The 203172-nt window shown below is 32.1% G+C and overlaps 3 protein-coding genes and 4 long non-coding RNA genes across 7 annotated transcripts; 1 reads left to right on the top strand and 6 right to left on the bottom strand.

Moving 5' to 3' along the window:
* Positions 1-4015: 4015 nt before the first annotated feature.
* Positions 4016-10219, bottom strand: LOC139481190 (DNA-directed RNA polymerase I subunit RPA43-like). Its single transcript, XM_071264346.1, has 3 exons — positions 9862-10219; positions 5597-5941; positions 4016-4718 (listed from the first exon to the last, which is right to left on the bottom strand). Exons 1-3 carry the CDS (start codon positions 10050-10052, stop codon positions 4067-4069), a joined length of 1188 nt encoding a protein of 395 aa, XP_071120447.1. The 5' UTR covers positions 10053-10219; the 3' UTR covers positions 4016-4066.
* LOC139481189 (cytoskeleton-associated protein 5-A-like) lies at positions 10182-77961 on the top strand. Its single transcript, XM_071264345.1, has 46 exons — positions 10182-10307; positions 12623-12697; positions 13192-13385; positions 14173-14299; positions 16949-17028; positions 17852-18023; positions 19679-19814; positions 20231-20328; positions 21710-21823; positions 23821-23925; positions 24297-24386; positions 24936-25100; positions 32643-32771; positions 33666-33809; positions 34331-34360; positions 35111-35197; positions 35648-35758; positions 36366-36458; positions 37065-37250; positions 38306-38397; positions 38812-38869; positions 39691-39816; positions 47363-47499; positions 48218-48392; positions 49157-49270; positions 49760-49888; positions 50485-50679; positions 51201-51428; positions 52438-52548; positions 54471-54620; positions 55647-55850; positions 56967-57102; positions 57421-57611; positions 59007-59137; positions 59584-59757; positions 60541-60667; positions 61489-61668; positions 62096-62283; positions 63032-63107; positions 63863-64051; positions 70829-70954; positions 71443-71535; positions 73202-73358; positions 73906-74033; positions 74633-74698; positions 75981-77961. The coding sequence occupies exons 2-46, from the start codon at positions 12641-12643 to the stop codon at positions 76092-76094; spliced, it is 5913 nt and encodes a 1970-aa protein (XP_071120446.1). The 5' UTR covers positions 10182-10307; positions 12623-12640; the 3' UTR covers positions 76095-77961.
* LOC139481192 (uncharacterized) lies at positions 76996-79663 on the bottom strand. The gene is made up of 2 exons (XR_011654576.1): positions 78741-79663; positions 76996-78126 (listed from the first exon to the last, which is right to left on the bottom strand). It is a non-coding gene; the product is annotated as an uncharacterized lncRNA (long non-coding RNA).
* Positions 79664-80350: 687 nt separating this feature from the next.
* Positions 80351-82024, bottom strand: LOC139481188 (uncharacterized). Its single transcript, XR_011654575.1, has 3 exons — positions 81962-82024; positions 81355-81417; positions 80351-80539 (listed from the first exon to the last, which is right to left on the bottom strand). It is a non-coding gene; the product is annotated as an uncharacterized lncRNA (long non-coding RNA).
* Positions 82025-83110: 1086 nt separating this feature from the next.
* On the bottom strand, positions 83111-86767 carry LOC139483060 (uncharacterized). Its single transcript, XM_071267087.1, has 4 exons — positions 85821-86767; positions 84940-85029; positions 83738-83806; positions 83111-83199 (listed from the first exon to the last, which is right to left on the bottom strand). Exons 1-4 carry the CDS (start codon positions 86059-86061, stop codon positions 83111-83113), a joined length of 489 nt encoding a protein of 162 aa, XP_071123188.1. The 5' UTR covers positions 86062-86767.
* Positions 86768-99243: 12476 nt separating this feature from the next.
* On the bottom strand, positions 99244-104448 carry LOC139481187 (uncharacterized). Its single transcript, XR_011654574.1, has 4 exons — positions 104400-104448; positions 102472-102555; positions 100927-101506; positions 99244-99921 (listed from the first exon to the last, which is right to left on the bottom strand). It is a non-coding gene; the product is annotated as an uncharacterized lncRNA (long non-coding RNA).
* A 12272-nt stretch (positions 104449-116720) lies between these two features.
* On the bottom strand, positions 116721-121016 carry LOC139481186 (uncharacterized). The gene is made up of 4 exons (XR_011654573.1): positions 120924-121016; positions 120264-120353; positions 118863-118946; positions 116721-117410 (listed from the first exon to the last, which is right to left on the bottom strand). It is a non-coding gene; the product is annotated as an uncharacterized lncRNA (long non-coding RNA).
* Between the last annotated feature and the right edge of the window lie 82156 nt (positions 121017-203172).

The following is a 203172-nucleotide window of genomic DNA, read 5'->3' as shown; positions in this document are numbered from 1 at the left end:
CCATCTGTATTAGTTTCATTTGTATCAAACTGAAGTATAAACCAGCTGAATTTTTTTTTCTTTCTATTTTCTCTTAGAAAATTTGACCTGTTAACCCCAAATCATTGAGCTATTAAGTGAGCTCAAAGAACCTTCTGGAATCTTTGTTCCAAAAAATACTATGTAACATAAGTGACCTTTAAATCTAAAGGTTTATGTCCCTATCCTTTACCATCCATCTGTACAAGTTATATTTCAAGCACGCAGGGGAAACTACTATCTGAAAACATTTTTTACAAGTTTTCATTTAGTAACAGTAATCTTGTCCTCATCCTGAAAATCAATAGGCCTCTTCAACTTCGATTTATCTTTCATCTGTTTACATTTCATTCTATTTAAGCAATGCATTCTCAAGCTTTTATCCAGAATCCATATGTTTTGGATCCACAGCCATATAGTGACTATATCTGCTTGAGAAACTTTCAGGGAATTAAAGGAACACAACTTCACAAAATTTGATGTCCAATCCATGATTAATTCCCTGAACTGAATTGAGTAGGGGTTCCATCAACCATCTTCTCTAAAGTAATTTTCAAATGATGCTAGAAAAATAACACTCAAGACGTGTATCTTCAGGCTTTTAGTGTTGCTTTCTTACAGACACTTTCTTTATTTATAACCTATAGATATAAGAAGATGTGGTATGACTGTCAATGAGAAAACTCTCCATCCAAGATTCAATTTTTAAAGTAAACCATTATAGATCAAAGTAAAACCTTCAACACTGAGCCTTTGCTCACACCAAACAGCAAGCTATAAAGGGCCCCAAAAAATGACTAGTGTAAATAGTGTAAAACCATTTGAACTGGGAAACCAAGTCTAATTTATACTACAAGAGTGCACATGCTGAAATTTCTCGCTTTCTTTACTAATCATTGATTTTATGTTGAGTTTTATTACAACTGCCACACAAACTTAACATAAACCAAGAAAACATTGACCAATGAACCATGAAAATGAGGTCAAATTTAGATGAACCATGGCAGGCAAACGTGTATCAATTCATCCATACAACAAATATAGTTGACCTATTGCTTATAGTTTCAGAAAAACAGACCAAAACAAGAACATACAGTCTGATCAATGAATTGTAAAAATTAGGCCAAGGTCAAATAAAACCTGCACAACTGACATATAGATCATAAAATATTTCCATACACCAAATATAGTTGACCTATTTCATATAGTATCAGAAAAAAAGACCAAAACTCTAAAACAACTTTTACCACTAAACCATGAAAATGAGGTCAAGGTCAGATGACACCTGCCAGCTAGACATGTACATCTTACAATCATTCCATACACCAAATATAGTATACCTATTGCATAAAGTATAAGAAAAACAGACCAAAACACAACAAGAGTGCACACGCTGAAATGTCTCGCCTTCTATACTAATCATTGATATTATGTTGATAGTCCTAAGTATAAAGTTAATTAAGCTTTATAACAACTGTCACATAAACTTAACATTAACCAAGATAACTAAACAAAGACCAATGAACCTTGAAAATGAGGTCAAGGTCAGATGAAGCATGCCAGGCAGACATGTACAGCTAGCAATGCTTCTATACAACATATATAGTTTACCTATTACTTATAGTTTAAGAAAAATAGACCAAAACACAAAAACTTAACACAGTGCAATGAACCGTGAAAATGCTGCGCGACTGACATAAAGATCATAAAATATTTCCATACACCAAATATAGTTGACCTATAGCATATAGTATTAGATAAAAAGACCAAAACTCAAAAACTTAACATTGACCACTGAACCATGAAAATGAGGTCAAGGTCACATGACATCTGCCCGCTAGACATGTACACCTTACAATCATTCCATACAACAAATATAGTAGACCTATTGCATATAGTATGAGAAAAACAGACCAAAACACAAAAATTTAACTATAACCATTGAACCATGAAAATGAGGTCAAGGTCAGATGACACCTGCCAGTTGGACATGTACACCTTACAGTCCTTCCATACACCGAATATACTAGCCCTATTGCTTATAGTATCTGAGATATGGACTTGACCACCAAAACTTAACCTTGTTCACTGATCCATGAAATGAGGTCGAGGTCAAGTGAAAACTGTCTGACAGACATGAGGACCTTGCAAGGTACGCACATATAAAATATAGTTATCCTATTACTTATAATAAGAGAGAATTCAACATTACAAAAAATTTGAACTTTTTTTTCAAGTGGTCACTGAACCATGAAAATGAGGTCAAGGACATTGGACAAGTGACTGACGGAAACTTCGTAACATGAGGCATCTATATACAAAGTATGAAGCATCCAGGTCTTCCACCTTCTAAAATATAAAGCTTTTAAGAAGTTAGCTAACACCGCCGCCGCCGGATCACTATCCCTATGTCGAGCTTTCTGCAACAAAAGTTGCAGGCTCGACAAAAACCTAACTATAACCACTGAACCATGAAAATTAAGTCAAGGTTAGATGACACCTGCCAATTGGACATGTACACCTTAGAGTTCTTTTCATACACTGAATATACTAGACCTATTGCTTAAAGTATCTAAGATATGGGCTTGACCACCAAAACATTAACCTTATTCACTGATCCATGAAATGAGGTCAAGGTCAAGTGATAACTGTCTGACGGGTATAAAACCTTGTAAGCTACGCACATACCAAATATAGTTATCATATTACTTATAATAAGAGAAAAATTAACATTACAAAAAATCTTAACTTTTTTTTTCAATTTGTCACTGAACAATGAAAATGAGGTCAAGGACATTGGATATGTGACTGACGGAAACTTTGTAACATGAGGCATCTATATACAAAGTATGAAGCATCCAGGTCTTCCACCTTCTAAAATATAAAGATTTTAACAATTTAGCTAATGCCCCCGTAGCCAACACAGGAACATTATCCCTATTTCAAGCTTTCTGCAACAAAAGTTGCAGGCTCTACAAAAAATGAGAAACACTTATGAACTGATCCTACAAACGACCACTAAGCAACAGGTTCCTGACTGTTACGTGTTTGATATTGTATATTGAAGTTTTTACCAAAGCTCAAGGTATGTATTCTGTTATTTTTATTTTCAGTTTTGTTTCATGAGATAGCTTGACATATGGTAGACGTATATTGTTGATATTTTTTTTGGATTTTTGAATGTTATGCTAGTCTCTTAAGTAAATAATCTATACCCTATTCACTTATTTGAAGTGCATTTCATTTGTCATTTTAGAAGCCTTTTATAGCTTGCAATATGGTATAGGTGTTGCTCATTGTGGAAGCCTGGAAGGCCATAAGGTGACCTATAGTTGCTAACTTCTATATCATTTTGTCTCTAGGAGTCCCTTTGTCAAAATATTTCAAGTGTTTTTGGGAACAAAGACAAGTTATCATACAAATTGTTTATACATGTCAAAAGTCACATAACTGTAAAAAAGACAAATTTGAAAATCATCACTTGATTTTCTATCTAACATTCTGCAAAAGTAAAAATTCATAAGGATTCATGAAAACATTGTCAGGTTATTGTAAAAGGTATGAAAATAAATTTGTTGATTTTATATGGGCCTTATCTCTGTAAAGACTAATTTGAAAATATTTAAAATTAATAATTAATTTGTATTAATACAACCAAGCATTGTGATAAAATTTTGGTATCAACTTGTTTCAGCTTAAGTTATTACAAGACATTACTCCATTAAAATTATTCAATTTGCACTGATTCTCAAACTCATCCAAGAACTTACTGGTATATGCCTTTGACACAAGGCTAATAAAGATCTTGCTAGAATTGTGCATGTAACAAGATCAGACAAACATCCATTAATTTACATCATCATTTTGCCAAATATTTTGTAGCATGGGATACTTAAATCTGAGAAGACCTTGATTTGTTCACTATTTAGAAACATGATTAATGATGAAGACTAAAATTAATCATGATTTGTTGTTATATTTTAAAATTCATGTAGTCTTTCTCAGAATAAATCTTTTAATAAATATTTTTTTAATCAATTTGATAGAATTACATTCTTTCTTTTTTTATCTTCTTTTTTGAAGAGACTGTAAAGTCTTGACTTTCATCTATATCAGAATGTCTTCTCTTTTTCTTAGAAATTTTCTCAGCAGATAATGATTCATCTATACGTTCTTGTTTTATTTTCTTCTTTTTTCCAGTTTGATAATCAGTAACAAGATTGGTTTCAGGTATATGTTGTAAGTCTGATTCACTTTGGTTCAATTTTTCTTGCTTAATTTTTTTTCGTTTAAAACTACCGTCATTCATACTTTTGGACAAGAATTCATTTTCATGATCATTTATATTGTCATGTTTATGTTTCTTCTTTTTCTTTTTTTGACTGGTACTGTCTTCATCTGTTATATCCAAACCATTTTCGTATGAATCTTCTTCATTTTTGTGTTTCTTTTTCTTTTTATGTTTTGGTGTTTCTGAATCATTGTTAATATCTAAGTTATTATTTGCTTCTTCATTTGTGGTCTTTTTCCTTTTTTGTGGTTTTATGAGAGATATATCTCCAATCCCACTATCTCCATTTGAAGTATTTGAATCTGATACAAATCCATCTCCTTTACAAAGGTCATCCTCATTGTCCTTCAAAGAACCGTCTGCTGTCTCTATACTTTTCTTTTTAGATTTCTTTTTCTTTTTCGGTGTTCTGAAATTAAATGACAACAAAATTTTTCGATTAACTTAGATATAGTTGTAATCTATTATTAGGCATTTTGTAATATTGTTTTATTGGCCTTATATGTGTTAAGTCCACTATAAGAGTAACAAGTGCTATATATATTAAGTACATTCTAAGACAATCATTAATACAATAATTAAGAAATTGAAAAATAATACAGTATGATACAAGGCAACATGTCAACACATCATCTTTGAATAAGTGATTGTAAAAAGCAATATTGTACATGTATATTAGAAATGCTCTATGTAAAATAGTTTTATTTTCAACCCTACACCTACAAATGTACAATGTATATGCATGTACCTATACAATGTACATGTACCTATATTTATGATGGCTTAAATTTAAAACTGTTAGAGTTGTGTGTATGCAGTCATCTTTTTGTTACTGTCCTATGATTTGATTGACTAGGAAAATAATAACTATCATTGACTATTGTGAATGTTACTTTTTCAATAAGTAGTCCTATGAACTCATTTATTTTCGTAGGTAGTAATTTTGTGGACTGAGGAAAACATGCATTTCTTGGCTATCTGATTTGGTGGTTTTGTAAAATTATACATTCCTTTCTTGTAAATCGTAAAACATCAAAAACATTAAAATTCATGGTTCATTAGTACCCATATGTAATAAGTAAATTGATATCCAACCAATCCCAGATGTAGTCTTAAGCTACAGGGATGTATAGACAAACTTAAAGAACATTTCATATTCACAAAGGTAAATCTGAAAATATTGATTTGAATCTGTCAATATAAATATGTTTTTAATTAAATATCACTCGATTTGCACATCAAATACTTAATGTCTTTAAATATATATTGATATAATTTAAAACTTACTTCTCTATGTGAATATTGCCTCTTAGTGATAATACTCCATTATTAGTATAAATGTTCGTCACTTTGAAAATAAACTCCTCTCCTATTTGCAATTGTGTGCCTTCCCATTCTGACTCCAGATCTCTTGGTTTATGTATGGAAGCATTAAAACACTGATGGACTAAACAGCCAACATGATAAGTACTCTTTTTGTTGACAATTCCTTTTAACAAACACCCAACTTCCGGTCTGAATATGATAAAGTCTGCATTTACATTAAAATGGATGTAAGGAGATTCATCAAATATCCTTCCGACTGTTTCCAAGATTTTCACATTGTTATAGGCCATAAGTACTCCATCTGTCCTATTAATAGAAGGTTACACAATGTAAATATATGTATGAAGTATTGATCTATGTTTGCTATTTTAAACTCTAAGAATGATAATTGAAACATTTTAAAGAAATTATCAGACAATTAAAGCATCATTGATAAATGTCTTTAAATGTTTAACAAGTTTTACTACTTTTTTTTTTTACATCTGTAAAACATACTGAGGAGGGTTAGGTGAAACCATCATTCTTTTTTGCATTGCCTAACTCGAAAATGTTATAATGTGATCTATAGTTGTTCACCTTATGTCATTTGGACTATTATATTGAATTGTGTCTTTGGCAATCATATCACATCATTTTAATTTAATACATGTATGTACATGTTGTAGTATTACTAACACAACATCTATACCAGGGGCGGATCCAGCCATTTTAAAAAAGGGGGGTCCCCAACCCAGGACAAAGGGGGTTCCAACTATATGTCCCCATTCAAATGCATTGATCAGCCAAAAAAAAGGTGGGTTCTACTCTGTTGCATTTTGTATGTGCCTGTCCTTAGTCATGTTCATGAGTCTGTACTTTTTAATAACTCAGTGGTTGTTATTTGTTGCCGTTTTCAATATTTGGTTAATTTACATGAATGTTGTCGGTTCTTGTTTGATTCTTTTTACATTTGTCATTAGTGCCTTTTAGCTATAAGATATTGGCCATGTTTTTGTCATTGTTAAAGGCCATACAGAACCTTTAGTTGCTTTCTTCCTTATCATTTAATCTCTGGTAAAAACGTGGCAATTGTACCACATGTTCTAATTGACTGAAAAAACTAAAATTGTTGCCACTTAAATTCATTACCGGTATTAGCGAAAGAAATAGGACAATATAACTTCATCCATCTTGTTTACTTTTTACAGGATTCTCGGATGTCACTTTACCTAATCAAACAATATTCAAAATTCACCTTGAATTTGTCATGAGTTTAAAAAAAAATCAATTATCAGCTGTTATTGTTTAATTTTATTTTTTCTGTGCACTTATGCAATGTAATCTAATAATTGGGGACAAAAGTGTATTAATTCAAATGGACATCTAAGTCCCATATTACAGTAGAAAAATCAATAATTTTTTTTTTTAAATCAGAACTCAAAAGCGTTAACTTTTTTTAATTCACACATCTGCGCAGAAATTAAAATTCTTCTTCCTTTTTTCGGTCTCGTTTTCGTGGGACTTTGAGTAAAATATATTTTTCAGTCAAGTAAAATATAGGAAGGAACTCAATACCAATTTCATTTTTAATAGTTCTTTGATATGAAAAAACGTTACCTGATGATTTCATATCTTTGTTTACATTGAGTATGAGGTCAAATAATGTTACAACTAAAATCCAAATCAACAGAACAAAAATCAGAAAAGTCAAGGTATTTCCGTTTCTTTTTTTTAAACAGATTTTAAAGTTAAACATGTTAAAATTATGTTTGAATTGAAAAAAAATCATAGACTTCATCCCCTTTCACAGGTAATGCCTGCCTCAAATTAGTTAAAGTTGTGACTGAGTTCGGAAATACGAAGAAAGATTTACCATGTTTCTGGGACTATCATACTAACAGGACTGGAAACCATTACACCAATCAGAATATCTAAATCACAGTCGTTAGAACGAGACTTTACCTGCGCTATTTATGGATACGCCATATTGATTTGATAGTGAAAGCGTGCCTTGATCTTATAATTTCTGAAATTATTTTTTTTATTTTATAGTTATTAGAAATGATAATCCTTAATATAATAAAATTGAGAATGGAAATGGGGAATGTGCCAAAGAGACAACAACCCGACCATAGAAAAAAACAACAGCTGAAGGTCACCAACAGGTCTTCAATGTAGCGAGAAATTCCCGCACCTGGAGGCGTCCTTCAACTGGCCCCTAAACAAATATATACTAGTTCAGTGATAATGAATGCCATACTAATTTCCAACTTGTACACAAGAAACTAAAATTAAAATAATACAAGACTAACAAAGGACAGAGGCTCCTGACTTGGGACAGGCGCAAAAATGCGGCAGGGTTAAACATGTTTGTGAGATCTCAACCCTCCCTCTATACCTCTAGCCAATGTAGAAAAGTAAACGCATAACAATACGCACATTAAAATTCAGTTCAAGAGAAGTCCGAGTCTGATGTCAGAAGATGTAACCAAAGAAAATAAACAAAATGACAATAATACATAAATAACAACAGACTACTAGCAGTTAACTGACATGCCAGCTCCAGACTTCAATTAAACTGACTGAAAGATTATGATTTCATCATATGAACATCAGGCACAATCCTTCCCGTTAGGGGTTTAGTATCATACGATCATAACATATATGAGAAGAACATAACCCGTGTCATGCCAACAACTTGATTACTATAATGATAAAAGTTACCTCGATCTTTAACAGTTGTTATTAATCACTAAATCCGCCTTAAGTGTAAGAAATAACAAAAAGATTGAAATTTTCAGGATGAAAATGACGTGGGAACGATGTGGAAAAAAGGAGATGATTAATTAAATTTCTTATAACTTTTGATTGAAAAGAGATACCCAAGTTGGGTTTGTTGTGAAATCATATTCATAGGTTATAGTTTGGATTTGCCTATTTTTATTGTCGTTTTAAAGTGACAAGTGGAAAAATATCTCTTTCTCATTACAACCGGAACCCACATGCACGGCTTAAATAAATTTTACTGTTCCTACAAAATTGCCTACTCCTTTTTAAGTGTGCAATATTTTATTATAATCAGGGTTAATTTTGCTTAGTAATGGTCTTCAGGTGGCATTAAGCATATGACTTCGTGAAAATAGACTAGGTTCCACAATTACAACTACAAAAGTAGGCCCGATGATGCACAGCCATATTGAAATTTTGGTGTAAACACGAAGTTCACAAAAGTTTAAAACAATGTGGCTATATTTTCATGAGACCAGGGTAACTTTTGTTATATGAATTAATTAGGAATTGAAATTGTCAACATTGTTTTTATTGCACACATATTGTTTTCATCAGGATTATTTATGATCTGACAACCTTTGACACGTTGTTATCTTAGCGGTCAAGTAAAGTGCTGCATTTCGACTATATCTGGTTTATCATGTTTATTTTCAACATTACTATATTGACTACTTCTTAATATTTTTTCGTAAACAATATCTGGTTTTTGCATTAAACTAATTAGCTTATTACAGGGTATGAAATTAGCAGAGGCCCACAGGCCAATGGCCCCTCTAATTTAGTGTGGGCTGCTTAAATTTCTGCTTTTCTTGTAAATTAGACTATATTTGGGCTACAAACTTTAAGCTGTGGGCTACAATTGCCAAAGTCTTAAGTTCTATCCCTGTTTAATAATTATTCTTTATTTCAAGTCCACCAATTTTAACTGTTTTTCTATATATATGCTGACTTGTTTGCCGAAATCTATTGTTTACATGTACCGAATGCTAATTTACTACATGACACAATACGCTGTCAACCAAAACAAAAATCAATAATCCGCTATTGGGGCAATGAAATCTCAACAGATTGTTCAGTTTGCAGACCCTTAAGTACGGTATAATAAATTTATAATACACCTTATCGCTATTTGTCCGCCATTACTGCATATCACACAGGTTCATGTAAAATTTTGACGTCATAAAACAATATATCTGACGCAACAATGGAAAAGTGATTGATGTATGCTCAAAAGTTCAAGCGGCCGGGTCAGCTGGGATTAGCAATAAGATGTATAGTCCCAGCCATGTTTACATTCGTAATTTGGACTCTGTAAATTCTTTCCCATTTTTACAGTCTCAATTTTTAAGGTAAAAACAAGTTGTAACTGTAGAAAATTTCATTGCAAAAAATAAAAGTGGTCCACAGAAAATTTTCAAAAAAAGGGGGGAGGTATTCAAACCACTTCGAGTTCTTACCAGCTTGCAACTAACTGCAGTTCTGAGTTGAGATGTTCTCTCACTCCTTGTAAAATACTGTTGAAAAACTTCGGGGGTAAAACAATATGTCGCTTAGATGAAACTGCTTCAAGATGGGAAAAAGAACACTTTGAAATTAGTGATTTTGCCTCGGAAAATGTCAATCGTGTATGTTCCATGGAAGCTGCCATTTTTTTTTCTAGAGTTCGCGAAAGTGTGTGACAAAATTTGGCTTTGTGAAAAATTGGTCAATGTTGAATATTTTTTTTGAGTTAAAAAAAACCCTAAGAATATTGATGTATAAATACTATTCTGAACTAATTAAAGTAAAATTATAAGTTAATCCAAGTTTATAGATGGCGCCACGAAACTTCCGGTTGACCGAAATATTTACCATTCAAATCCAGCGCTCATATGAGATAACTAAATATTTATATTGCATATATGTAAGTATGCTTTTGATTTGATCCCTACCAAATCACCACTTGAAACTGTTAGGATAAATTGCTTTGATATCCCCTTTTGTTTTTGCAGGTCCCCTTTTTTCTTACTTGTAAAGTTGCCAACTGTCATAATCTGATGTCAGTGATTCATAATATATGTTTACTGTCAGATCATGAAATGAAATAAACTCACAACATTTGCAAATAGCAATATATGTTGTATTTTCTCCTGGAGAGGTGTTGACCTGATTTGTTATCCGCCTTATCATACAGTCTATAGCCTATAGTCTATACACCTTATTGCTATACACCTTATCGCTATTTGTCCGCCATTGCTGGAAATCACACAGGTTCCCGTAAAATTTTGACGTCATAAAACAAAATGTCTGACGCCACAATGGAAAAGTGATTGTTGTTGACGTCAAAAGTTCAAGCGGACGGGTCAGCCGGGAATAGCGATAAGGTGTATTTGTCCACCATTACTGGACATCACAAAAGTTCTTGTAAATTTTTTACGTTATAATAGAAAATATCTGATGCCACAATGGAAATAGTTTGAGAGAGACAGATTCTCTGTTCAGTCGAGAATAGCAATAAGGTCTATTCCCAGCTGAACCGAAAATTTGTATTGCTTGAACAATTGACGTCATACAACAATTACTTTTCCATTGTGGCGTCAGATATTTTTATTATGATATAAAAAATTTACAGGAACCTGTGTGATGTCCAGTAATGGCTGACAAATAATTATGACATCTTGAAAGGCTATTATACTTTTTCGCTTTCACGCCTTGCACGTTGTGCATTCTCATTGCTTTGCTGGGTTAGACATGGGGGATTCAAATGAATCTGAAGGAGAGAAGTTTTTTTTAGTTTTAACATTTTGAGCCTTAGGCGCTGTTCCCTTGTTTCGCCTCAAGCTAAGCAATTAAAATTCCTGAGGTTTAAATGATAGAGATAAAAGCAATTATAGTTAACTTATAACCCTACAGTCTACAGTAATGAAAAAAAAAAAAACTCATACTTTATATTCATGAAAGGCCTAGACATAACGATACATAGAGAATAATACATGGCAAAATCTGTATCATATGTCGTATCATCCCGAGACATCAATATCAGCCCAAGGGCCTTTAGGCCCGAGGGATGATATTGGTCGAGGGTGATACGGCATGTGATACGGATTTTGCCATGTATTATACGCTTTATCATATGTTTCAACAGAATAGTATTATATTATATGAACTGTTTTCTGATCCATAGCACTGGGTTACCTTCAGTTCTACTTTTGTCTTGTTTCAAAGGCTTTCAAAAGTACTGCTCAATTACTTATCCGAAGCACCTGGGCTACCTTACAATTTGCGTGCTGTTGTTTAAAAAAAAAATGTTTATTATTGTATTTATTTGTGTGTTTTGTATTTTTTATAGTTGCAATTAGTGTGCCAAAAAATATGAAAACTTGACGTTCGTGACGTCAAATACAATATGAAAACTTGACGTTCTTGACGTCAAATACAATATGAAAACTTGACGTTCGTGACGTCACATACCAAACAATGACGTCATTCAAAAAATTGACCTATTTTGAGGAAAATTTTTCTTAAGCAAAAAAAAACAAACAAAACTGACTTTACATGCTTCATATAAAAAAAAAAAAAAAAAAAAAAAGTAGGGGTGTGATAAAGGGTAGAGGTGTGATAAAGGGTATGCGATAAAGGGTATGCGATAAAGGGTGCGCATCAGAGTTGCGCGATATGGATTAAACAGCAGGCTATTTATCAAATATGCAAAACTACTGTATTTACTACTTAACATATGATAAAAACAATAAAACTTTAAATTATAATAATATTAATGTGTACATGGTATACTGTACAATTTATGAAAAACAAATAATTTGAAATATGAACCAACAACAACCACTGAATTTAGGACTCAAACCTTGAGACAGTATAAACATAAATAATGTGGTGAGGTTAAACATGTTTGTGAGCACACAACCCTGCCCATGCCTGGTGTTGCATCACAACATCAGAACAAACTGTAAAAAATATTTTACTTAATAAATCAATATGAAGCACAAATAAACTGTAAAAGCACCTAGCATTGAAATACATGTACCCTCCCTGATTTCATGTTCTGGAATATGTCAGTCTTATTGACATATTGATTATTAATCACAGAGTTGTGTCATTGAAATCTTAATATTTACAAATTACGATAGAATCATATTAATTACATGTAAATATCAGTATATTCCTTCAAAGCAATATTTTTTTTCTAACATGTGTAAACATTCATGACATTGTATTTTCCAGGAGTATTATTAATCCATAATGGGAGATGACAGTGAATGGCTGAAACTTCCTGCTGAAGAAAAGTGCCAGCATAAGGTAAAATTAAACTTTACAAAGATATAGGTCATGTAGGTTATGCATGTTATATATACATATAAAATTTATGTTATCCCAAACTAAAACAAAAATTAGTGCACATTCAACAGAGTTAGAGTAACAACATCAAAAGCAATCTTAGAAAAGCATAACTTGGTCATGTTAGCAGGTTAGTGCAATGCCAGTCTGCACCAAATTCTTTTCCAACTACAAGTCAGATGACCAATATTCAGACAACTTTCTTATGTTTATAAACAAATATTTACAAATACTTACTATTAAAAATGATATTCAATTAGTCTTGGGACATCCATCTAGTGGTTAACACTAAATGGTGTAGACTGCAATGCCAAAACTATTAGTATCATTTTACCTTATGAAGGATTCAAACTGGCTTGGACCTGAGTTACCTACCAATTGGGATTGAAAGGGAAGTGTAAATGGAAGCTTTAGTGTTACAGGAGGAAATTAACTTATTTGTTTTTGTATTATAGACATGGAAAGCACGTCTAGCAGGATATGAAGAAGTTACAAAGATATTTAGCCAACAGACTGATCCCAAGTCTCCTGAATTCCAGCGCTATGCTGGCCTTATGAAGAAGTTTGTCACTGATACCAATGCTGTGGCTCAAGAAAAAGCATTGGATGCTGTTCTAGCATTTGTAGAGAATGCTGCTGTAGCATCCAGGTTTGATCATTTTTGTATAACTACAAGATAATATTTAGTTTTATATCACCATTCTATGGTATCATGACATCTATGGATTTATTGTGATGTTTGATAGCTGTCTTGTTGACAAAGGCCCTAAATCTGAAATATCATAAATACTAGATTTCAGTTCAGAAATTATTTTGTTTCATCATATGATTGGTAAAATTAGTATCTTACAAAATTTCTTTGCAAACATATTAGCATGATTTCAGGACTTAGACTTTTACTTCGAGCATTTTAATCTATAGATATAAGAATTTGTCGTATGAGTGCCAGTGAGACAACTCTTAATATCCAATTCACAATTTGTAAAAGTAAACCATTATAGGTCAAGATACAGTCTTCGACAAGGAGCCTTGGCTCACACCTAAAGTAATGGTCTTATCTATTTAAAAAACTAGAAACAATTATGAATCACTTCAACAAACAACAACCACTGAACATCCGGTTCCTAGCACTCAATAGGATCCATATTCTTATTCTAATACATCTACACTGTTATTGACACAAAAATCTTTGCTTAAATTAACTGGATAATATTTTGTCTACTGTATTTAACATGATATAAAAAAAATTGCAATGATTGTTGAAGGCGTCAAGGAAATTAGTTGGTTATAGGGATTTTGGTCCCTACCTGGGAGTGTTTATGTTTTAATGATATTTTTATTTACAATTGGATGCATTTTTCTTTTGGAGACTATAGCATAACTATGAATGTGCGATAGTGACACAAGGTTTACAATATTTTACATTTTATTTCCAGAGTAACTGCTGATGTAGTAAGTGGTGTGATAGCTAAATGTCTTGGTGCACCAAGGCAAAAGACCAAAGATAAAGGAACAGAAATTGTGCTGATGTTTGTTGAAATAGAAAAACCAGATGTTGTTCAGGTAGTTACATACAAGAAGGCTATATTACTTTGATAAATGATCACTGATGATAATGATAAATTAATGCATGGTATATTTTATGTCCAGAGTTTGTCATGAAACATTATTTTGTGCACTAGTACCATTATTAGACTTAGACATTATAAACTGAATATATATTTAACATTCTAATATGACGTGCTTCTTTCGCTTTGTAAACAACACCGTGATAAAATTTTCCATATATACTGAGTGCCAATGAAAACGCAACACTTGTTTTTCAAAAAAATCTTATAATTTTTATTTTATTTATATTAGAACTTTGTATAGTTGGTTGAAAATGACTTTTAAGACAATTTTTGACAATTTTACGGTTGAATGTTTTTTGGAACAAATGCGAAGTAAGGGTTATTTTAAACGGACATAAACCAAGTTCACCGCTTTTCAACATACGCACCATTTTCATGATTTTGTCATTTAAAGCTTGGCTAATGTCATGAATTTTCCCGCCCTTATTGTTAAGAAACTGCATAAAACCTCTGAGTAAATGCCAGGACTTTTTGACAATCAGCGACATGCAGTGTTGGACATGATCCAATGAAGCCTTTCACAGCATACAATTACGAGAAGACTGAAGTTGTAGCCTCTACAATAACCCAAATCATCCACAAATTCAACCAAAATGGATCATTTAATGATAAACCGCATCCTGGGGTACAAAAAGCAAGAAATGCCCAGCAAGACCGATACATTTGGTCTTTAACATATCCGATATCGACTCTGATGGCTGTCCAAAGGTCACGAGAGTTCAATGGTGATCACGGTAGAACCTTTGGAGCAATTTAAGTAAAGCACAATTTTGGCAGAAATTGTTAAAGAGCACCATAGTCTTTCCTTAGTGACATCTAAACGGCCATCTGGCGTAAAGATCGAATTGTGTAGACCAAAAATCATTCATTATGTACCAAAAACCGTCAGCGGCGGTTACATAGACATTTGGCAGCCACCTTAGCCAAAAGTGATGCTTTTCGCCGTATTTGGTCCGACACTATTTGCCAGTTTGATGAGTCCGATGAGTTTTTGCAGGATTAACCTTAAAATAGTTTATCCTTAAATTTGTTTTAATTGATATGAACATTTGTGATGGAGGTTTCAAAACATATATGAATGTGATGCATACATAACTACTTTTGTAGTAAAGAAAGCAGTTGATTTAGGGAGACGTACCGAAGTACAGAATGTGTAATGACGATGACCATAGCTGCGTCTATGCCGAGGAAAATAATTGAACATATTAAGCTCATTAACCTATCTATGGGGGACTATATGAATACCTGCATCAGTGTTCTCATTAAAACCATAATTAATAAATATGAAATGTAGCAGTTCCAAGCTAACGCTCAGGATAAAATTCGAATATCACGGCCCAGGCCATGTGTAAATTTCCAACAATCTATGGCTTCCATGAATTATTTCTTAAGTATATCATGTATATATTTTGTTTTTATTTCATGATCAGCAGTCAGGGGTGCTACTTAAACAAGTGATTTCATTATCACCTATTTCAGTGATTTTTTATATTTAGTTATCACCTATTTAAGGGACGACATCAAAAGTTCAATGTAGGATAAAAAACTTAATTCACATAGTTTTTTCACTTAACTATCAGACAAAGGTCAACAATATTAGGTGACCTAATTGGTTTTCTTTAGAATTAGAATGATTTATTTGAAGGTTAAGTTTTTGCATATTCAAATAAATTGTAAAAACTGGCAGGCTTATCAAGCAAATGACAATTTCTTCATGTACATAGTTGTTTTTTCATTGGAATTCTGGTCTTTTTACCAGTAAAAAAATCAAGCTTGTAGGAAAAATATCCAAAAATTTTATAAACACTTATTGAAGTGATTAGATTTTAACTTCTCAAAATACTTGTTTTAGTGATTTTGAAAAGTCTGTGCAAAATTTTTAAATATTTCACAGCCAAAATCACTCAAAGAAGTGATTTTGAAATCACTCATTTAAGTACCACCCCTGATTGATCAGAAAGTACTGATTAATTTCTGTTCAAGGCAAAAAATGAATAAAAAGTTTAATAAAAATGGTGATTGGTGGTTGCTAAACATCCATTGTCATATGTTTTGTGCCTAATACTAATAGAGGAAATGTTGCTTTTCATGTTAAATTTTTTTGAAAAATATTATAGATCTATCAAAATAATCATTCAGATGTTTAGGAAGCATTTATAAGACAAGCCCCAGGTCAGTCAGAATGTGAACTAGTGCATTAAAACTTTAACAAGTACATAGAAGGGTTCTTATTTATATCTCATTAACATGTTCACATTCTAACTAAAGACATCTAAATGAAAAGATTTGGTTTCAAAAATAGGCAGATGTCAATACCAAATGTCGACTGGAGTCTAAACCGACTGTGAATGATTTCAACAGACTTATCCTCGTATATACTTAACTTTAATGAGATAAAGAAAAAAAAACACCTACAGCCACTGACAATTTTTATTTATTCTGGACTGAAGAGTTCAGTGGCAATTTACTTGTAGGTTCGTACTGGCCTTGTTAACTCTGCTCTAAAAATCATAAATAATAATAACAACAATTGTATGTGTTATTTACGGCCTAGAATGTATCTTTTTTATTTATCTTACAGGAGTGTTTATTGCAAGGAACAGAAAATAAAAATCCCAAAATAGTTGTTGGATCTATACAGTTATTGAGGATGGCTCTTCAGTAAGTTGTTGAAATTCTTTCCAAACAAAGGCAGATTTTATAGGTCCATTTAAAAAAAAAAAAGATGCATTCTTCATCCACAAGGTTATTAATAAACTATCACTTGTGCTTATGTTAAATCTTATGGATGCAGGAGAGCAACATTGAATACATCTATATTCTAAAGAGAGTTAATAAATAATTGATTTCTGACCCTATAACAAGGTAAACATACTGACATATTTTGTGAAGTGTAATTATAGATTATCCTTGGTTATCTCAACGATATTGATTTTTACCGCTTGAGCCGGTCACGGCGAAAGCGAGAAAACCAATCGAGTTGAGATGACCAATGATAATCTGTTTATCGCTATTTTACTTATGACGACGTTGTCAATTTATGTCAATTTCATAAGCAACATCACGTGGCTCCTTAGTTTCTAGCGATAATTACCATCTCAAGCGAGTAGCATGATATGAAAAATTATCACAAAAAAAGATCAAAGATAAAATGCACAAAATAGTGATAAAGATTATATTAGCCATGCATATTTAAACATGTGATTCTCATATAACTTGTTTGATTTAAAAGGCATTTGATTATATTATTTATGCATTTATTTGAAGACAGTTTGTGGATTAACCAACACAAAATAAACTTGGCATTTTTGTCCATATGATGAAAATTAATTTTGAAAATTATGTGTTTCATTTTTCTTTCTGAAACTTGAACTTAAGTTTAAAAAAAAATACTAAATTTGTAACTTGTGTAAATCCTACTGAAGACTTGAAGCTGACATTACAGAAACAGGACATGATATGTAATATTTTTTGTTTCTTTCAGTGATTTTGGTTATAAAGTAATGCCAATTAAGCCAGTGATGAAAATTTTACCTAAACTATTGGAAGACAGAGACAAGAACATTCGTGAAGAAACAAAGCAGCTAGTTATAGAGATATACAGATGGATTGGCAATGCTATCAAACCACAAATGTCACATTTTAAACCAGTACAGGTCAGTTATATTTAATCAATTATTCAATAAGTAGAATAAAGGGATGTTTCCTGTCTCTATATTATATTTCCAGCTTTTTCTATTTTTGTTAATGTATCTTTAATCATTACAGGTGACAAAATATATGTCTTTTTGATATCCTTTATGCATTTGTCATTATAAGGTTGATTTTTACTTGGTTTAATCAAATGATAAATATATACCAACATTTAATAGATTTTAGCAATTGAGTTCAAAAATCTACATTTGCCTGTTTATTAGGGCCCCGCCTTTTGGCGGGTCGCCCTATAGTGATCAGTCTGTCCGTCCGTCCGTCCATAGTGATCAGTCTGTATGTCCGTCCGTCAGTGATCAGTCTGTCTGTCAGTCCGTCCGTCCATAGTGATCAGTCTGTCTGTCTGTCCGTCCGTCCATAGTGATCAGTCTGTCTGTCTGTCCGTCCGAAACACTTTAACTTTGTGTCCACTCCATATCTAGAGAACCATTATGATTTCATACTTTATACTTTACATGTTTATTAACCACCACCAGAGGGCGTGTCATGATGTATGTACAACTTCCTAGGTCAAAGGTCAAGGTGGGTCGCCCTAAAGTGATCAATCTGTCTGTCTGTCCATAGTGATCAGTCCGTCCGTCCGTCCGTCCGTCCGTCCGTAACATTTTAACTTTGTGTCCGCTCCATATCTAGAGAACCATTATGATTTCATACTTTATATTTTACATGTTTATTAACCACCACCAGAGGGCGTGTCATAATGTATGTTCAACTTCCTAGGTCAAAGGTCAAGGTAAAAAAACTGGTTTCAGTTGACAACCCTGTGTCCTGTGGTGAAGATCGTGTCCGCTCTATATCTTGAGAACCGTTATGATTTCAAAGTTTATACTTGACATGTATATGAACCAACACCAGAGGGTGTGTCATAATTTATGTGCAACTTCCTAGGGCAAAGTTCAAGGTCAAAAACTTTGGTTTCAGTTGACAACCCCATGTCCTATGGTAAAGATTGTGTCCGCTCTATATCTTGAGAACCGTTATCATTTTAAAGTTTATACCTGACATGTATATAAACCAATATCAGAGGGTATGTCATAATTTATGTACAACTTCCTAGGTCAAAGGTCAAGGTCAAAAACTTTGGTTTCAGTTGACAACCCCATGTCCTATGGTAAAGATCGCGTCCACTTTATATCTTGAGAACCATTATCATTTCAAAGTTTATACTTGACATGTATATAAACCAACACCAAAGGGTGTGTCATAATTTATGTGCAACTTCCTAGGTCAAAGGTCAAGGTCAAAAACTTTGGTTTCAGTTGACAACCCCATGTCCTATGGTAAAGATCGTGTCCGCTCTATATCTTGAGAACCGTTATCATTTCAAAGTTTATACTTGACATGTTTATAAACCAACACCAAAGGGTGTGTCATAATTTATGTACAACTTCCTAGGTCAAAGGTCAAGGTCAAAAACTTTGGTTTCAGTTGTCAAACCCATGTCCTATGGTAAAGATACAATTTTTTAATGCACATTATTCACAGCGGGGCCCACAGAGATGGCTCCCATCTCAATGATATCTAGTTTCATTTAATGATGTTTTTGAAGGGTTAAAGAAAAATGAATTGATCTTTCAAATTTGTGAACTTTTAATGATAGGTGACTGAGTTAGAAGGAGAGTTTGAGAAGTTAGGGAATGAGAAGGCACAACAGCAGAGATTTATGAGATCACAACAGGACCTGAAAGCTAAGATGGAAGAAGCTGCTGCAACAGCAGGGGAGGAGGGAGGAGATGGTAAGGGGAGATAAGTTAAATACATGTAGTATGTATTATCAGGAATTTATTGAAGGTGTAATGATAATATCTGAATTAATCACACACACCCACACTTCAAGCATTAAAAATTACTTGCAATAGAAGATTACAACATCTAACTTTAATGAAGACTTCAACATTGAAGTAATGATATTTCAAGAAAAGTTGCTGGAAATTGCATTTCAATATTTGCACAAGTTTGACATTCCCAGAAAGATATGTTAATAAAAAAAGAAGATGTGGGTAGAGAGCAATTCTGAAACACAAAACAGCCACACATTGCAACTGTCATCTCTTTTGGAGACTAGCAATAGTAATTACCACTCACATTTAGTACTAATATTGAACTGAGTTAACTATGACAATATAAAAGTGAAATGATTGATTATTTACAGATGGTGGAGAGGAAGAAGAGGAAGCTATAGATCCATATGAACTGATGCCATCTGTTGACATACTCAAACAACTACCAGCTGATTTCTTTGATAAAATTGTATGTTAATAATATAACTTGTATTTATTGGTCAGTTGAAATTATAAGAAATTTCAAATTAAAAAAAATAATGCATATATTTTTTTATTACTCAATGGATAGTTTTCATTATAAAACTTATGTACATATATACTTTTTTCTGAGGAAAATTCTTTAATTTGTTCATATTTAGAAGAAGTTTACTTTATTTTAATTTCTTCCTTCCAGCAATTCCCCGACATATTTTCCGTATGCAAAGTGACCTCAGTGTGACCCAGTGATGTCCTCAAAATAAACTATTATCTGCTGATTGTACATGTTAAACACATGCTAAATAACCATGTTTTTTTGTTGATTGTTGACTAACAGGTGACAATCCTTAAACTTTTGCTTCAAAACACGAACTTTAATTACCTGCCATATTTTCACAACACTGACCAATTGAAAAAAAAATTGACGAATAGACGAAATTTATGCGAAAAAAATGATAAAATCGTGCAGAGAAGACTAAGTTTATGATGTTTGTATGCATTGGTTCAAGAATTGGAATAACATTGTTTTTCACCGGTCACTTGTTTCATATGACTTTAATACATGTATGTTTAAAGACAATTTAAATATATCTTTTTCCACAATCTTCAAAGAACAGAATTTACTTTGGAACTGGTGTGGGAGTTTGTGTCCATACTTGTTGAGAAACCATTTTATGAAAAATTACACAAATTGTACATATCAGTGCTTTTAAGAACGAATCAATCGGTTCTATCTTAAATTTTGTACAAAGGGAAGTCACTGAGTTCACAATATTGCTAAAATGTTGTGTTTCGTCGCTGGGCTCCCAAAATGTTGTAAATTACAAATTTTTCATGAAAAAAATATCTCACAAACAGGCTTTGAAAATTTTGACAAATGCATGCTTTCAAAATGTCGTATGTGAACTTGAACATTTTTGTAAATAGCAGTGAAATAAAAACTTTGACATTTCTGGATTATCTAAGAACTTAAATTATTTTCACAGAAATAAAGAAATGTATGATTATTTTATTCCCAAAGTCATTCTACAACGATTTCCAAATTTTTATACAACATTTGGGAAGTAAACTTTACAAACAACTGACATTGGCAATTTAGTAATATGTCTTATTTCAAACGTTTTGATTGGTCTAACTGTATGCTATTTTGTAATACCAAAGATTTCCCCTCGCCCAGACCATTGGCGTCAAAAAGTATTTTTAGCAAAATAATTCAACATTTTGGAAGCCCAGCGACGGTTTGTTTTATACAATGCAAATGTTTATTTTAAGTTCAAGTTTATATTAAAACAATTTCCTTTGTAAGTTCTTTCTCTTTATAGTCTTTGTTATATATGTTCATTTTTTAAAATTAATTATTTTCTTTACAGGAGGCAAAGAAATGGCAAGAAAGGAAAGAAGCTTTAGATGCTTTACTGAAATTAGTGCAGAATCCCAAAATAGAAAATGGAGATTTTGGTCCATTGGTGAAGTGTATCTCAAAGGTAAAACTTTTATCAGTCAAAATTTTGTTACTATAGAATTTTTTATTTTCTTATTGAATTTTCATTCTGCCGCAAATTTTTTATGTACATGTAGATAATGAATATTTTATATACATATACATTTACAAACAAAGGGTCAAATTGAACAAAGTACCAGTCCAAATGAAAGGGTTTGTGTTGTTTTTGAGATGCTTGTCATCTACTTTAATTTTCCTTCTATGCGCTTGTGACTTTTCTAAAACTGGTTTTGTTATTACAAAATTCAAATAAAGACATCTGTCAAACTGTCTGACCATTTGTTGATAGATCATTATATTGAAGTTTTACAGGAGATCACATAAATGTTTTTAACTGAACATGTGTATAAGATACTCCAGAATTACAAGTCAGACATTTATAAACATTACGACAATAAACAAGAAAGCTGTGTATATCTGCTGAGCCTTTAATTAATGCCATGCTTTTATTCTCGAAATAACAATGATAATGATATTAAATGAAAAATGTACTAAAAACATTTTTGGATTCTTATCAAAATATTACAATACAAATTTGAGTTTATGGATTTTTATCAAATCCTTTACTAAAATGATCTGTTTTTGAACTGAAAATGTATGTGTTTTTAAATGGGGTTGATATATGAAATAACAAAATTGGACCATGAAAATGAGAATTCAGGAATATTACATATATAGCTTAGCTTTTAACAAGGCTCACGCTATTAGGCGACTTGGGCGAAGAAGTCGCTTTCCAGACCATCATTTCGCTTTCCCCGACACTCAAAAGCAAAAACAAGTCGCCCTGTTGTTTCAGATACTCAATTTCGTCATCGGACATTTTAATTTTTGACCAAGTTGGTGAAACATCAATTTTGTATTGATAATTAAAGAAATTCAGACAAAAACGATTCATTTTCTTAAGAAAAGACGTTGAAGCATTGTCTTTACATAGTGTGTAGCAGGTTATTTGATAAAAAGACAACTTTTTATCCCTTCGTGTACTTCTGGTGCTTGTTACTCAAAAACGTACATCAACCTAACTTTTGGCAGTAAAATAAGTTTGTTACTTCATTTAAATGTGATAAAAGTTTCCTCCAGTAAATGTTTAATCCATTTATTGCATTAAAAACGTAATGTTCCTTTCCAAATAGCTTGTCAAACATCGTTTATTTTTGTAAATTTTCTTGCATTCGTCCGCCATTGACCGTTTCTAACTACGGATTGGAACTGGACCAGCTATGACCCAAATCCGTATTTTTACAATAATAACTAGGACGCATGAATGCAACATCTGACAGAAGAATATTGATCCCAAAAGGAAAAATTACGCATTCCATACGCATTAAAAGACTTTTGGTTACATCTAATTGATTGGTGTATATAATTCCATATAATTCATACGGATTGTTTCAAAATATTGATCAAAGTCAAACTCTGAGACTATTATACTAATATCAATATATTATGGCCCAGCTTAACTTTGTATATCTTTTGATGAGAAACATTGAAATTCATATTTTAATCAAATTGTAATTGATATATTATAATTTCTTTAACTTTTTTAGTGCTAGATATTTAATTGGTAGTTTCTCACAAGAACCTAAACTTAAACAACTTTGAATTTGAACAGTTACTTTAATTGTATACTCAGATATGAATTGAACAATATTAAAAGAACATTATTTACATATGACCCTTTATACTATAGTAAAATATAAAACATTGTAGCGCAGCTTGCGAAGGAGCACTTTCAAATCCCACCACTTCTCCCTATCAGTTTTGAAAAGAGAAGTCACTTCTCCCTATGATTCTGAAGTAGTGTGAGCCCTGACTATTGAATATATTTAACGATATTATAACTAATATGATACTTTAAGAGATAAGGATTAGTTGGTCGTCTAATACAATCTAGAAGAGAAGGTATGAATTATGCTGAAAATGTAGCCATTCCGAAATTGTTTTACATATAAGTACAATTGACATTTTTTGTTTATCCAGGTTATTGCCAAAGACACCAATGTTATATTAGTGGGTATTGCAAGCAGATGTTTGACTGGATTAGCCATTGGTTTGAGGAAAAAGTTTTCACCTTATGCACTAAATGTAAGTGTGATAACGATATTTAACATATTCAAATGACTTGTCGTGGCAGGTATTTTGCAGCTGTTTAAATCTAATTGCTCACTTGGAATTTGTGTTCAGGGGGATGATGCTTCTGTGTTGAATAGGCTGAAGATGACAGTTACAAATTGAACAACTTGTCAAATTGTTTTCACTTTTTACTCACAATTTGATAGGTTTAAATTATATATATTTTTCATGGTTATATTTGGCTCATTGATTATTACTGATGTTGAAAGTATAGGGAGAAAATTATTTAATATTCATTTATTAAGGTCACAGTACTACTACACAATTGTAAATACAAACATATGGTGAGAAAAAGTTAATATATATTTGTTATTTATTTACAGTGCATACAGATGATATTGGACAAGTTTAAAGAAAAGAAACCTGCTGTTGTAACTGCACTGAGAGATGCTAGTGATGCTATTTACCCTTCTGTAAGGTTTAGTCCTGAGTTATACCTTTTACATTGAAGCTTGAAATAGTTGAGTAGGTCCAAAACATTTTTCATCAAGTCAAAAGGCTTTTGAACTGGGACCTATTCATGTTTGAAACCCTTTCTGTAAAAGGAAAATAAAAAAATGATCAACTCCATACACTACTGTTGAAAGAAGATATTACATACCATGCATACTGGAACTTAATCGCCTGTATACATTGAAGAACAGTGAATATGTTTTGTATCAGCTTTATTACATTAATTTAAATGTCTAAATAAAGACCTGAGAAGCCTCAAATCATGCAAATTGTCTTTTCTGTTGTTAACAGCACACGGAAATCTTATATTCTTTTATAGTAGTCCTTAATATGTTTGTTTTATTATAATGTGAAGCTAATTTGGTATAAAGGAAATATATGAATGCATGTAACATGTAAATCTTTTTAAAAATAGAAGATTTTGTCAATAATCTATATTTATAATGCTTACACGATTATATTGCCTTTATAAGTTGAAAACTATACAGATGACGTTTATATTTTCACAGACAAATTTAGAAGCTATTTCTGAGGATGTGGTGGCAGCACTAGACAACAAAAATCCTCAAATTAAAACAGAGACAGCCTCGTTTTTATCTCGATGTTTTTCTAAGTGTACTACAGCAACTTTACCTAAGAAAATGCTCAAGATGTTCTGTACAGCTTTACTTAAGGTAGGTCAAATATTTTATTGCAGTATTACATGTATAACAATCTTTTTTTGGTTTTCAGTAGCATTTTTATATAAATGTAAATGCTGAGGCTTTTAGTTGCATAAATGCACAAATAATATTCTTTTTGAAATTAGAAAAAAATATACTTTTATAACTTGTTGATTTCAGAATTTGAACTCTTCCAATGTGAACGTAGGAAAGTATCTTTTTCCTCAAAATAGAAACGTTTGCGGTTCTCAGTATTTCATAGTAGGTTTTATTCATGTTTTGGCCAACAGACCTCTTCATACTAATGTGTCTAATATATTAGAGGTTTTCTGTCTTATGAATAATAGACATACATTAATAGTAACAAGGAATTTATTATTTAAAATGATGAAGGTATTTTAATGTTAGATTATGCTGTACTGGTTTTAAATTAGAAGTCCTAGAGATAATTTTTTTTCTTGCATTGAATAAGCTTACATTTGAACTTTAACGTTTTGATCAGTTATTCATATTAACACCAACACATACATCTTTTTCCTTGTCTATACCTTTTATTAACACAACACATACATCTTTTTCCTTGTCTATACCTTTTATTAACACAACACATACATCTTTTACCTTGTCTATACCTTTCATTAACACCAACACATACATCTTTTTCCATGTCTATACCTTTCATTAACACCAACACATACATCTTTTTCCTTGTCTATACCTTTCATTAACACCAACACATACATTTTTTTCCTTGTCTATACCTTTCATTAACACCAACACATACATCTTGTTTATATCAAAATCTGTACTTACCTGTCTGAAAAACATTTGCAATTACCCCTTGGTAACCCCTTGCAATCGCTATCTTTTAAATTATCTCCCTTTCACGATCTCCCGAATAGAAGATCACTTTACCTTCAGCGAAAATGGCTACAGCCTGATCGTATTTGGTTTAAAAGCAATCGTTATTATTATATTAGGTAAGAATAGACATCGAGTGAATTGGAAGCGATGGAAGGCAAGTATAAGAACTGTGTAAAGTGTACCTCACGTATGAACGTGTTAGATACGCATGAGGAATGCTATAGACATCGTATTTGTCACAAGGCTTTCCCGTGCAATATTTGCCGGGAATGGGATGACGAGAAGCGATCGCTAGTTGATAAAATGTTGGAGAAAGCGAGGTCGAAGCTTTCTCTTTCTTCAAGTGCCTTTAACCCTTCTGTGCAGGAGGCAGAGAGGAAACTTGAAACGGCAAAGCTGAGTGAATTGGCGTCGCCGGCAAAGCATGACAAACTATCAAAAGTTCGAACTGATCATAGTGCAGATGATCGTGAAACTCAAGGTACGGGAGTACATTTTGAAGCAGTTGAATTTAACAAATTTATAGCAGATCAAGTGCAAATGCAATTGAAAAAGTTGTTACCACAGGTAGAGACACAAGGCCTTATTGCAAGTGATGCAATGCATGCTTCCATTGACTCGAAATGTGAAATTTCGGAGAGTCAATCTTTGTCTAGGCCAAGGGCCCACTATAGTAAATTTATGCCATCTGATGATCAGATTTCTGTTGTTTCCCATGAAATCGAGGATGAAATAAGTATGGGTGGTTCAGCTATTTCTGATGAAAATAATAATGATGCCCACTCTCAGTCACAACATTCTCATGAAAAAGACTTTTCTCTGTTTAGTGAAGGAGCACCAGGATCTACCGATCCAGTTCAATGGAATAATTTTCTCCAAAAAATTGACAACCAAATTAAAAATAGATTGTTCAGAGGAAACTGAAGTAGATTCAGTCAGAACTTCCTATTTGCCTTCAAGACTAAATCCTGGCAATTCAAATAAATCAACTAATTTAAAATTACCTTTAGAGGGTACTACAGTTGAAGTTTTCAAGAATGTTGAGAAGGAAGCTATGTCTAGTAGACTTTAAAATACTGTAAACCGGGAAATTTTCGCGCAGTCTTTATTTCGCGATTTACTAACACATTCCAAATTCGCGCTGTTTTGAATTCGCGAGTTCACAGTGGCCTGTATAAATAATTTCGTAAATGATTTCAAAAGTGACAAGCTTTGCATGTATCTTAAATCAAGTGATAAAATCTATCAGAAATCTTTTGCTTTCGGTTCATTAATGTAAAAGTAGATTAAAAGTTTGTCATGTTTCAATGCTTGTAAAAACACATACACAATAATAGAAAAGTAGATCTAATCATTTTGTGCTAATTAAGAATGAATTAAAATAAAAGGTGTCTGGATTAATGTTAATAAATTGATCTTTTGATCTGACTAATCTGTATAGTAGATTCAACGAGGGGATACTTTTATTACTGGTGTCATTAACATAATTGTATTTACAAGTTTCAATTTGTAAAAGTAAATGTAATAAAAAATATTTTCCTTGATATTTTCGCGGTCATTTTATTTTCGCGTTTTAATTCTTATCGCGAAAATAAAACGACCGCGAAAATTTCCCTGTTTACAGTAGGTCAGTTCGTCTAAGAGATGATAAGGCTTTTATGGTGTCGAAAAAAGATTTCACAGAATTTTGTTCCCCTCCAAGGCTTGATGATAATATTGAGGAGGGTTTGTCATCTACTATGGGCAATAAGAAAAAAGGTTTTGTAGACCGTAAAAAGTTTCACACTCTTTACCTTCCTTCCATAAGGAAATGGATGCTGAATTTAAAAAGGTTGACAACTCAGCTAGGACATTGTTAAGAAGTGTTTCATATGGCTCTTTGATAGCAAGCTATATTGATGTTGCTGATTCAGAGGAAGACAGGGTAGAAGCATGTTCAGCTTTAGTAGCATGTTTCAAGTCTATGGCAGATATGACTTCACGTATAGTTGCTAATTCTGTTATAAACAGAAGAAAAATTTTCTTAAAAAATGTTGATTTTACTAGCAAAGCCACATCAGCTAAATTGTTGAATTTACCTTTGAATGGCGCACAACTTTTTGGTGGTAAATATTTTGATACTTTGCATTCCTGAGCTGAAAATATAAGAGATGCTAAAGAAACACAAAACGTTTATCGTTCTTCATTTGTTCCTGGAGGGCAAAAATTTGATGAAGGATCTAGAAAAAGAAAATCTCAAGAAACTTCTAATGTATCCTACAACAAACCTGCAAAAACATCAAGATATGATAAGCAGGATTTTAATGACCGTCGTGGCACTGACACTTTTCGTGCCTTGCCAGCAAAACAAGGAGGAAAAGGATCTTTTTTTTTGGAAAAATTCCTCCCAGAAAAATTTCAAGAAATAAACAATTATTTGTCTGCGGTAAGTCTCCAGGTAGGAGCACGGTTGTTACATTACCACAGTCAGTGGTTTCAAATAACTCAAGAAAAGTTAGTACTTCAGATAGTGAAGAACGGTTTAATTTTAGATTTCATAAGTCTTCCAGCTTTTACAGGAGTAAAAGAGACAGTTGTACCCAGAGTAGGTACAAAAAGGTCTTCTATATTAGAAGAGGTAAATTCTTTGTTAGAAAAAACATGCTATAGAGCCTGTCCCGACAAGTGCAGAAAATCAGGGTTATTACAGTACAATATTCATGGTACCAAAAAGACAAGGAGGTCTCAGACCAATTCTAAATTTAAAACCACTAAACCAGTTTGTCATACCTCATCACTTCAAAATGGAAACCCTCCGATCGATTCTAAAAAGTCTGAAAATTGGGGACTGGGCAGTAAAACTGGATTTGCAAGATGCATATTTCCATATACCCATTCACAAACATTACAGAAAATTTCTCCGCTTCAGCATTTTGGGAAAAAAGTATCAATACCGAGCTCTACCATTCGTTCTACGATCGGCTCCAAGGATTTTCACAAAAGTGATGGCAGTAGTAGGTGCGTTTCTGCGAAAACAAATGATTCACATATTTATGTACCTGGACGATTGGATGTTAAAAAACAGCAGCAAAGTAAAGCTGACAAAACAATTACAGTACACTCAAGAATTGTTGAAAAATCTGGGTTTGATAATCAATGTGAAAAAATCTTGTTTAGTTCTGACTCAAATAATAGAGTATCTAGGAGCATTGATTCACTTAAAAGAAGGTCTTGTGTTTCCGTCTCTAGAGAGATTCAAAAATATAAGTCAGATGATTCAAATATTCCTAAATTCACATACAGTAGAGGCACGTGTAATGTTGAGACTACTTGGTCTAATGGCTTCATGCATAGATTTAGTTCCATGGGCCCGACTGCACATGAGACCACTTCAGCTTTATCTTCTAGCTTGGTGGAGACCAGCTCTACACAGTTTAAATCATTTGATTCCACTGTATCAACCACTCCAGGAACATCTATTCTGGTGGCTAAACCGAAGAAATTTTTTCAAGGGAGTGCTATTAGAACAGGAATCTGCTCAGGTGACTCTAGTGACAGATGCGTCACAGTCGGGATGGGGAGCTCATATAAACAATTATCAGATAGCAGGTGTTTGGTCGCCTCAGTACAAAGTAAAACACATCAATTGGCTAGAACTCAAAGCTGTGCAGTTAGCACTGCAAACATTTCTGATAAAAGTACAATTCAAAAGTGTGCTAGTGAGAACAGACAATGCAACTGTCGTCAGTTATCTGAACAAACAGGGAGGTACGTGATCCCCAGACCTTTGTTACTTGGAATGGGATCTTTTGAAATGGTGTATAAATCACAATGTCAAAATCCAAGCTGTTCATATTCCGGGAAAAAAGAATATTATAGCAGATGCCCTGTCAAGGGGGAAAATGACCATTCGTTTGACAGAATGGGCATTAAATATGACAATAGTGAATTTGTTGTTCCTTCAGCTAGGAACACCAGTAATAGATCTGTTTGCGACTTCAATGAACAAGAAGCTGCCAGTGTTTTGCTCTCCTTGGCCGGAAGAAACAGCAGTGTCAATAGATGCACTGTCAATGAAATGGACAAATCTATTTGCTTATGCATTCCCACCACCGATCATTCTAAACAGAGTATCAAAAAAATACAGAAAGAGGACTGTGTAATTTTACTGATAGCGCCAATGTGGCCGAGACAGTCGTGGTACAGTCAACTTCTCAACCTGTTAATAGACTTTCCAATACAACTGCCTGTACAACAAAATCTATTAAGTCAAAATGGAATTTTTCATCCAAATCCAAGTGTTCTAAATCTTGTAGCTTGGAAAGTGTCAAAAGATCTTACACTGCAAAAGGATTTTCACCAAAAATTGCTTCAATTATTTCCAATGCACGAAAACAATCAACACAGACAGTTTATAATGCAAGACTCAAGCTATTTGACAGCTGGTGTCAAGAACGGAGTATCAATCCCAGTACGGCAACTGTGCCAGAAATAGCTGAATTTCTTATGTTCTTACATACTGTAAAGAATTGTAAGCCAAGCACTTTAGCTGGTTACAAGTCAGCAATAGCTTTAATACATTCTTCTAAAGATAGAATTTCTATTAACATGGATTTGCGTAATTTAATTAAAGGATTGTACAACATTAATCCACCAATAAGGCAGTTGGCGCCAAATTGGGATTTGCCGTTGGTTTTGCTAGTGTTGACAAAGACACCTTTTGAACCACTAGAAGAAGCAGAATTGAAATATTTAACCTTAAAGACAGTTTTTCTTATGGCATAAGCTTCTGCTGCACGAGTCAGTGAATTACACAGTTTCACTATTAATGACAAACATTTCAGGAAAGAGCAAAGAGGTATACGGTTGTTGCCAAATATGCAATTTCTTGCTAAAACTCAAACTTTGAATAAACCATGGGAACCAGTATTCATTCCCAAATTTGAAAACTGCTACAGATCCAAACGATTTACTGCTGTGCCCTTGTAGAGCACTACTAGCTTATATTAAAAGAACTGAAGTTTTGCGCAAATCACAAAGACTCTTTGTAACATATCAAAAGAATCATCATGTAGAGGCTTCTAAGAATTCCATTGCACGATGGATTGTGAACACGGTTAAATATGCATATGAACATGCAGATACAGACACACTTCAGTTTGTGAGAGCTCATGATACAAGAAAGCTCTCAACTTCTTGGGCTTTATTCAATGGGCTTTCCTCTCAAGAAATTTTAAGAGCAGCTCATTGGTCAAATGAGACAACATTCACCTCATATTACTTGAAGGATGTACCAGATTTGGAATCTCGGTTTGCAAAAGCTGCAATTTTGCATACGGCTAACAGAAGACAGAAGAAGTATTAAGGTAGATATTTTTTATTTACTAGTTACTTTCTTCCTCTCACCCACCACCTTTAGGTTTATGCTGCAAATTCTTTGAAAATGTTTTTCAGACAGGTAAGTACAGATTTTGATATAAACTATGGTTTTTTTAAAGTAAAAACCTTGTTTATGATAAATCTGTACTTACCTGTCTGACCCTGCCCACCTCCCCACCTGAGGAAGTTAAGTTTTATATAATGTATATAGTAATTTCCGCCTCAGGTAAAGTGATCTTCTATTCGGGAGATCGTGAAAGGGAGATAATTTAAAAGATAGCGATTGCAAGGGGTTACCAAGGGGTAATTGCAAATGTTTTTCAGACAGGTAAGTACAGATTTATCATAAACAAGGTTTTTACTTTAAAAAACCATATTTCCTTGTCTATACCTTTTATTAACACCAACACATACATCTTTTTCCTTGTCTATACCTTTTATTAACAACAATACATACATCTTTTTCCATGTCTATACCTTTCATAAACACCAACACACATCTTTTTCCTTGTCTATACCTTTTATTAACACCAACACATACATCTTTTTCCTTGTCTATACCTTTCATTAACACCAACACATACATCTTTTTCCTTGTCTATACCTTTATTAACACCAATACATACATCTTTTTCCTTGTCTATACCTTTCATTAACACCAACACATACATCTTTTTCCTTGTCTATACCTTTATTAACACCAACACATACATCATTTTCCTTGTCTATACCTTTTATTAACACCAACACATACATCTTTTTCCTTGTCATGCTTGTCTATACCTTTTATTAACACCAACACATACATCTTTTTCCTTGTCTATACCTTTTATTAACACCAACACATACATCTTTTTCCTTGTCTATACCTTTCATTAACACCAACACACACATCTTTTTCGTTATCTATACCTTTTATTCATTATAGTACTTGTATCAGAATTAAAAATGCTAGTGTGGATGCATTAATATGGGGATGGGGTTACCCGTTTGATACTGCCCAAAATGTAACTCTGCCTTGATAGTATTGATAGTATTTTCAATGTGAATACATGATCAATATAGTTCTATTTTACATGTTATTTGCATCATTTTTGTGGGAGACTTCTTTCACTTTGTCTCTTGTTTTCATGTCATCATAGAGCAGAAGAATATATTAAGAATGTATTCATGTACACTGAATTATCAAAGGAAGTAATTAATACTATGAGAGAGTTGTTGGACATACATATTGCATGTGCATCTACAGGATTATTTAAATAGCTCAATTGTGAGATCTAATTTCTAATGTGGACATAGTTACAAAGAGTCTTTAAATATTTGTTATTGCAGACAATAAATGATACAACACCAGAAGTAAGAGAGGCTTCGTATGCAGCACTTGGTATGGCCATGAGAGTTGTTACAGAAAAAAATATCATGCCTTTTCTACCAGACGTCGATGCTATTAAAATGCAGAAGGTAATTCCTTACAGTAGTTTATGATAGAATTGGATCAAAATTTTTATGCCCCATTTATGGGCATTATGTTTTCTGGTCTGTGCGTCCGTCCGTTCTTCAGTCCTTCCGTTCGTCGGTTCGTCCGTCTGTCCCGCTTCAGGTTAAAGTTTTTGGTCAAGGTAGTTTTTGATGAAGTTGAAGTCCAATCAATTTGAAACTTTGTACACATGTTCCTTATGATATGATCTTTCTAATTTTAATGCCAAATTAGAGATTTTACCTCATTTTTACGGTCCATTGAACATAGAAAATGATAGTGCAGATGGGGCATCCATGTTCTTAGGACACAGTCTTGTTTTTGTAGGGTTTTAAAGGGCTTGTCCATTTCAACATAAAAACACCAGAGCGGATTTATTTAGTGGTGTTTTTTTTGCAGCATGTCCCGAAGATATGCATTAGATAATTCAACAATTGTTAATGAACTATATACACAAAATATTCTTACTCTTTAGAATAAAACAACCACACACACATTTAAGAATGTGTCATACAATAGTTTAAAACTGGAAGGGTTTTATTCACTGGAAAAGCCAATTCCTTAGGAATTGATCATACTACTTATCATTTTATGAAAAATAATGTTATCTGGATATTTAATGTTTATTGTAACTTCCAAATGAATCTGGATTCATGATCCGGTTTCCTCAGACTCAACATTGTCAATAAATCTACATAATCTTAAATTAAGACTTGTAAAATTGTTTTGATATGACTGATAATGTTTCAACTCATATAGTTTAACATGGAATAATTGCATTTAAAGAATAATTGGTGTATGGTGGTTTTTTTTGGAACAGTTCTTTAATCACACAAACACAGATACATTTTCAGTTATATATGTATACTTGATTTCAGATAAAAGAAAGCTGTGAAAAAGCTGTGCTACTGAATGCTAAAGGAGAACCCAGGTCTGGTGGTGGTAGTGCTGTCAGTAAACCAGCTCCAACTAAAGCTCCAGAACCCAAACCTGTAGCTAGACCTAAGACTACAGCTAAGTCTGTAAGTACTAAGTTTATTGTAGATTTAATTACTGTTAACAAAAGAACTGTATTCTCTTTGTGAATACATCACCATAACTAAGTTATAAACAAAGCTAGAAAATGTGTTCACTTTCTTTTGGTAGATGAACAATGCATTCTGTATTTGATATTTTGACATGTAAATTCATATTTGAATCATTAATTAAATCAGATAAAACTAAAAATTTACGTCAAAACCTGTTTTGACATTAATTTTTTAAGAAGTCATATCAAACTTTAAAACAATTACACAGGAATATTAAGAAAATAAATTGAAATATAATGTTTAGTGTGGATGAAGTACATTTCTGGTTCAATTTTGATGTACATGCTCATAGACCAAAACATGGTGTATTCATTAGAGGCATAGAAAGATGTTCAACCAAAAGTTGACTTACAAGACTAGCCAAAACCATCTAGCTCAACTTGAGGTCTCAATTAGCTGTGAATTTTAGAAAAAAAATGTATATAATACTTGTATTTTTTTTTCTATATTTTTAGGATAGACCAAAAACAGCCCCTGCAAAATCTGTAAGTATGACGACTAAATATATAATATTTGATTTGTTTAGCAGCGAATCGGTATTAATAGCTTCATTTTGTACCTCATGCTGGTAAATGTTAAGTATTTAATCTATACTGTATCTGTATCATTGCTTGTCATAGAATATCATATATTGGTTGATTAGGATACTTTTCTAAGTCGAGACAAATACATAAATGAGATATATCTGGTGTTCTTGTATGGTGCATAATAATTACTGTGCAAGATAAAAGATTACAAACATATTACTATATACAATGAATAGTGTCAGAAATATCAAAATACTTCAAAATGAATCACACAGTTACATAAGATCAAAGTATCTGTAAGAAACTGCTTAATTTCCTTATTTACAGCTGACAAACTGACATGAGTAAAAGAAACTGGCACATATATCTCCATGCAGATGCTGCTTACATTACTTAGCATGGACAATATCTAACAGTTGTCCAAAGAATCTATCAAATTGCCAGAAGATGGTGTTATTTGCCAAATAGAAAGAGTTATTGGGTGTATTTAAATAAGATGTGAATGAGACATAAATCCAAAGACAAAAAAAGGCAAAACAACCTATTGGTATAAGTCATATAGTCTGCAGTAATAGATCGCTTTCTATACAATGTCTAAGCTTTGCAATGGTTCATTAACTTAAACATAGACACAGTGTATTCCCCATCCTCCAGATAGACTTATTTCATATTCATTTTTATTTCAAGATGTCCTATATTTTATTTTAGACATCAAAGAAAGATGCTAAGGGTAAAGGTGGAGGAAAGAAGGGAGGTGCAGCAGCTGGTGAACTTCCTACAGAAAATGTTCTCTCAGTAAGTTCTGTTCATACATACCTATTTTCTTGGAGAAATCATGGATTTGTATCTTTTTATTTTATACTTTATGAATATACATGTTTATGATACGAATGGGTAATTTGTAATTTGACTGTTATTTACATTTGTTGTGATATTAATTGAAATCCTGTAAAACTGGTAGTCTTAAAAAAATTAGTAGTTATACAGTATTTAAAAAAAATAGTTTAAAAAAAACACTTATTGAATCATTTAAATTACTGAAGCAAATAGATAATCTTGGAAAGTATATATACAACATGGAAAAATGTTGGAATGCAGATTATTTCAGGTTCTCTTGACCATATAGTTGTATTTGTGTGATTATGCAAATTATTTTCTGTCACTATAAAGTCTTATATTCAAATAGTAATAATTGATGGTACTAGGTAACACATGCACTAATATTATTGAACTTTAACAAATTAGGATGAAGCTGTAGAGGATAAAGCTGGTGCCGTTTTTCCTGGGGATACATTGAAACAGTTGACAAGTGCTAATTGGAAAGATAGGCTGGCTGCCATGGAAAATATCACACAGGTTTGATAAACAAATGTCAATATTTAATGTATGTTACTAGCCAAAAATGTGTTGTTTAGAATTAAGTTGTAAACAAAATACAAAAGTTATTATTCCATAAATGTAAATATGCTTAAGCATATTCAGTTAATATGTCTATCATTATAATACAAAGTTTAACTATTTTTAAAAGAGGAAACAAATAAAAAGGGTTGATAAGTATAAACAGTTTTAAAAAATACATGTAATGTTATAAAGTGGAAAAGGATTAATATAAGTTGTAATAACTTATTTCCCAATCCACTATAAATAAATATGTCTAAACTAAATAGTAGCAAAATGTTGAGTTAAGATAACATTGATATACACACTGGGTTGTAGTTGCATATTTGATTTAGGAACACTTTTCTACTGAGGACAGTGTAACAGAAGCTTGATTAACCAAACATATATTTTATGATACACACAACACACAAAAAAAACCCAGTAAATTTGAGTATATTATCAAAAATGTTCATCAAGATATAAGATATACGACTGCTGTTAACTTGAATTAGCATCATAATAGTAGGATACTTTCAAACCAATATTGATGTTATAATATAAAGACGATTATTTATTTTCGTAGACAATGAAGGGTATGTCTAAAGATGAAATACCATGTCAGGCTGTTGTCAAAACAGTTGCTAAGAAACCAGGTCTTAAAGATAATAATTTCCAGGTTAGTTCATTCCTTTTACAAAGTTTACAACTACTTACCTGATGCACTTTTCAGCAATGTCTAAATTAAGGAGATTTTGAAATGAATATGAATTATGTTATTGAAATATTTAGATAGATGTAGTTGAAAAATTAAATCTTGAATCAATAGATTTCCAAAATGATACCTGCATTTTGTAAGTTGAGTGTTACCATTCATGGTACATCATATCAAAAGAGTGACTTCAGTATCAAATATATACAAATCCAGATGTAAAATAGTGAGTGATTCAAATACCTAAATGCTTTGATTTCATACAAAAATAGGGGCCAGCTGAAGGACGCCTCCGGGTGCGGGAATTTCTCGCTACATTGAAGACCTGTTGGTGACCCTCTGCTGTTGTTGTTTTTTATTTGGTCGGGTTGTTGTCTCTTTGACACATTCCCCATTTCCATTCTCAATTTTACTACATATATTTGGAACTCAGCTTCTAGTGCACAGCACACAAAGTATAAAATTTGAAAAATATCATATTCAAAGCAATCTAAAAATCAAAAATACTATTTTACAATATTTCATAAAAAATTGTGGTAACATAAATTGATTTTGCGAAAAACTTTTTTTCAGGTTTTGAAGTTACGAATAGAACTTATAACACTTCTTGCCAAGAATGCCAAGTTCACAAAAGTATCTGCAGAATGTGTTTTATCAGACCTGGTTGATAAGATTGGGGATGTAAAGCAGGGCAAATCTGTACAGGAATGTCTCAGTTGTATTGCTGAGGCTACATCATTAGAATTTATTTGTAAAGAGGTACAGACTTTTACAGATAAAAATAATCATGAGGATTACGTATGGAACATGCCTGTCAGCAATATTATTTTAGATAGGAACATTAAATTTCACACTTTGACTTCAAAATAATACACTATTGACAAGGTAGAAAAAAATCCTTATAAGCAGTTATCCACAAATTTACATATACTACGTATCTTTTTATGCCCCACCTACGATAGTAGAGGGGCATTATGTTTTCTGGTCTGTGCGTCCGTTCGTTCGTCCGTCAGTCCATCCGTCCGTCTGTCCCACTTCAGTTTAAAGTTTTTGGTCGAGGTAGTTTTTGATGAAGTTGAAGTCCAATCGACTTCAAACTTGGTACACATGTTCCCTATGATATGATCTTTCTAATTTTAATGCCAAATTAGAGATTTTACCCCAATTTCACGGTCCACTGAACATAGAAAATGATAGTGCGAGTGGGGCATTCGTGTACTCAGGACACATTCTTGTTTTTCTCTATCCAAAAAAATTGAAACCCTTGAAAATAAATGAATTCACAGTATATTAAGTTACTTTAGGGAGAAAAGAGAAAACATATAATTTGTTGATATAATGTGCAAATCTCTATTTATGTCAGTCCTTTGTATATGATTTTCATTTCAAGTACCCTCAGGTGTATTTCAGACCTGACGTCACATGTCTTGTTTAGAAATACTTTTCTTGATCCATTTGGTGATGTTTAGAGATTATACTGTGGATTATATTTTCGTTGGAAACCATTTTTCGTGGATTTCATGGGTACAGATGAACCACAAATTAAATGTTCAACGAATGATGAATTTTCTATAGGCTTGTATACAGACTTCAGCAAAACCACGAAATTAAATATCCACGAACATGCAAGTTTTCCCTAATCCACGAAAATTGATACCCACGAAAATAAATGAATTCACAGTAATGGAGGAGATTGTTTCATAAATGACAATTTCAAACATACCTTAGTATGTTCAGTTTAAATGTATTAAATATGGTTAGGTTTTCAGAAACAAAAATCCTTAGAAAACATAATAAATATTTTTCTATTATAGGTAATACCTCTAGGGTTTGAAAACAAGAATCCTAAGAATACAGCTGAAACATTAGTGTGGCTAGCTCAAGCTGTGAAGGACTTTGGACTGAAGTAAGTTTGGGAATCTATAAACATAAAAATAATAGAAAACAATTTTACTTTCCAACTTTATATTAAACTTTAAATAAAAAAAGTATTTGGACTAATGACCTTTAAATATGATGTGCTAGAGTATATTGAGAGACTATCATAGATAAGTATTATAAATAAGAAGACCAATCTTTATAGTCACTATAGATTTTAAATTGGCACCTTTAATTTCTCACTTATATATATATGAACCTAACTATGACAATAACCCTTGTCTGAACCATATGGCTTGTAAATATTAAGTTCTTTAAAGAAACAAAATATATTGTATATTTTATTGATTTGTTGTCTGTTGATGTCTATGCAGGACAACATAGAACAGAGTTTTGATAGACCTTTACAATAGACTATTTGAATTGTTTCAAACATTTTCAGGTTGAGTGTCAAACCATTAATAACCTATATAAAGAAAGCTTTTGCAGCAACTAATCCAGTAAGTTATGCTTAATATTGAATTTTTAAAAATGTTAAAAAAAATTAGTTATATTCAGGACTGTATTTTCATCACTATTCTCATATTTTCTTAAAATGCACAAAGGTATTTATTTAATTCAATGATAGAATTTGGGGCATTATGTTTTGGCATCTGTGTGTTCGACTGTCTGTCCCATATATGGTTTAAGTTTTGATTTAGTGTAGTGAACCAATAAGTCTTATGAGATAATTTCAACTTGAAAGTTTAACATTTCATTAAAGTATACATTTTTAGAATATATGTCAAATTTGGTTTTCACTAAGATAAGTGTGAAAAGGGCATGATATTCTATGAACACATATTCATGTTTAGAATACTGTTTCATTTTCAACACAAATGGCATTTTGTATTATGTATCATAATTAACAATAGATGCCTTTACGCAAACACTTGATTACTCAACTTAACTAGGACAGTCATTAGTGACCCTGAACTAGAATATATGATTGTTCAGAGGTCAGCTGATGCTTCATGGTGCGGGAATTTTTTAGCTCTGTTGAAGACCCATTTGAAGAGTTGGACTATAATCTGCTCTTTGATCTGGTTGTCTTTTTGACACACATTTGTAATTTTAGCCATGGGTTGTGGGTTTATCTCATTAATTCCATGATTGCTTAAAATATACGAAAATATTCCCTGCAGGAATAGTATTTATAATGCAACAAGTGCATACTTATTGTTAAATATTCAAAATTGACCCATGAACAAACGTTATTGCATTGAAATTGCAAAAAAAAAACCAAACCTACAAAAATGTCAGTGTCTAATTTCTGTTTCAGGCTGTGAGAGCATCAGCCATCACTGTAACCTCTGTTATCTATATGTACATGGGACAACAATTTAGGATGTTCTTCGAGGATGAGAAACCAGCTTTGTTGCAGCAAATTGATGCAGAGTTTGAAAAGGTTAGATTTTGTATTTGTTTAGAAATAAGAGGTATTTTTGTATGATAAGTTTAAGCTGTAAATATGTCCCATCAGAATAGGATTAAAAGATCAGCTGATGTCAGTTTCAGTATTGTGCAAAAATACATGTCCAGTCTGAATAAAATAGAAATATGAGATAACCTGTTTTGCTGTATGTAGATGTCTTTTTTTTCAACCTTTAGAAGTAAATTAAAACATTAAGAGCACAAGATACTGTGATACCTGTTTGAGGAAGAAAGATATGTTTGTTAAGTAAAAAATTATTATTCATCTTTAAGCAAGACAATTTTCAGAAATAGATCATGCTGCATATATATATGTCGTGTACAAGTTGCAATTTTGTACAGGTTATAATGTGTACAAAAATATTGTACATGTTATAATTTGTACAATGCTAAAATACAAGTTATAACATGTACAAAAGTAACTCATACATGTTGTAACATGTACAAAATATTACTTAAAAATGGTTCTAACCTGTACAAAATTTGGAAAATAATAATAAAGTTGAATATACATGCATGATTGAAATTTATTAAATAAAACAAACAATAATCAAAAGCAAAAGAAGGTGCATTATTTTCAGCATACATAACATACCAAATTTTCATTCATTTTAGAAACAAGTTTTTTTTACTTGTTACAATAAGACATGTGACACCTTGAGTTGCACAAAACTTTTACTCTTCTACATTTGCACCTACCAGACTCACACTGCCTTTCTTACAGTGACAATGCACAAAACCTCACTCAATGATAACTTGCGCACTATCTCTCTCACTCATTGGGACTTCAGACACATTTAAAGTTGCCTTTGCTAAAAATTGAACCTGGTTCCTACTCCAGTATCCCTTTATTTCAAATTTAGCTCCAATTGTGTAGCCTACATGTTCATTCACATTGATCACCATGCCTTTTATGTTTCTCTCATCGTTAGGGCCCCTATGAATAAACTCATCATAGATACCAGGTTTAAATTTTATTTTACGCCAGACGCGCGTTTCGTCTACAAAAGACTCATCAGTGACGCTTGAATAAAAAAATGTTAAAAAGGCCAAATAGAGTACGAAGTTGAAGAGTATTGAGGACCAAATATTCCTAAAAGTTTTGCCAAATACAGCTAAGGTAATCTATTCCTGAGGTAGAAAAGGCCTAGTTTTTCAAAAAAATCAAAGTTTTGTTAACAGTTAATTTATAATTATGAACATATCAATGATAACTCAAGTCAACACAGAAGTGCTGACTACTGGGCTGGTGATACCCTCGGGGAAATAAATCTCCAGCAGCAGTGGCATCGACCCAGTGGTTGCAAATAAACTCATCATAGATACCAGGATTAAATTTTATATTACGCTAGACGTGTGTTTCGTCTACAAAAGACTAAAGGACAGAATATGAATGATAATGTTATCACCTTGGGAGAGAACATTTAAGGGCATACGATACAGTTACAGGGGAGGTAATGACGTTGCTAACGTAAAATGTTATTTTCGCGACGTCAAACTATGACATATCGGGAAAAGATGCATTTTTCAACTGATTTTTATCATTCAAACTGATTTAATTTGAAAACGAGTGCATGGACCCCTATTTTTTAAAACGGCAATTTGTTTCATTTTGCAAGGAGATTATGTTACCCAAATTTTATAAAACTGTAAATAGAGGATTTTTTTTAATTTTGATAAACGTGCAGCAAAAAATGACGTTTGTTCCTCTATTCATGAACATTTGATAAATATGAGTTATTTCTGAATAAAAATTGCATAATTTTTAATGATACTTATAAAATACAGATATTACCTATTATTTAACAAAAAACCATTTGTGTTTATCTTTTAAAACAAAAAAGTTATGTCTTTCTTTTGAAAAAGAAAATACGGACACAAATCTGAATTTTGAGCAAATATACAAAATTTCGACCTCATTTTACTCAAAAAGTAGCACATGAAGGTATATTTTTTATTACATATTTGATTTAATCAGGTAAAAAATAGCCTATATGCAAATTTTCATCAACTTGTAAATACAGGTTCAAAACTGTATCGTATGCCCTTAATCTAGTTTTAGTGTTTCTGATCAAGGCATTTGCTTGTACCTGCTGGCCAGAAAGGATCCTTTTTTGTGCACGCTTGATGTCAATATTTGAAATTTCAGAAAAACAAGTATTGACAGCAGGAATATCACCACCAAAAACCAATGATGGCCACTTACGAGGAAGTAAACCAGTAGATGTCATGCTGATACTGATTCATTAGCAATGTTAGCCATGTTGACTGTCCCTTTGGTATCTTTCGTCCCTCTTTTTAGCTCACCTGGCCCGAAGGGCCGAGTGAGCTTATGCCATCACTTTGCGTCCGTCGTCGTCCGTCGTCTGTCGTCGTAAACTATTTCAAGAATCTTCTCCTCTGAAACTACTAGGCCAAATACTTCCAAACTTTAACTGAATGTCCTTAGGGTATCTAGTTTATAAATTGTATCCGAAGTTTTGATCTATCAACAAACATGGTCGCCATTGCTAAAAATAGAACATAGGGGTCAAATGCAGTTTTTGGCTTATATCTCAAAAACGAAAGCATTTAGAGCAAATCTGACATGGGGTAAAAATGTTCATTAGGTCAAGATCTATCAGCCCTGAAATTTTCAGATGAATCAAACAACCCATTGTTGGGTTGCTGCCACTTAATTGGTAATTTTAAGGAAATTTTGCAGTTTTTGGTCATTATCTTGAATATTATTATAGATAAAGATAAACTGTAAACAGCAAAAATGATCAGCAAAATAAGATCTACAAATAAGTTAATATGACCAAAATTGTCAATTGACCCCTTTAGGAGTTAGTGCCCTTTATAGTCAATTTTTAACCATTTTTCGTTAATCTTAATTAACTTTTACAAAAATCTTCTCCTCTGAAACTACTAGGCCAAATACTTCCAAACTTTAATTGAATGTTCCTTAGGGTATCTAGTTTATAAATTGTATCCGAAGTTTTGATCTATCAACAAACATGGTCGCCATTGCTAAAAATAGAATATAGGGGTCAAATGCAGTTTTTGGCTTATATCTCAAAAACGAAAGCATTTAGAGCAAATCTGACATGGGGTTTAAATGTTCATTAGGTGGAGATCTATCAGCCCTGAAAATTTTAGATGAATCAAACAACCCATTGTTGGGTTGCTGCCACTTAATTGGTAATTTTAAGGAAATTTTGCAGTTTTTGGTCATTATCTTGAATATTATTATAGATAAAGATAAACTGTAAACAGCAAAAATGATCAGCAAAGTAAGATCTACAAATAAGTTAATATAACCAAAATTGTCAATTGACCCCTTAAGGGGTTATTGTCCTTTAATGACAATTTTTCACAATTTGTTCATCATATTTGCTAACTTTAAAAAATTTTCTCCTCTAAAACTACTCAACCAAATTCAACCAAACTTCAACTGAATGATCAGTAGGGTGTATAAAATAAAGTTTGTGTTTTATTTTCTATTTCGTCAAAAAACATGGCCGTCATGGCTAAAAATAGAACATAGTATAAAATGCAGTTTTTGGCTTATATCTCAAAAACTCCAGCATTTAGAGCAAATAAGACAAGAAGTTAAAGTATTTATTAGGTCAAGGTCTACCTGTCCTGAAATTTTCAGCCGAATTGGGTAACTGGTTTTTCAGGTATAATGCCCCTGAATTGATGATTTTAAAGAAATTTTGCAGTTTTTGGTTATTACCTTGAATATTATTATAGATTCAGATAAACTGTTTATAGCAAAAATGTTAAGCAAAGTAAGATCTACAAATAAGTCAATTTGACCAAAATTGTCAATCGACCCCTTAAGGAGTAATTGCCCTTTAAAGTTGTTTTTTTACAATTTGTTCATCATGTTGACTTACTTTAAAAAATCTTCTCCTTTGAAACTGCTGTATCAATTTCAGCCAAACTTAGGCTAAATGAGTTTCAGAGTATCTAGTATAAATTTTATATTTTATTTCCCTGTATGTCAAGAAAGATAGCTCCTATGGCTAAAATAGAACAGGAGAAATTTTTTTTTTTTTTTTGCTTTTGAAGAAAATAGGACGATTCAAAGAACATTTAAATAAATTGAAAAGCCAAAATAATCATTGATGAGATATTGAACCAAAAAAATTAAGGTGAGCGATTCAGGCTCTTGAGAGCCTCTTGTTTAGCCATGTTAGCATCACTAAATTCATAAACCATTGTTTCTGTTTCTAAGTCAATGTATTTTTCATCGTTGTCTGCTGAATTATGACCATTCATTTCGCCATTGGTTTTAGTGTTTGTGTCAGTAATAATGTCCGTCTCTGACATTCTAATCCCCAATTTGATGCAAAAAATGTTCTGGTCAAGCAGATGACACAAACAAAATATTCTGAATGCTAATTCCATCCATACTTTATAGTGTTATATTTTGAAAAAACTAATCAGATTTTTTCTAAATAAAACTAAATAAATTTGTTCGTTGTTTGCACAAAAAAAAAATTACTAAGAAGAAAAACAATCACCTCACTTGAAGTTAAATCATTGCACTCGAACTGCACTAAAAAGGTATCACACTAACATGAATGGAAAATAACAAAAAAATGATGAAAATATTATGGAGGTTAATGGCATGTGTTGTTATAATAGATGAATAGAAACATATTTTTATTTTCTAATTTTGTACAAGTTAAACCCATTTTTGGAAAATGACGCAGTCATTGTTCCATAACTGCCGACCTGAACTTCATTACATTGCTCTGCCTACCGCGCTTGGTTTCGTATTTTCTATTTTCCAAACAAACTGGTATCTGCTTGTGTTATCATTATGCATCATTGTGTAGTATTAAACCAGCCAGGACCCAGTTTACACTGGTTTTTGCTTGTATTCCACTACACTCGAACAAAGTGTTGTAGTTTGACGGGAACCAGTTTTAGAATTTGTAAACTACAAAACGTAATCGGTTATTGTTCATTCCGTTTTGGTGTTTCATACCGACTTATATGGTTTGAATAAGCTTAAGACCATTCAAACATTAATGTGATAGGTATATTAAAGATTGTTTTACAAAAGGATTGAACTGTTTTACTTTCAAAGTCGTACTATAGGGATATCTGTCATATACGGATTTCCACTCTCACCGGTTAATTTCTTCTTTTACACGTGCTTTGGAAACTTCCTGTTTAATCGCAAGTTTTAAAATTGTTTTTGAGTGAATTAAACTTATTTTAACAATCATGAAGCGTTCCAGGATCATTTTAAAGCAGTTTCTTCTTCTCTTTGATGATGGAAAATAGGTTTTCTCAAGAAAATACCGCAAACGATCGCAGAGGAATTGAAACGTACAAGTCAAGTCGGCACCTGGTTAAATTGGCATCTAGTCAAATCGGCACCTATTCGACGTCAATTTGGCATCCAATAATATTTGATATAATATTTTCTATTCAATTAATTAATTACTGTTACCAAGTACATAGTGAATATGTTGTTGTGTATTTTGGTAAACCACGAAACGAAAGTGAATATGTAGTGTATAAAGGTAAACAACGAAGCCCTTACCAAAGCTGTTGTTTTAACAATTAGACAATTTGTGTAATTGTAAAAACAAGTCAATTATTAAAATAAAATGGAAAACTATGAGTCCCTTTCAATAAATCAAACTTTCATGCCAAATAATTAGCAAATTTAAGGTGTTTGTTTTTCAGTAAAGTTTAAACAGCATTAAACCAACAATCCTGTAAAATGCTCAACTGGTTAAAATAATGCAGAAAAATACACAATATCTCATGTATTAGTCCAAATAATTATGACGTCTGGCAAGGCTATTTTATTATTTTTCTGGGACGCCTTCCTACGACGTTCAGGTGCCAATTTAACTAGGTGCCAGTTTGACTAGAATTCTTTGACAAATGTTTGAAACTATCTGAGTTTCATTAGACCTTTGATAGCAGTAACAAAAAGATTATTTACTTAATATTTTGTGGGAGAAGGGGGTTCAGACTGTGTGGCATCAGGTCTGTTTGTGCCCAATACATTTTCGCACCCTACACGTTCGCACATTCACACTCTACTCATTCACGCCCAATTTTAATTCAAATTCAAGTTGAATAATTGGAAAATTATGGTTGTTGTTTTAAATTGCTTGGGTGTAAATACTGAATGTATTTATAGCTTGGTATGAGTAAAACATTGAAGATTTTAAAGGAAAAAACACAAAAGATAATTGTTTTTAACAGCTTGGTCCCATTGATCTGAAACAACGAAACAATAAAACATAGAAACCAAAATATAGCAATCCACTAATATAACCAAAACATGATAAAATTTATTCAACACGCAGAAACAAACATAGTCATGATAGTCAGAATCTCACTTCATTTTGAAACAAGTCAATGAAACAAGTTATAGCAATACACTAACCAAAACATGATTAAGAGTTATTCAACACAAAATAAAACGTTGACAAAATACCACTTTATTTAGAAAGGATTATTATTATTTTTAGCAATACCTTATCCAAAACATAATTAAGATTTATTCAACACAAAAAAAAAATTGCTGTCTCACTTTATTTTGAGACAATGACAACAATTATACTTATAAGAAAACACTTGCTTACATAGTTGTTAAACACAAAACCAATTAAGATTGGGTGCGAACATGTAGGGTGTGAAAGTGAAAGGGGTGAAAATGAGTGGGCGCAAACGTGAATGGAAGCGAACGGACTCAGATTCAGACTATGTACCAGTGAGAAATATACAAGCCTTTCTACGGTATTTATTTGTACAATTCAGCTAGTCTTGACCTATTCATTTGTCTTAAAAAACCAGCCAGTTGTCACCTTCACTTCACACACACACACATATACGAATATCAATTATATGCTTACGATACATGTTGCATTGTTAAACTAATTACGGTATGTGAAAATCAAGACTTGCATAAAAACTATCCCAATATTAGAGACAGTGGCGTCATTTTTCTTCAGAGCTTTCAGCTCTTTGATTAAGCAATATTTTGTGCATGTTATAACATGTAGGAGGTACTTTTGTACAAATTATAACATGAACAATATTTTTGTACATGTTATAACCTGTACAAAATCGCAACCTGTACACGACATAATATATTTATATATATATATATAAAAATAGATTAGCATCCTGCAATTATACTGAAGAGATGAGTAGATGATCATTTCTGTACACTAAAAATAAATACTTTGTGTATTGTATCAGAGATCCTTGTTTAATTCCTACAAAAAGGTAACACCTCCCGAAACAAAAGGTTATTTTTATAAGCTAGAGTTAGAGGAGGGGATAAGGTATCTGCGCAATGCTAGGTGGTGTTGTCGTAGAAGTTAGAAAAAAAGTACAGGTTCCAGCCCCGGCGCCGGGGAGGAATATACGAATCAAATCTACTCTAACATCATTAGGTTGATTTTCTAGGCACTTTATATATATTATTTTTACAGTGATATATAATTTACCAACATAACTGTGGAGCATCAATTACTTATCTAATATTTTAGGTGAAAGGTGAGAAACCTCCAGCTCCTACTAGAGGTGTGGTAGCAGGAGGTGAAGGGGAGGAGGAGGAAGAAGAAGATGAAGATGCACCTAAAGAGGAAGTCAATTTAGCAGATCTAATTGATAGAAATGATATAGGGTACTGCCCTCATACACATTTTATGTAAATTCAGATATGACAAAAGTAATCGAGGAACATTTACACATAGATTCATAGTGTCATCTAACTTTTGTGCATTTGGTGGTTCAGTTTGAATTTAACCCAGAACTAAAAATGTTAGGTGACTTTATCTTAAATTTACTAAATTTGAAATAGGTACCATATTTTTTTTATTCTTAATGAAATATTTTTGTGTAATATCACAATAGTTTAATTGAAGCAGATGACCTAAAGATTCTATAACCTGCATTCTTTCACAATGTCATTGATACATTTAAGAGGAAACACATCATCAGTGGCACACAAGGTTCTATATAGTCAGTGAATGCAACTTAGCAAAGATTATGAAGTCAATGCATTTTGACTGTGCATATAATACAGTATAAAATGTTTTTGGGTTTTGGTTGTAATCTTATTTCATTTGTCTAAAAAGAATAAAAAAACAATCAGGTATGAGTTTTGAATAAACTAATTTATAATTCATATAACAGAGAGACAAAATTAGAATAGTTATCTGTTGGTACATCTGCTTAGGAGAGTTTCGTTTAGTTCAAACTATTTAACAGGTTGAATAAACTAATTTATAATTCATTTAACTGTGAGACAAAATTTGACTAGTTATCTATTGGTACATCTGCTTAGAAGAGTTTCGTTTAGTTCAAGCTATTTAACAGTTGCTGTCTTCTTTTTTTTTTAGTGAAAAATTCACTCCAGAATTAATGGAATCATTGGTAGATAAAAACTGGAAGATAAGGAAAGAGGCTTTAGAAAAAATCTCAGTCATATTAAAAGAAGCTAAGTTTATAAATGGAAACCTGGGCTCTTTACCAGAAGGGTTGAAAGTTCGACTGGGTGATAATAATAAAGTTTTGGTAAGTATATATTAAAACCATAATCTAGTAACATACTCTGATGTCACTAATTACATCAAAAACTTTAATTTCCTATAAAGGTCATGTTACTTCAGAGAAGGTAACTAAAGTCATCAATATACAGTTAAACCTTCTGTAAAGGTCATGTTACTTCAGTAAACGAGTGGGGAGAAGGTAATTCAAGTTATCAATATACAATTAAACCTTCTGTAAAGGTCATGTTACTTCAGCAAATGAGTGTGGAGAAGGTAATTAAAGTTATCAATATACAGTTAAACCTTCTGTAAAGGTCATATCTTTTTAGGGAAACCTGTGTTGACAGGTCACTTTCTTGTTTTTACTGTAGTAGTAATAACTATTGATTTTAAACCTAATTTTTAGGAATATAAAAAAAGAAGATGTGGTATGATTGCCAATGAGACAACTCTTCACAAGAGACCAAAATAACACAGAAATTAACAACTATAGGTCACCATACGGCATTTAAAATGATCAAAGCCTATACCACATAGTCAGCTATAACAGGCCCCCATATGACAAGGTAAAACAATTCAAACGAGAAAACTAATGACCTAATTTATACATGTATTAAAGGAATACTTGTATTTAGACATATTGAGGGATTATAAATATAAATGTTGTAATACATATCAGTATGACAATTGTCCAGTGATAGTTTTCTCATTCGAACATTATGGCTGTAGTATTTGCCACTGTACATAAACAACTAGAAAGCCATCAATCAATCTGTTTATCTTTTACAGGTTGGTTTGACCATAGGTATTTGTGTGACATTAGCTACAAACATGGGGCCACACTGTAAAGCACATATAAAAACAATTGGACCAGCCCTACTTGGTTGTTTTGGTGATATGAAGGTATGTAATAATATCAATTACAATGTGTGTACTATAACAATCATGGAAAAACATAAATGTTTGATCAAAATGATAAGATTGATTTGTTTACATTGATATTTTAAGAATTACATTTTATGAATAATTGAATGAAAGATGTTTAATATCTATGTAAGAAGTTAGAACCATATTTTATAATATCCTTAACAAACAAAAGAAGTATATAGAAATTACTCTGTCCTTCAGTCTGTCTGTCTATCCATGTGCTGTATGAGTACAGCTCCTGCTTAAGGGTTTGATGGATATTGATGAAAGTTTTCACAGTTGTAGAACACAACCAGAAGTTGTGCACATATGAATTTAATCCAAGCTAACCATGTTAAAGGGGCGATAATTAAATATAAAAAAGGAATGTATTCTCTTGTGTGTTTAATCTAAGTTCTAGTAGATATTAATTTCTGTATATTAATGATTTATTATAAATAATTGAGATGTATATTTGTTTTACAGCCCCTCTTACGTCAGCAGGCTGTGAATGCTTTGACATTGTGGACAGACCAAACATCACTGTTACCGTTAGTAGAATGTGAAGCACTCATGGATACACTCAAAATGGAAAATCCTAATCTTAGGATAGAGGTATACTTAACTTACTTTTATTTTATGATTGCTTGATATCTTTTTTTTACATTCCTTTGTTCTTAGTTACTAATAGAATGTCACCTTTTGTCTTTACAGAGATTTTAAAGTCTACATTTTACAGTTGAATACAGCTACCTAGTTATGAATTATAATTATATGTTAAATGAAATGTTAATCTTTTTAAAGGTTGAATGTCTAATTTGTTGCACAAGTTATTCAAATTCTGCTATGTTAAAAGTGATACTGGAAAAAATACAGTTTAAACAATGTTTTATTATATAGTAACTCTTTGATCATTAATGTATCGATCAGATTCTTGCGTGTTTTATGGCTAAAAATATGCATAAATATTAGAAAAATTAAGAAGGAATATTCGTTTTGTCTTTTTTAATTCGATGCTTTAAAAGTTTGTTTCCATCAAATATATTTTCAAATTTTCCTTTTATTCATTTACATGGCAGGTTTTTTTCATGGTAGTTTTTTTTCACTTTGAAAGATCAAATAATAATTTTAAACTGTTTATTTAATAAAATGCAAGTGATTAATCATTATTCAATGTATTAAAACTATCTTTCTGTCTATGATTAATACAGTTATTGGGATGGTTGACAGAGAAACTGCCAGATCATAAAAAGTTACCTGTAGAATTTAGAATGTGTATCCCACATCTCCTGTCGTGCCTGGAAGATAGGAATGGTGAAGTGAGGAAGAAAGCCCAGGATGCTGTTGTTCCTTTCATGATTCATACAGGGTATGACAGTGTCTTCAAAGCTACATCTAAACTCAAGGTAGGTCAAAGTACTTATATCTCCTATATTTTGTAGAAGGAATAAAACTGAAAATATAACCAACTGTTAACCGTTCAAATGACTAGAATTAATGTCATAATATAAAAAATAAGATGTGGTATGATTGCCAATGAAACAACTTTCTAAAAGAGACTGAAATGACACAGAAATTAACATCTATAGGTCACCGTACCACCTTTAACAATGAGTAAAGCCCATACTGCATAGTCAGCTATAAAAGGCCCTGAAATGACAAGCATTTTTCCCTACTGAAATAGGATTCTAAACACAAGGTTCTTGCTATCTAACTATAATTATACTATATTTAAACCTTTTAGACTGTTTTATATGAGATATGAGAAGAAGGGGCACAAATAAGTACTCTTTCATTTTCCTGTGGCATGTCAATATTCTACAAGACCAACCAGAACCAAACATAACTTTGTATAAATCTGAAGTTTATTTGATTTAAATTATTGTTATCACAAGCGTTTCATATTGACTTTATTTATTACATGTAGCCTGCCTCTAAGGATCAGATTATGGCTATAATAGAGAAAGCCAGAGGTAATCTACCAGCTAAGCCAGTGAAGCAAGTCAAGAAAGCAGCTTCATCATCAGCTGTCAGTAAACCAGTCAAGGATGATTATGATGAACCAGAACCAGCTAAATCTAGACCTGTGTCTGCTGCACTGTCTGATTCAGGGGATGCCAAACCAGCAAAGACGGTAAAAGGGAAAGGAAAGGCAGTAAGTCACTATCACTTAAAATCTTATATTATTTTTAGACTTATAACAAAAAAATGTTTTAATCTGGATTTTTATAAGGCAAACTTATATTTCCTAAATTCACAGAAAATTTATAATTTTTATAGCCTTTCCATGAGGATGATACATAGAGAATAATACATGGCAAAATCCGTACCATATGTCGTATCATCCAGAGACACCGATATCAGCCTAAGGGCCTTTTATACACTTTATCATATATTTCAACAGGAGAGTTATATTATATGAACTGTTCACTGGGTTACCTTCAGTTCTACTTTTGTCTTGTTTCAAAAACCTTAAAAGAACTGCTCAATTACTTATCCAAAGCACCTGGGTTACCTTACAATTTGCGTGCTATTTTTTTAAAAATATTTTTTTTATTTTTGTATTTTTTTGTGTGTTTTGTATTTTTTACAGTTGCATTTAGTGTGCCAAAAAATATGAAAACTTGACGTTTGTGACGTCACATGTACATACCAAACAATGACGTCATTCAATAAATTGCGTCACGCCCGAATGACCGTACCTTTTTTGAGGAAAAATATTTCTTAAGCTTACATAAATAAAAACTGACTATGTAAAAAAAAAAAAAAGTAGGGGTGTGATAAAGGGTATGCAATAAAGGGTGCGCATCAAAGTTGCACAATATGGATTGAACAGCAGGCTATTTATCACATATTCAAAACTACTGTATTTACTAATAAACATAAAGGAATATATATCTTCCTGAAAAAATGCAGAAATAAACTTGATTAATTGTTGTGATTATGTCACAAAGTATTTAGGTTTTTAGAATTCTTTTTTTTATTTATAGATATTTTGAAAATAACTGCAATATCACTTTTCTATCTGCCTTTTTCAGTCTACCTTTGAAAATACAGTTGAACATGTGTGACTTGGTTTTAAGTTATAATTTAATAAAACTTCTTGATATATACAAAGATCAAAATTTTATTGGACCAAATTGACTAATTGTGTTAATTTCCAGGCTCCTCCACCAGCAACCAGTAAAAAGAAGAAGGCTGATGAGGATACAAGTCCATTTATGACACTTACTGAAACTAAAGAAAAGAGATTTAAAGAGGAAAAAGCTCTCAAGGTAAGTTATCTTTCAGCTTATTCTGTAAGATTGAATTTGATTTTGAAACAATTGTCAGAATATTACTGTAGACCGTAAAATCACAAATTTGCTTGTCTTTATTATTGCGTTTTTGTCGAGCCTGCAACTTTTGTTGCAGAAAGCTCGAAATAGGGATAGTGTTCCGGCTGCGGCGGTGGCGGCGGTGGTGTTAGCTCACTTCTTAAAAGCTATATATTTTAGAAGGTGGAAGACGTGGATGCTTCATATTTTGTATGTAGATGCCTCATGTTACGAAGTTTCCGTCAGTCACATGTCCATTGTCCTTGACCTCATTTTCATGGTTCTGTGACCACTTGAAAAAAAAGTTCAGATTTTTTGTAATGTTAAATTCTCTCTTACTGTAAGTAATAGGATAACTATATTTGATATGTGCGTACCTTGCAAGGTCCTCATGCCCGTCAGACAGTTTTCACTTGACCTCGACCTCATTTCATGGATCAGTGAACAAGGTTAAGTTTTGGTGGTCAAGTCCATATCTCAGACACTATAAGCAATAGGTCTAGTATATTCGGTGTATGGAAGGACTGTAAGGTGTACATGTCAAACTGGCATGTGTCATCTGACCTTGACCTCATTTTCATGGTTCAGTGGTTATAGTTAAGTTTTTGTGTTTTGGTCTGCTTTTCTCATACTTTATGCAATAGGTTTACTATATTTGTTGTATGGAATGATTGTAAGGTGTACATGTCTAGCGGGCAGATGTCATCTGACCTTGACCTCATTTTCATGGTTCAGTGGTTATAGTTAAGTTTTTGTGTTTTGGTCTGTTTTTCTCATACTTTATGCAATAGGTTTACTATATTTGTTGTATGGAATGGTTGTAAGATGTACATGTCTAGCGGGCAGATGTCATCTGACCTTGACCTCATTTTCATGGTTCAGTGGTCAAAGTTAAGTTTTTGAGTTTTGGTCTTTTTATCTAATACTATATGTCATAGGTCAACTATATTTGGTGTATGGAAATATTTTATGATCTATATGTCAGTCGTGCAGGTTTTATTTGACCTTGACCTGGTTTTCACGGTTCATTGCTCAGTGTTAAGTTTTTGTGTTTTGGTCTATTTTCTTAAAACTATAAGCAATAGGTCAACTATATTTGTTGTATGGAAGCATTGTTAGCTGTACATGTCTGCCTTGCATATGGTTCAACTGACCTTGACCTCATTTTCATGGTTCATGTTAAGTTTATATGACAGTCGTAATAAAGCTTTATATTTAGGATTATCAACATAATATCAATGATTAGTAAAGAAGGCGAGACATTTCAGTGTGTGCACTCTTGTTGAAGAAGGGATAAAAATGGGAAATTCTTTATAATTATAACAATTTCAGAATTTACTTTCAAAATTTCTGATGCTTGTTTGAATTCTTGTGATACCTATTTCTTCACAATAATAAAAGTGTCTCAAAGATAAAATTTATTTGTTCAAGACTTTATAGAAGATTTCAAGCTGTGACAAGTATTTCTATCCTGTTTCAAACTGAGTACTTATAAAATTTATGTTTGAGATAATGTTCTGCTGTTTATATTATACTCAAAACTGTTCTAAATGAAATATTTTTGTAAAAAAAAATATATTTTGAAATTTGTAATAGAGGACTTCAAAATAAAGACTGTTTTCAAATGTCACAAATAAAACTCTCTGTAAACACATTTTCAACATTACAAACCAGGTCTTATACAGTAAGTGACTGTATAAAGCCAATATTTATACAGTCAATGCATTTTGACTGTGCACATAACAAAGTTTCAGTATAAAATATTTATATTTGATATCATTATTATGGAGCAAATAAAAAAATCTTGCATCAATATGGAGCAAATAAAAAAACTCCCATATAGTATTTTTGTATAAGTAATTTAATTTATCCATGCATAGGTACTCAAATGGAACTTCATTGAGCTGAGAGGAGAATTTATAGAGCAGCTGAGAACTCAGATGGAGAAGAATTTTAACAAGACAATAATGGACCAAATGTTTCAAACTGATTTCAAATTACATATAAAAGCAATTGAGAGTTTAATGAAGGTAAATAATAAAAGAAAAGTTTCAGTTTGCTAAAGTTGTGTTCATATTGTAAGATTAATTGGATTTAATTAAATGTTATGATCAGTAAACTTTGATGGATTTCCCATTTCAGCAAGTTTGTATTTTAATTTTATCAAACACCAATCATCAAAGGAATAGTTTTAAGATGACTTATACTATCAAGAATAAATTAACAGTGGTCAGCATTACTAGATGACAATTTCAGAAAAAAAACCCAGAGGAAATGTATAAATTTTTGCAAAATATTGAAATTCTTTCTGAAATACCTGCAATATGATTTCCACTTTAGTGTATAAACATGTACGTGCAATATGATTTCCTTTATAGTGTATAAACATACACATGTACATGCAATATATTTTCCTTTATAGTGTATAAACATATACATGTACATGCACTTTATTTTCCTTTATAGTGTATAAACATACACATATACATGCAATATTATTTCCTTTTTAATATGTATAGATTATAACATGCCTTTTTTCATATTGGCCCTGGTATCATCCCGAGACTCCCATATCGGCATCGAGGCTTTAGCCGAGGGCCGATATGGGTCGAGGGATGATACCCGGGCCAATATGGAAAAGACATGTTATAATCTTTTTATCACATATTTAAGTTCTGCAGAAAAGAGAAAAAAGTTCAATTATAACAATTTAATGATACATAAAAGGTAAAATCTTAAACAATTTATTAAAAACGTGTCGTTCAGGATGCAATGACGTCACGTCATTAGGTACAGGGCACAATATGGATATCTCTTTTTTGCCCCGGGCAATTTTGAGGTTATTGCATATGCAAAACCTAAGGTATTCATAACAAATATGTGATAAATAAACATACATGTACATGCAATATATTTTCCTTTATAGTGTATAAACATATACATGTACATGCACTTTATTTTCCTTTATAGTGTATAAACATACACATATACATGCAATATTATTTCCTTTTTAATATATAAACATACATGTACATGCAATATATTTTCCTTTATAGTGTATAAACTCACTACATGACGAGACTGTTGGTAACCTTGACCTGATATTGAAGTGGTTCACCATTCGATTCTTTGATACCAACCCTAGCATGTTAAACAAGGCCATAGAATATTTACGTGAAGTATTCACTATGTTATCGGATGAAGATTATCACTTGGTGGAGTTAGAAGCCTCATCTTTTATACCATACCTCATTATAAAGGTAAACTTTATTTAAAAACAGTTGATTATAATTAATCCCCCCACTTTAAACACTTTAAAAAGTAGGGGGTATACTGTTTTACCTCTGTCTGTACATCTGTCCATCTGTCAGTCAGTCAGTCCGTCCCATGAATATTTTTCGTCGCATCTTTTTCAGGAACTACATCAGATGGATTTCTGAAATTAGTGTCATAGTTTATATAAGTCAGCTGTACTGTGTGATGCGTTTTCAGATTATTCATCATTCAACAATTTCTTGTTTACTGAATACTTTAATACATAATTTTACATTATTTAAATTATCCAGTTGCAGCGGGGTATCATCAGTGAGTAGTAGCTCACAATTTCACTTGTTAAGTTATAATATTCATATTTTATAACTTGTTTATGCTTGTAACACACTGTATAACAAAAATAATCTGACAATCTGACCCATAGTAACTGAAAGTAAACAAATAAACTTTAGTTCTATTTATAAAAAGTCAACAACATTCTGGTTACCTTAAATTTCACAAGAGTTTACTAACTTGATACTTTTCCCTACATGTGTGACTATTATACATCTCACAATATTTCCAGTGCAATTGGAGGCACTACCTTCTTCAGAGTGAAGCCATAAGAAATGGTGCAGAATGTCCAGTGAGGTGTTGTCAATTTCGGAAACTAACAATTTATAATTAATTTTTACTTTCATATTTATTTTAACGATAATTGTGACATAACTTCCTATTAATCTTCCTGTAAACCTAAATGAAACTCATTTAATGTAAATCAGTGTTTGTGCCCCATCTTTGTTATGTACTGAAGATGTCAGTTGAAGTGGCTAAACAGGTTGACACAATAATGCTTTAACCTGGATGTTGTCTTTTTTTATAAATTAGATTTTTATGAGGTTTGAAGACAGCTGTAACAAACTTCTATATTCATCCAGATTGCTTTTCTAGCTTGTACTGCAAGAAGGTATGAAGGTGTTCATTTACTTGACTTATTTATAAGTAAACCTTAAAAAGTACAAAAGCTTAGAAAAAAATATATGACATTCCAATTTGATTAACTGCATGTATGTATAAAATTATATAGTTTCACTGATGCATGTATGTATATTTACTGATTTTAGGTGGGAGAGAATAAAGATAATGTACGGAGAGAAGTTAGAAGTATATTTAAATTGATATGTAAAGTGTATCCTGCTAGTAAAATGTTTACCTTCCTTATTGATGGTCTCAAGTCTAAGAACTCCAAACAAAGAATGGGTTAGTACTTCATTTAGTGTTGTGTAGATTGCATACTGAAATAAAAGGAGAAGTTATATTTAATGAACAATTCTAGAAAAGAATGAAGAAGTTAAATGAACTCGTACATTTTTAACAGGATGCATATATTGCTCATGCATAATAGATATTTATTTAATTTTAAGAAATAAGACAAGTTGAAATCTTTCTTCAATGTATCAATGTCTTATTAGATCAGACTTGTTATGTTGTAGAATGTGTGGATAATATTTGATAGGGATTTTAAGTTTAACTTATATGGTATTTAATTTATAGATGCTTTTAATTTTTTTTTTCCAGAATGTTTAGAAGAATTAGGCTGTTTGATTGAAAGTCATGGCATTAATATCTGTCAGCCCACTCCAGCTCAGGCTCTTAAAACAATAGCTGGCAATATAGGTGATAAGGATAATGGTGTGAGGAATGCAGCACTCAATACCACTGTTGTAGCGTACATGATCTTACAAGATAAACTATTTAAATTCATCTCAGTAAGTAGAAAATAAATGAACTTTGGACTTAAAGATCTGAGAGCAAATAATAAATAATTGCTATTATATATTATAATGTCCAATTAAAAGAAATTGGATTTATTTATTTAATACCAATGATTAATGGAAAGATAAACTCACAATGAAACATTTTATAGTAAAAGAAATTATAATATATTTTTTTTAATTTTTATACGCCCGTCAAAATTTTGACGGGACGTATTATGGTATACAAATGTCCGGTGTCCGTCCGTCCGTCCGTCTGTCTGTCTGTCTGTCCGGTGTGTGTAAACATGTCGCACCGTAACTTGAGAACGACTTATCCAAATTTCATGAAACTTAATATAGTCGTTTCTTATGATGGTCAAATGATCTGTATACTTTTTGGTGAAAATAAGATTAAAACTTTTTGAGTTACGGCACTTTATAACTATAACAGGGGTGTGTTTTTTTTCACATGTCGCACCGTATCTCAAAAAAGATTCTTGATTATGGCTTAAAACTTTAAACACTTCTTAGTTATATTAATCTTAATATCTGTATACTTTTTGGTGATGATTCAAAATTTTATTTTTGAGTTATTGAGTATTTTGTAAAAAAGGGGGAGGGTTTTTTTACATGTCGCACCATATCTCAAAAACGATTTATGATTATTGCTTAAAACTTTACACATGTCTTTATTATATTAATCTGAAGATCTGTATACTTTTTATTGATGATTAAAAATTTCATTTTTGAGTTATTGAGTATTTTGTAAAAAAGGGGGAGGGTTTTTTTTACATGTTGTGCCATATCTCAAAAACAATTTATAATTATTGCTTAAAACTTTACACACTTCTTTGTTATATTAATCTAAAGATCTGTATACTTTTTGGTGATGATTCAAAACTTTATTGTGGAGTTATTGAGTATTTTGTTAAACAGGGGAGGGTTTTTTTACATGTCGCGCCGTATCTCAAAAATAATTTATGAATTTTATCATTGCTTAAAACTTTACACACTTCTTTGTTATATTAATCTAAAGATCTGTATACTTTTTGGTTTTGATTCAAAATTTTATTTTAGTGATATTTAGTTTTTTGTAAAAAAAAAACAGGGTTGGGGGTTTCACATGTCCCGCCGTGTCTCAAAAACAATATATGGTTATTGCTTAAAACTTTCTCTGAAACTATTTATGATTATTGCATAAAACTTCCACACAAGACGTCGGGTGTATCATGCGCTCATGGCGCAGCTCTTTATTAAACAATGCCACAGTACCAACAAAACCCATGAAAATTGAAATCCAAAGCAAAGTAATGAATTGACAGGAAATATAAACTGGTGTAGCAGTTTATTTGTCAATATTATGATGTCTTGGAATGTATCTATACAATTTTATTTTAAATATTTCAGTTAAAAGAGAAAGACCAAAGTATGTTGGATGAAAGAATAAAGAGAGCTATGAAGAATAAACCTGCTCAAGCTGCTGTGGAGGAACGACCTCGTACAGCTCCACAACAACAACCTCAAAAACCTCCTTCACAGTAAGTTCAGTCTGTCAAAAATAAAAGATAGTCAATAAAATTATTTTTTTCTTTTATTGTTTTGTGGAACTTTTTATTTTATTGCAATGATTTCAGATTATGATTTATACCTGTGTATCTTTACACACCTGAGAAGTTATAAATAGAACAACCCCCTTTCACTTACTTATTCCACAGAATTAACTTGGTAATGTATGCCTACCTAACTCAAGAAAGTCAATAATATCATAAGTTACTGCTTTTGATTTAAAAGTTGTATTGTTTCCATTGATAAATATGTAACTCCTTATTTAACTGTATATGATATATATGGGTGGCTGTGATGCAGTGAATATATAACAACAAAAACAACTATAGCCTGTATTTTATTCTGTGTAACTGTTACAATCAATGTCATGAAGCACACTTTCAAAATTCATTATTGTTTAATCTTCATTCATTTTAAGATCAAATATGCAGAGACCACACACTGCCATGCCTAAGTCTGCCTCATCAAACTCAGTAAAGAAAGAGTTTGCTTTAGAAGTTGACGATGACCAAATGTCTCAGCCAGAGATGCCAAAACTGTACCAGTATGATCTTGATGAACTGTTTCAACCTGTCTCACTGCCATCTGCTGGGTAAGATATAATACTTTACCAGTATGATCTTGATGAACTGTTTCAACCTGTCTCACTGCCATCTGCTGGGTAAGATATAAAACTTTACCAGTATGATCTGGATGAACTGTTTCAACCTGTCTCATTTCCATCTGCCGGGTAAGATATAAAACTGTACCAGTATCATCTTGATGAACTGTTTTAACCTGTCTCACTTCCATCTGCGGGTAAGATATAAAACTTTACCAGTATGATCTGGATGAACTGTTTCAACCTGTCTCACTTCCATCTGCGGGTAAGATATAAAACTTTACCAGTATGATCTGGATGAACTGTTTCAACCTGTCTCTCTTCCGTCTGCTGGGTAAGATATAAAACTTTACTTTTAGAAATACTTTTTATTACTTTTTGATAGATCGTTGAAATAACATTAACAGTACCAATTTTTCTGCACCAGATGACAATAAATATCTCTCCAGTGTTGCTCGAGGCCAAAATATTTGAAAATCTAAAGCTTATTTAAAAGATAAAAAGCTATAATCCAAAAAAGATACAAAAAGTATAGCAAAAGCCAGGCAATTATTCAAATTGTACTTTAAATAATACTTTTTTCTGGTCACAAAATCAGTCAACACAAGATTCCTGTATGCATTATTTTACAAATATATTATTTTATGGAGTTTTCTTGCAACTGGATAATATATTGTCTTGGTGCTATCATCAGAGACTGAGGCTGATTAAATCTATTACATATAAAGTGATTTGAAGTTTCTAATATTTTACACTTCTTTATCTGTTTTGTAGAAATAGAGCCAGACCAGCTTCACCTATGAGAAATATGAATTCCCAAGATGCATCATCTGCTGTTGCTATGGTGATCTCCCAAATAACTACATCAGATATAACAATGTGCATACAAGCCTTGACTCAGGTAATTTACTCACTCTCAGTGTTTTATATCTTAATTTAGATATAATTGTGTTTGTTCTCATGTTTATACCACTGCCATTGTTATCTTGTGATATCATGATGGTCTTGAGTATCTATAAAAGTTGTGGGTTCAATCTCCCTAGAGTTGTTCACATTAAATACATTAAAATGTGCAGTTGTCACTTCTCAGCCGAACATAAAGCATGTATGAGTAAGAGTTTAAATAATGCATGTGAGTTGTGTAAGTTACTCCTTCAAACTGTAAATTTGCTAGAAATGTAACTGGTCATATTTGTAATAGAACAAGACTGGGTTCATGAACACATGTTTATATTGTCTCCAAAATTTGACCCAAGGTGCCTGTACTCTTTGCTGTTGAACAACAAGCATCAATCAGTCAAACCACTTTCAGAATATGAAAATTGAAAAGTCTCAGAATAGAAATGGTTCTATAATGCATTAGGGATGGAGTGGGATTTTAATTTGATAATAGTGAAAAACAGTAGCTTCCCTTGTTCAAATGAAAAATGAATTACTGGGGATTCATTATAATTTGTTGGATACCAGTTAGTGTAGTTTTCATGGGTACAGGTGAACCACAAATTTAACTGTTCAACACACACCACATTCTCTATCAGATTGTAATAAAACTTAGGCTAAACCATGAAATCACATATCCAAGTGAAGACAAGTTTTCTACATTCCACGAAAATTGGTACCCACGAATATAAATAAATCCACAGTAACAATTATCAGTTGAGAAAATCTAAACAAACAAAACAAAACATAATGATATGACAACTTTCTGTTGATATTTCACAGATAGATGAGGTTCTTAAAGATGAAGAAAAGGCAGAAGTATTAAGTAACCATGTGGACCAGCTGTTACTGTCAATGTCCATGCAAATAAAGATGGTCTACTCTACACACATGAGTAGTGAATTTACCAGTAAAGATGATGTAACTCGGTTGTATAGGTGTTTACTCGGCACCCTTTTAGCGGTAAGTCTACTCTACTCACATAAGTAATAAATTTTACTAGTCAGTATAACTATGGTGTGTAATTGTGTTTTGCACTGTTAGCTGTCAGTCATACTGTCTTGGCAATTAGAAATAATAATTCATTTTATTAAATTGTTCGATCACTATGGTAATATTTAACAGATAGGGTCATACATTTATTAGAAGAAATCAATTATCAAACTGAAATGGGCAATACAAAAAATTTCTGATATAGACACGAGTGAACCAACACCTGGTAAGTCTTCTATACAGTATAATACCTGAAGTCTTTGGAAAAAGCCATCAAATATATTTATTCATTGTCTTCCAAGCATGCTCCAATTTACTTCTTTGTTATTTTTTTCTGATGAATTTAAATGCCTCCTTTGTAGTTTCATATTTTCAAAATTTTGTTATATTATCACAGATTTTCCAGAATTCATCCCTGGCAAAGAAAGCTTCTAAGGATGTGCTAAAAGATCTAGTCAATAGTTTAATAACAATTCTGTTAGATAACCGATTGACTAGTCTGGAGGAAGGAGCACAGGTCATACGTACTGTCAATGTTATGGTTGTGAAAATTGTGGAGCATGCTGATCACACGAGTGTACTAAGGTAAGTAAGGTCAGAGGTGAATAGGTCAAACATACTTATGTTTACCATTAATCATTTGACTAAATTTAAATATGTGCTTAGGTCTGTGCATCTATCATGAATCATTTCTGCTCTCTTAAGTTTAAAAATCTTGTAAGTAATGAGACTTTGACATGATCATTCAACACCACTAGAAGATGTGTTTAATATGTACATGGAAGAACAAAAACATAAAAAGTCAGTAAAAATATTGTTTCAAATGAGATTCAAAAACATTTTTTGCACAACCTTTAAACTTACAAACTTGAAATTCTTATTCAACACGACTAGAAGGTGTTTCACATACATGAAAGAAAGATATGTTGATGATCATTGGTAAAAAGCATATAAGTATAAAAGTGTTGTATCAAGTTCATGTTAAAAAAACATCATGTATGTTTCCCACCCTTTTCTGATGAATAGTCCAATAACAAACTTGGTGCATGATTCTATATAAAAATCACCAAATTCTAGTGATGTATCAGTAAAATTTCTGCCTCCTGTAGGTATAAGCTAAAATGTAAATGAAATAACTTTAACTACTTAAAAAAACCCATCACAATTTAGTTTTTTGCATGCTGCAGAATTTTTTGTGATTACACTAGTCACTATTCGCCTTTTGGAATTAAGAAATCATTTTCTATAGCACAACTAATTTTTATTGAGATCTACTTTTAAGGAAAATTGATGAGTTATTTACATCTTTACATGATTATGTTTTTGTTTTCAGTGCATTGATCAGACTGTTACAAGATTGTGTTACAAGTGAAACATGTACTGTCAAGTTTATAGAATTAATTATGAAGGTATAGTGTTATAGCATAAACATTTATGTATCTCATTCAAAATGACATTAAAATAATATTTGAAAATCAGCACTAAAACAACTTTTACAAATTTTGTATCTAGGGGAAACCTACAACTGGGTTACCATTTATTAATTTTCAAAAAAGCTGTAAAATTAAGATATACATGTAGATATACATTACAGAGCATGATGGGTTGATAGCAATGCAAGGTGTGTGATTTAAGGACAGAAAGGAAGAATATAAACATAAACACTGTATAAATGATTGTTATTAGTTCTTAAATTTAACATTAATTATTTCGACATTTTCATGCCCTGGCTACAATAGATAAGGGCATTATGGTTTCCTGTCTTCATGTTCAGTTGTTCCATATCAGGCTCACGTTTTGGTTTAGGAAGCTTTGGACACATCAATTAGAAACTTAGTTGACACATGTTTAGTATGTATTGAACTTTTTAAAATATATATGCCAACTAAGAGTTTTTTACAGCAAATATCAAAGTTTTCTTAACATTGGAATGTGATAGTATGAGCAATTTATTATGGCTTTTGAACACATATTCTTGTTTGTGACTGTCTTATTGTGGCCTTTGAACACATATTCTTGTTTGTGACTGTCTTATTGTGGCCTTTGAACACATATTCTTGTTTGTGACTGTCTTATTGTGGCCTTTGAGCACATATTCTTGTTTGTGACTGTCTTTTACTAATAATGATAGATCAGTATTTTAGCTTTATTTTTCTTATTTCAGTGTGTATGGAAAATGATACGAATGTTACCAGATATAATAAATGATCTAAATCTAGACAGAATCTTACTGGATACACACCTCTTTCTTAAAGAATTCCCAAGTACATCATGGAAGAATCGACCAAGTGATCTGCCATTGAGAACAGTTAAAACAGTATTACATTCATTAGTCAAGTTAAAAGGGGCAAAAGTAAGTACACTTTGTAGATATTAAGTAATTAACCAAATGATAAAAGTGTGTTTAGATATACAATATTAGGTCAATGAAAGAAAAATATGTTTTTTGTATGAGGCTGAGAAACTGGGGAAGAACCCTTCCCCAGTTTTGCACCGAGTACAAAAAGAGTTTATATTTTTACAACATCAACCTAATATTGTTTTTATACTGCAACTTAAACTAATACATTGATAGCTTTTTAAATTGTAACACAAATGTCAAATTTATTTTCATCCCTTAATGGACCCCTGATTGTGGAGAAAATGGTGATTTTTGAAATCTCAAGAAGAGATTTTATATGAATTTATAGGGTTAAATATACTTACCATGAAATTACATTTATATTATATAGAATATGTTTGCTTTCACAACATGTTCTCATCGCAATTAACTAGGTGATTAAAAATTACATCCATGAGATGTACTCACCTACGTCATAGTTCACCTGTGTAACATACACTAGCTTTAGTTTTAATTTGTCGTTTAATTGAATAATTTCAATTAAGTGAACAAAAACTGAATTTATTCCAGGGGTGGTGGTGGATTGTGGTAAGTATATTTAACCCTATAAATTCATATAAAATCTCTTCTTGAGATTTCAAAAATTACCATTTTATATGAGTTTGGTTAAATATACTTACCATGAAATTACATTGATATTATATAGAATATTTACTGATTAACAAGCAGTATTTCATTTGGTGGAGGATAAATTCTCTCACACACATACAATTTCAACATATAAAAAAAAAATTATGTGAAATTTTTTAAAAAGTAACTCCATTAAATTTTGTAAATACATTATACAATGAAGCTATGCTGCATAACTATATTTATCATATACTTAGCATTAATATGATAGCTTTTGCATATGTGTAATGAGCGGAAGTGCACAAGCCATATCTTCCCACCCGGGCTGATAACCCATATCAAGTGCCTCTCGTGCAAAAAACCCATATCAGTGCCTCTCGTGCAAGTTACTTCCGGTGTTTCCGGTATCGGTTGTTTACTTTTCCATTGTGACGTCAGATGTTTTTTATGACGACGTCAAAATTTACGGGAACTTTTGTGGGGATAGTTTAATACTTGCTAACAAATGCCATTGACAATTATGAATCATTTTATAGTATAACAAACATGGAGTAGTAATGATCGTAAAACTCTTCCAAATTTTCAATGTTTCAAAATGCCTCTATAGGATATGTTACCATAAATATATCAGGAGTTAATGATGCTGTTGTTGGACAACTATAGTATAATATTTGATTCATAATTTTAATTTTCTTTATAAAGTGTTTGACTGTTTTAGTTATTGCATTAGTTTATTTGCCTTACATAAAACTATTGTCGGAAGTATATGATAAAGCGATTAATACATGGCCTTTTCCATATCAGCCTGGGTATCATCCCTCGACCCATATCAGCACCTCGACTCCGTCTCGGGCTGATATGGGGGTCTCGGGATGATACCCAGGCTGATATGGAAAAGGCCATGTATTATTCTCTATGTATCAATGGCAAACTTTGCAGATTGTATAAATACAAGTATGCAAAATTAATAGACTTGATGTAGAGTTGTCTCAATGGCACTCACATGTATATATACCCCATCTTTCTATATCTGATGAATAAATAATCTGCAGGTCAGTATAGAAATAATTATATTAAAGCTCCTTCATTATGAGCTAAATGTGTTGTAATATTTATGCAACAGTAAATAAGCATTTATTTCTGAATAGGTTGTTCTTGTTGCTTGTACAAATCGACAAGAACTAATCCAACCTTAATTTCATTACTTTCCACTTTGAAACTTAAGTTTATTTGGAAACATTATTACCTTTCTTTAACTTTCCATTGTTTTCTCTATGTTAATATAATAACAGATAATATATGATTGCTGTCATCTTTTGATAACCTGATCAATATCACATCTTTGGAAATAAATTCTTTTCTACTTAATTAAAGAATTATAATCAATTAAAATATACTTTGTAAATAGGTGTCCTTAATACAATCAAAGTTTATTAAAGACTCAAACCAAAGTTGTTTCATGATTATGCTAAATCTGGATTAATCTTTAAACTTTTCTTAAAGTTATAGTCCCTGAGAATTTGCTTCTCTGCTAGATATACTACTTTTAATATTTTATAGATTTAGAATAAAATATTTTCATCAAGAGAAGTCTTGTACTATTGTATAATGACAATTCTCTAAACTGACTAAATTTTAAAAATCTGATAAAATTTCTATGAGTGGTAGAACCTTTGAATACAATGTCTACCATTTCAACCATGACCAATATTTTTGTTTTGTATTGGACTACTCAAGTGTAAAAATACAGAAATGGACAAATCAGTGGAAAAGTTTCAGTATACATGTTTCCATTGATATACTGCTTCCACAGAACATTTTGATGTTGAGCTGAATTAAAGCCATGATTGTTGTCCTTATAAGTCCAAAAAGAATGCTAACAGATGATTTTCTCCAGCTATGAAAAATCTGTTTAAAATAAAATGTTTTGATATTTCTAATTAACATTTGACAACGGTTAACTTTCTAGAATATCTTGCCATGTACAGTTCCAAATTTAAAGAAAACAAAAATTTGACATAATGAACAACTCTTGTATGTTGCTCTTGATAATTGTTTATATTAATTTCAGAAATTATTTCGCTATCAGAAATACTAAAATGCAACTTGTCAAATATAGTTCTATAGTTGTATTTAAAGAAAAACACTTGTTTGGCAATATGGAAAACACTTGTACTAACTTGCAGTATCCTTAAGTGTTCTTAGTTATTTCAGAAATGGTTTCACTATCAAAAATGCTCATTTTATTTCTGTCTTGGTTCACCTCATCTGAATCCTATACATTCTGATATGATTCAATATATATCAACCAAACAGCTTTTGGTAGTATTTTGTGACTTCAACCCAGTCATTTGGTTAACTTAGTCACTCAGAAGAATTTTGCATTTGTCCCCAGATTTGGCAAAAACAAAATTAATGTGATTTAAATAATCACATCTTTCAAAACAAAATTGAATCAAAATTCAAAGTAATTGTTTAAAATAAACACATTTCAATTTTGTGTAGCATATTCTTGCATAAGATACTAACTCTATGCTATATATTTATATTATTCTGGCTGGTAATATGGAAATTGAAAAGTGAATAATTACCATCAATTCCGAGGTTAAAATCACATGCATTCGGAAAACCTTCCTGTATATAGATAATACACAACTTGACTTTGACCAGACTAGATTTTTGTAACTTTATGCTTATAATGAGCAAAAATAAAAAAAAATAAACAGTGACATTTTAATATTTAGGTATAATATTAAGAAAATGTCTCGCATTTGATTTGATATAATCATGGAATTATCATACTATATTTTACTTCCATGTACTATTCTTAGACTATTGAAAGCTATTTGCTAACTATTAATCAGTCTTGTAAATAAATTGCTTTTCCTACATTTTTCTGTTAGATTAACTGCTTCTACACTGGTGCTAAAATTTGAGAACCAATTGAAATGTATATATATTATATGTTTATATTGGTACATCATGTGTTACTCCAAAAAAAAAACCTCTTCTTTTTTTCTGCATCTCGTAAAGACTGACTAAATAAAAGGTTTATATAAAGAGCTGTATAATAGATAGTTTCAAATCTTGAAAACTACTTCAATTTCCATGTCTAGCATTTTAAATAAATCCTGCATCCACAATGCTTTAAATCTTATTTATTTATTTACCAATATTTTACTAATTTTTTTTTTTTTACAAGATCTAATTTAATGATAATCTTGTTTCTATAAATCAGCATATTTGAGTCCTCTATACTTCAGAATTCTGAATCAATATTTAACTCTAGGAAAAACAATGTGTAGCCATTGCATAAACTGTTGGGTTCTACCAATCTCACATTAAGAATAAAACAGACCCAATGAATGAATCCTTATAGCAGAAACTTGCCCATCTGTTGGCATTGCTTAGAAAACTTAAGATGTAAATTAAGGCATAATTTTCTATCTTTAAAAGAATATCCAAACTCCTTTTGCTTTCATGATTGGAAGATATATGTATAATTTGACAGTGATTCCCATATAGTGAGGGTAAGATAGTCTCTTAAGTCTTACGTTATCACCTCTTTTTTGTGTACTCAAAACAAAACAGAATTAGTACATATTATATTTAATAAATGCATTGGCAATGTACACTCTGAATTATGTAATCAATATATAAGCCATTACCTTGAATGAGTCTTTGTGAAATGCATCATGGCATCCCCTAAACTCTTTATTCAATAGACAATCTAATGTTTACATAAAAACATATAAAAGCCTTTGTTTCCTTACTGCGGACAAAAACAAACAATTGGTTATAGCAGTTCATACTTATAATATTCATGTTCTTCTTGTCATATAAACTGACCATGAAATTTAATATTAGTAAAAAGAGTTGTCACAAGCTATCAACTGTATTTAGAACAGTGCTCCATTCTTACTGTCTCCATGTCTGTTAGAGCATTGGAGAATTATTTATCAGTAAAAAAATAATTAAATATTTACAGCAATTTGCTGTTCTGGAAAAATATTTCAGGCTTCTAGAATTACTGTCCTGATTTAAACTGGACATATTTAAAAGAAGTATGTATTGGTATGCTTAAACTACAATCACATTTGTATTGTACTAGATAACAATGTATCATTTTGGTGTCTTTAATATCTGTCTTGACTATTTCCAGACACTTGTTCAATATATTTTCAATATGAGCAAATATGTTAATTTACTAAACTGTTGGTTCATCACAAAAAACAATGTGCAACCAAATATTAGCTATGCTTGTGTTGTTTTAAAATATAATAAAAGTAGACATAATGTTCCCTGGGTGGAAGGATGTCTAGAAAAGTCAGATAGACCTGGACTTAAATTCACTAGTCTGATTCTAATTTATTTTATTTGCAACAATCATCCACGTGCAATTCTATGCTCCATAAATATCAATGTGCAATCAATAAATAGTTATGATTTAATTTTATGTAAGATATCAAATCTGTATTTTATTAGAAAGAATGCAACTTATAGATTCTAAATCATGCATATTGTTCTAGTTCCTATGTTTCCTGTATGAAACATGTCAACATTAATCAAATAGACTTGGGCAAAATCCCTATTCTATTTTAAGTCTATAGTGATCCATTGAGCACGTTTTATTTTCAATAAATATGGTTTATGTTCCCTGAATGGAAGGTTAACCAAAAAAACATCATCAGTTGTGGGCAAAATCCCTATTCTGATTGTGATGTATTTATCAACTGTTAAAACAGTATCACTGTTGGTCTACGCTCCCTGTATGGAACGTTTTCCAAATAAAACAATCAGAAATGGGCAGATTCCCTTTTCTGATTGAAATTTATTGAACCAATTGAGGTTCTAGTCACAATAGTGGTATACGCTCCCATACGGACGTTATCCACATTAAAATAATCAGATCTGGTCAAAATACCTATTCTGATTTAATAGTTATGTGTTTACACAGTCTCGTGTACCAGGTGTACACGTAACAGACTGCAAATTGTAAACAATCGAACCAATTGAGGTTCTAGTGACAATAGTGGTATACGCTCCCATACGGACGTTTTCCACATGAAAAAACAATCAGATCTGGTCAAAATACCAATTCTGATTTTAAAATAGTGATGTGTTTACACAGTCTCGTGTACAGACTGCAAATTGTAAACAATCGACTTTATCCAAACTTTACACTCGACCCGTTTCGTAGCATTGCTCTAATGCAGTGAAAAATCCGGTCAGCTGAGCGTGAAAAAAAATATATAAACATCCGTTTAAAAATATATCTTTTTAAAAACGTAGCACTCACGTAACATGTCCGATTTTGACAGCTAAATTCTGCCTTTCCTCGGACCCGATTTAATGTTTGAAAATGGCGGCTAAACAAAGGTCATTTTCTATGTCGTCGTATTTCCAGACTCGTAAGCTGTAAAAATGACGAAAACGTGCATATCAGAAACTTGGCAGAAGCGCTGTATTCTGATTCACATTAAATTAATCGTATACCGATATTCCGAAAACAAATAATGTCTTTTATAAAAAATAAGGATTTTCAACAGTAAACTGTTAAAAATCCTTGCCGACGAGAAACATGCGTTCTCTTGAACGCAAAAATTAAAACTAAAGCTAGTGTATGTTACACAGGTGAACTATGACGTAGGTGAGTACATCTCATGGATGTAATTTTTAATCACCTAGTTAATTGCGATGAGAACATGTTGTGAAAGCAAACATATTCTATATAATATAAATGTAATTTCATGGTAAGTATATTTAACCAAATTCATATAAAATGTTCCATGATGAAATTGACATTATACTATAGCTATGTTACTATATTTAGGAAATAAACACAACTAGAATTCCTACACAGGCAAAAATAAAATAGATGGACTAAACTATTTTTTTTCATCCTTGTGAAAGGAAATATTAGAATATTTCATATTATTAATTGCAGATCTTTTGCCTCATAATATCTGTAAAAAAAAATTTGAAAACATGTGTAGTTTTTTCCTGCTTGAATAACATTTCAAACCTATACTTGGAAAATTGGAAGATGAAATATTTTAATTATATTGACAGATGTGCTCAGTATATATATAAATAAGAAGATGTAACAATCCAATGACGTTGGGTAATTTATTTTGTAAATGCACTCAATCCTTTCAGATCATACAACACATGGGCTCAATTGAATCTGCTGAGAATTCTGAAGTAAAGGCATACCTACAGAAAATACTCCACAACGATCCTAACGCCAAGAATGAATGGAATGAAGAACAAAAAACTCCTAGGGTGGGTAGAAATATGATTGATTTATTGATACCACATTTTATAGAAGATTTATAATTATTGTAGAAAATATAGATAGGAAAATATGCAAAACTGAAATAAAAACATAAAATTCACCAATGCATGGTGTACAACTTTCATGTTATCAAACATGGGGACTGATATATTTTATCTGTTCATTCATTTGTCCAACACTTATTTTCGTAACACTTTTGTCGAGTTATACTGGAAAGAATCATATTGTCTTCACATTAATGAGATATAACTTGTGTCAGAACACTTTTGTCTAGTGAAATTTATGTTTGTCAAACATTTTTTTATGTACTCCTATACTTGTTCATAGATACTTTGAGTTACAAATCTTGGTATGCATAGGATGAAAATGCATGCAACCAGTTATTTTTCATTTAATTAAAAATTTTGAGATTTTTTTTTATAAATGTGATTCTATGGTCTACATGGACTGAAGTATTTATGATATTTGATTACAGAGTACACAAAAACCAAAGAAATTGAATAAGAATACTCACGATATATTAGCCGAAATATTTAAAAAGATTGGATCCAAAGAAAATACAAGAGAGGTAAGTTTTATAATAAAGTAAAGACTAGTCTATTTAAGGTGGTACCCAACACCTTGACTAAAATAATTTGGCACTTTTAATTACACCCCACGCAACAGGTTGCGGAGGGTATAATGTTTTTGACCTGTCAGTCCTGTTTCTTGCCATCGCAACTCTTCTCAAACCACACAACAGAATTTCACAAAACCTTTTTAGATAATAAGGACATACTATGAAGTTGTGCATATCGACAGGAAATTGCGATTCAATTTTTTTTCCAGAAGTTATGCCCCTTTGAACTTATTTACTCTAATGTACTACTGCAACAGTTTGTCATCGCAACTCCTCTCAAACCACACAACAGATTTCATAAAACCTTTTCAGATAATAAGGACATACTATGTAGTTGGCATATCGACAGGAAATTATGATCCAAGTTTTTTTCTAGGAGTTACGCCCCTTTGAACTTATTTGTTTCAATGTACTTTTGCAACAGTTTGTCATCGCAACTCCTCTGAAACCACACAACATAATTTCATGAAACTTTGTAGATAATACGGACATACTATGTAGATGTGCATATTGACAGAAATTATGATTCAATCTTTTTTTCTTGTACAATTTTTTTGTTTTACACATATTTTCTTTCTCCAATAACAATGTGGGGACGTGGGGTAAATGAGCGTGCTCACTAAAGTTCTTTAATTTTCATAAAATTTTGACAATATATTTACTTTGACCCTTTGAAAAAAATATAAAAATTTCAAAACAAGTGAACCAATCACTTTCTGGGGAAAAATTGGTTGGATACCTAGCAGTTTGACAAACACTAGTTTTGATCATTGAGAAGTTCAATATTTCCTCAACAATACAATGTGATTAAAAGGTTTCACTGATTTTACAGAGTTGGCTCCCTGTAGTGTTAGGTACCACTTAAAGGATACAAGGTGAAGATTATAAATTCTTTGCCAAACTGTGAGAGTAGAAAATTTTGTAATTTGTTTAAATATATTATTTGTGGACCTTCAACATTTGCATAAATAGTTCTATATAAAAAAAAAAATTCTTCATAAAAGGCATATTATATATACACCCAAATAGAATACATTACATGATGTGACTACTATAGTAAAAGCTGTGGAAATTTAGAAAAAAGGGAAAAGACAATAGATTAATCAAACACTCAGTCAAAATATAGTTGAGATCTGATAAGAGTATTCTTGGTAGGGAGATCTAATAAGAGAATTCCTTGGCTCTCGGTCATAAAACTTTACTCAGTACTCCGAGTACAAAATAGGTGCTCGAAACACAAAATCAAGTATTTTGATTGGTTGATTCTTGAGTCTGAGTACAAAAATCGTGCTCGAAAGTTTTATGACCGCAAGTTCTGGTATTTACAATTTGTCATGCATTTGAGTAACTGACTAATTCTCTTTAAAAAAAAGTACATGATGACTGAAGAACATAGTTACTGCTCTTAATGGTTTTGCATGATGGCTTTTATATGGACAGATGTAGAGAACATATCAACAACATAACATACTGCATGCACAAAAATATGGAGTTTTTATCTTGATCATTAGTTTACTGTTTTTTAAACACATAACTGAAAGCAGCAGAAAACCTTTTTAAGCATGTGTATATCTCACAAAAAACTTTATTTTATCTATATTTAAATCTGTTTTAGGGTCTGAATGACTTGTATGACTTTAAGAAGAAGTATCCTGATGCCGATCTGGAACCATTTCTGAAGAAATCATCAAATTTCTTCCAAAACTATATAGAAAGAGGTTTAAAAAATATTGAGCAGGAGAGAGAAGGAAAAGTGCCTTCAGATTTTGGAGGTAATAACATTTATTTTCTCAGTTGAAAAGGGAACCTATAGCAGATTGAAGAATAAACTAATGAAACATTTGTAAAGGGTTCCAACCAGCCCTTCTATTATGATTTTTTTTTCATTTATTTTAAATTTTAAAAAGCACTTAGTGAGCTATAAAACGACATGAAAAATACGAAATATTTCAAACCAAAAAAATAAAAGCCTAATTTATTACAAAAACCAAATATGACAGACCTGAACCAACACCAATCACTGTACTACTGGCTATTAACTGACTTGGGACAGGCACATTAAGAATGTAACACGATAAAACATGTTTGTGAGTTCTCACCCCTCCACTAACTTGGGATTGTGGTGTAACAGCTCAACTTAAGAACAAATTGTTAAAATCATTTGCAATCATCATAACTGAAAAGATTGGTACAAGATACAAAAACCACTAACATTAAAACAATAGACACAACATATAGTACTCACAGTAACTAAAAGCTAGTTCAAAGCAAAATACAAAATGAAGGCATAAAACTTATAATGTGTTATTTTTATTTTAGTGTCTGTGAGATCTGACAATCTTCAGAGTACCAATGATTCATCAGTAGGACATCAAGAGAAACAACAGGTGGATTATTACAGGGAACGTCTCAAAATACTGAGAGCTAGATGTGGATTAGATAATGAGGTATAGAAAACAAAAGTCTTTTTAAAAGGTCAAGTCTTGTACAACTAAAATTGCACATGCAGTTTTGCACTAAATGGTAAATTGCCATCAATTGAATCAAAATTTTATTAATTATGCTTTCAAATTTTTTTTTATTGAAAGGCAAAGGATTTAAAAAAATGCATATTTGTCATTGAACACTGTTATTTTTTATTTTGGCAAACCCGATTATGTTTTTAAAGATCACACATCAAGCTTTTTAGGTTTTCAATTGTTGGTAGGTATGATCAAATACAATTGTAACATTCAGTTGTAACCAGTATTTGTTCATAACAATAATTGTGTGGAAGTGTGGTGTTTTATTTATTGAGCACAATGTACTGTGGATTCATGTTTATATCGGGATATCAATTTTAGACAGTAAAGGTTCTATAGGCTTGTATGCAGACTTTGGCAAAAGCATGAAATCAAACATCCAGTAAAAAACAATTTGAATTCAAACCACAAAATTAAATGAATCCACGTTATATTAAACGTTTGCTTCACAAAAATCATTGCAACTGATCTTTGTAGAAATTATAGATAAATGATTATAACTATTAGATGATAAATTGTTATAGGGCAAGCTAGAAACAGATATTACACCAGTGATAACAAAACCTCCATCACCAGAACCAGATATACAGGTATACTTTCCTATCCTACATTTTTGAAAATCAACTTAAAAAAATCATGGTACAGTCAAAGCTGCCTTGTTTCAGTGGTCACCTGCCTTTAACAGGCATTTTCAGATCCTCAATAATGTTTTCTCTGTACAATTTAACTCTTTTAAGAAGTCATATAATTTTAGCACTAAAACATAATTTCAGCTGTAATCAATGGTCATATTCATGTTTTTTACAATTAAAATATAAGCATGATGAAAAATATATGTAATTGACTTTATTTTCATGTATAGAACAACAAAATTAATATTTATGAGACTTTTTTTCCTAATGCAAGTTATAGATGTAAATATTTAAATAGTAATAGCATAATTGTTTTAACAAAATGATAAGTGGCTATCTTGAAAAAGAAATTCAAATATTGTACCAATTATCAGGTTATCCTGATAATCGATTTATTAGGCTTGTTTGCGTCTTTTAAAAGTGTTCTCTTAGTTTCACCAGCATGCTGAAGTTGACTTAGTAAGTTCAGGTCAAACTTATCAATGACTTAAAACATTATGACGTTGCTGATATGTCAGGGTCAAAGTTATTAAAGCCTAGTCAATGTATTTGATGTCACAAAGCCATGATATGCAATTTTATTAAGAGCTGAGCAGAGTGATATACGTATTTATTCTAATAAACGGCCCGGGGGCGAAGACAATTTCCGAAAGGGGGCGTCAATTAGAGAAATGAATTTCGTACCTTACTTCATTGACCTTTACCTGAATTTTGTTGAAACAGACTATAGTAACATACACATGTTTCTTATTGTCTCCATAATCTATAAATAGTGTATATCGGTAATGTGACCTCATCAAATAATTTGTTAAAATTTTCGAATGAACAAGCGTGCACATCAATGGAACATAATTTCAAAAGCGTACTGTGTAACTGACAGATCTATTTTTGGAACTTGTACACAGTGTGTTGGATTATCGGAGTGGATTAAAACATGGACATTATTGATTTTTCGTTTCATGTTTCTGAGTGACCGGGTCGATGTCTTTGCAATATTGTATTGGTTAAGTTTCAATTTTATTTTTTTAACTACAAAATGGGGGCGTTTATAAGAAGTTAAAAGTTCTGAACGCACGATTGTCGGTAGGGGGGTGTTAATAAGAAGGGGGGGGGGGCTTTAAATAGAATAAATACGGTAGTCAATGGGACGACCAATAAATTATTACATCAGTCCATTGTATGGATTTGATACAAACATCATGTTAAGAGTTTTTATTTCATTTAAATCAAATACTTTCAGGTTGAAATTCAGGCTGCAGAGAAAGAGCCAGAAATGCCTCGATCAACCTCAACAACAGATGTGTCAGAATTAAAACAAAGACTTGAAAGAATTAAAAAATTAGCCAAAAGTTGAACAATTATGATAAGATTTATAATTTCATTGCCATATTCATGCTGTTAAGATCAAGTAACATACATCTTGGTGTCTGTAGCCTCAGTCTATTTATCATGACATCTAAACATTTCATGTTTTCTTAAAGCTACAGTGTTCCTGCAATCGTGAAAGTATTGACGAGTGTAATAATTCAGCTGAGTGCTTTGTCTGTGCATTGTGTGTGTTTGTGCTAATTTCAGACCGGTGTGCTGTAAAGTGTTTCTTAAATCTAGACATTATTTTATATGTGAATGAAAGGTATATGATGTGTGTGTGTGTTATGTAAACCTTCAAATACAATCATGGTGTAGTTAGATTTCAATGCGTTCTAAATGATTTCAGTTCAACTATATAACGATTTAAACCTATGATTATGTTAATTATTTTTACAGATTTTGTTTTGGATATTTTAAGATTTTCAACCACTTTTTCACAAAGTTTCAATACTCATTTAAAAAGATGTTTTGTGAATCTTCAAATGAGTAAAAAATAGTATTTTATTTGATCACTCAGTAACCAACAGCAATGGTTGTAAATCAGATGAGTTTGAAAAAGTGAAGTCTTTAATTATTTATTTTGTACACAATTTTGAATTATTTCATACTTTTAGGATTACCTTTGAAATACAACCTGTACATGACTGCATCTATGATGACCAATTTGTTTCAGTATTACACACATTTGTGCTAATTTGTATTTTTGAACATGTCAATATATTTGAAAGTTTAATGTATGATTGCTGATAGATTTATCATTGCTTTGGGTACAACATATTGCCCTCATTTCTCATTTTTATAGGGGAGAGCCTTCTACAGTAGACTTTTCAACAATAGAAAATTTTCATTTGTTTACAAGAAAAAACTGCCAAATTAAGGATAACATCAATGTAATGTTCATGTCCTTGTTATATTAGTTCTACATCAATCAACATGCTTATTATTCTTCATTATTCTGATTGCCAACATTTAGCATCAACAAATTAAACATCCAACTGGCACTAAACTTGTATTCATTTGTACACACATACACATTTTAATGATTCAATAAGGTTTGTGGTAGAACCAAAGATAGCTTCTTATGATGATATACCAGTGACAAGCAACTTTCTGTAATTGGTTTTTTAAAAAGGCATTCTTACATTTGGTATTACTTTTTCTGCTAAGTATTAGAATGAATATTTAGTTGCAAACGGCAAATATTTTTGTTATATGTTTGTTCTTATTATACTCTCCATTAGATTTTGTGCTAAATTTAGCTAAGACTTCAGCTCTTTCTAATTCATTTTAGTATGTCTGTTGAATGTTTTAACATGGTGTACATCATTCTACTACCTTTAGACCTTCAGTGTCATATAACTTTGGCTATCTAAATGTAGTTTGATCAATAAGGAAATGTGCAATACTCATTTCTGATGCTTGTAATTCACAGTAAAACTTCTAGCATTACCTGCTCGTCATACAAATTTCAATTTATATCTCAGTAGTATTGTTTTATAATTGTATCTCTCATTCTGAAGCATGAAACATTCGCCATTGACTATTAAACATATAAGTATCATTCATAAGGAATACATGGTTTATATAAGTATATTTTCCTTAGTTTTTCAGTTTAATGAAAAAGGAAATTTCAAATAGACTTTTTTAAAGTTTAAATTAATTATTGAATGAGACTTTTAACAATATGTAAATTGAATTATGGTTTTAAAGAATTATGATAAAAACTTTCCAAGCCTCATGTTGTGCTGTTTTGTAAGGATTATACATGGAAAAGGCACTTTAATGTTAAAAGTGAAAAAAAATCTAGCAGTAAAGATTTAAAATATGCAAGGAATAAAAAAATAATAAAATGCTTTCACATAAAAATTAAATAATTTACTGTACATTCCTTCATAAATATAATGTTAAAGAAAAATCTGTATTTGTAAATAAAAATTACAAGATAAAATCCTGTAATTTTTTTTTTTTTAAAGAAAGTCATTTGAGATTAAAAAAAAAGACATGATTATTTTTAGCTTAAGGTAGATGGGGTGTCTAAATTATAATCCATAGAATCTTTTAATAATTTGCCAAAATGTAGTTCATATCCTGCTTGTTTAAAAACATTAATAAAAAGAATGGGTCACCGGACTTATTTTCACACTACAGGTTGTTCAAAATTGTCAAGATTTTGTATAGATTATGCATGGAAAACCCATTTTCCGCCATAAAACGCAAACCACACCATAGAATTTTGAGATAAAATATGAGAAGATAGCTTCAATATTATGCTTTCAGATAAGAAAAAGAAAAAATGGGGTCACCGGACTCCTTTTCTTGCTACAAGTAAAAATGGGTAAATTCCTAACACATTCTATTGTAAAAGTAACACTATCTGGATTATCTGCCCTTGCATTTGAGTTGCCTCCCCTTATTTGACAAAGTTGGAAAAAAATGAATCAAACAAAAGGATTCTTATTTTTGTAAAATACAATCATAAATATGATCAAACATGGCATTTTCTATATTATAATGAAAATTCTTACACATGAATTACCTACTACTATAAAAATTTGCACATTTCATCAAAGATCTAGACCTTGTTTTCTAGTATTTCAAAATCCAAGATGGAGGAAGACACCCTATCTACCTTAAATTCAAAAATATTATAATTTTTGTGTTATTGTTCTTCAGTTTTCTCCTCTTGCAATTTTGGTATTTTCGTTTCGGCATTTGATTTATAGATTTTTCAATGCATTTGTGTTGTAAGGTGTTTCAAGAGGATTTATTCACTTTATTTTATGAAACTTTACAACCTTTTCACAACAAAACAATTTTGTAGAATGTTAGGTATAACTTTTATGAAGTAAAATGTGAATATAACTGCATGAATAGTTTTTGGCTAATGGTTCCATCTTGTTTAATTGTTAAGTAAAATGCATGTGTTGAATAAGAAAAGTTTGAAAAAAATGAGTATTAATGGTGAGTTTTTAAATGATAAGCTCAGTGTATGATAGAAAAAGTAAATTCTATATTAACATGTATGTTTTGAATTTTTTTTTTTCATATGCTTCTTTATTGTTTTAAGAAAGCAGAATTCTTACTCGTGAACATATTGTTATTATAACACAAGGACTAAGCCTTTAATTATACGACCGCAAAAATTGTTTTATATTGTTGTGAGGCATCTGTTGTATGATAGAATTGATGTATTAAACTTTAAAATTTGATAGAAATAACCCCAAAAAATTATTATTTCTATTCTTTCTCTTCTTTCTAATTTTACTTAAACAATCTTTCCTTTCTATCCTGTTATAGATAGTGCACAGTATAAGAATATATTATTTTAATTGAAAACACAGGTAGTACGAATCTCCTCTCCATATTGGAGATCACTTATACTAGAATGTAACTTGTTTTTTTGTTTTGTTTGTTTGCCTTAATTGTATTTAAGTGCTATGATCAAACTGTACAGTTTTTGTTTATTATTTTAAATTAATGAAATAATGTTCAAATAAATTCTTCAAGATGAAGAACCTGCAAATTATGTGATATTAAAATTACTAAGTTCTACTGAATTTTTTTGTTTGTGTATGTAGCCCTGTGTGGAGATTAAATTGGGCATTTATTTCTGTACTTGCTCTTCAGTTAAATGCTAAGTCCTTTTCTTTAAAAAAAACCCCAACATAGTTTAGTATATTAGATTTATTTCACAATTATACGCACACAGTATACATAATTCATCAATAACCTTGTGACTATAGACCTCGAAAGGTTGACTAGAGTATACAAATATTGTAAATAAGGCATGTCTACGGTATAGCTGCTAAAGATGACCATCTCTGTGGAATATAAAAATATGCAGCCATGTCTCCAATGTCTAAAATAGGGAGAGTGGCATGCTATTTGAATTGAATGTCAATTAATCTTCGCAACAACTCTTTGAAGTAGTCTGTAGATGGTCTGTTGCAAGGTAATTAGCGCAAAAGAAAAGTCTGTAACAAAGTTTTGAGAAAGAACAATGAACCTATACAAATGAACAGGAATAGGTAGGTAGAAATCAAAACAGCATAGTCAAACAGTAAACAAATGCACATAAGTAATACCAAAAAGGAACAATCTCAAAAGTACAAAAAGCAAAAAATACGATATTAATGATACTAATGATATTAATGATATTAGTACTGCAAATTGCTATAAATATAAAGTTTATACATGATGTAATACACAGGCTTATAAATTTTAGGACATATGATGCCACTGATGAAAACGTTGACTTTATATAAGTATTGCTTTCACTCAAGGACTCTAGGTGTCGCACTACCACATCTTCTAGGTAATCAGGTTTTTCCGGAAACCATTTAGAAAATATACATACACCAAGATATAAGAAGTAAACCGATGTGAAGATCAGAAAGACGATTATAGCTAAACGGGCTACACTAATATCTGGAAGAGAAAAGAAAGAATTTCAATGTCAATATTTTGTAAATGCAAGCCTTATAAATAATTTTTATGTACATTATTGCTGTTTTTTTCTGTCGACTGGTACGAAGTAGGAATTACAAACAGGTAGCAGCAGCAACGGCTTAAACTATTTGCATAAAGCATAACATTTCAGTTTCAGAAAATCCAGATTCTTAATACCTTGTATACATGTGCATTGTGTTACGAAGTTTCCATCTGGCAAATAGCCATTGTCCTTGGCCTCATTTTTATAGTTCAGCGACTGCTTTTTTGTCTTGTGAATTTTTTACTAACTATGAGTAATAGCATAACTATATACTTGTTACTATAAGTGATAGGTGAACAATATTTGGTGGGTGGAATGGTTGTAAAGTGTACAAATCTGTCTGGCAGGATTCATCTAATCTTTTAACTTACCTCATTTAAAACAAATAAAATAAGGGTTTATCGGTCAATGTTGAGTTTTCTTGGTTAGGTCTGTTTCACAAATACTATATAACAATAGGTCAACAATATTTGATGTATGGTATGTTTGAAGTCGTACATGTTTGTCTGACATGGCTTATCCAACCTTTACTAGTACCTCATTTTTATAAAGTATGGATAATATTAATTTTATGTAATACTATGCTATTTCTGTATCCATTCAATAAAAATTAAATCCTAATCAGTACATGAAAAGCAGGCGAGATATTTCAGCGTGTGCATGTTGTTAATGTTGTATTTGACTTCATAATGGGAATATAATCCTTATAAAAAAGGGGACAAAAATACTCGCATAATTAGTTTTAACTTACCTTCAATGAACATAATTGAATCAAGGACCTTTTTCTCAATTATGAAAATCATCCGTCTGAAACCTGAAAATTTAGATAAAATATTTCGCCTTCAATGAAAATAATTGAATCAAGGACCTTTTTCTCAATTAAGAAAATCATCCGTCTGAAACCTGAAAATTTAGATAAAATATTCATGTATTTAAAAAAAAACATTTTGCGCTGAAACGAAATTAAAATTGAGTGATTTTGTTTGTCGTCTGTAATAATTGTCTCCCGGCACACTTGAGTCAGAAGTTCGTAAACCAAATGCACATAACTTTCTTAGAAAATATATCAATTTCCATATGCTTAAGTTTTTTTTAATTTTTGATCTTTACTCTATAGTCACGTTACATATTTTTTTGCATAAAACCCTCAAGAATCCTGCCTCCTGCATTTAAATATTGTATATCACTATTTAAATTTTCCTGTCATCATACTTCAACAAAATACTCTATAGAACCAAAAACAATAAACCATAAAACATCACAGCAAGCTTACGCTATGGTACAAAAGTGTAAACCGTTATCCAAAAATATATGAGAATTGTACAGGTAATTTGATCAGATTATATATTTCTTCATACCTTTTGCAGGTGGAGAAGATCTATTCCGAATGTTGGCTCGTTTAAGTTCCAGATTCAATACACCTGTAACACAATTATGATGATACGATGTTAGGGGAACGTTATACACATACGTCCAATGAAACGTTCTGGGATATAAACTATTTCTTATTCTCGAATACAAAAGTTTCGTAGAAATACAATAAAACATCGCCTTCTTTTCAATAAAAATAATTGCAATCTCTTGAACAAAAACCTTAAAATTTCAATCACTCTCTCCAGTTTTCGAACAAATTTATATAATTTAAAATGGACTGAGCATGCCTGCATGGTCAATCATTTTCATTTTGGAGTTTTCCTCATTGTAATGCGTAAATTCGAGTGTTGCACTCAGTTGTCAAAGATGCTCAATGTATGACTCGTAGCTCACATTTTACAATATTTAAAATTGAGAATGTAAATGGGGAATGTGTCAAAGCGACAACAACCGGACCATAGAGCACACAACATATATTGTTTGCAGAAATCCTGAAAATATATATTTATACCACACACCTTTTCAACCAATTTTGTCAATTGGAATTTGAAAAAACCCAAGTGATTTTTTTCATAAATATGAAGTAAAGCAAATTGCGCGTGCTCATTATATTAAAAAATTACAATCTTTCATCTTGTTTGATGTAAGTTGATCCCAATTTCTTGTTGTTTCCAACATGAATTAACACATTCTTGTTACGCCAGGACATTAAAACAATGTTTAGGCTTTTTTTAGACAAACTAAATTTGATAAAAGTGTTTCATGGTCAATAAAGGCAACAATAATGTATACCGCTTTTCGATAGTCATAAATCGATTGAGAGAAAAAATCAGGGTCACAAACTAAAACTGAAGTAAACACATCAACTTTAAGAGGAAAACAACGAAACAACAGAGACATTGAAGTGCAACAAAAAACAAAACGACAGTGCAACACACACAGAAACAAACTATAAGATAACAACAATATCAGAGCATTGCTGCACCTATCTGTATTTTTTCTTGATAAGTTATTGAATACACATCATCTGATTCATATTATACACTGATTCTGAAACCAAATGCACATAAACTATTTTGAATTTGAGAAGATATGGGTTTTGAATTCCAGAGACCAATTTTAACCTTACAATCTTACTTTTTTTTAATTTGCAGACTCTGACAAATTGCTTCTGCTCTTTCAAAGTTGTCTTTCATTTCCTCGAACTCTATCACCTTCTGGTCTTAACAAACATTTACCAGGAATTAAAAATTTATAACTGGTTAGATTGTTTCACGATAATGAAAAAAGATGCGGATCAATTGTAAAAGTATAATTTTGCCGCCCGTGCTTGCCTCAGATTAATTTCTAGAAATCACGTGAAATTTATAATGATGTGTTTAGAACAGCTGAATTTAGATTGTTTTCTTTCTTCAAATGGCAATGAATTATTAATTTTCCATTAGTAAACGTTCAGTTATACATTTCGACTATAATCAAGCTTTTGGCCTTTTGGACAACCAAACGATACTCCTCGAATATATAATAAGCTTAATTTTAGAGTCTTTTGGATAGTTTCCTCATTTTCAATTGCTTGCATTACAATACAGTTCGTAGTGTCCTTGGACTGTTTTCTGTTCTTTTGGTCGGGTGAAAATGTCTCTTTGACGCATTCCCCTTTCCATTCTCAATTTTATTTAGTTGTTCTATGTGTTTTGTATGCTTTTGTGTATCTTTCTGTTTATTGGTATACAAGAAATAATATTGATATCTAAACTTACCTATATCACTCAACAATACTGCATTTAAAGTCTGTACCTCTTCTACCTCAGATTGTAAACGGTGATTGCCTGGTTTAGAGAGATGTAAAAGTCGGTGATTATGAAAATTATTATAATTTACAAATACAGTAATGGAAGAAAAGGTTAAAAGAAATCAAATATGGTTACAATTACAAGGGCGTATATATGGTGCATTTGTATTTCTACTTAAGATTTGCATATCTTTTACCAAGAAATAATCGTTTTTTTATTCAGGTATGGCTGTTTAATGCATCTGTTCCTAAAAAAAGCGGAGGCCGATAGAATGCTAATCCAGTTGCGAGGAATACATTTGTTTCTTCATATGGCAAAAGAACCAAAAATTTTATATGGTATAAAACCAATAATATGTATTAACCTGTAGTCCTTGACCTCGTTTTCATGGTTTAATGGCTGAATTAAAATCTTTATTTGTTTTTATCACGGGCTATATGTTTAGTTGAGTAATTGTTCAATTATCTTTTATATAATCATCGCAAGGTTTAACTAAAATCATGCGCTTTGGTCAATTCACAATTTCATCATAGAAACTAGGATTACAATTTTGTACACAAGCGCGCGTTTCGTCTACACAAGACTCACCAGAGACGTTGAAAAGTCACATAAAGTATGAGGTTGAAGAGCATTTGACTGAACATTCCTTTACGTTTGCCAAATACAGCTCAAGGTAATTCCGTTCTGTATCCTACACTTTGAAAATATTCTCAGTCACTGTCAGTAAAAGGTTAAATACATCGGACGTATATATCATTCAAAAGTCTTCATGGCCGTCTGAATTGGTGTATTTAGTCTTGTTTATAATTGAGCTGGGATCAGTGCCATATTTTTGTGAACTACTTGATGTCAAAGACTATACATACAATTCATATCATAATCAACAAAACAGGCAGGGCATTTCACCGCTGATATCTTGTTATTTAAAAGATCGACGGTATAAATACCCTTATGCGTGTTGGTTTTAGTTTACAGGCATACACAGAAATGTTTTAATGGTATACGACAGTAAAATCTGATGAAATACTACGCTACCCATTGTTAACACGAAAAAAATACAGACAAAACTCTCCGTTATAATGTAGGTAAAGCACGAACAAGTTTGCATACAGTCACATTCTTTTGGTTAAGCATACAAAACATTATTTGAATATCTCCATTTCACTAACCTTCATTTGATGGATTCTGCCGCAAATTTTCAATAGTTGCTGTTAGTTCATTAACAGAATCGTTCAGTCTAGTCCTTTCAACAATCAGTTCTGTAAAGTATATCACAAAGTCTATATTAAGGACTATAAGCAATGAGTTATTTCAGAAAATATGTGAACCACTACGTTCTCTCTAGATATGAAATTTATTTGTACGAGGCCTTTCAACACAAGTAACATTGGTGATCACATGAAATCTGCCTAATATTGGAAATCGCATTAGACCAGCTTAATTTTTTTAATGTATCTTTGTATTATTGAACTTTCGGGTACGAGAACGAAAGACCAATATACATTTTAGATTATCTTTCGCTAATCTCTACAGTTTTGTATAAAACAGTTAGAAATAAAAAAAAAAAAAGTTTTACATGTTGCCCTTCAAATTTTATCAGACATTGCCTGTATAGAATGTTAAATAACCCCCAACATAAAGCCAATTAAAGGTAGCATGGAGATGCTTGAGGGACAATTTGACACGGAAGAATAAAATTAAATGGCCATGGAAATAAAAATAATCAGAAATAAAACCTTTCTATGTCAACAATTATATTATAATAATGATATGTACTAATAAAGAATTGCAAAGCTTTGATGTAGATCCATGAGGGAAAATATGACAGAGATGCGAAAATGCGATGTAAATTTCCCTTTCCCTAATGTTCAAGAAAAGCAGAAGAAACGAAAGGGATAATCGAAACACATGAAAAAAGTCAGATTAGATTAACAACACTGTGTTAAAAAAAGGAAATTGACTAAGGACAAACAATGGTCTACAAAATATTAAATGACTAGGACTTAACAACCTGAATCCCTACGAAAACTGGTTAACTTTGACAACTAACCTCTGATAGATTCAGTGTCCAAGTATATAGACTGTACTGTTGTAATTGATTCCCTGCACTCTGGACATCGATTTTTGCGTCTATTTCTCCAGTCACTGATACATTGATTGCAGTAAAGGTGTCCACAAGGAACACAGCACACTGGTTGTACTAGGTATTCAAGGCAAATGGAGCATATTGTCATTGCGACTTTCGACCTTTTCGACCAATTAAATTGGTGTATGAAATAAAATAGTTCCATAATATAATATTTCAAGTTGACTTTAAAAACAGACAACAAAAGAATTTAATAAGAATTCCAGACAATATCAGTCGCTGTTGTCTACTTAATTGTTTTATGTTATCAAACAAATCATGAAGTCTTAACAATCTGTAAAGAGTTCGGGCACAAATCCCGTGTCCTTCCGTGCTGGACAACTAGGACAAGTGTATTTTTCAAGGATGTAAATGAATAATTTCAAAGTAGATTATAATGTACTAGTATGTGTTTATTCATTTTATGCCCCTCTAGGTTATACAGTTCAATCTTCATACATCCTTGATATTCAAATCTGTGGGTTGATTCTTACTAATTGAGATGAATACCAATAACATCTTCTGACTCTGACGAACTAAATTTATGCAGTTTTTGTCTGTCATTTTCTAGCATAACATTCAATTCGTTTAATCTGAACAAAACAAATAAGGAAATTTATTCAGTAGGCTTGCGAATTTGGTGCATCGGGATGAAGGGAGAAAAATTCAACTGTCACTGTAAAATAATGGTGAAATAGATAGGGACATAACTTTAACCACGTAACAGGTAACATTATGACTCAACGGAAATGTGTTGTATTTGTTCAGTTGTGTACAGGGAATGTTACATACTGTAAATGTTATTCATCGTAATCAGGAAGAATCGACCAAAAGATCGGGATTAGGTATATTTGCTACTTTACTTTCCCTTAACAAAGCATCGAGTTTAACATCCCCATACTGACCGTACGTTACTGTGTATCAATATATCTCGCGCAGCAAAATGGACACAGGTACAAGAGATATATGTAATCACCTTACACGTCATAAATGTTATCTCACCTTATTCATAGATCAGTTTGTTTATCGTAACTTCCTGGTGTGAGATAATCAAATTGATGATTTATTATAGATTACCGTTGATCATCTCAGAGCAGAGGATTTTGTTTCGATTGCGCTGGTACGGCGAAAGTGAGAAATGCAATCGAGTTGTTATTGCTATTTGGCTGAAAAGCTGACCCCGGTTTGACCCCATTTCTTAAAGCAACAATGGACGTCATGTGATGACCATATATGGGCTTTTTTTTACCAAAAAAAAAAAAAAAAGCTTCTCGGGAAGCTATGCTGAATTTAAATTATGTTATGTAACATAACTTGGACTATGCTATGTCAAATTTGTGCCACTTGATACGCAAATGTGCCACTTCGATGTGTCGATATTTCTGACGAAGCAGGGCCGACGGTATTTCACGAGTTACGTCCCTTTGTTTGACACTATCATGACCAAACTATTGTTATATCAAGCACCATATGCTGTTATTTACATGTGGATAATATTAAAATAATCTTATTAAATATATTTTGATACTGTAAAAATGTGTAAAAGTTAGAGAAAAACATTTTCTCACTTTTCAGAACTCAGTCCCAGTGAAATAGGCCCTATGTGTCTCTATGTGCCATAATAAGGATACTAATTTAATATTAATTTAATATTCCAAGAGTTAATTTAATATTTATGTTTTGATAAGTATTTTTGCTGCTGTAACCAAATTATTTTAACACAGAAAGAAAATTTCTACTCAATTAATACAAGGGGTGGTCAAAATATTCATGAATAATGGACCAAGACAGGATTAAAATGATAAAAAAAACAGGAGTTCCTTTTCATTACTCATACCATATTCCTGATCCTACCCTTTTCATTTAAACTTAAAAGAGATCATAATGAAAGTATTCTGAATGTAAAATCTTCATTATTTTAAATAAAAGGAAATTAGTTTGCAATCCTTGTATGAACAAACTAAATATAACAATAAATGTTTCATTGATTTCATGCAAGTTAGTTCTAATGACTTCAAGTCTAAATCTCCTGATTGCACTTGTGCTAGTTCCCAATTCACATGTAATCCTGCTGGCCACGTTATTACCGGTGACCTTAACATTGTTAATAATACTTCTCTACGAAATGTGTTATCGAAAGGTCCGAAATGTCGTGAGCCTAAATCCATCAATTGGAAATACAACTTTAAAATTTTGATCGACTCAGTCGAGGGTTATGCCAGGCAATGGGCTAAACGTGAAAAAGGAAGACGTAGACACTCTATCCGAATGGATTAAGGCAGTGAGGTTGTTAATACAAATCAGAATTAAGAAACTGAATGGGTCCATCAATGCCCATGCTACGTCAATCTTTAAAGACCCAAATGTTGCTAAACACTTATCCGACCTCCATGATAAATATGTTGTTGTCCCGGCAGACAAAGCCCCAAATAACATCGTTTTTGTCTGTAAAAGTCACTACATTAATTGCTTTATAAATGAATTAGGTATAGACAATTCACTTGGAAACTCAACATATACCCTCACGACACTTACCAAAGAGGAAATCCTGGATAATCATAGGTCTGTTCTTTGTTCTTTTGGTATTTCAACCAAAGCTGAAGAACTGGATCTTCCATCACTGTATTGGATACCTAAACTACATAAGTGTCCTTACAAACAACGGTATATTGCTGGGTCTTCCAAGTGCTCCACGAAACCTCTTTCTAAATTATTAACATCTATTTTATCAGCAATCAAAGACGGGCTTCAAAGTTATTGTTTAACTGCCTATTCTAGAGGTGGCGTGAATCAGATGTGGATACTTAAAAATTCCAAAGATCTTTTAGAGTACATACAATCTAACTCTCTTTCATCTTGTAACAGTATTAAAACATTTGACTTTTCTACTCTTTACACAAGTATTCCACATTCCAAACTAAAAGACAAATTGAAAGAGTTGGTATTACTTTGCTTCATAAAAAAGAATTGCCAACGTAGATACAAGTATCTTGTCTTAGGGAGGGATAAATCCTACTTTGTAGAGAATCACTCTGATTCAAACAAAAATTTTCTGAAACCGATATTATCAAGATGCTTGATTTCTTGATTGACAACATATTTGTAACGTTCGGAGGACGTGTTTTTCAACAGTCTGTCGGCATCCCAATGGGAACAAACTGTGCCCCTCTACTTGCCGACTTGTTTCTTTATCATTATGAGGCTGACTTCATGCAGGAACTTCTTAGGAAGAAAGATAAGAAGTTAGCAATATCCTTTAACTCTACTTTCCGCTATATAGATGACGTTCTTTCACTAAATAATTCAAAATTTGGTGACTATGTGAAACGCATCTATCCCATCGAATTGGAGATAAAGGATACTACAGATACAGTTAAGTCGGCTTCATATCTTGACTTACATCTAGAAATTGACAATGAAGGTCGGTTGAAAACAAAACTTTACGACAAAAGAGATGATTTCAGCTTTCCAATTGTGAACTTTCCATTTCTAAGTAGCAACATTCCAGCAGCACCTGCATACGGGGTATATATCTCCCAATTGATACGATATTCCCGTGCTTGCATTTCCTATCATGATTTTCTTGATAGAGGGTTACTGCTCACAAGGAAGCTATTAAACCAAGAGTTCCAAATGGTGAAGTTGAAATCATCCCTTCGTAAATTTTACGGCCGCCATCACGAGTTGGTTGACCGTTATGGAATAACCGTTTCACAAATGATATCGGATATGTTCCTTACGTCGTAACTACAATCCCCTTCCCTTTCATGAATGTGACCTACCGAATAAGACTATTTACCGGATTTGTAATCACATAAGCAACACGACGTGTGCCACATGTGGGGAGCAGGATCTGCTTACCCGTCCGGAGCACCTGAGATCACCCCTAGTTTTTGGTGGGGTTCATGTTGTTTATTCTTTAGTTTTCTATGTTGTGTCATGTATACTATTGTTTTTCTGTTTGTCTTTTTCATTTTTAGCCATGGTGTTGTCAGTTTGTTTTAGATTATGAGTTTGACTGTCCCTTTGGTATCTTTCGTCCCTCTTTTAGTTCTAATGAATGGACCCAAATTATAAAAAAAACACACTAAACCAATAAATAAATGGTGCTTATCATGAACTTGAAAATAAATAAGAACAAAAAAGACTCAGTAATATTTTTCTTCTTCTATTTGAAAAAAAAACTATGCATTTTTATATTTATATAAATATATTTTAGAGCAGTTTCTGGGGGCTAAGTCAACAATTATGTTTTAGACCACAAGTCAAAATTAAGTCATACTTCATGTCAGTATGATCATGCTGTGAATAAGATTGATTGAAATGCTACTCTGAAAGAGATTTTTTAAGGCAGCAACCATTTGATTTTCGGGGAGGGGGAGTAGGGTGGCTATGGATTTTTTTCCAGACAAACTTTTTTTTTTCGCCTTCTGCTCTTTCAAAGTTGTCTTTCATTTCCTCGAACTCCATCATCTTCTGGTCTAAACAAACATTTACCAGGAATTAAAAATTTATAACTGGTTAGATTGTTTCACGATAATGAAAAAAGATGCGGATCAATTGTGAAAGTATAATTTTGCCGCCCGTGCTTGCCTCAGATTAATTTCTAGAAATCACGTGAAATTTATAATGATGTGTTTAGAACAGCTGAATTTAGATTGTTTTCTTTCTTCAAATGGCAATGAATTATTAATTTTCCATTGGTAAACGTTCAGTTATACATTTCGACTATAATCAAGCTTTTGGCCTTTTGGACAATCAAACGATACTCCTCGAATATATAATAAGCTTAATTTTAGAGTCTTATGGATAGTTTCCTCATTTTCAATTGCTTGCATTACAATACAGTTCGTAGTGTCCTTGGACTGTTTTCTGTTCTTTTGGTCGGGTGAAAATGTCTCTTTGACGCATTCCCCTTTCCATTCTCAATTTTATTTAGTTGTTCTTTGTGTTTTGTATGCTTTTGTGTATCTTTCTTTTTATTGGTATACAAGAACTAATATTGATATCTAAACTTACCTATATCACTCAACAATACTGCATTTAAAGTATGTACCTCTTCTACCTCAGAATGTAAATGGTGATTGCCTGGTTTAGAGAGATGTAAAAGTCGGTGATTATGAAAATTATTATAATTTACAAATACAGTAATGGAAGTAGAGGTTAAAAGAAAGTAAAATATGGTTACAATTACAAGGGCGTATATATGGTGCCTTTGTATTTTCGTTAAAGATTTGCATATCTTTTCGAAAAATATTCGATTTTTTTTATTCAGGTATGGCTGTTTAATTCATCTGTTCTTAAAAAAAGTGAAGGGCGGTAGAATGCTAATCCAGTTGCGAGGAATAATTTTGTTCATACATATGGTAAAAGAGCCAGAAAATCTATATCGTATAAAACCAATAATAGGTATTTACAATGTGAAATATTTCTGTTTTCCTTGACCTCTTTTTCATGGTTTAATGACTGAATTAAAAATCTTCATATGTTTTTATCACGGGGTATGTTTAGTAATCGTGGGTTATAATTCAATTATCTGTTATATAATCATCGCAAGGTAAAACTAAAATAATGCTCTTTGGTCGGTTGTTGAGTCTTTGACATATTCCCATTTCGATTCACAATTTCTTCATAGTAACCAGGATTAAAATGTTGTACACAAGTCGCACGTTTCGTCTACGAAAGCCAAATCAGTGACATTGAAAGGTCACATGAAGTATGACGTTGAAGAACATTTGATTGAACATTCCTTAAAGTTTGTCAAATACAGCTAAAGGTAATTTCGTTCTGTTGCCCACACTAAAATTTTCTCAGTCACTATCAGTAAAAGGTCAAATACATCGGACGTACGTATATATCATTGAAAAGCCTTCATGACCTTCTGAATGGGTGTATTTATCCTTGTTTGAATTGAGCTGGGATCAGTGATAAGTTTTTGTGAACTACTTGATGTTCAAGACTACAAATACATGTCATGTCATAATAAGCAATACAGGCAAGGCATTTCACCGCTTCCATCTTGTTAAAAGATCGACGATGTAAATATGCATGTTGATTTTAGTTTACAGGCATAACCAGAGATGTTTTTTTAATGGTATACGACAGTAAAATCTGAGCTACCCATTGTTAACACGAAAAGAACATAAACAAACTCTCCGTTATAATGTAGGTAAAGCACGAACAAGTTTACATACAGTCACATTCTTTTGGTTAAGTATACAAAAAGAGGGACGGAAGACACCAAAGGGACAGTCAAAAACATTATTTGAATATCTTCATTTCACTTACCTTCATTTGTTGGATTCTGCCGCAAATTTTCAATAGTTGCTGTTAGTTCATTAACAGAATCGTTCAGTCTAGTCCTTTCAACAATTGTTGTTTGATAAAACTTTTCAACCTTTTCACAACTCAACAATTTGTAGATTATAATTTTTTTGAATTATAATGTGAATATAACTGCACGAATAGGGTTTGGGTCAAGGTTCTATTGTGTTTAATTGTGTAAGTAGAATGCATATGTTGAATAAGAAAAGTAGAATATGTTCGAAAAATGAAAATTAAAATTGTGTAAAACTGGTTAGGCCTCAGTGTATGATAGAAAAGGTAAATGCTATATTTACAACTATGTTACGAATTTGTTTTTGTCTTTCATGTGCTTCTTTATTGTTTCAAGAAACAAACTTCTGACTCATGATTCTGTCATTAACATATTGTTATTGTAACACGAGGACTGTGAGGCATGCGTTATAAAAAAATTCTGAAGTTGATATGCATATGTATAAAACTTCACTATTTGATAGAAATGATCCAAAAAATCCTAGACTTTCCACATAAATTCATGTGGATTTAGTAAAAATCTGTATGTCAAATGTAATGATAATTTCTCCTCTTTCTAGTTTTACTAACTTTCCTTTCTATCTTGTCATAGATAATGCACTGTGTAAGAACATCTTATTTTATTTGAAAACACAGAAGTAATCGAATCTCCTCTCCATATTGGAGATTACCTGTACTAGAATGTCACTTGTTTTTATGTTTTGTTTGTTTGCCGTAGTTGTATTTATATTAGTGCTACGATCAAACTTTACAGTTTTGTTTATCATTTTATGATTGTAATATTCAAAAAATTCATCGGACCATATAAAAAATACCCTCCCATTCATGTGGCAGTCTCTATTTTTCGCCCTCCATCCCAACAGGCAATGCGATCTTATGTGGTTAAGTGATCATTATATCTTAATGTACCAACATATGTTCGTATTACACTTAGTTAGAGGGGTCACACCTCATCTCTGAAACCAAGAGACCAGTTTGAACCAAATGAAAAGACTGATTCTTATTGTACATAGTATCAACTTTGTGTATATGTCAATCCATTCGCCGATTGTTGAAAAGTGCAAAACAGAGAATTGTTAATAATGTGGCAACTCAGTACACTCTATATAAACTTCATATTTAAGAAGATAGAGGAGCTAGATAATTCATTTCACACGAACAGATGCTTTTGAGTCTGAGATTTCTGTCTGCCGTACATCAGTCGTCCTTCACCTCAGTTTAACAGTCTCATGATTGCATATACAAATATATTTTTCAGTTATGAGTAATAGGAAAACTTGTATTGGTATAAATATTCATTGCACTTTTTCATTAGGAAGTCTTTGTTTCATGATTATATCCATTTCTCAGATACTATAAGTAAAAGGACACTATAATAGCATGGTTTTAAGATGTACATTTCCACCTGAAAGGATTTATCCGGCCTTAATCTTATCCATGAGCAGTTGATAAAGTCGTATCTGAACATTTATCTTAAAGACTGTCAACATAAAATTCAATCAATCGGCTAGGCAAGTGAGCTACTTTCATGATCTTACATTGCTTTTCTCTTTTCACCAAAGTATCAGATGACCTTTTTGAGTAATTATTGCCATTTTTAACAAATCTCATAGGGTTGTATTCTCTTCTTTTCTTTGGGAATTAAAATGGGATGGACAAAGTATAGACAGCAAACATTATCAAAGGTTAAAATCTGCAAAAATACCAATGTGATTGAAACCATCAATTGAGAGCATGAATCGCTCACTTGTAATATTTTGATTAAATTTTTCATCAGTGATTATTTTTGCTTTTTAATATATATTAATAAGTGACTTCAAACGCAATTAAAATGTTCTTTGATCTGTCATATTTTCTTCAAAGGCAAGTAAATGCATTTTACATGTTCCCTTTTAGCAATAGTGGCTATGTTTGGCTGAAATTGATTTTGCAGATTCAAAACAGAATATTTTTGTCGAGCCTGCAACTTTTGTTGCATAAAGCTCGACATAGGGATAGTGATCTGGCGGCTACGGCGTCGGTGTTAGCTAACTTCTTCAAAGCTTTATATTTTAGAAAGTGGAAGACCTGGATGCTTCATACATTGTATATAGATGCCCCATGTTACGAAGTTTCTGTCAGTCACATGTTCAATGTCCTTGACCTCATTTTCATGGTTCAGATTTTTTGTAAAGTTGAATTATCTCTTATTATAAGTAATAGGACAACTATATTTGTTATGTGCGTACCTTGAAAGGTCCCCATGCCCGTCAGACAGTTTTCACTTGATCTCGACCTCATTTCATGGATCAGAGAACAAGGTTAAGTTTTGGTGGTCAAGTCCATATATCAGATACTATAAGCAATAGGGCTAGTATATTCGGTGTATTGGAGGACTGTAAGGTGTACATGTCCAACTGGCAGGTGTCATCTGAACTTGACCTTATTTTCATGGTTCAGTGGATATAGTTAAGTTTTTGTGTTTTAGTCTGTTTTTCTCATACTTCATTCAATAGGTCTACTATATTTGTTGTATGGAATGATTGTAAGGTGTACATGTCTAGCAGGCAGATGTCATCTGACCTTGACCTCATTTTCATGGTTCAGTGGTCAAAGTTTATTTTTTGAGGGTGGCCTTTTTATCTTATACTATATGCAATAGGTCAACTATGTTTGTTGTCTGGACACATTTTATGATCTTTATGTCAGTCGCGCATGTTTTATTTGACCGTGACCTCTTTTTCACGGTTCATTGCACAGTGTTAAGTTTTTGTGTTTTGGTCTATTTTTCTTCAACTATAAGTAATAGGTCAACTATATTTGTTGTAGGGAAGCATTGTTAGCTGTACATGTATGTCTGGCATGGTTCATCTGACCTTGACCTCATTTTCATGGTTCATTGGTCTATGTTTAGTTATCTAGTTTAATGTTAAGTTTATGTGACAGTTGTAATAAAGCTTGATATTTAGGATTATCAACATTATATCAATGACTATTAAAAAAGGCGAGACATTTCAGCGTGTCAATCTTGTTTAAGGTAAGCAAACTAGATGAACAAATTGTGAAAATTGTCTTTCAGGGATAGTAACTCATAAAGGGTTCAATTGACGGCAATTTTGGTCAAATAAACTTATTTGTAGATCTTACTTTGCTGAACCTTTTACAGTTTACAGTTTATCTTTATCTATATGAAAATTCAAGATAATAACCAAAAACAGCAGAATTTCCATTAAATCATTATTTTAGGGACAATAACCTAACAATCATATACTCGGTTTGGCTGATAATATCAGGGCAGATAGATCTTACCCTAATGAATATTTTAGCTTTTTGTCGGATTTGCTTTAGTTTTTTTAGATATAAGTCAAAAACTTCATTTTACCCTATGTTCTATTTTTAGACACGATAGCCACGTTTTTTTTGAGAAACAGAAAATAAAATACAAAACGTTATTCTAGATAACCTAAGAATTATTCATGTTGAGTTTGGGTAAATTTGGTTCATGTACTTTTAATAGATGATAGATTTTTTAAAGTTAGAAAACATGATACAGAAATTGTGCATATTGTACTTGAAGGGATCAATTGACAATTTTGATGATGTTTACTCTTTAGTAGATCTATCCTACCTCACTGAACATTTTTGCTGTTTACAGTTTATCTTTATCTTTAATAAAAATCAAGATAATAACCAAACACTCCTTAAAATTTCCAATTCTGTGTCTGCAAAGTTTGAAGGTCTTTGGGCAAGAAGTTTTAGAGGTGTAAATTCATGAAATAGTTTACGTCGACGACGAAGGACGACGACGGACGCACAAAAATGACATAGGCTCACATGGGGACCTTCTGATTAAAATAGCTTAAACTTAGCTGACAAAGTAGCTTATTAATAAAGTAATGGCTATTCTGTTGCCTCTATGTAAGTGGAAACAAATTTTGCGTATAAAAATTGTGTTTGCAGATATGCAATTCAAAGTACTGACAATTATTTCGAAAGCAAATTTAATGAAACATTTTTTTGATTTTGAGGTTATGGGATAGGTTTTGTTAGATTGTGTAATGCATTATCATATCAATATGCATTTTTATTGTTTTACAACATACGCGGTTCAAAATCTAACATTTAATTGTAACGCAATATTATACTGTGAGTGATTAAATTTGACTACATGTTCTGATATGGATACATTGCTACAAATGTATGCTCAATATGTTTGATTTTATGACTTTACAAATTCATACTTTCACTTGCAGTCGCAAATGTTCACGAACGATTATGTGTATCTCAAATATTGTTGTTTTTATCTTATTTTACAATAAGAGTAATATCTTGATTCTTTGAAATTTGCAATGAAAGTTTTCGTAGAACTTTTCAAAAGCAAATATTTAAGTTGGTCAACAAAGACCTGGCAAAATAAAAAGAAACCCACACTATAATGTCTGCACGGTAGAGTAGCCATTACTATATGCATATGCTATTTTACCGGCTTAACTTAGATCTTTTAATCAGAGTCGGCAGAATAGCATATTTTCTGTTTTGCCGTTGCCGGTGACGGCAAAATAGTTATACAATGTAACACCAATTATCAAGTGGTCGATAAAGTTATTGAGACTCGTCTTGAAAACCATCGTACGTCAAACTCATTTCAAGCCAATGTAAAATCAGCCTACTGTGCGTGTCATTCCACAAAGCGGTTGAAATACTCTAGTGGGATAACCCTTAGTTGGTTGAAGTCGCATCTCTAGAGGAGGACTCAGTACATCGAAGTTGGTTCCATTCTTTCTGGTGAGATTCCTCGCCAGTATGGTGTTCCTCAAGGATCGGTCCAAGGACCAAAACTTCATTTTTTCAGGACCGATTGGCGAAATATGTAAACGCCATTATATGCGCTGTTGTCTGCTCTATGGTCGGGTTGTTGTTGCTATGACACATTCCCAATTTCCTTTCTCAATTTTATCACTGTTATGCAGACGACATACACGTTTTTCTCGTGTTTAAACCACTTGATAATTAGACAAACATATTAAAGCGACTTGAGGCTTGTGTAGCATGTGGATATGCTCGAAAATGTTAGAATTAAACGGGAATTAAACTTAACTGATAGTATTTGCTAAAAAAAAAACCCAAAATGGATGACCTTTTAGGCTTGCATCTCAATTTAAGTGGAAACAATGTTAGTGTTGCTGAGTGCTTTAAAAACCTAGGCATTTATTTTAAGAAAATTTTGGCAATGGACAACTATAGAAGTGCTGTTTCAAAACCATGTTTCCATCAGATCAGAAATATTGGACTAATGCCTCCATTTATTACCGAAGAAGCATGCAAAGCTTTAATATGCCCTCTAGTGTAACCTCTCGGTTGGATTATGTGAATGCATTGCTGTATGAACACCCCGCATTTTTTATTCAAAGGTTACAGTCCAAAACATAGCAGCCAGGGTCATTACAAGCAGGAAGAAGTACGACCACATCATAGCAATCCTTAAGTCTCGTCATTGGTATTTTACGTGACGATGCCAATATAGATTTCAATGTATATGTTCAAGGCTTTGCGCGAGGAGACACCAGTTTGCCAACAAAAACTCTTTACTAAACCGATGCGACCACTTACATTAGAAAATGGCATTGTTTTTAACAGTACCAATTGGTTTTTGGGTTTTTGTTGCACGACAGTGTTTCTGTTGTTTCGTTGTTTTGCTCTTATGCCCCCCTCTTATAGTTGATGTGGTTACCTCAGTTTTAGTTTGTAAACCCGATTTGTTTTCTCTCAATCGATTTATGAATTTCTAATAGCGATATACTATTGTTGCCTTTATTTAACACCGTCAAATGTAAGGATGAAAATATATCGGGAAAGCAGCATCCGTTCTGTAGAATGATTTATCAAGAGAACTACGAAATATCCATTCTGTGTATTTAATAAAAATCTGAAATTCATTTATTCAGATATGCTTTTTCATAGTTCTTAAAATATTTCTATCTCATCGTAAATTTTGAAATCTTAACTTAAATATTATTTGTGAGATTTTATTGTCTTGTTCATTTTACCATGTCCATTTTTTAAAATATAAATGAGATTGTTAGGATTTCATAACATTTTTTTTAACGTTTAAAAGTTATTGGTGATGATTCTTAAGTGCTACTTTTTTTTATCATGGGCTTTCATATTCTAATGTAAATATCATAATTATGAATTCATATTATGTTGTAAGCGCTTATATATTCATATGATATAATGCGCTGTTAAAATAATAATAATAATAATAATAATAATAATAATAATAATAATAATAATAATAATAATAATAATAATAATAATAATAATAATAATAATAATAATTATAATAATAATAATAATAATAATAATGATAATAATAATAATAATAATAATAATAATAAAGAATTATGATAATAATAATTAAAAGTCCATAATCAAAATTTTTTAATGGCAAAATCAAAAGCCCAAACACATCAAACGAATGGATAACAACTGTCATATTCCTGACTTGGAACAGGCATTTTCTTGTGTAGAAAATGGTGGATTAAACCTGGTTTTAAAGCTAACTAAACCACTCACTTGTATGACAGTCGCATCAAATTACATTATATTGACAACGATGCGTGATCAAAACATACAGACATAATAGGTAAAAAATGTAAAAATTAGGTGTACAGCAGTCAAATGTAAAAGATATAATTTGACAAAAGTTTATTTATGTATGTTTTTACTTAGGGATCCATATTTGATTTTTATGAGGGAGCAAGGGTCATCATCTTGTTATTAGTTTATCAGGAATTTTTGGACATAAACTGTTATTCTGCTTTTTTCGCACATTCTGCCTTTTTTTTTATAACTCAAAACCCTTTCCTTCTTTTTTCAAATGTCGCCTTACCACCCGATCTTCCCCCTAAGAGATCCAAGTGTAGCTCATTTAACATTTTCATGAAAAGAAATATTCAAAAACAATTAAGTTTCCCACTTCTTTAATATTTAATTTAATAAACACTTCTAATAATCAATACTAATAGTTGTGACATATTTACACAATATATTTGCACAATATGGTAAACCAATTATAGAATTCTTCAGTTACAATAACTATTCCAGGAAATGATCTCAGATTTGAATTATGCTTACCATTTGGAATTTCGAATTCTTCAATTCAAATACATTAGCGCAAAAGAAAGAGAATTAACAAACTTTTGAGAAAGACCATTGAACATAAACAAATCAAAAGGAAACAGTACATAGAGATTAATGCAACATAGCAAAAAAACAAACAAATTAACATAAATACAACTAAAAAGAAAAAACTCGCCGCAGAAATCAAGACATATAATATGGAAATATCAAAATTTACTACTTGACATGCCCAATAGACAGTAAGTTTGTAATCAAAATTTTGTACATCTTCGCTGAAATATGTGATTGCCTTCTCAGCATTGATATAAGTACAATTCATTATATAGTTTAAACCTGCTTGAGTATACCTGCTAATCAAATAATCAACATATGTTGCCGCTGATAAAAAAGATGACGTTATAAAAGCACTGCTTCCACTCAAGAACCCTAAGTGTCGCACTACTACATCTTCTATGTAATCAGATTTTTTCCGAAAACCATTCAGTAAATATACTTACACCAAGATATAAGAAGCAAACCGATGTGAATATCAGAAAGATGATTGTAGCAAAACGGGCTACACTATTATCTGGAAGAGAAAACAAAGAATTTCAATGTCAATATTTTATAAATAATTTTTATGTACATTATTGCTGGGATTTTTACAAACTGGCAGCAGCAGCAGGGGCTTAAACAATTTGCATAAAGCATTATATTTCAGTTTCAGAAAACCCAGATTCTTAATACCTTGTATACACATGATACATGTGCATTGTGTTACGAAGTTTCCGTCTGTCAAATAGCCATTGTCCTTGACCTCATATTTATGGTTCAGCGACTGCTTTATTGTCGTGTGAGTTTCTTACTAATTATGAGTAATAGGATAACTATATAATTTGGTATATTGGAGCATTGAGTACGTTTATCAGTTACTATAAGCGATAGGTCAACGATATTTGGTGGGTGGAATTGTTGTAAAGTGTACAAATCTGTCTGGCTGGATTAATCTGATCTTAACCTCAATTTAATGGTTTATTAATCAGGTTGAGTTTTCTTGGTTAGGTCTGTTTTTACAAATTCTATATAGGAATAGGTTAACAATATTTGATGTATGGTATAATTGTTAGGCGTACCTGTTTGTCTAACATGGTTTATCCGACTTTTACTAGTGTATTATTTCATAAATTATGGATAATATAAATTTCATGTAATACTATGCAATTTCTGTATCCATTTAACATAAATTCAATCATGATCCGTACATTAAAGCATGGGAGATATTTAAGCGTGTGTACGTTGTTAATATTGTATTTGACTAAATACAACTAAACAATCTTCTGCATATAATGATTATAATATTCAAACTATACCTCATGTCATTCCGCTAAAATTTTCTCCTGCAATCTGGTCTTATTCATGAAAAAAAGTTCTCTTTACTTTTCCAGTTGTCATGCTTTCACAATAAGTTAACATCACCACATGACTATGTTGTTTATGTTTTTGATTCATAATTAAAATTTTTAACTACTATTGTTTACATAATGGGAATATAATCGTTATAAAAAAGGGGACAAACATACTAGTTTTAACTTACCTTCGATGAACATTATTGAATCAAGGACCTTTTTCTCAATTAAGAAAATCAACCATCTGAAACCTGAAAATTTAGATAAAATATTCATGTACATTAAAAAAACATTTTGCGCTGAAACAAAACAAAAATGATAGAGTGATTTTGATTGACGTCTGTAATAATTGTCTCCCGGCACGCCTGAGACAGGAGTTCGGAAACCAAATGCACATAAACTGCATAGAAAACATAAATCCATTTCCATATCCTGTAGTTTATTTCATTTTTATTTTTACTGTTGCATAAAACCATCAAGAATCCTGCCTCCTGCCTCCTGCATTTGAATATGGTATATCACTTTTTAAATTGCTTGCCATTATTAATTCAAAAACATACTCAACACCTCATTGTTCTATAAAACCCAGAAGAGTAAACCATAAAACATTACAGCAACTAACGCACTGGTACAAAAACGTAAACCGTTATCCAAAAATGTATGAGAATTTTACAGGTAATTTGATCAGATTATATTTATTCATACCATTTACAGTTGAAGTAGATCTATTCCGAATATTGGCTCGTTTTAGTTCTAGATTTAATACACCTGTAACACAATTATGATGATATGAAGTTAGGGGAACGTTATACACATACGTGCAATTAAACACAATTTACAAAAAATTCTGGGATATATAACTATTTCTTATTCACGAATACAAACGTTTTGTAGAAATATAATTAAACTACGCCTTCTTGGCAGTAACAATAATTGCCTTTGAAATATTCATTTCTTGAAAAAAAACTCTCTCCGATTTTCGTACATGAAAGTTTACAGATCAAGTTTATTCAATTTGAAATGGCCTGAGCATGCAGGCATGATCAATCAATTTCAATATGGATTTTTCTCCATTGTAATTAGCTAATTCATTTGTTGCACTCAGTTGTCAAAGAAGATCAATGGTGTGACTCGTAGTTAACAATTAACGATATTTGTTTGCAGAAATCTGAAAATATCTATTCATACTCAACACCTTTTCAACAAATTTTGTCAATCGGAATTTGAAATAAACCCAGTGATTTTGTTTATAAACATGACATGCAGCAAATTGCGCGTGCTCAGTATATTCCAACATTACAATCCTTCATTGATGTAAGCTGATCCCAATTTAATCTTGTTTCTAACATGAATTTACACATTCAAGTTACGCCAGGACATTAAAAACAATGTTTAGGCTCTTTTTAAACAAACTGAATTTTATAAAAGTATTGCATGGTCAATAAAGGCAACAGTAGTATACCGCTGTTCGAAAGTCATAAATCGATTGCGAGATGAAAAAAAAAAATCCGGGTTACAAACTTAAACTGAGGTAAACACATCAACTATAAGAGGAAAACAACGAAACAACAAAAAACACTGAAGTGCAACAAAAAACGAAAGCGACAGTGCAATACTTAGAGAAACGAACTATAACATAACAACAATATCAGAGCATAAACTTTATTGAATTTTGAATTAGAGAAGATATGGGTTTTGAATCTCAAAGACTAATGTTAACCTTACAATCTTACTATTCTGAATTTGTAGACTCTGACAAATTGCTTCTGCTCTTTCAAAGTTGTCTTTCATTTCCTCGAACGCAAGCACCTTCTGGTCTAAACAAACATTTCAGTTACCAGGAATTAAAAATAATTATATACCTATATGGAGTTATTTTCATTCAGAACGACGGTTCATTCTTTTTCAGAATCGACCCGGACGATACCATGTTTCATTGAAATATGCTCCAAGGCATAAAATAATGACCTGTGTGAGGTCATTATTTTCCTTGATAAAAATGCAATCTATAATTTACTTCAAAATTTTATTCGTCTGATAGTTTTTAGTTGCCGATTTGGAAATTTATTTTTTAAAGTTCAATCGATTATAGGTTTAAAAGAAACCGTCATTGCCCGCATTTTAATTTTAGAAACAAATAACGTGAAGTTTTGTTAATTTATCGCTACAATAAAGAAACATTATCATATATGTGAGATGAATTTTAATGTAGACTTTAATAAAAATAAAGCCAGATTTAGCATATTCGTGTGTAAGATTTTGTAATCTTATTGAGTCACACTGAATAGGTTGATGGATTTTTGATTGCTTGCTTAACGTCCAGTGGCAAATATTTCATGCATGTTCAGGACGACACACACTGAATAGGAAATCATACTGTGACCTACATGTATTTATATTCGTCTTCGTGTCAGTTCTTAACTTTTTTAAATTTATGTATACCTTAATTTTACTCTATCAAATGATCAACTAATAAGATAATCTTATATTCTATAAAATAACATTAACGTAACTCACAAAATGGTCGGGTGTGGAGGGTATATAATTATATCCTGATTATCTGTTAATAAAATGTATTGAAATTCAAAAGACAATCTTTCTGAATTTTTCATTCGATTCAATTAAAATTGTTAAAAAAAATAACCACTTTTCCGCGATAGAAATGACATTACAAATATAAAATAAACATACCCCCTCCCCCCTTATCCATAAACTTAGTGGAACAATAAATTACTTACAATGTGTCTTGTATTTGTCATACACCGTTATCAGATGGCAACAATACATTTGTGTCTTACTTCATGCAGTTACAGTATTATTTTTATTGTGTATGGATAATAATTTTTAAAAGGTTTATATCTAGATTAATTAGTGAGTTTCATTTCACATTCTAAATTAGCCGTAGGGCGTAATAAAACCTGAACGCATTAGAAAGGAATATCCCCCTTTAGTGTTGTCGGTAAAATAGGATGCAAATCTTTATAAAAAATAATATTTTTTTGACGGTATATAAGTCAGATAATGCATATTTTAAGGTTTATCTTGTCGTAGAACACACCTACGGTTGGTCTTTCATTTGATCAATCCTGACACCCCTCGGTGTGTTCTATGACAAGAAAAACCTTAAAATATGCATTATCTATAACATAACTGATTTGAACATTGTTTCACGATAATGAAAAAAAGATGTGGATCAATTGTGAAAGTATAATAGTGCTGCCCGTGCCTGCTTCAGATTTATTTCTAGAATTCACCAAAAAATTTATAATGATGTGTTAGGAATAGCTGAATTTAGATTGTTTTCTTTCTTCAAAAAGCAATGCATTATTCATTTTCCATATTTTGAACATTCAGTTATACATTTCAATGATAAATAAGCCTTTATTCTTTTCTTGCCTTTGCAAATCAAACGCTACTCCTTGAATATGTAGTAAGTTTATTTTGGACTCTATTGGATAGTTGCCCCATTTGCAATTATTCCGCATATCCTTAATTTGATGGCCTTGGCCTTTTGTGGGTTTGTTGTCCATTTGACGCATTCCCCATTTCATTCTCAATTTTATTAAGTTTTTCTATGTTGTGGTGAGTATGTTTTTGTGTATCTTTCGTTTAATTGGTTTACAAGAAATAATATTGATTGACATCACAAGTTTAAACTTACCTATATCACTCAACAATACTGCATTTAAGGTCTGTACCTCTTCTACTTCGACAAATAAAGTAATATAAGAAAAGGTTAAAAGAAAGTAAAACATGGTTACAATTACCAGGGCATATTTGGTGTGTTGGTTTTTATTCAAAGATTTGCGTACCTTTCATCAAGAAATAATTGAATTGTATAATTACAGGTATGACTTTTTTGTTCCTCTGTTCCTAAAGATAAAGTGAGCCAGTAGAATGCCCATCCGGTTGCGAGGCATACATTTTTTCAGAGGGTAAAGGAGCCTAAAAAACTATATCGGATATAACCAATCTCCTGCATTTACCATGTGAAGTATTTCTGTTATCCTTGACCTCATTTTCACGGTTTATTGGCTAACATTTAAAATCTATATATATTTTTAACACTGGTTTAGTATGTTTTGTGGATTTTAAATGGTTTACGCAAATCAATAAAAAAAATCCCTGGTGTTGGTAATCCTTATACCCAGGAGAAACTTCACAGGAGTTTTCCTTAGTTCCATGTTTTTTTTCTTGTGAAATACCGCTGTTCTGTAGATTATCAATCTTGTTTGTAATTAAACAAGTAATTCACTTACAATTGCATCATTTGCATACATTTTAACAAATTCTTCACTAGGCTGCCACATTGTCAATGAATGGGATTACTGGCCTAGCTATGTAAATGACCTACTTTGACGTCACACTATATTTGGCGTAACGCTCGTAACAGTGAACACCAAATTTTACTGAACAGTAAATGCTATACGAAACGTTTTTTGAATATCTTTATCTCACTTACCTTCATTTGATGTATTCTGGCGCAAATGTTCAATAGTTGCTGTTAGTTCATCAACGGAATCGTTCAGTCTCGTCCGTTCAATAAACAGTTCTGTAAAGTATATCACAAAGTCTGTGTTACGGACTTTAAAACAATGAACTATTTTCAGTCAATTTACCAAAACATTTTCTTTAGATAAATTTATTTGTACGATGCTTTTAAACAGAAGCAATAATGGTAATCACTTTAAACATGTCCGGGTTACAAACTACAACCGATGGAAACACACAGAAACGAACTGTAAGATAACAACTGCCATTGTCTTGACTTGGTACAGGACATTTTAAGAAAAAAATACATCGAAAATCACCTTAAACTGCTTTAAAACTTTTGTAATTTATCTGTGTACTATAATTGTACTTTGGGGTACGAGAATAAAAGGTCAATATACGATTCAGAGTACAATCTTTCGTTTATCTCTTCAGTTGTTTATAAAAACAGTAAAAAATCCAAAAAAATATTACATGTATTTCAAATTTTATCGGACATTGTCTGAATAGAAAGTAAAAAAAACAAACAAATAGAAAATTAAAGGTAGCATAGGGATACTTTGACAAGACAGAATAAAATTGCAATAGAAATAAAAGTAATTAGAAGTAAAGCCTTACTATGTCAACAATAATATGATAATAATGATTATGATATGTACGAATAAAGATTTTGTTTAAGAAACTGTGAACAGTATCTTTTGTGCATATTAAAAGATTGAAATGTGCAACTTACACTAAATAACTTATGGTCTCTTTATTTGAGATTTTTTTTTATGTTTTGTTAATGAAAGCGTTGGTGAAGATGCGCGTTGGAAAATTGGACAAAGATGTGAAAATGCGCTGGTAATTACCCTCAAGTAAAAAAGATGCAGAAGAAACAAACGGGATAAAAGACACAATTGAAAAAAATAAATAAAAATAGATTAACAACACTATGAAAAAAAAAAAGAAAATTGACTTAAGACAAACAACGGCCCACAAACTATTAAAAAATAGCTAGGACAACACGAATCACATCGAAACCGTTCAACGTTGATAACTAACCTTTAATAGATTCAGTGTCCAAGTATATAGACTGTACTGTTGTAAATGGTTATCTGCACTCTGGACATTGATTGTTGTGTCTATTTCTCCAGTCACTGATACATCGGTTGCAGTAAAGGTGTCCACAAGGAATACAGCACACGGGCTGTTCAAAGTGTTCAAGGCAAATAGAACATATCGTCATTGTGTCTTTTGACCTTTTCGACTACTTTAATTGGTGCATGAAACAAGATAGTTCCATGATATAATATTTCAAATTGACTTTAAAAACAGAAAACAAAAGTATGCATTACTAGTTACAATCTAACAATATATATAGAGGTCGGATAAAAAATGCTGTGTTTCGTCTGTACTAGACAAATACATTTTTCAAGAATCATCAGGTAGAATTGACCAAAGATCGGCTGTCGGTATAAACGTGGCTGCATACATTCTATCTCGCACAACGAAATGAACGCAGGTACAAGTGATAAATGGATTCCCCTTACAGTTTAAAATATCATCTCACCTTGTTCTTAGACCATTTTGTGCATTTTAACTTCCTGGTGTGAGAAATTAAAAATAGATATGTCAACATGGTCAATGTGTCCTTGGTAAAACGTTATGATTCTTTCTAGTGTTCATTTCTGGATTATTTTTATACAGGTTTTCGACACTTCGTTGAGGTCCCTTTTTCATAAAGCTCCTAAAGTTTTTTTTTCCCTATTTATACATACTTTGATAAGCTGCAGATGAAGTTTAAGTTTGGTTCCGTTTCGTTGATTTGTGCCGAAAATATGGGACTTTGAACATGTCGCGAAAATAGCATTTATTTGGACTTTAGTTCTCAAATTTCCACTACTGGCGTAAAACCCACAAGGGCAGTCACCATTAAACTCTATCAATTAGTAAATATTCATTCCTAAAATAATATGTTTTTTTTTCTTTTGAGCGGGGACATCAACAAATCTGGTTTATATAGGTTTGTTCTAAAAATGTGTGAAACTGATAAGTTTGTAAATGATTGCCTTGGTGTATGCTAGAAAAAAGTAAATGTAATATTTACAAGTATGTTATGAGTTTGTTTTATTTTTGTTTCATGTGATACTTTATTGATTTTAGAAAGCAAAATTCTGACTCATGATTCTGTCATGAACATATTGTAATTATAACACAAGGACTGCATCTATAATTTGATATTGTTGTGAAGTATGTGTTATAAGAAATTTAGAAGTTGTTGTGCATATGTATACAAATGCATAATATGTATAAAACTTCACTATTTGATAGAAATGACCCAAACAAATTCTATGCTTTCCACATAAATCCATGTGGATTTAGTAAAATGTTGTATGTCAAATGTAAATGATCATTTTCTTCTCTTTCTAATTTCACTTAATGGGGCTCGCGTGTCTAAATCATTTTTTTTTTATCTAATATAAGATTTCTCTATATTTTTTCTATAAATGAACTTTATCTTATACTTGCAATTGATAGAAAAATTAAATAAAAAATGGGGTCACCGTTCATTTACGCTCGCAATCTGCCTTTCGAAAGAAGCATACATTTTGTTAATGTCCTTTTTTTTCTTTTGTACTAATAGGAGAAATAGCGGTAATATCGACATATTAAAAAAAGAACTAAATTACAGAAATCGCTTAAATTTTATAATTATTTAGTTTATGTACAGCTTATTCGAAAACTACAATAAAAATATAGGTCACCGATAAGTTAAAAAAGATGTTTCAATTTTAATGCCAAAAAATGGCATTTTCCCACCAAAGGGAGATAATTTGGAGCTTTTTCAATGATATCTACATTTTAAAAGTCACCTGGGGCCAAAACGAAATGATTTTTTGGAATGATTTTTATACCATATGATAAAGTAACAACTACTTAAGGGCATATCCAACAGTTTCAGGGGAGGTAATAACAAACGTAACCGTCGTCTATTGTTTCCCGTAATTTAACGTTGTTTCAACGACGTCATAACGGAATCACCATTGGCTATGGTCGTCTGGCAAGGGCGGTTTCTTTCCCTTAAAAGGGCACGGCGGGAATCGGCAGAAAACTCATACAGAATATTAATAGAAATAGAAGTCAAATCTTAAAAGATGTTGTTCTCTTGGTCCATTATAAAAGAACTGCAATTATCTTTATAATTATAGACCATACTCACTTAAGTTTCCGTTTTATTAAAATTATCTTCAATATACAGTACAGCAGAGAACAACGAGAACAAATGTGTAATAATTTATTTTTTTCATTAAAATGCAACACAAATTGTAATTAATTCTTTATCAAACTTATCCGAGATTTTGTCATTCAGGATAGAAAACTCAAAGTTTGATTTGACTTAAAGTATAAAACTATGAAAAACAATACGTTATTCAAAACTTGTCCTTCTTTTTAATATCTGATGAAGTAATGTGTAGATGTAAAACTAAATCAGAATATTTACTATTTACTTTGTAATTTCTTTACTTGAGGGTTTATCAAAAATTTTAAGACTCAGTTTTTGTTTTAAACATCTGTTTTATGTAATATCATCTGTCCCCTAATCAGTAGTGGATGACATATTTATAGCTCTACTTAACCATTTTATAATTGAGAGAAGATATGAAATTTTCACTCTGAAGGGCTTAGTTGCAAGACTGTTTAGATGGTTTTTAAACGTATAGATTATCGAAACTCTCACTACACTATGCATAGGATATACGAGATTTTTATTTCGACTAAACGTGGCTGTAAATTTATACATCCGAGTAGCTAAACGGCCGCACCCAATTATAGCAAAGATATACTGTCGGACGTGAGAAGTCCAGAGAGGTGAATATTTCTATATCCTGTCCAATCAATCCTTTTGTTTTGAAATTTTTTTTAATGTATATACATAAATACGACAGCAACCGAACGACACATATAATTCAAAACTGTAAGAGTCAATTCAACATACATATTTTTGTTAAAGCTAGAAGCCTATAAAGAATAAAAAGCCCAAAAACTGCATCATGAATAAATAATACAGAGTCAGTGAGTTTTTAGACAAGTGTTTGGTTGCAAAATTTCACTAGCATTTTATTAATTTCGATATGTGAAATTATAGACGGTGTAATATAAATCAGTGTAAGAAAAACACTTCATTATAAAAATAACTGAAATGTCATCTCGTCCATATACTAATTCATTATAAATATTATAAGAAGATGCGATATGAGATATGAGTGCTATCGAGACAACTATCCAACAAAGTCACAGTGTATAAATACATTTGTCTGCCGTCGCACTGCCTTTGAAAAATTAGCGGGGAAATATAACGTTATTTCCCGAAACGTCTTAATTTTTGGCGGAATTTGTGAGGCTTACGGAAGGGATTTAGTAAACAATATCACATTTCTCGATTTTTCTCGAAAACGAGTACGGTGACAAATATTTTTCAAAACGTTATGACGTTCCATTTTTTTCAAAGAATAACATATCTTACTTTGGCCAAATCGACACCGTTAGAAATATTTCAATAAATTAAAAATGTGCATTTCAAATATTCATGTCTTGCCGTTGTTTGGGTCCATCATAACGTTTTGGGCTTTATTTGAGTAAGAATTAATGCTTTAAATGGTAAAGTTAGATTTTTCTAACCATCTTGAATTATTTTGCTTTAATTTGAGCCCCATTATATAAGTATATGTTGATTAAAAAATCATATTTATTTTTTTTAAATAAAAAACGTTTTTTACTCCAAAATTGCAAAAATGTTCAATTTTCAGCAGTATTTATTAAAAAAACGAAATCGATGACGAATACTTTTTTTGGCAAAATTTGATTCTCTGTCAATTGAAGAATGAAATATCTTCAAGAGAAAAAATTCTCACTGTCAAAAATAAACTGTTGGATATGCCCTTAAGGTAATAAATAAAATTTGTAATGAAAAATTAATGTTTATTTTTTTTCTCTGAAAATCTTATACCCGCGAGCGTCCTTAAACTAACTTTCCTTTCTATCTTGTCATAGATAATGCACGGCATAAGAATATATTATTTTATTTAAAAACACAGAAGTAATCGAATCTCTTCTCCTTATTGGAGATTACCTATATTAAAATGTCACTTGTTTTTTGTGTATATCTGATCATTTATCTTAAAGACTCAACATGAAATTCAATCAATCAGTTAGGCAAGTGAGATATTTCAGTGCATGTTATCTTGCTTTAACTGTTAACCAGTCACTATTATTGATTTGACTTAAATATACGAGGATAAAATTCTAATATTTTGAGATTTTTTTTGAAAATGAACGAAAAGACTTTCATGATCTTACAATGCTTTTTTTCCCTTTTCACCAAAGTATCAGAAGACCATTTAAAGTAATTATTGCCAATTGTTAACAAATCTCGTAGGATTATATTGTCTTCTTTTCTTGAAAATTGAAATGGGATAGACAAGGTATAGAAAGCAAACATTATCAAAGGTTAAAATCTGCAAAAATACCAATGTGATTGAAACCATCAATTGACTCCAGTTATTGCCATTGGGAATTAAACAAGAGGCTCTAAAGAGCATGAATCGCTCACTTGTAATATTTTGCTTACATTTTCATTAATGATTATTTTTGCTTTTCTATATACAAAGTTTGGCTGACTTTGAGCTTTACACCACTGGGTCAATGCCATTGCCAATTGCTGGTAGGCGTTTCGTCCCCGAGGGTTTCACCAGCCCAGTAGTCCACACTACGGTGTTGACATGAATATCAATAATGCGGTAATTTTTATAAATTTCCTGTATTCAAAACTTTGAATTTTTTGAAAAACTAAGGATTTTCTTATCCCAGGCATAGATTACCTTAGCCGTATTTGGCACAACTTTTTGGAATTTTGTATCCTCAATGCTCTTCATCTTTGTACTTGTTTGGCTTTATAAATATTTGGATTCGAGAGTCACTGATGAGTCTTATGTAGACGAAACGCGCGTTTGGCGTACTAAATTATAATCCTGGTACCTTTGATAACTATTTACACCACTGGGTCGATGGTACTGCTGGTGGACGTTTCGTCCTCGAGGGTTTCACTAGCCCAGTAGTCAACACTTCGGTGTTGACATGAATATCAATAATGTGGTAATTTTTATAAATTTTCCTGTATACAAAACTTTGAACTTTTTGGAAAATTTAGGATTTTCTTATCCCAGGCATAGATTACCTTAGCCGTATTTGGCACAACTTTTTGGAATTTTGAATCCTCACTATTCTTCAACTTTGTACTTGTTTGGCTTAGAAATATTTTGATTTGAGCGTCACTGATGAGTCTTATGTAGACGAAACGCGCATCTGACGTACTAAATTATAATCCTGGTACCTTTGATAACTATTTGGTCGGCCGAGTGTATCGAAAGTATCCCATATGACTGAGATTGTTTATATTTTGACCAAGCCGTCGGATAATTGACAAATGACAAAAGTTTGATTGAACAATTGTACGCAGGTGTCATACATATTCGATAATCATATGGCTTATGTCACACGCCAAGGATGAGTTAAGGTAAATACCGGTTATGATGTCAAAACATCGATCGGAAGCTTGTAAATTCCTACAGATACAAGTTGTTTCCTTTTTCCTTTTTCCTTTTTCGATATTCAAATTTTGAAAATATAGTCCAAACAGAGTTTTTTTTCCTCAAATTTTTTTTCTCTCAAATTTTTTTTTCTCACAAATATTTATTTTCCTTAATTTTTTTTTCTCAATTTTTTTTTCCTCAAATATTCTTTTTCACAACTTTTTTTTTCAAATTTTTTTTTTTCAAAAATTTTTTTTTCCTCAAAATTTGTTCCTCAAATTTTTTTTTCTCATTTTTTTTTTCATTTCCTTATTCGATTTTCATTTCATTTTCGGTTTCTATTTCCTTATTCGGTTTCTTTTTCCTTACTTGATTTTCATTTTCTTATTTGGTTTCTTTTTCCTTATTCGGTTTCAATTTCCTTATTCGATTTTCATTTCCTTATTCAATTTTCATTTCCTTATTCAGTTTCTTTTTCCTTATTCAGTTTCTATTTCCTTATTCGATTTTCATTTCCTTATTCGGTTTCTTTTTCCTTATTCGATTTTCATTTCCTTATTCGGTTTCTATTTCCTTATTCGGTTTCTATTTCCTTATTCAATTTTCATTTCCTTATTTAGTTTCTTTTTCCTTATTCGGTTTCTTTTTCCTTATGCTATTTCTAATTCCTTATTCGATTTTCATTTCCTTATTCAATTTTCATTTCCTTATTCAGTTTCTTTTTTCTTTTTCGGTTTCTTTTTCCTAATTCAATTTTCATTTCCTAATCCGATTTCTTTTTCCTTATTCGATTTTCATTTCCTTATTCGGTTTCTTTTTCCTTATTTGGTTTCTTTTTCCTTATTCAGTTTATTTCCTTATTCGATTTTCTATTTCTTATTCAATTTTCATTTCCTTATTCAGTTTCTTTTTCCTTATTCGGTTTCTATTTCCTTATTAGATTTTCATTTCCTTATTCGGTTTCTATTTCCTTATTCGATTTTCATTTCCTTATTTAGTTTCCTTTCGTTATTCGGTTTCTATTTCCTTATTCGGTTTTTATTTCCTTATTCAGTTTCTTTTTCCTTTTTCGGTTTCTTTTTCCTTATTCGGTTTCTATTTCCTATGAAAATTGAATAAGGAAATATAGAAACCGAAAAAGGAAATGAAAATCGAAAAAGAAAAAGAAACTGAATAAGGTAATGAAAATCAAATAAGGAAATGAAAATCAAATAAGGAAATGAAAATCAAATAAGGAAATAGAAATGTTATAAGGAAAAAGAAACCGAATAAGGAAATGAAAATCGAATAAGGAAATAGAAACCGAATAAGGAAAAAGAAACCGAAAAAGGAAATGAAAATCGAATAAGGAAATAGAAAACGAATAAGGAAACGAAAAAAAAATTGAAGAAAAAAAAATTACTGAACAAAAAATTTGAGAAATTTTTTTTTGAGGAAAATAACTTTTGAGGAAAAAAAAAATTGTGAAAAAAAATTTTGAGGGGAAAAAAATATTTTGGACTTGCAATATTTTTCAAAATTTGAATATCGAAAAAGGAAAAAGGAAAAAGGAAACAACTTGTGTCTGGTGTAAATTCCACTATTTAGATACTAGCTATTTCACATTTCAATGTTGGTTTGAGGACCTTCACTCGTCTAGCATGCTCATGATCAGTCACACGGATCAAACTGACAGCTGAAACATTTTGTACATATCACAGCCTCCTCAGTGTTACGATTGGATTTTTCAACAAACTTGGACAGAAGCTTCTTACAATAAACAAATAGTATAGAGAGGAATATTTTTAAAAATCTTTTTCCCCATTTTTGTTCAGACTGTCATTAACATCAAAAGTAGGCGAGACACCGGATTCCATGGAACACTTACACATTTTTTTCAATAGTATGCTCTAACTTTAGTGTGCCTCAACCAAATGTTACGAAACTTATACACATATGCCCAGTTACAAATGGAAAAAAGTACTATCAAATCACAGGCCCTAGATATGGCATTGGCAAATAAAGAAATTAACAGAGCTTATTGTATATTTGATTACTTTTGGTCAACAGTTAAAGGTTGCAATAGAAAAAAATAACATTTTAAATGACAAACATATGAAAAAAAGTCATTTTTGAAAAGAAAATGGTTTAGTTAAAAACATCAAAGCTGTTAAATACATATTTGAAATAATACAAATCTAGAACCTATTTGAAATAATACACATCTACACTTGCAAACTTCCCAGAGGTGCTATTCAGCACTTTGATTTTAGATCTATCCTACCTCACTGAATTTTTAAAAACAAAAATCAAGATAATAACTAAGAATTCCTTAAAATTACCAATTTAGTGTGTGTAAAGTTTGAAGGTATTTGGGCCAGAAGTGTCGGAGGAGAAGGTTCATGAAAAAGTTTTCGCCGACAACTACGGACGACCACGGACGCAAAATAATGGCATAGGCTCACATGGGACCCTTCTGATTAAAATATCGTAAACCTAGCTGGCAGAGTAGTTAATTAATAAAATAATGGCTAATCTGTCCCCTCTATGTAAGCGGAAGCAATTTTTGCCAATAAAAAATTGTGTTTGTAGATATGCAATTCAGAGTACTGACTATTATTTCGAAAATAAGTTTAATGAAACATTTTTTATTTTGTAGTTATGTGTTAGGTTTTGTTAGATTGTGTTTTTGTCAAATCTATATGCATTTTTATTGTTTTACACCATACACGGTTTAAAATCTGACATTTGATTGTAACGCAGTATTACCGGTATACTGTGAGTGATTAAATTTGACTACATGTTATGATATGAAAAAAATATGAATACATTGCTACAAATGAGCGATCAATATGTTTGTTTTTGTGTCTTTAGAAATTCATATTTTCACTTGCACTCATAAATGCTTATTAACGATTATGTGTATCTCAAATATTGTTACTGGTATCTATTTAACTTTAAGAGAAATATCTTAATTCTTTGAAATTTGCAATGAACATTTTCGTAGTACTTTGCAAGAGAAACTGTTTAAGTTTTTTTTTAACAAAGACCTGGTAAAATAATGATAAAAAAACCTATAAAGCCTGCACTGGTAGAATAGCCATTGCTATAAAAATATGCTATTTTGCCGGCTTAACTTACATATTTTAATCAGAGTCGGCAAAATAGCATATTTTCTAATTTGACGTTGCCGGTGCCGGCAAAATTGTTATACAATGTAACACCAATTTTCAAGTGGTCGCAAAAGTCGTTGTGACTCGTCTTGAAAACCATCCTACGTCAAACTCATTTCCGGATTTGATGCGACTGTCATACAAGTGAGAGATTTAGCGCTATAACATCAGGTTCAATCCACCATTTTCTACATTTGAAAATGCCTGTACCAAGTGAGGAATATGACAGTTGCTGTCCATTCGTTTGATGTGTTTTATCATTTGATTTTGCCATTTGATAAGGGACTTTCCGTTTTTAATTTTCCTCGGATTTCAGTATTTTTGTGATTTTACTTTTCACGACAATGTACAATCAGCCTTTCGTGCGTGTCATTCAATGAAGCGGTTGTAATACTCTTGTGGGATAGCCCTTAGTTGGTTGAAGTCGTATCTCTAGAGGTAGACTCAGCGCGTCGCTGCTGGTTCCATTCTTTCAGGTGAGATTTCTCGCCTGCATGGTGTTCCTCAAGGATCGGTCCTTGGACTAAAACTTTTTTTTTCTCAAGACCAATTGACAAAAAATGTAAACGCCATCATATGTGCTATCATCGTATGCAGACGACAGAAACGTTTATCTCGTGTTCAAACCACTTGATAATTAGACGAACATATAAAAGCGACTTGAGGCTTGCGTGGCTGACATCAGCATGTGTATGTGCTCGAAATTGTTAAACTAAACGAGAATAAAACTGAACTGATGCTATTTGCTAAAAATATCAAGAGAAGGACTTTTAAGTCTTGCATCTCAATTTTGGTAGAAATAATGTCAGTGTTGCTGAGTGCGTTAAAAACCTAGGCATTTATTTTGAGAAAGCTTTGGCTATGGACAAACGAAACAGTTCAGAAACATTGGACGAAGTTAAGATTTCTTCATTTGCATTTTACGCATCGATGCCAATATAGACTTCTAGTGTATATGTCCAGGGCTTTGCGAGCAGGGTCACGGGTCTACTTACAAGAACTCTTTACTTACCCGACGCGAGCACTTAGATAACATGGATAAGAAAATGCCATGATTTTATACATATAATATATGGTCATTTTTACATATTTCCTGTATACAAAATTATGAATCTTTCGAAATACTAAGGATTTTCTTATCCCAGTCATAGATTACCTTAGCCGTATTTGGCAAAACGTTTTGGATGTTTTGGGTCCTCAATGCTCTTCAACTTTGTAATTGATTTGCTTTATATCTATTTTGATCTGAGCGTCACTGATAAGTCTTGGGTAGACGAAATGCGCGTCTGGCGTATCATATTATAAGCATGTTACCTTTGATAACTATCTAACACCATCAAATGCAAGAAATCGAATATAAGGTGAAAGAAGATTCAATAAAGCAGCAGCCGCTCGGAACAATTTGCCAAGAGAACTACGAAAATGATCCATTCTGTGAACGGTGTTAAGAAAACCATGAAAACTCATTTATTCAGATATCCCTTTTTTATAGCTCTTAAAATATTTGTATCTCATCGTAATGTTTGAAATTTTACCTAAAAATTTTTGAATTTCAAACAAAAATAAATTCTTATTTGTACAGTTTTATGGTCTACTTCATTTTACCATGTACATTTACAAATTTTATTGTTAATCAGTCAATTCAAGTAAAAAGTAAAGTTTCAATAATAATAATTATAATAATAATCAGCCACGTACTTGCATGTTGGATTGACAACGGATCAGACAGCAGTTATTTTTATCATATTTTGAAGTTCAAGTGTTTTAATTTAATGTAATAAACATTTCTAATCGTAGTGACATATTTACACAATATAGTAAACCAATTAAAAAAAATTTCGGTCACAATAATTATAAATTGAAATGATCTCAGATTTTTATTATGCTTACCACTTGGAATTGTTCAATTTCAAATACATTAGAGCAAAAGAAAGAAACTTAACAAATTTTTGAGAAAAATCAATGAACATAAACAGATCAAAAGGAAACAATAGATAAAGATCAATACAGCATAGGAAAGTATTAAACCAATTAACATAAATAGAACTAAAAAGGAAAACATAGCAAAAAAAATTAAGAAATATAATATGAAAAGAACAGCATTTACTACTTGACATGCCCAATATACAGTAAGTTTGTAATCAAAAGTTTTTACATCTTCACTGAAATATGTATTTGCCTTCTCGGAAATGCTATTAGTACAATTCATTATATAGTTTATACCTGCTTGAGTATACGTGCCATAAAAATATTCGACATATGTTGCGGCTGATAAAAACGTTGACGTTATATAAGTACTACTTCCGTTCAAAAACTCTAAGTGTCGCACTACTACATCGTCTAGGAACTCAGGTTTTTCAGAAAACCTTTCAGTAAATATACAGACACCAAGATATAAGAAGCAAACCGATGTGAAGATCAAAAAGATGATTGTAGCAAAACGTGCTACGCTATTACCTGAAAAAAAATTCAATGTTAATATTATGTAAATGCAAGCCATGTAAACAATTGTATATACATTTTGGCTGTTTTTGTCTCACCTGGAACGAACTACTTATTACAAACTGGCAGCAGCAGCAGCGGCTTGAACTATTTGTATAAAGCATTATTATTCTGGTTAAGAAAACCTAGATTCTTAATACCTTTCATACATGTGCATTGTTTTACGAAGTTTCCGTCCGTCAAATATCAATTGACCTTAACCTTATTTTCATAATTCAGAACTTGCTTAAACAACTATAGCTTTTTTTGTCGATTAAATTTCTTACTAATTTTGAGTAATAGATAACTATACATGGGTTATGAGAGCCTTGAGACCGTTTATCAGTTACTATAAGCGATAGGTAAACGATGTTTGGTGGGTGGAATAGTTGTAAAGTGAACAAATCTGTCTGGTAAGGTTCATCTGATCTTCACCTCAATTTAATTATTTATGAATCAATAGTTAGTTTTCTTGGTTCAGTCTGGTTTTAAAAATACTATATAACAATATGTTAACATTGTTTGATGTATGGTATGTTTGAAGTAGTACATATTTGTCTGACATGGCTTATCCTACCTTTACCAGTATCTCATTTTCATAAATTATGGTTAATATTAATTTCATGTAATACTAAGCAATTTCTGTATGATGATATGGAGTAAGGTGAACGTTATTTCATACGTCAAATGAAACACAATTCACAGAAATTTCTGGGATATAAAACTATTTTTCACTCACGAATACAAAGGGTTTGTGGAAATATAATTAAACTACGCCTTCTTCTCAATAACAACAATTGCATTTGTAATATTCATTTCTTGAAAACAATAAACTAAAAATCACTCTATAAATTTCGTTCATGAAAGTTTGAAGTACAAGTTTATATAATTTGAAATGGCCTTAGCATGCAGGCATGACCAAATAATCTCATTATGGAGTTTTCCTCAGAGTATTGACATAGTACAATGCGCAAATTCATTTGTTGCACTCAGCTGTCGTGAACCGTAGCTGACATTTTACGATATGTGTTTGCAGAAATTCTGAAAAATATATATTGCTACTCAACACCTTTTTAACAAATTTTGTCGATTGGAATATGAAATACCCAACTGATGTTTTTCATAAAAATAGTATATTTAAACATCAAAATCATTCATTTTGTTTGAAGTAAGCTGATCCCAATTTAATTTACGCATTCAAGTTACGCAAGAACATTAAAAACAATGTTCAGGCTCTTTAAAGACAAACTTCATTTTATAAAAGTGTTGTGTGATCAATATCTGAGCATTGGTACACCTTTCTTTTATCTTGATAAGTTATTGAATACACATCAGTTGATTTATAAAAAAAAGTTATACACTGATATTTTGAATATGAGAAGATTTTGGTTTTAAATCCCAGAGAACAATGTAAACCTACAATCTTACTTTTTTGAATTGGTAGACTCTTACAAGTTGCTTCTGCTCTTTCAAAGTTGTCTTTCTTTTCCACGAACTCTAGCACCTTCTGGTCTAAAAAAACATTTACCAGGAATTAAAAATGAATTACTGATTTGAAGATTGATTAACGATAATGAAAAAAAGATGCGGACCAATTGTGTTTTTTTATTTGGGTTTGTTTTGCTTTGTCTTTAGTTTTCTATGTTGTGTCATGTATGCTATTGTTTGTCTGTTTGTCTTTTTATTTTTAGTCATGGCGTTGTCAGTTTATTTTCAATCTATGAGTTTAACTTTTTCTCTGGTATCTTTCGCCCCCCTTTGTGAAAGTATAGTTGTTCCGCCAGTACTTGCGTCAAATTTATTTCCAGAAATCACGTAAAATTTATAATGATGTGTTTACATCACCTGAATTTAGATTCTTGCCTTTCTTCAAATGGCAATGAATCATCTATTTTCCATATTTGGAACGTTAAGTTATACATCTCAATGATAATCAAGCTTTGATTATTTTTTTAGCCTTTTGGGAATTCAAACGCTACTCCTTTAATATGTAGTTAGTTTAATGTTGGATAGTTGCTAAATAAAAAATCTTCATATGTTTTATCACGGGGTATATTTAGTAATCGTGAGTTATAAGTCAATTATCTTTTATATAATCGTTGAAATGTTTGAATAAAATCATGATCTTTGGTCGGATTGTTGTGTCTTTGACATATTCACATTTCGATTCACAATTTCATAAGAGAAAACAGGATTAAAATTTTGTACACTAGTCACGCGTTTCATCTACAAAAGACTCATCAGTTACGTTGCAAGGTCACCTAAAGTATGAAGTTGAAGAGCAGTTGAATGAACATTCCTTAAAGTTAGCAAAAACAGACTACACTTCGAAAATTTTCTCAGTCATTATCAGTAAAAGGTCAAATTCATCGGCTGTATATATCATTGAAAAGTCTTCATGACCTTCTGAATTGGGTCTATCTTATCTTGTTTAAATTGAGCTGTTGTGATCAGTGCTAAGTTTTGTGAACTACTTGATGTCCAACACTACAATTCATGTCATAATAAGCAAAACAGGAAAGGCATTTCACCGCTTCCACCTTGTGAAAGGATCGACAGTGTAATTACCCTTATCTCTGAGACCCTTATGCATGATGGTTATAGTTTACAGGCATCAACAGAGATGTTTTTGTAATGGTAAACGACAGTAAAATCTGGTAAAATACTGCGCTACCCATTGTTAACACTAATAAAAATCACAAACAAACTCTCTGTTATAATGTAGGTAAATGATAAAAGGTTCCCACTCGAAAAAGTGGCATGCATTCACATTCTTTCGGTTGAGTACTAGACTACGAAACATTATTTGAATATCTTCATTTCACTAACCTTCATTTGATGGATTCTGCCGCAAATTTTCAATAGTTTCTTTTAGTTCATTAACAGAATCGTTTAGTCTAGTCCTTTCAACAAACAGTTCTATAAAATATATCACAGAATCAGGCACTACATAAACAATGACTTCTTTTCAGTAGATATGAGAAACAATACATTGTTTCTAGATATGAAATTTATTATTCGAGGCTTTTAAACACACGTATCATTGGTAATCACATAAAATCTGCCTAATATTGGAAATCACAATAAATGTGAGCATTGAATTTTATTAAGCATTGCAATTAAACGTAGCATGGAGATGTTTGAGGGACAATTTGACACGAAAGAATAAAACTAATATGACAATGGAAATAAAACAATCAGAAATAAAACCTCTCTATGTCAACAATAATATTATAATGATTAAATGTACTATTAAGGAATTGCAAAGCTTTAAGGCGAAAATGCAGTGTGAATTATCCTAATGTCAAAAACAGACAAAAGGAAGTAAAGGACAAAAGAAACAATTTAAAAACGTCAAAAAAGATAAACAACACTAAGATAAAAAAAGAAAATTGACTTAAGACAAACAACGGCCCACAAACTATTAAATAAATAGCTAGGACTAAACAACACGAATCACACTAAAACCGTTTAACTTTGATAACTAACCTTTGATAGATTCAGTGTCCAAGTATATAGACTGTACTGTTGTAAATGGTTCCCTGCACTCTGGACATTGATTGTTGTGTCTATTTCTCCAGTTTTGATAAGCTATTGAAATACCATTTTCTGATATACCAAGATAATTATAAACGGGGCCTTTCAAATTTAAAAAGATATTAATTGTGAATCACAAAGAAGATGTTAACAAGAGCTTAAAGTCTTACTATTTTGAACCTGTAGACTCTGGCAAGTTCTTTCTGCTCGTGATAAGTTCTGCTTCATATCCTCCAACTGTCTCGCGTTCTGATCTAAACAGACATTTATAAGAAAGTAAAAGAATAATTATTCCATAATATACTGTAATATGACAACTAAATGCGCAAATGTATTATTGATATAGGTAAAGTAACGTCAAAATATTCTTACACACTGAGAAACCCGAATTACGGAATGTCAAGCATACGATAAACAGTTTATCTTAGCCTGTGTTTGTCAAAACCTTTTTGTTTCTCAATGGTCTTCAATTTTGTTCTTTATTTGACCGTTTTAACTTTTTTGATTTGAGCGTCACTGGTGAGTCTTTTGTAGACGAAACGACTGTCTGACGCAAATACAAAATTTCAATCCTTATATCTATGATGAGTTTATTTATCGGGTTTTTCTTCAGTATAATTGAACCCCGTGAAGCTCATTCGCTGCACTGCGTTCTTCAAGAAGATGAACAGTGTGACTCGTGGCTGACATGTTATGATATCTGTTTACAGAAAGCATGATAATATATATATATCTACAATTAATACCATTTTATGGTTTTCGAAATATACAATAATCAGTGAATATTTTCAGTTTTCTGACTCGAAACAAAGTACACGTTCTTAACATTGAGAATGGAAATGGGGAATGTGCCAAAAAGACAACAACCCGACCATAGAGCAGACGACAGCAGAAGGTCGCCAACAGGTATGATCGTATTAAAAAAGTGCATTCTTTCATCTTAATAAACAAAACCTTCAAGTCTTACTATTTTGAAGCTTTAGACTCTGTGAAGCTGCATCTACTTTTTTGTAGTCCTGTAATGTTATGTTGTCATTCTAATATTATATTTAACATTGCCATTAAAGCGGGAGGTTTGGCATGCCACAAAACCAGGTTCAATCCACCATTTTTTCTCTTAAACAAATGGCCTGTTCCAAGTCAGGAATATGGCCATTGTTATATTATAGTTCGTTTCTGTGTGTGTTACATTTTAACGTTGTGTCGTTTGTTTTCTCTTATATTTGAGTGTGAATTCACATTACTATAAGACGTGTCACGGTACTTTTCTATCCCAAATTCATATTGAATATAATGACGTGAAACAAATCGCACGTTTAATTATTCTTTTACTTTCTTATAAATGTCTGTTTAGATCAGAACGCGAGACAGTTGGAGGATATGAAGCAGAACTTATCACGAGCAGAAAGAACTTGCCAGAGTCTACAGGTTCAAAATAGTAAGACTTTAAGCTCTTGTTAACATCTTCTTTGTGATTCACAATTAATATCTTTTTAAATTTGAAAGGCCCCGTTTATAATTATCTTGGTATATCAGAAAATGGTATTTCAATAGCTTATCAAAACAAAGGAGTTATGTTCATGTACGCTCTGATGTTTACCAAGCACCAATTGTAATTTGAGAAATTTACTTAAATGAGTCTGAACAATTGTGTTATTTAGGCTTACATTTATCTAGATGCATAATTGCAATGTTTAGATATATATCGATTGAGAGAAAACAAATCCGGATTAAAACTAACACTGAGGTAAACACATCAACTATAAGAGGAAAACAACGAAACAACAGAAATACTGAAGTGCAACGAAAACAAAACGACAGTGCAACACACACAGAAACGCACTATAAGATAACATCTGCAATTTTGTTTTTGATTTGGTACAGGACATTTTAAGCCTAATGATTGGTTGAATCTGGTTTTGCGGCTAGCGTAAACCTGGAGCTTTTATGGCAATGTTATATGATGAAGGATTGCAATGTTTAAATAAACTTTAAACGTGCGATTTGTTTCACGTCATTATACTCAATAATCACTTTGGTAATTGTGTATTTCGAAAATTATGAAATGGTATCAGATGTAAATATATATCAGAATTTCTGTCAACAGATATCGTAACATGTCAGCCACGGGTCGCCTTCTTAGTCCACTCAGTGCAGTGAATGAGCTTCATCTGGTTCAAATAAAGGGGCAAAAATCCAGATTAACTGTTTATCGTATGCTTGAAATTTCGTAATTCTGGTTTTCAAACTATAGAACTATTCTGGGGTAACTTTAGCAAAATCAATGTTACATTAGGGCATTTATTTGTCAAATAACAATATTCTTTGTAAAAGTTATTTTATTTATTTCTTGTAAATGTTTGTTTAGATCAGAGGGTTCTAGAGTTGAAGGAAATGAAACGGAACCTTAAATAAATGCAACAGTAGTGTACCGCTGTTCAAAACTCGTAAATCGATGGACAAAAAACAAATTCGGGGTAACAAACTAAAACTGCGGGAAACGCATTAAATATAAGAAAAGAACAACGACACAACATTAAAAAGTAACACACAGAGAAACGGACTTAGCATTAGACAAATTCCGATGAGAATAACAAATACAACATCAAAACAAAATACATGAATTTGGGATAGAAAAATACCGTGACACGTCTTATAGAAATGTGAATTCACACTCAAATATAAGAGAAAACAAACGACACAACGTTAAAATGTAACACACACAGAAACGAACTATAATATAACAATGGCCATATTCCTGACTTGGAACAGGTCATTTTTTAAGAGAAAAAAATGGTTGATTGAACCTGGTTTTGTGGCATGCCAAACCTCCCGCTTTAATGGCAATGTTAAATATAATATTAGAATGACAACATAACATTACAGGACTACAAAAAAAGTATATGCAGCTTTACAGAGTCTAAAGCTTCAAAATATTAAGACTTGAAGGTTTTGTTTATTAAGATGAAAGAATGCACTTTTTTAATACGCTCAGACCTGTTGGTGACCTTCTGCTGTTGTCTGCTCTATGGTCGGGTTGTTGTCTTTTTGGCACATTCCCCATTTCTCAATTTTAAGAACGTGTACTTTGTTTCGAGTCAGAAAACTGAAAATATTCACTCTGATTATTGTATATTTCGAAAACCATAAAATGGTATTAATTGTAGATATATATATATTATCATGATTTCTGTAAACAGATATCATAACATGTCAGCCACGAGTCACACTGTTCATCTTCTTGAAGAACGCAGTGCAGCGAATGAGCTTCACGGGGTTCAATTATACTGAAGAAAAACCCGATAAATAAACTCATCATAGATATAAGGATTGAAATTTTGTATTTGCGTCAGACAGTCGTTTCGTCTACAAAAGACTCACCAGTGACGCTCAAGTCAAAAAAGTTAAAACGGTCAAATAAAGAACAAAATTGAAGACCATTGAGAAACAAAAAGGTTTTGACAAACACAAGCTAAGATAAACTGTTTATCGTATGCTTGACATTCCGTAATTCGGGTTTCTCAGTGTGTAAGAATATTTTGACGTTACTTTACCTATATCAATGATACATTTGCGCATTTAGTTGTCATATTACAGTATATTATGGAATAATTATTCTTTTACTTTCTTATAAATGTCTGTTTAGATCAGAACGCGAGACAGTTGGAGGATATGAAGCAGAACTTATCACGAGCAGAAGGAACTTGCCAGAGTCTACAGGTTCAAAATAGTAAGACTTTAAACTCTTGTTAACATCTTCTTTGTGATTCACAATTAATATCTTTTTAAATGCACTTGAAGGTTTTAAGTGCATTTAGTGCGTACTAAATTATAATCCTGGTACCTTTGATAACTATTTACACCACTGGGTCGATGCCACTGCTGGTGGACGTTTCGTCCCCGAGGGTATCACCAGCCCAGTAGTCAACACTTCGGTGTTGACATGAATATCAATAATGTGGTCATTTTTATAAATTTCCTGTTTATAAAACTTTGTATTTTCCGAAAAACTAAGGATTTTCTTATCCCAGGCATAGATTACCTTAGACGTATTTGGCACAACTTTTTGGAATTTTGGATTTTAAATGCTCTTCAACTTTGTTCTTGTTTGGCGTTATAAATATTTCGATATGTGCGTCACTGATGAGTCTTATGTAGACGAAACGCGCGTCTGGCGTACTAAATTATAATCCTGGTACCTTTGATAACTATTTACACCACTGGGTCGATGCCACTGCTGGTGGACGTTTCGTCCCCGAGGGTATCACCAGCCCAGTAGTCAACACTTCGGTGTTGACATGAATATCAATAATGTGGTCATTTTTATAAATTTCCTGTTTATAAAACTTTGCATTTTTCGAAAAACTAAGGATTTTCTTATCCCAGGCATAGATTACCTTAGACGTATTTGGCACAACTTTTTGGAATTTTGGATTTTAAATGCTCTTCAACTTTGTTCTTGTTTGGCTTTATAAATATTTCGATATGAGCGTCACTGATGAGTCTTATGTAGACGAAACGCGCGTCTGGCGTACTAAATTATAATCCTGGTACCTTTGATAACTATTTACACCACTAGGTCGATGCCACTGCTGGTGGACGTTTCGTCCCCGAGGGTATCACCAGCCCAGTAGTCAACACTTCGGTGTTGACATGAATATCAATAATGTGGTCATTTTTATAAATTTCCTGTTTATAAAACTTTGCATTTTTCGAAAAACTAAGGATTTTCTTATCCCAGGCATAGATTACCTTAGACGTATTTGGCACAACTTTTTGGAATTTTGGATTTTAAATGCTCTTCAACTTTGTTCTTGTTTGGCTTTATAAATATTTCGATATGAGCGTCACTGATGAGTCTTATGTAGACGAAACGCGCGTCTGGCGTACTAAATTATAATCCTGGTACCTTTGATAACTATTTACACCACTGGGTCGATGCCACTGCTGGTGGACGTTTCGTCCCCGAGGGTATCACCAGCCCAGTAGTCAACACTTCGGTGTTGACATGAATATCAATAATGTGGAAATTTTTATAAATTTCCTGTTTATAAAACTTTGCATTTTTCGAAAAACTAAGGATTTTCTTATCCCAGGCATAGATTACCTTAGACGTATTTGGCACAACTTTTTGGAATTTTGGATTTTAAATGCTCTTCAACTTTGTTCTTGTTTGGCTTTATAAATATTTCGATATGAGCGTCACTGATGAGTCTTATGTAGACGAAACGCGCGTCTGGCGTACTAAATTATAATCCTGGTACCTTTGATAACTATTTACACCACTGGGTCGATGCCACTGCTGGTGGACGTTTCGTCCCCGAGGGTATCACCAGCCCAGTAGTCAACACTTCGGTGTTGACATGAATATCAATAATGTGGTCATTTTTATAAATTTCCTGTTTATAAAACTTTGCATTTTTCGAAAAACTATGGATTTTCTTATCCCAGGCATAGATTACCTTAGACGTATTTGGCACAACTTTTTGGAATTTTGGATTTTAAATGCTCTTCAACTTTGTTCTTGTTTGGCTTTATAAATATTTCGATATGAGCGTCACTGATGAGTCTTATGTAGACGAAACGCGCGTCTGGCGTACTAAAATATAATCCTGGTACCTTTGATAACTATTTACACCACTGGGTCGATGCCACTGCTGGTGGACGTTTCGTCCCCGAGGGTATCACCAGCCCAGTAGTCAACACTTCGGTGTTGACATGAATATCAATAATGTGGTCATTTTTATAAATTTCCTGTTTATAAAACTTTGCATTTTTCGAAAAACTAAGGATTTTCTTATCCCAGGCATAAATTACCTTAGACGTATTTGGCACAACTTTTTGGAATTTTGGATTTTAAATACTCTTCAACTTTGTTCTTGTTTGGCTTTATAAATATTTCGATATGAGCGTCACTGATGAGTCTTATGTAGACGAAACGCGCGTCTGGCGTACTAAATTATAATCCTGGTACCTTTGATAACTATTTACACCACTGGGTCGATGCCACTGCTGGTGGACGTTTCGTCCCCGAGGGTATCACCAGCCCAGTAGTCAACACTTCGCTGTTGACATGAATATCAATAATGTGGTCATTTTTATAAATTTCCTGTTTATAAAACTTTGCATTTTTCGAAAAACTAAGGATTTTCTTATCCCAGGCATAGATTACCTTAGACGTATTTGGCACAACTTTTTGGAATTTTGGATTTTAAATGCTCTTCAACTTTGTTCTTGTTTGGCTTTATAAATATTTCGATATGAGCGTCACTGATGAGTCTTATGTAGACGAAACGCGCGTCTGGCGTACTAAATTACAATCCTGGTACCTTTGATAACTATTTACACCACTGGGTCGATGCCACTGCTGGTGGACGTTTCGTCCCCGAGGGTATCACCAGCCCAGTAGTCAACACTTCGGTGTTGACATGAATATCAATAATGTGGTCATTTTTATAAATTTCCTGTTTATAAAACTTTGCATTTTTCGAAAAACTAAGGATTTTCTTATCCCAGGCATAGATTACCTTAGACGTATTTGGCACAACTTTTTGGAATTTTGGATTTTAAATGCTCTTCAACTTTGTTTTTGTTTGGCTTTAAAAATATTTCGATATGAGCGTCACTGATGAGTCTTATGTAGACGAAACGCGCGTCTGGTGTACTAAATTATAATCCTGGTACCTTTGATAACTATTTACACCACTGGGTCGATGCCACTGCTGGTGGGCGTTTCGTCCCCGAGGGTATCACCAGCCCAGTAGTCAACACTTCGGTGTTGACATGAATATCAATAATGTGGTCATTTTTATAAATTTCCTGTTTATAAAACTTTGCATTTTTCGAAAAACTAAGGATTTTCTTATCCCAGGCATAGATTACCTTAGACGTATTTGGCACAACTTTTTGGAATTTTGGATTTTAAATGCTCTTCAACTTTGTTCTTGTTTGGCTTTATAAATATTTCGATATGAGCGTCACTGATGAGTCTTATGTAGACGAAACGCGCGTCTGGCGTACTAAATTATAATCCTGGTACCTTTGATAACTATTTTTAAAATTATATATATATAATTTTTATAATTATCTTGGTATATCAGAAAATGGTATTTCAATAGCTTATCAAAACAAAGGAGTTATGTTCATGTACGCTTTGATGTTTACCAAGCACCAATTGTAATTTGAGAAATTTACTTAAATGAGTCTGAACAATTGTGTTATTTAGGCTTACATTTATCTAGATGCATAAATGCAATGTTTAGATATATATCGATTGAGAGAAAACAAATCCGGATTAAAACTAACACTGAGGTAAACACATCAACTATAAGAGGAAAACAACGAAACAACAGAAATACTGAAGTGCAACGAAAACAAAACGACAGTGCAACACACACAGAAACGCACTATAAGATAACACCTGCAATTTTGTTTTTGACTTGGTAAGCCTAATGATTGGTTGAACCTGGTTTTGCGGCTAGCTTAAACCTGGAGCTTTTATGGCAATGTTATATCATGAAGGATTGCAATGTTTAAATAAACTTTAAACGTGCGATTTGTTTCACGTCATTATACTCAATAATCACTTTGGTAATTGTGTATTTCGAAAATTATAAAATGGTATCAGATGTAAATATATATCAGAATTTCTGTAAACAGATACCGTAACATGTCAGCCACGGGTCACCTTCTTAGTCCACTCAGTGCAGTGAATGAGCTTCATCTGGTTCAAATATAGGGGCAAAAATCCAGATTAACGTATGCTTGAAATTTCGTAATTCTGGTTTTCAAACTATAGAACTATTCTGGGGTAACTTTAGCAAAATAAATGTTACATTAGGGCATTTATGTGTCAAATAACAATATTCTTTGTAAAAGTTATTTTATTTATTCCTTGTAAATGTTTGTTTAGATCAGAGGGTTCTAGAGTTGAAGGAAATGAAATGGAACCTTAAATAAATGCAACAGTAGTGTACCGCTGTTCAAAACTCGTAAATCGATGGACAAAAAACAAATTCGGGGTAACAAACTAAAACTGCGGGAAACGCATTAAATATAAGAAAAGAACAACGACACAACATTAAACACAACATTAAAAAGTAACACACAGAGAAACGGACTTAGCATTAGACAAATTCCGATGAGAATAACAAATACAACATCAAAACAAAATACATGAATTTGGGATAGAAAAGTACCGTGACACGTCTTATAGTAATGTAAATTCACACTCAAATATAAGAGAAAACAAACGACACAACGTTAAAATGTAACACACACAGAAACGAACTATAATATAACAATGGCCATATTCCTGACTTGGAACAGGCCATTTTTTTTAAGAGAAAAATGGTGGATTGAACCTGATTTTGTGGCATGCCAAACCTCCCGCTTTAATGGCAATGTTAAATATAATATTAGAATGACAACATAACATTACAGGACTACAAAAAAGTAGATGCAGCTTTACAGAGTCTAAAGCTTCAAAATATTAAGACTTGAAGGTTTTGTTTATTAAGATGAAAGAATGCACTTTTTAAATACGCTAAGACCTGTTGGTGACCTTCTGCTGTTGTCTGCTCTATGGTCGGGTTGTTGTCTTTTTGGAACATTCCCAATTTCCATTCTCAATTTTAAGAATGTGTACTTTGTTGCGAGTCAGAAAACTGAAAATATTCACTCTGATTATTGTATATTTCGAAAACCATAAAATGGTATTAATTGTAGATATATATATATTATCATGATTTCTGTAAACAGATATCATAACATGTCAGCCACGAGTCACACTGTTCATCTTCTTGAAGAACGCAGTGCAGCGAATAGGCTTCACGGGGTTCAATTATACTGAAGAAAAACCCGATAAATAAACTCATCATAGATATTAGGATTGAAATTTTGTATTTGCAGCAGACAGTCGTTTCGTCTACAAAAAAAATGACCAGTGACGCTCGAATCAAAAAAGTTAAAACGACCAAATAAAGAACAAAGTTGAAGAGCATTGAGAAACAAAAAGGTTTTGACAAACACAGGCTAAGATAAACTGTTTATCGTATGCTTGACATTCTGTAATTCGGGTTTCTCAGTGTGTTAGAATATTTTGACGTTACTTTTACCTATATCAATGATAAATTTGTGCATTTAGTTGTCATATTACAATATAGTATGGAATAATTATGCTTTTACTTTCTTATAAATGTCTGTTTAGATCAGAAGGCGAGACAGTTGGAGGATATGAAGCAGAACTTATCACGAGCAGAAGGAACTTGCCAGAGTTTACAGGTTCAAAATAGTAAGACTTTAAGCTCTTGTTTACATCTTCTTTGTGATTTTCAATTAATAGCTTTTTAAATTTGAAAGGCCCCGTTTATAATTTTCTTGGTATATCAGAAGATGTTATTCCAACAACCTATCAAAACAAAGGAGTTATGTTCATGTACGCTCTGATGTTTACCAAGCACCAATATTGTATTTTTAGAATTTTACTTAAATGAGTCTGAACAATGGTGTTATTTAGGCTTACATTTAACTATTCAAAGGAATAGCATATACTGGAGGAAAAAATAATTATTATTAATTGTTATTCGTACGATTCAAATGCCATTAATCTGGGCTTTTCGAGTGCATGAATATTTTGGCTGTATTTTAATAACGTCTTTCAATATGTCAATACTCTTAGGAATAATCCATGACGAAATAGATCATTCAGGCCCGTTCATACAATTAAAAATTTGAAAAGACTTGTTTCGTGAACATTCATTGCCAAACTATTATATCGGTCGAGCGATGGTTTTTTTTCGAATTATTTTTTTTTAGCAAGAATGTGTCAAGTTTGTATATATTATTATATACTAATTTACATCTGAAATAGTTAATGTAGCAATTATATAAACTCTCTTCTAAAAAAAAAATTATTAATTTTAAAAGGGAAAAGCGTATTGGAAAAGACTATATTGGTAAGGGGCAGAATTATTTCCCAGCAACAGTTCCCTTAGGGATCCTTATACAACGTATGCAAGGGTTGTTTAACGTGAAGTATATCGCACTGTCACTTCAAAAGGCAACGATATAATTCCAACCGGATGTGGCCGTCTACTTATACATCTAACAAAGCCAAAGAGGGATTCATAAATGGTTTATATGGGGACGGGATAAAAAAAAAGTCTAAATCGACCTCTGGGATCCATTATTGATAATGATAATATGATTGAATATTTTAATTTACAATGGCGGGTTTATTTTTTCAACGTACCAAACGAAAATTGTTGACATTGTTTAAGGTTATGTGCAGCCAGAACCAGATACAAACTTACAGAAATGTTGCATTCATCCTATCGGATGCCGCCGTGATACATAATACTGTAATTGTACTTATTTTTGCGGTGTAAAAATTTTCACGAATTTCGCGGTTGGTTTATTATCGCGAAAATAAATACACGCGAATCCAAATCAAACCTTTCAACTGAAAAGCAATAATCATAAAATAGCGAAAATAAATACCCGTGAACGTGTTTGAAATACACAATTCGCGAAAATAAGTACCCGCGAAACTACAGTATTTAACGTAGTGCACAGTGATGTAGATATAAAACCATATGGGTTTATTACTTTTGGACGTATGAGTATAACTTACGAATCTAGTTTGCTTTGTCATATTTTTTCATATCATCATAATTGTGTTACAGGTGTATTGAATCAAGAACTAAAACGAGCCAACATTCGGAATAGATCTCCTCAAAATAGCAAAGGTAAATAAAGATGTTTATCATATACTAGTATTTGGAAGTTAATACAGTGGTTTTGAATATTTGATATTAATAGTCTACTGTTTAATCAGTATCGCTCAACTTTAATGCAGACCCTTTATCACACCCTTTATCACACACCTTTATAGCATGCCGACCCTTTAGCACACCCCTTTATCGCATGCCTACCCTTTATCACACCCCTTTATCGCATGCCTACCCTTAAGCACACTCCTTTATAGCATGTCGACCCTTTAACACACCCCTTTATCGCATGCCTATAAAAAAGAAGATGTGGTATGATTGCCAATGAGACAACTATCCACAAAAGACCAAAATGACACAGACATTAACAACTATAGGTCACCGTACGGCCTTCAACAATGAGCAAAGCCCATACCCCATAGTCTTTATCACACCCCTTTATCGCATGCCTGCCCTTTAGCGCACCCCTTTATCACATTCATTCCCTTTATCCCACCCCTACTCGGAAATATGAAAATAGCACAAAAAGTAGAGAAATATTTTCTTCAATAGGTTCAAAATGGAACGGTCATTACGGAATTGTTTGAACGACATCATTGTTTATCATGTGACGTAGCAGACGTCGAGCTAACATATTTTCTGGCACACAAAATGAAATCATAAAACTGCGGATAGCAAGAGAGTAAACTTTTAAATTTGATATTTCAAAAGTGCACATTTTACTCACCGGTCTCACGGTATTCTTTTGTTTATTGCAGCATACTTTTTATTAAATAGTTAGTTGTTATTATTTTTTATTATTATTATTATTAATATGTTTTATTCAGAATGTGTTTTATATAGTACAGCATTACTTAAGTAGGACGAAAAAACTCAATGAAAACAAAACACAAATAAACAACAAAAAAATACAAAAAAAACAATATTTCTATTGACCACAGGATGTATATACGTTAAGTTAACCCAGGTCCTTCGGATGAATAATAAAGTAGTTCATATACAATGTATATGATAAAGGTGTTGTTAAAACAAGGCAAAAATAACTGTAAGGTAACCCAGGTGCTTTGGATCTGTAAGCAGTTCCTACATTCTCGTCTATTCAAATCTATGATAAAGCGTATAAAACATGGCAATATCGTTATCACATCCCGTATCACCCTCGACCAATATCATCCCTTGGTCCTAAAGCCCTCGGGCAAATATTGGTATCTCAGGATGATACGGCATTTGATACGGATTTTGCCATGTATTATTCTCTAAATAATCTGATGAATTTACCTGTTAAACGCCTCATACATTTTTGGATAACGGCATTCACTTTGATACCACCCCAATTGTTTGGTGAGGTTCGTGTTGCTCAATCTGTTGGTTTATTTTTGACTTTGCCTTGAAGTATCTTTCGCCTCTCTTTTGGAACATTGTGCTAGCTTGGTGTAGTGTTGCGTTTTTGATATATTTAAACAGAATACTAACTAGAAAGTATAAATAATGAATATATTTAAATGCAAGAGGTGCTTATCAATTCTTATAAATTTTATAAAAAAAAGATGTAACGTTACCTTCCCTTATTTTGAATTAAACTTATCAATTAAGTTATTATGTTCCATTCATTCACAGCTGACACTCCGAGTATACGATTTTTTACCGTCGCTATGTTCATAAATAAGGTGTTGCATAAATAATACCTCAACGTAGAATGTATGTATGTACTCGCTACTTGTCTAGTGACAACATATTAAGCTACCGCTGATATCAGCTTACCCATTGGCAAAATGTATCGTCGCTACCCACGTAGAGAGTACATGATGTATAAGCTGTATAGCTTTTTAATAAAATATAATTATTATTATTATTATAATTATTATAACATCATGCATATCTTTATCTATTTGTATCACCTCGTTAAATCAATACACAGTCTATTTGTTGGCTGTTAAGAGTACAAAACCATGATATTTTAGAGTTAAGAAAGCAACGGTAGGATTTTGCTGCCATTGAGGTGTTTCCTGCGCACATAAGCAGTTACAACGAAGTAGTAGTCAGTTTTAACTAACTATGCCTTTTATTAATCAATATTCAAACAACTTCTGGCAAAGATTGCCTCTGTACTATCTTTGGGAAAGCGTCTTGTATATTCTATAAAGTTAATTTGCATTTGGTGTCCGAATTTCTGACTAAGGCTTGCCGGCAGAAAAATATTACAATAACGCTAGTTGCGACCACCAAAATAACTAAAATATTTTTATTTGATTACAACACAGAATTTATTTATAGCTATCTGTATACATATGTCAAAACAATTTTCAGGTTTCAGACGAATGATTTTTTTAATTGAGAGAGGTTTCCTGGATTCAATTATATTCATTGAAGGTAAGTTTAAACTAACTGAGTGAGTTCCCCTATTATTATAACGTTTATACTTATATGTTAATATATTTACAATAATAAAACGATTAGTAGTCAAGCATTTTTTCTATTAGTAGTCAAAAACTTAAAAACTGTAGTCAGGCGGCGATGTTTATGTATTTAAGTTAACTACTGAGAAAAAGAAACATATCCATCAATTAAATCCAAAACGATATATTGTATTTATAAATAATGCAAGAACATAAACCTGTTCAAAAAGATTTTGTAGCTACAAGAAAGCCATATCCATTTTTTACCTGCTCTACATGTTCTGATTAGGAGTAAATTCATGTTGAATGTCTCATGGAAAAGGGTAATACAGCAAATGTTGTATAACACTTATATCACTCCAACGATCCGCGTAAATAAGAAACGGACTAAATATGAAATTGTGTTGTGTCAAATGATCGCTGTACGACAGACTTGTTCGCCTTAAATTCATTTCATACACAAAATATGATAGTTTACCTGCGACTTATAATAGCTTAGATTCAAATTTAGATCGTTGTCAGGAGAACCCTTACTGACGGACATGTAAACAGTTCAAAGATCCCTTATACCAAAGAGCGTTTAGCTAGGATACAAAAATGGAAGGACGCATTAATAAAAAAAAAGCGCGTTTCCCTCCATTAAAAGAGGCATTAGCTAAACATGTAAATATTCAATTGTAACTGTTTTATGAACTTTAATACTACGCACATATATAGAATTATTCAATTTACAATAATTCCAAGAACGATGATATCATTGTTCTGGTAAATGTTGAAAGATATGAAGTCTTTTTAATAACTGCCAACATGCATTAATCTTTGCATAAATATGTACTATATACAAAATTTGGAATGATGGTTAACAAGACAGCTCTCTATCAGATCTGCAATAATGAACATGACAAAACCATCAAAATGATGTCAAAGACAATAGACATATGAAAGATGGACAATTTGTAACATAAGACACCTACATACAAAAGTATCAAGCATTCAGATCTTCCGACCTCTGAAATAAAATGTTTTGTACAAATGCTGCCACCACTTTTTAATTTCTCATATGTCGGAGACGAGACATAAACAACTATGCAGTACATTTTGAGTTTATGATAAAAACATTTACCAAATGATGGTATTCTTTTTTTAGATAATAACATAGCCCGTTTCGCGGCATTAATCTTTCTGATCTTGACATCAGTTTGCTTTTTATATCTCGGTGGATGTATATTTACTGAATGGTTTTCTGAAAAACCTGAGTTCCTTGAAAATATAGTAGTGCGACATTTGCAGTCCTTGAGGGAAACCAGTGCTTTCATAACGACGACTTTTTCATCTGCAGCATCACATATCCAGAATTTTATCGACGCATATACTCCAGCATGTATAAACTATATACGAATTTGTACATATAGTATTGCTGAGAAGACAAGTACATATTTTAACGAATATAACATGTGTATACCCAATTTTGATTACAAACTTACAGTCCATTGGGTATGTCTAGTAGTATGTACTATTCTTTCCATATTATTTTCTTTTTGTTTTTTTGCGATTTGTGTCCTTTTCCTACTTTTTATATGTTTATGCATGATTTTGTGTTTAGCGGTTTCCTATGCTGTATTGATTGGTACCTACTGTTTGCTTTTGATTTGTTTAGGTTCATTGGTCTTTCTAAAAAGTTTGTTAATGGGCTCTCTTTTACGCTAATCAAGAGTTTTGTGTTTTTGTAACTGAAGAATTTCAAATGGTAAGCATAACAAAAATCGTAAATCATGAATAATTATTGTAACTGAAAAGTTTTGATAATTGGTTTACTGTATTGTGATTATATGACACAACGAATAAAATTGATTATTTTGATTTATTGATCTAAATAAAAAAAAAAACAGGAAATTAAGTGTTCATAAAATATTCATTCCTTGAAAAAAATAATTTGTAAGTAAAAGTAATTGCTTCAATTTTGTCATACCTATGTGTATCGGCTGATGTCTCCTACGGTATAAAAATACTTCACTGGGTCAGTAGAAAGCAAGCATTACATGTCTATTTAAGTTTCATTTTCAAGAAGGAAGCCAAAACTACTCTCTTGATTTGTTTACAAGAACTACTGTTAAAACTCATCTATACATTGATAGCTATAGAAAAGGCGTTGGTAGATCATGAGTTTCTTATCATTTGATAAAATTGAGAATGGAAATGGGGAATGTGCCAAAGAGACAACAACCCGACCATAGAGCAGACAACAGCAGAAGGTCACCAACAGGTCTCCAATTCAACGAGAAATTCCCGCACCCGGAGGCGTCTTTTAGCTGGCCCCTAAAAAAATATATACTAGTTCAGTGATAATGAACGCCATACTAAACTCCAAAATGTACACAAGAAAGTAAAAGTTAAAATAATACAAGACTAACAAAGACATTTTAAAAAGTAGCAATTTAAACTTTTGTCTATTAAAGTCACAGCTAGGATTTTGACTGGTTAGCAGTTGAAACAAGTTTACATGCAATGAAATATCTGACTTGCCTCACTGATTGATTGAATTTCATGTTAAATCATTCATTATGATTAACCTGTTACTTAGTACCTGAGAAATTGACCTATTCACGAAACTTAGCCTTCCTGTTGGTAAATATTGGAAAGCTCTTCGGGTGCATGAAATTAAAAAAGTGTTATTTTCATCATCTTTGATTACTGCACACGAATGAGGGTCAAGGTCAGTAGTCCCCATCTTCCGAATATACCTACATTGAAATATCTATGAGTAGTCATGAAGCAAGTCAAGGACAACCGACATAACCAAAATAGAAATATCATATCCTAAGCATCTGTTTGTGAGAAATGGATTATACATCTCTTCTATCTTCTGAAATATCTAAATTCATACCCAAGTTCATGCAGGTCTTTAGGGTATTGGTTATTTTTTAGTTATGAACTCAATATTAGTTTACGTGTGAAATTAAACTAATATTAAACAAGTAAAACTGCGAGCTACTGCTCAATGATGATACCCCTGTCAAAATACATGACGGTAAACCGACAGTTGTAGAGTCATGAATCTGAAAACACATCACACGGCATAGCTGACTTATATCAACCATGAAACCAAGTTTCAAAAATCCTTGTAATGTAAACTAATATTAAACAAGTAAAACTGCGAGCTACTGCTCAATGATGATACCCCTGTCAAAATACATGACGGTAAACAGACAGTTGTAGAGTCATGAATCTGAAAACACATCACACGGCATAGCTGACTTATATAAACCATGAAACCAAATTTCAAATATCCTTGTAATGTAGTTCCGAGAAAAAATAGGACGAACGCTTTCAATTTGAATGTCATTTGTAAAATGATGTAAGTGTTCAGTAAACAAGAAGTTGATGCGTGATGAATCTGAAAACACATCACACAGTAAAGCTGACTTATATAAACCCTGAAACCAAATTTCAGAAATCCTAGAAATGTATTCCTGAGAATGATGCGACCAAAAGAAATCATGGGACGGACTGATGGAATGATTGATGGATGATTGATCGACGGATGGATGGATCTTTGGATGCATGGACGGACGGACAGTTGTAAAATAGTATATCCCCACTTTTTTTAAAGTTCATTTCAGGGCTAAAAAAACATACAAAAATAAAAAGAACTTTTATTTTTAACATCACATACTTTTCAGATTCTTCATCTTGTTGATCCTGAACGACTTTTTATGTCTCTTTTTTTCTTTTGATTTCTTATTATTAAAACCTCAAATTAAATTACATATTGACAAAATGTGTAAACTCACATTCAATCGTTCAAACATTCAAACATTAAAAAAACTCCTTTTTCAGTTAACTAAATAACGAAAGAAAATATACTTATATAAATGTTTCTCTTATTCTTCGTCAATTTGTCACTTTCTGAACCCATTGTAAAAAAAAATTTAATCAACGTGTGGTTCGTTTGATCTCAGTTCTTCATTGGTTAAAATCCGATTTTTACGTCGAATTTAATTCCTTCCTCTGAATTTCATATTGTGACGACATGAAAAAAAGGCGACCATGCATGATGACGTCACATAGAAAGAACACATATTTTTGCCGAACATCCGAACAGAAGGAATAAGTTTGCCTGCATATTGTTTGAAAATAATATAATAGTCCATGCGAATATTTCATTCATATTCAGTATGAGAAGCTATTATGACACAGCACTACTGAGCTTTAAATCAAAGTTTGTATAACCCATGGGTTATACCAGACATTTGACAGTGAATTACACGCGCCAGAATTTTGTATTGCACACTTTCTTAATGGTCAATGTACATTAAGATATCTAAAGTTATACAAACCTGAATATAGTGGAATGATTAAACAGTCAAGAGATAGTGGCGAAGTATTTTTTTTTTATGCAGATACAAAAATGTACTCAAGAGAAATAAAAATAACTAAAGTCATTGTAATTCAAGCAATTTTCACATTACCAAATATTTTATGTTCCTTTTGCAACTAAATATTCATTTCATGTTCATTAGAAAGATAGTATCAAAATGTAAGCATGACTTATATTGATGACTTATGACAGATATAGAAAGTTGCTAGTAACTGGTATATCATCAGTACTTCTACCTCAAATCTTACTGAATTTTCAAAGATGTATATTTGTGTAAAAATGAACATATATAGTCAGTGCCTCTAGCATGTTTAAATAATAATTTTAACAAACATACAGATATTCTAAGTTTTATAGGTTTTTTTTAAGAATGGAAATTTTGAGGAAAAATCAGTTAAATTAAAAAAAGAAAAAATTAATACAGAAAAAAAGAAAAAGAAAAATAAATATAATGTTCTGATGAATATTTTTGATGTTAGTTCACAAATTAATATTTTATCATGTTTTTCACATATGAATTATAATAGGACTTTAATTACAATCGAACAAATGAGTAAATTGAATCCACAATTTATAGAAACTCTCAAGTTTATTGTTTCTTACTGCTATACACTTCTCTAAATTATAAAGATCTTTTAGTTTTTTCTTCACAGCATGAATTGATAAAACTTTCTGGAAATATCTTGTGTTATAAATATATTGTTTAAGACACAGAAAATCAGGTTTGAAACTTCACCCTTGTATACATGTGAGACATCACCAAACAAAAAAATCTTTTTGGTGAATGAGATACTTATACCATTAGATAAAAACCATACATCTATTTCTTCTAATAAACTCTGGACATTTTCACAATTCCATAGTACATATTCTATAGTTTCTATTTCTTCCTTACAAAAATTACATAGTTGACTATTTATGACATTAATTTTACACAAAAATTTGTTTGTAGCTAATATTCTATAATTTACTCTAAACTGTAACCGTTGTAATTTTGTGTTAACTGCAAAAGGAAGTTTTAAAATTTCTCTCCATTCAAATTCATTGAGTATTAAAAGTTCATTCCACTTTTTCTCCCCATTAGGAACCACTTTAGGTATTAACATTCAATATATATCTTTAGTTCCCTTTTTTCTTTTTAAAATGTTTGAACAAAAGAGGGAATAAAAGGTTCTGTGAGCTTACTATCTCCCCTTGAATACAGCTTCTTTGTCTTATTTAATGCTGAAATGATACTATTATACATCATTATATTCCCAGAAATATCAAATTTGTCTTTATTTCCCCATAGAAGAGAAACTTTCCACTGTTACTAATCACATCATTTAAAAAAACAATACCTTTATTATACCAACTTCTATAAAATACATGTTTCTATGTTTATATTCTTATTCATCCATAATGGACTAGCAAGAAAATATTCCCATGTAGAATTTATATCTTTATCTACAAAATATTGCCATGCTTTAAATACATCAATCCAAAATTTGTTTTGACATTTGAAATAGTATTTGTTGTGTAACTATTTCCTAGTTTGAACAATTTTTCTTTATCAATATTTGTAAATAAAATATTTAACCATTTACAGTTAGAACTAAGCAATTTTCTTATTCATGTACATTTTAAAACTATCATAAATAGATAAATATTTATCATCTTTAAACCACCATTCTTATAATCCATGTGTAACACTTCTTTTTTAACTCTATGAACTGGTGAGTTCCATAAAAAATAATAAATAGCATCATTAATTTTCTTAATCATCTCAGCATTTGGGTTTGGTAATGTAAAAAAAAGATGATTAAGTATAGGAAGAATAAGGGTTTTAACAACAGATATTTTACCAATAACTGTTAAGTTTCTTTTAGACCATGTATTAATCAAAGTTTGTATCTGAAGATACCTATCAGTATAATTTATTTCTGGCATAACATTTCTCTACTGTATTTTTTACTTCCAATCCATACTACTTGAGTTTTTGTAAAATTTATCCTTAGTCCAGAAAGTTTCGCATACCAATCTAGCTCTAATAAAGCTTCTCCCATAGATTCTTCACTTCCATCTAAAATCAGTGAAATGTCATCTGCAATCTGAGATAGTTTATGTTCAACTTGAGAAATTTTTATACCCTGTATTTCGTATTACCTCTAACCTTTATTGCCAAAATCTCTGCACATAATATGAAAAGGTACGGTGATAGTGCGTCCCCCTGTCTACAGCCTCGTCCAATACCAAAGAACTCTAATAAATTTCCACCCTAAATGACTGCAGAGCTAATATTATTGTACAGTACTTTTATCCAATTGATTATGGAATTCCCAAAATTGAAAAAAGTCAGAACTGCTAAAAGAAAATCCCAGGATACTGTATCAAAAGCTTTTTCAAAGTCTATCAACAGTAATAAAACCAGGTATATCTTTTTCTTCAGTATACTGCAAAATATCATATATAAGTCGGATATTATCTCCCATATAACGCCCACTTATAAAGCCAGTTTGATCTAAATTGATAAGTTTATCTTAAACTTTTTTAAATCTATTTGCGATCACCCCTGACCCAATTTTATAAACTGTATTTAATAATGAAATGGGGCGCCAATTCTTCAGAAAATGGCGTGGATTGTTATCCTTTGGCAAAAATGTGACAATACCTTGTTTTTGAGTGACTGATAATGATCCAATGTGTAATCCATAATTTAAAGAATCTACAATAAAATATTTTAAATCTTTCCAAAAAAAAATTGAAAACCTCAGTCGAAAAACCGTCAGATCCAGGAGATTTATTATTTTTCATTTTATGTAATGTTAAACCTGCCTCAGCTATAGTTATCTCCCCTTCTAAATTATTTTTTTCATCCTCTGTCAATTTTTCAAACTTTTAATTTTTTGAATCATTTTCTAACTGTTCAATTTTACAGCCATTTATTCTACAATCCCTATTTTTATATAGTGTTTCATAAAATAAATTTGTTTCTTTTAAAATATCATATTGCTTTGTTATAATCCTTCCATTTTCTGTTTCGACTTTTGGTATAATTTTACTAGTAATTTTTGTTTACTCAAGACCACAAAAATATTTAGTTGGCTTTTCTCCTTCTTCAATCCATTTTACCCTTGAACGTATAAATTAACCCTTCATCTTTTCTTTCCTTATATCCTCCAGTTCTTGTTTTTTATCTTTTAATTGATTTATTAATTCTTCCTTAAAATTTGCTTCTAATAAATCAATTTCCCTTTGTAAATTAAGAACCTTTTTATCCTTTCTTTTTTCTTAAAACTTGCGTATGAAATAGTCTTTCCTCTGATTTCCATCAATAAAGTCTCAAGAAATAATTGCTTCTTTATAGTTAGTTCTAAATTTTCATCATTAATTTCATCAATATGTTCCAAATCATAAACATGTGCACAATATTGTTTCTTGACATCAATTATTTTATCTTTAACAATATTTACATATTCTTGATCATATAATAAGGAATTATTGAATTTCCACAGTCCTTTACCTCTTATAAATGGGTTAAATTGTAGCTCTAAAATTACAAAAGAATGATCAGAGCGATAGCTAGGTTCAATTTTACAATTTAGTAAATTTGTTAACATATTATCTGTAAAAAGAAAAAAATCTAACCTAGCTTGTATAAAGGGCTTCTTTTTTCTCCATGTATATCGACGCAAGTCTGGGAAAAGTTCCCTAAAAGGATTCATAAGGTTCCATTGATCTATGATTTCCAAAATTTTATCTCTAGCACTAGGGTTATTAATAAGTAAATAGTTACAATAGTCTATATGGGGATACAATACAAGATTAAAATCACCACATATTATAAAGTTTTCATTTCCAAAATCTTTTATAATACACATAATAAGTTGGTAAAAATTAAAATTATCTGCATTAGGACCATACAATGATAGAAGTGTTACTCTCTCCTCGTCTGTAACAATATTTAATGCTAGATAATTACCATTTACATCTTTCTTCTCTTTTAATACTCTAAATTCAAAATTATTATTAAACATTACAGCAACTCCTCTAGAGTTTGAGGAGAAAGATGAAAAATAACACTCATAGCCCCACATGGTCTTGATATTCATTTCACTTTTATTTGTGAAATGTGTATCTTGAATACAATAGATGTTGCATTTTTTAGACTTAAGGAAATTAAATACATCTCTTCTCTTTTCAATGTCACCTAGACCTTGACAGTTAACTGATAATATCTTTAAAGAACCCATTGCATTATGAGTAAAAACAAATGTGAAGTCCAAAAAGAATACAATAAATTAAAATCAATATTCATCAGATGGGTTATTTGAACTGTGAAAGTATCTTGTTTTAACAACAAAAAAAAAGGAAAAAAAAATAATTTGAAAAAGTGATGAAACTATGAGATAAAAAGTTATAAACAGTATCAAGACAACAGGCATGCTTCCTGTTTTCTGCATACAATTTAAGTAATGATGCAGTTTCAATTTTTGCAATATTTTTCTCTGTTTAGTTAAATATACACAACTATCTTATTCAATTCATTATTTATCATCGATCTTATTTTACAATTCTCCTAAGGACGAAAATGTTAAGTTTTTATACAACATTAATTTTGCTTATATTTTTCATGGTTTTATATATCGCGGTACTGACGTTGTTTGTCATCTCAATTACGAGTTATTGTATTCCTTTATTTGTATTTTATGAATATTTCTTTTACTGTTTCGCCTGTTTTTGGTTATATCCATTTGACGTGACTATGTACTTATACATCATGTCATTGTGTTATTTTTCTTTAATTTTTGTGTTCTTGTCTTTTATTTTTTATATCTGTGCTTTGACTTTATGCCTTTTCAATTTCTTTGATACATATGACGTGTCTGTGAACTTATACATCCCATCATTGTGTTATGGTAAAATTTTCATATTTTTGTCTTATATGTTTGCTAATGTGCTTCTTTATTATATAAAAAATTATTTGTTTGTTTTTATGGTGATTTAGATTATAAGAAAATATTGAATGCTGTGCCCCTAATTTTTTTTTATTTTCACCTATTATGTCAGTTTGTTTTGTTCACTCATCGTTGTCAATATTATGGAATTTGATGCGCCTGTCATACAAGTGAGGAGTTTAACTAGCTAAATAATTCATCATTTACTACATAATAGAGATTATAAAAATTTTATATTTTCAATAATCTGGTTTAATTCAATCAAATATTTGTGTGGGTGCGTGGGTGTTGCAGCCTGTAGCTCATTGCCATATTCGGCATGGCCATAGATGGCGTTCGCAGCTTGAATCAGAATTTTGGAATTTCCGTATCAGCTTGAATTTGAATTTTGGAATTCCCGTATCGGGCACTCGTTAATTTGCTGTCGACTAGAAAGCAGGTGTTACACAAATTAGTTAAACTATTTAAAAGAAAAAGAAAAGATTCCAAACAAGAGAAATGCCATAGGATCGCCATCAAGGGCCATGGGAAAGAAGAGACGAACGGCTAACAGGACAGGAGGACAGAGAGTGCAGAACGAAGAAATCCCCAAAAAGAAGGACGGAGCTGGCCGGAAAAGAACTTTCAAGAAAACACAAGGGGTCGGACACATGGTGGCAGAAGGACCGGTGGAAACTACTGATTTCTCATCAGGTAATGAGTCGGAGGAGGATGTACGAGCGTTCCCCGCTTCAAGGCACGACCCGTTACATCAAAACTTTGAAATTGCAAATAATTCCATTGATTTCACTCCGTCACAAGAATCTAGCATTCATGACACAGTGGGGGAACACGTGCCTTTTGAAATTAAGAAAACAATTTGGGAGGGAAAGTTTATTGAGCTTCATTCTCTTTTGAGAACGCAAAAAGCAATGGAAGAGGTGGACGAGGGCGATTTGAAATTAAAAAGGGGGAAATTTGCATTGAAAAAAGATCGTCGAGGGTTTATTTGTCCATAAATGAATGGACTTCAGCATTTATGGTTTTTAATTTTAGTGTCTACATTGAGAAATACAGCACAAGGGCTCAGGAATTGTTAAAATATATGCGCGATATAAGATTAGCGGCAACGAGGTCAGAAAACTGGGCCACCTATGACGAGCAATTTATGCTAAAAATAGAAAAGAATCCAAATTTATCTTTGGGAAATATACACGGTGAATATTGGCTATTACACATCACATCTCCCATAGAACAAAACAGTGTGTCAGTGCAATCACAGGGTTATAGAACAAATACACAACCTCCGCTAATCTGATGATTATAAATTCCTAACTGTCAGTATTAATTATAAGCCAATTCAACAATAAAAGTGATAACGTATAATGTAAACATAACAATCCTCCCCCTTTTAATTTAGAAGATCAAGATAAACAAGATTAATCTCGAGTGAATGAAAGTAATAAATTCAATTTGCACTCAATTGAACTAAATAGCTACAAGCTTTACTGTCTATATATTAAATGTTCAATTATGAAATCCTATACCTACAGTTAAATCACTACATTAACTTAACCACAAATACTTACAGTCATATGTTTTCAATAAATCTCTCTGGTGCCTGTATTACTCTTTCTTATTCTGTGCGGTGCGTAACGATAGTATCATTAGCATTTTCAACTGTTTTATTTTCGGTTATTTTAGTTTGTTCGGATTCATTATTATTTTCAGAGTTTTCGGTATCGCGTTTTGAATTACGTGTTGGTACTGTAATGAATTCAGTGTCAATATCAGATATGGTAATTTCATGTCTTTATTTTCCTGCGGTACGAATTCACGAATCTGATCAATATGTCTTTTTCATACTAAATCTCCAACTTGGACTTGATAAGTTACTGTTCCGAGTTTATAAACGATAACTCCTTGTTTCCACTTGTTATTGTCTCTATAGTCTCTTTAAGATTTTGACTCCCTACTGGATGCAAAAAGAATAATTTGTTTTTACCGTCTCCTCATTTAATTATTATTCACTGTTGAGCTAATGATTTGACAGATTTAGAATTGACAGGGAAGGCTTTAATTGAAAATGTAAAATGGTCTACCCTACGTTACCAAGCTTTAACAAGGTTATTATAATATGGTCTTCAATGCTACAGTGCGATACTGGCATTTTGCACCCTTGAATGCGGGTGCAATAATAGAACAGAACAGAAAAAGAGTGAATTTAGTGTCCACAAATTTTGTTACAGAAAATGGGGGTAAAGCTATATTACATGAGAACATTAGGGCAAATGACGTGTCTTTATACAGAACAGATGGAACTCATTTGTCACAAACTGGAAATCAGGTTTTATTAAATAATATACAAGGGTGGGGGGGTTGAGTCTTTCCTACGCAAAACATAATCAACTTTTCCAAAGATTCAATAATGGAAATTTTGTGGAGGTGAGAACCCATGTCAGATTTGGTAGCTGACTTGGGCTCTCATGTGGCGGTCCGGGGAGACTGGTAGTGATTGGGGGATTATTTCACTCGGTCCTTGCTCTGGGCCTGACAAGTTCTAAAATTTGCAGGTTTGGAAAATGTGGTTAGTGGTAACGGTGGGGTCTACAGATGGGTGACTCTGGGACCTCCTCCACCTCATCTTGTAGAGGGGAGGCCTACACCTGCCAACAGGTGGGGCACTAATAACTGGAGCATTGGTAATACGAGTGTTTTCCCCGGTCACTCCCCATGGTAGATGGCGGTGTAACCGTGTTTAACTACCAGGGGTTTTATGACACTATGTCAACATAGGTCAGCTGATAGCCATTGTGTATAGGTAATCGGTAGTCACCCTGGCGCCTCAACAAAATATTATAGAATACTCTGTAGCCAAAGTAATGCCACAAAGTAAAAATGTATATTCTAGTCATGAAAATGTAAATACAAGTTGGTGTAATAAAATGTATGTTTAATTCAAAGGATTGTTTTTGTATAAGTTGAAAATGAAATACAGAGGATGGAACCTCTACACAAATGAGTATAATATTCAGAAAGTCTGTAGTATTTTAATTTTGGTATTTGTGAATTACAATTAACAACAGACAAAGAGAGACAACTCTAGATTAATTTTTAACATAGTTTATAAAATACGTCAACAACTCTTGATCGTTGTTCTTCGTCTCATTGGTATTCGTTCAGTATTGGTATAGGGTCTTCTTATATGAGTATTGCAATTAATACAATGTTTGTACCAAGTCAGGAAAATGACAGTTGTTATACGTTCGTTTAATGTGGTTAATCTTTTGATTTTGTCATTTGATTATGTACTTTTTGTTTGAATTTTCCTCGGAGTTCAGTATTTTTGTGAATTTACTTATTTTTAATACATAATTATTAAATGTTTTTTTTTAGATTGATTTACAAAATTGTAGAATAGGATAATGTACCTCTATTGTTGATTATTTTAGTTTTGTTGACACTAGTGTAATGTCAGTTTCTAGCTTTGCTTATAACAGTTTTATTAATCATTTATCAAGAATTTGTTCAAGGATTAATTATTCTTATTTTTGCAAACACTCAATATAATGTAGATTCATTAATTTTCGTTGGTATCTATTTCCGTGAAAACGATTAAAATTGTATTTTCTTGGATATTTGATTTCGTGGTTTTGAGAAATTCTAAAAAACAAATCTATAGAAACTAGATTCCACACTTGCAAGAAAAGCTTAAAGCCATATTTGGAAGTGGCAATTTGAGATTGAAACAAACAAACTTCAAAAGTGTCCTAATTTCGGCACTAAAAGCAAATCGGAACTAAACTAAACTCCATCTGAAAGTCATCAAAGTAGACTCTCCTTATCCACTCTGTTTTTGTTTGATGTAATTCTATTTGTATCCATATGATTAATTGAGACTTTTTTAACTAATTTTTATAGTTCGTTCTTATATTGTACTGTTACACCACTGTCACAGATTAGGGGGAGGGTTGGGATCCTGCTAACATGTTTAACCCTGCCGCATTCTGTATATATGTGCCTGTCTCAAGTCAGTAGCTTGAATTCAGTGGTTATCGGGTTTTTGTTTCGTTCATTTTTGTACATAAATTAGACCGTTAGTTTTCTCGTTTGAATTGTTTTACATTTGTCATTGCAATGCCTTTTATAGCTTACTATGCGGTATGGGATTTGCTCATTGTTGAAGGCCGCACGGTGACTTATAGTTGTTAAAATCTGTTTCATTTGGTCTCTTGTGGAGAGTTGTCTCATTATTAATCATATCACATCTGGGTTTTTTTTTATGTCATATACTAAGAATCAGCTTGATATGTGAATGCATTTAGAAAAACAGTTTGTATAACTGTACTTCTACAAGTCCAAACATTTAATTTTGGTAGAAAAAAGCGACACTGAAACAAACGTTTAAATAATCTGTAACTCATCATCGCAAACTCACATTCTGAATACCAGACCAATGTGTGAAGGCCTTTAGAAAACAATCTGTATAACTGTTACTTGCAGAGTTACGGAATAAATGATATGGGTAAAACTATATAGCTACTACAACTGTGTGGTAAGTCCATAACAATGGGTTTCATTGTTATATTTGGTTGATACATTCAAAAATACCTACCGTTATCTGGATGATTTTTTTTCGTTGAAAAATCCAGAGTTCTCTAAATATACTTCAGAAATTTACCAAAAAGAACTTACTTTAACTAAATTTAACATAAACAGCAGCAGTTGTCCTTTTCTAGATTTAGAAATTTCAATTTTAAACGGGAAACTTCATACTAAAATTTACGACAAAAGAGACGATTTTTCATTTCCTATTGTTAATTTTCCTTTTTTGAGACGGCGACGTGCCTTTGGCTCCATCATACGGTGTTTATATATCCCAACTCGTTCGGTTTGTCCGTGTGTGTTCTGATGTCATAGATTTTAACGAACGTAATCAATGCATCACTGGGAAATTGTTGTGTCAGGGATTTCGATACCATAAATTACTTAAAACTTTTACTAAATTCTTTCATAGATACAAAAGATTTGATTAGTAAATTTGGCTATACCTGTTGAAAACTAATTAAAAATGGTAATTCAAATCCTAAATTTTATGGTAATATTGTACTTAAAGCGAGGAAATCACTGTGTGATCCGTGTAAACTCATCGAACCTTTAAACAAACTTATAAGTAAGGGTTATCGTACCAATATTGTAATTAGATCTCTGAATATAGTTTACATTGGCACTAATATCGATTTTGTCATTAGCAAATTAAAACATGCTTAAATTGTATCTTCTTTTGAGGCGAGATGTATAGAGACACAGACACGTTAATTTTTATCTCTATAGAAGTCGCTTCTCACTATCCTACTACCTGTCGATACATTTATTTTTGGCATTGCACAATTCATGTCTTCTCTGACTGTTAATGACATTAAAATACTAAATCCCTGGGATGTGTTTTAGTTGATTTTAGTCTCTGATGCATGATTTTTTATTATTAATTGGTTTTGGCTTGTAACTAGCTGTCAGTAACTGCGAGTACTCTCAAATCGTATTTTCTTGTTAATTCGACCTGTTGATACTGTTTATAATGCTTTTTTGTAATTTTATATTTATATGGATCTTGTCTATATACCAGCTTTGATTATTTGGAATATCTTCAAATTTTCACTTATTCTTACTACATTTGTATAAACTTCAAGATTTACCTGTATTTTTTTAAAACCGTTTTTTTCCTAAAGTGAATATTGATCAATATTTTCGAAGGGTTAAACATTTCTCAGTGGTGTCTTGCCATGGCTTTGTTTGGACGTTTTTGTTTGCTTTTTGGCCTTAAATGTTTGTCTCTAATATTTTATTAACTGTGCATTAGCATTCAGATATCGCAAATCAAATTTATTCGTTCATTGTGTATTAATTTACGTTTTTTTATTGAGTTAAGTCTGCCAATTGATATTTTATTGTGTGTTTTTCTATGTTGTGATGTTATGCTATTGTTTCAGAAAAAGGGAGAAGGTTTGGATCCATTAAAACGTTTAATCCCGCTGCGAATGTTTGCACCTGTCAGGAATCTAATGTACAGTAGTTGTCGTTTGTTTATGTAATTTATATGTGGTTCTCGTTTCTCGTTTTTTTATACAGGTTAGACCGTTGGTTTTCCCATTTGAATGGTTTTACACTAGTAATTTTGGGGCCCTTTATAGCTTGTTGTTCGGTGTGAGCCAAGGTTCCGTGTTGAAGGCCGTACATTGACCTATAATAGGCGAGTGACTTTAACCATAAAATTAAATTTTTAATGCACCCACCTAAGACACGGCTAGATTATATATCATTTGAAAGCTACACATCTGTACTATCTGATTTGCCCGGTCGTAAAAAAAATCGTACTGTGCAATTTCCGTCAAATCAAGATCAAAGGTCAAGGACGAATAAGTGCAAATTTTGTAAGATTTCAGCTTGATTGCATAATATGACTTTTATATACTGAATTCACATATGCAAAATTTTTTTTAATTTAAGCAGAGAGATTAACAGTCATTAATCAAATGCATTTTTAAATATTTAAAGCGTGTTTTTGATAGACAGCATATGTTTCCTGAAATTCGCTTAAAAGTTAACAAAATGTGTGAAAACCCAAAATTTTCTTTCTGATGAAACTCTCAATCACTTAAAACTACGTAAAACCGTGTAAAAACTATCAGAGAAGTTTTTGAAACCATAAATTTCCTAAAATTAGGCTTACTTCCAATCAAAGAGCAAGTCATAATAACTCATACAGTTGCCCAAAATACCGCCATCTGCGAAAAGCAATTGTTAAGCATTTCTTCCTATTTAAACATTGTATGTTGTCAATATAAAATTTAATAAACAAATTCTTAAGAATCTGCGTTAATTCATCAAATAAGAATAATTTTGAAGAAAAAGATTAATTAATATGCAACGATTCTGCCCGGTTACAACTAGACTTCTTATTTAGCTTGAATGACGAGTTCGTTTTTCAAACGAGGATGACTTCATGCAAGAGCTTCTGATGACGACTAAAAAGAAGCTACCATTATCTTGAAACTCCACTTTCCACTATATACACATGTAGATGATGTCATCTCACTTAATAGTGCCAAATTCGTGACAATTGGACTCGCATTTTTCATTGAAATTAAAAACAAACTCAACAGATATAGTTTACTCTATCACGTATCTTAAAATCGACGATGAGGGTTGGTTGAAAATAAGTTTTACGACAAAAAAGAAGAGCATAGTTCAACCCATGAAAACACTCCTTACTACCCAATTATAAACTTTTCATTTCTATGTAGCAACATAATAGCAACGCCTGCATATCTATAATACTAAAGGAGGGACGAAAGATACCAAAGGGACAGTCAAACTCATAAATCTAAAACAAACTGACAACGCCATGGCTAAAAATGAAAAGGACAAACAAACAACAGCACACATGACACAACATAGAAATCTAAAGAATAAACAACACGAACCCCACCAAAAAACTAGGGATGATCTCAGGTGCTCCGGAAGCGTGAGCAGATCCTGCTCCACATGTGGCACCCGTCGTGTTGTTTATGTGATAACAAATCCGGTAAATAGTCTAATTCGGTAGGTCCCATTCATGAAAGGGAAGGGGATTGTAGTTACGACGTAAGGAACATATCCGATATCATTTGTGAAACGGTTATTCCATAACGGTCAACCAACTCGTGATGGCGTCCGTAAAATTTACGAAGGGATGATTTCAACTTCACCATTTGGAACTCTTGGTTTAATAGCTTCCTTGTGAGCAGCAACCCTCTATCAAGAAAATAATGATAGGAAATGCAAGCACGGAAATATCGTATCAATTGGGAGATATATACCCCGTATGCAGGTGCTGCTGGAATGTTGCTACTTAGAAATGGAAAGTTCACAATTGGAAAGCTGAAATTATCTCTTTTGGCGTAAAGTTTTGTTTTCAACCGACCCTCATTGTCATTTTCTAGATGTAAGTCAAGATATGAGGCCGACTTAACTGTATCTGTAGTATCCTTTATCTCTAGCTCGATAGGATAGATGCTTTCCACATAGTCACCAAATTTTGAATTATTCAGTGAAAGAACATCATCTATATAGCGGAAAGTAGAGTTAAAGGATATTGCTAACTTCTTATCTTTCTTCCTAAGAAGTTCATGCATGACGTCAGCCTCATAATAATACAGAAACAAGTCGGCAAGTAGAGGGGCAGCGTTTGTTACCATTGGAATGCCGACAGTCTGTTGAAAAACACGTCCTCCGAACGTAACAAATATGTTGTCAATCAAGCATCTTGATAAAATCAGTTTCAGAGAATTTTTTGTTTTAATCAGAGTGATCCTTTACAACGTAGGATTTATCCCTCCCTAAGACAAGATACTTAAAGTACTAAGATACTACTAAAGGAGGAGACCAATTTCATTGAGCCCCAACTCCTCTGAAACAATAACAAGTCGGAAATATTTATGATAAATGTAGGGTTTTGTATCTCCTTAATTTGTCTTTGCACGCTCAGTCGACGTCCTAACAGCGAAATTAAAAAAACATATTTTTATTTAAAAACTTGCCCGATTTCGCGGCATCTTGTTGCGCATCTTGTTGTGGAGTATATGTATTTCCAAGTTGATACAATGTTCCAGAGCTTGCATTTACTTTCACGATTGTCGTGATAGTGCGTAACTGCTCACAATGAAGATATTAAATAAAGGCAACTATAGTATACCGCTATTCAATAGTCATCAATCGATTTACTAGTAACTGAAACAAATCCGGGTTACAAACCAAAACCGATGGAAACGCATCAACAGAAACACTGAACTGCTACAAAAACAAACACAAACCAACAAAGAAACAGATTATTTGATACTAACTGCCATATGCCTGACTTGGTACAGGAAATTTAAAGAATAATGATGGTTTGAACATGGTTATAAACCAGAGTTTAAATGCAAAGCTGAAATCATCCTTTCGAAAATTTTATGGATGCCACTACGAGTTGGTTGATAATTATGAAATATCTGTTTCGCCAGAAGACGATTGAGAAGTTCCAATCAACGTAACCAAAATACCATCATCTCTGCCTAGAATGTCACATACCTAATAAGGCTTCGCATAGAGGTAGAAATTACATGAGCCACAAGACGGGTGTCACATGTGTATCTGCTTGCCCATTGGGAACCACTGACTTCACCCCAAAAAAAAATTGGGGAGTTTGTTTTACTCAACTTGTAGTTTTATATGTTGTGTTTTGTATACTGTTGCTTGTCTTGTTCGTTTTTTGCTCGACTTCGTCAGTTCGTTTTCAATTATGCTTTGATGTCCCTTTGATATATTTCGTCACTCTTCAAGTAGTAAAGTTTTAAAAATTGTAGATCATTTTAGTTATATGTATCATGATAACGATTTGGTTCTATATATATATATATATATATATAGAACCAAATCGTTATATATATATATATATATATATATATATATCACCGTGAGCAAATTAAATTATTTTCGCGGATATGTGTCTTATTTCGTTAATCTTCTTTGCATTACTTTGAGGCGATTTTTTTGCCGATTTTCATTACTGCAAGTTTATGTCATGAAAGTAAAATAATATCAAAGGGACAATCAACATCTCAAACCATGAATCAAATAAACTTAATTAAAACCATGAACAAAATAAAATTAAAGTCCAAGAGACGAACAACAGACTTCAAAACACAGCACAGCATAAAAACGATCATTGCCTAAAACACATAATGAGATCAGGAAGGGTATTCAACTTTTTCATTTTTTTATTTCACAACTGCTTATAGTGTTTTGCATACACAATAACCTGCATTTGTATTTGAAAAGCATATGTTAAAAATACTAAAAGCATCTTTTATTCAAACAATTAGAGATATTAAACTTCTAAACACATGTTATATGTCTTACACGATTTTAAACTTAATAAGAAGCAGCAGCATTATTTTTAGTTCGTTTACATCCCGCTTTAGATAACCAAGAGTTTCTAAACAAGGTTACTTATTTCAATGTTGCTTTAGAATTAGTAACAAAGTGATGTTTCCATTTAAACATGATTACAAAAAGTAAATAAGAATAAGTTTGACTTCGTTTAAAACATATTTTTACCTCAATTAGCTCGTATATATTTTTTTCGAATTTAAATACCCCTTCTTTTATTATGGAAAGTCATTCTACTCCCTGATATTGACAATTAGCAATGTGCTATCTTAACATAGAATAACAAAATGATCGCTATTTGCAGATGGCAGATTTTTGGGCATCTGCAAACACTTCAATAGAAGGCTGTTCTTTGAACAATAAGTAATACTTGCATCTTAAAATTACAAAACAAATATTCCTTGACCTAAAACATATACATTTATCGATTTTTTAAGCATACAAATATCGATCCCCCAAGATATATTTAGCTTTTTGAACAATTTTTCATTTTTTTAGGATTTGTGATGAATTTCAATTTTTCGGGAAATATTGTGCATCTAACGTTTTATTTTTTGTTTAATTTGGAAATTATGTTTCATGTTATAAATAGTTCATATAATCTTTTGGAAAATTTTATGGTAGAAGAATTAGAAAATGGCTTTTTGTTTAGTAATCGCAAATAATGGAATGTTTGTTCATGACCTTTGACCTTGATTTAACAAAAAATGCACCATACGATTTGTTTACGACCGGGCAAAACAGAAAGAACAGATTAATAGCTTTCGAATGATATATAAAACAGCCATGTGTTAGGTGGGTGCATTAAAGTCGTTAACTAAGCGTCGTTTTTAAATAAGTCACTCGCCTATAATGGTCTACTTTTTTTTTAAATTGTTATTTGGATGGAGAGTTGTCTCATTGGCACACACACCCACATCGTCCTATATCTATTGCATCTTTACCAACGGAAATTGATATACCATATAAAATGAAATTACAGTATTTTGGGCTAAAAAAAATAAACAAAAATATTCAACCGAAATATTCAAATGAACAAATATAGATCATAACTGAATGTTGCAAATTTATTTGACCCCATCTACCAGCAATGGAAAATTTCAAAAGCAGCTCTACTGCGTGTGCGACATCTTAAACATACTCTTGTGTTTGCAATGTCAATATGGCTGTTTTCAATGATATACATTCATTTTTATCTAAATGTTCGTCGCTTACTAAAGGAAAAAAATAAAAATGTATATGGAAAAAAAAATCTTGCTCAATTGATGGCAATTTTCTATTTAGTGCACAACTGCATCAGCGTTTTTAGCGTTTATGACTTGATCTTCATGGGGGTTTGGATGGGGTTAAATGATTAAAGAATGATGCCCTTAAATAATGACGAGTAGATAATAACGGGCAAAAATAATGAAGATTAGAGAAAAAAGGGGTTACTTTTCTAAAGATTAGAGAAAAAGGGGTGAAAATTAAATGTTTACAGAATAACAGACCCCCCCCCTAATCCAGACCCTTCTTCATACTAGAGTTATATATGTCTCAAGATCGAATCCACAACTAGCTCTTCGTATTTTGAGACGTTTTCAGTTATAATCTACCTGTTGTTTCTCCTGATGTCCTACTCATGAATCTACTACTAAATAAAATAACACATATAAATTGCGTAAATCAAAGGCAACTTTCTACAGTTTCCTTCATCAAGACGGCTTTAACCCAAACATTGGAAAGCCAGTGGTCTACAAATAGGTAGAACATTTTGACGCTTTATAAAAAAAGGACCTAAATTAACTCATCATAGATACCAGGACTAAATTTAGTATATACGCCAGACGCGCGTTTCGTCTTCAAAAGACTCATCAGTGACGCTCGAATCCAAAAAAATTTAAAAGGCCAAATAAAGTACGAAGTTGAAGAGCCAAATAAAGCACGAAGTTGAAGAGCATAAGATTGCATTGCTCCCAAATTTAAGTAGTGTCAGCAAATTTTGATCTCAGTTTTTCGTTATAAGCCTCTCCTGTAGAAAGCTATTCCAAAAGTGCAAATCGGAAAGAATCATAGCGTTTTTCCAAGAATACATTGCTCCGGGTGCGGGAATTTCTCGCTGCATTGAAGACCTGTTGATGACCTTCTGCTGTTGTCTGCTTTATAGTCGAGTTGTTGTATCTTTGACACATTTCCCATTTCCATTCTCAATTTTATTGACATATCTATTTTCAAATGATTAATGTTGATTTTATCACACCCGGAAGGTACGATAATAAAATGATAAATGAATAAGGTGAGATAACATTTATAACGTGTAAGGTATCTCTTGTACCCACGTCCATTTTGCTGCGCCAGATATATACGGTCAGTATGGGGATGTTAAATTCGATGCTTTGTTAAGGGAAATTACTATAGCAAATATACCGAACTGTGTGATGTTCTGGGTTGATTCTTCTAAATTCATTTTTTATACATTTACAGAGTGTAATATTACCTGCACGTTAACAAACAAGTGCAGCGTATTTTCGAGGAGTCCATAAGTTACCTGTTGGAAGGTTAAAGATATTTCCATATCCATTTTACCCTTTTTCTCTCTCTCTTCATCACTTGCACCAAATTCGCAAAACCTACTTTATCAATCCGCTGATGTGTTTTTTTTTTAGATTAAACAAATATGATTTTATGCTTTAAAACGAAAGAAGAAAAATCATAAATCTAAATCATTAGAAGATCGTACCTGTATTTACATTTAATCAGGAAGAATTAACCCAATAATTTGAATGCACAGTATAAATGAGGATTGAACTATATGACCAGGAAGGGCATACAAAAAATATACACTATTATCAACAATTATTTTACAAACTTCAATATACACTTGTCCAGCACAGACGAAACACGGTATAATTTGTCTGAACTCTACATAGACTGATATGATGTAATGCGTTCTTTAATAATATAAAAAGATTTAGCAGACAACAGCGACTGTTTACATCTGAATCTCGTATTGAATACTTTCATTGTCTTTTTTCAAAGTCAATTTAAAATATCATATTATGGAATTTTCTTATTTCATGAACGAATTTAGATCGTCGAAAAGGTCAAAAGTCACAATGACAATATGCTCCATTTGCCTTGAACACCTAGAACAACCTGTGTGCTGTATTCCTTGTGGACATCTTTACTGTAATCGATGTATCAGTGACTGGAGAAGTGGACACAACAATCGATGTCCACAGTGCAGGGTACCATTTACAACAGTACAGTCTATATACTTAGACACTGAATCAATCAAAGGTTAGTTATCAAAGTTAATCAGTTTTTGGTGGGTTTCTTGTTGTTAAGTCCTAGTTTTCCATGTAATGTTTAGTGGACGGTTATTTGTTTTTCCTCCTAAACTCCCTTTTTGTCATAGTGTTATTAAAATCTATTTTGGACTTTATTCAATTGTTTCATTTTTCCTTTACTTCCTTCTGTCTCTTTTTCACCTTAGAGTTATTCAGACCGCACTTTCGCTTTTTTGTTCAATTGTCCGAAACAGATCTTCAGCGAAGCTTTGCAATAACTGAAATAAATAGTTTTTAGAAAAGAGAGACCGACAAGTTGCACATTTTAATCATGACTTTCGTAATCACAAAAGACACTTAACACATTTTCTAAAAAAAGATACTTTTAAAATTACATCTCATTATCAAAATATAATTGTTGACATAGAGACGGTAATTCTAATTATTCATATTTCTATTGCCATTTTATTTTAGTCTACCTTGTCAAATCACCCCACAAATATCTCTATGCTACCTTGAATTGCCAGTTTGTTTGCCTTTTTAATATTCTAATCAGTGTCTGATAATATTTGCAATTTCACATGACTGTTAGAAACATTTATTTCATACTGTTTAAAACAACAAATGTAGAAATTAGTTTAAAATACTCTAAAGTGAATATTGATCTTTGTATTTACGATCCCCAAAGTACAATAGTACACAGATAACTTACAAAAGTTTTGCAGCGGTTAAATTTGATTTCCAATGTTAGGCAGATTTAATGTGATTACCAATGTTACTTTTGTTTAAAGCCTCGTTCAAATCAATTTTATATCTAGAGACAACATATTGGTTCATAAATTTATTAAAAACAAGTCATTGTTTATAGTCATAAACACGGGCTCTGTTATATACTTTACAGAACTGTTTGTTGAAAGGACAAGACTTAATGATTGCGTTAATGAATTAACATCAACTATTGAAAAATTGCACCAGAACATTACAAATCAAGGCAGGTGAGAAGTAGATATTCATATTAAAAAAAATGAATGTTACTACATGGAAAATATTCATTTATGTTCCTATGGGATCTTTTATACATACTCTACATTGTAACGGAGAGTTCATTTTTTTCGTTTATTTAGAACCAAAAAAATTGGGTAGTTCAACATATTCCGAATGTTGATTGTCATATACAAAAAACTTCTTTGATGCATACAAACTACAACCAACAATTCAGGAAGGTATTGACACCGTAGACTCTTTATGAATGGCGAAAGCGGTGAAATGTCTTACCTCCTTTACTTACTTTGTCTGAATTGTATGGATTGTCTAAGAGATCTAATTATTCACAAAAACTCAGTACGGATCAAAACTCTATTTATATAAGATCAACTAGACACATTCACAAGGTCATGAAGACTGTTCAATGATTTTATACATCATATATATTTGACCTTAAACTGATAGTGACTGAGAAAATTCCCTTTAAATATCTACGGATATGAACGTAGATAACGAATTTAGCCCCGGTCTTCGTACGAATCTGTTGAAATGTGAGCACGATGTGTAACATGAAACCAACGGGTTTTTATTTCATTTTTTACAAACGTTTTATCGAAGTTCGGAAATTTGACATTAATGTAACAGGTTCAATGGTACTACCTGTAAAAGATCCCTACAGGTAGTCAAATATAAGACTTTTAAATTCAGAGACAGAGAGAATGGAATGAGTCAAATTTAATCCTCAACGTTACGAGTGTTACGCCAAAGATAATGTGACGTCAAAGTATGTCATTTGCACAGCTAGGCCAGTAGTCCCCTTCATTGACATGTGGCAGCCAACTGATGATTCTACTAGAGAAAAATGAAAATGATTGACACAATAGGACAAAATTGTTAATGAATTACATATTTAATTACAGATATGATTGATAATCTGCAGAATTAAATTTTTCACTAGAAACAATTCTAAGTAACTCAGGAAACTCTTGGGTTCCCTGGGTGTAAACAATATTGATTTCAGGCTCTTTTGACAAAAAATGTATGCGTCGCAACCAAATTATGATTCTATTTGCTAGGTTTATTTTTTGTATCCTGTAGGGAGGGGGACTAAAAAGGCATACCTGTATAAACAATTAGACTAGTTCCTTGCATAAGGTAGGCAAATCTTTGACGAATAAACAAACAACCCATTTAGGCCTGGTAATTATAAGTTTGCATTTCTTATAACTTTTTCTTTAATTTTTTTTTTTTTAATCATAATATTTGTAAATGTATATTCTTCACCGATTTTCGCATATCTTGCAGAACCAGGTAATTGCAATTTACATTCTGAATTAGAAGAAAAACAGATTTTAAATACAGTACTACTGAGTAATATAGGTCAGTTTAGACGTGTGATGTCTTTTAATTTTATTTCTTGTGTACCAAAAAGTAAAATCACAAAAATACTGAACTTAGAGGAAGATCAATTGGGAAAGTCCATAATCACATGGCAAAATCAAATAACAAAACGCATCAAAAACGAATGGACAAGAACTGTCATATTCCTGACTTGGTACAGGCATTTTCAAATGTAGAAAATGGTGGATTAAACCTGGTTCTATAGCGCTAACCCTCTCACTTTTGTAATGACAGTCTCATCAATTTCCGATATTTTTACATTGATGCGTTAAATAAACAGACACAATAAATATAATAGTCAAAATATGGGTACATCAGTCATCATCGTTTAACAATTTTAAAAGGAACAATTTAACAGAACACAAAAACATCTACTATCTACGAACACATTTATTGAGTGTCTGACGTCAGAAAATTTTATACGTCACATAAATTTGTCGTTCAATGTGCGTACAAACAATTTTAAAATTTTCATGGGAATGTTAGCATACAGGGTTAAAAAATCAAAAGTATGTAAGAATAAATTTAAGAAATAGACCGAGATTTAAACTAGTCCAAAAGTTATATATAGAATTTATAAGAATCCAAAAATAGTTAATACCACTACGCGATTGAATGATTTTGACGTTTGTGGTTCAACGTATATTGTAATTCATAATAGAAATATATCATAATGACATATAATAGAACAATATCATACTGACGGGATCTTTTAAGGTACAGAGTCACGTTATAAGAACAAAAGAAATACAAAAAGTCGCAAATACAAAACAAACCACAAAAAAATGAAAGCCAATACAAACACATTGACGAGATGTATAAGTACCGAGCCACGTGAAACGGATATCACATGAAACCATTTAACAGTAAAAGTAATATTAATAATAGAACAAAGACAAATGAAAGAACTATAAAACACGTTGTTAAGATGATAAACAACATCAGTACGAAAAATCTATACATCAAGACCATCGTGTATTATTTGAGAAGTTGATACGGAATATTTATCAACAAGGTCTTGGTACCTTCCGATGAACTTTTTTAGAAAAAGAACGAGACGTTCTTTGACATACCCCTGTTTCATCAACTTTCTACTCAGACACTGATGACGTATTACAAAGTCTGAGTAGGAGCTGCAAGCTCTTGAATATCGAATAAGTTGGGAAATATATATCCCATATGCAGGTGAAGTTGGTATATTGCTACTAAGGTGGGGGAAATTTATGATTTCAAAATTAAAATCGTCTCGTTTGTCATAGATTCTGGTACTGAGATGACTGTGTAAGTCAAATTCGAGATATAAGTCTAAAAATGAGGCGGAGGAAGCCGTGTCTGTTGTTTCTTTAATCTCTAGTTCTGGGGGATATATTAATGGGACCCAATCAGAAAAGTTCGGATTGTTTATGGAAAGAACATCATCAATATATCTGAAAGTGAAATTAAATAATCTGGCTTCTTTGATTCTCTTGTTTTTTACAAGTGTCTGGAGGAACTCCGATTCATATGAAAATAAGAAGAGGTCGGCAAGAAGAGGCGCACAGTTTGTTCCCATAGGAATGCCGACAATTTGTTGGAAAAGTCTACCTCCAAACTCAACAAATATGTTGTCGATAAGAAACTCCAGCATACTGACCACTTGTTCTTCTGTGTAGCATATCTTACCTTTTTGTTTGTCACTATTTACGAAATATGCCTTATGAAATCCCAAAGTAATAAATTTATAGCGTATGCTACCATTTTTATGTTGAAAGGCATTGTGGATTATTTCTTTAAGGCGATTTTTCAATTTCACATGGGGAATGGTGGTATACAGGGTTGAAAAATCAAAAGTTTTGATGGAACTAATTTCAGAAAAAGACCGAGATTTAAAATTGTCTAGAAGTTCTTTAGAATTTTTAAGAATCCACATATGGTTAATACCACTACGCGAGTAAACAGTTTCACAGTATTTCTGAAGACCCTCTTTCACTGCGGACAGAATTTTAGTCAATCTAATGGACAATTCTTTAGTAGAACATGAAGATGAGCCAGCAATATACCGTTGTTTGTACGGAATTTTATGAAGCTTTGGTATCCAATACAAACAAGGTAAGTCCTCCGATTTGGTGTTCAATGCAATGTTTATTGAAGCCATGAAGGACTTATGATTTGCTAAAATCTCATCCTTGTCAAATGATATGTCTTTGTATGTGGGATTACCTGAGTGCTCCTTTATACCCAATTCTTTTACAAGACATTCGTAGTAATACGATTTACATACAAAGACAATATTATTTGAAGCTTTGTCCGCAGGAACAACAACATACTTATCATGAAGAGTTGATAGACATTTCATGGCCTCTTTGTCTCTGAAAACGGACTTTGGTCGATCGTTCACACAGTTTTTCAACTTGTGAACGCGACGCTTTATCAGAGACCTGATAGTTTTAACCCATTCTGACAAAGTGTCCAGTTCAACTTCTTCTCGCTTAGCCCATGCTCTGGCGTAGTCCTCAATGGAATCCATAATTATTTTGAAGTTATGGTTCCAATTGATGTGTTGGGGTTCTCTAAACTTAGGACCATGAGAAATCACCTTTCGGAGATTTTCATGTTGAATTATGTTTAGATCCCCAGTTATAACATGACCAGAGGGGCTGTAATTATAAGGCGAGTGGGAACAGTCACATGTCGGAGGTTGTTTTAGGTATTGTGCTAAGTCAAGGTCCTGCAATGCTCGTTTATAGTTAAATATTTTAGGTGCAATGGTTTTGGTGTAACTGTAGGATACAATAGGAATAGACTGATTTTGAAAATAAATAGGAATTTTAGATGTTACCTCCTTGTGATGTAGAACGTTGCAGATATTGATTGCATCAATTCCTCTATTGGCAAAATCAATAGGAAGGAATCTCCTCTTTTCCTCATGTAAAATTAAAAGACATCACACGTCTAAACTGACCTATATTACTCAGTAGTACTGTATTTAAAATCTGTTTTTCTTCTAATTCAGAATGTAAATTGCAATTACCTGGTTCTGCAAGATATGCGAAAATCGGTGAAGAATATACATTTACAAATATTATGATTAAAAAAAAAAAAATTAAAGAAAAAGTTATAAGAAATGCAAACTTATAATTACCAGGCCTAAATGGGTTGTTTGTTTATTCGTCAAAGATTTGCCTACCTTATGCAAGGAACTAGTCTAATTGTTTATACAGGTATGCCTTTTTAGTCCCCCTCCCTACAGGATACAAAAAATAAACCTAGCAAATAGAATCATAATTTGGTTGCGACGCATACATTTTTTGTCAAAAGAGCCTGAAATCAATATTGTTTACACCCAGGGAACCCAAGAGTTTCCTGAGTTACTTAGAATTGTTTCTAGTGAAAAATTTAATTCTGCAGATTATCAATCATATCTGTAATTAAATATGTAATTCATTAACAATTTTGTCCTATTGTGTCAATCATTTTCATTTTTCTCTAGTAGAATCATCAGTTGGCTGCCACATGTCAATGAAGGGGACTACTGGCCTAGCTGTGCAAATGACATACTTTGACGTCACATTATCTTTGGCGTAACACTCGTAACGTTGAGGATTAAATTTGACTCATTCCATTCTCTCTGTCTCTGAATTTAAAAGTCTTATATTTGACTACCTGTAGGGATCTTTTACAGGTAGTACCATTGAACCTGTTACATTAATGTCAAATTTCCGAACTTCGATAAAACGTTTGTAAAAAATGAAATAAAAACCCGTTGGTTTCATGTTACACATCGTGCTCACATTTCAACAGATTCGTACGAAGACCGGGGCTAAATTCGTTATCTACGTTCATATCCGTAGATATTTAAAGGGAATTTTCTCAGTCACTATCAGTTTAAGGTCAAATATATATGATGTATAAAATCATTGAACAGTCTTCATGACCTTGTGAATGTGTCTAGTTGATCTTATATAAATAGAGTTTTGATCCGTACTGAGTTTTTGTGAATAATTAGATCTCTTAGACAATCCATACAATTCAGACAAAGTAAGTAAAGGAGGTAAGACATTTCACCGCTTTCGCCATTCATAAAGAGTCTACGGTGTCAATACCTTCCTGAATTGTTGGTTGTAGTTTGTATGCATCAAAGAAGTTTTTTGTATATGACAATCAACATTCGGAATATGTTGAACTACCCAATTTTTTTGGTTCTAAATAAACGAAAAAAATGAACTCTCCGTTACAATGTAGAGTATGTATAAAAGATCCCATAGGAACATAAATGAATATTTTCCATGTAGTAACATTCATTTTTTTTAATATGAATATCTACTTCTCACCTGCCTTGATTTGTAATGTTCTGGTGCAATTTTTCAATAGTTGATGTTAATTCATTAACGCAATCATTAAGTCTTGTCCTTTCAACAAACAGTTCTGTAAAGTATATAACAGAGCCCGTGTTTATGACTATAAACAATGACTTGTTTTTAATAAATTTATGAACCAATATGTTGTCTCTAGATATAAAATTGATTTGAACGAGGCTTTAAACAAAAGTAACATTGGTAATCACATTAAATCTGCCTAACATTGGAAATCAAATTTAACCGCTGCAAAACTTTTGTAAGTTATCTGTGTACTATTGTACTTTGGGGATCGTAAATACAAAGATCAATATTCACTTTAGAGTATTTTAAACTAATTTCTACATTTGTTGTTTTAAACAGTATGAAATAAATGTTTCTAACAGTCATGTGAAATTGCAAATATTATCAGACACTGATTAGAATATTAAAAAGGCAAACAAACTGGCAATTCAAGGTAGCATAGAGATATTTGTGGGGTGATTTGACAAGGTAGACTAAAATAAAATGGCAATAGAAATATGAATAATTAGAATTACCGTCTCTATGTCAACAATTATATTTTGATAATGAGATGTAATTTTAAAAGTATCTTTTTTTAGAAAATGTGTTAAGTGTCTTTTGTGATTACGAAAGTCATGATTAAAATATGCAACTTGTCGGTCTCTCTTTTCTAAAAACTATTTATTTCAGTTATTGCAAAGCTTCGCTGAAGATCTGTTTCGGACAATTGAACAAAAAAGCGAAAGTGCGGTCTGAATAACTCTAAGGTGAAAAAGAGACAGAAGGAAGTAAAGGAAAAATGAAACAATTGAATAAAGTCCAAAATAGATTTTAATAACACTATGACAAAAAGGGAGTTTAGGAGGAAAAACAAATAACCGTCCACTAAACATTACATGGAAAACTAGGACTTAACAACAAGAAACCCACCAAAAACTGATTAACTTTGATAACTAACCTTTGATTGATTCAGTGTCTAAGTATATAGACTGTACTGTTGTAAATGGTACCCTGCACTGTGGACATCGATTGTTGTGTCCACTTCTCCAGTCACTGATACATCGATTACAGTAAAGATGTCCACAAGGAATACAGCACACAGGTTGTTCTAGGTGTTCAAGGCAAATGGAGCATATTGTCATTGTGACTTTTGACCTTTTCGACGATCTAAATTCGTTCATGAAATAAGAAAATTCCATAATATGATATTTTAAATTGACTTTGAAAAAAGACAATGAAAGTATTCAATACGAGATTCAGATGTAAACAGTCGCTGTTGTCTGCTAAATCTTTTTATATTATTAAAGAACGCATTACATCATATCAGTCTATGTAGAGTTCAGACAAATTATACCGTGTTTCGTCTGTGCTGGACAAGTGTATATTGAAGTTTGTAAAATAATTGTTGATAATAGTGTATATTTTTTGTATGCCCTTCCTGGTCATATAGTTCAATCCTCATTTATACTGTGCATTCAAATTATTGGGTTAATTCTTCCTGATTAAATGTAAATACAGGTACGATCTTCTAATGATTTAGATTTATGATTTTTCTTCTTTCGTTTTAAAGCATAAAATCATATTTGTTTAATCTAAAAAAAAACACATCAGCGGATTGATAAAGTAGGTTTTGCGAATTTGGTGCAAGTGATGAAGAGAGAGAGAAAAAGGGTAAAATGGATATGGAAATATCTTTAACCTTCCAACAGGTAACTTATGGACTCCTCGAAAATACGCTGCACTTGTTTGTTAACGTGCAGGTAATATTACACTCTGTAAATGTATAAAAAATGAATTTAGAAGAATCAACCCAGAACATCACACAGTTCGGTATATTTGCTATAGTAATTTCCCTTAACAAAGCATCGAATTTAACATCCCCATACTGACCGTATATATCTGGCGCAGCAAAATGGACGTGGGTACAAGAGATACCTTACACGTTATAAATGTTATCTCACCTTATTCATTTATCATTTTATTATCGTACCTTCCGGGTGTGATAAAATCAACATTAATCATTTGAAAATAGATATGTCAATAAAATTGAGAATGGAAATGGGAAATGTGTCAAAGATACAACAACTCGACTATAAAGCAGACAACAGCAGAAGGTCATCAACAGGTCTTCAATGCAGCGAGAAATTCCCGCACCCGGAGCAATGTATTCTTGGAAAAACGCTATGATTCTTTCCGATTTGCACTTTTGGAATAGCTTTCTACAGGAGAGGCTTATAACGAAAAACTGAGATCAAAATTTGCTGACACTACTTAAATTTGGGAGCAATGCAATCTTATGCTCTTCAACTTCGTGCTTTATTTGGCTCTTCAACTTCGTACTTTATTTGGCCTTTTAAAATTTTTTGGATTCGAGCGTCACTGATGAGTCTTTTGAAGACGAAACGCGCGTCTGGCGTATATACTAAATTTAGTCCTGGTATCTATGATGAGTTAATTTAGGTCCTTTTTTTATAAAGCGTCAAAATGTTCTACCTATTTGTAGACCACTGGCTTTCCAATGTTTGGGTTAAAGCCGTCTTGATGAAGGAAACTGTAGAAAGTTGCCTTTGATTTACGCAATTTATATGTGTTATTTTATTTAGTAGTAGATTCATGAGTAGGACATCAGGAGAAACAACAGGTAGATTATAACTGAAAACGTCTCAAAATACGAAGAGCTAGTTGTGGATTCGATCTTGAGACATATATAACTCTAGTATGAAGAAGGGTCTGGATTAGGGGGGGGGTCTGTTATTCTGTAAACATTTAATTTTCACCCCTTTTTCTCTAATCTTTAGAAAAGTAACCCCTTTTTTCTCTAATCTTCATTATTTTTGCCCGTTATTATCTACTCGTCATTATTTAAGGGCATCATTCTTTAATCATTTAACCCCATCCAAACCCCCATGAAGATCAAGTCATAAACGCTAAAAACGCTGATGCAGTTGTGCACTAAATAGAAAATTGCCATCAATTGAGCAAGATTTTTTTTTCCATATACATTTTTATTTTTTTCCTTTAGTAAGCGACGAACATTTAGATAAAAATGAATGTATATCATTGAAAACAGCCATATTGACATTGCAAACACAAGAGTATGTTTAAGATGTCGCACACGCAGTAGAGCTGCTTTTGAAATTTTCCATTGCTGGTAGATGGGGTCAAATAAATTTGCAACATTCAGTTATGATCTATATTTGTTCATTTGAATATTTCGGTTGAATATTTTTGTTTATTTTTTTTAGCCCAAAATACTGTAATTTCATTTTATATGGTATATCAATTTCCGTTGGTAAAGATGCAATAGATATAGGACGATGTGGGTGTGTGTGCCAATGAGACAACTCTCCATCCAAATAACAATTTAAAAAAAAAGTAGACCATTATAGGCGAGTGACTTATTTAAAAACGACGCTTAGTTAACGACTTTAATGCACCCACCTAACACATGGCTGTTTTATATATCATTCGAAAGCTATTAATCTGTTCTTTCTGTTTTGCCCGGTCGTAAACAAATCGTATGGTGCATTTTTTGTTAAATCAAGGTCAAAGGTCATGAACAAACATTCCATTATTTGCGATTACTAAACAAAAAGCCATTTTCTAATTCTTCTACCATAAAATTTTCCAAAAGATTATATGAACTATTTATAACATGAAACATAATTTCCAAATTAAACAAAAAATAAAACGTTAGATGCACAATATTTCCCGAAAAATTGAAATTCATCACAAATCCTAAAAAAATGAAAAATTGTTCAAAAAGCTAAATATATCTTGGGGGATCGATATTTGTATGCTTAAAAAATCGATAAATGTATATGTTTTAGGTCAAGGAATATTTGTTTTGTAATTTTAAGATGCAAGTATTACTTATTGTTCAAAGAACAGCCTTCTATTGAAGTGTTTGCAGATGCCCAAAAATCTGCCATCTGCAAATAGCGATCATTTTGTTATTCTATGTTAAGATAGCACATTGCTAATTGTCAATATCAGGGAGTAGAATGACTTTCCATAATAAAAGAAGGGGTATTTAAATTCGAAAAAAATATATACGAGCTAATTGAGGTAAAAATATGTTTTAAACGAAGTCAAACTTATTCTTATTTACTTTTTGTAATCATGTTTAAATGGAAACATCACTTTGTTACTAATTCTAAAGCAACATTGAAATAAGTAACCTTGTTTAGAAACTCTTGGTTATCTAAAGCGGGATGTAAACGAACTAAAAATAATGCTGCTGCTTCTTATTAAGTTTAAAATCGTGTAAGACATATAACATGTGTTTAGAAGTTTAATATCTCTAATTGTTTGAATAAAAGATGCTTTTAGTATTTTTAACATATGCTTTTCAAATACAAATGCAGGTTATTGTGTATGCAAAACACTATAAGCAGTTGTGAAATAAAAAAATGAAAAAGTTGAATACCCTTCCTGATCTCATTATGTGTTTTAGGCAATGATCGTTTTTATGCTGTGCTGTGTTTTGAAGTCTGTTGTTCGTCTCTTGGACTTTAATTTTATTTTGTTCATGGTTTTAATTAAGTTTATTTGATTCATGGTTTGAGATGTTGATTGTCCCTTTGATATTATTTTACTTTCATGACATAAACTTGCAGTAATGCAAATCGGCAAAAAAATCGCCTCAAAGTAATGCAAAGAAGATTAACGAAATAAGACACATATCCGCGAAAATAATTTAATTTGCTCACGGTGATATATATATATATATATATATATATAACGATTTGGTTCTATATATATATATATATATATATAGAACCAAATCGTTATCATGATACATATAACTAAAATGATCTACAATTTTTAAAACTTTACTACTTGAAGAGTGACGAAATATATCAAAGGGACATCAAAGCATAATTGAAAACGAACTGACGAAGTCGAGCAAAAAACGAACAAGACAAGCAACAGTATACAAAACACAACATATAAAACTACAAGTTGAGTAAAACAAACTCCCCAATTTTTTTTTGGGGTGAAGTCAGTGGTTCCCAATGGGCAAGCAGATACACATGTGACACCCGTCTTGTGGCTCATGTAATTTCTACCTCTATGCGAAGCCTTATTAGGTATGTGACATTCTAGGCAGAGATGATGGTATTTTGGTTACGTTGATTGGAACTTCTCAATCGTCTTCTGGCGAAACAGATATTTCATAATTATCAACCAACTCGTAGTGGCATCCATAAAATTTTCGAAAGGATGATTTCAGCTTTGCATTTAAACTCTGGTTTATAACCATGTTCAAACCATCATTATTCTTTAAATGTCCTGTACCAAGTCAGGCATATGGCAGTTAGTATCAAATAATCTGTTTCTTTGTTGGTTTGTGTTTGTTTTTGTAGCAGTTCAGTGTTTCTGTTGATGCGTTTCCATCGGTTTTGGTTTGTAACCCGGATTTGTTTCAGTTACTAGTAAATCGATTGATGACTATTGAATAGCGGTATACTATAGTTGCCTTTATTTAATATCTTCATTGTGAGCAGTTACGCACTATCACGACAATCGTGAAAGTAAATGCAAGCTCTGGAACATTGTATCAACTTGGAAATACATATACTCCACAACAAGATGCGCAACAAGATGCCGCGAAATCGGGCAAGTTTTTAAATAAAAATATGTTTTTTTAATTTCGCTGTTAGGACGTCGACTGAGCGTGCAAAGACAAATTAAGGAGATACAAAACCCTACATTTATCATAAATATTTCCGACTTGTTATTGTTTCAGAGGAGTTGGGGCTCAATGAAATTGGTCTCCTCCTTTAGTAGTATCTTAGTACTTTAAGTATCTTGTCTTAGGGAGGGATAAATCCTACGTTGTAAAGGATCACTCTGATTAAAACAAAAAATTCTCTGAAACTGATTTTATCAAGATGCTTGATTGACAACATATTTGTTACGTTCGGAGGACGTGTTTTTCAACAGACTGTCGGCATTCCAATGGTAACAAACGCTGCCCCTCTACTTGCCGACTTGTTTCTGTATTATTATGAGGCTGACGTCATGCATGAACTTCTTAGGAAGAAAGATAAGAAGTTAGCAATATCCTTTAACTCTACTTTCCGCTGTATAGATGATGTTCTTTCACTGAATAATTCAAAATTTGGTGACTATGTGGAAAGCATCTATCCTATCGAGCTAGAGATAAAGGATACTACAGATACAGTTAAGTCGGCCTCATATCTTGACTTACATCTAGAAAATGACAATGAGGGTCGGTTGAAAACAAAACTTTACGCCAAAAGAGATAATTTCAGCTTTCCAATTGTGAACTTTCCATTTCTAAGTAGCAACATTCCAGCAGCACCTGCATACGGGGTATATATCTCCCAATTGATACGATATTCCCGTGCTTGCATTTCCTATCATTATTTTCTTGATAGAGGGTTGCTGCTCACAAGGAAGCTATTAAACCAAGAGTTCCAAATGGTGAAGTTGAAATCATCCCTTCGTAAATTTTACGGACGCCATCACGAGTTGGTTGACCGTTATGGAATAACCGTTTCACAAATGATATCGGATATGTTCCTTACGTCGTAACTACAATCCCCTTCCCTTTCATGAATGGGACCTACCGAATTAGACTATTTACCGGATTTGTTATCACATAAACAACACGACGGGTGCCACATGTGGAGCAGGATCTGCTCACGCTTCCGGAGCACCTGAGATCATCCCTAGTTTTTTGGTGGGGTTCGTGTTGTTTATTCTTTAGATTTCTATGTTGTGTCATGTGTGCTGTTGTTTGTTTGTCCTTTTCATTTTTAGCCATGGCGTTGTCAGTTTGTTTTAGATTTATGAGTTTGACTGTCCCTTTGGTATCTTTCGTCCCTCCTTTAGTATTATAGATATGCAGGCGTTGCTATTATGTTGCTACATAGAAATGAAAAGTTTATAATTGGGTAGTAAGGAGTGTTTTCATGGGTTGAACTATGCTCTTCTTTTTTGTCGTAAAACTTATTTTCAACCAACCCTCATCGTCGATTTTAAGATACGTGATAGAGTAAACTATATCTGTTGAGTTTGTTTTTAATTTCAATGAAAAATGCGAGTCCAATTGTCACGAATTTGGCACTATTAAGTGAGATGACATCATCTACATGTGTATATAGTGGAAAGTGGAGTTTCAAGATAATGGTAGCTTCTTTTTAGTCGTCATCAGAAGCTCTTGCATGAAGTCATCCTCGTTTGAAAAACGAACTCGTCATTCAAGCTAAATAAGAAGTCTAGTTGTAACCGGGCAGAATCGTTGCATATTAATTAATCTTTTTCTTCAAAATTATTCTTATTTGATGAATTAACGCAGATTCTTAAGAATTTGTTTATTAAATTTTATATTGACAACATACAATGTTTAAATAGGAAGAAATGCTTAACAATTGCTTTTCGCAGATGGCGGTATTTTGGGCAACTGTATGAGTTATTATGACTTGCTCTTTGATTGGAAGTAAGCCTAATTTTAGGAAATTTATGGTTTCAAAAACTTCTCTGATAGTTTTTACACGGTTTTACGTAGTTTTAAGTGATTGAGAGTTTCATCAGAAAGAAAATTTTGGGTTTTCACACATTTTGTTAACTTTTAAGCGAATTTCAGGAAACATGTGCTGTCTATCAAAAACACGCTTTAAATATTTAAAAATGCATTTGATTAATGACTGTTAATCTCTCTGCTTAAATTAAAAAAAATTTTGCATATGTGAATTCAGTATATAAAAGTCATATTATGCAATCAAGCTGAAATCTTACAAAATTTGCACTTATTCGTCCTTGACCTTTGATCTTGATTTGACGGAAATTGCACAGTACGATTTTTTTTACGACCGGGCAAATCAGATAGTACAGATGTGTAGCTTTCAAATGATATATAATCTAGCCGTGTCTTAGGTGGGTGCATTAAAAATTTAATTTTATGGTTAAAGTCACTCGCCTATTATAGGTCAATGTACGGCCTTCAACACGGAACCTTGGCTCACACCGAACAACAAGCTATAAAGGGCCCCAAAATTACTAGTGTAAAACCATTCAAATGGGAAAACCAACGGTCTAACCTGTATAAAAAAACGAGAAACGAGAACCACATATAAATTACATAAACAAACGACAACTACTGTACATTAGATTCCTGACAGGTGCAAACATTCGCAGCGGGATTAAACGTTTTAATGGATCCAAACCTTCTCCCTTTTTCTGAAACAATAGCATAACATCACAACATAGAAAAACACACAATAAAATATCAATTGGCAGACTTAACTCAATAAAAAAACGTAAATTAATACACAATGAACGAATAAATTTGATTTGCGATATCTGAATGCTAATGCACAGTTAATAAAATATTAGAGACAAACATTCAAGGCCAAAAAGCAAACAAAAACGTCCAAACAAAGCCATGGCAAGACACCACTGAGAAATGTTTAACCCTTCGAAAATATTGATCAATATTCACTTTAGGAAAAAAACGGTTTTAAAAAAATACAGGTAAATCTTGAAGTTTATACAAATGTAGTAAGAATAAGTGAAAATTTGAAGATATTCCAAATAATCAAAGCTGGTATATAGACAAGATCCATATAAATATAAAATTACAAAAAAGCATTATAAACAGTATCAACAGGTCGAATTAACAAGAAAATACGATTTGAGAGTACTCGCAGTTACTGACAGCTAGTTACAAGCCAAAACCAATTAATAATAAAAAATCATGCATCAGAGACTAAAATCAACTAAAACACATCCCAGGGATTTAGTATTTTAATGTCATTAACAGTCAGAGAAGACATGAATTGTGCAATGCCAAAAATAAATGTATCGACAGGTAGTAGGATAGTGAGAAGCGACTTCTATAGAGATAAAAATTAACGTGTCTGTGTCTCTATACATCTCGCCTCAAAAGAAGATACAATTTAAGCATGTTTTAATTTGCTAATGACAAAATCGATATTAGTGCCAATGTAAACTATATTCAGAGATCTAATTACAATATTGGTACGATAACCCTTACTTATAAGTTTGTTTAAAGGTTCGATGAGTTTACACGGATCACACAGTGATTTCCTCGCTTTAAGTACAATATTACCATAAAATTTAGGATTTGAATTACCATTTTTAATTAGTTTTCAACAGGTATAGCCAAATTTACTAATCAAATCTTTTGTATCTATGAAAGAATTTAGTAAAAGTTTTAAGTAATTTATGGTATCGAAATCCCTGACACAACAATTTCCCAGTGATGCATTGATTACGTTCGTTAAAATCTATGACATCAGAACACACACGGACAAACCGAACGAGTTGGGATATATAAACACCGTATGATGGAGCCAAAGGCACGTCGCCGTCTCAAAAAAGGAAAATTAACAATAGGAAATGAAAAATCGTCTCTTTTGTCGTAAATTTTAGTATGAAGTTTCCCGTTTAAAATTGAAATTTCTAAATCTAGAAAAGGACAACTGCTGCTGTTTATGTTAAATTTAGTTAAAGTAAGTTCTTTTTGGTAAATTTCTGAAGTATATTTAGAGAACTCTGGATTTTTCAACGAAAAAAAATCATCCAGATAACGGTAGGTATTTTTGAATGTATCAACCAAATATAACAATGAAACCCATTGTTATGGACTTACCACACAGTTGTAGTAGCTATATAGTTTTACCCATATCATTTATTCCGTAACTCTGCAAGTAACAGTTATACAGATTGTTTTCTAAAGGCCTTCACACATTGGTCTGGTATTCAGAATGTGAGTTTGCTATGATGAGTTACAGATTATTTAAACGTTTGTTTCAGTGTCGCTTTTTTCTACCAAAATTAAATGTTTGGACTTGTAGAAGTACAGTTATACAAACTGTTTTTCTAAATGCATTCACATATCAAGCTGATTCTTAGTATATGACATAAAAAAAAACCCAGATGTGATATGATTAATAATGAGACAACTCTCCACAAGAGACCAAATGAAACAGATTTTAACAACTATAAGTCACCGTGCGGCCTTCAACAATGAGCAAATCCCATACCGCATAGTAAGCTATAAAAGGCATTGCAATGACAAATGTAAAACAATTCAAACGAGAAAACTAACGGTCTAATTTATGTACAAAAATGAACGAAACAAAAACCCGATAACCACTGAATTCAAGCTACTGACTTGAGACAGGCACATATATACAGAATGCGGCAGGGTTAAACATGTTAGCAGGATCCCAACCCTCCCCCTAATCTGTGACAGTGGTGTAACAGTACAATATAAGAACGAACTATAAAAATTAGTTAAAAAAGTCTCAATTAATCATATGGATACAAATAGAATTACATCAAACAAAAACAGAGTGGATAAGGAGAGTCTACTTTGATGACTTTCAGATGGAGTTTAGTTTAGTTCCGATTTGCTTTTAGTGCCGAAATTAGGACACTTTTGAAGTTTGTTTGTTTCAATCTCAAATTGCCACTTCCAAATATGGCTTTAAGCTTTTCTTGCAAGTGTGGAATCTAGTTTCTATAGATTTGTTTTTTAGAATTTCTCAAAACCACGAAATCAAATATCCAAGAAAATACAATTTTAATCGTTTTCACGAAAATAGATACCAACGAAAATTAATGAATCTACATTATATTGAGTGTTTGCAAAAATAAGAATAATTAATCCTTGAACAAATTCTTGATAAATGATTAATAAAACTGTTATAAGCAAAGCTAGAAACTGACATTACACTAGTGTCAACAAAACTAAAATAATCAACAATAGAGGTACATTATCCTATTCTACAATTTTGTAAATCAATCTAAAAAAAAACATTTAATAATTATGTATTAAAAATAAGTAAATTCACAAAAATACTGAACTCCGAGGAAAATTCAAACAAAAAGTACATAATCAAATGACAAAATCAAAAGATTAACCACATTAAACGAACGTATAACAACTGTCATTTTCCTGACTTGGTACAAACATTGTATTAATTGCAATACTCATATAAGAAGACCCTATACCAATACTGAACGAATACCAATGAGACGAAGAACAACGATCAAGAGTTGTTGACGTATTTTATAAACTATGTTAAAAATTAATCTAGAGTTGTCTCTCTTTGTCTGTTGTTAATTGTAATTCACAAATACCAAAATTAAAATACTACAGACTTTCTGAATATTATACTCATTTGTGTAGAGGTTCCATCCTCTGTATTTCATTTTCAACTTATACAAAAACAATCCTTTGAATTAAACATACATTTTATTACACCAACTTGTATTTACATTTTCATGACTAGAATATACATTTTTACTTTGTGGCATTACTTTGGCTACAGAGTATTCTATAATATTTTGTTGAGGCGCCAGGGTGACTACCGATTACCTATACACAATGGCTATCAGCTGACCTATGTTGACATAGTGTCATAAAACCCCTGGTAGTTAAACACGGTTACACCGCCATCTACCATGGGGAGTGACCGGGGAAAACACTCGTATTACCAATGCTCCAGTTATTAGTGCCCCACCTGTTGGCAGGTGTAGGCCTCCCCTCTACAAGATGAGGTGGAGGAGGTCCCAGAGTCACCCATCTGTAGACCCCACCGTTACCACTAACCACATTTTCCAAACCTGCAAATTTTAGAACTTGTCAGGCCCAGAGCAAGGACCGAGTGAAATAATCCCCCAATCACTACCAGTCTCCCCGGACCGCCACATGAGAGCCCAAGTCAGCTACCAAATCTGACATGGGTTCTCACCTCCACAAAATTTCCATTATTGAATCTTTGGAAAAGTTGATTATGTTTTGCGTAGGAAAGACTCAACCCCCCCACCCTTGTATATTATTTAATAAAACCTGATTTCCAGTTTGTGACAAATGAGTTCCATCTGTTCTGTATAAAGACACGTCATTTGCCCTAATGTTCTCATGTAATATAGCTTTACCCCCATTTTCTGTAACAAAATTTGTGGACACTAAATTCACTCTTTTTCTGTTCTGTTCTATTATTGCACCCGCATTCAAGGGTGCAAAATGCCAGTATCGCACTGTAGCATTGAAGACCATATTATAATAACCTTGTTAAAGCTTGGTAACGTAGGGTAGACCATTTTACATTTTCAATTAAAGCCTTCCCTGTCAATTCTAAATCTGTCAAATCATTAGCTCAACAGTGAATAATAATTAAATGAGGAGACGGTAAAAACAAATTATTCTTTTTGCATCCAGTAGGGAGTCAAAATCTTAAAGAGACTATAGAGACAATAACAAGTGGAAACAAGGAGTTATCGTTTATAAACTCGGAACAGTAACTTATCAAGTCCAAGTTGGAGATTTAGTATGAAAAAGACATATTGATCAGATTCGTGAATTCGTACCGCAGGAAAATAAAGACATGAAATTACCATATCTGATATTGACACTGAATTCATTACAGTACCAACACGTAATTCAAAACGCGATACCGAAAACTCTGAAAATAATAATGAATCCGAACAAACTAAAATAACCGAAAATAAAACAGTTGAAAATGCTAATGATACTATCGTTACGCACCGCACAGAATAAGAAAGAGTAATACAGGCACCAGAGAGATTTATTGAAAACATATGACTGTAAGTATTTGTGGTTAAGTTAATGTAGTGATTTAACTGTAGGTATAGGATTTCATAATTGAACATTTAATATATAGACAGTAAAGCTTGTAGCTATTTAGTTCAATTGAGTGCAAATTGAATTTATTACTTTCATTCACTCGAGATTAATCTTGTTTATCTTGATCTTCTAAATTAAAAGGGGGAGGATTGTTATGTTTACATTATACGTTATCACTTTTATTGTTGAATTGGCTTATAATTAATACTGACAGTTAGGAATTTATAATCATCAGATTAGCGGAGGTTGTGTATTTGTTCTATAACCCTGTGATTGCACTGACACACTGTTTTGTTCTATGGGAGATGTGATGTGTAATAGCCAATATTCACCGTGTATATTTCCCAAAGATAAATTTGGATTCTTTTCTATTTTTAGCATAAATTGCTCGTCATAGGTGGCCCAGTTTTCTGACCTCGTTGCCGCTAATCTTATATCGCGCATATATTTTAACAATTCCTGAGCCCTTGTGCTGTATTTCTCAATGTAGACACTAAAATTAAAAACCATAAATGCTGAAGTCCATTCATTTATGGACAAATAAACCCTCGACGATCTTTTTTCAATGCAAATTTTCCCCCTTTTTAATTTCAAATCGCCCTCGTCCACCTCTTCCATTGCTTTTTGCGTTCTCAAAAGAGAATGAAGCTCAATAAACTTTCCCTCCCAAATTGTTTTCTTAATTTCAAAAGGCACGTGTTCCCCCACTGTGTCATGAATGCTAGATTCTTGTGACGGAGTGAAATCAATGGAATTATTTGCAATTTCAAAGTTTTGATGTAACGGGTCGTGCCTTGAAGCGGGGAACGCTCGTACATCCTCCTCCGACTCATTACCTGATGAGAAATCAGTAGTTTCCACCGGTCCTTCTGCCACCATGTGTCCGACCCCTTGTGTTTTCTTGAAAGTTCTTTTCCGGCCAGCTCCGTCCTTCTTTTTGGGGATTTCTTCGTTCTGCACTCTCTGTCCTCCTGTCCTGTTAGCCGTTCGTCTCTTCTTTCCCATGGCCCTTGATGGCGATCCTATGGCATTTCTCTTGTTTGGAATCTTTTCTTTTTCTTTTAAATAGTTTAACTAATTTGTGTAACACCTGCTTTCTAGTCGACAGCAAATTAACGAGTGCCCGATACGGGAATTCCAAAATTCAAATTCAAGCTGATACGGAAATTCCAAAATTCTGATTCAAGCTGCGAACGCCATCTATGGCCATGCCGAATATGGCAATGAGCTACAGGCTGCAACACCCACGCACCCACACAAATATTTGATTGAATTAAACCAGATTATTGAAAATATAAAATTTTTATAATCTCTATTATGTAGTAAATGATGAATTATTTAGCTAGTTAAACTCCTCACTTGTATGACAGGCGCATCAAATTCCATAATATTGACAACGATGAGTGAACAAAACAAACTGACATAATAGGTGAAAATAAAAAAAAATTAGGGGCACAGCATTCAATATTTTCTTATAATCTAAATCACCATAAAAACAAACAAATAATTTTTTATATAATAAAGAAGCACATTAGCAAACATATAAGACAAAAATATGAAAATTTTACCATAACACAATGATGGGATGTATAAGTTCACAGACACGTCATATGTATCAAAGAAATTGAAAAAGGCATAAAGTCAAAGCACAGATATAAAAAATAAAAGACAAGAACACAAAAATTAAAGAAAAATAACACAATGACATGATGTATAAGTACATAGTCACGTCAAATGGATATAACCAAAAACAGGCGAAACAGTAAAAGAAATATTCATAAAATACAAATAAAGGAATACAATAACTCGTAATTGAGATGACAAACAACGTCAGTACCGCGATATATAAAACCATGAAAAATATAAGCAAAATTAATGTTGTATAAAAACTTAACATTTTCGTCCTTAGGAGAATTGTAAAATAAGATCGATGATAAATAATGAATTGAATAAGATAGTTGTGTATATTTAACTAAACAGAGAAAAATATTGCAAAAATTGAAACTGCATCATTACTTAAATTGTATGCAGAAAACAGGAAGCATGCCTGTTGTCTTGATACTGTTTATAACTTTTTATCTCATAGTTTCATCACTTTTTCAAATTATTTTTTTTTCCTTTTTTTTTGTTGTTAAAACAAGATACTTTCACAGTTCAAATAACCCATCTGATGAATATTGATTTTAATTTATTGTATTCTTTTTGGACTTCACATTTGTTTTTACTCATAATGCAATGGGTTCTTTAAAGATATTATCAGTTAACTGTCAAGGTCTAGGTGACATTGAAAAGAGAAGAGATGTATTTAATTTCCTTAAGTCTAAAAAATGCAACATCTATTGTATTCAAGATACACATTTCACAAATAAAAGTGAAATGAATATCAAGACCATGTGGGGCTATGAGTGTTATTTTTCATCTTTCTCCTCAAACTCTAGAGGAGTTGCTGTAATGTTTAATAATAATTTTGAATTTAGAGTATTAAAAGAGAAGAAAGATGTAAATGGTAATTATCTAGCATTAAATATTGTTACAGACGAGGAGAGAGTAACACTTCTATCATTGTATGGTCCTAATGCAGATAATTTTAATTTTTACCAACTTATTATGTGTATTATAAAAGATTTTGGAAATGAAAACTTTATAATATGTGGTGATTTTAATCTTGTATTGTATCCCCATATAGACTATTGTAACTATTTACTTATTAATAACCCTAGTGCTAGAGATAAAATTTTGGAAATCATAGATCAATGGAACCTTATGAATCCTTTTAGGGAACTTTTCCCAGACTTGCGTCGATATACATGGAGAAAAAAGAAGCCCTTTATACAAGCTAGGTTAGATTTTTTTCTTTTTACAGATAATATGTTAACAAATTTACTAAATTGTAAAATTGAACCTAGCTATCGCTCTGATCATTCTTTTGTAATTTTAGAGCTACAATTTAACCCATTTATAAGAGGTAAAGGACTGTGGAAATTCAATAATTCCTTATTATATGATCAAGAATATGTAAATATTGTTAAAGATAAAATAATTGATGTCAAGAAACAATATTGTGCACATGTTTATGATTTGGAACATATTGATGAAATTAATGATGAAAATTTAGAACTAACTATAAAGAAGCAATTATTTCTTGAGACTTTATTGATGGAAATCAGAGGAAAGACTATTTCATACGCAAGTTTTAAGAAAAAAGAAAGGATAAAAAGGTTCTTAATTTACAAAGGGAAATTGATTTATTAGAAGCAAATTTTAAGGAAGAATTAATAAATCAATTAAAAGATAAAAAACAAGAACTGGAGGATATAAGGAAAGAAAAGATGAAGGGTTAATTTATACGTTCAAGGGTAAAATGGATTGAAGAAGGAGAAAAGCCAACTAAATATTTTTGTGGTCTTGAGTAAACAAAAATTACTAGTAAAATTATACCAAAAGTCGAAACAGAAAATGGAAGGATTATAACAAAGCAATATGATATTTTAAAAGAAACAAATTTATTTTATGAAACACTATATAAAAATAGGGATTGTAGAATAAATGGCTGTAAAATTGAACAGTTAGAAAATGATTCAAAAAATTAAAAGTTTGAAAAATTGACAGAGGATGAAAAAAATAATTTAGAAGGGGAGATAACTATAGCTGAGGCAGGTTTAACATTACATAAAATGAAAAATAATAAATCTCCTGGATCTGACGGTTTTTCGACTGAGTTTTTCAATTTTTTTTTGGAAAGATTTAAAATATTTTATTGTAGATTCTTTAAATTATGGATTACACATTGGATCATTATCAGTCACTCAAAAACAAGGTATTGTCACATTTTTGCCAAAGGATAACAATCCACGCCATTTTCTGAAGAATTGGCGCCCCATTTCATTATTAAATACAGTTTATAAAATTGGGTCAGGGGTGATCGCAAATAGATTTAAAAAAGTTTAAGATAAACTTATCAATTTAGATCAAACTGGCTTTATAAGTGGGCGTTATATGGGAGATAATATCCGACTTATATATGATATTTTGCAGTATACTGAAGAAAAAGATATACCTGGTTTTATTACTGTTGATAGACTTTGAAAAAGCTTTTGATACAGTATCCTGGGATTTTCTTTTAGCAGTTCTGACTTTTTTCAATTTTGGGAATTCCATAATCAATTGGATAAAAGTACTGTACAATAATATTAGCTCTGCAGTCATTTAGGGTGGAAATTTATTAGAGTTCTTTGGTATTGGACGAGGCTGTAGACAGGGGGACGCACTATCACCGTACCTTTTCATATTATGTGCAGAGATTTTGGCAATAAAGGTTAGAGGTAATACGAAATACAGGGTATAAAAATTTCTCAAGTTGAACATAAACTATCTCAGATTGCAGATGACATTTCACTGATTTTAGATGGAAGTGAAGAATCTATGGGAGAAGCTTTATTAGAGCTAGATTGGTATGCGAAACTTTCTGGACTAAGGATAAATTTTACAAAAACTCAAGTAGTATGGATTGGAAGTAAAAAATACAGTAGAGAAATGTTATGCCAGAAATAAATTATACTGATAGGTATCTTCAGATACAAACTTTGATTAATACATGGTCTAAAAGAAACTTAACAGTTATTGGTAAAATATCTGTTGTTAAAACCCTTATTCTTCCTATACTTAATCATCTTTTTTTTACATTACCAAACCCAAATGCTGAGATGATTAAGAAAATTAATGATGCTATTTATTATTTTTTTATGGAACTCACCAGTTCATAGAGTTAAAAAAGAAGTGTTACACATGGATTATAAGAATGGTGGTTTAAAGATGACAAATATTTATCTATTTATGATAGTTTTAAAATGTACATGAATAAGAAAATTGCTTAGTTCTAACTGTAAATGGTTAAATATTTTATTTACAAATATTGATAAAGAAAAATTGTTCAAACTAGGAAATAGTTACACAACAAATACTATTTCAAATGTCAAAACAAATTTTGGATTGATGTATTTAAAGCATGGCAATATTTTGTAGATAAAGATATAAATTCTACATGGGAATATTTTCTTGCTAGTCCATTATGGATGAATAAGAATATAAACATAGAAACATGTATTTTATAGAAGTTGGTATAATAAAGGTATTGTTTTTTTAAATGATGTGATTAGTAACAGTGGAAAGTTTCTCTTCTATGGGGAAATAAAGACAAATTTGATATTTCTGGGAATATAATGATGTATAATAGTATCATTTCAGCATTAAATAAGACAAAGAAGCTGTATTCAAGGGGAGATAGTAAGCTCACAGAACCTTTTATTCCCTCTTTTGTTCAAACATTTTAAAAAGAAAAAAGGGAACTAAAGATATATATTGAATGTTAATACCTAAAGTGGTTCCTAATGGGGAGAAAAAGTGGAATGAACTTTTAATACTCAATGAATTTGAATGGAGAGAAATTTTAAAACTTCCTTTTGCAGTTAACACAAAATTACAACGGTTACAGTTTAGAGTAAATTATAGAATATTAGCTACAAACAAATTTTTGTGTAAAATTAATGTCATAAATAGTCAACTATGTAATTTTTGTAAGGAAGAAATAGAAACTATAGAATATGTACTATGGAATTGTGAAAATGTCCAGAGTTTATTAGAAGAAATAGATGTATGGTTTTTATCTAATGGTATAAGTATCTCATTCACCAAAAAGATTTTTTTGTTTGGTGATGTCTCACATGTATACAAGGGTGAAGTTTCAAACCTGATTTTCTGTGTCTTAAACAATATATTTATAACACAAGATATTTCCAGAAAGTTTTATCAATTCATGCTGTGAAGAAAAAACTAAAAGATCTTTATAATTTAGAGAAGTGTATAGCAGTAAGAAACAATAAACTTGAGAGTTTCTATAAATTGTGGATTCAATTTACTCATTTGTTCGATTGTAATTAAAGTCCTATTATAATTCATATGTGAAAAACATGATAAAATATTAATTTGTGAACTAACATCAAAAATATTCATCAGAACATTATATTTATTTTTCTTTTTCTTTTTTTCTGTATTAATTTTTTCTTTTTTTAATTTAACTGATTTTTCCTCAAAATTTCCATTCTTAAAAAAAACCTATAAAACTTAGAATATCTGTATGTTTGTTAAAATTATTATTTAAACATGCTAGAGGCACTGACTATATATGTTCATTTTTACACAAATATACATCTTTGAAAATTCAGTAAGATTTGAGGTAGAAGTACTGATGATATACCAGTTACTAGCAACTTTCTATATCTGTCATAAGTCATCAATATAAGTCATGCTTACATTTTGATACTATCTTTCTAATGAACATGAAATGAATATTTAGTTGCAAAAGGAACATAAAATATTTGGTAATGTGAAAATTGCTTGAATTACAATGACTTTAGTTATTTTTATTTCTCTTGAGTACATTTTTGTATCTGCATAAAAAAAAAAATACTTCGCCACTATCTCTTGACTGTTTAATCATTCCACTATATTCAGGTTTGTATAACTTTAGATATCTTAATGTACATTGACCATTAAGAAAGTGTGCAATACAAAATTCTGGCGCGTGTAATTCACTGTCAAATGTCTGGTATAACCCATGGGTTATACAAACTTTGATTTAAAGCTCAGTAGTGCTGTGTCATAATAGCTTCTCATACTGAATATGAATGAAATATTCGCATGGACTATTATATTATTTTCAAACAATATGCAGGCAAACTTATTCCTTCTGTTCGGATGTTCGGCAAAAATATGTGTTCTTTCTATGTGACGTCATCATGCATGGTCGCCTTTTTTTCATGTCGTCACAATATGAAATTCAGAGGAAGGAATTAAATTCGACGTAAAAATCGGATTTTAACCAATGAAGAACTGAGATCAAACGAACCACACGTTGATTAAATTTTTTTTCACAATGGGTTCAGAAAGTGACAAATTGACGAAGAATAAGAGAAACATTTATATAAGTATATTTTCTTTCGTTATTTAGTTAACTGAAAAAGGAGTTTTTTTAATGTTTGAATGTTTGAACGATTGAATGTGAGTTTACACATTTTGTCAATATGTAATTTAATTTGAGGTTTTAATAATAAGAAATCAAAAGAAAAAAAGAGACATAAAAAGTCGTTCAGGATCAACAAGATGAAGAATCTGAAAAGTATGTGATGTTAAAAATAAAAGTTCTTTTTATTTTTGTATGTTTTTTTAGCCCTGAAATGAACTTTAAAAAAAGTGGGGATATACTATTTTACAACTGTCCGTCCGTCCATGCATCCAAAGATCCATCCATCCGTCGATCAATCATCCATCAATCATTCCATCAGTCCGTCCCATGATTTCTTTTGGTCGCATCATTCTCAGGAATACATTTCTAGGATTTCTGAAATTTGGTTTCAGGGTTTATATAAGTCAGCTTTACTGTGTGATGTGTTTTCAGATTCATCACGCATCAACTTCTTGTTTACTGAACACTTACATCATTTTACAAATGACATTCAAATTGAAAGCGTTCGTCCTATTTTTTCTCGGAACTACATTACAAGGATTTTTGAAATTTGGTTTCATGGTTTATATAAGTCAGCTATGCCGTGTGATGTGTTTTCAGATTCATGACTCTACAACTGTCTGTTTACCGTCATGTATTTTGACAGGGGTATCATCATTGAGCAGTAGCTCGCAGTTTTACTTGTTTAATATTAGTTTACATTACAAGGATTTTTGAAACTTGGTTTCATGGTTGATATAAGTCAGCTATGCCGTGTGATGTGTTTTCAGATTCATGACTCTACAACTGTCGGTTTACCGTCATGTATTTTGACAGGGGTATCATCATTGAGCAGTAGCTCGCAGTTTTACTTGTTTAATATTAGTTTAATTTCACACGTAAACTAATATTGAGTTCATAACTAAAAAATAACCAATACCCTAAAGACCTGCATGAACTTGGGTATGAATTTAGATATTTCAGAAGATAGAAGAGATGTATAATCCATTTCTCACAAACAGATGCTTAGGATATGATATTTCTATTTTGGTTATGTCGGTTGCCCTTGACTTGCTTCATGACTACTCATAGATATTTCAATGTAGGTATATTCGGAAGATGGGGACTACTGACCTTGACCCTCATTCGTGTGCAGTAATCAAAGATGATGAAAATAACACTTTTTTAATTTCATGCACCCGAAGAGCTTTCCAATATTTACCAACAGGAAGGCTAAGTTTCGTGAATAGGTCAATTTCTCAGGTACTAAGTAACAGGTTAATCATAATGAATGATTTAACATGAAATTCAATCAATCAGTGAGGCAAGTCAGATATTTCATTGCATGTAATCTTGTTTCAACTGCTAACCAGTCAAAATCCTAGCTGTGACTTTAATAGACAAAAGTTTAAATTGCTACTTTTTAAAATGTCTTTGTTAGTCTTGTATTATTTTAACTTTTACTTTCTTGTGTACATTTTGGAGTTTAGTATGGCGTTCATTATCACTGAACTAGTATATATTTTTTTAGGGGCCAGCTAAAAGACGCCTCCGGGTGCGGGAATTTCTCGTTGAATTGGAGACCTGTTGGTGACCTTCTGCTGTTGTCTGCTCTATGGTCGGGTTGTTGTCTCTTTGGCACATTCCCCATTTCCATTCTCAATTTTATCAAATGATAAGAAACTCATGATCTACCAACGCCTTTTCTATAGCTATCAATGTATAGATGAGTTTTAACAGTAGTTCTTGTAAACAAATCAAGAGAGTAGTTTTGGCTTCCTTCTTGAAAATGAAACTTAAATAGACATGTAATGCTTGCTTTCTACTGACCCAGTGAAGTATTTTTATACCGTAGGAGACATCAGCCGATACACATAGGTATGACAAAATTGAAGCAATTACTTTTACTTACAAATTATTTTTTTCAAGGAATGAATATTTTATGAACACTGTGTTTTTTATTATTTAGATCAATAAATCAAAATAATCAATTTTATTCGTTGTGTCATATAATCACAATACAGTAAACCAATTATCAAAACTTTTCAGTTACAATAATTATTCATGATTTACGATTTTTGTTATGCTTACCATTTGAAATTCTTCAGTTACAAAAACACAAAACTCTTGATTAGCGTAAAAGAGAGCCCATTAACAAACTTTTTAGAAAGACCAATGAACCTAAACAAATCAAAAGCAAACAGTAGGTACCAATCAATACAGCATAGGAAACCGCTAAACACAAAATCATGCATAAACATATAAATAGTAGGAAAAGGACACAAATCGCAAAAAAACAAAAAGAAAATAATATGGAAAGAATAGTACATACTACTAGACATACCCAATGGACTGTAAGTTTGTAATCAAAATTGGGTATACACATGTTATATTCGTTAAAATATGTACTTGTCTTCTCAGCAATACTATATGTACAAATTCGTATATAGTTTATACATGCTGGAGTATATGCGTCGATAAAATTCTGGATATGTGATGCTGCAGATGAAAAAGTCGTCGTTATGAAAGCACTGGTTTCCCTCAAGGACTGCAAATGTCGCACTACTATATTTTCAAGGAACTCAGGTTTTTCAGAAAACCATTCAGTAAATATACATCCACCGAGATATAAAAAGCAAACTGATGTCAAGATCAGAAAGATTAATGCCGCGAAACGGGCTATGTTATTATCTAAAAAAAGAATACCATCATTTGGTAAATGTTTTTATCATAAACTCAAAATGTACTGCATAGTTGTTTATGTCTCGTCTCCGACATATGAGAAATTAAAAAGTGGTGGCAGCATTTGTACAAAACATTTTATTTCAGAGGTCGGAAGATCTGAATGCTTGATACTTTTGTATGTAGGTGTCTTATGTTACAAATTGTCCATCTTTCATATGTCTATTGTCTTTGACATCATTTTGATGGTTTTGTCATGTTCATTATTGCAGATCTGATAGAGAGCTGTCTTGTTAACCATCATTCCAAATTTTGTATATAGTACATATTTATGCAAAGATTAATGCATGTTGGCAGTTATTAAAAAGACTTCATATCTTTCAACATTTACCAGAACAATGATATCATCGTTCTTGGAATTATTGTAAATTGAATAATTCTATATATGTGCGTAGTATTAAAGTTCATAAAACAGTTACAATTGAATATTTACATGTTTAGCTAATGCCTCTTTTAATGGAGGGAAACGCGCTTTTTTTTTATTAATGCGTCCTTCCATTTTTGTATCCTAGCTAAACGCTCTTTGGTATAAGGGATCTTTGAACTGTTTACATGTCCGTCAGTAAGGGTTCTCCTGACAACGATCTAAATTTGAATCTAAGCTATTATAAGTCGCAGGTAAACTATCATATTTTGTGTATGAAATGAATTAAAGGCGAACAAGTCTGTCGTACAGCGATCATTTGACACAACACAATTTCATATTTAGTCCGTTTCTTATTTACGCGGATCGTTGGAGTGATATAAGTGTTTTACAACATTTGCTGTATTACCCTTTTCCATGAGACATTCAACATGAATTTACTCCTAATCAGAACATGTAGAGCAGGTAAAAAATGGATATGGCTTTCTTGTAGCTACAAAATCTTTTTGAACAGGTTTATGTTCTTGCATTATTTATAAATACAATATATCGTTTTGGATTTAATTGATGGATATGTTTCTTTTTCTCAGTAGTTAACTTAAATACATAAACATCGCCGCCTGACTACAGTTTTTAAGTTTTTGACTACTAATAGAAAAAATGCTTGACTACTAATCGTTTTATTATTGTAAATATATTAACATATAAGTATAAACGTTATAATAATAGGGGAACTCACTCAGTTAGTTTAAACTTACCTTCAATGAATATAATTGAATCCAGGAAACCTCTCTCAATTAAAAAAATCATTCGTCTGAAACCTGAAAATTGTTTTGACATATGTATACAGATAGCTATAAATAAATTCTGTGTTGTAATCAAATAAAAATATTTTAGTTATTTTGGTGGTCGCAACTAGCGTTATTGTAATATTTTTCTGCCGGCAAGCCTTAGTCAGAAATTCGGACACCAAATGCAAATTAACTTTATAGAATATACAAGACGCTTTCCCAAAGATAGTACAGAGGCAATCTTTGCCAGAAGTTGTTTGAATATTGATTAATAAAAGGCATAGTTAGTTAAAACTGACTACTACTTCGTTGTAACTGCTTATGTGCGCAGGAAACACCTCAATGGCAGCAAAATCCTACCGTTGCTTTCTTAACTCTAAAATATCATGGTTTTGTACTCTTAACAGCCAACAAATAGACTGTGTATTGATTTAACGAGGTGATACAAATAGATAAAGATATGCATGATGTTATAATAATTATAATAATAATAATAATTATATTTTATTAAAAAGCTATACAGCTTATACATCATGTACTCTCTACGTGGGTAGCGACGATACATTTTGCCAATGGGTAAGCTGATATCAGCGGTAGCTTAATATGTTGTCACTAGACAAGTAGCGAGTACATACATACATTCTACGTTGAGGTATTATTTATGCAACACCTTATTTATGAACATAGCGACGGTAAAAAATCGTATACTCGGAGTGTCAGCTGTGAATGAATGGAACATAATAACTTAATTGATAAGTTTAATTCAAAATAAGGGAAGGTAACGTTACATCTTTTTTTTATAAAATTTATAAGAATTGATAAGCACCTCTTGCATTTAAATATATTCATTATTTATACTTTCTAGTTAGTATTCTGTTTAAATATATCAAAAACGCAACACTACACCAAGCTAGCACAATGTTCCAAAAGAGAGGCGAAAGATACTTCAAGGCAAAGTCAAAAATAAACCAACAGATTGAGCAACACGAACCTCACCAAACAATTGGGGTGGTATCAAAGTGAATGCCGTTATCCAAAAATGTATGAGGCGTTTAACAGGTAAATTCATCAGATTATTTAGAGAATAATACATGGCAAAATCCGTATCAAATGCCGTATCATCCTGAGATACCAATATTTGCCCGAGGGCTTTAGGACCAAGGGATGATATTGGTCGAGGGTGATACGGAATGTGATAACGATATTGCCATGTTTTATACGCTTTATCATAGATTTGAATAGACGAGAATGTAGGAACTGCTTACAGATCCAAAGCACCTGGGTTACCTTACAGTTATTTTTGCCTTGTTTTAACAACACCCTTATCATATACATTGTATATGAACTACTTTATTATTCATCCGAAGGACCTGGGTTAACTTAACGTATATACATCCTGTGGTCAATAGAAATATTGTTTTTTTTGTATTTTTTTGTTGTTTATTTGTGTTTTGTTTTCATTGAGTTTTTTCGTCCTACTTAAGTAATGCTGTACTATATAAAACACATTCTGAATAAAACATATTAATAATAATAATAAAAAAAAATTAAAAACCAATTGTTCAAAGAACAATTGAGGGTCTTTCCACCAATAAGTATCTTTTTTGATATGAAAATATTAAAATTCAGTTGAAAATGTCAGTTCCTATGGCTTAATGATGTATATGTCGTGTACAAGTTGCGATTTTGTACAGGTTATAACATGTACAAAAATATTGTACATGTTATAACTTGTATAATGCAAAAATACAAGTTATAACATGTACAAAAGTACTTCATACATGTTATAACCTGTACAAAATATTGCTTAAAAATGGTTTTAACTTGTACAAAATTTAAAATAAATCTTAATGAAGTAAAATATACATTTAAATTCACCAATGCATAACATGCATAAAGAACAACAATAAATAGGCCAGAACGTGTCTTTTTCTGTAAAGGACAATGATCAAAAAGTTTCAGAAATATATGTTTCATGACTTATGTTGGCAAAATGTGTTTTCGTGTTATTGTATGTTTTATATCCATTATGGCTTAAATAAGTGTGAAACTATTTACTAAAAGCTTGCATTCCTCAATGACAATTACATTAGATACTAGTAATTAATTCTTCCAAAAAATTTAAGAACGATTCCTAATAATATTGCGAAATACTCCTCCCTCTCGTTTTTATAGCATGCAAAGACTAAAACAATGTCTTATATGCTTACCATGTAAAAGCAAGAGAGAGAGGAAATAGTTTTCATCGGACCACGCTTCATTATCAATATATTTGGATCTACTCATCAACTTTTTTGGCCTTCAGCATGACTTATGAAAATTTATAACTCAATTTTTGTTTATAAACTATTAGATCATTGCATGAGGCAAATGTCATTTTGATGTTTTAAATATATATCCTCTACTTTGAAAGCATTTATTTGTGGCCTTTGGATGTTGTCTGCTCCATGGGCGGGTTGTTGTCTTTTAGACACATACCCCGTTTCAATTCCCAATTTTGTAGACACATCTATTCTGGCTATCCTCTTATGTCTTTTAGTGTCAACTAGAATGAAAGTATTTTACTATTGCCTTCAAAGTGGACACTCAAAATTATAATTCATCAAATAAAGATATGTCCATAGATAGTCATAAGAGGATCATAACACATGTCCTAAGATATATCTTATGACAGGTCTTAGGAATGCTTTGTAATACCGACCCCTGGACATTAACTGTCTCAAAAAAGGAAAAAACACACTAACAAGAAGGAATAATAAAAAAGTTATGAAAATGTTGTCGAGGTCAATATCATCTGTTGCGATAATAGAAAAATATCCTTATTTTTCGATTTTGTACCAGTTAAAACCATTTTTAAGCAATATTTTGTACAGGTTATAACATGTATGAGGTACTTTTGTACATGTTATAACTTGTATTTTTGCATTATACAAGTTATAACATGTACAATATTTTTGTACATGTTATAACCTGTACAAAATCGCAACTTGTACACGACATATACATATGAATTTCAAGCAAAGGTCAAAATCTAGAACGTCCAATTAACCTATGACCTTGACCTCAATTTTAAGGTCATAAACCAAGGATTCCATATCAAAAGACCAGAGGTCTGTATTATGTATGGTTCATGAGTAATATCCCTTTACGCATAATTCTAAATATAAAAGGGGCAAAAACTCCCATTTATTGTCTACGCACCCTTCCAATCAAAATTTTTAGGTTACGACATGTCGCAACTAACAATTTAGTAAAAATAATTTGTCGAAATCTTATAAAAATAATGAAAAAGAGTGAAAATAAGCCAAAATCAAAATTTAGAATTTGACCTTGACCTTTGACCTTGACCTAATTTTCATTTTTTTGGACCAAGGACCTTAAATCTAAAGATTCTAGGTCTCTAGCACTTATGGTTAACAAGATAGAAATGCATATCACTTATAACAAATGCATAAGGGGAAATAACCCTCATATGGAGCGTTCATATCGCTTCGGTCAAAATAGGACAAATCATGCGAAGGATATAACGAGCAATTTTGTAAAATAAATTTGTCATAATATTTTACGGTTGCGAAGGAGATGCGCTAACAAGGAAAACAGTGTTTGGGGAGATAACTCCTACAAAGAAAAGTATTCGTTTACGCAGGGTAAATTTCAAAAGCGCATAAACTGTTCGATATCATATACCAAATATCTAAGCGACATATTGCGAAACAAATGTTTATCGCAAGAACAAAATTAGGCGGAAGAAAAAAAAAAAAAAAATAATCAGAAGAAAAACAATAGGTCTTTCCACAGAAAAGTGGAAAGACCTAATAATAACAACTAACTATTTAATAAAAAGTATGCTGCAATAAACAAAAGAATACCGTGAGACCGGTGAGTAAAATGTGCACTTTTGAAATATCAAATTTAAAAGTTTACTCTCTTGCTATCCGCAGTTTTATGATTTCATTTTGTGTGCCAGAAAATATGTTAGCTCGACGTCTGCTACGTCACATGATAAACAATGATGTCGTTCAAACAATTCCGTAATGACCGTTCCATTTTGAACCTATTGAAGAAAATATTTCTCTACTTTTTGTGCTATTTTCATATTTCCGAGTAGGGGTGGGATAAAGGGAATGAATGTGATAAAGGGGTGCGCTAAAGGGCAGGCATGCGATAAAGGGGTGTGATAAAGACTATGGGGTATGGGCTTTGCTCATTGTTGAAGGCCGTACGGTGACCTATAGTTGTTAATGTCTGTGTCATTTTGGTCTTTTGTGGATAGTTGTCTCATTGGCAATCATACCACATCTTCTTTTTTATAGGCATGCGATAAAGGGGTGTGTTAAAGGGTCGACATGCTATAAAGGAGTGTGCTTAAGGGTAGGCATGCGATAAAGGGGTGTGATAAAGGGTAGGCATGCGATAAAGGGGTGTGCTAAAGGGTCGGCATGCTATAAAGGTGTGTGATAAAGGGTGTGATAAAGGGTCTGCATTAAAGTTGAGCGATACTGATTAAACAGTAGACTATTAATATCAAATATTCAAAACCACTGTATTAACTTCCAAATACTAGTATATGATAAACATCTTTATTTACCTTTGCTATTTTGAGGAGATCTATTCCGAATGTTGGCTCGTTTTAGTTCTTGATTCAATACACCTGTAACACAATTATGATGATATGAAAAAATATGACAAAGCAAACTAGATTCGTAAGTTATACTCATACGTCCAAAAGTAATAAACCCATATGGTTTTATATCTACATCACTGTGCACTACGTTAAATACTGTAGTTTCGCGGGTACTTATTTTCGCGAATTGTGTATTTCAAACACGTTCACGGGTATTTATTTTCGCTATTTTATGATTATTGCTTTTCAGTTGAAAGGTTTGATTTGGATTCGCGTGTATTTATTTTCGCGATAATAAACCAACCGCGAAATTCGTGAAAATTTTTACACCGCAAAAATAAGTACAATTACAGTATTATGTATCACGGCGGCATCCGATAGGATGAATGCAACATTTCTGTAAGTTTGTATCTGGTTCTGGCTGCACATAACCTTAAACAATGTCAACAATTTTCGTTTGGTACGTTGAAAAAATAAACCCGCCATTGTAAATTAAAATATTCAATCATATTATCATTATCAATAATGGATCCCAGAGGTCGATTTAGACTTTTTTTTTATCCCGTCCCCATATAAACCATTTATGAATCCCTCTTTGGCTTTGTTAGATGTATAAGTAGACGGCCACATCCGGTTGGAATTAGATCGTTGCCTTTTGAAGTGACAGTGCGATATACTTCACGTTAAACAACCCTTGCATACGTTGTATAAGGATCCCTAAGGGAACTGTTGCTGGGAAATAATTCTGCCCCTTACCAATATAGTCTTTTCCAATACGCTTTTCCCTTTTAAAATTAATAAATTTTTTTTTAGAAGAGAGTTTATATAATTGCTACATTAACTATTTCAGATGTAAATTAGTATATAATAATATATACAAACTTGACACATTCTTGCTAAAAAAAAATAATTCGAAAAAAAACCATCGCTCGACCGATATAATAGTTTGGCAATGAATGTTCACGAAACAAGTCTTTTCAAATTTTTAATTGTATGAACGGGCCTGAATGATCTATTTCGTCATGGATTATTCCTAAGAGTATTGACATATTGAAAGACGTTATTAAAATACAGCCAAAATATTCATGCACTCGAAAAGCCCAGATTAATGGCATTTGAATCGTACGAATAACAATTAATAATAATTATTTTTTCCTCCAGTATATGCTATTCCTTTGAATAGTTAAATGTAAGCCTAAATAACACCATTGTTCAGACTCATTTAAGTAAAATTCTAAAAATACAATATTGGTGCTTGGTAAACATCAGAGCGTACATGAACATAACTCCTTTGTTTTGATAGGTTGTTGGAATAACATCTTCTGATATACCAAGAAAATTATAAACGGGGCCTTTCAAATTTAAAAAGCTATTAATTGAAAATCACAAAGAAGATGTAAACAAGAGCTTAAAGTCTTACTATTTTGAACCTGTAAACTCTGGCAAGTTCCTTCTGCTCGTGATAAGTTCTGCTTCATATCCTCCAACTGTCTCGCCTTCTGATCTAAACAGACATTTATAAGAAAGTAAAAGCATAATTATTCCATACTATATTGTAATATGACAACTAAATGCACAAATTTATCATTGATATAGGTAAAAGTAACGTCAAAATATTCTAACACACTGAGAAACCCGAATTACAGAATGTCAAGCATACGATAAACAGTTTATCTTAGCCTGTGTTTGTCAAAACCTTTTTGTTTCTCAATGCTCTTCAACTTTGTTCTTTATTTGGTCGTTTTAACTTTTTTGATTCGAGCGTCACTGGTCATTTTTTTGTAGACGAAACGACTGTCTGCTGCAAATACAAAATTTCAATCCTAATATCTATGATGAGTTTATTTATCGGGTTTTTCTTCAGTATAATTGAACCCCGTGAAGCCTATTCGCTGCACTGCGTTCTTCAAGAAGATGAACAGTGTGACTCGTGGCTGACATGTTATGATATCTGTTTACAGAAATCATGATAATATATATATATCTACAATTAATACCATTTTATGGTTTTCGAAATATACAATAATCAGAGTGAATATTTTCAGTTTTCTGACTCGCAACAAAGTACACATTCTTAAAATTGAGAATGGAAATTGGGAATGTTCCAAAAAGACAACAACCCGACCATAGAGCAGACAACAGCAGAAGGTCACCAACAGGTCTTAGCGTATTTAAAAAGTGCATTCTTTCATCTTAATAAACAAAACCTTCAAGTCTTAATTTTTGAAGCTTTAGACTCTGTAAAGCTGCATCTACTTTTTTGTAGTCCTGTAATGTTATGTTGTCATTCTAATATTATATTTAACATTGCCATTAAAGCGGGAGGTTTGGCATGCCACAAAATCAGGTTCAATCCACCATTTTTCTCTTAAAAAAAATGGCCTGTTCCAAGTCAGGAATATGGCCATTGTTATATTATAGTTCGTTTCTGTGTGTGTTACATTTTAACGTTGTGTCGTTTGTTTTCTCTTATATTTGAGTGTGAATTTACATTACTATAAGACGTGTCACGGTACTTTTCTATCCCAAATTCATGTATTTTGTTTTGATGTTGTATTTGTTATTCTCATCGGAATTTGTCTAATGCTAAGTCCGTTTCTCTGTGTGTTACTTTTTAATGTTGTGTTTAATGTTGTGTCGTTGTTCTTTTCTTATATTTAATGCGTTTCCCGCAGTTTTAGTTTGTTACCCCGAATTTGTTTTTTGTCCATCGATTTACGAGTTTTGAACAGCGGTACACTACTGTTGCATTTATTTAAGGTTCCATTTCATTTCCTTCAACTCTAGAACCCTCTGATCTAAACAAACATTTACAAGGAATAAATAAAATAACTTTTACAAAGAATATTGTTATTTGACACATAAATGCCCTAATGTAACATTTATTTTGCTAAAGTTACCCCAGAATAGTTCTATAGTTTGAAAACCAGAATTACGAAATTTCAAGCATACGTTAATCTGGATTTTTGCCCCTATATTTGAACCAGATGAAGCTCATTCACTGCACTGAGTGGACTAAGAAGGTGACCCGTGGCTGACATGTTACGGTATCTGTTTACAGAAATTCTGATATATATTTACATCTGATACCATTTTATAATTTTCGAAATACACAATTACCAAAGTGATTATTGAGTATAATGACGTGAAACAAATCGCACGTTTAAAGTTTATTTAAACATTGCAATCCTTCATGATATAACATTGCCATAAAAGCTCCAGGTTTAAGCTAGCCGCAAAACCAGGTTCAACCAATCATTAGGCTTACCAAGTCAAAAACAAAATTGCAGGTGTTATCTTATAGTGCGTTTCTGTGTGTGTTGCACTGTCGTTTTGTTTTCGTTGCACTTCAGTATTTCTGTTGTTTCGTTGTTTTCCTCTTATAGTTGATGTGTTTACCTCAGTGTTAGTTTTAATCCGGATTTGTTTTCTCTCAATCGATATATATCTAAACATTGCAATTATGCATCTAGATAAATGTAAGCCTAAATAACACAATTGTTCAGACTCATTTAAGTAAATTTCTCAAATTACAATTGGTGCTTGGTAAACATCAAAGCGTACATGAACATAACTCCTTTGTTTTGATAAGCTATTGAAATACCATTTTCTGATATACCAAGATAATTATAAAAATTATATATATATAATTTTAAAAATAGTTATCAAAGGTACCAGGATTATAATTTAGTACGCCAGACGCGCGTTTCGTCTACATAAGACTCATCAGTGACGCTCATATCGAAATATTTATAAAGCCAAACAAGAACAAAGTTGAAGAGCATTTAAAATCCAAAATTCCAAAAAGTTGTGCCAAATACGTCTAAGGTAATCTATGCCTGGGATAAGAAAATCCTTAGTTTTTCGAAAAATGCAAAGTTTTATAAACAGGAAATTTATAAAAATGACCACATTATTGATATTCATGTCAACACCGAAGTGTTGACTACTGGGCTGGTGATACCCTCGGGGACGAAACGCCCACCAGCAGTGGCATCGACCCAGTGGTGTAAATAGTTATCAAAGGTACCAGGATTATAATTTAGTACACCAGACGCGCGTTTCGTCTACATAAGACTCATCAGTGACGCTCATATCGAAATATTTTTAAAGCCAAACAAAAACAAAGTTGAAGAGCATTTAAAATCCAAAATTCCAAAAAGTTGTGCCAAATACGTCTAAGGTAATCTATGCCTGGGATAAGAAAATCCTTAGTTTTTCGAAAAATGCAAAGTTTTATAAACAGGAAATTTATAAAAATGACCACATTATTGATATTCATGTCAACACCGAAGTGTTGACTACTGGGCTGGTGATACCCTCGGGGACGAAACGTCCACCAGCAGTGGCATCGACCCAGTGGTGTAAATAGTTATCAAAGGTACCAGGATTGTAATTTAGTACGCCAGACGCGCGTTTCGTCTACATAAGACTCATCAGTGACGCTCATATCGAAATATTTATAAAGCCAAACAAGAACAAAGTTGAAGAGCATTTAAAATCCAAAATTCCAAAAAGTTGTGCCAAATACGTCTAAGGTAATCTATGCCTGGGATAAGAAAATCCTTAGTTTTTCGAAAAATGCAAAGTTTTATAAACAGGAAATTTATAAAAATGACCACATTATTGATATTCATGTCAACAGCGAAGTGTTGACTACTGGGCTGGTGATACCCTCGGGGACGAAACGTCCACCAGCAGTGGCATCGACCCAGTGGTGTAAATAGTTATCAAAGGTACCAGGATTATAATTTAGTACGCCAGACGCGCGTTTCGTCTACATAAGACTCATCAGTGACGCTCATATCGAAATATTTATAAAGCCAAACAAGAACAAAGTTGAAGAGTATTTAAAATCCAAAATTCCAAAAAGTTGTGCCAAATACGTCTAAGGTAATTTATGCCTGGGATAAGAAAATCCTTAGTTTTTCGAAAAATGCAAAGTTTTATAAACAGGAAATTTATAAAAATGACCACATTATTGATATTCATGTCAACACCGAAGTGTTGACTACTGGGCTGGTGATACCCTCGGGGACGAAACGTCCACCAGCAGTGGCATCGACCCAGTGGTGTAAATAGTTATCAAAGGTACCAGGATTATATTTTAGTACGCCAGACGCGCGTTTCGTCTACATAAGACTCATCAGTGACGCTCATATCGAAATATTTATAAAGCCAAACAAGAACAAAGTTGAAGAGCATTTAAAATCCAAAATTCCAAAAAGTTGTGCCAAATACGTCTAAGGTAATCTATGCCTGGGATAAGAAAATCCATAGTTTTTCGAAAAATGCAAAGTTTTATAAACAGGAAATTTATAAAAATGACCACATTATTGATATTCATGTCAACACCGAAGTGTTGACTACTGGGCTGGTGATACCCTCGGGGACGAAACGTCCACCAGCAGTGGCATCGACCCAGTGGTGTAAATAGTTATCAAAGGTACCAGGATTATAATTTAGTACGCCAGACGCGCGTTTCGTCTACATAAGACTCATCAGTGACGCTCATATCGAAATATTTATAAAGCCAAACAAGAACAAAGTTGAAGAGCATTTAAAATCCAAAATTCCAAAAAGTTGTGCCAAATACGTCTAAGGTAATCTATGCCTGGGATAAGAAAATCCTTAGTTTTTCGAAAAATGCAAAGTTTTATAAACAGGAAATTTATAAAAATTTCCACATTATTGATATTCATGTCAACACCGAAGTGTTGACTACTGGGCTGGTGATACCCTCGGGGACGAAACGTCCACCAGCAGTGGCATCGACCCAGTGGTGTAAATAGTTATCAAAGGTACCAGGATTATAATTTAGTACGCCAGACGCGCGTTTCGTCTACATAAGACTCATCAGTGACGCTCATATCGAAATATTTATAAAGCCAAACAAGAACAAAGTTGAAGAGCATTTAAAATCCAAAATTCCAAAAAGTTGTGCCAAATACGTCTAAGGTAATCTATGCCTGGGATAAGAAAATCCTTAGTTTTTCGAAAAATGCAAAGTTTTATAAACAGGAAATTTATAAAAATGACCACATTATTGATATTCATGTCAACACCGAAGTGTTGACTACTGGGCTGGTGATACCCTCGGGGACGAAACGTCCACCAGCAGTGGCATCGACCTAGTGGTGTAAATAGTTATCAAAGGTACCAGGATTATAATTTAGTACGCCAGACGCGCGTTTCGTCTACATAAGACTCATCAGTGACGCTCATATCGAAATATTTATAAAGCCAAACAAGAACAAAGTTGAAGAGCATTTAAAATCCAAAATTCCAAAAAGTTGTGCCAAATACGTCTAAGGTAATCTATGCCTGGGATAAGAAAATCCTTAGTTTTTCGAAAAATGCAAAGTTTTATAAACAGGAAATTTATAAAAATGACCACATTATTGATATTCATGTCAACACCGAAGTGTTGACTACTGGGCTGGTGATACCCTCGGGGACGAAACGTCCACCAGCAGTGGCATCGACCCAGTGGTGTAAATAGTTATCAAAGGTACCAGGATTATAATTTAGTACGCCAGACGCGCGTTTCGTCTACATAAGACTCATCAGTGACGCACATATCGAAATATTTATAACGCCAAACAAGAACAAAGTTGAAGAGCATTTAAAATCCAAAATTCCAAAAAGTTGTGCCAAATACGTCTAAGGTAATCTATGCCTGGGATAAGAAAATCCTTAGTTTTTCGGAAAATACAAAGTTTTATAAACAGGAAATTTATAAAAATGACCACATTATTGATATTCATGTCAACACCGAAGTGTTGACTACTGGGCTGGTGATACCCTCGGGGACGAAACGTCCACCAGCAGTGGCATCGACCCAGTGGTGTAAATAGTTATCAAAGGTACCAGGATTATAATTTAGTACGCACTAAATGCACTTAAAACCTTCAAGTGCATTTAAAAAGATATTAATTGTGAATCACAAAGAAGATGTTAACAAGAGTTTAAAGTCTTACTATTTTGAACCTGTAGACTCTGGCAAGTTCCTTCTGCTCGTGATAAGTTCTGCTTCATATCCTCCAACTGTCTCGCGTTCTGATCTAAACAGACATTTATAAGAAAGTAAAAGAATAATTATTCCATAATATACTGTAATATGACAACTAAATGCGCAAATGTATCATTGATATAGGTAAAGTAACGTCAAAATATTCTTACACACTGAGAAACCCGAATTACGGAATGTCAAGCATACGATAAACAGTTTATCTTAGCTTGTGTTTGTCAAAACCTTTTTGTTTCTCAATGGTCTTCAATTTTGTTCTTTATTTGACCGTTTTAACTTTTTTGACTTGAGCGTCACTGGTGAGTCTTTTGTAGACGAAACGACTGTCTGACGCAAATACAAAATTTCAATCCTTATATCTATGATGAGTTTATTTATCGGGTTTTTCTTCAGTATAATTGAACCCCGTGAAGCTCATTCGCTGCACTGCGTTCTTCAAGAAGATGAACAGTGTGACTCGTGGCTGACATGTTATGATATCTGTTTACAGAAATCATGATAATATATATATATCTACAATTAATACCATTTTATGGTTTTCGAAATATACAATAATCAGAGTGAATATTTTCAGTTTTCTGACTCGAAACAAAGTACACGTTCTTAAAATTGAGAAATGGGGAATGTGCCAAAAAGACAACAACCCGACCATAGAGCAGACAACAGCAGAAGGTCACCAACAGGTCTGAGCGTATTAAAAAAGTGCATTCTTTCATCTTAATAAACAAAACCTTCAAGTCTTAATATTTTGAAGCTTTAGACTCTGTAAAGCTGCATATACTTTTTTTGTAGTCCTGTAATGTTATGTTGTCATTCTAATATTATATTTAACATTGCCATTAAAGCGGGAGGTTTGGCATGCCACAAAACCAGGTTCAATCAACCATTTTTTTCTCTTAAAAAATGACCTGTTCCAAGTCAGGAATATGGCCATTGTTATATTATAGTTCGTTTCTGTGTGTGTTACATTTTAACGTTGTGTCGTTTGTTTTCTCTTATATTTGAGTGTGAATTCACATTTCTATAAGACGTGTCACGGTATTTTTCTATCCCAAATTCATGTATTTTGTTTTGATGTTGTATTTGTTATTCTCATCGGAATTTGTCTAATGCTAAGTCCGTTTCTCTGTGTGTTACTTTTTAATGTTGTGTCGTTGTTCTTTTCTTATATTTAATGCGTTTCCCGCAGTTTTAGTTTGTTACCCCGAATTTGTTTTTTGTCCATCGATTTACGAGTTTTGAACAGCGGTACACTACTGTTGCATTTATTTAAGGTTCCGTTTCATTTCCTTCAACTCTAGAACCCTCTGATCTAAACAAACATTTACAAGAAATAAATAAAATAACTTTTACAAAGAATATTGTTATTTGACAAATAAATGCCCTAATGTAACATTGATTTTGCTAAAGTTACCCCAGAATAGTTCTATAGTTTGAAAACCAGAATTACGAAATTTCAAGCATACGATAAACAGTTAATCTGGATTTTTGCCCCTTTATTTGAACCAGATGAAGCTCATTCACTGCACTGAGTGGACTAAGAAGGCGACCCGTGGCTGACATGTTACGATATCTGTTGACAGAAATTCTGATATATATTTACATCTGATACCATTTCATAATTTTCGAAATACACAATTACCAAAGTGATTATTGAGTATAATGACGTGAAACAAATCGCACGTTTAAAGTTTATTTAAACATTGCAATCCTTCATCATATAACATTGCCATAAAAGCTCCAGGTTTACGCTAGCCGCAAAACCAGATTCAACCAATCATTAGGCTTAAAATGTCCTGTACCAAATCAAAAACAAAATTGCAGATGTTATCTTATAGTGCGTTTCTGTGTGTGTTGCACTGTCGTTTTGTTTTCGTTGCACTTCAGTATTTCTGTTGTTTCGTTGTTTTCCTCTTATAGTTGATGTGTTTACCTCAGTGTTAGTTTTAATCCGGATTTGTTTTCTCTCAATCGATATATATCTAAACATTGCAATTATGCATCTAGATAAATGTAAGCCTAAATAACACAATTGTTCAGACTCATTTAAGTAAATTTCTCAAATTACAATTGGTGCTTGGTAAACATCAGAGCGTACATGAACATAACTCCTTTGTTTTGATAAGCTATTGAAATACCATTTTCTGATATACCAAGATAATTATAAACGGGGCCTTTCAAATTTAAAAAGATATTAATTGTGAATCACAAAGAAGATGTTAACAAGAGCTTAAAGTCTTACTATTTTGAACCTGTAGACTCTGGCAAGTTCTTTCTGCTCGTGATAAGTTCTGCTTCATATCCTCCAACTGTCTCGCGTTCTGATCTAAACAGACATTTATAAGAAAGTAAAAGAATAATTATTCCATAATATACTGTAATATGACAACTAAATGCGCAAATGTATTATTGATATAGGTAAAGTAACGTCAAAATATTCTTACACACTGAGAAACCCGAATTACGGAATGTCAAGCATACGATAAACAGTTTATCTTAGCCTGTGTTTGTCAAAACCTTTTTGTTTCTCAATGGTCTTCAATTTTGTTCTTTATTTGACCGTTTTAACTTTTTTGATTTGAGCGTCACTGGTGAGTCTTTTGTAGACGAAACGACTGTCTGACGCAAATACAAAATTTCAATCCTTATATCTATGATGAGTTTATTTATCGGGTTTTTCTTCAGTATAATTGAACCCCGTGAAGCTCATTCGCTGCACTGCGTTCTTCAAGAAGATGAACAGTGTGACTCGTGGCTGACATGTTATGATATCTGTTTACAGAAAGCATGATAATATATATATATCTACAATTAATACCATTTTATGGTTTTCGAAATATACAATAATCAGTGAATATTTTCAGTTTTCTGACTCGAAACAAAGTACACGTTCTTAACATTGAGAATGGAAATGGGGAATGTGCCAAAAAAGACAACAACCCGACCATAGAGCAGACGACAGCAGAAGGTCGCCAACAGGTATGATCGTATTAAAAAAGTGCATTCTTTCATCTTAATAAACAAAACCTTCAAGTCTTACTATTTTGAAGCTTTAGACTCTGTGAAGCTGCATCTACTTTTTTGTAGTCCTGTAATGTTATGTTGTCATTCTAATATTATATTTAACATTGCCATTAAAGCGGGAGGTTTGGCATGCCACAAAACCAGGTTCAATCCACCATTTTTTCTCTTAAACAAATGGCCTGTTCCAAGTCAGGAATATGGCCATTGTTATATTATAGTTCGTTTCTGTGTGTGTTACATTTTAACGTTGTGTCGTTTGTTTTCTCTTATATTTGAGTGTGAATTCACATTACTATAAGACGTGTCACGGTACTTTTCTATCCCAAATTCATGTATTTTGTTTTGATGTTGTATTTGTTATTCTCATCGGAATTTGTCTAATGCTAAGGCCGTTTCTCTGTGTGTTACTTTTTAATGTTGTGTCGTTGTTCTTTTCTTATATTTAATGCGTTTCCCGCAGTTTTAGTTTGTTACCCCGAATTTGTTTTTTGTCCATCGATTTACGAGTTTTGAACAGCGGTACACTACTGTTGCATTTATTTAAGGTTCCGTTTCATTTCCTTCAACTCTAGAACCCTCTGATCTAAACAAACATTTACAAGAAATAAATAAAATAACTTTTACAAAGAATATTGTTATTTGACACATAACTGCCCTAATGTAACATTGATTTTGCTAAAGTTACCCCAGAATAGTTCTATAGTTTGAAAACCAGAATTACGAAATTTCAAGCATACGATGAACAGTTAATCTGGATTTTTGCCCCTATATTTGAATCAGATGAAGCTCATTCACTGCACTAAGTGGACTAAGAAGGTGACCCGTGGCTGACATGTTACAATATCTGTTTACAGAAATTCTGATATATATTTACATCTGATACCATTTTATAATTTTCGAAATACACAATTACCAAAGTGATTATTGAGTATAATGACGTGAAACAAATCGCACGTTTAAAGTGTATTTAAACATTGCAATCCTTCATGATATAACATTGCCATAAAACCTCCAGGTTTAAGCTAGCCGCAAAACCAGGTTCAACCAATCATTAGGCTTAAAATGTCCTGTACCAAGTCAAAAACAAAATTGCAGGTGTTATCTTATAGTGCGTTTCTGTGTGTGTTGCACTATCGTTTTGTTTTCGTTGCACTTCAGTATTTCTGTTGTTTCGTTGTTTTCCTCTTATAGTTGATGTGTTTACCTCAGTGTTAGTTTTAATCCGGATTTGTTTTCTCTCAATCGATATATATCTAAACATTGCTATTATGCATCTAGATAAATGTAAGCCTAAATAACACAATTGTTCAGACTCATTTAAGTAAATTTCTCAAATTTCAATTGGTGCTTGGTAAACATCAGAGCGTACATGAACATAACTCCTTTGTTTTGATAAGCTATTGAAATACAATTTTCTGATATACCAAGATAATTATAAACGGGGCCTTTCAAATTTAAAAAGATATTAATTGTGAATCACAAAGAAGATGTTAACAAGAGCTTAAAGTCTTACAATGTTCAACTCGTCGACTCTTGCAAGTTCCTTCTGCTCGTATTAAGTTCTTCTTCATATCCTCCAACTGTCTCGCCTTCT

This window comes from Mytilus edulis, chromosome 7, assembly GCF_963676685.1.
Source record: "Mytilus edulis chromosome 7, xbMytEdul2.2, whole genome shotgun sequence".
NCBI classification, from domain to species: Eukaryota; Metazoa; Mollusca; class Bivalvia; order Mytilida; family Mytilidae; genus Mytilus; species Mytilus edulis.
This window is presented reverse-complemented; position numbering and strand designations above follow the sequence as displayed.

Excerpts from the sequence above, each read along its gene's own strand:
- LOC139483060 (XM_071267087.1), bottom strand. The coding sequence starts at position 86,061 with ATGGAACTATTTTATTTCATACACCAATTTAATTGGTCGAAAAGGTCG. Across the intron at positions 83,807-84,939 it reads GCAGAATCCATCAAATGAAG|GCAATCACCGTTTACAATCT; the intron begins GTTAGTGAAATG and ends TCTCTAAACCAG. Across the intron at positions 83,200-83,737 it reads AGTATTGTTGAGTGATATAG|ACCAGAAGGTGATAGAGTTC; the intron begins GTAAGTTTAGAT and ends ATGTTTGTTAAG.
- LOC139481190 (XM_071264346.1), bottom strand. The coding sequence starts at position 10,052 with ATGGCAGCTTCCATGGAACATACACGATTGACATTTTCCGAGGCAAAA. Across the intron at positions 5,942-9,861 it reads CTGCAGTTAGTTGCAAGCTG|GACAGATGGAGTACTTATGG; the intron begins GTAAGAACTCGA and ends TTCTATTAATAG. Across the intron at positions 4,719-5,596 it reads GGCAATATTCACATAGAGAA|AACACCGAAAAAGAAAAAGA; the intron begins GTAAGTTTTAAA and ends ATTTAATTTCAG.
- LOC139481189 (XM_071264345.1), top strand. The coding sequence starts at position 12,641 with ATGGGAGATGACAGTGAATGGCTGAAACTTCCTGCTGAAGAAAAGTGC. Across the intron at positions 23,926-24,296 it reads TTTCACCTTATGCACTAAAT|TGCATACAGATGATATTGGA; the intron begins GTAAGTGTGATA and ends ATTTATTTACAG. Across the intron at positions 54,621-55,646 it reads CAATTGAGAGTTTAATGAAG|TGTATAAACTCACTACATGA; the intron begins GTAAATAATAAA and ends TTTCCTTTATAG.